The sequence below is a fragment of the Chiloscyllium plagiosum genome, unplaced genomic scaffold, assembly GCF_037043375.1.
Source record: "Chiloscyllium plagiosum isolate Xiang-an unplaced genomic scaffold, Cpla_swu_hap1 HiC_scaffold_13, whole genome shotgun sequence".
NCBI classification, from domain to species: Eukaryota; Metazoa; Chordata; class Chondrichthyes; order Orectolobiformes; family Hemiscylliidae; genus Chiloscyllium; species Chiloscyllium plagiosum.
Window position 1 is genome coordinate 87,182,284 of NW_028270151.1, and position 278,020 is coordinate 87,460,303.

At 45.4% G+C, this 278,020-nt stretch overlaps 1 protein-coding gene and 1 pseudogene across 1 annotated transcript; one reads left to right on the forward strand and one right to left on the reverse strand.

Annotated features, from left to right (window-relative positions):
- Positions 1-51,360: 51,360 nt before the first annotated feature.
- On the reverse strand, positions 51,361-60,922 carry LOC148148366 (lactosylceramide 4-alpha-galactosyltransferase-like). Its single transcript, XM_087993886.1, has 3 exons — positions 60,828-60,922; positions 56,071-56,576; positions 51,361-53,244 (listed from the first exon to the last, which is right to left on the reverse strand). The coding sequence occupies exons 2-3, from the start codon at positions 56,551-56,553 to the stop codon at positions 52,630-52,632; spliced, it is 1,098 nt and encodes a 365-aa protein (XP_087850012.1). The 5' UTR covers positions 56,554-56,576; positions 60,828-60,922; the 3' UTR covers positions 51,361-52,629.
- A 2,691-nt stretch (positions 60,923-63,613) lies between these two features.
- Positions 63,614-204,758, forward strand: LOC148148367 (alpha-1,4-N-acetylglucosaminyltransferase-like; annotated as a pseudogene).
- Positions 204,759-278,020: the final 73,262 nt, after the last annotated feature.

The window sequence follows — 278,020 nt, forward strand, 5'->3', positions numbered from 1 at the left end:
CGAGCCTCCTCCTCCAGTGAGTTGTTTGATCATCCATCACCATTCACAATTGAATGTGGCAGGACTATAGAGCTTAGATCTGCTCCCTTGGTTGTGGGATCATTTAACACTGTTTGTCACTTGCTGTTTCTTCTGTTTAGCATGCAAGTAGTCTTGTTTGATAGCTTCATCAGGTTGACACCTCATTTTCAGAGATCCCTGGTGCAGCTCCTAGCCTGCCTTCCTGCACCCTGCATTAAACCAGGGTTGATCCCTTGGTCTGATGGTAATGGTTGAATGGGGGATATGCCGGGCCATGAGGTTGCAAATTGTGCTGGACTATAGCTCTGCAGCTGTTGATGGCTCCCAGCGCCACGTGGATGCCCAGTCTTGAATTGCTAGATTTATTCAAAGTCTGTCACATTTATCACGGTGATAGTGCCGCACATGATGGAAAGTATTCTCAATGTGAAGGTGGGACTTTGTCTCCAAAAGGACGGTGTGGTGGTCATCCTTACAAATACTGTCATGAACAGATGCATCTGCAGCTGACAGATTGGTAAGGATGAGGTCAAGTATGTTCCTTCTTCTTGTTGGTTCCCTCACCACCAGCCACAGACTCAGTCTAGCGGTTATATACTTTAGGACCTGATCAGTAGTGCTGCTGCCAAGCCAGTCTTGGTGGTGGACATTGAAATCCCTCACCCAGAGGACACTGTGGGCACCAACCATGGTCAGTGCTTCCTCCAAGTGTTATACAACAAGGAGAAGTACTGATCCATCAGCTGAGGGAAGAAGTTTTGTGGTAATCAGCAGGAGGTTTCCTTGCTCATGTTCAACATGAGGCCATGACACTTCATGGGGTCTGGGGTCAATGTTGAGATTCCCAGGGCACCTGGCTTCCGACTGTAGATTACCATGCCATCACCTTTGCCAAGTCAGTCCTGCCACTGATGGTGATGGTGGTGTCTGGGACATTGCCTGTAAGGTATGATTCCGTTAGTGTGACTATATCAGGCTGTTGTTTGTCTCAACTGTGAGACAGCTTTCCCAATTTTGGCACTAGCTCCCAGCTGTTAGTATGAATGCATGAATGAATGAAGAATGAATGAATAAATAGCAAGAATGAATAGCCTTTATTGTCATGTGCACTTGAAAGAGTGCAGTTTGTAATGTCACCTCTCTGTGCCAATTTAGACACCGAGTACTTAAGTACAGATGTATTTAAGTGCTTCAACAGCGTCAAAAAGAAGGTTAGCATGGGAACAGTTGAAAAAGTCCAGAATGAAATGAAGGACTTTGCAGGGAAAACAGGGCTGTTGTCAATTCTGGTGCCTAGATCCATGACAGGAGTTCAATTTCCTTCAGATACCTGTTGAATTTCCTTTGGAATATATGGATACACATTAACTTCCAGCACTGTTTGATTTGATTTTTGACAGTGCTTCTTCAATACTAGTCAGTTTTGCCCTCAATACCTTGGATCTAAAATCTACTGAAAATGCAGGGTCTTGCTGATGTGGGACAGTGAGCCGCAAAACCCAGTTAGATTTTGTTCCTGCTGCCCTCACCCTTCTGTTTAAATGTCACTTGTTGATAATGATGCAGCAAAACCAGAGGACATGTTAGATCTTGGTGAATGAGGGGATCAACAGCTGACCTCCTGAACCAATGAAAGTTAAGCATTGGGAAACACAGAGTTACCAATAGAAACAGATATGCAACGATTAGAGTCAAATCAGGTCCAACAAAAAAAAGACAACAGAGGTAAGAAACAATTGCATTGCTGTAGAAGATGAGTTAATGGGAATGAATTGTGCTGTAACATATCAATGGAACAGTTCAGATATTGAAGTTGATTTAACAAGTACAGCCAGAATATGGAACTGCGTGAGTAAACAATTGTTTTCCTTTAAATTCTGGAAACAGTAAGTGCTGGAATAACTCAGCAGGAATGGCAGCATCTGTGGACAGAGAAGCAGAGATAATGTTACGAGTCCAGTGTCAGAACTCAAGTTGAGTTGAACATGGATTCTGATATAGAGTCCTATTAGATTCAAACATTAACTCTGTTTCTGACCCCACAACTGCTGCCAGACCTGCTGAGTTTCTCCAATACTTCCTCTTTTTTCTTCAGATTTCCAGCATCCACAGTATTTTGCTTCCTTTTTCCATTTGCTTGTTGTAGGCTCCCTCTTTGGTTAAATGTGTATATGGTAGCTTCAAGTGAACAGATTGTCAACTCCAATATTAGACCTATGATCAAAGTTTGTGCGAAGATTTGTAGCTCGGGTGCTCGTTGTTGTGGTTCTGTTCGCCGAGCTGGAAGTTTTTGTTGCAAACGTTTCGTCCCCTGGCTAGGCGACATCATCAGTGTTTGGGAGCCTCCTGCGAAGCGCTTCTTTGATGTTTCCTCTGGTGTTTATAGTGGTCTGTCCCTGCCGCTTCCAGTTGTCAGTTTCAGCTGTGCGTTGTAGTGGTTGGTATATTGGGTCCAGGTCGATGTGTTTGTTGATGGAGTTTGTGGATGAATGCCATGCCTCTAGGAATTCCCTGGCTGTTATCTGTCTGGCTTGCCCTATGATAGTAGTGTTGTCCCAGTCGAATTCATGTTGCTTGTTGTCTGCGTGTGTGGCTAATAAGGATAGCTGGTCGTGTCGTTTTGTGGCTAGTTGATGTTCATGTATGCGGATTGTTAGCTGTCTTCCTGTTTGTCCTATATAGTGTTTTGTGCAGTCCTTGCATGGTATTTTGTACACTACATTAGTTTTGCTCATGTTGGGGTATCGGGTCCTTCGTTCTGGTGAGTTGTTGTCTGAGCGTGGCTGTTGGTTTGTGAGCCGTTATGAGTCCTAGGGGTCGCAGTAGTCTGGCTGTCAGTTCTGAGATGCTCCTGATGTATGGTAGTGTGGCTAGTCCTTTTGGTTGTGGTATGTCCTCGTTCCATGGTCTTTCTCTTAGGCATCTGTTGATGAAGTTGCGCGGGTATCCGTTTTTGGCGAATACCTTGTATAGGTGTTCCTTTTCTTCTTTTTGCAGTTCTGGTGTACTGCAGTGTGTTGTGGCCCTTTTGAATAGTGACCTGATGCAGCTTCGTTTGTGTGTGTTGGGGTGGTTACTTTCACAGTTTAGGACCTGGTCTGTGTGTGTGGCTTTCCTGTAAACCCTTGTAGTGAATTCTCCGTTCGGTATTCTCTGTACCATCACGTCTAGGAATGGGAGTTGGTTGTCCTTTTCTTCATGGTTTCTTCTTTGTCTACGTGTATATTTCTGATCATGTCCAAGAATTCCTGTGTTGATTGTATAGAGTGTTTGGATCCGCTGACCAGGTGTTTCAGTTTCTGTTGTAGTTCTTTGGCCAGTTTGTATGATGGTGTCCCTGGTAGTGATACTATGGGTCTGAGTGGGATGTCTGGTTTGTGTACTTTAGGTAATCCATAGAATCTGGGGGTGTTGTTGCTTTCCGGTTTCATTCTTTGTCGGTCAGACCTGGTTATCTGTCCGTTTTTTTGTAGATTCCTTAGTGTGTTATTTATCCTATTGGTGAGTTATGGTGTGGGGTCAAATTCCTTCATTTGGTATCACTCACAGGAATCCGATTCACGAGAGAAGAAGAAAAGGACAACCAACTCCCATTCCTAGACGTGATGGTACAGAGAACACCGAACGGAGAATTCACTACAAGGGTTTACAGGAAAGCCCCACACACAGACCAGGTCCTAAACTATGAAAGTAACCACCCCAACACACACAAACGAAGCTGCATCAGGACACTATTCAAAAGGGCCACAACACACTGCAGTACACCAGAACTGCAAAAAGAAGAAAAGGAACACCTATACAAGGTATTCGCCAAAAACGGATACCCGCGCAACTTCATCAACAGATGCCTAAGAGAAAGACCACGGAACGAGGACATACCACAACCAAAAGGACTAGCCACACTACCATACATCAGGAGCATCTCAGAACTGACAGCCAGACTACTGCGACCCCTCGGACTCATAACGGCTCACAAACCAACAGCCACGCTCAGACAACAACTCACCAGAACGAAGGACCCGATACCCAACATGAGCAAACTAATGTAGTGTACAAAATACCATGCAAGGACTGTACTAAACACTATATAGGACAAACAGGAAGACAGCTAACAATCCGCATACATGAATATCAACTAGCCACAAAACGACACGACCAGCTATCCTTAGTAGCCACACACGCAGACAACAAGCAACATGAATTCGACTGGGACAACACTACTATCATAGGGCAAGCCAGACAGAGAACAGCCAGGGAATTCCTAGAGGCATGGCATTCATCCACAAACTCCATCAACAAACACATCGACCTGGACCCAATATACCAACCACTACAGCGGACAGCTGAAACTGACAACCGGAAGCGGCAGGGACAGACCACTATAAACACCGGAGGAAACATCAAAGAAGCGCTTCGCAGGAGGCTCCCAAACACTGATGATGTCGCCTAGCCAGGGGACGAAACGTTTGCAGCAAAAACTTCCAGCTCGGCGAACAGAACGACAACAACATTAGACCTATGACCTAATCTAGTATCTGTATTAATGTAACAATGTACGCAGTTGGATACAGTGAGATGAAAAAGTAGCTCTCCACTTTATAAAGGGTGGAGAGTCTTGTGGCACAGAAGTAGGGTACCTACCCGTGGACTCAGAGGCCTGAGTTCAACTCCCACCTGCTACAGAGAAATGTAATGACATCCCTGAAGAGATTGAATAGAAGTATCGGTTAAACCGAAATAAAATCACACATGCATTGTGTGGTGTTCGCACTTTCTCTCATGCACAAGATCTTGTCCAACAAGGAGTTCTGTCTCATTTAACTCATTTTCTCCATCTGAGTTTTCGATGTCAGCACTGCATTCAATGACCATGAATGGTGTTTACAATGCTTTGAAAAATGTTCCCTGCCTCTGCTGGTGGATGAACCACACTGAGCAGTGTCGACCCTTTTGTATCCATCCAATTTCCTGATGACCTTCACGTGTTATATTGACAACACATTCCCTCAAGGAAATGAGAATAACAATACAGTTGTTGGAAAACATAAGATCAGATGTGGTTGCGACAGTGAGGCTCATTTTATATATTGGGAAGATCTTGTAGTGTGTCAGTTATTTTGTTTGTTTATTTTAATCAGCAATATGAAGTTCAGAGTTGTGAGATCTCATCTTATTTTCTTGCTACGTTGAATTTCTTGGGGAAAAATATATTTTATTCATTAAAATTATCTCAATGTCCTAACAGAGGTACTGAAGCAGTTAAGCATAGTCCATGCATGCAAACAGCAAACAAATCTTGGAAACTTCCTGATGAAGGGCTTTTGCCCAAAACGTCAAGTTTCCTGCATCTCAGATGCTGCCTGCTGTGCTTTTCCAGCACCACTCTAATCTAGACTCTGGTCTCCAGCATCTGCAGTACTCACTTTCGCCAAACCTTGGAATCTGACATTCCCAGCAGTTGCAAAGTCCAAAGGCATTTCTACTCAAGACGAATATTGTTTGCATACATTGAGGCAATGAAAGGGTCCGATAACTGAATCAACCTATATTGTACTTTAGCAGGAAGACATCTAGATGGTGATCTTTCCTCACTGTGCCGTGGCAGCAGCTACCCCAAGCTTTAGTGTGTCCCTCAGCACATTGTCCTGGACCTTGGAATGTGCAGGTTTGCAACACTCAGTTGATGTCAACACCTTGTCTGGAAGACCAAAAAGTTTCAGGCAGAACAAAGAGTGTCTTTCACCGATGGTCCTCCAGGCACAGTTGATGTTTGTCCCAATGTCCGTCCCAGACGACAAACAATAGAGCACAGAGTCCCACGTCACAGAGCTGCTCAGGATAAACCCCAGCAAAAGCCACTGCATCACTCCTCAGATTTCCTTTGCAAAGTCACATTCCAGAAGGAGATGTGCCAGTCTGCAACACTTGGTCAGGGTCAATTCCTTGCTCTGGAAGACCAACAAGTTTTGAGCACACCAAAGAGCATCTTTCACCAAGTTGATGGTCTTCCCGGTATCATCAATGTTTGCCTCAGGGTGGGTCCTGGCAAATAGATCACAGAGCACAGAGTCAGAAAAACAGTAGAGGCACAAATGATTTCATTAATGGAGAAGATTAGTTAATGTGAGTGAACAATACTGTAACAAATTAATGGAACAGTTCAGATATTAAAGTTTGTTTAACAGGAACAACCAGGATGTGGAATTGCATGAATGAACAATTGGTGTCCATTTTAATTATGGAGTAATTCAGCAGGTCTGACAGCATCCGCTGAGAGAAATGGGATTTACAAGCATGTTGCCAGGATTGGAGAGTTTGAGCTGTGGGGAGAGGCTGAATAGACTGGGGCTGTTTTCCCAGCAGCATTGGAGGCTGAGAGGTGACCTTATAGTATAAAGTCATGAGGGATATGTGGAGGATGAAAAGTCTTTTCCTCAGGGTAGGAAGTCCAAAACTAGAGGACAAAAACTTAACGTCAGAGAGGAAAGACCTAAAAGGGATATAAGGGGCAACTTTATCATGCAGAGTGTGTTGCATGCATGTAATGAGCTGCCAGAGAAAGTGGTGGAGTCAGTTACAATTCCAGCATTTAAAAGACAGCTGGATGGGTATATTAATAGGAAGGGTTTAGAGGGATAGGGGCCAAATGCTGGCAAATGGGACTAGAGTAATTTAGGATATCTGGTCAGCATGGACGAGTTGGACCAAAGGATCTGTTTTCGTGCCGTACATCTCTATGACTCTTTGACTCTAAATCAAGCTAATGTTTCAAGCACAGTGTGACTCTACTTCAGAACTCAAATAGAGTTTACTTGAGTTGAAGTTAAATTGTGAAGAATTTAGATGTAGAACATTAACTCTGTTTCTCTCTCCACAGCTGCTGCCAGAACTACTAAGCTTCTCCAGCACGTTCTGTTCCAATTTCAGATTTCCAGCATCCACAGTAATGGTGCTTTCTTTTCAGTTTACTTGTTGTGGACCTCCCCTCGTGGTCAAAGTGTGTACGTTAGTCACAAATGAACAGACTGTACATTCCAACATTCAATTTAATACCCATTCTAATATGTGTATTAATGTAATGGTGCATTCAGTAATGTACAATCAGATGAAACATTAGTTCTCCAGCTGGAAAGAATTCACTTTACAAAAAGGTGCAGCGTTAGGGTTGCTACCCTGGGATCAGAAGGCCTAGGTTCAAGTCTCATCTGTTCCAGAAATGTGTAATAACATCGCTGAAGAAGTTAATTTGAAAAATAGATTAATTTGGGGCTGTCTTAAGGAACGGTGGTATTGTCCTTACCCCTGGACCAGGAGACCTGGTTCCTGTTCGCACAACATCATGGGCTGAAGGGCCTGTTCCTGTGCAGCACTGTTCTATTTTCTAAGTCCCATCTGCTCCAGGGAGGTGTAACAACACCTGCGAGCAAGTTGTTTAGAAAAATAGGCGAAATAAAAACAAAACACATCAGTTCATACATTAAACGTAGAGCACATTTTCTCTCATGCACAAGACAACATCAGACTCTCTCTCTTTTTCTGAATTATGAATGCCAGCACTGGATACAATGATCATGAATGGTGTTTGCAGTGCTTTGAAGAATGTTCACTGAGCAGTGTTGACCTTTTTATATCTGTCCAATTCTATTGTCAGCTTCACCTGTTATATTGACAACATGTTCCTTAAGGAACTGATAAGGGCAGTGTAGTTGTTGCAGAACATGTGCTCAGATGTGGTTGTGAATTGAGGGGCTCATTTTGTATATTGTGAAGATCTTGTAGAATGTGAATAATCTTGCTTGTTATTCTGATCAGGTCTTTGAATTTTCTGAATTCCATCTCAAAAGGTTTGACATCTCATCTTATTTTGTTGCTCATTTGAACTTTTTTATTGCAAAAATATACTTTATTCATAAAATCTTATCTTGTTGGATCAACACAGGTACTAAAGCAGCTTTGCACATTCTTTGCATATAACAATAAACAAACATTAGAATTTGACATTCTCTGCAGCTACAAAAATCCAAAGGGATTTATGACTCATGCAGAACGCTACTGACATACATTGAGGCAAATAAAAGATTGAATAACCAAACAGACTCCCATTTAACTTCAGCAGAAAGACCTTAGACTGTGGTATTTCCCCATTGCTCCTTGATGGCAGCTTTTCCCATCTTTAAAGCATCCCTTAAAACATAGTCCTGGACCTTGGAATATGCCGGTCTGCAACACTTAGTCAAGGTCACCTCTTTGCTCTTGAAGACCAACAGGTTTAGGGCAGACCAAAGAGCATCTTTCACCGAGTTGATGATCCTTCATGCGCAGTGAATGTTTGTCTCAGCTTGTGCCTCAGGGAACAGACCGTAGAGCATGGAGTTCTGCATGACTGAGCTGCTCGGGACAAACCTCACCAAAAATTGCTGCATCTTTCTCCAGACTTCCTTTGCAATGGCACGTCCCAGAAGGAGATGTATGACAGTCTCTACAACCCCGCAGCTGCTTCGAAGGGAGTGTGTGGTGGAGCAGGCAGCTTGAGCATATTTGAAGGATTTCAAAGGTAGTGCCCTTCGTACCACCAACCAAGTGCTGTCTTTGTGCTTGTTGCAAAGTTTTCCCGGGACCTTGTCCCTCACAGCTATGATTGGCGTATGGCCATCTCTCCCTTTACACATTGCTGTTTTAAGAACTCTTTATTCTGCAGTCTCTCCCTTTCAAGCATTCACTTTAGTGACTCTCTTTCTTTTTAAATACTTATGTAATTACTACCATCTTCATATTTCGAGCCAGCTTTCTATCATACTCTTTCTCCCTCATCATTATTACTGTCATCATTCTTTGCTGATTTCTAAAGTCTGTCCAATTTTCTGACCTACTCATCTTAACAGCGTTGGAAATCTTTGCTGAATTATTAATATTTCCTCAAATATTCACTATTCTCCAACATTTAACATGTTTTCCCAACCTCCTTTGCCAAAGAGTGTGATTTGGACCTGCTCTGCTCACTATTCTCTCCAACCCTCTTCCACAAACAATACTAATATTGACATATATTTGGGGCAGTCGGAAGGTCCGATAACTGAATGGAATCCGTTTACCTTCAGCAGGAACACCTTAGACAGTGGTCTTTCCCCACTGCTCCTTGGAGGCAGCTGCCCCATGCTTTAGTGTATCCCTCAGCACATACTCCTGGACCTTGGAATGTGCCAGTCTGCAAAATTCAGGCAAATTCAACTCCTTGCTTCAGAAGACTAACACGTTCTGGGCAGACCAAAGACAGTCTTTCACTGAATTGATGGTCCTCCAGGCGCAGTCGATGTTTGCGTCAGTGAGCACCTTGGGAAATGGACTGTAGAGCACAAAGTCTTGTGTCACGGAACTGCACGGCACGAACCTCAACAAAAACCACTGCATCTCTCTTCAGACGTCCTTTGCAAAGGCACATTCCAGAAGGAGATGTGAGGCAGTACAAACCACCCGCCACTCCCCTCCTCCAACTCCGCAACTTCATCGAGGGCAGTGTGAGGTGCCACAGACAGACCAGGGGTACATGACGGATCTCACAGGTAGTGCCCTCCTCATCTCCTGCCAAGCGATCTCGTCATGCTTGTTAGGAAGTTCTGGTGATGAGGCATTCTGCCAAATGACTTTGACAGTCTGCTCAGGAAACCATGTGACAAGATCCACCCTGTCCTTTTCCCTCGAGGATGCAGTGTGCTGACCACTTCCTGATGGAGCTGCAGTCAAAGGTGTTTTTGCTTTGCAAATTTCTCCACAAAGGAAGGTGATACAGAACTACTATCCAACTTCTTGCTGCTTTCCATGGCAACAAACTCAATCCCATCCCTTGCAACACTGGGGACAGGTAGTACCTCAGTATGTAGTGACACTTGGTGTTTGTGAGCTGAGGGGTCTACACACAACTTGATGCAGCCACACACAAAGGTGGGCATCAGGATGAGGGTGATGTTGGGTATGTTCTTCCACGCCCATACCCAGAGCTTTGTATATGAGTCCCTGCAGACACGGTCTATCTTAGACAACCTGCTGAAGGGAAGAGGGCTTGGGTGACTGAAACAGCATAGTTTCGGGGAATGGACCAAATCTGCTCCATGTACAACAACAGAGAGAGTGCCTCACAGCTGATGATCAGGTTTTCATCTGCAATGGAGAGGGAGCGGTGCTCCCAAAAGGCCAATTTCTGCTAAACTTTTGCGATGCGCTCCGCTCATCATTTTGTGCATACCCCGGTCACGCCACACCGTATTTCCAGTAATCTGGCCTGACATTGAACAGAATGAAGGATCAGTCAGTCCGGTTCCCAAACAGTATGGCTTCGCTCTTGCCTTGAGTGCAGGAGGGCATGACAAGAGCAGTATGAGAGATACCTGAAAATGAAATGTCAATCTGAAGAAGCTACCAATCAGGACTACTTGTGTCAAACGGATTACCAACAAGTGATAACCAGAATTCAATGACCGACAACCAATGGATCAGATCTGCAGTCCTGCAATATCCAGTCATTAATGATGGTGGATAAATAACCAACTCACTGGAGGAGAAGGCTCCACAAATAATCCCATCGTCAATGATGGAAGAGCCCAGCACATCAGTGCAAAGGTAAGGCTGGAGAACTCACAATAATCTTCGGTCAGAAGGGCCCAGTGGATGATCCATCTTCACCTCCTCAAGTGGTCCCCAGAATTTCATAGAATTCCTACAGCATGAAGGCAGGCTATTCAGCCCACTGAGTCCATACCCACCCTCTGAAGACCATCCCACCCAGACTCACCACCTCACCCTACCCCAGTAACCCCAAGTCCCATGGTTAAGCCTGTGTTTCCCCGGACATTAGAGGCAATTTAGCATGGGCAATCCACCTAACCTGCATATCTTTGGACTTTAGGTAAAAACCGGAGCTCCCAGAGGAAACCGATGCAGACACAGGGAGAATGTGCAAATTCCACACAGACAGTCGTCCGAAGCTGGAATTGAACATAGGTCACGAAGTCATGGTGATTGTCTCTGTGGAGTTTGCACAATCTACATAGGTCTGATTGAGTTTTCTGCAGGTGCTCCGGTTTCCTCCGACAGTCCAAAGATGTGCAAAAGGATTGGGCAAGCTCACTGTAGGGTAAGAGGGATAATGTTCAGAGGATCGATGACAACTTGATGGGCTGAATGGCCTCTATCTGCACTGGAGGGATTCTGTGATTCTTATAAACATCGATAACACATCTGTCCCTTTTGACATCTCCAGGCCATTCTTCCCATTTCCTCACCTAAGACAGCATGACTCATCAGATTAGGATGGAGCATAATGCAGTCTTCAATTTTAACTCTTACAAAAACATTATCTTGTACAGTCTTCACAGTCAATGAATGAATAAGAAAAACAATCATGTAAAATACTTCATGAGCCACAAAATACTTTCTTCAGTTGAAATCTTTTCAAATGAATGTTTCAAATGAATCTTTTCTGACATTCTGTTTGTGGGTTCAGCTGTGGGAGTGGGAATAGGGTTGGCGGAGAGGGGTGTATGGTGGAAAATGACAGAAACACACCCTTCCGGTTTAACTATTTCCTGCAGTTTCTCAGCCAGTGCCACTCCCTTTTGCTCCGTCTGACTCAGCTGCTCATTGTACTATCAGGGATCAACTCTCCTCATTTTAAACCGCTGAACAGTGACTCCCCTCACTAACACACACACCTCACCATGTACAGCTGCAAACCACTGAAAGTACACACTTGAGAAAAAGGGTTAGGGATGCAGAACTTTTATCACCATCAAATTTACTTATTTGCCACCGGATGCAGACCTCTGATTGAAAAACAAGTCAGATTACTACTGGGGTGCAACTGAGCAAATACCATTTTCCTTTAATGAGGATATCCAAAGCATGTTATATTCCCGCCACCCCAACTACAGACAGGGTCAGGGTGATCCAGCCTGGATGAATGGTGAGAGTTTAATCCTTGAAGGACATTCACTGAAAAAAAAATCCTTTAAATCCAAAACTGGGTGGCCATAATGAAGTTCATCGACCCACATTGTGATGAGCCTGAGTAATGTGGGAAATGTTGGAGAAGCAAGGAAAGATCCAAACAATCTTCCAAAGGAAGGACTTTAGAATTTGTTGTTACTCACTGTGTAGAAAGGTGTTTGTGTTCCAATGATCATGTGCAATCTGTCAAGCTGTTTCAACATTCCGGATACACTGGGTGTGTGAGGATTGAAACAAAGGTTAATGTCACATGTTATTTTCCCTGAAGCTCTATTCTAAAAGATATAATAGAATCTCTACAGTATGGAAACAGGCCATTTGACCACACAAGTCCACACCGACTTTCTGAAGAGTAACCCACCCAGACCCATTCCCCTACCCTATTTGTTTTTATTTCAAAAATATACTTTATTCATAAAATAATTTGATGGTCTGTACAGTTGATCATGCCATACATACGTAAACATTTACATACAGAGATCAGAATTTATCATTTGTATACACAGGTCTGTACGTTTATCAATCATATGCCCATATATTGAGCTGAGGCGTCAGCAGGGCCCAAATGACTGCGCGGGCCCCCTGTTCTTCGTTAGGCAGGCAGATGTTACACGGTGGTCTTTCCCCACCGCGCCTTGGCAGCAGCTGCCCCAAGCTTCAGCGCGTCCCTCAACACGTAGTCCTGGACCTTGGAATATGCCAGTCTGCAGCACTCAGTCGGGGTCAACTCCTTCAGCTGGAAGATCAACAGGTTTCGGACCACCCAGAGAGCGTCCTTCACCGAGTTGATGATCCTCCAGGCACAGTTGATGTTCGTCTCGGTGTGCGTCCCGGGGAACAGACTGTAGAGCACCGAGTTCCCCGTCACTGCGCTGCTCGGGACGAACCTCGACAAACAGCACAGGCAGTGGAATGTTCCTCCTGCAGGATGTTTGAGGTAGGGGTGACCACCGATACTCCTGCCGACTTCATCTGCAGGAAATGCAGTCAGATTCTGCTCCTCACAGAACGAGTTAGGGAACTGGAGTTGGATGAACTGAGGATTATTCGAGAGGCTGAGAAGGTGATAGATAGAAGCTACAGGGACATAGTTACGCCAGAGAACAGAGGTAGCTGGGTAACAGTTAGAGGTGGGAAGGGGAGGAAGCAGGCAGTGCAGGGATCCCCTGTAGTCATTCCCCTAAACAATAGGTATACCGCTGTGGATACTGGTGGGGGGGACGGCCTAGCAAGGGTAAGCTGCAGTGACCGGGTCTGTGGCGTGAGGTCTGGCTCTGAGACTCAGAAGGGAAAGGGGGAGAGGAGGAGAGCGCTAGTTATAGGAGACTCTCTAGTTAGAGGGATGGACAGGCGGTTCTGTGGACATGGGCGAGACTCTCGGATGGTTTGTTGCCTCCCGGGTGCCAGGGTCCGTGACGTCTCAGACCGTGTCTTCAGAATCCTTAAGGGGGAGGGTGTGCAGCCAGAAGTCGTGGTGCACGTTGGCACCAACGACATAGATAGGAAGAGAGGTGGGGAGGTCATTCAAGAGCTCAGGGAGTTAGGCTGGAAGCTGAAAGCTAGGACGGACAGAGTCGCCATATCTGGGTTGTTGCCGGTGCCACGTGACAGTGAGGCAAGGAATAGGGAGAGAGTGCAGTTGAACACGTGGCTGCAAGGATGGTGTAGGAGGGAGGGCTTCAGGTATTTGGACAATTGGACTGCATTCTGGGGAAGGTGGCTCCTGTACAAGCAGGACGGGTTGCACCTGAACCAGAAGGGCACCAATATCCTGGGGGGTAGGTTTACTAGCATTCTTCGGGGGGGTTTAAACTAATTTGGCAGGGAGATGGGATCCGAACTTGTAGTCCAGAAAGTAGGCTAGCTGTTTGTCAGGATGTCCAAGTGTATGGGGAGGCTGTGAAGAAGGTAGCACTGACAGGGAATACTTGCGGACACAGAGATGGGTTCAAGTGCGTATACTTCAATGCAAGGAGTATCAGAAATAAGGTCGGTGAACTTAAGGTGTGGATAGATACCTGGGACTACGATGTTGTGGCCATCACGGAAACGTGGATAGAAGAGGGACAGGAATGGTTGTTGGAGGTTCCTGGTTACAGATGTTTCAGTAGGATTACGGAGGGTGGTAAAAAAGGAGGGGGGGTGGCGTTGCTAATTAGAAATGGTATAACGGCTGCAGAAAGGCAGTTCGAGGGGGATCTGCCTTTAGAGGTAGTATGGGCTGAAGTCAGAAATAGGAAAGGTGCAGTCACCTTGTTGGGTGTTTACTATAGGCCCCCCAATAGCAGCAGAGATGTGGAGAAACAGATTGGGAAACAGATTTTGGAAAGGTGCAGAAGCCACAGGGTAGTAGTCATGGGTGATTTCAACTTCCCAAATATTGATTGGAAGCTCTTTAGATCAAGTAGATTGGATGGGGCGGTGTTTGTGCAGTGTGTCCAGGAAGCTTTTCTAACATAGTATGTAGATTGTCCGACCAGAGGGGAGGCCATTTTGGATTTGGTACTCGATAATGAACCGGGACAAGTGATGGGCTTGTTAGTGGGTGAACATTTTGGTGATGGTGACCACAATTCTGTGACTTTCACCTTGGTTATGGAGAGAGATAAGTGCATGCAACAGGGTAGGTTTTACAATTGGGTGAAGGGTAATTACGATGCTGCAAGACAGGATCTGAGGAGCATAAGTTGGGAGCATAGGCTGTCGGGGAAGGATGTCGTGGAAATGTGGAACTTTTTCAAGGAACAGATACGATGTGTCCTTGATATGTATGTACCGGTCAGGCAGGAAAGAAATGGTCGTGTGAGGGAACCTTGGTTGACGAGGGAGGTTGAAAGTCTTGTAAAGAGGAAGAAGGAGGCTTACATAAGGTTGAGGAAACAGGGTTCAAACAGAGCAGTGGAGGGATACAGGATAGCCAGAAGGGACCTGAAGAAAGGGATTAGGAGAGCCAAGAGAGGGCATGAAAAATCTCTGGCGGATAGGATCAAGGATAACCCAAAGGCATTTTATGCATATGTGAGAAACATGAGAATGACGAGAACGAGTGCAGGTCCAATCAAGGACAGTAGTGGGAGACTGTGTATTGAGTCGGAAGAGATAGGAGAGGTCTTGAATGAGTACTTTTCTTCAGTATTTACGAATGAGAGGAACCATATTGTTGAAGAGGAGAGTGTGAAACGGACTGGTAAGCTCAAGGAGATACATGTTAGGAAGGAAGATGTGTTGGACATTTTGAACAACTTGAGGATAGACAAGTCCCCCGGGCCTGATGGGATATATCCTAGGATTATGTGGAAGCAAGAGAGGAAATTGCAGTACCATTGGCAATGATCTTTTCATCTTCACTGTCAACGGGGGTGGTACCAGGGGACTGGAGGGTGGCAAATGTTGTGCCCCTGTTCAAAAAAGGGAATAGGGATAATCCCGGGAATTACAGGCCAGTTAGTCTTACTTCGGTGGTAGGTAAAGTAATGGAAAAGGTACTGAGGATAGGACTTATGAGTATCTGGAAAGGCACTGCTTGATTAGGGACAGCCAGCACGGATTTGTGAAAGGTAGGTCTTGCCTTACAAGTCTGATTGAATTCTTTGAGGAGGTGACCAAGCATGTGGATGAGGGTAGAGCAGTGGATGTAGTATACATGGATTTTAGTAAGGCATTTGATAAGGTTCCCCATGGTAGGCTTATGCGGAAAGTCAGGAGGCATGGGATAGAGGGAAATTTGGCCAATTGGATAGAAAACTAGCTAACCAGTTGAAGTCAGAGAGTGGTGGTAGATGGTAAATATTCAGTCTGGAGCCCAGTTACAAGTGGAGTTCCGCAGGGATCAGTTCTGCTGTTCGTAATTTTTATTAATGACTTGGATGAGGGAGTCGCAAGGTGGGTCAGTAAATTTGCAGATGATACGAAGATTGGTGGAGTTGTGGATAGTGAAGAGGGCTCTTGTCAGCTGCAAAGGGACTTGGATATGATGCAGAGCTGGGCTGAGGAGTGGCAGATGGAGTTCAACCCTGTCAAGTGTGAGGTTGTCCATTTTGGAAAGACAAATAAGAATGCGGAATACAGGGTTAACGGTAGGGTTCTTAGTGAGGTGGAGGAACAGAGGGATCTTGGGGTCTATGTTCATAGGTCTTTGAAAGTTGCCACTCAGGTGGATAGAGCTTGTAAGAAGGCCTATGGTGTATTAGCGTTCATTAGCAGAGTGAATTCAAGAGTCGTGAAGTGATGTTGGAACTGTACAGGACTTTGCTTAGGCCACATTTGGAGTACTGTGTGCAGTTCTGGTCGCCTCACTTTAGGAAAGATGTGGAAGCTTTGGAGAGGGTGCAGAGAAGATTTACCAGGATGTTGCCTGGAATGGAGAATAGGTCGTACGAGGATAGGTTGAGAGTGCTAGGCCTTTTCTCATTGGAACGGCGAAGGATGAGGGGTGACTTGATAGAGGTTTATAAGATGATCAGGGGAATAGATAGAGTGGACAGTCAGAAACTTTTTCCCCGGGTACAACAGAGTGTTACAAGGGGACATAAATTTAAGGTGAAGGGTGGAAGGTATAGGGGAGATGTCAGGGGTGGGTTCTTTACCCAGAGAGTGGTGGGGGCATGGAATGCGCTGCCTGTGGGAGTGGTAGAGTCAGAATCTTTGGTGACCTTTAAGCGGCAATTGGATAGGTACATGGATGGGTGCTTAAGCTAGGACAAATGTTCGGCACAACATCGTGGGCCGAAGGGCCTGTTCTGTGCTGTATTGTTCTATGTTCTATGTTCTATGTTCTAAACACCCTATTATTCTACATTTACCTCTGACTAATGCACCCTAACTTACATTCTGGGCAATTTAGCATGGCCAATTCACCTAATCTGCACATCTTTGGATTGAGGGAGGAAACCAGAGCACCCAGAGGAAACCCACTTAAACATAGGGAGAATGTGCAAACGCCATACAGACAGTCACCCGAGGCTGGAATCAAACCGAGGCTGGTACCTGGCACTGTGAGGCAGCAATGCTAACCACTGAGCCACCGAGCTACCCTAACATGGTAAATAAAAGTTAGCCAGTAAGAATAAAGGATCACTGATTGGCCCTTTTGAGAATTTTGTGGGATGTTTCATTGAGGCCAGCAACATTATGAACGCAATCAAACAGACAGCTCAATGCTCTCTTAATGAAATGTGGACAATGTGATGGTATTTGTAAACCATAGGCATGTGTTATATGATTAGATATTGTATGGTCAAGCCTCCAGGATAACATGCCATCAGAGTTGTCATGAGCACTGATAACCTCTGATTACCTGCTGCTATGCTGACTTTAATTCCAGTTTGGGTTTTTATTGAGGAACAATCCACCCAAATGCCTGTAGCTGTAAATTCAGAACCACTTGGAGAGAGAAAGACCTTTAAATAGCACACCCAATGAGAAGTCAAGGAAACTTCAAAGGGATGGATGTAAACAAGAGAAATTTTGTGACAAAATTGAACTGTGACCTCCTGGGATCTATCTCAGACTGTGAGCATCATAGGAAAATTAACAGCACTCTTGGCAAATGACATGATTTGTTCCTCTCCCTTTTCAAGAATGGATAATAACAGACAGTAAGAGCCAGATGGACCCTGGTCTGAATGGACAAGTGGAGGAAGGTGTGCTTGTGAGCTGAAGTTCTCATGCGACCAGTAGGCTGAGGTACCTGTGTGGACTAACCTGGTTTCACACACTAATGTGTTGTGAAGGTCACAGTGAAAGAATTGTCCATAGGTCATCCCTGCATTGCAGGTAACAGCATCTCCCACTCTGAGTGTTAGAAACTAGACAGACATCAAGCCAGTCAGAAGGGAACTCGTCAGGAAGGTCTCTTTTACTCTCAATGCCAGAAGCCAATCACCATCAGATAGAAATAGGACAAAAATTTTTCAACTAACTTGTAAAGCCTAAGATCCCTAAGTTGTCAATTTAGCTGTCAGTGTTCCATGATCTACTCCTCCAATCCTGCGTCTGGCCCATCTCTCTGATAACTTTCGTCTTACATTTAGGCTCATTCTCATTTCTGATCCATGTGTGTTTCTTCTCATATTTAATAATGAATAAACACATTCTTGTTTATATAAGAAAGCCTGGTTAAATCAGTTCATTTTAAACTATGTATCATTTGGGTGTGGGAGAAAAGTATCCACAAATGAGAGATCAAGGCTTTGTAAATTAATCCTGTTTTTCCAACCAAGGAAACAGGTGATTGAAGAAAGGGATCCAAGCTGGAAATGGAATAACTTGGGGAATGTTCCCTTGGTGCATCACAACACCTACCAGAGAGACCTTAGAAAATCAAGATTCATCGGTTTGGAAGAAAATATGAGGAAATATGAAAATGAGAAGTACTATGAAGGGAAAAGAGAGTTAGAGAGGGACAAATACTTGAAGGTTTGTGCATGTGTGTGTGTGTGGGGCTGTGTGAGTGTCTGTGAGTGCCTGTGTGTGTGTGTGTTGTGTGTGTGCAGGTATGCAGCTGTGTGTGTGCTGTGTGTGTATGTGTAGGTTTATATGTGTGTGTCGTTGTGTTGGTGTGTGATCAGGAAAAATACGTCAAATACAAAAAGTCACACATTAAATGTGGTGCATCCTTCCTCTGTGTATGTGTCTCTGTGTCTCTGTCTCTGTGTGTGCATGTATGTCTGTGTCCACTCACATGATGAGAAAATGCTTCCTTTTAAATTGATTAGTGTCAACTTGATAATTAGACTTTGAGAATAAGAAACTTAATTCAGGATAATGTTTGAAGCTTTTTTCAGAAGATGCAAACAGGGACAATTAACAACAGCTCAAAACAATGCTGAATTTACTCAGAAATGTGTTCAATTTCATGGGTGGGTCCAGATTTAAAAAAAATCACCAAGCATGTGTGGGAGTAGAAAATGCTGCAAATAAACCAGGAAATCTTGTATCCATGGAGACGAAAAGAAAGTTCATTCTGATTAGTGAACGTCATTAGGATGGGGAAAATTAATGTAGCCAATAGTTATAACAAAAGTTGGAGTTTGAGACGAGAGAACTGGGGTTTTGTGGAAATGTGATCATATGGATTCAGGAAGTTTAGACTGTGGGAGGAAACTCACAATGAAAATGAACAACTTCACCTTTTCTCATCCACATTTTTTTGCTTCCTTTTCAGTTTGGTTATTGCAGACTCCATCTGTTGGTCAATGGTAGTTTCAAGTGAACATAATTGTGCAACATTGAACTGGTTCTAGTATGTGTATTCATGTAACCATACATTCAATCAGATACAATGAGATGAAAAATTATTGTCCAACTGGAACTGATTCACTTTTTAAAGAGCACAGTCTCATGGTGCAGAGGTAGTAGCTCTACCCATGGGTCCAGAAGCCTGGGTTCAAGCCCCACCTGCTCCAGAGATGTACAATAGCATTCTCGAACAGTTTAATCTGGAAAAATGAGCCTTTTTTTTTAAAAGACACGCATTAAATGTGGTGCACTTTCTCTCATGCACAGGATATACACAACATCTGCCTCTGTCTCAGTTAACTCATTTTCTCCATCTCAGTTATCAATGTCAGCACTGGATTCAGTGATCGTGAATGGGGTTTACAGCACTTTAAGAATGATCCCTTAGCTGCGCTGGTGGGTGAGCCACACCTAGCAACACCTTTTGTATCCGTCTAATTCCCTGGTGATCTTCACGTGTTATATCGACAACGCATTCTCTCAAGGAACTGAGAACGGCAGTGTAGTTGTTGCAGAATAGGAGATCAGGTGTAGTTGAGACGGTGAGGCTTATTTTGTATATTGTGAAGATCTTGTAACCTGTGAGTGACTTTGCTTGTTACTTTGATCAAGCCTTTAATGTTTCTTAATTCTAAATCGAGAGTTGTAACACCCCTTCCTGTCGTAGTTGTGGGTATATTTGCCAAGCTGGGAAGTTGATTTGCAGATGTTTCCTCCCCTGTCTAGGTGACATCTTCAGTGCTTTGGAGCCTCCTGTGAAGTGCTGCTGTTCTGTGTGTGGAATTTATTTGCTTCAATTCCTGCTGCTTCAGGTTGTTCATTGTCCTGGGCGGTATGTTGGATCCAGGTCTATGTACTTGTTAATGGAGTCTGTGGCTGAGTGCCATGCTTCTAGAAATTCTCTAGCTGTCCTCTGCTAAGCTTGTCGTATGATCGTTGTATTGTCCAAGTTGAATTTGTGGTCCTTCTTATCTGACTGTATGGCTAATAGGGACAGCTGGTCGTGGTGTTTTATGGCTAATTGGTGTTAATGGATGCGGATTGCTAGTTGTCTGCCTGTTTCTCCTACATAGTGTTTCATGCAGTCTTTGCATGGAATCTTGTAAATGACATTAGTCTTGCACAGGATGGGTATAGGACCCTTTGTCCTGGTGAGTCATCTGAGTGTGGCTGTTGGTTTATGGGCTGTCATGAATCCTGGTGGTTGGAGAAGTCAGACTGTTATTCCTGAGATGTTTTCTATATAAGGTAGCGTGACTAGTGACTTAGATCATGGCATGTCCTCATTTCATTGTTTGTGTGTTAGGCATCTGTGGGGAAGAAGAATACATCTACAAAGTCTTCACCAAGAAAGGATTTCCCTGCAAATTCATCTGCAGAAACATTTGCAAATCAACTTCCCAGCTCAGTGAACATACCCACAACTATGACAACTGGCACCTGAGCTACAAATCCTTTGGTAAACCCCTTCTTGTTTTGTTGCTACTTTGAAAGTTTTGGTTTAAAAATATGTTGTATTCATTAAAAAATTATCTTGGTGTACTCACACAAGTAGTAAAGCAATTCTGTGCAGTTTTGCATGTAAACAGCTACAAAAAACAAGAGGCATTTTCCATTTATGCAGGATATTATTTATATATATTGAGGCAAAGAGAGCATTTGATAACTGAATGGACTTCTGTTGTACTTTAACAGAAAGACTTCAGACAATGGTTTTTTCCCCATTGTGCCTTGGCAGCAGCAGCTCCAAGCTATAATGGGTATGTTCTTCCCACACTTATCCAGAGCTTTGTACATGGAATCCCTGCAGGCGTAGCCTATCTTTAACCTCCAAATGAAGTGGAATGTGGCTTGGGTATGGGCTAGAGATTGGGTCACATCTGCACCATGTACAGCAACGCCAAGAGTACCCCACAGCTGATGACCAAATGCTTACCTGAAATGGAGAGGGAGCAGTGTTCCCAAAATCCTAGTTTTTACCTCAACTTGGTGATACAATCCTCCCAAATTTGGTGCACACCCCAACCCCTTCAAAATATATCCTCAGCACCTAGAAAATGTTACCTAGTATGGTGACGAAATTTCTGAAAATGAACCTTCTAGCTTAGCGAGCAAATCTACATCCAGATCCTCAGCACCTTCAGGTAATTCAGATTGACTTCATTTATTTTCCCATGTACCAAAGCACAGTGAAAAGCTTTGTTTGTGAGCAGTACAGGCAGATCATTGTAAACAAATGAAATAACTTTGGACAGAGTAAGGCATCTAGATTATATCACACAGGATGTGCACTAGGCACGGTAAAAATGAACAAGATCAGCATTATTGAAGTTAGAGAGTCCACTCAGCAGTCTAGTAACAGCAGGGAAGAAGCTGTTCTCAAACCCTGCTGGCGTGTGTTTGTATCTTCTGTCTGATGGAAGAGGTTGGAAGAGAGCATTACTATGGTGGGTCTATGATGATACTGGCAGCCTTCCATGATAACGATTCATGTAAATGGAGTCCATGGATGGGAGGTTGGCTTCTGTCATGGTCTGGGGTGCACACACAACTTTCTGTAGTTTCTTGAGGTCCTGGGCAGAGCAATTGCCATACCAGACCATTATGCACCTGGACAGTATGCTTTCAATGTGCATCTGTAGAAGTTGGTGAGGTTCCTTATGGACATTCAAAATTTTCTGAGGGGGAAGAGGCCTGGTTATGCCTTCTTGACCATCATAACTACAGGGGAAGACCAGAACAGGTTGTCAGTTATTGTCACTCTGAGGAACGTGATGCTTTCAACCCTCTCAACCACTCTTCTGTTGATATAGTTGGGGAGACATGTCCTCCACTATTTTTTCTTAAGTCAATGATAAGTTATTTAGTTTTATCAACATTGAGAGAGATGCCGTTATCATTGTATCATGTCACCAAGCCTTCTATCTCCTTTCTGTATTCTGACTCATTGTTGTTTGATATCCATCCTACCACTGTGGTGTCATCAGTGAACTTGTAGATGGTGTTTATTCTCAAGTTGGCAACACAGTCATAGGTGTACAGGGATTATAATAGGGGGCTGAGGACTCATCCTTGAAGGGCTCGACTGTTCAGTGTTATTGTGGAGGAGGTGCAGTTGTCTATCTTCACTGATTGCGGTCTGTGGATCAGGAAGCTGAAGATCGAGTTGCAGAGGGTGGAACCTAGACCAAAGTCTCAGAGTTTTGAGATCAGTGTGGAAAGTGGAGCTGTAGTCACTGAACAAGGGTCTGTTGTAGGTGTCCTTGTTGTCCAGATGTTCCAGGGATGAATGCAGGGCAATGGAAAAGGCATTGGCTGTGGACCTGTTACATCAGTAGTCCTCCCCGAATCTCTCTCTCTCTCTCTTTCTCACTTTCTCAACAACATTGAGGATAAAGAAGCTCTTGATGTTCCCCTTGACGGTTTCCCCATGTGTCTGCTGGATGCTCAAAGAGGGGCTTCATGGTTCTCCAACCTGTGTCATCCCTTTTGAGCTTCATAATGTTTTCTGGGGTCAACGCTTTCACATTTATTTTCTACCTTACCCTGCTAGTCCATTTGTCATCTTGTAGGTGACATTCGGCCAGCAGGAGGCTGTGGTCAGAGAAGAACACTGGCTTCACATCAGTGGACCTGACCAAGAACAATTAAACTCCATCTGCCACTCCTCAGCCCATTGGCCCATCTGGTCCAGATCCTGTTGTAATCTGAAGTAACCCTCTTCGCTGTCCACTACATCTCCAATTTTGGTGTCATCTGCAAACTTACTAACTGTACCTCTTATGTTCGCATCCAAATCATTTATGTAAATGACAAAAAGTAGAGGACCCAGCACCGATCCTTGTGGCACTCCACTGGTCACAGGCCTCCAGTCTGAAAAACAACCCTCCACCATCACCCTCTGCCTTCTACCTTTGAGCCAGTTCTGTGACCAAATGGCTAGTTCTCCTTGTGTTCCATGAGATCTAACCTTGCTAATCAGTCTCCTATGGGGAATCTTGTTGAACGTCTTACTGAAGCCCATATAGATTACATCCACTGCTATTCCCTCATCAATCTTCTTTGTTACTTCTTCAAAAAACTCAATCAAGTTTGTGAGACATGATTTCCCACGCGCAAAGCCATGTTGACTATCCCGAATCAGTCCTTGTCTTTCCAAATACATGTACATCTTGTCCCTCAGGATTCCCTCCAACAACTTGCCCACCACCGAGGTCAGGCTCACCGGCCTATAGTTCCCTGGCTTGTCTTTACCGCCCTTCTTAAACAGTGGCACCGCGTTTGCCAACCTCCAGTCTTCTGGCACCTCACCTGTGACTATCGATGATACAAATATCTCAACAAGAGGCCCAGTAATCACTTCTCTAGCTTCCCACAGAGTTCTCGGGTACACCTGATCAGGTCCTGGGGATTTATCCACCTTTAACCGTTTCAAGGCATCCAGCACTTCCTCCTCTGTAATCTGGACATTTTGCAAGGTGTCACCATCTATTTCTCTACAGTCTATCTCTCTTCCATATCTATATCTTCCATATGGAAAAAATGAATAAACTGAGAGAGACCCTGATGTTGGACAATATCTTGTGCATGAGAGAAAGTGTGCATTTAATGTGTGCCTTTTTAAAAAAACGATTGGACGTAAAAAAAGATTGGTGCAATTTTCCTGATCAACCTGTTCAGAAATACATTTGCACATCTCTGGAGCAGGTGGGACTTGAACCCAGGGGGAGGACTACTACCTCCGCACCGCGAGACTGTGCCCTTTAAAAAGTGAATCAGTTCCAGTTGGGCAATCACTTTTGATCTCATTGTCTCTGATTGAAGGCATGGTTTCATGAATACAAATACTAGAAAAGGTTGAATGTTGCACAACATGTTCGCCTGAAACTATCATTCACACATTGACCAACAGAGGGAGTCTGCAACAACCAAGCTGAAAATGAAGCAGAAAAATGTGGATGAGAAAAGGTGAAGTTGTCCATTTTGGTTGTGTGAGTTTCCTCCAGGTGCTCCAGTTTCCTTCCACAGTCCAAAGATGTGCAGGTTAGGTGGCTTGGCCATGCTAAATTGCCCATAGTATCCACGGATGTGCAGACTGGGTGGATTAGCCATGGGAAAGGCTATAGTGATAGGATGGAGACAATGGGTCTGGCTGGTTTACTCATCGGAGGGTCAATGTGGACTTGATAGGCTGAAATGCCTGCTTTCACACAATGAGGATTCTATGAATTAAATATAATTCTGGGTGTAAACAGCAAATCCCAACTCCTGAATTTGTGTTGCCATAGCATTCAGGATAGAATGATTCAATTTACTGTACTCCTGAGGTGGCCAAAAATATCACAGGTGTAGGTTGGTGGTTTCTTTCAAAAGGTTGCTTTTTTTTCTGTCCCTTTCTTGATGTCCTCATGTCACCTATGCCAGAGAGGTCAGTTCTTCCTGTGTGTGGTGTAAAATTCCAAGCAGTGGAATGTGGTGAAACGGTTAAAAATTATGTCCCAATACATGTGTGAATCTAACCGGAATGGAGGTGTTGCTTAGTCCCGTGTGAATCTTATTACACACCTCCCCGTGTGAATCTTCTTATCTGTATGTAACCAGAATGGAATGTGTTTTTTAGCCTTGCTCTGTTGTTCACATGAATGTTTACATCTGGAAAAGAGTATATCAGCTGAAAAAGTCTCCAGTTCGGTGAGTCTGCTCCGGGGTTACGTTTAACCGCCGAGCGTGGGTTGTTGGCAACCGCTCTACGAGAACTGACGGCTCCCAGTTCCGGTAACATGTAGAGTGAGTATAAGCCAGACCCGTTGTGGCGACGCTGCGGGGAATAAAATGCCCATATTCTAGCAGACTCGCCTCTTGGTCGTTTGTTCTGTATCAGACTACTCTCCTACGAACCTGACCTTGAGAATTTTTTTTAAAACACTGTGCCAGTCCATCACTGATTTGACTGTGTAAAACTGTGTAAAGTTGGGCTGATCGGCATTGAGACTCTAAGTTTCTCTCTTTCTCTGTAGAAGAAGGCCAGTCTCTAATTGGTATCCATTTAGATCAGGAATCAGGGAAAATGGACAATATAAACCTTTATCCGTAACTTTACAAAGAGTCTGATTCCTGACCATGATTGTGGCTTGACTGAAATATAATCAAATATGATCTTAAAACCAACCTTCCTGAATCCAATGATCACACTTCCACAAAATCCCCGCACTTAATAACTCATTTCTCTCATCTCAAACTCCAAATTTAATTAAAACTATTGCCTACATTAATTTTCCCCCTCCTAATGACATTCGCTGATCAGAATGAACTTTTTTTTCGTCTCCATGGATACAAGATTAGATTCCCTACAGTGTGAAACAGGCCCTTCGGCCCAACAAGTCCACACCGACCCTCCGAAGAGTAACCCACACAGACCCATTTCCCTCTGGCTAATGCACCTAACACAACGGGCAATTTGGCGTGGCCAATTCACCTAACCTGCACATCCTTGGACTGTGGGAGGAAACCGGAGCACACCCACGCAGACACAGGGAGAATGTGCAAACTCCACATAGACAGTCGCCCGAGGCCAGAATTGAACCTGGGTCCCTGGTGCTGTGAGGCAACAGTGCTAACCACTGGGCCACCATGATGCCCCAAAGGGCTGATTTCTCATTCATAGATACTTTTCTCCCACACCCAAATAATTCAGGGTTTAAAATGAACTGATTTAACCAGACTTTCTTATGTAAACAAGAATGTGTTTATTCATTATTAAATATGAGAAGAAATGCACATGGGTTAGAAATGAGAATGAGCCTAAATGTAAGACAAAAGTTCTCAGAGAGATGGGCCAGACACAGGGTTGGAGGAGTAGATCATGGAACACTGACAGCTAAATTGACAACTTAGGGATCTTAGGCTTTACACATTAGGTGAAATATTTTTGTCCTATTTCTATCTGATGGTGATTGGCTCCTGGCGTTGAGAGTAAAAAAGACCTTCCTGATGAGTTCCCTTCTGACTGGCTTGTGGTCTGTCTAGTTTCTAACACTCAGAGTGGGAGATGCTGTTACCTGCAATGCAAGGATGACCTATGGACACTTCTTTCACTGTGACCTTTCACAGCACATTAGTGTGTGAAACCAGGTTAGTCCACACAGGTACCTCAGCCCATTTGTCACATCAAAACTTTAGCTCACAAGCACACCTTCTTCCACTTGTCCATTCAGACCAGGGTCCATCTGGCTCTTACTGCCTGTTCTTATCCATTCTTGAAAATGGAGAGAAACAAATCATGTCACTTGCCAAGAACAATGACAAACCTCCCATGATGCTCACAGTCTGAGATAGATCACAGGAGCTCGCAGTTCAGTTTGTCGTAAAACTTGTCTTGTTTATGTCGATCCCTTTAAAGTTTCCTTGACACCTCTTTGGGTGTGACACTGCAGAGTCTTTCTCTCTCCAGGTGGCTCTGAATTTACAGCCACAGGCATTTGGGTGGATTGTTCCTCAATAAAATCCCAAACTGGAATTAAAGTCAGCATAGCAGCAGGTAATCAGAGGTTATCAGTGCTCATGACAACTCTGATGGCATGTTATCCTGGAGGTTTGACTGTACAATATCTAATCATATAACACGTGCCTATGGTTTACAAATATCATCACATTCCCCACATTTCCTTAAGGCTGCATTGAGCTGTCTGTTTGATTGTGTTCATAATATCGCTGGCCTCAATGAAACATCCCACAAAATTCTCAAATGGACCAATCAACAATCCTTTACTCTTATTGGCTAACTTTTATTTACCGTGTTAGGGTGGCACAGTGACTCAGTGGTTAGCATTGCTGCCTCACAGTGTCAGGTACCAGCCTCAGTTCAATTCTAGCCTCGGGTGACTGTGTGGCGTTTGCACGTCCTCCCTATGTTTAAGTGGGTTTCCTCTGGGTGCTCTGGTTTCCTCCCACAATCCAAAGATGTACAGGTTAGGTGATTTGGCCATGCTAAATTGCCCAGAGTGTAAGTTAGGTGCATTAGTCAGGGGTAAATGTAGAATAATAGGGTGGGGGAACGGGTCTGGGTGGGTTACTCTTCAGAAAGTCGGTGTGGACTTGTGTGGTCAAATGGCCTGTTTCCATACTGTAGAGATTCTATTATATCTTTTAGAATAGAGCTTCAGGGAAAATAACATGTGACATTAACCTTTGTTTCAATCCTCACACACCCAGTGTATCCAGAATGTTGAAACAGCTTGACAGATTGCACATGATCATTGGAACACAAACACTTTTCTACACAGTGAGTAACAACAAATTCTAAAGTCCTTCCTTTGGAAGATTGTTTGGATCTTTCCTTGCTTCTCCAACATTTCCCACATTACTCAGGCTCATCACAATGTGGGTCGATGAACTTCATTATGGCCACCAGGTTTGGATTTAAAGGAATTTTTTATTTTAGTGAATGTCCTTCAAGGATTAAACTCTCACCATTCATCCAGGCTGGATCACCCTGACCATTTATGTAGCTGGGGCGGTGGGACTCTAACATGCTTCGGATATCCTCATTAAAAGAGAAAATGGTATTTGCTCAGTTGCACCCAGTAGTAATCTGACTTGTTTTTCAATCAGAGGTCTGCATCCGGTGTCAAATAAGTAAATTTGATGGTGATAAAAGTTCTGCATCCCTAACTCTTTTTCTCAAGTGTGTACTTTCAGTGGTTTGCAGCTGTACATGGTGAGGTGTGTGTGTTAGTGAGGGGAGTCACTGTTCAGCAGTTTAAAATTAGGAGAGTTGATCCCTGATAGTACAATGAGCAGCTGAGTCAGACGGAGCAGAAGGGAGTGGCACTGGCTGAGAAACTGCAGGAAATAGTTAAACCGGGAGGGTGTGTTTCTGTCATTTTCCACCATACACCCCTCTCCGCCAACCCTATTCCCACTCCCACAGCTGAACCCACAAACAGAATGTCAGAAAAGATTTCAACTGAAGCAAAGTACTTTATAGCTAATGAAGCATTTTACATGATTTTTGTTTTTCATTCATAGACTGTGAATGCTGTACAAAATAAAGTTTCTGAACAATTAAAGTTGAAGCCTGCATTATGTGCCAACCAAATCTTATGAGTCATGCTATCTTAGGTGCGGAATGGGAAGAATAGCTGGAGATGTCAAAAGGGACAGATGTGTCATTGATATTTATAAGAATCACAGAATCCCTGTAGTGCAGATAGAGGCCATTCAGCCTATCAAGTCGTCATCAACCCTCTGAAGAGCATCCCACCAACATTATCCCTATAACCCGACAATGAGCTTGGCCAGTCTACCTAGCCTGTACATCTTTGGATTGTGGGAGGATACTGGAGCACCCGCAGAAAACTCACTCAGACCTGTGGAGATTGTGCAAACTCCACAAAGACAGTCACCATGACTCTGTAACCTTCATTCAATTCCAGCCTCTGGCGACTGTCTGTGTGAAGTTTGCACACTCTCCCTGTGTCTGCGTGGGTTTCCTCTGGGTGCTCTGGTTTCCACCCATGATCCAAAGGTATGCAGGTTAGGGGGATTGGTTGTGCTAAATTGCCCCCAATTTCCAAGGATGCTCAGGCTAGTCCTGATTAATAGCTTCTACAGATTGACACTTCATTTTCAGGTATCTCTCGTGCTGCTCTTGTCATGCCCTCCTACACTCAAGGCAAGGGCGAGGCCATGCTGTTTGGAAACCGGACTAGCTGATCCTTCATTCTCTTCATTGTCAGGATAGACTACTGGGAATATGTATCGGAGTGGCCGGGGTTTGCACAAAATGTTCGGGGGAGCCCATTGCCAAGGAACAAACTAGTCTTTTGAGAGCACCGCTCCCTCTCCAAAGCTGGTAAAACCTAATCATCAGGTGTGAGGCATTCTCAGGTGTGTGTTGTACATGGTGCAGGTCTGGCCCATTCCCGGAAATTGCGCTGTCTCAGTCACTCAAACCATCTTCCCCTTCATCTAGTGGTCCAAGATAGGCTGTATCCACAGGAACTCATGTACAAACCTCTGGATATAGGGGTGGAAGAACATACCCAATATTGTCCTCATCCTGATGGCCACTTTTGTGTGGCTGCATCAAGTTGTGTGTAGACCCTCAGCTCACAAACACCAAGTGTCACTACATACTGAGGTACTACCTGTCCCCAGTGTTGCAAGGGATGGGACTGACTTTGTTGCCATGGAAAGCAGCAAGAAGTTGGATAGTAGTTCTGTATCACCTTCCTTTGTGGAGAAATTTGCAAAGCAAAAACACTTTTGACAACAGGTCCGTCAGGAAGTGGTCAGCACACTGCATCCTCGAGGGAAAAGGACAGGGTGGATCTTGTCACATGGTTTCCTGAGCAGACTGTCAAAGTCATTTGGCAGAATGCCTCATCACCAGAACTTTCTAACAAGCATGACGAGATCGCTTGGCAGGAGATGAGGAGGGCACTACCTGTGAGATCCGTCATGTACCCCTGGTCTGTCTGTGGCACCTCACACTGCCCTCGATGCATTTGCCGGGTTGGGGGAGGTGGTTGACACTGCCACATACCTCCTTCTGGAATGTGCCTTTGCAAAGGACGTCTGAAGAGAGATGCAGTGGTTTTTGTTGAGGTTCATGCCGTGCAGTTCCGTGACACAGGACTTTGTGCTCTACAGTCCATTTCCCAAGGTGCTCACTGACGCAAACATCGACTGCGCCTGGAGGACCATCAATTCAGTGAAAGACTCTCTTTGGTCTGCCTAGAACGTGTTAGTCTTCTGAAGCAAGGAGTTGAACTTGCCTGAATATTGCAGACTGGCAATTTCCAAGGTCCAGTGCTGAGGGTCACACTAAGGTATGAGGCAACTGCCTCCAAGAAGCAGTGGGGAAAGATCACTGTCTGAGGTGTTCCTGCTGAAGGTAAATGGGGCTCTGCTCAGTTATTAGACCTTCTGACTGCCTCAAATATGTGTTAATATTAGTATTGTATATGTAAGAGGATTGGGTAGTGTCAAAGTACATTGTTGTTATTTGTTTTAATGATGTGCAGGAGTACAAAACCAAACTGCATTTGTGACAGTGTGTGCATATAAAAAGAGGTTTTTCATGAAGTTTTTTTTTGTAAATATATTTATTAGCATTTTTTTTTAACTTTACAAACATATAAAATTATTGAAAAATATAATCAATAACAAATATCAGTATAATAAAAAGAATAAAAACACAAATTACTGTCTCCTAACTATTAACCTACCCTCTAATGCAAAACAAACCCTAGCACTGTGCAAAGCAACATCAAAAAAAGAAAAGCAAAAAAACCCAGAAAAAACCACAAAATACAGAAGAGCTATGCTTGGTGCAAAGCTCCCAAACAAAGGAACGGGAGCATTGTATATATACCCGTATTAACTCAGGAGACCCCCTCCAGGGCCCAGGGCTTGACAAATCTAACCATCCTGGTTAAACAAATGCCCTAGTTAAGACAACTGGCAAATCCATTTCCAAATAACTCAAGTAGGGCTGCTGTGTCTTATAAAAATGGCCTGTTGTGTGGTGCACCATGTTTGTAGAAAAGTCCAAGGGAATGTGCTCCATAATTAATTTCTGCCATCCCAGCAAGCCCGGCGCGTTCTCAGATACCCAATTCATCAGAATATTCTTCCGTGCACAGTATGCAAGAATATTAAATAGTTTCTTCCCATGCCTGTCTAAAGATAGTAAATTTGGTAGACCTAAGAGGAGAGATATCGGGTCTACTTTGACTTCAGTCCTCAATACCCTCCCTATCTCTCCCACCACAGCGCTCCAATAAACACGGAGCCTGTGGCATGTCCAGAAGCAATGGGTAAGAGTACCTACACTTATTTTACATTTGGGGCACACTGAAGATGCCCCTTTTTTAAACTTCGCCAGACGGTCTGGTGCCAGATGAGCCCTGTGCAGAACTTTTCACTGCGTAGCGCATGTCCTATTACAGATTGAAATCTTTCGAGCATATTTCAGAACAGATCTCCACTCCTAGCTCTTGCTTCCAGACCTCACATAACCGGTTAATATCCTGCCAGGCCCTGCCACCCAGCAGGCGATAGAGGGCACTAACCGAAAGGGTGCTTGTGGAACGTAGCAACAACCTCTCTGTATTTGGCTTATAGGGCTTAGTGAGAAGCATAGTCTTTTCCTGGATGAAATCCCTAACCTGAAAAAAATGGAAAAGACCTCTGCTGAGTAACCCGTATTTGCAGCTCAGTTGCTCAAATGACATCATAACCTCCCCCTCAAACAAGTCTCTGAAACTAGAAACTCCTCTCGCTGCCCATAGTTTGAACCCTGAGTCCATCATCCTTGGTTGGAACCCTGGCTTGTCAACTATGGGTGTAAGTGGCGAAGTCTTGGATAAACAGCCCTCATTCTGACACATCACCCTCCATGCCTTGACTATACTAATGACAATGGGGATCCGGCAGTGGTCCATAATTGTCCTCAGCTTATCCATGAACAACAGGTTAATAAGAGGGCACTTTGCTTGGGAGGCCTCAATATCCAGCCATATTGAGTTTGGATTGTTACCTACCCAATCACAGGCAAAGGACAGCAGGGAACTCAATTGATACCTCCTGATGTCTGGGAAATCAACTCCTCCCCCTCCTTGAGGCAACTGCAATTTAGTAAGTATGATGAGGGGCCACCCATGATGCCAGACAAAGGAACCAAACCACCCCATAAGCTTCCGCAGCGTTGACCTGGGAAACATTATAGAGTGCCTACACATGGGATAAAGCAAACGAGGAAGAATATTCATCTTAATGAGAGATATTCGGCCCAGCCATGAAATTGGAAGAGCCTCCCATCTCTGGAGATCTCGCCTAATATTGTCGAGCAAATGAGCAAAGTTAGTCCGAAATAACAGATCAAACTTGAGGGTAATAAAAATGCCTAGGTATCGGAATCCTGCCCGTGACCACTTAAAAGAGAATTTACGGCCACCTTCAACTTCTGGCACATCCTTAAGGTTCCCCAAAGGCATAGTCTCCGATTTTGCAAAGTTAATCTTATATCCTGAAATAGCCCCAAATGAATTGTATCAATGGGGTACAGAGGTCATCAGGTTCGATAAAAACAGAAGGACATCATCTGCATACAGTGTAATCTTGTGTGCCGCTGATCCCGGAGCGGTTATGTGGACGTTCTGGCAAATGGTCTCTGCCAGCGGCTCTATCACCAACACAAAAAAAACTAGTGAGAGGGGGCAGCCTTGCCGACTACCCCTACCAATCCTAAAATTCCCAGACTTCACCTCGTTGGTAATGATCGTGGCCAGAGGGAGGCAATATAAAACCTCCACCCACCTAGCAAAGACTCCACCCAACCCAAACTGTTCTAAGACACAAAAAAGATACGGCCATTCCACCTGGTCAAATGCTTTCTCTGCATCTAAGGAAATCATCAACCCCTGAATCGATCGTTGCTGACAAACTTAGACCACATTCAGCAACCTTCTAATATTATTAGAGGACCTACGGCCACTTATAAAACCTGTCTGGTCCTCTTTAACAATATAGGGCAACACCCTTTCCAATCTCAGCTCCAGGATCTTGGACAGAATCTTGAAGTCTGAATTTAATAGAGAGATGGGCCTGTATGAGGCACAATCCTCAGGAGCTTTCCCCTTCTTAAGAATTAAGGAAATAGTAGCTTCTCTGAAAGATGGTGGTATGCATTCATGCATATAGGAGTGATTGTACATCTCCAACATTGGCCCTGACAGAATCCCTATAAACTCCTTATAAAACTCACCCAGAAGACCAACAGGCCAGGCGCTTTCCCATTTTGAAGTTGCCTAGCTGGATTGGGGAGCATGCCTTTTCCTAGTCAGGTACGCTAAATACTTCCCTGGCCTATCCCCATATTTGAACAGCCTTTGTCTCCCAAAAGCAAGTTCTTTCTTTGCGGTTTGTGTCAGTATTGAATTCAAGGCAGCCTGAAGGGCCGTGATCTGCTGTAGCTTAGTCACCGAAGGCCATGCAAAATGTGCCGCCTCCGCGGCTTTCAACCACGCCTCAAGTAGACGCTGCTGTTCCTCCTTCTGTCATTTCCGGCTAGCCGAATAGGAAATAGCTAAACCCCTAGCAAAGGCCTTCGCAGTCTCCCATAGCTTAGATGGACTACTAGCTGTGCTTGAGTTGAAAGTCAAGAATTCCTGAAACTCCTTCAAAAAGTATTCCGCAAATTTGGAATCCTTAAGGAGAAAAGGGTCCAAACATCAGTGCTGCAAACCTAGCCCTTCACTCTTGGCCTTAACCTCCAAAAATACTAGCGCGTGATCAGAGACAGCTATATTCCCAATTTTACAATCCATAATCGAATCCAGAACCAGAAAGAGGTCAATCCTCGTGTGAAGGGAAAACGAGGGGAAAGATATAAAAGAGAACAAACATTAACCGTATTCTTCAGGCCAATCCATTTATTTTAAAGTGTCCACAAAGTTTTTCGCTTTATCCGCTGAGTCAAATGTATAAACTGAGTCCTCGTGGCTTAACCGAAGCACTAAGGGGTATCTCATGGAGTACTGGATGCCCAGGTTCCTCAGCCTCTTTTTAACTTAATCGAAGGACTTCCCCTTTTGAATTACAGTTGCAGAGAAATCCTGCAAAAACATAATTTTTGACCCCTTGTACAGCAGTGCCTGCGGATCTTTTCCCAGGGCTCTGGAGGTTTCTATGACTTTTTGCTTGTCCTTATATGAGTGAAAGTGCACTAGGACCGAGCAAGGGCACTGCACCGGGCCCGACCTATGCATTATAACCCGATAAGCCCTTTCAATCTGGAGCCTGCTGGACTCGACGTGAAGGCCCAAAACTTTGGCAGCCAGCTTTCAAAGAAGCTGACTAGTTGCTCACCTTCCTCACCTACAGGGAGCCCGACAATTCGGAGATTGTGGGATATAAATGAATTAATGTTATTTCTGCAAGTATAAATTCTGATACAGAATAGGAATGAGAAAATACATATTCAGCAAAAAGAAAGCATGAGACATGAATACAGAACAATGGTGGATATATGGGCAAACAGGAAAGCATCTGTTTCCCCTCCTCAAGACACAGGAACTAACCCTAATCAAAGAGGTCAAAGTGGCCTCTGGATGGAAATAGATGCTGATAGAAGAAAAGATATGCCTAATCAATAACCTACGGTAGACTGACGTCAAACACCCTTATGGGAGTCAGAGATAAGAGTTTGTCACGGACAAGACAGGATAAACAGAAGTTTTGTGATCAGTCTTAAGGAAATGAGTGACGTAAGCGAAGCAGGGAACAGACAATGGAATAAGGAAAAATATGGGGATTCAAACTGTATAAATTTCGAGAGTTTGTTGGATTTAGTGTGCATTTTGTCATTGCCTTACCTGGTAATTAGACATAGCACCCACCTATAGGTGTATAAATAAATGGCGGATTCAGATATTTGTCTCGGACTGAAATTATTAAAGTGAGTGAGCTTTTATTTCTCACAATTGGGGGCTCGTGTCCGGGATTTTCTTCCATCACCAGGGGGAGTGGCTGGCCTTGGACACTGGGAAGACGCGTCCCGTTCCCCATTGAGGAGCGGTCTCGTGTCCCGGTTTGGTCTGCTCCCTTGGGTGACTGAAATGAATCCTATAAGAGAGACATCTGAATCAGACAGTGATAGGAGCTCGATAGAAAATACGGTGACAAAAGGGGCCAGGCAACTCTGTGCACAGACCAAGGTAAGAAAATTGACTTTTAAGTATTGCCTTGGTGGCCGGGATTGAGTTTTAGTAGTTAATAAGGGACTAACGAAGGAACTCAATATGGCTTGCGCTTTGGGTAAGAAAAAAGCCTCCGGGGAAACAAAGTAAGGAAAAGACAATGGAAATGGAGGCGGGGTCCCTTACAACATACCTCCAGAAAGTCCTTTGGGCAGGATGTTGTGGAAATTGGCAAAATAATACTTGTACAAGGGAGAAAGATGATTAAATATTGTTGCTTTGTATGGACTAAGGACTCCATTCTTCGTCCCGCTGTCTTCTGGCCAAAGTACAGATCGGACGAAGACTGGGTTTGTGAATATCTGAGTTTATATGTCAATGAGCGAGAGAGAGAGAGAGAGAGTGAGAGAGAGAGAGAGAGAATGAAAAGAGCTGTACAGCTGGTAGGAAGTTTAACCCTTTGTGATTTGGTTTGAGTGAACATTTGTTTGTTGGTGATTGAATGTTTGTGTTTTATTCCCTGGAGCTTGAGTTCCAGGACGGTTTTGAATCTGATTTTGTTATGGAAACTTAACATGATTTCTTTTAAGGTTAAGGATTCTATTGTGATTATGAAGAAAAAAAAAGGAATGATAACTCCTGTTCTTTTTACAGATCATGACTGCCTTACTATCAGTTTCTAACTAATCTCTTTTATCTTTACATAACAACGATTTATGGAGGACAGTTGAAGTTTCAGTTCAACATTAGATTGTAGTAAAAGCAAAATTCTATGGTTAATATCTGTGACCTTGGATTCAGCCATTGTTCATGCATTAGAAGTTTTTTTTTAAAAAAAAACTTGAGTCAACAAATTCTTTTAAGGCAAGCTCAGATTATTTTACGACCTATAGTATTGTAATTGAGCAATGATTGGTCAGGACTATTTAAGAAAACTAATTCTGGATCTAAATTAAAGGACTAAAACTGGGTAATTACAGTGAATTGCAAAATTGGGAACTGTATGCATTTTGCATTTTAACTATTAAATACTGAAGAAATGAACGTAAATATATATAAATATATTTATAAGTTAGGAACAGGCTTTGAAGGTTAGTCAAGCATGAATTGATGAATTGGTGTTTGAAGTTATGGGGAGCTAGAAATATTGCAATATTTCTTTAAAAAAAGAAAAAGGGGAAAAACGTAACGACTTATCCCCTTTGGGAGGTACCCATAGGGGACAAAGAGATTGGGTTTGTAAGTGCCCCCCTCACCAGTGGGGAGGTCAGAACATTTAAAAAGGAAATGGAGGTCCTGGTTGAGGATCCGGTGGGGTTGTCTGAACAAATTGATCAATTTTTGGGGCCCAGTCTGTATACCTGGGCTGAATTAATGTCTATTTTGAATATATTATTTACTGGGGAGGAAAGGGGACTTGTACGAGGAACTGCCATTAAAATATGGGACAGGGAACACCCGATTGGAGATGGGGATGCTGGACAGGGAGAGGTGAAGTTTCCCCTCAGAGACCCCCAGTGGGAAAACCAAAACCCAGAGCATAGAGAAGAAATGAGGGAATTGAAAGACCTGATTCTAAAAGGAATAAGAGAGGCAGTTCCGAAGTCACAGAATTTGATTAAAGCCTTTGAAATTAGACAGGAGAAAGATGAGACTCCCTCAGCTTTCTTGCAAAGATTAAGGGACTCAATGCGGAATTACTCTGGAATAAACCGTGAGGACCCAGTGGCACAGGGTCTTTTGAAAGTACATTTTGTGACAAGAGCATGGCCAGACATACAGGGAAAGATACAGAAGATAGAAGGATGGAGTGAAAAATCATTAGATGAATTGTTGAGAGAGGCACAGAAAGTGTTTGTAAAGAGGGAGAGGACAAGGGGGAACATTTGATAGAGGGTTTGAGCGACAGGGGCAGAGATGGAAGTCGCTACAGGCAGGATGCTATTATTGTGGAAAGATAGGGCATTTTAAGCGGGAGTATCCTGATCTACAATGGGAAGAAAGGGCAATTCCGCTTATGAATTATGATGAAGAATAGGGGTGTCAGGGGTTCCTGCCCTCAGGGGCCCACGAGGAACCCTTGATAAACTTGAAGGTGGGACCGTGTAGGGAGGAGGTAATCTCCCTAGTAGATACGGGGCAGCACGGTCATCGCTGAATTTTAAACCAAAGAAAGTAGAAATGTTAACACGGTCAATTACTGTTTCGGGGGTGAAAGGGGAAGGATTTACTGTTCCAGTATTTGAACCTATGATGATAGAAGGTCCTAAAGGTAGGGTTACAGGGGAACTGCTGTATATCCCTGATATAGGAAGTAACTTACTGGGGAGAGACCTAATTATCCTTTTAGGACTGGAGATTGAAATTCAGGAAAAAGAATTAGTTGTACAACTGGCAATATTGACAGAGGATGCAGAGAGAGAGAGATAGACCCTATAGTATGGGCTAGAGAAGGGAATCGTGGAAAACTACAGATCCCTCCCCTTTTAATAAATTTAAAACGGAAAGGGGACGTTGTCTGTGAACGACAATATCCTATTTCCATAGAAGGTAAACGAGGCCTGCAGCCAGTAATTGAGGGACTGATTAGAGATGGACTGTTGGAGCCATGTATGTCTCCTTATAATACCCCAATTCTACCAGTGCGGAAATCTGATGGAACTTATCGATTGGTGCAGGATTTGAGAACATTAAATTGGATAGCACAGGTCAGGCACCCAGTGGTGCCAAACCCCTACACGTTATTAAGTAAGATCCCTCATGATCACAAATGGTTTAGTGTGATAGATTTAAAGGATGCCTTTTGGGCTTGTCCCTTGGCGGAGGAAAGATTTGGGACTATCCCCCTATGAAATCTTATTTGAATTACCTTATCTGGGAAAGCAGGGAGAATTGCCAATTCCCGAAACTAAAGATTTGTTTTTAAAGAAGTATATACTGGGCTTGTCCTCCTCTTTATCTTTCCTCAGAAAACCGGGTCTATTGGCACAGACTCTGCCGCTTGAATATGCTGTTCATCCCATCCGGCCAGGAGATTGTGTCTTAATAGAATCATGGACAGAGACTAAGCTGCAGCCAGACTGGGAAGGGCCGTATCAGGCTCTTTTGACTACCGAAACGGCAATAAGGATGGCGGAAAAAGGCTGGACTCATTTTGCTCGAATCAAAGGGCCAGTGGACCCTCCAGTTGAGGAAGAAGTCTGGACAGCCGAATCAACGCAAGACCCGCTGAAACTCAGACTAAAGAGACTTTGAGTAATTGACTATACAGTGGCGACGCGAGCGCGGGATTATTTCTGTAAGATTGTATATTAAGCCTTTTTGTGTTTTAGCATAATGATCAGAATACTGGGAATGCTTAGAGTTATGATGCTAGCCCTCTTGGTATTAGGATTTTGTCACATAACATTTTCATATGTATTATTAATGGTTCCTGAGTCTGATAATCCACAGGTAATAGACACTGATATATGTAGCTTAGTAAATTGTGGGAATGTAGCTAATCAGAGACAATACCGCAACTCAGAGATACATCTTAAGTCCTATGGGGATGGCCTCGGGGATGGTACCTGGTATAATGGTCTTGTCACAATACACCGGGCCCCCTTTCGACCAGCACCGATTGTCCCGATAAAAAGTGTAACCCCATATATTTAACGATAAGAAAAACCACATGGCACGAAGCAGTTTTGGGAGGTGGCACTTATGAGGTACAATTAAATGAAACATTTGGGATTGAAATGAAAGCAAATGGGAAGGAGTTTTTGGGCTGTTGTTTTTGAATTAGCAAAGGACAGGGAAAAATGGGTAGAATTACTGGGTAATGAGATACAACCTTTCACCCCTCCCAATGACCCTACAGTAGTAAAAATTATAGAGGTAAAGGATTTGAAACAGACCATCGAGATAGAGACTGGGTAAGGGGATGCAAATGCCTGGGTTGAATGGGTAAAGTATACTGTAAAAAGTCTGAACAAAAGCAATTGCTATGCATGTGCCTCCGGTAGGCCAGTGGCCCAGGTGGTTCCCTTTCCAATCGGGTGGAAGCAAGACAGGAAGGGCATGAAATGTATGATAGCCCTGTACCAGGATGAGACTGCATGGAATGATAGGAATTGTACCTCCCTATCTCTGATGTTCCCTCCCTTGGAGGAGAAAGATGCAAAAGTTCCCCCCACATTTTCCGCCACAGTTGGAAATCACACGTCATGTGTGCACAGGCGAGGTACGAGTCGGTCGAGACATTTGGGGGAGCTAAAATTATGTACAGAGATTAAGAATGTTACCGAAATGGAGAAGGGAGGGAACTACTCAGCACTAAAGGTTCCCTGAGCGGATCTGTGGTGGTACTGTGGAGGAAAAATATTGAGACCCACCCTACCTCCGGATTGGAAAGGGATATGCGCAATTGTACAATTGGCAATTCCATTTACCTTGGCATTTGAGAAGGAAAAGATCGTAGGGAAAACGGGAAGGGGTAAGAGATTACTGTTAGATACTTCTTTTGATGACAGGATTTATCTTGATTCGGTAGGAGTCCCTAGGGGAGTACCTGAATTCAAAGCTCGTAACCAGATTGCAGCAGGCTTTGAGTCAGCTCTCTTTTGGTGGGTAACAATTAATAAAAATGTAGATTGGATAAATTACATTTTCTATAATCAACAGTGATTTATAAATTATACAAGAGAGGCGGTTAAAGGAATCAGAACAGCTTGATGCGACAAGTAGGATGGCATGGGAAACAGAATAGCCCTTGATATGATTTTAGCAGAAAAAGGGGGTGGTGGTTTCTATCCTTACTTCCCTGATAGTAGTAGTCGGGGTATTGGTGGCCATTGGCTGTTGTGTCATACCCTGTATACGAGGGCTCACTCAGAGGCTGATTGAAACAGCCTTGATGAAACGAATGCCCCTGAGGGGAATCAGACAGAGGAACTTTATCAACTAAATAATAAGGAGATGAGTGAGACTAAGATGGATGAAATCTCTGAAATAATGCTTGCGAATTTTGGGAACAATGTTAAAAAAAAAGAAAGAGACAAAAATGCAGAAAATAACAGATAGTAATGAAAAGAAAAAGGGGAAATTGTGGGATATAAATGAATTAATGTTATTTCTGCAAGTATAAATTCTGATACAGAATAGGAATGAGAAAATACATATTCAGCAAAAAGAAAGCATGAGACATGAATACAGAACAATGGTGGATATATGGGCAAACAGGAAAGCATCTGTTTCCCCTCCTCAAGACACAGGAACTAACCCTAATCAAAGAGGTCAAAGTGGCCTCTGGATGGAAATAGATGCTGATAGAAGAAAAGATATGCCTAATCAATAATCTATAATAGACTGACGTCAAACACCCTTATGGGAGTCAGAGATAAGAGTTTGTCACGGACAAGACAGGATAAACAGAAGTTTTGTGATCAGTCTTAAGGAAATGAGTGACGTAAGCGAAGCAGGGAACAGACAATGGAATAAGGAAAAATATGGGGATTCAAACTGTATAAATTTCGAGAGTTTGTTGGATTTAGTGTGCATTTTGTCATTACCTTACCTGGTAATTAGACAAAGCACCCACCTATAGGTGTATAAATAAATGGCGGATTCAGATATTTGTCTCGGACTGAAATTATTAAAGTGAGTGAGCTTTTGTTTCTCACAGAGATTTATCCTTCGACCTCAATTTTCAAGGTCGGTGATATGGTATCCCAAGGCCCGCACTCACTCCATCACCTGGATCCGACTGGATAAGTACTCCATCACAGCTTTCTAGGTCTTAGTTCGACCCTCCACCTCTTCCCAGCCTCTCCCTGAGGCCCTGGATCTCCTGCTGTCATGCTTCTGTAGCATGGATGCGATAGGTTGGACCTGGGCACGAATCCCCCCACGGATCTCCTCAATTGCAGCCCCAACTTTCAAGGTTTGTCTCTCCATCGCTGCAGCCACATCCTGTGAGTCTGTCAGATCCCCAGGAGGGGGGGGTTCATGAGAGGCTGCTGTTGCTGCTGTCACTGGTGTGGTAGGTGCTGCAGGGGAGTGTCCTCTCTGCTGCTGTTTGCTTGCTCCTTTTCCCTTCGGCATCCTTCCCACTCCCAAATATTAACAAATATGTGTTCTGTAAGGTTTTAAACTAATAATTCCACCACATAAGTTGGCCAGGGATGGCAAAAAACACCAGTATGCCTCGGCTGTTAGACAGAGCTGTCCACAGCAGTTCTACAGAAACACCGCCATCTTGCCAAGTCCCCATGAAGTATATTTTTGAAATTAAAAAAAATGTCAATATTCTCCGAGATACTAGAGCAATCTGTCAGCTTCATGGAATCAAAAATGTTCTTTCGAACTCAGGACCACCCTGCTCTCTGTAAAGCATGGAAATCTTTCCTTACGAACAGTGACAATCCGATGAAAGGTTTCAGGAATTGTGGAATGCCCATGACATTCACAGGCACCAGAATGAACTCAGTCTCCAGATATGATACACAGAAACAGGTCTGCACATGAATATAGTCACATACATGGTTCATACATGTACTGAAAAACCCTAAACTTGTTCAAGAGCAAAGAGGTGACCTTGACTAAGTGTTGCAGACCGGCACATTCCAAGGTCCAGGACTATGTGCTAAGGGATACACTAAAGATGGGAAAAGCTGCCATCAAGGTGTAATGGGGAAAGACCACAGTCTAAGGTCTTTCTGCCAAAGTTAAATGGGAGTCTGTTTGGTTATTCAATCTTTTATTTGCCTCAATGTATGTAAGTAGCGTTCTGCATGAGTCAGAAATCCCTTTGGATTTTTGTAGCTGCAGAGAATGTCAAATTCTAATGTTTGTTTATTGTTAGATGCATAGAGTGTGCAAAACTGCTTTAGTACCTGTGTTGATCCAACAAGTTTTTTTTATATGAATAAAGTATATTTTTGCAATAAAACAGTTCAAATGAGCAAAAAAACAAGGGAGATGTCAAACCTCTTGAGATGGAATTCAGAAAATTCAAAGACCTGATCAGAATAACAAGCAAAATTATTCACATTCTACAAGATCTTCACAATATACAAAATGAGCCCCTCAATTCACAACCACATCTGATCTCATGTTTTGCTATAACTACACTGCCCTTATCAGTTCCTTAAGGAACATGTTGTCAGTATAACAGGTGAAGCTCACATTGGAATTGGACAGATATAAAAATGTCAACACTGCTCAGTGAACATTCTTCAAAGCACTGCAAACACCATTCATGATCATTGTATCCAGTGCTGGCATTCATAATTCAGAAAAAGAGAGAGAGTCTGATGTTGTCTTGTGCATGAGAGAAAATGTGCTCTACGTTTAATGTATGAACTGATGTGTTTTGTTTTTATTTCGCCTATTTTTCTAAACAACTTGCTACAGGTGTTACACCTCCCTGGAGCAGATGGGACTTAGAAAATAGAACAGTGCTGCACAGGAACCGGCCCTTCAGCCCATGATGTTGTGCGAACAGAAAACCTGGTCTCCTAGTCCAGGGGTAAGGACAATACCACCGTTCCTCAAGACGGCCTCAATTACGAATAGCCTTTTTAAAACATTTAACCTGTTTTTCAAATTAACTTCTTCAGAGATGTTATTACACATTTCTGGAACAGATGAGACTTGAACCTAGGCCTTCTCATCCCAGGGTAGCAACCCTAACGCTGCACCTTTTTGTAAAGTGAATTCTATCCAGCTGGAGAACTAATGTTTCATCTGATTGTACATTACTGAATGCACCATTACATTAATACACATATTAGAATGGGTATTAAATTGAATGTTGGAATGTACAGTCTGTTCATTTGTGACTAACGTACACACTTTGACCACGAGGGGAGGTCCACAACAAGTAAACTGAAAAGAAAGCACCATTACTGTGGATGCTGGAAATCTGAAATTGGAACAGAAGGTGCTGGAGAAGCTTAGTAGTTCTGGCAGCAGCTGTGGAGAGAGAAACAGAGTTAATGTTCTACATCTAAATTCTTCACAATTTAACTTCAACTCAGGTAAACTCTATTTGAGTTCTGAAGTGGAGTCACACTGTGCTAGAAACATTAGCTTGATTTAGAGTCAAAGAGTCATAGAGATGTACGGCACGAAAACAGATCCTTTGTTCCAACTCGTCCATGCTGACCAGATATCCTAAATTACTCTAGTCCCATTTGCCAGCATTTGGCCCCTATCCCTCTAAACCCTTCCTATTAATATACCCATCCAGATGTCTTTTAAATGCTGGAATTGTACCTGACTCCACCACTTCCTCTGGCAGCTCATTACATGCATGCAACACACTCTGCATGAAAAAGTTGCCCCTTATATCCCTTTTAGGAGTTTCCTCTCTGACGTTAAGTTTTTGTCCTCTAGTTTTGGACTTCCCACCCTGAGGAAAAGACTTTTCATCTTCCCCATACCCCTCATGATTTTATAAACTATAAGGTCACCCCTCAGCCTCCAATGCTGCTGGGAAAACAGCCCCAGTCTGTTCAGCCTCTCCCCATAGCTCAAACTCTCTAATCCTGGCAACATGCTTGTAAATCCCATTTCTCTCAGCGGATGCTGTCAGAACTGCTGAATTACTCCATAATTAAAATGGACACCAATTGTTCATTCATGCAATTCCACATCCTGGTTGTTCCTGTTAAACAAACTTTAATATCTGAACTGTTCCATTTACTTGTTACAGTATTGTTCACTCACATTGACTAATCTTCTCCATTAATGAAATCTTTTGTGCATCTACTGTTTTTCTGACTCTGTGCTCTGTGATCTATTTGCCAGGACCCACCCTGAGGCAAACATTGATGATACCGGGAAGACCATCAACTTGGTGAAAGATGCTCTTTGGTGTGCCCAAAACCTGTTGGTCTTCCAGAGCAAGGAATTGACCCTGACCAAGTGTTGCAGACTGGCACATCTCCTTCTGGAATGTGACTTTGCAAAGGAAATCTGAGGAGTGATGCAGTGGCTTTTGCTGGGGTTTATCCTGAGCAGCTCTGTGACGTGGGACTCTGTGCTCTATTGTTTGTCATCTGGGACGCACATTGGGACAAACATCAACTGTGCCTGGAGGACCATCGGTGAAAGACACTCTTTGTTCTGCCTGAAACTTTTTGGTCTTCCAGACAAGGTGTTGACATCAACTGAGTGTTGCAAACCTGCACATTCCAAGGTCCAGGACAATGTGCTGAGGGACACACTAAAGCTTGGGGTAGCTGCTGCCACGGCACAGTGAGGAAAGATCACCATCTGGATGTCTTCCTGCTAAAGTACAATGAAGGTCCATTCAGTTATCGGACCCTTTCATTGCCTCAATGTATGCAAACAATATTCGCCTTGAGTAGAAATGCCTTTAGACTTTGCAACTGCTGGGAATGTCAGATTCCAAGGTTTGGCAAAAGTGAGTACTGCAGATTCTGGAGACCAGAGTCTAGATTAGAGTGGTGCTGGAAAAACACAGCAGGTCAGGCAGCATTTGAGATGCAGGAAACTTGACGTTTTGGGCAAAAGCCCTTCATCAGGAAGTTTCCAAGGTTTGTTTGCTGTTTGCATGCATGGACTATCCTTAACTGCTTTTGTACCTCTCTTAGGACATTGAGATCATTTTAATGAATAAAATATGTCTTTTCCCCAAGAAACTCAATGTAGCAACAAAGGATGATGAGATCTAACAACTCTGAACTTCATATTGTTGATTAAAATAAACAAACAAAATAACTAACACACTACAAGGTCTTCCCAATATATAAAATGAGCCTCACTGTCGCAACCACATCTGATCTTATGTTTTCCAACAACTGTATTGTTATTCTCATTTCCTTGAGGGAATGTGTGGTCAATATAACACGTGAAGGTCATCAGGAAATTGGATGGATACAAAAGGGTCGACACTGCTCAGTGTGGTCCATCCACCAGCAGAGGCAGGGAACATTTTTCAAAGCATTGTAAACACCATTCATGGTCATTGAATGCAATTGCATGCGGGCATCAGAGTTGCCCCGCATTTGCCACGGGACTATGCCTACATCAGGAAATGATAAGAATTCATTTTTTGTGTTTTAAACAGCAGTCGCAGCTTTAAACCCACAAAACCTCAGCAGCTGCCGGTCTGCCCACGTGACTGGGAGATAGGAGACAGAGGACAGATAGAATCCACACTAGACCAACATTACCCATGACTCATGGGCCAAAACTCCCGAATTCATTAAATATGGAAACCCATCTCCTAATCACATCAAGAGACTGACTGAAACACACACATACCCATCGATTCGGAGCCATTCTGACACAAAGGACAGGCATCCACCAGACAGATACGGACAGACCAATACACACCAACACCCCAAGGGAACAAAGGGGGGTGCTAGCCCCTGCCCTCACAGAGAGAGACAAGCAGATAATACCCAGACCCGTTTTACATTAACCAATTAGCATCCTATTGTGCGTGCCCTGCAACTCTCCTGGGATGGCAGGAAACAGCCTATTCGCACCTACTCCAGTGATGATGGGGAACTATCATCCCATTCATCCTCAAATCCCACACATCCTGACAACTAAAAGTATATAATATGAAGCTGCGCGCGGGAACAATAGAGCAGCCGAGATTCGGACCTCGGTTGATCTCCGCCGGCGTTACTGCAGTAATAAACGTTACCGATTGTTGAACCGCACTCGGGGCTCGGACTGATATCATTTCATCCGCGCTAACACAGTGCTGACATCGAAAACTCAGATGGAGAAAATGAGTTAAATGAGACAGAACTTCTTGTTGGACAAGATCTTGTGCATGAGAGAAAGTGCGTGCACCACACTTATTGCGTTACTTTATTTTGATTTGATCTTTTCTTCTAATAAACATCTTCAGAGGTGGCATTGCATATCTCTGGAGCAGATGGGAGTTGAAATTAGGCCTCCTAGTTGAGGGGGAGGGACTCCACTTCTGTGCCACAAGATTGCACCCTTTGTACAGTTTACAACTACTTTTTCATCTCACTGTATCCAACTGCGTACATTGTTACATTAATACAAATATTAGATTAGGTCATAGGTCTAATGTTGGAGTTGACAATCTGTTCACTTGAAGCTACCTACACACTTTGACCAAAGAGGGAGTCTACAACAAACAAACTGAAAAAGGAAGCAAAATACTGTGGATGCTGGAAATCTGAAGTAAAAAGAGAAAGTGATGGAGAAACTCAACAGGTCTGGCAGCAGTTGTGGGGAGAGAAACAGAAGTAATGTTTTGAATCTAATAGCGCTCTATTTCGGAATTCATGTTCAACTGAAATCGACTCAGCCTGAGTTCTGACACTGGACTCGTAACATTATCTCTGCTTCTCTGTCCACAGATGCTGCCATTCCTGCTGAGTTATTCCAGCACTTACTGGGGGGTTTCCAGAATTTAAAGGAAAATGATTGTTTACTCATTGTGCTCAGTTCCATATTCTGGCTGTTCTTGTTAAATCAACTTCAATATCTGAACTGTTCCATTGATATGTTACAGCACAATTCATTCCCATCAACTTATCTTCTCCAGCAATGCAATTGTTTCTTATCTCTGCTGTTTTTCTTGTTGTACCTGATTTGACTCTAATCATTGCATATCTGTTTCTATTGGTAACTCTGTGTTTCCCAATGCTTAACTTTCATTGGTTCAGGAAGTCAGCTGTTGATCTCCTCATTCACCAAGATCCAACATGTCCTCTGGTTTTGCTGCATCATTATCAACAAATTACATTTAAACAGAAGGGCGAGGGCAGCAGGAACAAAATCTGTTCGTGTTTTGCGGTTCACTGTCCCACATCAGCAAGACCCTGCATTTTCATTAGATTTTAGAGACAAGGTATTGAGGTCAAAGCTGACATATGTTGAAGAAGCACTTGGTCAAAAATCAAATCAAACAGTGCTGGAAGTTAATGTGTATCCATATATTCCAAAGGAAATTCAACAGGTATCTGAAGGAAATTGACCTCCTGTCATGGATCTCGGCACCAGAATTGACAACAGCCCTGTTTTCCCTGCAAAGTCCTTCATTTCATTCTAGACTTTTTCAACTGTTCCCATGCTAACCTTTTTGACTCTGTAACAACACTTTTTTTTTAAACTCTGTAACAACAGTATTTCTTTTTACTTTGTTAAAACACTTAAAAATATCTGTATTTACGGTCTCTGTATCTAAAATGGCACAGAGAGGCGACATTACAAGCTGCACTCATTCAAGTGCACATGACAATAAAGGCTATTCATTCTTGCTATTTATTCATTCATTCGTCGTTCATGCATTCATACTAACAGCTGGGGGCTAATGCCAAAATTGGGAGAGCTGTCTCACAGACTAGTCAAACAACAGCCTGACATAGTCACACAAACGGAATCATACCTTACAGGCAATGTCCCAGACACCATCATCACCGTCAGTGGCAAGACTGACCAGGCAAAGGTGGCAGCAGAGTGGTCTACATTTGGAAGTGAGGTGTCCTGGGAATTCTCAACGTTGACTCCAGACCCCATGAAGTGTCATGGCCTCATGGGCAAGGAAACCTCCTGCTGATTACCACAAGCCTTCCTCCCTCAGCTGATCGATCATTACTCCTCCTTATTGATTAACACTTGGAGGAAGCACTGAGCATGATAGGAGCACAGTGTCCTCTGGGTGAGGGATTTCAATGTCCACCATTAAGATTGGCTTGGCAGCAGAATTACTGATCAAACTGATCAGGTCCTAAAGTATACAACCGCTGACTGAGTCTGTAGCCGGTGGTGAGGGAACCAACAAGAAGAAGGAACATACTTGACCTCATCCTTACCAATCTGTCAGCTGCAGATGCATCTGTTCATGACAGTATTTGTAAGGATGACCACCACACCGTCCTTTTGGAGACAAAGTCCCAACTTCACATTGAGAATACTCTTCATCATGTGTGGCACTATCACCGTGATAAATGTGACAGACTTTGAATAAATCTAGCAATTCAAGACTGGGCATCCACGAGGCGCTGGGAGCCATCAACAGCTGCAGAGCTATAGTCCAGCACAATTTGCAACCTCATGGCCCGGCATATCCCCCATTCAACCATTACCATCAGACCAAGGGATCAACCCTGGTTTAATGCAGGGTGCAGGAAGGCATGCTAGGAGCTGCACCAGAGATCTCTGAAAATGAGGTGTCAACCTGATGAAGCTATCAAACAAGACTACTTGCATGCTAAACAGAATAAACAGCAAGTGACAAACAGTGTTAAATGATCCCACAACCAAGGGAGCAGATCTAAGATCTCTCATCCTGCCACATTCAATTGTGAATGGTGATGGATGATCAAACAACTCACTGGAGGAGGTGGCTCTACAAATATCACCACTCTCAGTAATGGAGGAGCCCAGGACATCAGTGCAAAAGATAAGGCTGAAGCATTCACAGCAATCTTCAGCCAGAAGTACCAATCCATCTCAGAGTCCTCTACTGGTCCCCAGCATTACAGATGTTAGTCTTCAGCCAATTCGATTCAGTCCATGTGATATCAAGAAATGGTTGGAGATACTGAATATTGCAAAGGCTATGGGCCCTGATAACATTCCAGCAATAATTCTGAAGATTTGTGCTGTAGAACTTGCAGCTCCTTAGCCAAGCTGTTCCAGTACAGTTACAACACTGGCATGTACACAACAATGTGGAAAATTGCCCTGGTATGATCTATACATGGTTGAAACTTTATTGCTGGAACAGCACAGCAGGTCAGGCAGCATCCAGGGAACAGGAGATTCGACATTTCGGGCACAGGCCCTTCTTCACATGAAAAGCAGGATAAATCCAACCCGGCCAATTACTGCATCATCAATCTACTCTTGATAATTGGTAACGTGGTCCAAGGTATCATCAACAGTGTATCAAGCAGCATCTGCTCAGTCTTAACCTGCTCAGTGATGCCTAGTTTGGATTCTGCCAGGGCCAATCTGCTCTTAACCTCATTCCTGATGAAGGGCTTTTGCCTAAAGCCAAAATTTTCCTGCTCCTCTGATGCTGCCTGACCTGCTGTGCTTTTCCAGCACCACTCTAATCTTGACTCTAATCTCCAGCATCTGCAGTACCCACTTCTGCCCTGCTCTTGACCTCATTACCGCCTTGGTTCAAACAGGTACAAAAGAACTGAATTCCGGGGGTGAGATGAGAGTGACACTCCTTGTCATCAAGGTCCCATTTGACCAAGTATGGCATCAAGGAGACCTCGCAAAACAGGAATCAATGGGGTATCAGGCCCAAACTTTCTGCAAGATGAAGTCATACCTGGAACAAAGGATATAGTTGTGGTTTTTGGGGGTCAATCATATCAGCTCCAGGACATCTCTGCAGGAGTACCTCAGGGAAATGTCCTCTGCCCAACCATCTTCAACAATAAAGAGGTGATAATGACAGTGCATAGAGAGATTATAGGGAGATTAGGAGCTGTGAATGACCAAGGCTGAAGCCAGCGCTATGTGACAAAATATGTGGCAATCAGGTCCCGGACCTTCCCGTGGCTTGCCACTTCAACACACAATCCTGCTCCCATGCCCACATGTCTGATCTTGGTCTGCTGCAATGTTCCAGTGAAGCTGAACACAAACTGGAGAAACAGCATTTTATCTTCCGACTGGGCACGTTACAGCCTGCCGGTCTCAACACTGAATTCTTCGAGGAGAAAGTGAGGTCTGCAGATGCTGGAGATCAAAGTTGAAACTTTATTGCTGGAACAGCACAGCAGGTCAGGCAGCATCCAGGGAACAGGAGATTCGACGTTTCGGGCACAGGCCCTTCTTCAGGAATGAGCAGAGAGTGGTTTGGCGGTGGACTCATCCACCGCCAAACCACAACAACCCGACGGTCGGAGGAGGAGCGTCTTATCTTCCGACTGGGAACCCTCCAACCGCAGGGGATGAACTTGGACTTCACCAGTTTCTTCATCCCCCCTCCCCCCACCTTGTCTCAGCCGGATCCTTCCAGCCCGGCACCGCCTTCCTGACCTGCAGTCTTCTTCTTGACCTCTCCGCCTCCACCCTACTCCGACCTATCACCCTCACCTTGACCTCTTTCCACCTATCACATTTCCAACTCCCCTCCTCCAAGTCCCTCCTCCCTACCTTTTATCTTCTCCTGCTGAACACTCTCTGCTCATTCCTGAAGAAGGGCCTGTGCCCGAAACGTCGAATCTCCTGTTCCCTGGATGCTGCCTGACCTGCTGTGCTGTTCCAGCAATAAAGTTTCAACCTCAACACTGAATTCAACAACTTCAGATAATTATCCCATCTCGGCCCCTCTGTTTTCATTCTGCTCCGCAATTTTATTTAATTTATTTTATTTCTCTTTTTAATGTGTTTTTCACTGTTCTGTAACTCTTATTTCTTGATTGTCTCTCTTTCTCCCTCTCTCCCCACTCTCTCATCACCTTTTCCTCTCCTCTTCCACCTTTGCTACCCTTCTCCCCTGTTTTCCATTTTTCCTCTGCTTCACCCATCCCCCCCCATATTTTGTCACATAGCGCTGGCTTCAGCCTTGGTCATTCACAGCTCCTAATCTCCCTGTAATCTCTCTATGCACTATCATTATCACCTCTTTATTGCTACCTTTGCTTCTGGAGCCATGACTCACCTTCTCTCAGCCCAGTATAAATACCTCCCGATTTCTCCCTTTTTTTTAGCTTTGACAAAGGGTCAGTTAGACTCGAAACGTCAGCTCTTTTCTCTCCTTACAGATGTTGCCAAACTTGCTGAGATTTTCCAGCATTTTCTCTTTTTTGGAATATTTTCTCTTCGTCGAGGGACCCTGTACCTTCTGGGAATCTGTGCTTACCCATTCTGACCTCTTCCACGTCTCTGATTGGAGCCGCTCTGCCATTGGAGACCAGGCCTCCAGTTGCTCTGGAATTCCTGCAGTATTTCTCACTGTCACTCTCTCTATCTCTGCTCCTTTAAGATGTTTTAAGTCTAACTCTTTCTATACTGGTCTCAATATCTCGCTTGGTGGCTTGGTGTCAAGATTTCTTTCATCTTGCTCTGGTGAAGAACATTGTGAAGTTTTTATTCTGTTGAAGTCTCTACAGAAATGCAGGTTGTTATTTGTCTACTCCTATTTTGGCCATTTTCAACTTAACTCTTAATGGACCAGAATCAAGGGATCATTGGCTCGCATGAGCTCTGAAGGAACAGCTTGTGTTCAGTCTGGATTGTGTGATTGGTGGAGGTCTGGGGAGAAGGTTGGTGACAGGAAACAATGTCCAGCAACTGGGAAATATCCAGCAATCGCTGCATTAGAGAATAACCATTTAAAACCTGAGTGGGAAATGTTAACTCCCAAGTCGAACATGATGATTCAATCCAGCACAGAGGTGAATAAAATCGACTGCAAATTCAACTCTTTCCAAACCAATTTACTGTGTCAAAATCATCAGCAGAGATTTACATATTCGCACATCATCAAGAAGACAGTAACACTGCAGTAATTTAAAAATAGATCCATTCGTCATGTGTTAACAGATTAATCAAAATATACAAGATAGAAAACTAGAACTTTTACGAGTTTCATCATCCACCAGGAAGCAGAAATAACCGGAGAATGTTTTAAACATAAATAACTATTCAGAATCCTTCTGAATCTTGACAATCAAAGTGACTTTCAGATCCCAGGCAGCATCACCGACATTAAACCCCACATTCCACATCCCTGACCAGTCACTCGCCAGAGACAGAGTAACCGGGAACACAATGATTGTGGGATTCCACCAAGAGACAAGATTCCAAAAAGTCCACGAGATCTGAAATCAGGATGACCGAGGAGCAAAGATTAACTGTCCCTGGTCTGACCGAAGTAACCTCAGTGCGTACTGAGCAGAAAGTAACACCATGAATTATTCAAGAGAAGACTAAGCCTTGGGTTCAGAGAAACAGAAGATTGGATTCCCATGCCCGATGACACCTGCAGGGTCGACTTCAGATGCAAGAAATTGCAACAATTCTGACCGACAGACAGGTTGAACTGACTTTCAGACTCCGGGATTGGGAAGGTTTGCAGTCCCCGGACGCTGCTGATTGGTTTAATAATGAGCAGAATGTTCACAGGAGGGCCTAAGACCTTCAGGCTTGTATGTATAAAGTCCAGCTCAGATAGGACAGCTCCTTTACCATGTGAATTACCTCAGAGCAGAAATACAACTAGAGGCCAGCTCGTGAGAGCGAAAGGGAGTGTGAGGCCTTGGCCAGTGGTTGGTTTAGTCTTCACTTGTTGGAGAAATATGTGATGGTCAAAAGACAAAGAGCATCCGTCTTTTTGCTGACCCCTTTTCTTCCTCTACATATCTCCTACTTTTCATCTGAGTCACCAAGCTACGCCAAAACCCAATGCTTACCATCACCCAGCAGCCTCATGGACAGCAGCAAGATCCCAGTGAAGATTCCATGAGATGGAGCCAAGTGGGACTCCATTAAATCAGCCACAGTGATTGGTTTGCTTAGCAGTGATGTTTGAAATAATTAAAAATCAGTGTAAAAATTCTGGACAATACTCAAACGTATCCCAGGGCAAAAAAAATCACCAAAATTAGTCCAGGGGTCATCCTGTTCTAACCTGTCTTGTCCACGTTAGTGTGTAGGATCACTGTAACCAGGATGTTCAGGCACAATGTTTCTATTTTTTTGCTGGTTTTTCTTTCTGGGATGGGAGAGATTTATATGTGCTTGGACAGTATTCACTGAAGAAATATTCTATTAAAGATCGACTTGCTTTGATTTCAATTTTCTGATCACCAATCATATACTTCCAGATATGTACTCCACTAGTCTTTGACAATTCCTTTTCGATAGTATCATTGTTGTTATTCCATGTATTTTTTTGAAAGAACCTTCCCCAATTAGAAAATGGAACTGGATAGAACCAGTTGTTGGACAAGAACATTATCCCTTTGCAATCTTTGTTGCAGAAGTTATTGAGATTATCAGTTCCACACCATTTCTTCAACATTCGGGTCATCAAGTCTGGCCCCTGATGGCCCCAAGCTGCTCCATTGTATTTATCAACAAAATCTCTTAAGCACATCTTGGTAAAGGGATGAAAGCGGTTAAATCCCAAAGCTGCATTATTGGCATAATTACTCGACTGTTCACAGAGGAAGTTTCGGAACTCCAAGGGTTTGAGTGAAATGATATCTGTGTCCAGGTAGATGCCCCCATACTTCCACAGCAAGGCTAGCCGACAGCCATCAGCAAGCACATGCAACCAATGTTCTTCCTTGCTGGGATCTACCTGCAACAGAGCAAAGGTTCATATTAATTCTGCCTGCTTGTGTCCCACAGGACTCACTTTTACCATCAACACATTTTTCCTCTCCTTGTCTAGTCTCTTCCCACTTCTATCTGCAATTCTTCTGATGCTTTCAGAATTTCCAGTTTGTGGGCTCCAGTTACCCCCTCTTCACCATGGACCTACAATCCGTTCACACATCCGTCCTCCATCAGAATGGTCTCAGACACCATCCAATGCCCCCAGATTGTTAACCTGAGTTTTGGGTCAGCTTTCAATGAGAGTGCAAGCTTCCAGTCACAATCATGCACGATGAAGCATCAAACACTTTTTGGTCTCTAGCAACAGGCTCAGTCAGACTCAAAACACTGTTATTGATATTGGCTGCTATCTAGGAAAACTTTTAATCTGATTTACAAAATAATAATATTAATTCGGGGATGTGGGCAGTACTGGCTGACCAGCATTTGATGCCCATCTTGAATTGCCCATAGTAAGCTGCCTTCTTGAACCATATGGTGTAGCGTACCGTCAATTCTGTGGGAATGAAGTGAGGAGGATAAAACAGATTAGATTAGATTAGATTAGATTAGATTAGATTAGATTATATTACTTACAGTGTGGAAACAGGCCCTTCAGCCCAACAAGTCCTCACCAACCCACCTGGACTATCAGTTCTGAGGAAGGATCACCAGACCCAAAGTATTAAATCTGATTTCTCTCTTCACAGATGCTGCTAGATCTCTTGCGCTTTTCTAGCAACTTCTGTTTTTGTAGTACCTACGAGATACATTGCAAAAATTCACCCAGACCCATTCCCCTACACCTAACGCTACGGGCAATTTAGCATGGCTAATTCACCTGACCTGCACATTTTTGGACTGTGGGAGGAAACTGGAACACCCGGAGGAAACCCACGCAGACATGGGGAGGATGTGCAAACTCCACACAGACAGTTGCCTGAGACTGGAATTGAACCCAGGTCTCTGGTGCTGTTGGGCAGCAGTGCTAACCACTGAGCCGCCATGCTGTCCCTGAAGCTCAGTGATAACTGAATGATGAGAAAGTTCAGAAACAGAAAGTGCTTGAGAAACTCTATAATGTCACCCCTCGACCTCCTACTCTCCAGTGTAAAAAGTCGCAGCCTATCCAGCCTCTCCTTATAACTCAAACCCTCCAGTGCCAGTAACATCCTTGTAAATCTTTTCTGTACCCTCTCCAATTTAATAATATACATCCTCTACCAAAGCAACCAGAATTTTACACTGTACTCCAAAAGTGCCCTCACACATGCCCTGCACAACCGCAACATGATGCCCCAACATCTGTAGAACATCGAACATAGAACAATACAGCATAGAACAGGCCCTTCGGCCCATGATGTTGTGCCAAACATTTGTCCTAGCTTAAGCACCTATCCATGTACCTATCCAATTGCTGCTTAAAGGTCACCAATGTACTCAATGGTCTGAGTAATGAAGGCACCCTCCAGTCTTTTGGCACTTCATCTATGGCTGTAAATGATATAAATATTGCTGGTCGGGGCCCTGCAATTTTTTCCCTAGCCTCCCACAGTGATCAAGGATACACTTAATCAGGTCCTAAGAGATTTATCCACCTTTATATTTGTTTAAGACCTCTAGCACCTTCTCTTCTGTAATGTGGACTGTTATCAAGACATATTATTTAATACCCAAATTCCCTTGCCTCCATGGCATTCTCCACAGTAAATACTGTTGCAAAATAATTGTTAAATATCTCTCCCATCTCTTATGGTTCCACACATAAATGTTATAATTGATCTGTAAGTGCCTCTTTCTCTCCTTATTTGATCTTTTGCTCTTAATGTACCAGTAGAATCTCTTTGGATTATTCTTAACCTCATCAGCCAAAGCTTTCTCACAGCCTCTTTTTGCCATCCTGACTTTCTTCTTTAGAATGCCCTCCTCCCCTTATACTCTTCAAGAGATTTACTTGATCGCAGTTGTCTACACCTGACAAATGCCTCCTTCTTATTCTTGACCAGAGCCTCAATATCTCTTGCTATCCAGTGTTCCCTTCTCCTGCCAGCTTTGCCATTCACTCTAACAGTAACATGCTGCTTCGAAACTCTTCATTCGATGAATTCATCACTGAAGTACTGATCTTGCGATGATGACAGTTGGACAATTTGTAGAATGAATCTTTCCTGCAGCTACAATGGGGCCCAAATGGTTTGCTTCTTTCCAGTTTGTACTCACTGAACTGACTGACTCTCGAGCCCTCTCTCACACACAATCTGACCTCAATCCTGACCTTCTGCACAGTCTGACTCTCTGTTTAACAGATAAAGAAAAGGTTTGATCCTGGTACCTCTCCAGCTCTGTCTCAGGGTTTAACTAGTTGAGTCACCAATTAAAACTGCTTCCATTCTCCTGGGAAAGGTTCCCTTGACATCTACTGCCTAAGCCGCACCCTCTGTATTTAAATGAACACAGTAATTTCAAATAAGTGTAAGTGTGAAATTAACTGGTATAATATTCTGTGGACTGAGGAGTTTCCAAACTATCAGTCCCAACCACCAATGAACAAAGCGCAATCTGAATAATTGAGATAAATATTGACTTTCAGAAAGAAAATGACCATGGCCTTCTTGCAGATTCTCCAAATGATTTTGTCAGGACCTGAAACTGACATTCAATCTCAAATCTGTATCCATCATCATACGTATAGAAACTGGGATTTAGTTTGTCAGTGTAAATCTCATTACTCGTTTGTCAGATAGATGACTAAAAGCAGTTATTATCATCCACATAGTCATCCACCGGCTAGTTCTGTACAACTCCTTACCTTCTCATACCATCCAGCCAAGGGTGTATTGCTGAACAATTCTTTAGGATTCAAGGGCAAGATGATAACGTTCTTGAATGAAGAAAGCAGACGAATGCTTTTGTACTCAGGTTCTCGATATGCAGATACTTTCCCAATGAATCCTTGCATGAAGTAATAAATTGGTTTGTTTGGATTTAGTCTAGCTGCTGATTCGATGCTGCAGGTGACCAGTGGGGAAGGGTTTAGTTCAGTGGAGGTCTGTAAAAACATAATTCCAGGCTCTGTGTGTGGCTGTGGGTGTTTCACAATCACTGTGTTCTCAGGGTTGACCTGGCCATACCATTGGTCAATGGAGGTTATTTTGGCCGAATAGCTTGTCAGAATGATTGTAAAATCATTTACTCTTAAAAAAATGTTATCAAATGAGGGGCTTGTAAAAAGAAAGATGAGACATATTAGTGTTAAGGAAAATAATGTGAGGGCCTGATACCTTTTCATCATTGGAGATGGTTTTTCAATGATTCCTGTAAAAAGAAAAGATGACTCAGGAGTAAAATAGTCCAGTTGTGATGTTATACAGTCATACCTTTGAGAAACATTAGTTATGAATTCGGAGAAAGTGAGGACTGCAGATGCTGGAGAACAGAGTTGAAGGGTGTGGCACTAGAAAAGCACAGCTACTCAGGCACCATCCGAGAATCTGATTCCTGATGAAGGGTTTTGCCCAAAACATCGATTCTCCTGCTCCTCAGATGCTGCCTGTCTGGCTGCGCTTTTCTAGCACTATACTCTTTGAATCAGTTATGAATTCCAAAGCAAAATGCATTTGTTGCTGGAAATCAGAATAAAAGCTGCTAAAAGCTCAGCAGGTTTGGCAGCTTCTGCAGAAAGAGAAACAGAGTTAATGGGGGGATACTTGTTCTTGTGTTAGTGCCAAAAATAAACGTGAACAAGTGAAGTTTATTGGGTAAGAGTCAAAAATGCAGATTATCATCAAGAGAATCTTTAGCAATTTAAGTTCTTTGATCTCAAGCTGAGGTTTGAACTTCCAAACTGCAGGTGTTGAGGGATGTATCTGCACACATTAACCTCTTACTAAAAGCACAACTTTTAGCAGGAATTAATTTGTCTTTCCCAAATAGCATCAACAACCACCCAACAATAAATGGAGCAATACATACTCCACATGATCTCAAGAAAAGCTGAGTGCACTGGACACACGCAGGAGCTTTACACAATCCAGAACAAGCTGATTGGCACCAACATGAACATTCTGACACATCACTTTTGACATGTTACGGCTGCTGTGTATGCCGTCTACAAGTTACCCTGTGGAAATCCACAAAGCATCCCCTCACTGCAACTTCCAAATCTGCGACCACAACCGTCTCCAAGGATATGGGACCACAATGAGCTGCAAGTTTCTCACCAATAAACATCGTCCCAACTTGGAACCCTCACTGGCAGCATCTGTGAAGAGAAATCAAAGTTAACATTTTGGGTTCGGTGACTGGGGTAGTTCTCAGCAAGAGTCACCACACCTGAAATGTTAACTCTGATTTCTCCTCACATGTGATGTTAGACCTGCTGAGCTTTTCCAGCAACTTCTGTTTTTGTCTCTGATAGAGAGCATTCACAGTTCTTTTGGTTTTAATTTGGACCCCTCACTGTTCCTTCTACATTGTTGGTTCAAAATACAGGAGTCCCTCCCTCCCAGGACTCAGGGTATACCTCAGCACACAGACTGCAGCTGACCATAAGGCAAGAGCACAGATGCTAGGCTTATAATTCAGAATCCCAGGTTAATGTTCTGGGGTCACGGGTTTTAACCCCACCAAAGCAGATACTGAAATTTGAATTCAATAAAGAAAACTCTGCAATTTAAAACTAGCCAAATGACAACCATGTAACCATTGTCAATTGTCAGAAAAGACCATCTTTTTCACTGACGTTTTTCAGTGCTGCCCTTCCCTGATCTGGCCTGTGTGTCACTCCAGAACCACAGCAATGTATTTGACTCTTACCTGCTCTCTGAAATGGCTCCAACAAGCCACTCAAAGAGCAATTAGGAGCAGGCAATTAATGCTGGCCCAACCAGTGACTACCACATTCTATGAAAGAACAAACAAAAGATGAAAAGTCATTCCAGCAACATCACAATTCCTGATATGGGTGAATGGATAAAAAATAAACATTCAATTCAACAGTTGAAATGTGCTTTAAATCACCTGAGCCTCTTGCTGAGATATTTGTATCATCAATAGTCACAAGTGAGGTGCTGGAAGACTGGAGGTTGGCAAACATAGTGCCACTGTTTAAGAAGGGTGGTAAAGACAAGCCATGGAACTATAGACCGGTGAGCCTGACCTCGGTGGTGGGCAAGTTCTTGGAGGGAATCCTGAGGGACAGGATGTATATGTAGTTGGAAAGGCAAGGACTGATCCGGGATGGTCAACATGGCTTTGTGCGTGGGAAATCATGTCTCACAAACTTGATTGAGTGTTTTGAAGAAGTAACAAAAAGGATTGATGAGGGCAGAGCAGTTAATGTGATCTATATGGACTTCACTAAGGTGTTCGACATGGTTCCCCATGGGACACTGGTTAGCAAGTTTAGATCTCATGGAATACAGAGAGAACTAGCCATTTGGATACAGAATTGGCTCAAAGGTAGAAGAGGGTGGTGGTGGAGGGTTGTTTTTCAGACTGGAGGCCTGTGACCAGTGGAGTGCCACAAGGATCGATGATGGGCCCTCTACTTTTTGTCATTTACATAAATGATTTGGTTGCGAGCATAAAAGATACAGTTAGTAAGTTTGCAGATGACACCAAAATTGAAGGTGTAGTGGACAACGAAGAGGGTTATCTCAGATTACAACAGGATCTTGACCAGATGGGCCAATGGGCTGAGAAGTGGCAGATGGAGTTTAATTCCGATAAATGTGAGGTGCTGCATTTTGGGAAAACAAATCTTAGCAGGACTTATACACTTTATGGTAAGATCCTAGGGGGTGTTGCTGAACAAAGAGACCTTGGAGTGCAGATTCATTGTTCCTTGAAAGTGGAGTTGCAGGTAAGTAGGATTGTGAAGAAGGGGTTTGGTATGCTTTCCTTTATTGGTCAGAGTATTGAGTACAGGAGTTGGAGGTCATGTTGCGGCTGTACAGGACATTGGTTAGGCCACTTTTGGAATATTGTGTACAATTCTGATCTCCTTCTTATCGGAACGATGTTGTGAAACGTGAAAGGGTTCAGAAAAGATTTACAAGGATGTTGCCAGGGTTGGAGGATTTGAGCTATAGGGAGAGGCTGAACAGGCTGGGGCTGTTTTCCGTGGAGCGTCGGAGGCTGAGGAATGACCTTATAGAGGTTTACAAAATTTTGAGGGGTATGGATAGGGTAAATAGGCAAAGGCTTTTCCCTGGGGTCAGGGAGTCCAGAACGAGAGGGCATAGGTTTAGGGTGAGAGGGGAAAGATATAAAAGAGACCTAAGGGGCAACTTTTTCACCCAGATGGTGGCGCGTGTATGAAATGAGCTGCCAGAGGAAGTGGTGGAGGCTGGTACAATTGGGTTGGACCGAAGGGTCTGTTTCCATGCTGTCCATCTCTATGGCTCTATGACCTGGAAACCAGAAAGCTGCTTTTTAAATACAATCCTCAAATAAAAGGTAAAGTACAGCAGATGCTGAAGATTGTAAATAAAAACAGAAAGTATTGGAGAAACTCAGCAGGTCAGGCAGTAACAGTGGAGAGAAACAGAGTTAATGCTTTGAGTCAGGTCTGATTCTTATTCAGTTAGTAGAAAGTGAGGACTGCAGATGCTGGAGATCAGAGTCAAGAGTGTGGTGCTGGAAAAGCGCAGCAGGTCAGGCAGCATCAGAGGAGCAGGAGAATAGAAGTTTCAGGTATAAGCCCTTCATCAGGAATCTGCTGAAACATTGAATCTCCTGTTCCTTGGATGCTGCCTGACATGCTGTACTTTTCCAGCACCACATTCTCTACTCTGACTCTTGTTCAGAGCTGCAAAGGGCTGGAAAGTGCTCTGGTATTTAATTTACTGACAAAGGGGAGAAAAGCCCACTCTGTGACCCCTCAGCACCTGGTTTATTCGCCCCTCCCCTTTGTTAACAACAGAATCCCATCATTTCTCAGTCCCCTTCAGTTCCAAAGAAGGGTCACAGGACTCTATGTCCCTCTCTTGTCATGAGAAGCTGTTTGACTTGATGCGTTTCTTCAGCACTTTCTATTTTTTTATTTTAAATGGAATCCTTCCATTCTCCTTTTCTTTTGTGATCAGTCAATGACTTGAAATGCCAGATACTGACCCTCCCAGTTTTCCGATCTCCTGCAGTTTCTCAGCCTGTGCTGTTCCCTCCTGCTCTGTCTGTCTCAGCTGCTCACTGCATTTTCAAGGAAACCTCAGTAAGAAACTGATTGTTTAGTTTTAAAGAAAACAACATTGAAAACTGTTCTCTGTTTCTCTTATCAAATCACACGCATTTAATACGACATTGTACTGACTCAACAATCAGTGTGATGATGATCTTATGGTTCTGACCAGTTTAACAGCACCGAGCGAAAAGCTGAAAGAACAATAACAACAATATTGGTAAAGACAGTTTCTCTCCCTGAATGTCTCTAATCTATATTGTTCCCAGTACAGATCTCTAATTGGAATAAAAATCAAAGATCAAAAGGGACAAATTCCTTTCCAATTTAACAAGAATATCCTGACGATGTGACAGAGGAAGAATTTTAAAGCCATTCTCACTTACCGGATGAATCCAGTCTGTGAACCAGACAATGAGCTGTTTTGTATCATGAACTGAGCAGCAATAAATTGCTTTCACATTCAGGATGGGTGTGTAGGTGTCGATGGAAAGGTTCACATCAGGTGTGTCACGATATCAGGAAGTTCTGTAGTAAAAGCTTTTCGGATTAAAGGAACAGCAGGACTTTGGACAGTTTTTTTTTCTCTTTTGCGATGCAGTGATGGTAATTTTTTTCATTCATGGGATGAGAGCACCACTGCCCTGCATTTACGAGGGGTGCACTGACCAGGCCAGCATTTATTGCCCATCCCTAATTGCCCAGAGGGCAGTTAAGAGGCTACCACATTTCTGTGGGTCTGGAGTCACATATAGGCCAGACCAGGGGAAAATGGCATTTTCTCTCCCTCAGGAATATTAGTGAAACAGATGGGCTTTTCCCTCAACAATTTATAATGGATTCATGGTCATCATTAGAGTCTTAATTCTAAATTTTTATTGAATTCAAATTCACCCATTTTAGATTAGATTCCCTACAGTGTGGAAACAGGCCCTTTGGCCCAACAAGTCCACACCGACCCTCTAAAGAGTAACCCACCCAGACCCATTTCCCTCTGACTAATGCACCTAACACTATGGGAAATTTAGAATGGCTAATTCACCTGACCTGCACATAGAGTCATAGAGATGTAAAGCATGGAAACAGATCCTTCGGTCCAACCCGTCCAGACCGACCAGATATCCCAACCCAATCTAGTCCCACCTGCCAGCACCCGGCCCATATCTCTCCAAACCCTTCCTATTCATATACCCATCCAAATGCCTCTTAAATGTTGCAATTGTACCAGCCTTTACCACTTCCTCTGGCAGCTCCTCCATACACGTACCACCCTCTGCGTGAAAAGGTTGCCCCCTAGGTCTCTTTTATATCTTTCCCCTCTCACCCTATACCTATGCCCTCTCGTTCTGGACTCCCCAACCCCAGAGAAAAGCCTTTGCCTATTTACCCTATACATGCCCCTCATACTTTTGTAAACCTCTATAAAGTCAACCCTCAGCCTCCGACATTCCAGGGAACACAGCCCCAGCCTGTTCAGCCTCTCCCTATAGCTTAAATCCTTCAACCCTGGCAACATCTTTGCAAATCTTTTCTGAAACCCTTTCAAGTTTCACAACATCTTTCCGATAGGAAGGAGACCAGAATTGCACGCAATATTCCAAAAGTGGCCTAACCAATGTCCTGTACAGCTGCAACATGACCTCCCAATTCCTGTACTAAATAATCTGACCAATAAAGGAAAGCATACCAATCTTTGGACTATGAGAGGAAACTGCAGCACCTGAAGGAAACCTTCGCAGACACGGGGAGAATGTGTGAATTCAACACAGATAGTCGCCTGAGGACTGGAATCAAACCTGGGACCCTGGTGCTATGAGGCAGCAGTGCTAATCACTGAGTCACCGTGCTGCCCAAAAATTGAGCTGCAGTGAGCCTGACATGATTTGAATGCACTACCTTCTGATCTGGAGTCAGACGTGTTTCTATTGCGCCACAAACCCACAGCCTATACCATGGTAAGATTCAAATCCAGGTACCCAGAATATTATTGGGGTCTTTGGTTTAACAGTTGAAAGGGGTGGTGCTGGAAAAACACAGCAGGTCAGGCAGCATTCGAGGAGCCAGAGAATTGACGTTTTGGCAGAAGCCCTTCATGGGAGGGCATGGTGTGGGGAAGGGGAATGAGGGATAAATAGGAGGAAGGGGGTGGGGGTTTGGGTCAAGGTAGCTAGGAAGGTGATAGGTAGATGCAGGTGGGGGAATGCTAGTGATATGTCAGAGGGGAGGGTGGGGCGGATAGGTTGGAAGGTAAATGGATAGGGAAGATATTTCAAGATGGTGGTGCTGAGTTTGAGGGATGGATCTGGGATGAGGTGGAGGGAGGAGAGATAAGAAAACTGGTTAAGTCGATGTTGATGTCATGTGACTGAAGGGTCCCAAGACGGAAGATGGAACGTTCTTCCTCCAATCATTGGGTGGCTTGGATTTGGCGATGGAGGAGGCCCAGAATTTGTATGTCCTTGACAGAGTGGGATGGGGAGTTGAAGTGGTCAGGGCAGTGGTGCATGTGTCCCGGAGAAGTTCCCTGAAATGTTCTGCGAGTTGACATTCCAATGTAGAGGAGCCCACGTCAAGAGCAACAGACAGTAGGTGAGGTAGTTGGTGGTGCAGGAAAATCTCTGCTGGATGTGAAAAGATCCTTTGGTGCCTTGGATGAAGATGAGGGGGTAGTGTGAGTGCAGATTTTCCATCTCTTGCGGCAACAAAGGAAGATGCCAGGAGTGGAGTTGGGTTGGGAGGGGGCGTGGACCTAACAAGGCACTGGTCTCTACGGAATGCTGATAGGGATGGGGAGGGAAATACATCTCTGGTGGTGAGGTCTGATTGTAGGTGGCAGAAATGGCTGAGGATAATACGCTGTATCTGGAGATTAGTGGGGTGGAAGGTGAAGACTGGGGAAGATCTGTCCTTGTTGCAGTTGGAGGGCAGTGGTGCAGGAATTGGAGGTAATGCACTGGAGGGCTGTGTTGACCACGTGGGAGGGGAAATTGAGGTTCTTGAAATAGGAGGTCTTCTAGGATGTCCTGGAGTGGAATTGCTCTTCCTGGGAACAGGTACATCAGAGGTGGATGAATTGGGGGTAAGGGACTGTGTGTGGGAGGAGGTGTAGTCCTGGTAGCTGTGGGAGTTGGTGGGTATGAAGTAGATGTCCGTGTTGAGTCAGTCACCGGAGATGGAGATGGAGGGGTCCAGGAAAGGGAAGGAGGTGTCCATGATGGTCCAGGTGAACTTAAGGTCAGGATGGAAGGTGTTAGTGAAGTTGATGAATTGTTCAACCTCTTTGTGGGAGCATGAGGTAGCATCAATTCATAAATAGTTCATCAACTTCACTGGCACTTTCCTATTGCCTTCCCAAATTACCTTGCCCCCATCCCCACCCCACCGTCCTTTTTATCTTTCAGACCCCTCTCCCTCCACCAATATGCCTGATTAAGGTCTTCCACCTGAAACATTAATTCTCCTGCTCCGTGGATGCTGCCTGACCTGCTGTGCTTTTCCTGTGCCGCACTTATCAATTCTGATCTCCAGCATCTGCAGTCCTCACTATTTCTCTGGTTTAACAGTTCAGTGATATTACCATTTGGCCATTGTCTCCCCAACTTTGAACTGGGGGCGTGGTTAAGTCCCACCTGCTCCAGGGTTGTGTAACAACATCTCAGAATTAATTGATTAGAAAATAGTTTTTGAAACAATACGTAGATCTATGTCACAGAGATGAACAGGAAACAGTCCCTTCGGTCCAGTGCATCTGTGCTGACCAGATATTGATTAGATTGGATTCCCTACAGTGTGGAAACAGGCCCTTCAGCCCAACAAGTCCACACCGACCCTCTGAAGAGTAACCCACCCCATTCTGACTAATGCACCTAACACTATGGGCAATTTAGCACGGCAAAATAGGAGCACCCGAAGGAAACCCACGCAGACACAAGGAGAATGTGCAAACTCCACACAGACAGTCGCCCGAGGCTGGAATCGAACCTGGGACCCTGGTGCTGTGAGGCAGCAGTGCTAACCATTGAGCCACTGTGCCACCCCAAATTAATCTAGTCCCATCTGCCAATACCCGGCTTATATTCCTCTAAACTCTTTTTATTCATGTACCCATCCAGATGCCTTTTAAATGCTGTAATTGTACCAGCCTCCACCACTTCCTCTGGCAGCGCATTCCATACACACCCTTTGTGTGAAAAAGTTGCCCCTTAGGTCCCACTTAAAGTTTTTCCCACTGACCCTGAACATATGCCCTCTAGTTTTTGGACTCCCCCATCCCAGGGAAAAGACTTTGACGATTTACCCTATCAATGCCCCTCATGATTGTATAAATGATTGACACCCTTCAGCCTCGTGCAGGCATGAAAATGACCACAATCTGAACATGGCAAAATGATGCAATTGCAGAAAGGCACAGACTTCAGTGTAACTGAGCAGTTTGCATTGCAGCAGCAATCGATGTGTTGCTGTAACTCTTTCCAAATGGGGAGAAAAGGAAATCAATGCTGCAGAATACAGTGTTTTATTTCAATAACAGACACGTGGAGTTAGTTTCAGAGACTGTCACCATATCTGACAGTGACTGATAAGCATGCTGTTTCCAAGTTAGGATGAGGAAAGAAGCCATGAATTACGAACAGTTTGAGGCAAAAACAAAAGGAATTCACAAAGGGAATGAATACCAGATTACTTACCTGAGCCACATGTAAATGACCATAGGGCAAACAAGATTAGTGAGGTAAAGGTGCTACTCAGAGGTTTGTTTGGGAGAAATGGGCTCCAATTCATGGGCATTGCAACCAGGTATAATGTTAAGGTGAGAGCTGTCCCACATGCTGGAACCTGTGCCCTGGTGAATCATATAATCCGGGTTCTGAATAGGGCTTTAAACAAATTATCTGGAGGGAGGGACAATTCTAATAAAAGGAAGTTACAAAAATTCAAGAAGAACCAAAAAAAGCAGAGGTGCAGGGTACTGACAAAGCAAATATTAATCAAAGTGTGACAGGAAGGGGAGAAAAGTCCCACAGAAATTAGAATTAAAGAGTAATAATGGTAAAAATTCAAAACTTAAGGCTCCTAACTTGAAAGTAAGTTACACTTAAACTAGTTAGGTGAGTTGATGAGATATATTAGAAAACATTCCTTTGATATTACTTTGCAATGCATTTAGCTGTCACGTAATGCAATGGCAGACTCTCCAAATGTCATTCGAGTTTAATCCTGATATTTAATCCTGCTCACACCCCCAGTATTTCCTGATTGCGAAAACAAATGGCACTGATCCAGCCATCGTTACACACAGCTCCTGATCCCTGGATCTTGGATATATTCCATTGAGTAGGTGACTGTGATTTTTAAAATCCTATTCTTCTCACATTGGGAATAATCTTTGCTCAGTCCCATCCAGTTCGTATTTTTCCTCTTACTGGAGACTGTAGAGGTATTCGAAAGCAGCGTTTGTACTTCTCCAACTTATTCTTTCTGTCTTTAAGAAGATATAAAGTGTGATTCTATTGGACAGGTCAGAACTGATCATGAAATTATCCAAGAATCGAGAGAGAGGGAGGAACTGAAAGAAATTAATCTCAGTCAATAAGTCATATTGGAGAAGTAAATGGGACTGAAAACTGACAAATCTCAGGAAGTTGACAATATCTCCCCTCCAGTGTTGAAGGAGAATATATTAACAATCTGCTTTCAAACTTCTTCTACTGTTGAGTGTGTGGGCAATAATTGGCAGATTATAACATGGGGAAAATGTGAAGCTGTTCACTTTCAATAAAGCGTCCCAACCTGAAATATCAAATCTCCTGTTTCTCTGATGCTGTTTGACCTGCTGTGCTTTTTCATACAGCTCATTCCATACACATACCACCCTTTGCGTGAAAAAGTTGACCCTAAGGTCTCTTTAATATCTTTCCCCCCTCACCCTAGACTTATGTCCTCGAGTTCTAGACTCCCCCCAACCCAGGGAAAAGATCTTGTCTATTTACCCTATCCATGCCCCTCATGATTTTATAAACCTCCAAAAGGTCACCCCTCAGCCTCCGATGCTCCAGATAAAACAGATGCAGTGTATTTAACCACTTCCTATTGCTCAAACTCTCCAAACCTGGCAACATCCTTGTAAATCTTTTCTGAACCGTTTCAAGATTCATAACATGCTTCCTACAAGAGGGAGACTGAAATAGCACAAAATATTCCAACAGAGGCCTAAACAATGTCCTGTTCAGCCATAGCATTTCCTCCCACCGCCTATAGTCAATACTCTGTTGCGGCTGTACAGGGCATTGGTTAGGCCACATTTGTAATATTGCGTGCAATTCTGGTCTCTTTCCTAGTGGAAAGATGTTGTGAAACTTGAAAGGGTTCAGAAAAGATTTACAAGGATGTTGCCCGGGTTGGAGGATTTGAGCTCTAGGGAGAGGCTGAACAGGCTGAGGCTGTTTTCCCTGGAGCTTCGGAGGCTGAGGGGTGATAAACCTTATGGAGGTTTACAAAATTATGAGGGGCATGGATAGGATAAATAGGCAAAGTCTTTTCCCTGGGTTGTGGGAGTCCAGAAGTAGAGGGCATAGGTTTTGGGTGAGAGGAGAAAGATATAAAAGTGACGTACGGGGCAACTTTGTCACGCAGAGGGTGATACGTGTATGGAATGAGCTGCCAGAGGAAGTGGTGGAGGCTGGTATAATTGCAACATTTAAAAGGCTTTTGGGTGGGTATATGAATAGGAAGGATTTGGAGGGATATGGGCCGGGTGCTGGAATGTGGGACTAGTTTGGGTTGGGATATCTGGTCAGTATGGAAGGGTTGACAGAAGGGTCTGTTTCCATGCTGTAAATCTCAATGACTCTATGGCTCTATGACTTTGACCAATAAAGGAAAGCATACTCAATGCCTTCTTCACTATCCTATCTACCTGCAACTCCACTTTCAAGGAACTATGAACCTGCACTCCAAGGTCTCTGTGTTAGGCAACACCCCCCACGACATTACCTTTAGGTAAAAACAATGACTGCAGATGCTGGAAACCAGATTCTGGATTAGTGGTGCTGGAAGACCACAGCAGTTCAGGCAGCATCCGAGGTTTAGCAGTAAAATCGACATCTCGGGCAAAAGCCCTTCATCAGGAATAAAGGCAGAGAGCCTGAAGCGTGGAGAGATAAGCTAGAGGAGGGTGGGGGTGGGGAGAAAGTAGCATAGAGTACAATAGGTGAGTGGGGGAGGGGATGAAGGTGATAGGTCAAGGAGGGGGGTGGAGTGGATAGGTGGAAAAGAAGAGAGGTAGGTAGGACAAGTCATGGGGATAGTGCTGAGCTGGAAATTTGGAACTAGGGTGAGGTGGGGGGAGGGGAAATAAAGAAACTGTTGAAGCCCACATTGATGCCCTGGGGTTGAAGTGTTCCAAGGCAGAAGATGAGGTGTTCTTCTTCCAGGCATCTGGTGGTGAGGGAGAGGCAGTGAAGGAGGCCCAGGACCTCCATGTCCTCGGCAGAGTGGGAGGGGGAGTTGAAATGTTGGGCCACGGGGCTGTGTGGTTGATTGGTGCGGATGTCCCGGAAATGTTCCCTAAAGCGCTCTGCTTGGAGGCGTCCAGTCTCCCCAATGTAGAAGAGACCGCACCGGGAGCAACGGATACAATACATGATATTAGTGGATAAGCAGGTAAAACTTTGATGGATGTGGAAGGCTCCTTTAGGGCCTTGGATGGAGGTGAGGGAGGAGGTGTGGGCGCAGGTTTTGCAGTTCCTGCGGTGGCAGGGAAAGGTGCCAAGATGGGAGGGTGGGTTGTTAGGGGGGCATGGACCTGACCAGGTAGTCACGGAGGGAACGGTCTTTGCAGAAGGCGGAAAGGGATGGGGAGGAAAAAAATCCCTGGTGGTGGGGTCTTTTTGGAGATGGAAGAAATGTCGGCGGATGATTTGGTTTATGTAAAGGTTGGTAGGGTGGAAGGTGAGCACCAGGGGTGTTCTGTCCTTGTTATGGTTGGAGGGGTGGGGTCTGAGGGCGGAGGTGCGGGATGTGGACGATGTGCATTGGAGGGCATCTTTAACCATGTGGGAAGGGAAATTGCGGTCTCTAAAGAAGGAGGCCATCTGGTGTGTTCTGTGGTGGAACTGGTCCTCCTGGGAGCAGATACGGCGGAGGCAGAGGAATTGGGAATACGGGATGGCACTTTTGCAAGAGGTAGGGTGGGAAGAGGTGTAATCCAGGTAGCTGTGGGAATCGGTGGGTTTGTAAAAAATGTCAGTGTCAAGTCGGTCATCATTAATGGAGATGGAGAGGTCCAGGAAGGGGAGGGAGGTGTCAGAGATGGTCCAGGTAAATTTAAGGTCAGGGTGGAACTCTATGCTACTTTCTCCCCACCCCCACCCTCCTCTAGCTTATCTCTCCACGCTTCAGGCTCTCTGCCTTTATTCCTGATGTAAAGCTTTTGCCCGAAACATCGATTTTACTGCTAAGCATCGGATGCTGCCTGAACTGCTGTGCTCTTCCAGCACCATTAATCCATTACCTTTAGGTGTATAAGTCCTGCCCTGACTTGCCTTCCCAAAATGCATCACCTTCCATTTATCTAAATTTAAATCCATTTGCCACTCCTTGGCCTATTGGCTCATCTGATCAAGATCCTGTAGTACTCTGAGGCAACCATCTTCACTGTCCGTTACACCTCCAATTTTGGTGTCATCTGCAAACTTACCACTGATACCTCCTTTGTTCACATCCAAATCATTTATAAAAATGACGAAGAGCAGTGAACTCAGTGTGATCCTTGTGGTACACCACTGGTCACAGGCCTCCAGTCTGGCTACAAGAACATGTCAGCTATCCTCTATTTGTATCATTCATTCATTTACCTTGTTCCACAGATTATATGCATTCATGTAAAGAGTCATTAGTTTACCTTTTTCTGACTTTTTCCCCCTGTATTGACACTATTTACTGCAGCATCTCTAATTTGTGTTTGCTGACCCTTCCTATTCCACACTGGGTCTTGTTACCCAAATAGCTATCCTGTAATACTGCCGTACCCTCTTCCTTTGTCAGCCTACATTGCCCCTCTCCAAAACTCTACCCCCTCTAATTAGTTTCATGCCCTCTCTACAGCCCTGGTAATATGAATCACCAGGACACTGCTCCCACGTTCATGTGAAGCCAATCCCAGCAGAACAGCTCCATTCTACCCCAATACTGGTGCCAGTGCGCATCATGATCTGAAAACCATTCCTCTCACACCAATCTTTGAGCCATGCACATAACTCCTTAACTTTATTTGCTCTTTACTAGTTTGCCAGTGGCTCAGGTAGTAATCCTGAGATTATTACCTTGGAGGTTCTGCAGTTTAATTGAACTACAGACTGTTCAGAACCTTTCAGCAGAACCTCCTTTCTCATTCTATGAATGTCCCTGGCACCAATGTGAGTGAAAACAAATTGGATCCCTCCCGGCCCCCTCCATGATCTTCTCTTGTTGTGCGGAGATGTCCTTAACCCTGGCTCTGGGCAGGAACCACATCCTTAACGATTCATGCTCACAATTACAGACAAGAGTATCTATCCCCCTGATTACACTGCCCCAACCTGGTCCTTAGGTTGACTTCATGAAGTTGGGAGACAGAAAATTGGTAAAAATGTTCCTGTGCACAAATTCAGGTTTAGGACAATTTGTCCAGTAATGGAATAGCACCCCCAACCTCTGAAATGTTCTTTCACTGTTGGTACAAAAACACGATGACAACTATCTTGAAAAGACCTTCTCCTGTGATTGCGTGTTAATGACAAGAAATCATGCAACAGCTGTAAAAACCCTCTGACTTCTCAACTGTCAAAAGCTTTCAGTGTCCATGCACCATTCGCACACTTTCAGGTTGTATTTTCTATCGTTAATGTGTGTTAAACCAGTAAACCCAGCTTCCCTCATACTTACCGGAGAGAATTCAGCAAACATCAGCAACAGTTCATTTCACTGTATTTGATCAGGGTTAAAATTTGACAGAACCTTTCTGCAGCCTCACAGTCAGCTGATTTTTGCTCAGCTAACATCCTGAGCCAGACTTTCCGTGGAATGAAAATCTTCCTCAGATCGCCCTTCTTATTGACAAAAGGAGGCATTTGTATTTCTGAGCTAAGATTCCTCTCGGCACACCTTCAGATATACTGAGCTGTAATTCCATTTTGACAGTCAGAGGAAGGTACACCTCACCCTCTTTTCATAGCAGGCAGCTGGCGTGTTCAGAAACAGAAAGATCCAGAATCACAGGCAGCCACCTTGACATCCACAGCTCATCACCATGTTAAATGGGATAGACTTCAAACAGACCATGCAGCTCAAGACTGGGTTTATGTGAGGCACTGTGGGCTTTCAGTAACAGCTGAATTGTACTCCAGCACAACGTGCAACCTCATGGCCTGGCATATCCACCACTTAACCATTACCATCAAGCCAGGGGATCAACCCTGGGTCAATGGAATATGCAGGAGGGCATGCCATGGGCACCACCAAGACTACCTAAAAATGAGGTCTCAACGTGATGATGCTACCAAACAGGTCTACCTATGTGCCAAACAGCATTACCAGAACTAAGCAATCTCTCAACTAATGGATCAAATTTACACGCCGCAGTGCTGCCACATCCAGTTGTGAATGGTGGTGGACAGTTAAACAACTCACTGGGGGAGGTGGCTCCACAAATATTTCCATCCAGGCAAACCCAGGACATCAGCACAAAAAAAAGGCTGAGACAGTCATAACAATCTTTAGGCAGAAGTGCTGAGAGGATGATCCATCTCAGCCTCCTTCAGTGATCCCCAGAACGACCGATGTCAGTGTTCAGCCAATCAGATTCACTCCACGTGATGTTAACAATCATTTGGAGAGGTGGGTGCCACAGGGAGTGGAGTGCATCATTTCTCCCTCCAATTCTATTTTGATTTAGTCCCTACCCTCCCCTTCACTGTTTTGATCACACAGCACTGCCTTTTGATGTGAAGGGCAGTGTTTGTCACTGGCCACCCGGGTGTTTTCCTATCTTCCTGGTGGTGGAATTTGAATAAAGATTGGTGCACTTTGTGTCTTTCACTGTGTCTCACACCTGCACACACACACCATGGGTGCTGGGGGAAAAAATAAGCACTACTGCACTTAGGTGGTAGTGTGGGGGTTAAACGAAAAAAAAAAGAAACAGGAGATTCTGCCCTCTGATGTGAAGGGCAGTGCCTGTCACTGGCCACCCGGGTGTTTTCCTATCTTCCAGAAAAAAAAAAGAAAAAAAAAACAATCATTTGGAGAGGTGGGCGCCACAGGGAGTGGAGTGCATCATTTCTCCCTCCAATTCTATTTTGATTTAGTCCCTACCCTCCCCTTCACTGTTTTGATCACACAGCACTGCCTTTTGATGTGAAGGGCAGTGTTTGTCACTGGCCACCCGGGTGTTTTCCTATCTTCCTGGTGGTGGAATTTGAATAAAGATTGGTGCACTTTGTGTCTTTCACTGTGTCTCACACCTGCACACACACACCATGGGTGCTGGGGGAAAAAATAAGCACTACTGCACTTAGGTGGTAGTGTGGGGGTTAAACGAAAAAAAAAAGAAACAGGAGAGTCTGCCCTCTGATGTGAAGGGCAGTGCTTGTCACTGGCCACCCGGGTGTTTTCCTATCTTCCAGAAAAAAAACGAAAAAAAAAAACAATCATTTGGAGAGGTGGGCGCCACAGGGAGTGGAGTGCATCATTTCTCCCTCCAATTCTATTTTGATTTAGTCCCTACCCTCCCCTTCACTGTTTTGATCACACAGCACTGCCTTTTGATGTGAAGGGCAGTGTTTGTCACTGGCCACCCGGGTGTTTCAAAAAAAACAAAAAAAAACAATCATTTGGAGAGGTGGGCACCGCAGGGAGTGGAGTGCATCATTTCTCCCTCCAATTCTATTTTGATTTAGTCCCTACCCTCCCCCTTCACTGTTTTGATCACACAGCACTGCCCTTTGATGTGAAGGGCAGTGTTTGTCACTGGCCACCCGGGTGTTTTCCTATCTTCCTGGTGGTGGAAATTGAATAAAGATTCGTGCACTTTGTGTCTTTCACTGTGTCTCCCACCTGCACACACACACCATGGGTGCTGGGGAAAAAATAAGCACTACCGCACTTAGGTGGTAGTGTGGGGGTTAAATAAAGAAAAAAAAAGAAAAAAAAACCAATCATTTGGAGGCAATAGATACTGCAAAGGCTGTGGATCCTGACAACACTTCAGCAACAATACTGAAAGCTTGTGCTCCAGAACTCTATAACTTGCCACTCCCTTCAGTTTGGGTTCTGCCATCTCCTGAATTCAGTCAAGTATTGGCTCAAACATTGAAAGCAGAATTGCAGAAGTGAGGTGGAAGTGACAATCCTTGACGTCAAGGCTGGAGTCGCCCAATGGTAATATCAAGGAGCCCTCACACACCTGGAGTCAATGTATATCAAGGGGCAAACTCCCTGCCGGCTGGAAGCATTTCTATTTGCTGTTGTTTGTTATGCCATTTCAGATTTGCTTTTCATTTCCAAACTTAAAGTGTAGCTGATGTAAACTCTAGACAATAATTTCATTCTGTTCCTGCAGACAGAAAATGTGGAGGATAAAAACAGCATTTTTACTCTGTCCTTAATTATTCTTTTCACAGGAATCATTGATCAAGCAACATCGATAATGAGGATGTGTTAAACCTTTTCATTATTTTCCCGAATACTAGTATTTTCCATCAATGTATATTTATTTTTAAACCCCTCTTTGAATAAAATTGTATTAATAACAAATGAGTTTACAATCTTACTGGCAAACTACTCGGCCAAACTCAGCCACATCCAAATACAGAGCCCGGAGTTATGTTTTTACAGAGTTCCAGTGAACTAAATCCTTCCCATTGGTCATGTGTAGCATTGAATCAGCAGCTACTCTAAACCCAAACAAACCAGTTTATTTCTTCATGAAAGCATTCACTGGGAATGTATCTGTGTATCGAGAACCTGAGTACAAAGCCATCCCTCTGCTTTTCTCATTCAAGTATGTGATCATCTTACCTTTGAATCCTAAAGAATTGTTTAGTAACACACCCTTGGCTGGATGGTATGGGAAGATAAGGAATTGTACAGAGCTAGCTGCTTGATTTGTTTGATGATAATAGCTGCTATTGGTCGCCAATCTGAAAACATAAGGTTGATAAGACTTTAAATTTGGGAATTATATGTTGAAGTTCAAGATAAATTAATGTGGGTCATTTGACCATTAGTGCAGGGTAAAAGCAATGACTGCAGATACTGGAAACCAGATTCTGGATTAGCGGTGCTGGAAGAGCACAGCAGTTCAGGCAACATCCATGACCATTACTGCAGTCTTTCAGTGAATATGGATTGATATTGTTAGAGACAAGTGAGGCAAAGCTTTAGATTGTTTTACTGGGAAGAGGTGCATCGTACTAGAAGGTTGAATCATTTTTGCAAAGTTGTTGATTTCTACAGGAATCATAACAATCAAATGAACTCCAAATTCAATAATACAGTATTGATGAAGAGTCACTACATTTGAAATATTAACTCTGCTTTCTTCCTCCAGATGCTACCAGACCTGCTGAACTTCACCAGCAATTTCTGTTTTTGTTCCACATTTAATAACTTGGTTACATCTGAGTATGTCTCTTTGAAACAAGCAGCTGCTAGTAGTGATGGTTATCTGACAATCTCTTGAAACCCCTGACCCACATAAAGCATTGAGTTAGAGCCTGAGTCGATGTTGGTATCTGTCAGCGGGGAGCTAGGCTAGAGTGACTTATCACAGCTTTATATAAGAAAAGGCATTTTAGAACTCTGTCAGTAAGGAGTACAGTCAGTGCAGGGAGACTTCACTGGAGTGAGAGACTGGCCAAGTGAGGGTCTCTGGGAATTTGTTGTGATCAATCTGTTGGAAAGAGATGCTTTAAGTAAGGATTCCTGAAAGAAGCAATGTGTGGTGAGTGGAGAGTTTGGTGAAAGCTAGAAAGGAATTATTTCTTTTTCTGCTACTTGTTTTTCAGCCCCAGTATTTATTTTCCAATTATTTGCAGCAAAAGTAGTAGGTAAATCTGTAACTATTGTTTAAAACTAAGTTTTATCAGTATTTTACATATTGCATATTACATCTATATTGTAATAATTCCTGGCTGTGCTAAAACATTTTGGGATATTTAGGCTGTATGAATTATAAATAATTTAACAACTATTAATTAATTCACTCCCCTCTTAGAGATGGTAGGTCAGATGATGTTTGCTGAATGAGGGTTGTTTCTGAATATCGGGCTGTTCCAGGGCACACATATTTGAGGGATGGACTTGCTGCAGCAGGAACCTCAGTTCAGAATTTCTGAGCTGGAGGCACTGTGGCACATCAGGGAGGAGGACAGTTTCTTCCAGGAGGTTCTCACACACATATGGACAGGCTCTTCAAATTTGGAGGTTGGTCAATGACAGAGAGTGTGACCACGAGTAACACATATTGCCCCATAGGACAAGAGCCCAGGAGCCTTAGCCTTTGTAATTGTCCAAACTGCTTGAGGTTTGCCTCTTGTTTGGATGAGAATGAAGAATGCAGGATGATGAGCTCAGTGGTCATGACATCGCAGTACAGCAAGCCACTCAACTGAGGAATGTCAGAAAGAATGTAGGGGTGGTAGGGGATAACATAGTGAGGGGAACAGTGAATGGGAGAGTCCAGGTGGCTATGTTGTCTGCTTAAAAGCTGGTGTTATATTTCCACGTCAGGATGGTGAGTGACTTGGAGGGGAAGTTGCAGGTTACATGCAACAAGCATGTGTTAGTCTTAGAGAAGGATAGGACTGTCAGCTCAACGTTCCAGCTTTCAGATGTTACAGGCAAGATACAGAGGGATGTGAAAGGGTGAGGGAGTTGCATTACTGATTAAGGAGAATGTCACAGCTATACTATCAGAATGGTATCTTGGAGGGCTCATCCAGCAAGACAATGAGCATAGAATTCAGGAATTTATTCCCCTTATTAATCAAGCACCTACTATCTTTGTCTTAAATACACTCAATGATTTGGCCTTTGCAGATTCTGCAGTAAGGAGTTCTACAGATTCACCACTCTCGGGCTGAACAAATTCCTTCTCATTTCAGCACTAAAGGATCGTCCCTTTACTTTGAGTCTGTGCCCTTGGGTGCTACCCTGTCCTCCGAGTCCCCATGTCCACTCTATCCAAGACTCTCAGTATTCTGTAAGTGTCAAGCAGATTCCCCCTCATCCCTCTGACCTCTATTGAATCCTGACTGCTGATCATACGACAAACCCTTCATCCCCAGGATCAGTCTTGAGAACCTCCTCTGGAGTCCCTCCAGTGCTAGAACATCCATTCTTCAATACAGGGCCCAAAACTGCTCACAATATTCCTAATGCAGTCTGACCAGGGCCTCATACAGCCTTAGCAGTATACATCAGCTCTTATATTCCAACACTCTTGAAATGAATGCTAACAATGCATTTGCTTCCTAACCATGAATTGAACCTGCATTAAGACCTTGAGAAAATCCTGAGCTAGGACCCCCAAGTTCCTTTGTGCTTCTGATTTCTGAAGCCTTTTCTCATTTAGAACATGACCTATGCCTCTATGCTTCCTATCAAAGTGCACAATCTCATATTTGCCCACATTTAGATTAGATTAGATTACAGTGTGGAAACAGGCCCTTCGACCCAACAAGTCCACACCGACCCGCCGAAGCGAAACCCACCCATACCCCTACATTTACTCCTTTTCTAACACTACGGGCAATTTAGTATGGCCAATTCACCTGACCCTGCACATCTTTGGACTGTGGGAGGAAACCGGAGCACCCGGAGGAAACCCACACAGACACGGGGAGAACGTGCAAACTCCACACAGTCAGTTGCCTGAGGCGGGAATTGAACCCGGGTCTCTGGCGCTGTGAGGCAGCAGTGCTAACCACTGTGCCACCGTGCCGCCCACATTGTCTTCCATCTGCCACTTTTAGCCCACTCTCCTAGCCTGTCGCAGTCCTTCTGCAGCATCCCAACACCCTCAAAACTATCTGCCTCTCCACCTATCTTTGCATCATCTAAAACCTTAGCATCAATGCCCTCAGTTCCTTCATCCAGATCATTAATGTTCAACATGACGAATCGTTCCAAAACTGACCTCTGTGGAACTCCAGTCATCACTGGCTGCCATTCTAAAAGAGATCTCTTTATCCCCACTCTACCTGCTGCCAGTCAGCCAATCCTCTATCCATGCCAGTACCTTGACGCTAACACCATGGGCTCTTATCGTATTTCGCAGCTTCCTGGGTGGCAGCTTGTCAAAGACCTTCTCAAAATCCAAAGAGGTCACATCCACAGGCTCTGCTTTGTCAAACTTGCTTGTTACCAAAATTAGGAACGAGATTCCTGGATAGTATGTTGCCTCCCGATTGCTGGCTTCACGGATGTCTCGGGTTGAGGCTACAGGATTTTTAAGGGGGAGGGAGAACAGCCAGCAGCTGTGGACATATCGGTACTAATGACATTGGTAGGAAAAGATTAAGGGCCTGAAAAGAAAGCACAGGGAGTTAGGTTGGAAGCTAAAAGGCAGGATGAGCAGAGTAGTAATCTCAGGATTGTTACCGATGCCATGGGCTAGTGAGGCTAGGAACAGAGAGTGAATTCAGCTGAACACGTGGCTGCAGGGCTGGTGTAGGAGGGAGGGTTTCAGATATGTGGACCACTGGGACACCATCTGGGGAAGGTGGGACCGATACAAGGAGGATGGGTTGCACCTGAACTGGAGGGGAACCAATATTCTGGGCAGACGGTTTGCGAGAGCTCTTAGGGAGGGTTTAAACACGTTTGGCAGGGGGATCGGAACTGGACTTATAGATCTGAGGATGGAGTAGCCAGTGAATAGCCAGATACAGTTTGCAGAGATTCTGAGAGGAAGGATAGGGCAAAGGTGCAGTCAGTGTGATGGGTTGAAGTGTATCTATTTTAACACAAGAAGTACCAGGAATAAGGGTGATAAACTTACAGCATGAAACAGTACTTGGAACTATGATTTTGTGGCCATTATGGAGACTTGGGTATCACAGGGGCAGGAATGGTTGTTGATGTTTCAAAGTTTAGATGTTTCAAAAGGAATAGGGAGGGCGGTAAAAGAGGTGGGGGAGTGGCATTGCTAATCAGGGATAGTAAGACAGCTGCAGAAAGGGAGGTCGTCGAGGAGGGTTTCTGTACTGAGTCATTATAGGTGGAAGTCAGAAACAGGAAAGGAGCAGTCATTTTACTGGGAGTTTTCTACAGACCCCCCAATAGCAATAGAGACATGGAGGAGCAGAATGGGAGGCAGATTTTGGAAAGACGGAGAAGTAACAGGGATGTTGTCATGATTCTAACTTCCCTCACATTGATTGGAACTTTATTAGTTCAATGGTTTGGATGGATCAGTTTTTGTCAGGTGTGTCCAGGAAGGATTCCTAACTCAATATATCGAGAGGTAGAATAGAGGGAAGGCCATATTGGATTTGGTGCTTGGCATTGAACCAGACCAGGTGTCAGATGTCTTGGTGGGAGAGCATTTCAGTGATAGTGATCACAACTGCCTGACCTTTACTATAGTCATGGAGAGGGATAGGAGCAGACGGTATGGGAAAGTATTTAATTGAGGGAGGTGGAATTGCAATGCTATTTAGACAGGAACTGGGGCAGCTAAATTGGGAACAGACGTTCTCAGGGAAATGCACAACACAAATGTGGAGGCTGCTTAGGGAGCACTTGCTGCGGCTGCTGGATAGGTTTGTCCCACTGAGGCAAGGAAGGGATGGTAAAGTGAAAGAACTTTGGGTGACAAGAGCTGTGGAACATCTAGTCATGACAAAGAAAGAAGCTTACTGAAGGATGAGGTGACAAGGATCAGACAGGGATCTAGAAGGTTACAAGGTAGCCAGGAAGGAACTGAAGAATGGACTTAGGAGAGCTAGGTGAGTGTGTGAAAAAGCTTTAGAGGGTAGGAATAAGGAAAACCCTAAAGCATTCTACACTTAAGTGAGGAACAAAAGGATGGCCAGACTGAGAGTAGAGCCTCCTCCCTCACCTCCATCCAAGGCCCCAAAGGAGCCTTCCACGTCCATCAAAGTTTTACCTGCACATCCACTAATATCATTTATTGTATCCGTTGCTCCCGATGCGGTCTCCTCTACACTGGGGAGACTGGACACCTCCTAGCAGAGCACTTTAGGGAACATTTCCGGGACACCCGCACCAATCAACCACACCGCCCTGTGGCCCAACATTTCAACTCGCACTCCCACTCAGCCGAGGACATGGAGGTCCTGGGCCTCCTTCACCGCCACTCCCTCACCACCCGAAGCCTGGAGGAAGAACACCTCATCTTCTGCCTTGGAACACTTCAACCCCAGGGCATCAATGTGGACCTCACCAGTTTCCTCATTTCCCCTCCCCAGCTCACGCCAGCTCGAAACTTTCAGCTCAGCACTGTCCCCATGACCTGTCCTACCTGCCTATCTTCCTTTCCACCTATCCACTCCACCCTCCTCTCTGACCTATCACCTTCATCCCCAACCCCATTCACCCACTGTACTCTTTGCTACCTTCTTCCACCCTCCTCCCTGACCGATCACCTCCATCCCCACCCCCATTTACCCATTGTACTCTATGCTACTTTCTCCCCACCCCCACCCTCCTCTCATTTATCTCTCCACCCTTCAGGCACTCTGCCTCTATTCCTGATGAAGGGCTTTTACCCGAAATGTTGATTTTTCTGCTCCTCGGGTGCTGCCTGAACTGTTGTGCTTTTCCAGCACCACTCTAATCTAAACTCTGGTTTCCAGGATCTGCAATTCATGTTTTTCCCTATGAGTAGAGCCAATCAGGGATAGTGGAATGAATTTGCATCTGGAGTTGGAGGAGGTAGGGGAGGTCCTTAATGAATACTTTACTTGCGCATTCACTACTACGAGGCACTTTGACCTTTGTGAGGACACTGTGAAACAGGCTGATATGCTCGAACATGTTGATGTTAAGAAGGAGGATGTGCTGAAAATTTTGAAAAACATAAGGATAGATAAGTTCCCTGGGCCAGATGGGATATGTACAAGGTTCCTACAGGAAGCAAGGGAAGAGATTACTGCACCTTTGGCGATGATCTTTGCGTCCTCACTGTCCACTGGAGTTGTGCCAGGTGCTTGGAGGGTGGTAAATGTTATTCCTCTGTTCAAGATAGGGTATAGGGATAATCCTGGGAATTACAGACCAGTCAGTCTTATGTCTGTGGTGGGTAAATTATTGGACATGATTTTAGCAAGGCATTTGGTCAGGTTCACCATGATAAGCTCATTCAGAAAGTAACGAGGCATGGGATACAGGGAAATTTGATTGTCTGCATGCAGAATTGGTTGGTTCATAAAAGACAGAGGGTAATAGTAGATAGAAGGTATTCAGCCTGGAGCTCAATGAACCGTAGTGTTCCAGAAGGATCAGTTCTGGGACCTCTGTTCTTCGTGATTTTTAAAAATGACTTAGATGAGGAAGTGGATGTGTGGGTTAGTAAGTTTGCTGATGACATGATGGTTGGTGGAGTGGTGGATAGTGTGGAGGACAGTTGCAGGTTGCAACGGAACATTGACAGGATGCAGAACTACGCTGATAAGTGGCAGATGGAGTTCAACCTGGAAAAGTATGAAGTGATTCATTTCAGGATATCAAATTTGAATACAGAACACAATGTTAAAGGCAGGATTCTTGACAGTGTAGACGAATAGAGGGATCATGGGATCCAGGTACATAGATCCCTCAAATTTGCCACCTAAGTTGATAAGGTTGGTAAGAAGGTGTATGGTGTATTGGCTTTCATTAGCAGGAGGATTGAGTTTAAGAGCTGCGAGGTTATGCTGCAGCTCTATAGGCCCTGTTTAGACCGCACTTGGAATATTGTGTTCAGTTCTGGTTGCCTCATTATAGGAAGGATGTGGAAACTTTAGAGGAGATTTACCAGGATGCTGCCTGGATTGGGGGGCAAGTCTTACAAATAAAGGTTGAGGGAGCTAAGGCTTTTCTCATTGGAGCTAAGAAGGATGAGAAGTGACTTGATAGAGGTGTATAAGATGCTGAGAGGCATAGATAGAATGGATAGTCAAAGACTTTTTCCCAGGGCAGAAATGGTTATCAAAAAGGGGCATAATTTTAAGATGGTTGGAGAAAGGTTTAAGGGAGATGTCAGAGGTACGTTCTTTACACAGAGTGGTGGATGGGTGGAATGCGCTACCAGCAGTCATAGTACAGTCAGATACATTAGGGACATTTACTCCAGTCTTGGATAAGCACATGGATGATAGTACAATGAAGGTATGTCACTGAGTTTGATCTTAGAGTGGGATAAAAGATCTGCACAGCATTGAGAGCTGAAATGTTTGTACTGTGCTGTACTGTTCTATGTTCTCTGTTCTATGTTCAATTGGAATGCTGTTCCATCTGATTCCAGTTATTTCCCCCTCAACCTGCATGGTGAATTCTATCATATTATGGTCATTGCCCCTTCGGGGTTACTACCTTAAGCTCCCTAATCAGGTCTGCCTCATTACACATCACCAAATCCAGAATTGCTGATCCCCTAGTGGTCTCTATCACAAACTACTCCAAACAAAACGGTCTTGTAGACATTCCATAAATTCCTTTCCTTGGGATCCATTCCTAACTTGATTTTCTCAGTCCACCTTTATATTGAAATCCTCCATGATCATTTTAATAGTGCCTTTTCTATCTCCTGATTCATTTGATCCCTCACATTCTGACTACAGTTAGGAAGCCTGTACATAATTCCCATAGCGACCATTTCTCTTTTGCAGTTCTGTCACTCTAGCCATACAGATTCTATGCATCCTGATTCTAAGTCATTTCTTGGTCTCAATTTACAAACAAGGCACCCATTCCCCATCTTGACCGTCTGCCTATCATAGAGTCATAGAGATGTATAGCACGGAAGCAGACCCTTCGGTCCAACCTGTCCATGCCGACCAGATATCCCAACCCAATCTAGTCCCACCTGCCAGCACCCGGCCCATATCACTGCAAACTCTTCTTATTCATATACCCATCCAAATGCCTCCTAAATGTTGCAATTGTACCAGCCTCCACCACATCCTCTGGCAGCTCATTCCATACATGTACCACCCTCTGCATGAAAAAGTTGCCCCTTAGGTCTCTTTTATATCTTTCCCCTCTCACCCTAAACCTATGCCCTCTAGTTCTGGATTCCCTGACCCCAGGGAAAAAACTTTGTCTGTTTACCTGATCCATGCTCCTCATAATTTTGTAAACCTCTATAAGGTCACCCCTCAGCCTCTGACACTCCAGGAAAACAGCCCCAGCCTGCTCAGCCTCTCCCTGTAGCTCAGATCCTCCAACCCTGGCAACATCCTTGTAAATTTTTTCTGAACCCTTTCAGGTTTCGCAACATCTTTCCAATAGGAAGGAGACCAGAATTGCACGCAATATTCCAACAGTAGCCTAACCAATGTCCTGTACAGCTGCAACATGACCTCCCAACTCCTGTATTCACTACTCTGACCAATAAAGGAAAGCGTACCAAATGCCTTCTTCACTATCCTATCTACCTGCAATTCCACTTTCAAGGAGCTATGAACCTGCACTCCAAGGTCTCTTTGTTCAGCAACACTCCCTATGACCTTACCATTAAGTGTATAAGTCCTGCTAAGATTTGCTTTCCCAAAATGCAGCACCTCGCATTTACCTGAATTAAACTCCATCAGCCACTTTTCAGCCCATTGGTCCATCTGGTTCAGATCCTGTTGTAGTCTGAAGTAACCGTCTTCGCTGTCCACTACACCTCCAATTTTGGTGTCATCTGCAAACTTACTAACCGTACCTCTTATGCTCGCATCCAAATCATTTATGTAAATGACAAAAAGTAGAGGGCCCAGCACCAATCCTTGTGGCACTCCACCGGTCACAGGCCTCCAGTTTGAAAAACAACCCTCCACCACCACCCTCTGTCGTCGACCTTTGAGCCAGTTCTGTATCCAAATGGCTAGTTCTCACTGTGTTCCGTGAGATCTAACCTTGCTAATCAGTCTCCCATGGGGAACCTTGTCAAACGCCTTACTGAAGTCCATATAGATCACATCTACTGCTCTGCCCTCATCAACCTTCTTTGTTACTTCTTCAAAACACTCAATCAAGTTTGTGAGACATGTTTTCCCACACACAAAGCCATGTTGACTATCCCGAATCAGTCCTTGCCTTTCCAAATACATGTACATCCTGTCCCTCAGGATTCCCTCCAACAACTTGCCCACCACCGACATCAGGCTCACTGATCTATAGATCCCTGGCTTGTCTTTTACTGCCCTTCTTAAACAGTGGCACTACGTTTGCCATCGTCCAGTCTTCCGGCACTTCACCTGTGACTATCGATGATACAAATATCTCAGCAAGAAGCCCAGCAATCACTTCTCTAGTTTCCCACAGAGTTCTCGGGTACACCTGATCAGGTCCTGGGGATTTATCCACTTTTAACCTATCCTTTCGATAGAACATAGATCCTCGGACATTTAGTTCCCAGCCCTAATCCTCTTGCAGCCCACAACACCATACCTACCAATTTACATCTGAGCTCCAAGCTCATCTACCTTGCTTGGTGTACTGCATGTACTTAAGTACAACACCGTCAATCCTACATTGACTGTCCCCTTCTCATCTTTGTCCCCTTTACCTGTTGTGCATGAAGTTAGATTCCTGATCTTTCCATACTCTCTGTCCTATTACCTGTTCTGGAAACTTTAATAACCTCTACTGAGATTTTCTCACGTTTAACATTTACTATAATTTTCTATACAACTGAACTCACCCCTAACTATTTACTGAAAGCTCTATCTACAGCCCTGCTTATGTAATTTGGTAGGAATTTGCAAGGTATTGTTTTTTGGTAAAATAAACAAAGGCACAATTTATACAATTAAATGTAGGGTCTTAGGTAATGTTAGGGGAAAGTGAGGACTGCAGATGCTGGAGTACCAGAGTTGAAAAATGTGATGCTGGAAAAACACAGCAGGCCAGGCAGCATCCGAGGAGCAGGAGAATCGACGTTTCGGGCAGCACACCATCCTCATTCCTGAAGAAGGGCTTATGCCTGAAACGTCGATTCTCCTGCTCCTCGGATGCTGCCTGGCCTGCTGTGTTTTTCTAGCACCACATTTTTCAACTCTTAGGTAATGTTGCAGATCAGAAAAACCTTTGGACTCAGGTACATAATTGTTTGATGTTTTCATCACATATAGATGGGGTGGTTCGGAAGATGTTTAGTATGTTTGCCTCCATTGCTCAGAGCTTCGAGTATAGGAGTTGGGACATTGTGTTGAGGTTGTATAGGATGTTGGAGAGGCCTCTTCTGGAATACTGTGCTCACTTCTGATCCCCCTGTTATAGGAAGGATATTACTAAGCTGGAGAGGGCTCAAGAGAGATTCACCAGCAAATTGCTAGGAATGAAGGGTTTGAGTTATGAGGCTGAATAGACTGTGACGTTTTTCACTGGAGCTCAGGAGGTCAAGAGATAACCTTATACAGGTCTATAAAATCATGAAGGATATAGATAAGGTGAATGGCGAGTGTCTTTTCCCTCAGGTGGAGGATTTCAAGATTTGGGGGCTTAACTTTAAGGTGAAAGGAAAAATATTTTAAAAATGCATGAGAGGCAATTTTGTTCCACACGAGAGTAATTCATGTGTTGCATGAACTTCCAGAGGAAGTGATGGATGTGGTTACAGTCACAAAGTTTAAAAAATATTTAGCTAATTACACAAATAGGAACTGTTTGGTGGATATGGGCCAAGCGCAGGCACGTGTGGGACTAGTTTAGTTTTGGTTTATGGTCAGCATGGACTGGTTTGATCAAAGGGTCTGTTTCCATTCTGTATAACTCTATGGCTGTGGGCCCAGCATGATTCAGGTGGAGCCCATTCCATCGGAACACCTCCCTCCTTTCCCAGTGCTGGTGATAATGGCCCATGAATCTGAACCCATTTCTCCCACATGTTTCCTTCTTTAATCTTGTTGACCCTGTGCCAATTAGCTTGTGGGTCAGGTACTGAACTGGAGGTTACTATCTTTTAAGTTCTGTATTTTAATTTAGCCCCTAGCTGTTCATATACCCTCAGCAGAACCTCTTTCCTCTTTCTACGTTTATAGTTGATACCGATGTGCACCACAACAACTGGATCTTTCCTCTCCCATTCCAAGTTCCTCTGCAGCCCAAATGAGATATCCTGAACTCGGGCACCACACTCGCAACACGGCCTCTGGAACTCTCGATCCTGGCCCTGGAGAGCAGTATCTATTCCCCTGACTATACTATCCCTGATTACAACTACATTTCTCTTTTCTTCCCCATCTTAAATGACTCCCCATTCTCACCCACACAGGGAGCAAGAATTTCCAACCTGTTTGACAAGTAGCACCTTTAGCGCCACCTCCTGGATCCAGTCTACCTGCCTCGCTTGAAGTCACACCCTCCTGTTCCTAACCACTGAGCATATTCAAGGTAGTTAACCTAAGGGGGTGTGACTGCCTCCTGAAACAGTGTCCAGGTTACTCTCCCACTTCCTGATGAGTCACTGTCTTTGAAGCTCAGACTCTGGCTCATCTTTCTTTTTAATTTCAAAAATATACTTTATTCATAAAAATATTTTGATGATCTGTACAGCTGGTCATGCCATACACATGTAAACATTCCATTTCTTTACATATAAAGATCGAGTAATCATTCGTATATACAGGTCTGTACATTTACTATCCACATATTTAGCTGAGGCATCAGTGGAGCCCACTTACTGCGTCGGACCCCTGTGCTTAGGCAGGCAGACGTTACACGGTGGTCTTTCCCCACCGCGCCTTGGCGGCAGCTGCCCCAAGCTTCAGCGCATTCCTCAACATGTAGTCCTGGACCTTGGAATGTGCCGGTGTGCAGCACTCAGTCGGGGTCAGCTCCTTCAGCTGGAAGATCAATAGGTTTCGGACAGAACAAAGAGCTTCCTTCACTGAGTTGATGATCCTCCAGGCACAGTTGATGTTCGTCCCGGGAAACAGACCATAGAGCACGGAGTCCCGCGTCACGGTGCTGCTCGGGACGAACCTCGACAAACACCACTGCATTCCTCTCCAGACTTCCTTTGCATGGGCACATTCCAGAAGGAGGTGTGTGACAGTCTCGTCCCCCCCGCAGCCGCTTCGAGGGCAGCATGCGGTGCGGCTGAGAGTCCGGGCGTGCATAAAGGATCTCACGGGCAGAGCCCTTCTCACCACCAGCCAAGCCATATCTTGGTGCTTGTTGGAAAGTTCTGGCGATGAGGCATTCTGCCAAATGGCTTTGACAGTCTGCTCAGGGAACCGCTCGATAGGATCCGCCCTCTCCTTTTCCCGAAGGGTCTCAAGGACACTACGTGCTGACCACTTCCTGATGGACTTGTGGTCAAAGGTGTTTTTCTTCATAAACTTCTCCATGAAGGACAGGTGATACGGAACGTTCCAACTACTCGGAGCGTTCCGCGGCAGCGAGGCCAGGCCCATCCTTCGCAACACTGGGGACAGGTAGAACCTCAGTACGTAGTGACACTTGGTGTTTGCGTACCGGGGATCCACGCACAGCTTGATGCAACCACACACAAAGGTGGCCATCAGGGTGAGTGTGGCATTGGGTGTGTTTTTTCCCCCATTGCCCAGAGCTTTGTACATCAAGTCCCTTCGGACCCTGGCCATCTTTGACCTCCATATGAACTGGAAGATGGCCCGGGTGACTGCGACATCATAGGTTCTGAGAATAGGTCAGACCTGTGCCACGTATAACAGCAATGACAGTGCCTCACACCTGATGACCAGGTTTTTTCCCGCGATGGAGAGCGACCGTAGCGTCCATCTGCCCAGTTTCTGCCTCACTTTGCTGATATGCTCCTCCTAAGACTTTGCACACGCCCCAGCCCCCCCGAACCAAATACCCAGCACCTTCAGGTGGTCGGTCCTGATGGTGAAAGGGATATAGGATTGGTCGGCCCAGTTCCCGAAGAGCATGGCCTTGCACTTGCCTCGGTTGAACTTGGCCCCCTAGGCCTGTGTGAACTGGTCACATATGCACATGAGTCTGCGCACGGACAGCGGATCCCAGCAGAAAACGGCGACATCATCCATGTACAGAGAGGCCTTAACCTGCAGGCCCCCGCTGCCAGGAATAGTCACCCCTCTCAGACTCGCATCCTTCCTGATGGACTCAGCAAATGGCTCTATGCAGCACACAAACAAGGCAGGAGAGAGAGGGCAGCCCTGCCTGACTCCAGATCTGACTCCAATTCCTGAAGAAGGGCCTGTGCCCGAAACGTCGAATCTCCTGTTCCCTGGATGCTGCCTGACCTGCTGTGCTGTTCCAGCAATAAAGTTTCAACTCTGACTCCAGATCTGACTGGGAAGCTATCTGATTCCCACCCATTGATTGAGACTGCACTGACAATGTTGGTGTCGAGCAATCTGATCCAATTGCAGATTCCCTCCCCAAAGCTCATTTTGGAGAGAACATTTCTCATATACCTTTGTGATATCCTGTCAAAGGCTTTCTCCTGGTCCAGGCTGATGAGGCAGGTGTCCAACCCCCTGTCCTGCACGTAGGTGATCGTATCCCTGAGGAGTGAGAGACTCTTAGCGATCTTCCTGCCCGGTACAGCACAGGGTCAGGGTGGATCACTGATCCCAGAGCAGACCTGACCCAGTTGGCGATGACCTTTGCTAAGGTTTTGTAATCTGCATTTAATAGTGAGATTTGTCTCCAATTTTTGAGTTCCTCCCTCTGCCCCATCCGCTTGTAGATGAGGGTGATGATGCCTTTCCTCATGGATTCACTCATGGTACCTGCCTGAAGCATACTGCTCCAGCAGGTCCTGGCCAATCAAGTCCCACACAGCAGAATAGAGCTCGACCGGTAAGCTGTGGCTTCCGGGAGTTTTATTCATAGAGTCATAGAGATGTACAGCATGGAAACAGACCCTTCGGTCAAAATTGTCCATGCAGACCAGATATCCCAACCCAATCTAGTCTCACCAGCCAGCACCCGGCCCATATCCCTCCATATACCCATCCAAATGCCTCTTAAACGTTGCAATTGTAACAGCCTCCACCACTTCCTCTGGCAGTTCATTCCATACATGTACCACCCTCTGCGTGAAAAGGTTGCCCCTTAGGTCTCTTTTATATCTTTCCCCTCTCACCCTAAACCTATGCCCTCTAGTTCTGGACTCCCCAACCCCAAGGAAAAGACTTTGCCTATTTATCCTATCCATGCCCCTCATAATTTTGTAAACCTCTATAAGGTCACCCCTCAGCCTCCGATGCTCCAGGGAAAACAGCCCCAGCCTGTTCAGCCTCTCCCTATAGCTCAAATCCTCCAACTCTGGCAACAACCTTGTAAATCTTTTCTGAACCCTGTCAACTTTCACAACATCTTTCCGATAGGAAGGAGACCAGAATTGCACGCAATATTCCAACAGTGGCCTAACCAATGTCCTGTACAGCTGCAATATGACCTCCCAGCTCAATACTCTGACCAATAAAGGAAAGCATGCCAAATGCCTTCTTCACTATCCTATCTACCTGCAATTCCACTTTCAAGGAGCTATGAACCTGCACTCCAAGGTCTCTTTGTTCAGCAACACTCCCTATGACCTTACCATTAAGTGTATAAGTCCTGCTAAGATTTGCTTTCCCAAAATGCAGCACCTCACATTTATCTGAATTAAACTCCATTTGCCACTTCTCAGCCCATTGGCCCATCTGGTCCAGATCCTGTTGTAACCTGAGGTAACCCTCTTTGCTATGCACTACATCTCCAATTTTGGTGTCATCTGCAAACTTACTAACTGTACCTCTTATGCTCGCATCCAAATCATTTATGTAAATGACAAAAAGTAGAGGACCCAACACCGATCCTTGTGGCACTCCACTGGTCACAGGCCTCCAGTCTGAAAAACAACCCTCCACCACCACCCTCTGTCTTCTAATTTTGAGCCAGTTCTGTATCCAAATGGCTAGTTCTCTCTGTATTACATGAGATCTAACCTTGCTAATCAGTCTCCCATGGGGAACCTTGTCGAATGCCTTACTGAAGTGAGGGATGGATCACATCTACTGCTCTGCCCTCATCAATCTTCTTTGTTACTTCTTCAAAAAACTCAATCAAGTTTGTGAGACATGATTTCCCACGTACAAAGCCATGTGGACTATCCCGAATCAGTCCTTGCCTTTCCAAATACATGTACATCCTGTCCCTCAGGATTCCCTCCAACAACTTGCCCACCACCGAGGTCAGGCTCACTGGTCTATAGATCCCTGGCTTGTCTTTACCACCCTTCTTAAACAGTGGCACCATGTTTGCCATCCTCCAGTCTTCTGGCACCTCACCTGTGACTATTGATGATACAAATATCTCAGCAAGATGCCAAGCAATCACTCCTCTAGCTTCCTACAGAGTTCTCGGGTGCACCTGACCAGGTCCTGAGGATTTATCCACTTTTAACTGTTTCAAGACATTTTCGAAGGACTCGAGGACCTTGGACAGCTTATTCAGAGTTAGTGACTGGTCCAGCCTCTCCCGTGTTCTGTCATCCAAGACTTCGTGATACAGGACCGGAATGACTGGGAGGCCGCACTGTCAGTCGGCTTCGAGTCATACAGACTGGCATAGAAGGATTTGCTGATCCTCATGATGTCAGCCTGAGATGATGTTACCGAGCCATCTTCTTCCTTCAGGCTGCTGAGCACGGAGATCTCTTCGTGCACCTTCTGGAAGAAGAAACGTGAGCACGTCTCGTCCTGCTCCACCGAGCGGACCCTGGACCGCAAGATTATCTTGGAGGCGTCCAACGCAAAGAGAGAGGCTTGCTGGCCCTTCACCTCCTGGAGATCCTCTGTGACATCGACTCCCATCGTCTGCAGCTGGAGACTGTAAACTACTTTCATTGTCATTCCTGTCAGTAACCTGCCATTGCTATATGCAGGAGCTTGATTATGTAATTTGTGAGAATAATCTGCTGTGAGTATTTTCCCATTGCACTCAGGCACAATACAAGACAAAAAAAAACCCCTGCAGATATGAAATCCAACATAGACAAGCAGGATGCTGGAAGAACACAGTAATAAGGCAGCCTCAGGAGGTGGAGTAGTCAATGTTCTGTACATAACCCTTCTTTAGGAATGGAGGCAGGGATAGAGGGAGCTGCTGATAAAGGGGGAAGGGGTGAGGTTGTTGGGTAGGGATAGGGGTGGAATGGTGAGGTCATGATGGGTGAATAAAGCTGGTGGGTGCGATCTGGTTGTTAGGAAGCTGTTTGGCTATCAGCTCCCCAGCAGAAGTTACGGTGTTGTCCCTCTATTCACTGTGGCAAAGAAGGACTCCAAGGATGGACATGTCAGAGAGAGAGAGGGCGAAGAGGAACCAAGCTGGCCATTACTTACCTGACTGAGATGTTGGCAAAACATTTCCTAAGTTCATACTCAGTCTCACCAGTGCAGAGAAGACCACTTCAGGGGCACCGGACGAAGTAAACTCAGTTGGAAGAGTGGCAGGTGAACCTCTGTTTCACCGAGAAGGGCTGGATGGAGGTGAGGGGGGTTCGTGTGCTGACAAGTTTTGTATCTTTTATGTTTGCAGGGGAGGGGGTTGGTTGGGAGTGTGGTGCAAACCAATGAGTGACAAAGGAAATGGTCCTTGTGGAAAGCAGAGAGGGATGGGGAGGAGAAGATAATCTAGGTGATGGGGTCCAATTGGAGTTGGTGGAAGTGTTTTACGATGATACATTGGATGTGGAGGCTGATGGGTGGAAAGTAAGGACAAGGGGGACACTATCTTTGTTATGTTTGGGGGTGTAAGGTGTAGAGCAGTGGAGTGGTGAATGGAGGAAGTGCAGTGGAAGGCTGTCTGGATGAGAGTGGAGAGAAAATAGGTGCACATCTGGGATGTGTAGGAGAGGAACATCTCCTTATCAGAGCAGATGTGACAGGGATGGAGAAATTGGGAAAATGGGGTGGAGTATTTGAAGGATGCAGAGTGCGAGAGGTGTTACCCAGGTAATTATGGGAGACTGTGGGTTTATAGTACATGTCAACCTTTAAACTGTCTCCAGAGATGGAAATGGAGAGGTCACAAAGGTGTCCAAGATGGGCTAAGTGAATTTGTGAGACAGGGTGGAAGTTGTGGGCAAAGCCGATGAACTGCTCCAGTTCAACCTGGGTGCAAGATGCAGCACCGATGCAGTCATCAATATAATGACGGAAGAGTTTGGGAACAATATCAGTGTATGTGCTGAAGAGGGACAGTTTGATGTTGCTGACAAAGGATCAGGCATAGCTAGGGCCCATCCGAGTACCCATGGCCACCCCCTGGATTTGGAGGGAATGGGAAGAGTTGAAGGAAACGTTATTAAGGGTGAGGATAGTTTGGCGATGTGGAGGATTGTATTGGTGGGGGAATCTGGATGTGTCTGTTGGAGAGGAAGAAGCTGAGGGCCTGAAGGCCATCCTTGTGGGGTATGAAAGTGTATAAGGATTGCACATCCATAGTGAAGATAAAGCATGGGAGCCGGGGAGCTGGAAGTTTCTGAGGATGTGGAGGATGTGATTAGTGTTACAGATGTAGGCAGGAAGTGCCAGGACCAAGGGGGAGAAAGTGGAGTCAAAGTAGGAAGAAATGAGTTTGATGAGGCGGGAGTATGCAGAGATGATGGGTTGGCCAAGTAGTTGGACTTGTGGATATTAGGTAGGACAAGGCATTTCGGGGCTGGGGGAATTATAAGGTTGGAGACAGTGGCCTTATCTTCTGCCTGTGCAGACTACAGTGCGGAGGACTCAACACTGAGGTATCCAATTTCAATAACCTTCCCACCTATCCTCTGACTCCCTTTCCAGCCCGGCCTCATCCCTTTCATTCCAACTGTTGACCCTTCCTTCTAGCCAGCAACCAGATTCATTCCTCCCATCGACCAAACCGGATGTACCCACCACCTCTGTTCACCTATCACTACTTCACCATTCTGCCCCTCTCCCCACCCAGACCTCTCTCCCCTCTTTATCTACAGATCCCCCTACCCTTCATATCATTCCTGAAGAAGAGTTATATCCAAAACATTGACTTGTCCAGTTCCTGATGCTGCCTGGCTTACTGTGTTCTTCCAGCATCCTGCTGCTCTGTAATATTGTGAAATGAATATCTCTGCTGTAGCAATCTTTACTGTGGGGAGGCTCCCTTATCTGGGTGAGATCACCAGATTGTACACACACAGAGTACGATATATTCTTAAATCTCTGGGATAATTAGTTCTAATGTTGACATTAACTACTTAATGAACCATTGTGTCTCACTTGCACTGAGATTGTAATCAATATATACTCAATGCAAATGTGATTTTGACTATTTTATAAATTACAGATTTTTGTTTAAAACCCCCCAACAGTTTTCAGTGAAACAAGGGAAATCTTTACTTTGTTGCTGTTTATGGATGATATGGATAATTTTTGGATGTGTCTATTGTTGTAATTAATTGACCTTGCAGATTCAGTCTTTGTAGCTGAACTAAGAGGATCTGTCACTTTGTGGAATTGAGCCTGTCATTCAGAAGTGATTACAATTACAATAGAAAGACTCCACAAGCTGGGGGAATTTGCCCAATTATTAAAGACCCCCAACGGCCAGTCTCGAGCAATGAGACACAACTACCGGTCAGAGATGTTGCGTCAATTTGCTGCACATCACTGGGATCCTCTGTGAGGGAGTTTTATCTGTCTGTCATCATTAACATGCTGGGAGCTGTTCCTTTATTGAAATTGAAATGTCATTTTGTAAAGTGCCCAGAAACAGAAGGTGTGCTTACTAAAATGGACTGGGTTATACTGCATCCACTGTAAACTTACAAATGTGATTTTGCACCATTTGGTTTTAATTCTCTCAGGGCTCAGGTCAGCCCTGTCTCTCAGGGACCTCACCGCCCCTGTATTCACTCCAGTGGAACAGGCTGTGTGTTGATTGGATGAAGATGGTGTAACTCCATCCCAATATCTCAGGCTCCTGCTGTATGTTCCTAGTGTTTGACTTTAGGCTATTTGGGCCATCGCATTAAAGGTTTAGATGGAGAGGAATTTGCATACAAGAAAAATTTTTGATTCAGTATGTGCATGTACCTACTAGAGGAGATGCAAAATTGACTTACTGTTGGGAAGTAAGACAGGGCAAGTGAATGAGGTGCCAGAAGGGTAACATTTTGAGGCCAGAAACCATCATTCTATTAGCTTTAAATTAGTGATGGAAAAGGATGTGGGCGGCACGGTGGCACAGTGGTTAGCACTGCTGCCTCGCAGCGCCAGAGACCCGGGTTCACTTCCCGACTCAGGCGACTGACTGTGTGGAGTTTGCACGTTCTCCCCATGTCTGCGTGGGTTTCCTCCGGGGGCTCCGGTTTCCTCCCACATTCCAAAGATGTGCAAGTCAGGTGAATTGGCCATGCTAAATTGCCCGTAGTGTTAGGTAAAGGGGTAAATGTAGGGGTATGGGTGGGTTACGCTTCGGCGGGTCGGTGTGGACTTGTTGGGCCGAAGGGCCTGTTTCCACACTGTAAGTAATCTAATCTAATCTAATCTAATCTAATCTAATCTAAGCTCTAAAAGTTACATTTCTAAATTAGAGGAAGGCCAATTTTGATGGCATTGGGCAAGAATGCTCAAAGGTTGATTGGGTGCTGATGTTCCCAGGTAAAGGGACAGCTGGAAAATAGGAAGCCTTCAAAAATGAGATAATGAGAGTCCAGTGTGCTCCTGTTAGGATGAAGGGCAGAGCTGGTGGATGTAGGGAATGCTAGATAATGAGAGAAATTGAGGTTTCGGTTAAAAAAAAATCAAGGAAGCATATGTCAGGTATAGGTAGCAGAGATTAAGTGAATCATTAGCAGAGTATGAAGGCAGTAGAAGTATGCTTAAGAGGGAAATCAGGAAGGCAAAAAAGGTTTATGAGGTAGTTTTGGCAAATAAGGTTAAGGAGAATTCAAATCGATTTTATAAATACATTAAGGACAAAAAGCTAAGCAGGGAGAGAATAGGACCCACCGCGCCCCCCCTCAAACATCAGCAAGGCAGCCTATGAGTGGAACTCCAGGAGGTGGGGGAGACACTAAATGAGTATTTTGCATCAGCATTTACTGTGGATAAGGACATGGAAGATATAGAATGTGGGGAAATAGATGGTGACAACTTAGAAAATGCCCATATTACCGAGTAAGAAGTGCTGGATGTCTTAAAATTTATAAAGGTGGATAAATCCCTAGGACCTGATCTGATGTACCCCAGAACTCTGTGGGAAGCTGGGGAAGTGATTGCCTGGCCCCTTGCTGAGATATTTGGATCATCAATAGTCACAGGTGAGATGCTGGAAGACTGGAGGTTGGCTAACGTGGTGCCACTGTTTACGAAAGGTGGTGAGTAAAAGCCAGAGAACTATAGACCAGTGAGTCTGACCTCGGTGGTGGGCAAGTTGTCGGAGGGAATCCTAAGGGACAGGATATGCATGTCTTTGGAAAGTCAAGGACTGATTCGGGATAGTCCACATGGCTTTGTACATGGGAAATCATGTCTCACAAACTTGATTGAGTTTTTTGAAGAAGTAACAAAGAGGATTGATGTGGGCAGAGTGGTGGACGTGATCCATACAGACTTCAGTAAGGCGTTTGATAAGGATCCTCATGGTAGAATTGTTAGCAAGTTCGATCTCATGGAATACAGGGAGAACTAGCCATTTGGGTACAGAATAGGCCTGAAAGTAAAAGACAGAACGTGGTGGTGGAGGGTTGCTTTTCAGACTGGAGGCCTGTGACCAGTGATGTGCCACAAAGACTGGTGCTGGGTCCACTGCTTTTTATCATTTATATAAATGATTTGGATGTGAACACAAGAAGTATAGTTAGTAAGTTTGCAGATGACACTAAAATTAGAGGTGTAGTGGACATTGAAGACGATTACCTCAGAGTACAACTGAATCTTGATCAGATGGGTCAATGGGCTGTGGAGTGGCAAATGGAGTGTAATTTAGATAAATGTGAGGTGCTGCATTTTGGAAAGACAAATCAGAGCACTGTGTATACACTTAATAGTGAGATCCTGGGGAGTGTTGCTGAACAAAGAGACCTTGGAGTGCAGGTTCATAGTTCCTTGAAAGTAGAGTCGCAGGTAGATAGGACAGTGAAGAAGGCATTTGGTATGCTTTCCTTTATTGGTCAGGGGATTGAGTATAGGAGTTGGGAGGTCATGTTGCAACTGTACAGGACATTGTATAGGATATTTTTGGAATATTGTGTTTAATTCTACTCTCCATCCTATTGGAAAGATATTGTGAAACTTGAAAAGTTTCAGAAAAAATTTACAAAGATGTTGGCATTGTTGGAGGGTTTGAGCTACAGGGAGAGTCTAAGTAGGCTGGGGCTATTTTCTCTGGAACATTGAAGGCTGAGGGGAGCCCCTATAAAAATTCATCATGGGCAGGGATAGGGTTGCAGACAAACTCTCCCTGGGTTGGGGGAATCCAGAACTAAAGGGCTTAGGTTTAGGGTGAGAGGTGAGAGATTTAAAAGCCACCCAAAGAGCAACTTTTTTATATAGAGGGTGCTGTGTGTATGGAATAAGCTGCCAAAGGAACTGGTGGAAGCTGATACACTTAGAACATTTAAAAGTCATCTGGGTGCATATACAAATAGGAAGGATTTAGAGGGATATGGGCCAAGTGCTGGCAAATTGGACTAGATTAATTTAGGATATCTGGTCGGCATGGACGAGTTGGACTGAAGGATCTGTTTCTGTGCTGTACCTTTCTATGAATGTATAACCCATTTTAAGTAAGGAATCCAGGTTTGAGAGTGATCAGCAAATCATTCCAACAGCTTTACCCTGAGTTGGAGAGAATGACCCTGGAGCTGACATGGTGCTGCGGGATATCCCATTTGAGCACTTTGCAGTGAAGTCATGGAGATGATTATGCTTAAAGTTTGGATCATGTAAAAATGTCCCATGTGTTATCAGCTGACTCCTGGTGAAAGACCATGTTTTTGTTTATGCTGTAGTTTTGTTTCATTCTGTTTAAATCTCACGTCCAACTGGAATTTGATACTTCTGTTAGAAACCAACACTCAATCACGGTGCATTCCTCAGTTTCTGTTGTGCTGTACTGACCTTGTTTTGTTTGTGGTGGTCAATTCAATAGAACCAGATCTTGTGGAGAACGGAATGCAGAAAGTTTTAGTCTCACAGTTCTGTGAAGTGCTGCACAAAGAAGGTGCGATTTTTCAACAATCGACAATGGTTTTGTGGTCATATAAAAAGTATTAATTCTACATTCTTTATTGAATTAATTGTCCACCATCTGCCATGATACTTGACAAATTGTATCCAATGAAATGGCTCCTGCTAATTTGGAGTTGCCTATCTTGCACCTTCTTGGCAAGGACAGCAGATGCTGGAGATTAGAGTCAAGCGTATGATGCTGGAAAAGCACAGCAGGTCAGGCAGCATCCGAGGAGCCACATTTGCTCAGGGGTATCCCTTTCTCTAATGTCTCATAACCTTTGATTCTCATTCTGCTGTGGAATATCGGATCTGGAAAAGTGCCAGTTGGAAAGGAAAGCACTTTCTTTCTTTCTCTTGCTTTGTAAAGTTGTTCCGGACTCATCCCAGATGATGCAATGGATTGAGTTTTCCCAGCTCTGCACAGGTAATTTTGGAGGCAGTGGGCTGGGAAACCAGCGGAAAATGCTTCCAGGATGACTCTCTGACACTTCCCTGCGTCTGGTGACTTTCCTGGGGCATATGATGATCATTGGAATCAGCCCCCGATCCATGGAGACAGAGATGATGAAGACAATGAATACTCCAATCACGGGCCATTTTCACTTGGCACTGCATCTCTGCTGGTGTCACATGGCCTCCTCTTTATCAGAAGCCTGGCAACACTGTCGTAATCCTCTCTCATTGGGAGGTGAGAGGTCAGTGGGTTCCAGTGTCTAAGTTGATTGGCAGTACCTGAATTGCCACAATGTTCATGGGGGCACGGGGCTACAGGAGAAGGAGCAGACACACTCTTCAGGAGGGCTAGCTCCTCACTGTAGTCTGTTACAGTTTTCAACATTGACAAGAGAAGCCTTCGTGAGGTCTTGCAATTTGAGGTGCCCCATTGATACCCGTCTATGCCAGCAGCACTCACCTCTCCAGGAGAGGCTAACATGGAACTGGGCACCACTGTGAACCCTTCTGTTGGTCCTCCTACTTGCCATCCTGACTAGATAATGAACGTGGACAAAGTACTGTAGTTATGAGGCTATCCTGTTAGGCTGAAAGTGCCTCACGGGTTCTTTAAGGTTTGATCAAACTGAGTACAAGGAGACATGTGCACTTTGATACAAAAGCAAAATTATGAGTAAAATCTTCTTTAGTTCTATGCAAACTAATGAGTGAATTGATCAGCTTAAACTACTTTAAATATATTCAACAAGCGAGTCTCAATGCTTTCTGCCCATCAGGCATGCCTGGGTGCCAGCTGGCACATGGACCTTTATCTCTGACAATCCAATGGGAATGTCCCAGTTTCACAGATCCTAGTCAGATGGGAATGTCCCGGTCTCTCCCACCCCAGTCCAAGGGGGAAAGTCCCAAATTGCCCATCCAGATGCCTTTAAAATGTTGTAAATGTCCCCACCTCCACCACTATCTCTGGCAGATTGTTCCATTAAGGTGCCATCCTCTGTTTGAAAAAGTTACCCCTCAGGTCCTTTTAAAATCTGTGCCTTCTTACCATAAACCTATTCTCTTTGGTTTTGCACTCCCCCATCCTATATTCTACAACTGTAAAGGAAGCATCAGTGTTGTTAACAGCTCAACATGTGAAAATCACACAAAATAGTGACTTTGAAACTATAATTTTAATGTACTATAATTGAAATTAATTAACCATTCTCCAACATCATTCAGATCTGCAACTGTGTCACATAAAAAATGTATATATTTACAGGAATGACAATGTAATTGTTGATGTTTTATCACAGATGTAAACTGTTGTAAATTTAAGAATGTGACTAAGAAAGTTAAATAATGAATAAGAATCTGCTGTGAGAAAGAATGAATGGGAGTGACTATTTGGCGTTCTTTGATGGTTTAATGTGATGGTGCTGTGAATGTAGGAAGGCTGATTCGGTTCCACTGTCCGTCTCCATGTTGTAGAAAGTGAGGACTGCAGATGCTGGAGATCAGTATCGAAAAGTGTGGCGCTGTAAAAGCACAGCATATCAGGCAGCATCCGAAGAGCAGGAGAAGTTTTGGGGATGGGGACGCGGGGATGTGGGTGTGGTGGTGAGGGGGGGTCGGGGGTGTGGAGAGGAAGGGGGCTGAGAGATAAATAAGAGGGAAGGATGGAGCTGGGGTGAAGGTAGCCTGGAAGGCAATAGGTAGATGCAGGTGGGGGGGGGGGGGGGTGATGGTGATAGGTTGGAGCAGAGAGTGGAGTGGATAGGTGGGAAGGACGATAGACAGATGGGACAGTTCAAGAGGGCAGTGCCGAATTGGAGGGTTGGATCTGGGTTAAAGCTGGGGGAGGGGAGATGAGGAAACTAGTGAAATTGACTGATTCCATGTGGTTGGAGGGTTCCAAGTTAAAGGCTGAGGCATTCTTCCTCCGCGGGTTGGATAATTAGGATTTGGTGGCGGAAGAGGCCCAGGACCTGCATGTCCTTGGCGGAGTGAGAGGGGGAGTTGAAGTGGTCGGCCACAGGATGGTGGGGTTGTTGAGTGCGTATGCCGCAGAGAGGTTCTCAGAAACGTTCCATGAGTTGACGTCCTGTCTCCCCAATGTAGAGGAGACCACATTAAGAGCAATGGACACAGTATGTGGGGTGTTTGGATGTGCAGGAAAGTCTCTGCCAGATGTGGAGGGATCCTTCAGAGCCTTGGATGGAGGTGAGGGGGAAGGTGTGGGCATAGGTTTTACACTCTTGCGGTGGCAAGGGAAGGTGCTGGTACCTTGGGACCCTCCAACGACACGGCATCAGTCCATCTTCCCTCCCACCTAACCGGTCTACATACTGCTCCAACCTATCACCATCACTCCCCACCTGCATCCACCTAACACCTTCCAAGCTACCTTGCCCACAGCCCCACACCCCTCCTATTTATCTCTCAACCCCCTTCCCCTCCTCCAACCCCCACCTCCAACTTTCCTGATGAAGGGTTTATGTCTGAAACATCGACTCTCCTGCTCCTCGGATGCTGCCTCCTCCCTGGAGGGAGGCGGCAGCATCAGGAGGCGGAGAAGTCGATGTTTCAGATGTAACCCTTCTTCAGGACTTGGGGGTGGGTGTAAGGGGAGCTGCAGATAAAAGGGGTGGTGGGGGCAGGGTAGTGAAGTGGGGGCAGGTGAAAACACAGGCAGGGGGTATGACCTGGTTGGTCAATGGGAGGAATGAATCTGATAGGTGACAGGGACGAATGGAAGGGAGGGGGAGGGGCTGGGAAAGGAGTTGGACAATGGGAAAGGGGTTTATTTGAAATTGGAGAACTCGATATTGAGACTTCTGTGCTGTAGGCTGTAGGCTGCCCAGGCTTGCTGTGTTCTTCCATCCTCCTGCTTGACTCCATGTTTTAGCAGGCTTCTGAGGAAGGAAAGACGCTGAGTGGCAATAATGAGTAAAAAGAAAGATTGGATGACTGACAACACAAAGCAAAACTGAAAACAATCACTACTGCTGATGGTTCAAAGCAAGAACTGAGCAACCATGAGCTTAGGTTTAGATTTTACTGCTCAAAAATGCCTGAGGGGTTTCAACTGTTTATCCTTTCTGTTTCCTTCTGTCCTGAACACTGTCACATTTTAAATCAGACCTTCTTGATTTGTTTCCTTGATGTCTTGTTTTTTTTTATCAGGGTCGGCCTGAATAAAAAAATCTCCTTTCTTTCATTCAAGAAAACTTTTGTTAATGTCTGTATTTTGTGGCCATAGGCTTGGTTTTTCACATTTTAATTGGAGTGAAGCCTTCAAAAGAACATTGGTGGTAGAACAGAAGAACTCTAAAAGAACAGCAACGCGTTTCCAAGTCAGGATGGTGAGTGGCTTGGGGGGCAATTTGCAGGGGGTGGTGTTCCCATGTATCCATCTGTCCTTCTAGATGGTAATGGTTAGAGAATTGTAAGTCACTGTCTGATTTGATTTGAAGATCCCAAAGACTTATTTCGCCCTTCAGTAATATCCTGGCTAAACTGTTATCAATCCACTTCTCAGATCTCTCGATTCCCTTCACCCTACCTGTCATTGCTGACATTCTGTGACAAAGCAACACACTCATCTAGTGGCATGTAAACAGTCATGGGTGATCTGTTCTTTCACCCAAGTTCCATTAAATGCCATGAAACACTTTTCTCAGCAGACTCATGAGGCAGGTCAGAGGTCAAGCTAAGAATTGCTGGACAGTCTGCTTTGGTGCGAGGCTAACGTCCAGCAGATTGTGAGGATTTGTTTATTAGAGAGCAGAACATTCCTGGAATTGAGTCTGTCTGAATGGAACACAGTTGCAGTTGTTGGTAAATCACCACAAGCTCCCTTTAATTCTCAACTTCTTAAGAAATTTCACAGACAATGATTTCAACTTTACTGCATATAGCAACCAATAGAAGACCCTCGAGTAAGCAAGTGAGGCCTCACAACCCAATTTGGCTCTTACCCAATTAATGGTGGAACTTGGCCATGATCCCACCAACAGCAGTTTGTCTCTGGAAGTGTCCAGGGTTCCATCTTCATGCAACTGTCTTCTCTGGAATTCAGCTACAGGGGCATTTTGGTGCATGATTCTTAGCCAGATTTTTTATCTTTCAGCTCTATGAGGTGATAAATTGATGATTGCTTTTGTTTTCAGGCTAAGATTGTCCATATACTTTAATAGTTTGCAAAGAAACATACAAAATATGTGCATGAGTATGCCATTCGGCCCTTTGAGCCTGCATTACTATTCAATGTGATCATGGCTGATCATGCCATCTCAGTATCCCATACCAGCTTTCTCTCTACCCTTTGATCCCTTTTGCTGCACAGGGCATGACCAACCCTTTCTTGAATGTATCTAATGAACTGGTCCCAACAGCTTCCTGTGGGCAAGAATTCCCCAGGTCCACAACTCTCTGAGCGAAGAAACTCTTCTTCATCTCAGCCCCGAATAGCTTACCCCTTATTCTTAAACTGCGACTCCCAGTTCTGGACTTCCCCAACATCGGGAACATTTTCCTATATCTAGCCTCTCTAGTCCCATCAGGATTTTATGTGTTTCAATAAGATCCCCCCCTCATTCTTCTGAATTCCACCAAGTACAAGCCCAGTCGATCCCGTCTTTTCTCATATGTCAGTCTTACCATCCCAGGAATCAGTCTGGAGAAGGTTCGCTGAACTCCCTCAATAGCAAGAATGTCTTTCCTCAGACTAGGAGACCAAAACTGCACACAATACACAAGGTGTGGCCTCACCAAGGTGCTGTGTAACTGCAGCAAGACATCCTTACTCCGACACTCATGGCAAGGCCAGCATGACGTTAGAGTTCCTCACCACCTGCATGCCGATCCTCAATGACTGTTCCATTATGACACCCTTTCCTAAACTGTTACCATTCAGGTAATAATCGGCCATCCTGTTTTTTGCCACCAAAGTGGATAACCTCGCATTTATTTATTCTAGGTAGAGTTAGTGCTGCTTTATTCCATGTCTGATAGTTTATCTTCTATTGATTCTTTCAATCCATGAACAGTTAGTAAAGGTCTGAAGGTTATAACATCACACAGTGTTAATCTTTAATCACCTTCATGATGGATTACCCATTGTGCATATTGAGGCAATACTGTGGGGTGGGAAGTATTCAGAGGAATCAGTCACACAGTCATAGGGATCTAAATCAAATAAATCTCTATCCATGTCACATCACTATTCTAATCCCCTTTTCCAGCACTTGGCCCATGGTCTTGCATGCCTTGGCATCACAAATAGTCACAATTTCCCTTTCGTGAAGCTATACTGACTCTGCTTGGTTCAGTTATGATTTTCCAAATGTTCTGTAATTACTTCCTTAATAATTGATTCCAATTCATTTCCAACAACAGATATAAAGTTCATCAACCAAAAGTTACTCTCTCTTTTTCTGTCACTTTGGCAGTTTTCCAATCGTCTGGAACTTCAGAGTCCAACAATATTTGGACAATTACATCCAATGTACCCACTATCTCTGTAACTATGCTTTTAGCATCCTCGGCTGCAAAGCATCAGAACCAGAAGATTTAACTGCCTTTTGCCCCATTAGCTTGTCTAATGTTACTTCTGTGGTGACAGTGATGTTACTTCATTCCTCCCTTTGTATTCTTTCATATTTAATGGAGTGTTTGAAGTATCTTCCATTTTAAAGACTGATGCAAAATATCTGTTAAACTCTTCTGCAATTTCCTTGTTCCCGATAATGCTTTCTCCAGATTAATGCTTTTAAGGAGCCGATGTTCACTTTGACCTCGGTTTTGCATTTTATATATTTAAGAAAGCTCTTATTGTCAGTTTCCCTCACTAGTTTGCCCTTGTAGTGTATTTTCTATCCTTTTATTATCTTGTTAGTCCTCCTTTTCTGGATTTTGAATTTATGCGAGTCTTTGGGCTATCACTGATTTTGCCTCCTGTGAACAATATTGTGAAGTCTCTAATCTGTTGAAGTCTCTATGTAAATGCAAGTTGTTGTCTACACCTATCTTGGCCATTTTTCTGCAACTTAACAGAAATTCTACTTCATTGAATAATGTACCAGAGTCAAGAGAACATTGGTCAGAACTCTGCAGGAGCAGCCTATGTTCAGTCTAGATTGTGTGGTTGGTGAAGGTTGAGGGGGAGGAGGGCAGGGGGTCTAGAGGAGAGGGGGGAAGACAGGGTACAAACGTTTGGGTCCTGGGAAACACCCAGCAATCAGAGCACAAACCTTTTAAAAAAATGTGGAACTGATAAACTCCAACTCATACTGGCTGACTCAATCCAACCCAGAGACAAATAAAATCAACATCTAATTCAATCCTTTCCAAACCAATTTATTGTGTCAAAATATTCAGAGACTTACAAAGGATACATCAACAAGAATACACAAAGACTGCAGTACTGTAAAAATAGATCATTATCATGTGTTGACTGATTTATAGAAAGTATGCAAGATAGAAATCGAAAACGTTCACAACAATTTAAAGGGAAGCACCTCATTCTCTGCCAGAAATAACCTGAGAATGTTTTAAATACAAATAAACATATTGAACTATATCTATCATTAAAATTTGCTTTTAGAAAAGTATCTTGCAAAGAGTCTTTCAGATCAAAGTGACTTTCAGATCCCATTTTCAGTGTCAGGTATGATATTATTGTCTGTATTGGGAGACAGTGAGGTCTGCAGATTCTGGAGATCAGAGTTGAGAGGGTGTTGCTGGGAAAGCACAGCAGGTCAGGCAGCATCCGAGGTGCAGGAAAATCGATGTTTCGGACCGGAGCTCTTCTTCATCATTATTCTCTATACTGGCAATATCACCATCATTAAAACGCACCTTCCACAAATCCCCGACAGTCACTAACCAGAGATGAAGTGATCGGGAATGTAATGATTGTAGGATTCCACTAAGAGATTAATATTCAATAACAATTTACACATAATCACTTAAATAAATGGAGGTAGGTATCCATTCTGGATGTAGCCTACATCCAGAACCTCAATCTGAGTGACAAATCTTCTCAAAAACTCACTTATATAAATATTATTTTGAGAGAGCTCCATATATGCTTGGACAACATTTACTGAAGAAATATTCTATTAATAATTGACTTCCTTTTATTTTGTATTTTTAGTGAACACTCAGAAAATTCGAGAAGTGGACTGCTTTTGACTTTGAGAATTCCTTTTCAATATCATCACTGATATTGTTCCATTTGTTTTTCTCAAAATACTGTTTCCAATACGGGAATGGAATTGGGTAGAACCAGTTGTTGTACAAATGCAACATACCTCTGTAGTCTTTGTTGAGAAATTGATTGAAGTTATCAATCTCACACCATTTCTTCAAGTTTGTGGTTATCAGGATAGAACCCTGTCGGGCCCAAACTCTTCTCAACAAATTTCTTCAGGCATTTCTCGAAAAAGTGGTGTATTACTCATGTAGTTTGCTGATGGGGCACTGATGAAGTTTCAAAACTCCAAGGGTTTGAGTGAAATGATGTCTGTGTCCAGATAGATAGCCCCGTATTTCCACAGCGGGACTATCCAACAGCCATCAGTGAGCACTTATCCAATACCTGTCCTTGCTGGGATCTACCTGTGACACAATAAACCGTTCATCATTTGTATCTTTTGATATTTATGGGTTTTGAAAATTTATATCATCTTTTCCTCACCCTCCACACATTGCTCACTGGTTCAACACCAATTCCTGAGACCACATCCCTATTGTGTTCCATGGGCTCATGCTGAAATATTGCTGTGTAATTGATTGTTATGTGTCTGAAATCTAAATGTGAGTTAACACAAGATTAGATTAGATTGCCTTCAGCCCAACAAGCCCACATTGTCCTTCTGAAGAATAACTCACCCAGACCCATTCCCCTACCGCATAAGTACCCCTGACTAACGCACCTATCACTATGGGCAATTGAGCATGGCCAATTCACCTGACATGCATATCTTTGGATTGTAGGCAGAAACCAAAGCACCCAGAGGAAACGCAGACACAGCGAGAATGTGCAAATTCCACACAGACAGTCACCTGAGTGGGAATTGAATCCAAGTCCCTGGTGCTGTGAGGCAGCAGTGCTAACCATGGTGCCACCATGCTACCCAATTGACTTGCTGAATGAATGTCTATCACATGTACAATTGCTTGTCCTGCTCTTACACATTTATCTATCTTGGTGATGGATCAAAACATACAAGAGACCATAAAGATGTTCAGGTACAATCTATTATGAAATTTGGAGTTTCCTGTGCAGCCTAGTACTTTGAAAACAACATTTAAACTTCCAGTTAAACACTGAAAAAAAATCAAGCTTTCATATAATTGGACTTACAGTAAGCAATTATTAAAATCATTATTGACTAAACAAAATCTTTGATGACAAATTATACTTTAAAACACAGAACAGGATTTAATCTCTTGACATTCATATCCCAACTAGAAGAACAAACAACACATTGGAGGTATGCTCCACACTGTTCTGCATATAGAAATTCAATTTTTCAAGATCAATCCAAAGAGATTCTTAGTTCCCAAAGTGGCTGATTTTTGTTCATTTCTCTTCTTAGACTGGTAACCTTTAAGTTGAGAATTATCTTTCCCAGTGACAGTGGTTTTTTCTCCCCAGAGAGCCACCCTCCAGCTAAAACTATGTGACACCTTAAGCCTGGTTTCTAGCTTAAGCCTCCCTTGGACCCAGACAGATTCAAAACTCTGTCATTGATATTCTGCGATGTTCCAGACAACCCTGCAACCTGATCTTCAGGATGGCATCTGCTACCTGCTTTTCCAGGAGATCTTGAACCATGAGTCTTGTATCCAGGTATGAACACTAAGTAATGTCCTGGAGAGCTCACCACTTTCTCCTAAGAATCAAAAGAACCGTGTGAAACACAGCTGCATGCAAATAACATTCTCAACTCTTATGAGATCTTGGAAACTTAGTCTCCACTCTTATTTACAAATAGGCTCCTGCTACTGTGTAAAGTACTCATATTGTCAAACACTTTTAATTTTCATGGCCCAGTATATCCCCCATTCAACCATTAACCACAAGCCAGTGGATCAGTCCTGGTTCAATGGTGAGTACAAGGAGACATTTCAGGAGCGGTACTGGACATATCTAAAAATAAGGTGTCAACCTGGATGAAGCTAATAAACAGTGTGTCAAACAGCAATTGATAGATAGAGCTCAGTGATCTCCCAAACAAAGGAGTCCCCAGTAACTAATGCTCTGCTCATCTCCCCCCCCTTCCATTCTGAGCAACAGGGACAGACTCTGTGCCAGAGACCTGTACCCCATGGCTTACCTTTTGCAAGTACCCGGCCCCAACCCCCTCTCTCTCTTCCCACCCAGCCCACCAACTATATCCAAAATGGTATACTGGTTATTGAGGGGAACTGCCACGAGGGTTCCCTACACTGCCTGACGGTTCCTTTTCCATCCCCTGAGTGTAACCTACCTGTCTTCTTTTTGGACCTGAGGTGTGACTACCTCCCTGTAACTCCTCTCGACAACTCCTTCCGCCTCCTGAATGATCCGAAGTTCATCCAGCTCCAACTCCAGTTCCCTAACGCGGTTTTTGAGCAGCTGGAGTTGGGTGCACTTCCCGTCAGCAGGGACACTAGTGGTGACCCTTACCTCCCACAGGTTGCAGGAGGAACATTCACCTGTCCTAACTGCCAACCCCACTGTTCTAAATTTCGAATGAGACTACAGAAAAATAAAGAATAAAAACAAACTAGTTACCTTACTAATCCAGTGCACAGAACCTTTTCTTCTAGTTAGAGTAGGAGGATATGTGGGGGACATTACCTAAGTAGTGTTTTGGGTAACGCAATCACCCAAACGTATTACTTCACACCATCAGCAGTCCTGTGTCCGCTCCTGCTCAGGGTGCACTCCATCTATTCACGAGGGAAGTTTTTAAGTCAGTGATTCACTTCCCTGTCAGCTGCCTGGTTGATGCTCCTGCTCTTCCTGTTTGTGAAACAAAAGTGGGGGAGAGACTAAACAAGTATTCTGCATCAGTGTTTACTGTGGAGAAGGACATGGAAGATATAGAATGTGATAAATAGATGATGGCATCTTGTAAAATGTTCATATTACAGAGGAGGTGGTGCTGGATGTCTTAAAATGCACATAAGTGAATAAATCCCTAGGACCTGATCAGGTGTACCCCAGAATTCTGTGGGAAGCCAGGCAAGTGATTTCTGGGCCTCTTGCTGAGATATTTGTATCATTGATAGGCACAGGTGAGGTGCCAGAAGACTGGAGGGAGGCTAACGTGGTGCCACTGTTTAAGAAAGGTGGGAAGGAAAAGCCAGGAGACTATAGATTGGTGAGCCTGGCATCGAAAATGGGCCAGTTGTTGGAGGGAATCCTGAGGGACAGGATGTACATGCATTTGGAAAGGCAAGGACCAATGAGGGATAGTCAAATGGCTTTGTGTATGGGAAATCATGTCTCACAAACTTGATTGAGTTTTCTGAAGAAGTAACAAAAAGGATTGATGACGGCAGAGTGGTGGATGTGATCTACATAGACTTCAGTAAGGCATTCGATAAGATTCCTATTGGTAGACTGGTTAGCAAGGTTAGATCTCATGGTATACAGGGAGAACTCGCCATTTAGATAGAGAATTGGATTGAAGGTAGAAGACAGAGGATGGTGGTGGAGGGTTGCCTTTCAGACTGGAGGCCTGTGACCAGCGGTGTGCCATAAGGATCGGTGCTGGGTACACTGCTTTTCGTCATTTATATAAATGATTTGGATGAGAACAAAGGAGGTATAGTTGGTAAGTTTGCAGATAATACCAAAATTGGAAGTATAGTGAACGGTGAAGAAAGTTACCTCAGAGTACAACAAAATCTTGATCAGATGGGCCAATGGGCTGTGGAGTGGCAGATAGAGTTCAACTTAGATAAATGTGAGGCAAATCAGAGCAGAACTTACAGATTTAATGGTAAGGTCCTGGGGAGTGTTGCGAAATAAAGAGACATTGGAGTGCAGGAAGGGTTGCGTGGGATATGGGCCAAGTGCTGGCAAATGGGACTAGATTATGATTTGGAAATACCGGTGTTGGACTGGGGTGTACAAAGTTAAAAATCACACAGCACCAGGTTATAATTCAACAGGTTTATTTGGGAGCACTAACCTTTGGAGCACTGATGAAGGAGCAGCACTCCAAAAGCTCGTGCTCTCAAATAAATTTGTTGGATTATAACCCAGGACTAGATTAGGTTAGAATATCTGGTTGGTATGGACGTGTTGGACCGAAGGGTCTATTTCCGTGCTGTACATTTCTATGACCCTATGACTCTATAACATAATGCTGCAGACAATTGTCTTGAACACATGGCAGGGGACTTTTCTTCACAACATTGGAGTTCATTACAAGGGGTAAGCCATGAGGTACTGGTCTCTGGAACAGAGTCTGTTTCTGTTGCTCGGAAGGGAAGGGACAAGAGGAATAGCTATTAGTCACTCGGGACTCCATAGTTAGGGGGACAGATAAAAGGTTCTGTGGGAACGAGAGAGACTCGAGGTTGGTGTGTCACCTCCCAAGTGCCAGGGTTCGTGATGTCTCGGATTGTATTTTCAGGATTCTTGAGTGGGAGGGGAGCAGCCCTCAGTCGTGGTCCACATAGACACCAATGACATAGGTAGGAAAAGGGATGGGGATGGAAGGCAGAAATTCAGGGAGCTGGGGTGGAAGCTTAGAGCTAGAACAGAGTTGTTGTCTCTAGTTTGTTGCCCGTGCCACATACTAGCAAGGTGAGGAATAGGGAGAAAGAACAGTTGAACATGTGGCTACAGGGATGGTGCAGGGAGGAGGGTTTCAGATACTTGGATATTTGGGACTCATTCTGGGGTAAGTAGGGCCTCTACAAACAGGATGGTTTACACCTGAACCAGAGGGGTAGCAATATCTTGGGAGGCAATTTGCTAATGCGGTTTGGGAGGATTTAAACTAATTCAGCAGAGGAATGGGAACCTGAATTGTAGCTCCAGTGTCCAGGAGGTTGAGAGTAGTGATGTCAGAAATATGGTTTGAAGGTCGCAAGAGTGTACCAGCATGGTTTGAATTGTGTCTACTTCAACGCCAGGAGCATCCAGAATAAGGTGGGTGAACTTGCAGCATGGGTTGTTACCTGGGACTTCAATGCAGTGGCCATTTCGGAGACTTGGATAGAGCAGGGACAGGAATGGTTGCTGCAGTTTCCAGGATTTAGATGTTTCAGTAAGAACAGGGAAGATGGTAAAAGGTGGCAGAAAGGACATTTGATAAGGGCTCATCGACTGAGGTAGTATGGGATGAGTTTAGAAACAGGAAAGGAGAGGTCACCCTGTTGAGAGTTTTCTATAGGCCTCCGAATAGTTCTAGAGATGTAGAGAAAGGCTAGGAGTGACAGAGACACGGTAGTTGTTATGGGGGGCTTTAACTTTCCAAATATTGACTGGAAACGCTATAGTTTGAGTACTTTAGATGGGTCAGTTTTTGTCCAATGTGTACAGTATGTAGACAGGCCAACAAGAGGCAAGATCCCATTGGATTTGCTACTGGGTAATAAACCAGGCCAGGTTTTGGATTTCAAATCTTTGTTGGCTTTGACAAAGGGTCAGTTAGACTCGAAACGTCAGCTTTTTTCTCTCCTTACAGATGCTGCCAGACCTGCTGAGATTTTCCAGTATTTTCTCTTTTGGTGTTGGATTTCAAGGTCGGTGAGCACTTTGGTGATAGTGACCACAATTCGGTTATGTTATTTTCGCGATAGAAAGAAATTGGTATATAATGCAGGGCAAGAGTGAGGGGAAAGGCAATTATGAAGCAAATAGCAAGATTTAGGATGCATAGGATGGGGAAGGAAACTGCAAGGGAAGGGCACAATTGAAATGTGGAGCTTATTCAAGGAACAGCTCCAATGTGTCATTGATAAGTATGTACCTGTCAGGCAGGGAGGAAGTGGTTGAGCAAGGGGCCCGTGGTTTACTAAAGAAGTTGAATCTCTTGTCAAGATGAAGAAGAAGGCTTATGCAAAGATGAGACATGAAGGCTCAGTTTGGGTGCTTGAGAGTTACAGGTTAGCCAGGAAGGACCTAAAGAGAGAGCTAAGAAGAGCCAGGAGGGGACATGAGAAGTCATTGGCAGATAGGATCATGGAAGATCCTAAAGCTTTCTATAGGTATATCAGGAATAAAAGAATGACCAGAGAAAGGTTAGGGCCAATCAAGGATAGTAATGGAAAGTTGTGCATGGAGTCCGAGGAGATAGGGAAAGCACTAAATGAATATTTTCAGTTATTATTCACACTGGAAAAAGATAATGTTGTCGAGGAGAATACTGAGTGCGTAGGTATGTGTGTGTAAGTGCGTGTGTATAGGGTGTGTGTAGGTGTGTGTGTGTTTGTGTGTGTGTGTGTAGGTGTGTGTGTAGATGAGTGTGTGTGTGTAGGTGTGTGTGAGTAGGTGTGTGTGTAGGTGTGTGTGTGTAGGTGTGTGTGTAGGTGTGTGTGTGTGTAGCCGTGTGTGTGTGTAGCCGTGTATGTGTGTATGTAGGTGTGTGTGTGTGCCTAGGTGTGTGTGTGTGTAGGTGCTACTAGACTACACAGGATTGTGGTTCACAAGAAAGGTGTTAGCAATTCAGGAAAGTGTGAAAATAGATAAGTTCCTGGGCTGGATGAGATTTATCCTCGGATTCCCTGAGAAGCCAGGGAGGAGATTGCCGAGCCTTTGGCCTTCATCTTTATGTCATCATTGTCTACAACAATGTACCAGAAGACTGGAGGATAGCAACTTTTGCCCACTTGTTCAAGAAGGGGAGTAAAGCAGTGAGCCTTTCTCCATTTGTGGGTAAAGTGTTGGAAAATTCTACAAGACATAGGATTTTTAATCATCTAGAAAAGAATAATTTGATTCAGGATAGTCAACATGGTTTTGTGAAGGGTAGGTTGTGCCTCACAAACCTTACTGAGTTCTTTAAGAAGGTGACCAAACAGGTGGATGAGGGTAAAGCAGTTGATGTGGTGCATATGGATTTCAGTAAAGCATGTGATAAGGTTCCCCATGGTAGGCTATTGCAGAAAATACGGAGGCATGGGATTGAGGCTGATTTAGAGATTTGGACCAGAAATTGTCCAGTTGTAAGAAGACAGAGGGTGGTGATGGATGGAAAATGTTCATCCTAGAGTTCAGTTACCTGTAGTTTACTGCAAAGATCTATTTTGGGTCCACTTCTGTTTGTCATTTTTATAAATGACGTGAATGAGGGCATTGAAAGATGGGTTAGTAAATTTGTGGATGACATTAAGATTGGTGGAATTGTGGACAGTGCGGAAGGATGTTGTAGGTAACAGAGGGACATAGATAAGCTGCAGGAATGAGCTGAGAGGTGGCAAATGGAGTTTAATGCAAAAAAGTGTGAGGTGATTCACTTTGGAAGGAGTAACAGGAATGCAGAGTACTGGGCTAATGGTAAGATTCTTGGTTGTGTGGATGAGCAGAGAGATCTCAGTGTCCAGGTACTTAGATCCTTGAAAGTTGCCACCAGGGTAATAGGGTTGTAAGAAGGCATACGGTGTGTTAGCTTTTATTGGTAGAAGCGTTGAGTTTCAGAGCCACAATGTCATGTTGCAGCTGTACAAAACTCTGATGCAGTTTCACTTGATGTATCGGGTACAGTTCTGGTCACTGTATAGGAAGGATGTTGAAGCTTTGGAAAGAGTGCAGAAGATATTTACCAGGATGTTGCCTTGTATGGGGGGGACATTCTTATGAGGAAAGACTGAGGGACATGAGTCATTAAAGAAAAGAGGGTTGAGAGGTGACTTAATAGAGACAGACAAGATGATCAGAGGATTAGATAGAGTAGACATTGAGAGTCTTTATCCTTGGATAATGATAATTAGCACAAAGAAGACATAGCTTCAAATTGAGGGGAGATAGATATAGGACAGATGTCAGAGGTCGATTCTTTACTCAGAGAGTAGTATAGGCTTGGAAAGACCTGCCTGCAACAATAGTAGACTCACCAACTTTAAGGACATTTAAATGGTCATTGGATATACATATGGGTGATAATGGAATAGTGAAGGTTAGATGGGTTTCAGATTGGTTTCACAGGTCAGCTCAAATCAAGGGCCAAAGGACCTGTATTGCGCTGTAATGTTCTATGTTCTATGTTTTATCCAGTCTTACTGGAAACTGAAATCATTCTCATTACTGCAATGCCCTTGTAACATGCACCTCCAATTTTGTTGTTTATTCCACGCCCTACATTGCCAATAATATTTGAAGATTGGTCAATTGACCATCACACTGGTCAATTTTTGTTGCTCCTTGCTGTTTCTCCATCTGAACAAATGTTATATCACAGTCTTCCATTGAGAGCTTCTCTCTCACTAATACACTTATACCATCCTTTATTATCAGCAGTGTCACATCTCTTTTTCCTTTTGTCTATTCCTCCCTCAATGTCCCAGTCCTGGTCATGTCTCCATCATGACAATTAAATCATAGTTCTTTTACTCTTTAGCATTTTCATTTCATGGACCTTGTTACAAATGCTGTATGTATTCATCTAGAGTTGTTCTATCTCTTTTCTGCAATTTGACCCTGTTTCTGTTGTATTTCCTGCTTTCCATTTCATTTCCAGCTTTTTGACTTTCAGTCACCAGCTTGCTTTTTCTTGTATCTGAATTTCCTCTGTTGAGCTCATTCAAACCCTCTCAACAGCAGAAGCAAATCTCCCCAAGAGCTCGCCAGAACCAGCCAAGTTTTAAGGGAAAACATGGACGAAGCTGCCCCAGAGCTGATGTCAAAGCTCCAGAAATCTAAAGACATCTCCCTGTACCGTTTTCCAAGCATGCATTCATATTTCCACACTCACAGAAACACTCTGCCTTTTAAAACACTGAAAGAACAGGTTTAATAATCCAAGATGGAGGATGGGAAAAATTTCTGGCGATAACAGCTACTCCTTTTTTTGAGGTATTTTAGATGCTGGAGGTGATTTCCTCAAATTCCAGGAGCAGCAATTACTGTTTTATCACCTATCACCTGATGAAGGAGCGTCACTCCGAAAGCTAGTGCTTCCAATTAAACCTGTTGGACTATAACCTGGTATTGTGTGATTTTTAACTTTGTTTTATATGCTGTTGCATTGTTTTGGAACTTTGGAAAAAAAAGTCAAAACAACAGCAGTTTTAAAAGGGAGAAGAACAGACAAAGGAAGCACATGGTGAGGTCAGTGCAGGAGAGAGAGAAAGAGAGAGAGAGAGAAAACCTGCACAGTTACTGCCTTTGATGTTTGAATTCATGTTTCGCTGGACATCGGAGTGCATCTGGGAAAATTCACAACTGATCTTGGAGGAACTATTGGGCGAAGTTCACAGCACAGAATCAGATAAGTTAATTGTTGTTTTAAGTGTGGCCTACAAAGAATCTGCAGTAGTGAGTAGAGTGGGTTATTTCTTGATTATATGTTTTTGGAAATATGTCTCTTGATTAAACTTAAAATATAAGCCATAACTATTAATTTAACCTGGGGCAGTGTTTGTAGAGGAATAAGACGGTGTTATTTTCTGGGTCTGTAGATTGTGAAGGAGCAAAAATGGCCTTTGCAGTGATATGTACTTCTTGTCAGATGTGGGAGTTTAAAGCGAGTTTAAGAGTTACTGCGGATTATATCTGCCATAAATGCTGTTGGATGCGAATCTTTTCAGTGAGATAAAGGTGAGGACTGCAGATGCTGGAAACCAGAGTTTAGATCAGAGTGGTGCTGGAAAAGCACAGCAGGTCAGGCAGTATCCAAGGAGCAGGAAAATCGATGTTTTGGGCAAAAGCCCTTAATCAGGAAAGGAAGCAGGGAGCCTCCAAGGTGGAGAGATATACCCATTTCAACAGGAATGCTGTTTTGGAAAATGTATGGGGTGATGGATTCTCAGGGGAACGTAGCACAAACAGCCAAGTTTCTGGTATTGAGATTGACTCTAATGCAATGATGGGTACGTCGTGTTCCAAGAGATCAATTGTGTTAGGGGATTCTATAGTCAGAGGTACAGACAGATGTTTCTGTGGCCAGCAGAGAAAAAGCACAATGGTGCGCTGCTTCCCTAGTGCCAGAATCAAGGATGTCTCAGAGAGGGTGCAGAATGTTCTCACGGGGGAGAGGGGCCAGCAAGAGGTCATTGTCCACATTGGAACCAATGACATAGGAAGGGAAAAGGTTGAGATTCTGAAGGGAGATTACAGAGAATTGGGAAGAAATTTAAAAAGGAGGTCCTTGAGAGTATTAATATCTGGATTACTCCCGGTGCTATGAGCTAGTGAGGGTAGGAATAGGAGGATAGAGCAGATGAATGCATGGCTGAGGAGCTGGTGTATGGGAGAAGGATTCACATTTTTGGATCATTGGAATCTCTTTTGGGGTAGAAGTCACCTGTACAAGAAGGACAGATTGCACCTAAATTGGAAGGGGACTAATATACTGACAGGGAAATTTTCTAGAACTGCTTGGGAGGATTTAAACTAGTAAGGTGGCGGGGGTGGGACCCAGGGAGATAGTGAGGGAAGAGATCGATCTGAGACTGGTACAAATGAGAACAGAAGTGAGTCAAACAGTCAGGGCAGGCCGGGACAAGGTAGGACTAATAAATTAAACTGCATTTATTTCAATGCAAGGGGCCTAACAGGGAAGGCAGATGAACTCAGGGCATGGTTAGGAACATGGGACTGGGATATCATAGCAATTACAGAAACATGGCTCAGGGATGGGCAGGACTGGCAGCTTAATGTTCCAGGATACAAATGCTACGGGAAGGATAGAAAGGGAGGCAAGAGAGAAGGGGGAGTGGCATTTTTGATAAGGTATACCATTACAGCTGTGCTGAGGGAGGATATTCCCGGAAATACATCCAGGGAAGTTATTTGTGTGGAACTCAGAAATAAGAAAGGGATGATCACCTTATGGGGATTGTATTATAGACCCCCCAATAGTCAGAGGGAAATTGAGAAATAAACTTGTAAATAAGTTGATTCTCCTGCTCCTTGGATGCAGCCTGACCTGCTGCACTTTTCCAGCAACGCATTTTTCAGCTCTGATCTCCAGCATCTGTAGTCCTCACTTTCTCCTAAATAAACTTGTAAGGAGATCTCAGCTATCTGTAAGAATAATAGGGTGGTTATGATAGGGGACTGCAATAGTGTTAAGGATTTAGATGAAGAGGAATTTGTTAAGTGTGTACAAGAAAATTTTCTAATTCAGTATGTGGATATACCTACGAGAGAAGGTGCAAAACTTGACCTACTCTTGGGAATTAAGGCAGGGCAGGTGACTGAGGTGTCAGTGGGGGAGCATTTTGGGGCCAGCGACCATAATTCAATTAGTTTTAAAATAATGATTGTTGGACTTTGGCTCAATCTACAAACTTACTTTCTTCTATGTGTGAGCCAAGTCCTGCGCAATTTCCCCCCCGACGTGGTCGACGGTGCCCTCCACCGCATCTCCTCCACTTCCCGCTCCTCCGCCCTTGAGCCCCGCCCCTCCAACCGCCACCAGGACAGAACCCCACTGGTCCTCACCTACCACCCCACCAATCTCCATGTACAGCGCATCATCCGCCGTCACTTCCGCCACCTCCAAACAGACCCCAGCACCAAGGATATATTTCCCTCCCCTCCCCTATCAGCTTTCCGTAGAGACCACTCCCTCCGCGACTCCCTTGTCAGATCCACACCCCCCACCGACCCAACCACCACTCCCGGCACCTTCCCTTGCAACCGCAGGAGGTGCAACACTTGCGCCCACACCTCCCCCCTCACTTCTCTCCAAGGCCCCAAGGGAAACTTCCATATCCGCCACAGATTCACCTGCACCTCCACCCACATCATCTACTGCATCCGCTGCAGCCGGTGTGGCCTCCTCTATATTGGGGAGACAGGCCGCCTACTTGCGGAGCGATTCAGAGAGCACCTCTGGGCCACCCGGACGAACCAACCCAACCAACCTGTGGCACAGCATTTCAACTCCCCCTCCCACTCCACCGAGGATATGCAGGTCATTGGACTCATCCACCGCCAAACCACAACAACCCGACGGTCGGAGGAGGAGCGTCTTATCTTCCGACTGGGAACCCTCCAACCGCAGGGGATGAACTTGGACTTCACCAGTTTCTTCATCCCCCCTCCCCCCACCCTGTCTCAGCCGGATCCTTCCAGCCCGGCACCGCCTTCCTGACCTGCAGTCTTCTTCTTGACCTCTCCGCCTCCACCCTACTCCGACCTATCACCCTCACCTTGACCTCTTTCCACCTATCACATTTCCAACTCCCCTCCTCCAAGTCCCTCCTCCCTACCTTTTATCTTCTCCTGCTGAACACTCTCTGCTCATTCCTGAAGAAGGGCCTGTGCCCGAAACGTCGAATCTCCTGTTCCCTGGATGCTGCCTGACCTGCTGTGCTGTTCCAGCAATAAAGTTTCAACAAACTATAAAAGTATGCCAGTTCAAAAAGGAAAGACCTCGTTTTGTCCCTGCCCCAGTCTTTTATACAATAAAAAACGTCATATAAACACTGAGGTAGAATTATCTTCTGACTGGGTGTTAGTCTGACTCCTTTCCCCACCTTCTTACATTCCTAGCTGTCCGACCCCACGTGACCTTCTTTTGCCCGCGAAATGGGGCATCACGTGGCCTCCTCGACCCACTTCCGAGGCGCGAAACGGGACGTCACGTGATCGCCCGCCCTCTTCCGGGCGCGAAACGGGACACCACGTGACCAGTCCGCACTCTTCCAGGTGCGAGACGGGGACGTCACGTAGCCACGCCCCGCACTCTTCCGAGTTCAAGATGGGAACGTCACGTGGCCACGCCCCCTGCTTGATTTACAGAGTCACTACAGTTTTAAAAACTGAATCCATCCAGAGTCACAGCCAGCCTTCCGTTTTTAAAGTAAGAAATATATTTACAAGTCCCCCTTTTGGTCTCATGAAAATGAGACCAACCAACCAGTTCTATACATCATATTCGCTCTCTGATGCATAGTCCTCCCTCCTTGCTAAAGCCATGGTTTCCGTCTCCATCTGTGACATCTGGTAAGACGGGGGAGCCTTCCCTTCAATTGCTGTAATAATTACCCTGTTTAACAAAGATTTAATACAGGGAATACAACAACATCCGCACAACACTAACACAATAATCATACCCCAAAGGGACATAAACAAAGAGGCAATTAATCCCTTCCATTTCCCAAACCATGAATCAAACAGTCCTCCTAGAGGATTGTAAATACCCAAGTGTTCATGCATTTCTTCAGACAAAATTCTTAGCCCTTCCAAGGCTCTAGTGACCGAACCATCAGGTGCCGTATTGTTGGGGATGAATGTACAACATTGATCTCCAAACATAGAGCACACTCCCCCTTTTTCCAAAACCTTCTTCGTACAAACATTAAACATTTAGGACCCTTCTACTCGTTTTCTGTTCTTATTTGTTCTAAAGTTCTTGTTGGGGGTTCCGTGGCTGCACACTGGCACCAATGGTACCAGCTTTCTCCTTTCCCCTGTAGTCTAACCGCATGAGATGTCCTCTCCACCACCTTATAAGGTCCTGTCCACCTCGGCTCCGACCACTTCCGTTTGATCACCTTCAGCAGGACCCAGTCTGTCGTAAATGGCACCTGGCTCTGTAGTTCCCCCTTTTCCGGTCCAACCTGTTTGGAGAAAGCTGACACCAAAGCTGTTAGTTGGTCATAGTAAGGTTTGTACCTTAAAGAGGCTCCTCCTCCCTCTAACATCTGTATTCCAGCTCCTGGTCCCGGGAACTGCTGCCCTGTTGTCAGCTCATACGGGGTGAACCCTGTGATAGAGTTTACTGAGCTTCTAATGGACATTAAAGCTAAGGGTAGGGCATCCACCCAGCTTAACTTTGTTTGTGCACACACTTTTCCTATTTTTCCTTTTATGGACTGATTCATTCTTTCCACTTTTCCCTGTGACTGAGGATGGTATACTGTTCCAAACGCATGTTTCAGTCCTAAAGCTGCTTCAACTTCTTGCAGGTCTTTATTCTTGAAGTGTGTGCCATTATCTGACCTGACTTTCTTTGGAAACCCATGTGTTGGAATATATTGGTTTATCAAGAATTTGATCACTGTCTTTGCATCTTCCTTTTTCGCAGGTATTGCTTCTGGCCAACCAGTGTATGCATCCACTGCTACCAGAAGGTACCGATATCCGTTTACTCTCTCTATCATATCAGTGTAGTCAATCACTATTTCCTGACCTGGCATTCTTGGAAGAGGGAATTTTCCCTCGTGTGGTTTCACTGTTGGTCTCACGTTATATTCTGTACACGTTCTACATTCCCTGATATAATTTTCAATCATTGCTGGCAAGAACGGATGCCACCAATGTGTCAGATACCTCTGCATCTGTGTTTTTCCACAATGTGTGAGCCCATGTGCCTCCTGAAGCATAGAAGCTATCAAACCTGGGGGTAGCACTGGTCTACCATCCGGTGACCTCCAAATCCCTGCTGACTCTGTGGCCCCTCTCTCTCTCCATACTGTCAGTTCATGAGGAGAGGCTTTCTGTTGCTCTGTTATTAACACATTTGCATCGCAAGCGGGCAGCAGGTCATACACTGTTCTCTCTGTTTGCATCATTATATACTGTGGGGTATACCCTGCTGCTTTCTTTGCTGCTGAGTCTGCTTCCTGATTACCCTTCGCTACTATTGTATCTGCTTTGTCATGTCCTCTACACTTGACCACTGCCACTTCTGCAGGTTTCATCAGGGCCTCCACTAATCTTTTCATATCTTTTTCATGTTTAATTGGGGTTTTAACTGCTGTTAAGAATCCTGCTCTGATCCATTGACTAAGTTCTACTTGAATAGCCCCTGCCACATATGCAGAGTCGGTATAGATATTTACTCTTTTTCCCTCTGACCATTCTAACGCAGCTATCATTGCCTGTAGTTCAGCCAACTGAGCTGATTCTTTACCTGTCACTTTTCCTGTCAACACTTCCTCAAATCCCTCACTTGTCTGTCGCACCACTGCATAGGCTGCTTTAAGTCCTTCAGTTGGATGTCTGTAACAGCAACCATCTGTGAACAGCACTTCTTCTGGGTCTACTAATGGAATTGCCTGTAAATCTGCCCTTACTTTAGTATCTCTCTGTACCCTTTCCTCACAGATGTGTGACTCTCCTTCTCCCATATTATCAGCCATGTTAATTCCTTCATGTGTAAAAATTATATGTGGTGCATTCAAGATTTTCTCTAACCTAGTTTGCCGCAATGACGTCATTGTAAAGGCTGTTGAGTTCACATAGGCCACTATATTATGTGTCGTCAGTACTGTTAATGAATGGCCCATGACTATATGTGCTACCTTTTGGAGAATTTTTGCTACCCCTGCTGCATGTCTTGTACATGGCGGGTGTCTGTCCTCCACTGGGTCAAGAGTAACACTTACGTACATTAGCACCTGCCGGCCTCCCCCTTTTTTCTGAAAAAGAACACCATTTATTGTGTGTAATTTTTCAGAAATATCGAGGAAAAATGGCTCTTTGTAATCTGGGACCGCTAAATCAGCAGCCCGCGTTAAAGCCTGTTTAAGAGATATGAAACTTTCATCTGCCTCCGTAGTCCACTGCAAATGGGCTGACAAATTTCTCATACCTTGCTCATTTACCATGGCCCTCAGAAGGAAAGTGAGCTCCCCATATGATGTAATAAATTGTCTACTGTATCCTGCCAACCCAAGAAATGAGAGTATGTCTTTTACAGTGACTGGTTTGGTATGATGCAGAATGGAGGATCTATGGGACGGAGACACACCTGTTCCCTTAGCAGAAATAACTCTACCCAGAAAAGACACCGTTTGTCTGCAGCATTGCAATTTAACCCGTGAAACTTTAAAACCGACACTATACAGGTGAAACAGCAACGACTTTGTGGCTTCCAAACAAGAAACATGATCGGGTGCTGCCAAAAGAATGTCATCCACATACTGGATCAAAACCACTTCCTTTGGGAGCGTCAGATCCTTCAGCTGCTGTTTCAGTACCTGATTAAACACCCCAGGTGACAAAATAAACCCTTGAGGGACCCTTGTGTAACGTAATTGTTGGCCTTTATAGGTAAATGAAAAAATGTCCCTCAAATGATCAGCTAAGGGCAAACCAAAGAATGCGTTGGTGAGATCAATGCACGAGAACCATTTATGGTCAGGGGTCAGCACAGACATTGCAGTGTAGGGGTTTGGAACTGGAACTGTTGGAGTAGAAACGGCACTATTAATCCGTCGAAGATCATGCGCCATCCTATATCTGCCTGTATTCTGCTTCTCTACAGGTAAGATAGGAGTGTTCCAGGCTGACTGGGAGGGTTCTAGCACCCCTGCTGCTAACAATCCTTTGATTGTGTCGGCAATGCCGGCTTCAGCCTCTGGTTTGTGTGAATATTGTCTCTGCCAAATCAGAATGTGGTCTATTAAATCAAATGTGATCGGTGTGACATGTTTGCAGTACCCAACGTCCGTTGAACTAGCTGACCACAAGGTATCTGGTAGAGAGTCAAGCATCGCCGCAGCCTGTGGATGGTCTGTTTTTTCCCTACCATGAAACCGTTCAATCTGCCTATGTTCCAGCAGTACCTTGTCAGTTGTCCTGTACATAATTCGATAGGCTTCCTCCGATGGTGAATATTGTAAACCGGGTAACTGAGTCCACACCCAGTCCGTTAACCCCATCAAGCGTTTGGACATAGGTCCCAGATCCTTGGCCTGATGTTCAGCATGCACGGCCAATGTGACATGAGGTATAGCTTCTTCAGACATCTCATACCATTCCAACTGTTCTGCAGTTAATTCAACAATTCCTGCCACACCTTCGTTTCCAAGCAGAATGCAACTGGAAGAAATATCCCATTGAGTCCCTTCTAAGTGCTGATAGAATGCATGCTGATAAATTTCATTATCATCTCTATCATAATATAAAGTAACATGAAGGGGATCTGCAGGAGGAGCATAGGGATGCAACATCTGAACCCAGGGTCGCCATTGATTGTATAAAGACTGTATGCCGTTGTTTTGCCTGTTTTCGGGTTCGAGAAGTCCCCAATATATATCTGCCCACTGCCCTTCTGCCATTTGTGATGTGTCTGGTGATAACATCATTTGGGATCCAGAGTGAATGATTGTCATAGAACAGTTAACGGAATGGCCATTTGGAAAGGTCACCACCAGTCCATCTGGCCCGCAGAGAACCGAAACCCCGCATCTCACCAACAAGTCACGTCCCATCAAATTCACGGGGCATGCAGGTGATGAAATATACTGGTGACGAAAGGTCTGTCCGGCCACTGATGTGATCAGTGGCGATGTCAAAGGCAGATTTTCTGGTTTACCCGAGAGCCCTACTAACTGGACGCTAGAGGATGACATGCTTGACCGAGGTATATCACAAGTGATGGTAGAAAATCTTGCACCCGTGTCAACCAAAAAAGACAGAGTCTTGTCCATTACCCTCATTTGCATATAGGGGTCTGCCAACCCCACATGCCCCTGGGTTCTCGGGCCCCGTCAATATTCATACCCCTGCCCTTCCAGCATAGTTTGGGGGTACTGTCCTTTCACCGGGGCTGCAGCTGCATTTGGGACTTGATAAGGCTGAACAGCCTGTTGAGAAGGAGGCTGACTTGCACGGAGGTACTGCCCTGGGATCAATCCCTGGCCTCCCTGGAGTCCCCACAGCATGGGACAATCCCTTCTCCAATGCCACATTCAAAACAGGTGTTGAGTGGCTGACCTCTAAATCCTCCGCGGCCCCTTCCTCTACCACGCATTCCTCCCGGTACACCTATTGGTCTGCCCCCATATTGGGGATAGGGTGGCATCCAATCAGGTGTTGGAACTAAACTTGGCGGATTGTTTTGTGGCGACGGCTGCTGAACCATCTGATTCGTCGTCTTTTGGGAGGCCTTCTTTGTATCATTAGCCTTCCTTCTAGCCTCATTGAGCTGTAACTTCAGCAACTGCACTTTAGCTGACTCATTACTCTGTTTATCCTCATCCTGTTTTGTCCTGTAACACTTCATGTGATGCGTCAAATGTTTTTCCCACTGTTCTGTAGTACAACCTGGGATGTCAGGATTACTCTCCATTGCCTCTTTTACTTCCTTTGGCATCCCTGTCATGACGGCATTCCTAAATAATGTGGTCTGTAGCTGACCTGACCCTGGATGGCTCCCCGCAGTATCTGCCCACGTGTCCTTACACCTAGCCAAAAAGACAGACATATCCTCACCCTCCTTCATTGTGAAGGTGAGTGAGTGCATCGCTCCCGGTGGAATCGGAAACCTATCCCTCATTGCCCTTCCCACACTGGTGGCATGCTGCACAAACGGTTCCGAATCTGGTAGTAAGGTGGTCCCTGCAGATGCTTCAATCTGCTGTATTTCCCACATATTCAATTGCTTACCCAGCACCGCTCTCCAATCGCCCATGGCTAACTTGTACCCTAGTGTATATTGAGAAAACTTTACCATCCAGGGCCCACCCCCCTCCATGGGTGGGGGCATTTTATCCAGGATACAGTTCATATCAGCAAATGTAAAAGGCTGATAGACATTCCCCAGATAAGAGCCTCTGTAAATTAACGGCATTTGGTGGTGCTGATACTTTATAGGTTGTCGTAATGTGTCTCTTTGACGCAAGTCGTAACTTAGTTCAGGGAGGGGCTTCAGTGGAGGGCCATGTTCAGTATGCATTGTGAGTGAGCCTTTCAAGGTGACCGGGTAGGTGTTTGGATCATTGTCTGTCAGGGATTCCTCGTCCTTAATATCTATACTACTTTTAGACTCCTCATCCAATTTCTCTCTATCCTGTTCTTCCCTCAAATCTCTCCTCCTTCTGTCTGAGAACCCATCATCCAATAACTGACCTGAATCATGTAATCTTCCCCTCTTTTCATTCTCAGCATTATATGGTGTTGAATGAGCATCTGGCTCCTGCACTGGAAAACATCTGCCCTGTTTTAGCTGTTCTTTATTCCTACTGTGCATCATTGTCACCCTATTTGCTTCCTCCGCTTCCTTAACCCTCTGATCAACTTCTAATGTTAATTTTTCTACTTTTCTAATGCTTTCTTCTACAGCCTCCGCCAGTCTCTGTTTTACTACATTGTACTCTCTTGTTCCTACTTCTCGCATGTCTAACACCCCTTCTTGAACATACATAAGTGGCATTTGTATTACAGGATATGGAGGCGGTGATTGTACCACAGGCAATTTAGGATATAATGGCGCAGATGGTCCTGCCTTTCCTATCTCCTTTGTCAAATCTGTTGGGAAGGTACCACCTACTCCCTTTTGTAATGTTTCTACCGCCATACAGGCTAACGTCATGTTGTGCAGATGAATCCTCCTCTCTTCTTTCTCCCCACCTTCTTTTGTCCACTTTCTTCTAACTAATATTGACCCTTTCTTTCCCTTCATGTGCTCTTCTACTTCTAATTTAGCTTGTTCTTCTGCTTTTCCTAAAAACAGTGACAATTTCTTCTTCTCCTCATCTCTAGGGACTTTGCCTTGTTTCTGTAATTCCTCCCAAATCTTATCATATTTCTCCATCATTGTTTTTTGTTTATTCTTTGCAAGCCCACTGACTAACTGACTTCTGGCTTTACCCCACTGCTGTTTTATGGGCAACATTAAATCGGAAGAACATCCTCCATATTCTTCACACTCTTTATCAAACTCCCCTTCCATTTTATGTATTTTTATTTTAATCCTCCCGTCCAGTAGTCAGTTAGTTTAAATATAAATATAACCAAACAACCAACCCAATCAAAGACAAAGCCAGTGGCTGGTCAGTTTGGATGAAATACACCCAAGCAACTGACCCTTTCAGCGAGATTGATCAGCAGTTTCGTTGTCACCGTTAGGTTTCCACTACCAACTCTCTCTCACTGAAACACCACCGTCTTGGTCTTCAAAACGCTACTGGCTTTTCTTCCACCCTCCGTACATTCCCCAATCTAATTTCTAAAACTTACAAAACATCAATCATACATCAAAATTTGTGAGCGTTGCTTTTATGAGATCCTGCTCAATGGATTTTAAACCTCCTCACATTTACGTACCTTGTTGCTTTTATGGGGACTCTAACCCCAAGGGACTTTAAACCCGTACGTACCTTGTTGCTTTTATGGGGACTCTAACCCCAAGGGACTTTAAACCTGTACGTACCTTATCAATGCTTTGTCCACTTACTATTACTAGGACACTTGCAGTATAATGACAACAATCAATTTAGTATCTCCAATTGCAGAACTTCGATATAAACAGGCGTCTGCTCACCTTTTTTTTATGCGGCGCCGCTTGTTGTTGTCATCAAACGTCAGTTGTCCGTTGTTTCTATTTTTCTCTCTTTCCGTCACTTCTCCGTCTTCATCACATCGGGGTCACCAAATTGTTGGACTTTGGCTCAATCTACAAACTTACTTTCTTCTATGTGTGAGCCAAGTCCTGCGTGTTCTTTTAAATGAAGCAATAGGAGAAGATATTCGGTCTCACACTCTTAATTTATTTTACACAGTAAGTGAACAAAGCATTCAGAGCTCTGGGTCTAAACCCCTTTGTCCCTGACAAACTACAAAAGTATGCCAGTTCAAAAAGGAAAGACCTCGTTTTGTCCCTGCCCCAGTCTTTGAAACAATAAAAAACGTCATATAAACACTGAGGTAGAATTATCTTCTGATTGGGTGTTAGTCTGACTCCTTTCCCCACCTTCTTACATTCCTAGCTGTCCGACCCCACGTGACCTTCTTTTGCCCGCGAAATGGGGCATCACGTGGCCTCCTCGACCCACTTCCGAGGCGCGAAACGGGACGTCACGTGATCGCCCGCCCTCTTCCGGGCGCGAAACGGGACATCACGTGACCAGTCCGCACTTTCTGGGTGCGAGACGGGGACGTCACGTAGCCACGCCCCGCACTCTTCCGAGTTCAAGATGGGAACGTCACGTGGCCACGCCCCGCACTCTTCCGAGTTCAAGATGGGAACGTCACGTGGCCACGCCCCCTGCTTGATTTACAGAGTCACCACAGTTTTAAATACTGAATCCATCCAGAGTCACAGCCAGCCTTCCGTTTTTAAAGTAAGAAATATATTTACATGTTGAAAAAGGACAGACCAGATCTAAAAGTTGAAGTTCTAAATTGGAGAAAAGCCAATTTTGACGGTATGAGGCAAGAACTTTCAAAAGCTGATTGGGGCAGATGTTCGCAGGTAAAGGGACGGCTGGAAAATGGGAAGCCTTCAGAAATGAGATAAGGAGAATCCAGAGAAAGTATATTCCTGTCAGGGTGAAAGGAAAGGCTGGTAGGTATAGGGAATGCTGGATGACTAAAGAAATTTAGGGTTTGGTTAAGAAAAGGAAGGAAGCATATGTCAGGTATAGACAGGATAGATCGAGTGAATCCTTAGAAGAGTATCAATGAAATAGGAGTATACTGAAGAGGGAAATCAGGAGGGCACAAAGGGGACATGAGATAGCTTTGGCAAATAGAATTAAGGAGAATCCAAAGGGCTTTCACAAATACATTAAGGACAAAAGGGTACCAAGGGAGAGAATAGGGCCCCTCAAAGATCAGCAAGGCAGCCTTTGTGTGGAGCCGCAGAAAATGAGGGAGATACTAAATGAGTATTTTGCATCAGTATTTACTATGGAAAAGGATATGGAAGATATAGACTATAGGGAAATAGATGGTGATATCTTGCAAAATGTGCGTATTACAGAGGAGGACGTGCTGGATGTCTTGAAACGGTTAAAGGTGGATAAATCTGCAGGACCTGATCAGGTGTACCCGAGAACTCTGTGGGAAGCTAGAGAAGTGATTGCTGGGCTTCTTGCTGAGATATTTGTATCATCGATAATCACAGGTGAGGTGCCGGAAGACTGGAAGTTGGCTAACGTGATGCCACTGTTTAAGAAGGGTGGTAAAGACAAGCCAGGGAACTATAGACCGGTGAGCCTGACCTCAGTGGTGGGCAAGTTGTTGGAGGGAATCCCGAGGGACAGGATGTACATGTAGTTGGAAAGGCAAGGACTATTAGGGATATTCAACATGGCTTTGTGCGTGGGAAATCATGTCTCACAACCTTGATTGAGTTTTTTGAAGAAGTAACAAAGAGGATTGATGAGGACAGAGCAGTAGATGTGATCTATATGGACTTCAGTCAGGCGTTCGACAAGGTTCCCCATGGGAGACTGATTAACAAGATTAGATTGCATGGAATACAGGGAGAACTAGCCATTTGGATACAGAACTGGCTCAAAGGTAGAAGATAGAGGTGGTGGTGGAGGGTTGTTTTTCAGACTGGAGGCCTGTGACCAGTGGAGTGCCACAAGGATCGGTGCTGGGTCCTCTACTTTTTGTTATTTACATAAATGATTTGGATGTGAGCATAAGATGTACAGTTATTAGATGACACCAAAATTGAAGGTGTAGTGGACAGTGAAGAGGATCTTGACCAGACGGGCCAATGGGCTGAGGAGTGGCAGATGGAGTTTAATTCAAATAAATGCAAGGTGCTGCATTTTGGGAAAGCAAATCTTAGCAGGACTTATACACTTAATCTTAAGGTCCTAGGGAGTGTTGCTGAACAAAGAGACCTTGGAGTGCAGGTTCATAGCTCCTCGAAAATGGATCTGCAGGTAGATAGGATAGTGAAGAAGGCGTTTGGTATGCTTTCCTTTATTGGTCAGAGTATTGAGTACAGGAGTTGAGAGGTCATGTTGCGGCTGTACAGGACATTGGTTAGGCCACTATTGAAATGTTGCGTGCAATTCTGGTCTCCTTCCAATCGGAAAGATGTTGCGAAACTTGAAAGGGTTCAGAAAAGATTTACAAGGATGTTGCCAGGTTTGGAGGATTTCAGCTATAGGGAGAGGCTGAACAGGCTGGTGCTGTTTTCCCTGGAGCGTCGGAGGCTGAGGGGTGACCTTATAGAGGTTTACAAAATTATGAGAGGCATGGATAGGGTAAATAGGCAAAGTCTTTTCCCTGGGGTCGGGGAGTCCAGAACTAGAGGGCATAGGCTTAGGGTGAGAGGGGAAAGATATAAAAGAGACCTAAGGGGCAACGTTTTCACACAGAGGGTGGTACGTTTATGGAATAAGCTGCCAGAGGAACTGGTGGAGGCTGGTATAATTGCAACATTTAAGAAGCATTTGGATGGGTATATTAATAGGAAGAAAGTGAGGACTGCAGATGCTGGAGATCAGAGCTGAAAATGTGTTGCTGGAAAAGCACAGCAGGTCAGGCAGCATCCAAGGAGCATGAGAATCGACGTTTCGGGCATGAGCCCTTCTTCAGGAATTCTTCAGGAATTCCTGAAGAAGGGCTCATGCCCGAAACGTCGATTCTCATGCCCCTTGGATTCTGCCTGTCCTGCTGCGCTTTTTCAGCAGCACATTTTCAGCATATTAATAGGAAGGGTTTGGTGGGATATCGTCTGGGTGCTGGCAGGTTGGACTAGATTGGAATATCTGGTCGGCATGGACAGGTTAGACCTAACGGTCTGCTTCCGTGCTGTACATCGCTATGACTCTAGGATAAAGGCTGCTGAACAATTTTCCCAACTGAACAGGTCAAATATATAATATACTAGATACAACTCACTGAGCAGAGGAGGCAACTAAGAATGGACGGGAATGAACAATTGGACGGGAATGAACAATTTGGCAAGAATATCTAAATAATGCTAAAGTAACACAGTCAGTGCTACAATCAGGTCAGTTTGTACCAGCAGTCATACCCAAACCACAGAAAGAGAAAATGGCTTGTGACTAATTGAACATCCAGCTGCCAAACATATGACCAAATTCAATCTTGTTGATTGATATGAAGGTTATTGACCCACATTGTCACCATCCCGAGTGATGTGAGAAAAAGGTGAAAGGGGAATGAAGGATCCTAACTATCGGGTCGGACTTTACACATTGTTGTCAACTCTTCAGTGGGAACAGATCTGTGATCCAAGATTGTATGTGATATGTAAGGATGGCTGGGTCAGGTGTTGTTTGTTTCCACATTCAGGATACACAGGATCTGTGAGCAATGAAGCAAATAGCAACATTCAACAGAGCACTCAAAGGTCAATCATAATGTAAATATAAACGGAAATCAATCTTTGCGTTGTGTTGGAAATGCAAAGGGCTTTACAAAGCAGAGTTATGTGTGCTCCATGATGAGAAATCATTCACTTAAAATTCCTGATTTACATTCAAGCAAAGTTGCAAATCCTTCAAAAAATAGTAATGGGCAGAAATCAAAAGCTATGATAGGGAAAGTGAGAGAGAGAGAGTGAGTGAGTGAGTGACTGTATGTTTGAGCCCACACAAATCTGCCTCCGCAAACGTCTGTGTTGCAGTTTCTGCTTCCAATCCCACATGGTCAAGAATATACAGAACAACCTCGGTTATCTGAATATCAATTATCTGAATTTTGCTTTTCATGAACAACATCTCAAGCTCCCGTAAAAATTTTATCAAATTTAAATAAAAGCATAGCAAGAGCAGGCAGCCTGGGCTGGTGGCAGGAGCAGGAACAGGGTCACCATGGGAACATTGTTCCTGCTATTGTCACTGTCACAGAACACTTTTCCTGCTCTTGTCACTGCCACAGGACCCTGTTCCTGCAATTGTCACTGCCACAGGACCCTGTTCCTGCTATTGCTGCTGCCACAGGACCCTGATCCTGCTATTGTCACTGCCACAGGACCCTGTTCCTGCTATTGCTGCCGACACAGGACCCTGATTCTGCTCTTGTCACTGCCACAGGACCCTGTTCCTGCTATTGCTGCTGCCACAGGAGCCTGTTCCTGCTATTGCTGCTGCCACAGGACCCTGATCCTGCTATTGTCACTGCCACAGGACCCTGTTCCTGCTATTGCTGCTGCCACAGGACCCTGATCCTGCTATTGCTGCTGCCACAGGACCCTGATCCTGCTATTGTCACTGCCACAGGACCCTGTTCCTGCTATTGTCACTGCCACAGGACCCTGTTCCTGGTATAGCTGCTGCCACAGGACCCTGATTCTGCTCTTGTCACTGCCACAGGACCCTGTTCCTGCTATTGCTGCTGCCACAGGACCCTGTTCCTGCTATTGCTGCTGCCACAGGACCCTGATCCTGCTATTGTCACTGCCACAGGACCCTGTTCCTGCTATTGTCACTGCCACAGGAGCCTGTTCCTGCTATTGCTGCTGCCACAGGACCCTGTTCCTGCTATTGTCACTGCCACAGGACCCTGTTCCTGATATTGTCACTGCCACAGGACCCTGTTCCTGCTATTGCTGCTGCCACAGGACCCTGTTCCTGCTATTGCTGCTGCCACAGGACCCTGTTCCTGCTATTGTCACTGCTACAGGACCCTGTTCCTGCTCTTGTCACTGCCACAGGACCCTGTTCCTGCTATTGTCACTGCAACAGGACCCTGTTCCTGCTATTGTCACTGCCACAGGGGCCTGTTCCTGCTATTGCTGCTGCACAGGACCCAGATTCTGCTATTGTCACTGCCATAGGACCCTGTTCCTGCTATTGTCACTGCCACAGGACCCTGTTCCTGCTATTGTCACTGCCACAGGACCCTGTTCCTGATATTGTCACTGCCACAGGACCCTGTTCCTGCTATTGTCACTGCCAAAAGGACCCTGTTCCTGCTATTGTCACTGCCACGGGACCCTGTTCCTGCTATTGCTGCTGCCACAGGAACCTGTTCCTGCTATTGTCACTGCCACAGGACCCTGCTCCTGCTATTGTCACTGCCACAGGACCCTGTTCCTGCTATTGCTGCTGCCACAGGGCCCTGTTCCTGCTATTGCTGCTGCCACAGGACCCTGATCCTGCTATTGCTGCTGCCACAGGACCCTGATCCTGCTATTGTCACTGCCACAGGACCCTGTTCCTGCTATTGCTGCTGCCACAGGGCCCTGATTCTGCTATTGTCACTGCCACAGGACCCTGTTCCTGCTATTGTCACTGCCACAGGACCCTGTTCCTGCTATTGCTGCTGCCACAGGACCCTGATCCTGCTATTGTCACTGCCACAGGACCCTGTTCCTGCTATTGTCACTGCCACAGGACCCTGTTCCTGCAATTGTCACTGCCACAGGACCCTGTTCCTGCTATTGCTGCTGCCACAGGACCCTGTTCCTGCTATTGTCACAGCCACGGGACCCTGTTCCTGCTATTGCTGCTGCCACAGGACCCTGTTCCTGCTATTGTCACTGCCACAGGACCCTGTTCCTGCTATTGCTGCTGCCACAGGACCCTGTTCCTGCTATTGCTGCTGCCACAGGACCCTGTTCCTGCTCTTGTCACAGCCACGGGACCCTGTTCCTGCTATTGCTGCTGCCACAGGACCCTGTTCCTGCTATTGTCACTGCCACAGGACCCTGTTCCTGCTATTGCTGCTGCCACAGGACCCTGTTCCTGCTATTGTCACTGCCACAGGACCCTGTTCGTGCTATTGCAGCTGCCACAGGAACCTGTTCCTGCTATTGCTGCTGCCACAGGACCCTGTTCCTGCTATTGTCACTGCCAAAAGGACCCTGTTCCTGCTATTGCGGCTGCCACAGGACCCTGTTCCTGCTATTGTCACTGCCACAGGACCCCTGTTCCTGCTATTGTCACTGCCACAGGACCCTGTTCCTGCTATTGCTTCTGCCATAGGACCCTGTTCCTGCTATTGTCACTGCCACAGGACCCTGTTCCTGATATTGTCACTGCCACAGGACCCTGTTCCTGCTATTGTCACTGCCACAGGACCCTGTTCCTGATATTGTCACTGCCACAGGACCCTGTTCCTGCTATTGTCACTGCAACAGGACCCTGTTCCTGCTATTGTCACTGCCACAGGAACCTGTTCCTGCTATTGCTGCTGCCACAGGACCCTGTTCCTGCTATTGCTGCTGCCACAGGACCCTGTTCCTGCTATTGTCACTGCCACAGGACCCTGTTCCTGATATTGTCAATGCCAAAAGGACCCTGTTCCTGCTATTGTCACAGCCACAGGACCCTGTTCCTGATATTGTCACTGCCAAAAGGACCCTGTTCCTGATATTGTCACTGCCACAGGACCCTGTTCCTGCTATTGCTGCTGCCACAGGACCCTGTTCCTGCTATTGCTGCTGCCACAGGACCCTGTTCCTGCTATTGTCACTGCCACAGGACCCTGTTCCTGCTATTGCTGCTGCCACAGGACCCTGTTCCTGCTATTGTCACTGCCACAGGACCCTGTTCCTGATATTGTCACTGCCACAGGACCCTGTTCCTGCTATTGTCACTACCACAGGACCCTGTTCCTGATATTGTCAATGCCAAAAGGAACCTGTTCCTGCTATTGTAACAGCCACAGGACCCTGTTCCTGATATTGTCACTGCCAAAAGGACCCTGTTCCTGATATTGTCACTGCCACAGGACCCTGTTCCTGATATTGTCACTGCCACAGGACCCTGTTCCTGCTATTGCTGCTGCCACAGGACCCTGTTCCTGCTATTGCTGCTGCCACAGGACCCTGTTCCTGCTATTGTCACTGCCACAGGACCCTGTTCCTGATATTGTCACTGCCACAGGACCCTGTTCCTGCTATTGTCACTGCCACGGGACAATGTTCCTGCTATTGCTGCTGCCACAGGACTCTGTTCCTGCTATTGTCACTGCCACAGGACCCTGTTCCTGCTATTGCTGCTGCCACTGGACCCTGTTCCTGCTATTGTCACTGCCACAGGACCCTATTCCTGATATTGTCACTGCCAAAAGGACCCTGTTCCTGCTATTGTCACTGCCACAGGACCCTGTTCCTGATATTGTCACTGCCAAAAGGACCCTGTTCCTGCTATTGTCACTGCCACAGGACCCTGTTCCTGCTATTGTCAATGCCACGGGACCCTGTTCCTGCTATTGTCACTGCCACGGGACCCTGTTCCTGCTATTGTCACTGCCACAGGACCCTGTTCCTGCTATTGTCACTGCCACAGGACCCTGTTCCTGATATTGTCACTGCCACAGGACCCTGTTCCTGCTATTGTCACTGCCACAGGAACCTGTTCCTGCTATTGCTGCTGCCACAGGTCCCTGTTCCTGCTATTGTCGCTACCACAGGACCCTGTTCCTGCTATTGTCACTGCAACAGGACCCTGTTCCTGCTATTGTCACTGCCACAGGACCCTGTTCCTGCTATTGCTGCTGCCACAGGACTCTGTTCCTGCTATTGTCACTACCACAGGACCCTGTTCCTGATATTGTCGCGGCCAAAAGGACCCTGTTCCTGCTATTGTCACTGCCACGGGACCCTGTTCCTGCTATTGCTGCTGCCACAGGACCCTGTTCCTGCTATTCTCACTGCCACAGGACCCTGTTCCAGCTATTGTCACTGCCACGGGACCCTGTTCCTGCTATTGCTGCTGCCACAGAACCCTGTTCCTGATATTGTCACTGCCACAGGTCCCTGTTCCAGCTATTGTCACTGCCACAGGAACCTGTTCCTGCTATTGCTGCTGCCACAGGACCCTGTTCCTGCTATTGTCACTCCAAAAGGAAACTGTTCCTGCTATTGTCACTGACACAGGACCCTGTTCCTGCTATTGTCACTGCCACAGGAACCTGTTCCTGCAATTGCTGCTGCCACAGGACCCCGTTCCTGCTATTGTCACTACCACAGGACCCTGTTCCTGATATTGTCGCTGCCACAGGACCCTGTTCCTGTTATTGTCACTGCAACAGGACCCTGTTCCTGCTATTGTCATTGCCACTGGACCCTGTTCCTGATATTGTCACTGCCACAGGACCCTGTTCCTGCTATTGTCACTGCCACAGGAACCTGTTCCTGCTATTGTCACTACCACAGGACCCTGTTCCTGCTATTGTCACTGCCACAGGACCCTGTTCCTGATATTGTCACTGCCACAGGACACTGTTCCTGATATTGTCACTGCAACAGTACCCTGTTCCTGCTATTGTCACTGCCAAAAGGACCCTGTTCCTGATATTGTCGCTGCCACAGGACCCTGATCCTGCTATTGTCACTGCAACAGGACCCTGTTCCTGCTATTGTCACTGCCAAAAGGACCCTGTTCCTGATATTGTCGCTGCTACAGGACCCTGATCCTGCTATTGTCACTGCCACAGGACCCTGATCCTGATATTGGCACTGCCAAAAGGACCCTGTTCCTGCTATTGCTTCTGCCACAGGACCCTGTTCCTGCTATTGTCACTGCCACAGGACCCTGTTCCTGCTATTGTCGCTGCCACAGGACACTGTTCCTGCTATTGTCAATACCACAGGACCCTGTTCCTGATATTGTCACTGCCAAAAGGAACCTGTTCCTGCTATTGCTTCTGCCACAGGACACTGTTCCTGCTATTGTCACTGCCACAGGACCCTGTTCCTGCTATTGTCACTGCCAAAAGGACCCTGTTCCTGCTATTGTCACTGCCAAAAGGACCCTGTTCCTGCTATTGCTTCTGCCACAGGACCCTGTTCCTGATATTGTCACTGCCACAGGACGGTGTTCCTGCTATTGCTTCTGCCACAGGAACCTGTTCCTGCTATTGTCACTGCCACAGGACCCTGTTCCTGCTATTGTCACTGCCAAAAGGACCCTGTTCCTGCTATTGTCACTGCCAAAAGGACCCTGTTCCTGCTATTGTCACTGCCACAGGACCCTGTTCCTGCTATTGTCACTGCCAAAAGGACCCTGTTCCTGCTATTGCTTCTGCCACAGGACCCTGTTCCTGATATTGTCGTTGCCACAGGACCCTGTTCCTGCTATTGTCACTGCCACAGGACCCTGTTCCTGATATTGTCATTGCCACGGGACCCTGTTCCTGCTATTGCTGCTGCCACGGGACGCTGTTCCTGCTATTGTCACTGCCATGGGACCCTGTTCCTGCTATTGTCACTGCCACAGGACCCTGTTCCTGCTATTGTCACTGCCACAGGAACCTGTTCCTGCTATTGCTGCTGCCACAGGACCCTGTTCCTGCTATTGTCACTGCCACAGGACCCTTTTCCTGCTATTGTCACTGCCACAGGACCCTGTTCCTGCTATTGCTGCTGCCACAGGAACCTGTTCCTGCTATTGCTGCTGTCACAGGACCCTGTTCCTGCTATTGTCACTACCACAGGACCCTGTTCCTGCTATTGTCACTGCCACAGGACCCTGATCCTGCTATTGTCACTGCAACAGGACCCTGTTCCTGCTATTGTCACTGCCACAGGACCCTGATTCAGCTATTGTCACTGCCACAGGACCCTGTTCCTGCTATTATCACTGCCACAGGACCCTGTTCCTGCTATTGCTGCTGCCACAGGACCCTGTTCCTGCTATTGCTGCTGCCACAGGACCCTGTTCCTGCTATTGTCACTGCCACAGGACCCTGTTCCTGCTATTGCGGCTGCCACAGGACCCTGTTCCTGCTATTGTCACTGCCACAGGACCCTGTTCCTGATATTGTCACTGCCACAGGACCCTGTTCCTGCTATTGTCACTGCCACGGGACAATGTTCCTGCTATTGCTGCTGCCACAGGACCCTGTTCCTGCTATTGTCACTGCCACAGGACCCTGTTCCTGCTATTGCTGCTGCCACTGGACCCTGTTCCTGCTATTGTCACTGCCACAGGACCCTATTCCTGATATTGTCACTGCCAAAAGGACCCTGTTCCTGCTATTGTCACTGCCACAGGACCCTGTTCCTGATATTGTCACTGCCAAAAGGACCCTGTTCCTGCTATTGTCACTGCCACAGGACCCTGTTCCTGCTATTGTCAATGCCACGGGACCCTGTTCCTGCTATTGCTGCTGCCACAGGACCCTGTTCCTGCTATTGTCACTGCCACAGGACCCTGTTCCTGCTATTGTCACTGCCACGGGACCCTGTTCCTGCTATTGTCACTGCCACAGGACCCTGTTCCTGCTATTGTCACTGCCATAGGACCCTGTTCCTGATATTGTCACTGCCACAGGACCCTGTTCCTGCTATTGTCACTGCCACAGGAACCTGTTCCTGCTATTGCTGCTGCCACAGGTCCCTGTTCCTGCTATTGTCACTACCACAGGACCCTGTTCCTGCTATTGTCACTGCAACAGGACCCTGTTCCTGCTATTGTCACTGCCACAGGAACCTGTTCCTGCTATTGCTGCTGCCACAGGACCCTGTTCCTGCTATTGTCACTACCACAGGACCCTGTTCCTGATATTGTCGCTGCCAAAAGGACCCTGTTCCTGCTATTGCTGCTGCCACAGGACCCTGTTCCTGCTATTCTCACTGCCACAGGACCCTGTTCCAGCTATTGTCACTGCCACGGGACCCTGTTCCTGCTATTGCTGCTGCCACAGAACCCTGTTCCTGATATTGTCACTGCCACAGGTCCCTGTTCCAGCTATTGTCACTGCCACAGGAACCTGTTCCTGCTATTGCTGCTGCCACAGGACCCTGTTCCTGCTATTGTCACTCCAAAAGGAAACTGTTCCTGCTATTGTCACTGACGCAGGACCCAGTTCCTGCTATTGTCACTGCCACAGGACCCTGTTCCTGATATTGTCGCTGCCACAGGACCCTGTTCCTGCTATTGTCACTGCAACAGGACCCTGTTCCTGCTATTGTCACTGCCACTGGACCCTGTTCCTGATATTGTCACTGCCACAGGACCCTGTTCCTGCTATTGTCACTGCCACAGGAACCTGTTCCTGCTATTGTCACTACCACAGGACCCTGTTCCTGCTATTGTCACTGCCACAGGACCCTGTTCCTGATATTGTCACTGCCACAGGACACTGTTCCTGATATTGTCACTGCAACAGTACCCTGTTCCTGCTATTGTCACTGCCAAAAGGACCCTGTTCCTGATATTGTCGCTGCCACAGGACCCTGATCCTGCTATTGTCACTGCAACAGGACCCTGTTCCTGCTATTGTCACTGCCAAAAGGACCCTGTTCCTGATATCGTCGCTGCTACAGGACCCTGATCCTGCTATTGTCACTGCCACAGGACCCTGATCCTGATATTGGCACTGCCAAAAGGACCCTGTTCCTGCTATTGCTTCTGCCACAGGACCCTGTTCCTGCTATTGTCACTGCCACAGGACCCTGTTCCTGCTATTGTCGCTGCCACAGGACACTGTTCCTGCTATTGTCACTGCCACAGGACCCTGTTCCTGATATTGTCACTGCCAAAAGGAACCTGTTCCTGCTATTGCTTCTGCCACAGGACCCTGTTCCTGCTATTGTCACTGCCACAGGACCCTGTTCCTGCTATTGTCACTGCCAAAAGGACCCTGTTCCTGCTATTGTCACTGCCAAAAGGACCCTGTTCCTGCTATTGTCACTGCCACAGGACCCTGTTCCTGCTATTGTCACTGCCAAAAGGACCCTGTTCCTGCTATTGCTTCTGCCACAGGAACCTGTTCCTGATATTGTCACTGCCACAGGACCGTGTTCCTGCTATTGCTTCTGCCACAGGAACCTGTTCCTGCTATTGTCACTGCCACAGGACCCTGTTCCTGCTATTGTCACTGCCAAAAGGACCCTGTTCCTGCTATTGTCACTGCCACAGGACCCTGTTCCTGCTATTGTCACTGCCAAAAGGACCCTGTTCCTGCTATTGCTTCTGCCACAGGACCCTGTTCCTGATATTGTCGCTGCCACAGGACCCTGTTCCTGCTATTGTCACTGCCACAGGACCCTGTTCCTGATATTGTCATTGCCACGGGACCCTGTTCCTGCTATTGCTGCTGCCACGGGACGCTGTTCCTGCTATTGTCACTGCCACGGGACCCTGTTCCTGCTATTGTCACTGCCACAGGACCCTGTTCCTGCTATTGTCACTGCCACAGGAACCTGTTCCTGCTATTGCTGCTGCCACAGGACCCTGTTCCTGCTATTCTCACTGCCACAGGACCCTGTTCCAGCTATTGTCACTGCCACGGGACCCTGTTCCTGCTATTGCTGCTGCCACAGAACCCTGTTCCTGATATTGTCACTGCCACAGGTCCCTGTTCCAGCTATTGTCACTGCCACAGGAACCTGTTCCTGCTATTGCTGCTGCCACAGGACCCTGTTCCTGCTATTGTCACTCCAAAAGGAAACTGTTCCTGCTATTGTCACTGACACAGGACCCAGTTCCTGCTATTGTCACTGCCACAGGACCCTGTTCCTGATATTGTCGCTGCCACAGGACCCTGTTCCTGCTATTGTCACTGCAACAGGACCCTGTTCCTGCTATTGTCACTGCCACTGGACCCTGTTCCTGATATTGTCACTGCCACAGGACCCTGTTCCTGCTATTGTCACTGCCACAGGAACCTGTTCCTGCTATTGTCACTACCACAGGACCCTGTTCCTGCTATTGTCACTGCCACAGGACCCTGTTCCTGATATTGTCACTGCCACAGGACACTGTTCCTGATATTGTCACTGCAACAGTACCCTGTTCCTGCTATTGTCACTGCCAAAAGGACCCTGTTCCTGATATTGTCGCTGCCACAGGACCCTGATCCTGCTATTGTCACTGCAACAGGACCCTGTTCCTGCTATTGTCACTGCCAAAAGGACCCTGTTCCTGATATTGTCGCTGCTACAGGACCCTGATCCTGCTATTGTCACTGCCACAGGACCCTGATCCTGATATTGGCACTGCCAAAAGGACCCTGTTCCTGCTATTGCTTCTGCCACAGGACCCTGTTCCTGCTATTGTCACTGCCACAGGACCCTGTTCCTGCTATTGTCGCTGCCACAGGACACTGTTCCTGCTATTGTCACTGCCACAGGACCCTGTTCCTGATATTGTCGCTGCCAAAAGGAACCTGTTCCTGCTATTGCTTATGCCACAGGACCCTGTTCCTGCTATTGTCACTGCCACAGGACCCTGTTCCTGCTATTGTCACTGCCACAGGACCCTGTTCCTGCTATTGTCACTGCCACAGGACCCTGTTCCTGCTATTGTCACTGCCAAAAGGACCCTGTTCCTGCTATTGCTTCTGCCACAGGACCCTGTTCCTGATATTGTCACTGCCACAGGACCGTGTTCCTGCTATTGCTTCTGCCACAGGAACCTGTTCCTGCTATTGTCACTGCCACAGGACCCTGTTCCTGCTATTGTCACTGCCAAAAGGACCCTGTTCCTGCTATTGTCACTGCCACAGGACCCTGTTCCTGCTATTGTCACTGCCAAAAGGACCCTGTTCCTGCTATTGCTTCTGCCACAGGACCCTGTTCCTGATATTGTCGCTGCCACAGGACCCTGTTCCTGCTATTGTCACTGCCACAGGACCCTGTTCCTGATATTGTCATTGCCACGGGACCCTGTTCCTGCTATTGCTGCTGCCACGGGACGCTGTTCCTGCTATTGTCACTGCCACGGGACCCTGTTCCTGCTATTGTCACTGCCACAGGACCCTGTTCCTGCTATTGTCACTGCCACAGGAACCTGTTCCTGCTATTGCTGCTGCCACAGGACCCTGTTCCTGCTATTGTCACTGCCACAGGACCCTTTTCCTGCTATTGTCACTGCCACAGGACCCTGTTCCTGCTATTGCTGCTGCCACAGGAACCTGTTCCTGCTATTGCTGCTGCCACAGGACCCTGTTCCTGCTATTGTCACTACCACAGGACCCTGTTCCTGCTATTGTCACTGCCACAGGACCCTGATCCTGCTATTGTCACTGCAACAGGACCCTGTTCCTGCTATTGTCACTGCCACAGGACCCTGATTCAGCTATTGTCACTGCCACAGGACCCTGTTCCTGCTATTATCACTGCCATAGGACCCTGTTCCTGCTCTTGCTGCTACCACAGGACCCTGTTCTTGCTATTGCTGGTGCCACAGGAAACTGTTCCTGCTATTGTCGCTACCACAGGACCCTGTTCCTGCTATTGTCGCTGCCACAGGACCCTGTTCCTGCTATTGTCACTGCCACAGGACCCTGTTCCTGATATTGTCACTGCCACAGGACCCTTTTCCTGCTATTGTCACTGCCACAGGACCCTGTTCCTGCTATTGCTGCTGCCACAGGAACCTGTTCCTGCTATTGCTGCTGCCACAGGACCCTGTTCCTGCTATTGTCACTACCACAGGACCCTGTTCCTGCTATTGTCACTGCCACAGGACCCTGATCCTGCTATTGTCACTGCAACAGGACCCTGTTCCTGCTATTGTCACTGCCACAGGACCCTGATTCAGCTATTGTCACTGCCACAGGACCCTGTTCCTGCTATTATCACTGCCACAGGACCCTGTTCCTGCTCTTGCTGCTACCACAGGACCCTGTTCTTGCTATTGCTGCTGCCACAGGAAACTGTTCCTGCTATTGTCACTGCCACAGGACCCTGTTCCTGATATTGTCACTGCCACAGGACCCTGTTCCTGCTATTGTCACTGCCACAGGACCCTGTTCCTGCTATTGTCACTGCCACAGGACCCTGTTCCTGATATTGTCGCTGCCACAGGACCTGTTCCTGCTATTGTCACTGCCACAGGACCCTGTTCCTGCTATTGTCACTACCACAGGACCCTGTTCCTGCTATTGTCACTGCCACAGGACCCTGATCCTGCTATTGTCACTGCAACAGGACCCTGTTCCTGCTATTGTCACTGCCACAGGACCCTGATTCAGCTATTGTCACTGCCACAGGACCCTGTTCCTGCTATTATCACTGCCACAGGACCCTGTTCCTGCTCTTGCTGCTACCACAGGACCCTGTTCTTGCTATTGCTGCTGCCACAGGAAACTGTTCCTGCTATTGTCGCTACCACAGGACCCTGTTCCTGCTATTGTCGCTGCCACAGGACCCTGTTCCTGCTATTGTCACTGCCACAGGACCCTGTTCCTGCTATTGTCACTGCCACAGGACCCTGTTCCTGATATTGTCGCTGCCACAGGACCCTGTTCCTGCTATTGTCACTGCCACAGGACCCTGTTCCTGATATTGTCGCTGCCACAGGACCCTGTTCCTGCTATTGTCACTGCCACAGGACCCTGTTCCTGCTATTGTCACTGACACAGGAACCTGTTCCTGCTATTGCTGCTGCCACAGGACCCTGTTCCTGCTATTGTCACTCCAAAAGGAAACTGTTCCTGCTATTGTCACTGACACAGGACCCTGTTCCTGCTATTGTCACTGCCACAGGAACCTGTTCCTGCAATTGCTGCTGCCACAGGACCCCGTTCCTGCTATTGTCACTACCACAGGACCCTGTTCCTGATATTGTCGCTGCCACAGGACCCTGTTCCTGCTATTGTCACTGCAACAGGACCCTGTTCCTGCTATTGTCACTACCACAGGACCCTGTTCCTGCTATTGTCACTGCCACAGGACCCTGTTCCTGATATTGTCACTGCCACAGGACACTGTTCCTGATATTGTCACTGCAACAGTACCCTGTTCCTGCTATTGTCACTGCCAAAAGGACCCTGTTCCTGATATTGTCGCTGCCACTGGACCCTGATCCTGCTATTGTCACTGCAACAGGACCCTGTTCCTGCTATTGTCACTGCCAAAAGGACCCTGTTCCTGATATTGTCGCTGCTACAGGACCCTGATCCTGCTATTGTCACTGCCACAGGACCCTGATCCTGATATTAGCACTGCCAAAAGTACCCTGTTCCTGCTATTGCTTCTGCCACAGGACCCTGTTCCTGCTATTGTCACTGACACAGGACCCTGTTCCTGCTATTGTCACTGCCACAGGACCCTGTTCCTGCTATTGTCACCACCACAGGACCCTGTTCCTGCTATTGTCACTGCCACAGGACCCTGTTCCTGATATTGTCACTGCCACAGGACACTGTTCCTGATATTGTCACTGCAACAGTACCCTGTTCCTGCTATTGTCACTGCCAAAAGGACCCTGTTCCTGATATTGTCGCTGCCACAGGACCCTGATCCTGCTATTGTCACTGCAACAGGACCCTGTTCCTGCTATTGTCACTGCCAAAAGGACCCTGTTCCTGATATTGTCGCTGCTACAGGACCCTGATCCTGCTATTGTCACTGCCACAGGACCCTGATCCTGATATTGGCACTGCCAAAAGGACCCTGTTCCTGCTATTGCTTCTGCCACAGGACCCTGTTCCTGCTATTGTCACTGCCACAGGACCCTGTTCCTGCTATTGTCGCTGCCACAGGACACTGTTCCTGCTATTGTCACTGCCACAGGACCCTGTTCCTGATATTGTCACTGCCAAAAGGAACCTGTTCCTGCTATTGCTTCTGCCACAGGACCCTGTTTCTGCTATTGTCACTGCCACAGGACCCTGTTCCTGCTATTGTCACTGCCAAAAGGACCCTGTTCCTGCTATTGTCACTGCCAAAAGGACCCTGTTCCTGCTATTGTCACTGCCACAGGACCCTGTTCCTGCTATTGTCACTGCCAAAAGGACCCTGTTCCTGCTATTGCTTCTGCCACAGGACCCTGTTCCTGATATTGTCACTGCCACAGGACCGTGTTCCTGCTATTGCTTCTGCCACAGGAACCTGTTCCTGCTATTGTCACTGCCACAGGACCCTGTTCCTGCTATTGTCACTGCCAAAAGGACCCTGTTCCTGCTATTGTCACTGCCACAGGACCCTGTTCCTGCTATTGTCACTGCCAAAAGGACCCTGTTCCTGCTATTGCTTCTGCCACAGGACCCTGTTCCTGATATTGTCGCTGCCACAGGACCCTGTTCCTGCTATTGTCACTGCCACAGGACCCTGTTCCTGATATTGTCATTGCCACGGGACCCTGTTCCTGCTATTGCTGCTGCCACGGGACGCTGTTCCTGCTATTGTCACTGCCACGGAACCCTGTTCCTGCTATTGTCACTGCCACAGGACCCTGTTCCTGCTATTGTCACTGCCACAGGAACCTGTTCCTGCTATTGCTGCTGCCACAGGAACCTGTTCCTGCTATTGCTGCTGCCACAGGACCCTGTTCCTGCTATTGTCACTACCACAGGACCCTGTTCCTGCTATTGTCACTGCCACAGGACCCTGATCCTGCTATTGTCACTGCAACAGGACCCTGTTCCTGCTATTGTCACTGCCACAGGACCCTGATTCAGCTATTGTCACTGCCACAGGACCCTGTTCCTGCTATTATCACTGCCACAGGACCCTGTTCCTGCTCTTGCTGCTACCACAGGACCCTGTTCTTGCTATTGCTGGTGCCACAGGAAACTGTTCCTGCTATTGTCGCTACCACAGGACCCTGTTCCTGCTATTGTCGCTGCCACAGGACCCTGTTCCTGCTATTGTCACTGCCACAGGACCCTGTTCCTGATATTGTCACTGCCACAGGACCCTGTTCCTGCTATTGTCACTGCCACAGGACCCTGTTCCTGCTATTGTCACTGCCTCAGGACCCTGTTCCTGATATTGTCGCTGCCACAGGACCTGTTCCTGCTATTGTCACTGCCACAGGACCCTGTTCCTGCTATTGTCACTACCACAGGACCCTGTTCCTGCTATTGTCACTGCCACAGGACCCTGATCCTGCTATTGTCACTGCAACAGGACCCTGTTCCTGCTATTGTCACTGCCACAGGACCCTGATTCAGCTATTGTCACTGCCACAGGACCCTGTTCCTGCTATTATCACTGCCACAGGACCCTGTTCCTGCTCTTGCTGCTACCACAGGACCCTGTTCTTGCTATTGCTGCTGCCACAGGAAACTGTTCCTGCTATTGTCGCTACCACAGGACCCTGTTCTTGCTATTGCTGCTGCCACAGGAAACTGTTCCTGCTATTGTCGCTACCACAGGACCCTGTTCCTGCTATTGTCGCTGCCACAGGACCCTGTTCCTGCTATTGTCACTGCCACAGGACCCTGTTCCTGATATTGTCACTGCCACAGGACCCTGTTCCTGCTATTGTCACTGCCACAGGACCCTGTTCCTGCTATTGTCACTGCCACAGGACCCTGTTCCTGATATTGTCGCTGCCACAGGACCTGTTCCTGCTATTGTCACTGCCACAGGACCCTGTTCCTGCTATTGTCACTACCACAGGACCCTGTTCCTGCTATTGTCACTGCCACAGGACCCTGATCCTGCTATTGTCACTGCAACAGGACCCTGTTCCTGCTATTGTCACTGCCACAGGACCCTGATTCAGCTATTGTCACTGCCACAGGACCCTGTTCCTGCTATTATCACTGCCACAGGACCCTGTTCCTGCTCTTGCTGCTACCACAGGACCCTGTTCCTGCTATTGTCACTGCCACAGGACCCTGTTCCTGCTATTGTCGCTGCCACAGGACCCTGTTCCTGCTATTGTCACTGCCACAGGACCCTGTTCCTGATATTGTCACTGCCACAGGACCCTTTTCCTGCTATTGTCACTGCCACAGGACCCTGTTCCTGCTATTGCTGCTGCCACAGGAACCTGTTCCTGCTATTGCTGCTGCCACAGGACCCTGTTCCTGCTATTGTCACTACCACAGGACCCTGTTCCTGCTATTGTCACTGCCACAGGACCCTGATCCTGCTATTGTCACTGCAACAGGACCCTGTTCCTGCTATTGTCACTGCCACAGGACCCTGATTCAGCTATTGTCACTGCCACAGGACCCTGTTCCTGCTATTATCACTGCCACAGGACCCTGTTCCTGCTCTTGCTGCTACCACAGGACCCTGTTCTTACTATTGCTGCTGCCACAGGAAACTGTTCCTGCTATTGTCGCTACCACAGGACCCTGTTCCTGCTATTGTCGCTGCCACAGGACCCTGTTCCTGCTATTGTCACTGCCACAGGACCCTGTTCCTGATATTGTCACTGCCACAGGACCCTGTTCCTGCTATTGTCACTGCCACAGGACCCTGTTCCTGCTATTGTCACTGCCACAGGACCCTGTTCCTGATATTGTCGCTGCCACAGGACCTGTTCCTGCTATTGCTGCTGCCACAGGACCCTGTTCCTGCTATTGTCACTACCACAGGACCCTGTTCCTGCTATTGTCACTGCCACAGGACCCTGATCCTGCTATTGTCACTGCAACAGGACCCTGTTCCTGCTATTGTCACTGCCACAGGACCCTGATTCAGCTATTGTCACTGCCACAGGACCCTGTTCCTGCTATTATCACTGCCACAGGACCCTGTTCCTGCTCTTGCTGCTACCACAGGACCCTGTTCTTGCTATTGCTGCTGCCACAGGAAACTGTTCCTGCTATTGTCGCTACCACAGGACCCTGTTCTTGCTATTGCTGCTGCCACAGGAAACTGTTCCTGCTATTGTCGCTACCACAGGACCCTGTTCCTGCTATTGTCGCTGCCACAGGACCCTGTTCCTGCTATTGTCACTGCCACAGGACCCTGTTCCTGATATTGTCACTGCCACAGGACCCTGTTCCTGCTATTGTCACTGCCACAGGACCCTGTTCCTGCTATTGCTGCTGCCACAGGAACCTGTTCCTGCTATTGCTGCTGCCACAGGACCCTGTTCCTGCTATTGTCACTACCACAGGACCCTGTTCCTGCTATTGTCACTGCCACAGGACCCTGATCCTGCTATTGTCACTGCAACAGGACCCTGTTCCTGCTATTGTCACTGCCACAGGACCCTGATTCAGCTATTGTCACTGCCACAGGACCCTGTTCCTGCTATTATCACTGCCACAGGACCCTGTTCATGCTCTTGCTGCTACCACAGGACCCTGTTCTTGCTATTGCTGCTGCCACAGGAAACTGTTCCTGCTATTGTCGCTACCACAGGACCCTGTTCCTGCTATTGTCGCTGCCACAGGACCCTGTTCCTGCTATTGTCACTGCCACAGGACCCTGTTCCTGATATTGTCACTGCCACAGGACCCTGTTCCTGCTATTGTCACTGCCACAGGACCCTGTTCCTGCTATTGTCACTGCCACAGGACCCTGTTCCTGATATTGTCGCTGCCACAGGACCTGTTCCTGCTATTGTCACTGCCACAGGACCCTGTTCCTGCTATTGTCACTACCACAGGACCCTGTTCCTGCTATTGTCACTGCCACAGGACCCTGATCCTGCTATTGTCACTGCAACAGGACCCTGTTCCTGCTATTGTCACTGCCACAGGACCCTGATTCAGCTATTGTCACTGCCACAGGACCCTGTTCCTGCTATTATCACTGCCACAGGACCCTGTTCCTGCTCTTGCTGCTACCACAGGACCCTGTTCTTGCTATTGCTGCTGCCACAGGAAACTGTTCCTGCTATTGTCGCTACCACAGGACCCTGTTCTTGCTATTGCTGCTGCCACAGGAAACTGTTCCTGCTATTGTCGCTACCACAGGACCCTGTTCCTGCTATTGTCGCTGCCACAGGACCCTGTTCCTGCTATTGTCACTGCCACAGGACCCTGTTCCTGATATTGTCACTGCCACAGGACCCTGTTCCTGCTATTGTCACTGCCACAGGACCCTGTTCCTGATATTGTCGCTGCCACAGGACCTGTTCCTGCTATTGTCACTGCCACAGGACCCTGTTCCTGCTATTGTCACTACCACAGGACCCTGTTCCTGCTATTGTCACTGCCACAGGACCCTGATCCTGCTATTGTCACTGCAACAGGACCCTGTTCCTGCTATTGTCACTGCCACAGGACCCTGTTCCTGATATTGTCGCTGCCACAGGACCCTGTTCCTGCTATTGTCACTGCCACAGGACCCTGTTCCTGCTATTATCACTGCCACAGGACCCTGTTCCTGCTCTTGCTGCTACCACAGGACCCTGTTCCTGCTATTGTCACTGCCACAGGACCCTGTTCCTGCTATTGTCACTGCCACAGGACCCTGTTCCTGATATTGTCGCTGCCACAGGACCCTGTTCCTGCTATTGTCACTGCCACAGGACCCTGTTCCTGATATTGTCGCTGCCACAGGACCCTGTTCCTGCTATTGTCACTGCCACAGGACCCTGTTCCTGCTATTGTCACTGACACAGGAACCTGTTCCTGCTATTGCTGCTGCCACAGGACCCTGTTCCTGCTATTGTCACTCCAAAAGGAAACTGTTCCTGCTATTGTCACTGACACAGGACCCTGTTCCTGCTATTGTCACTGTCACAGGAACCTGTTCCTGCAATTGCTGCTGCCACAGGACCCCGTTCCTGCTATTGTCACTACCACAGGACCCTGTTCCTGATATTGTCGCTGCCACAGGACCCTGTTCCTGCTATTGTCACTGCAACAGGACCCTGTTCCTGCTATTGTCACTACCACAGGACCCTGTTCCTGCTATTGTCACTGCCACAGGACCCTGTTCCTGATATTGTCACTGCCACAGGACACTGTTCCTGATATTGTCACTGCAACAGTACCCTGTTCCTGCTATTGTCACTGCCAAAAGGACCCTGTTCCTGATATTGTGGCTGCCACAGGACCCTGATCCTGCTATTGTCACTGCAACAGGACCCTGTTCCTGCTATTGTCACTGCCAAAAGGACCCTGTTCCTGATATTGTCGCTGCTACAGGACCCTGATCCTGCTATTGTCACTGCCACAGGACCCTGATCCTGATATTGGCACTGCCAAAAGTACCCTGTTCCTGCTATTGCTTCTGCCACAGGACCCTGTTCCTGCTATTGTCACTGACACAGGACCCTGTTCCTGCTATTGTCACTGCCACAGGACCCTGTTCCTGCTATTGTCACTACCACAGGACCCTGTTCCTGATATTGTCACTGCCAAAAGGAACCTGTTCCCGCTATTGCTTCTGCCACAGGACCCTGTTCCTGCTATTGTCACTGCCACAGGACCCTGTTCCTGCTATTGTCACTGCCAAAAGGACCCTGTTCCTGCTATTGTCACTGCCAAAAGGACCCTGTTCCTGCTATTGCTTCTGCCACAGGACCCTGTTCCTGATATTGTCACTGCCACAGGACCGTGTTCCTGCTATTGCTTCTGCCACAGGAACCTGTTCCTGCTATTGTCACTGCCACAGGACCCTGTTCCTGCTATTGTCACTGCCAAAAGGACCCTGTTCCTGCTATTGTCACTGCCAAAAGGACCCTGTTCCTGCTATTGTCACTGCCACAGGACCCTGTTCCTGCTATTGTCACTGCCAAAAGGACCCTGTTCCTGCTATTGCTTCTGCCACAGGACCCTGTTCCTGATATTGTCGCTGCCACAGGACCCTGTTCCTGCTATTGTCACTGCCACAGGACCCTGTTCCTGATATTGTCATTGCCACGGGACCCTGTTCCTGCTATTGCTGCTGCCACGGGACGCTGTTCCTGCTATTGTCACTGCCACGGGACCCTGTTCCTGCTATTGTCACTGCCACAGGACCCTGTTCCTGCTATTGTCGCTGCCACAGGACCCTGTTCCTGCTATTGTCACTGCCACAGGACCCTGTTCCTGCTATTGTCACTGCCACAGGACCCTTTTCCTGCTATTGTCACTGCTACAGGACCCTGTTCCTGCTATTGCTGCTGCCACAGGAACCTGTTCCTGCTATTGCTGCTGCCACAGGACCCTGTTCCTGCTATTGTCACTACCACAGGACCCTGTTCCTGCTATTGTCACTGCCACAGGACCCTGATCCTGCTATTGTCACTGCAACAGGACCCTGTTCCTGCTATTGTCACTGCCACAGGACCCTGATTCAGCTATTGTCACTGCCACAGGACCCTGTTCCTGCTATTATCACTGCCACAGGACCCTGTTCCTGCTATTGCTGCTGCCACAGGACCCTGTTCCTGCTATTGCTGCTGCCACAGGACCCTGTTCCTGCTATTGTCACTGCCACAGGACCCTGTTCCTGCTATTGCGGCTGCCACAGGACCCTGTTCCTGCTATTGTCACTGCCACAGGACCCTGTTCCTGATATTGTCACTGCCACAGGACCCTGTTCCTGCTATTGTCACTGCCACGGGACAATGTTCCTGCTATTGCTGCTGCCACAGGACCCTGTTCCTGCTATTGTCACTGCCACAGGACCCTGTTCCTGCTATTGCTGCTGCCACTGCACCCTGTTCCTGCTATTGTCACTGCCACAGGACCCTATTCCTGATATTGTCACTGCCAAAAGGACCCTGTTCCTGCTATTGTCACTGCCACAGGACCCTGTTCCTGATATTGTCACTGCCAAAAGGACCCTGTTCCTGCTATTGTCACTGCCACAGGACCCTGTTCCTGCTATTGTCAATGCCACGGGACCCTGTTCCTGCTATTGCTGCTGCCACAGGACCCTGTTCCTGCTATTGTCACTGCCACAGGACCCTGTTCCTGCTATTGTCACTGCCACGGGACCCTGTTCCTGCTATTGTCACTGCCACAGGACCCTGATCCTGCTATTGTCACTGCCATAGGACCCTGTTCTTGATATTGTCACTGCCACAGGACCCTGTTCCTGCTATTGTCACTGCCACAGGAACCTGTTCCTGCTATTGCTGCTGCCACAGGTCCCTGTTCCTGCTATTGTCACTACCACAGGACCCTGTTCCTGCTATTGTCACTGCAACAGGACCCTGTTCCTGCTATTGTCACTGCCACAGGGACCTGTTCCTGCTATTGCTGCTGCCACAGGACCCTGTTCCTGCTATTGTCACTACCACAGGACCCTGTTCCTGATATTGTCGCTGCCAAAAGGACCCTGTTCCTGCTATTGTCACTGCCACAGGACCCTGTTCCTGCTATTGTCACTGCCACGGGACCCTGTTCCTGCTATTGCTGCTGCCACAGGACCCTGTTCCTGCTATTCTCACTGCCACAGGACCCTGTTCCAGCTATTGTCACTGCCACGGGACCCTGTTCCTGCTATTGCTGCTGCCACAGAACCCTGTTCCTGATATTGTCACTGCCACAGGTCCCTGTTCCAGCTATTGTCACTGCCACAGGAACCTGTTCCTGCTATTGCTGCTGCCACAGGACCCTGTTCCTGCTATTGTCACTCCAAAAGGAAACTGTTCCTGCTATTGTCACTGACACAGGACCCTGTTCCTGCTATTGTCACTGCCACAGGACCCTGTTCCTGATATTGTCGCTGCCACAGAACCCTGTTCCTGCTATTGTCACTGCAACAGGACCCTGTTCCTGCTATTGTCACTGCCACTGGACCCTGTTCCTGATATTGTCACTGCCACAGGACCCTGTTCCTGCTATTGTCACTGCCACAGGAACCTGTTCCTGCTATTGTCACTACCACAGGACCCTGTTCCTGCTATTGTCACTGCCACAGGACCCTGTTCCTGATATTGTCACTGCCACAGGACACTGTTCCTGATATTGTCACTGCAACAGTACCCTGTTCCTGCTATTGTCACTGCCAAAAGGACCCTGTTCCTGATATTGTCGCTGCCACAGGACCCTGATCCTGCTATTGTCACTGCAACAGGACCCTGTTCCTGCTATTGTCACTGCCACAGAACCCTGTTCCTGATATTGTCGCTGCTACAGGACCCTGATCCTGCTATTGTCACTGCCACAGGACCCTGATCCTGATATTGGCACTGCCAAAAGGACCCTGTTCCTGCTATTGCTTCTGCCACAGGACCCTGTTCCTGCTATTGTCACTGCCACAGGACCCTGTTCCTGCTATTGTCGCTGCCACAGGACACTGTTCCTGCTATTGTCACTGCCACAGGACCCTGTTCCTGATATTGTCACTGCCACAGGACCCTGTTCCTGCTATTGTCACTGCCAAAAGGACCCTGTTCCTGCTATTGTCACTGCCACAGGACCCTGTTCCTGCTATTGTCACTGCCAAAAGGACCCTGTTCCTGCTATTGCTTCTGCCACAGGACCCTGTTCCTGATATTGTCACTGCCACAGGACCGTGTTCCTGCTATTGCTTCTGCCACAGGAACCTGTTCCTGCGATTGTCACTGCCACAGGACCCTGTTCCTGCTATTGTCACTGCCAAAAGGACCCTGTTCCTGCTATTGTCACTGCCACAGGACCCTGTTCCTGCTATTGTCACTGCCAAAAGGACCCTGTTCCTGCTATTGCTTCTGCCACAGGACCCTGTTCCTGATATTGTCGCTGCCACAGGACCCTGTTCCTGCTATTGTCACTGCCACAGGACCCTGTTCCTGATATTGTCATTGCCACGGGACCCTGTTCCTGCTATTGCTGCTGCCACGGGACGCTGTTCCTGCTATTGTCACTGCCACGGGACACTGTTCCTGCTATTGTCACTGCCACAGGAGCCTGTTCCTGCTATTGTCACTGCCACAGGAACCTGTTCCTGCTATTGCTGCTGCCACAGGAACCTGTTCCTGCTATTGTCACTGCCACAGGACCCTTTTCCTGCTATTGTCACTGCCACAGGACACTGTTCCTGCTATTGCTGCTGCCACAGGAACCTGTTCCTGCTATTGCTGCTGCCACAGGACCCTGTTCCTGCTATTGTCACTACCACAGGACACTGTTCCTGCTATTGTCACTGCCACACGACCCTGATCCTGCTATTGTCACTGCAACAGGACCCTGTTCCTGCTATTGTCACTGCCACAGGACCCTGATTCAGCTATTGTCACTGCCACAGGACCCTGTTCCTGCTATTGCTGCTACCACAGGACCCTGTTCTTGCTATTGCTGCTGCCACAGGAAACTGTTCCTGCTATTGTCGCTACCACAGGACCCTGTTCCTGCTATTGTCGCTGCCACAGGACCCTGTTCCTGCTATTGTCACTGCCACAGGACCCTGTTCCTGATATTGTCACTGCCACAGGACCCTGTTCCTGCTATTGTCACTGCCACAGGAACCTGTTCCTGCTATTGTCATTACCACAGGACCCTTTCCTGCTATTGTCACTGCCACAGGTCACTGTTCCTGATATTGTCACTGCAACAGGATCCTGTTCCTGATATTGTCGCTGCCACAGGACCCTGTACCTGCTATTGTCGCTGCCACAGGACCCTGTTCCTGCTATTGTCACTGCCACAGGACCCTGTTCCTGATATTGTCGCTGCCAAAAGGACCCTGTTCCTGCTTTTGTCACTGCCACAGGACCCTGTTCCTGCTATTGTCACTGCCAAAAGGACCCTGTTCCTGCTATTGCTTCTGCCACAGGACCCTGTTCCTGATATTGTCGCTGCCACAGGACCCTGTTCCTGCTATTGTCACTGCCACAGGACCCTGTTCCTGATATTGTCATTGCCACGGGACCCTGTTCCTGCTATTGCTGCTGCCACGGGACGCTGTTCCTGCTATTGTCACTGCCACGGGACCCTGTTCCTGCTATTGTCACTGCCACAGGACCCTGTTCCTGCTATTGTCACTGCCACAGGAACCTGTTCCTGCTATTGCTGCTGCCACAGGACCCTTTTCCTGATATTGTCACTGCCACAGGACCGTTTTCCTGCTATTGTCACTGCCACAGGACCCTGTTCCTGCTATTGCTGCTGCCACAGGAACCTGTTCCTGCTATTGCTGCTGCCACAGGACACTGTTCCTGCTATTGTCACTGCCACACGACCCTGATCCTGCTATTGTCACTGCAACAGGACCCTGTTCCTGCTATTGTCACTGCCACAGGACCCTGATTCAGCTATTGTCACTGCCACAGGACCCTGTTCCTGCTATTGCTGCTACCACAGGACCCTGTTCTTGCTATTGCTGCTGCCACAGGAAACTGTTCCTGCTATTGTCGCTACCACAGGACCCTGTTCCTGCTATTGTCGCTGCCACAGGACCCTGTTCCTGCTATTGTCACTGCCACAGGACCCTGTTCCTGATATTGTCACTGCCACAGGACCCTGTTCCTGCTATTGTCACTGCCACAGGAACCTGTTCCTGCTATTGTCATTACCACAGGACCCTTTCCTGCTATTGTCACTGCCACAGGTCACTGTTCCTGATATTGTCACTGCAACAGGATCCTGTTCCTGATATTGTCGCTGCCACAGGACCCTGTACCTGCTATTGCTGCTGCCACAGGACCCTGTTCCTGCTATTGTCACTGCCACAGGACCCTGTTCCTGATATTGTCGCTGCCACAGGACCCTGTTCCTGCTATTGTCACTGCCACAGGACCCTGTTCCTGATATTGTCGCTGCCACAGGACCCTGTTCCTGCTATTGTCACAGCCACAGGACCCTGTTCCTGCTATTGTCACTGCCACAGGAACCTGTTCCTGCTATTGCTGCTGCCACAGGACCCTGTTCCTGCTATTGTCACTCCAAAAGGAAACTGTTCCTGCTATTGTGACTGACACAGGACCCTGTTCCTGCTATTGTCACTGCCACAGGAACCTGTTCCTGCTATTGCTGCTGCCACAGGACCCCGTTCCTGCTATTGTCACTACCACAGGACCCTGTTCCTGATATTGTCGCTGCCACAGGACCCTGTTCCTGCTATTGTCACTGCAACAGGACCCTGTTCCTGCTATTGTCACTACCACAGGACCCTGTTCCTGCTATTGTCACTGCCACAGGACCCTGTTCCTGATATTGTCACTGCCACAGGACACTGTTCCTGATATTGTCACTGCAACAGTACCCTGTTCCTGCTATTGTCACTGCCAAAAGGACCCTGTTCCTGATATTGTCGCTGCCACAGGACCCAGATCCTGCTATTGTCACTGCAACAGGACCCTGTTCCTGCTATTGTCACTGCCAAAAGGACCCTGTTCCTGATATTGTCGCTGCTACAGGACCCTGATCCTGCTATTGTCACTGCCACAGGACCCTGATCCTGACATTGGCACTGCCAAAAGGACCCTCTTCCTGCTATTGCTTCTGCCACAGGACCCTGTTCCTGCTATTGTCACTGCCACAGGACCCTGTTCCTGCTATTGTCGCTGCCACAGGACACTGTTCCTGCTATTGTCACTACCACAGGACCCTGTTCCTGATATTGCCACTGCCAAAAGGAACCTGTTCCTGCTATTGCTTCTGCCACAGGACACTGTTCCTGCTATTGCCACTGCCACAGGACCCTGTTCCTGCTATTGTCACTGCCAAAAGGACCCTGTTCCTGCTATTGTCACTGCCAAAAGGACCCTGTTCCTGCTATTGCTTCTGCCACAGGACCCTGTTCCTGATATTGTCACTGCCACAGGACCGTGTTCCTGCTATTGCTTCTGCCACAGGAACCTGTTCCTGCTATTGTCACTGCCACAGGACCCTGTTCCTGCTATTGTCACTGCCAAAAGGACCCTGTTCCTGCTATTGTCACTGCCAAAAGGACCCTGTTCCTGCTATTGTCACTGCCACAGGACCCTGTTCCTGCTATTGTCACTGCCAAAAGGACCCTGTTCCTGCTATTGCTTCTGCCACAGGACCCTGTTCCTGATATTGTCGCTGCCACAGGACCCTGTTCCTGCTATTGTCACTGCCACAGGACCCTGTTCCTGATATTGTCATTGCCACGGGACCCTGTTCCTGCTATTGCTGCTGCCACAGGACCCTGTTCCTGCTATTGTCACTAACACAGGACCCTGTTCCTGATATTGTCGCTGCCAAAAGGACCCTGTTCCTGCTATTGTCACTGCCACAGGACCCTGTTCCTGCTATTGTCACTGCCACGGGACCCTGTTCCTGCTATTGCTGCTGCCACTGGACCCTGTTCCTGCTATTGTCTCTGCCACAGGACCCTATTCCTGATATTGTCACTGCCAAAAGGACCCTGTTCCTGCTATTGTCACTGCCACAGGACCCTGTTCCTGATATTGTCACTGCCAAAAGGACCCTGTTCCTGCTATTGTCACTGCCACAGGACCCTGTTCCTGCTATTGTCAATGCCACGGGACCCTGTTCCTGCTATTGCTGCTGCCACAGGACCCTGTTCCTGCTATTGTCACTGCCACAGGACCCTGTTCCTGCTATTGTTACTGCCACAGGACCCTGTTCCTGCTATTGTCACTGCCACAGGACCCTGTTCCTGCTATTGTCACTGCCATAGGACCCTGTTCCTGATATTGTCACTGCCACAGGACCCTGTTCCTGCTATTGTCACTGCCACAGGAACCTGTTCCTGCTATTGCTGCTGCCACAGGTCCCTGTTCCTGCTATTGTCACTACCACAGGACCCTGTTCCTGCTATTGTCACTGCAACAGGACCCTGTTCCTGCTATTGTCACTGCCACAGGAACCTGTTCCTGCTATTGCTGCTGCCACAGGACCCTGTTCCTGCTATTGTCACTACCACAGGACCCTGTTCCTGATATTGTCGCTGCCAAAAGGACCCTGTTCCTGCTATTGTCACTGCCACAGGACCCTGTTCCTGCTATTGTCACTGCCACGGGACCCTGTTCCTGCTATTGCTGCTACCACAGGACCCTGTTCCTGCTATTCTCACTGCCACAGGACCCTGTTCCAGCTATTGTCACTGCCACGGGACCCTGTTCCTGCTATTGCTGCTGCCACAGAACCCTGTTCCTGATATTGTCACTGCCACAGGTCCCTGTTCCAGCTATTGTCACTGCCACAGGAACCTGTTCCTGCTATTGCTGCTGCCACAGGACCCTGTTCCTGCTATTGTCACTCCAAAAGGAAACTATTCCTGCTATTGTCACTGACACAGGACCCTGTTCCTGCTATTGTCACTGCCACAGGACCCTGTTCCTGATATTGTCGCTGCCACAGGACCCTGTTCCTGCTATTGTCACTGCAACAGGACCCTGTTCCTGCTATTGTCACTACCACAGGACCCTCTTCCTGCTATTGTCACTGCCACAGGACCCTGTTCCTGATATTGTCACTGCCACAGGACACTGTTCCTGATATTGTCACTGCAACAGTACCCTGTTCCTGCTATTGTCACTACCACAGGACCCTGTTCCTGCTATTGTCACTGCCACAGGACCCTGTTCCTGATATTGTCACTGCCACAGGACACTGTTCCTGATATTGTCACTGCAACAGTACCCTGTTTCTGCTATTGTCACTGCCAAAAGGACCCTGTTCCTGATATTGTCGCTGCCACAGGACCCTGATCCTGCTATTGTCACTGCAACAGGACCCTGTTCCTGCTATTGTCACTGCCAAAAGGACCCTGTTCCTGATATTGTCGCTGCTACAGGACCCGGATCCTGCTATTGTCACTGCCACAGGACCCTGATCCTGATATTGGCACTGCCAAAAGGACCCTGTTCCTGCTATTGTCACTGCCACAGGACCCTGTTCCTGCTATTGTCACTGCCACAGGAACCTGTTCCTGCTATTGCTGCTGCCACAGGACCCTGTTCCTGCTATTGTCACTGCCACAGGACCCTGTTCCTGCTATTATCACTGCCACAGGACCCTGTTCCTGCTATTGCTGCTGCCACAGGACCCTGTTCCTGCTATTGCTGCTGCCACAGGACCCTGTTCCTGCTATTGTCACTGCCAAAGGACCCTGTTCCTGCTATTGCGGCTGCCACAGGACCCTGTTCCTGCTATTGTCACTGCCACAGGACCCTGTTCCTGATATTGTCACTGCCACAGGACCCTGTTCCTGCTATTGTCACTGCCACGGGACAATGTTCCTGCTATTGCTGCTGCCACAGGACCCTGTTCCTGCTATTGCTGCTGCCACAGGACCCTGTTCCTGCTATTGCTTCTGCCACAGGACCCTGTTCCTGCTATTGTCACTGCCACAGGACCCTATTCCTGCTATTGTCACTGCCAAAAGGACCCTGTTCCTGCTATTGTCACTGCCAAAATGACCCTGTTCCTGCTATTGTCACTGCCACAGGACCCTGTTCCTGCTATTGTCACTGCCACGGGACAATGTTCCTGCTATTGCTGCTGCCACAGGACCCTGTTCCTGCTATTGCTGCTGCCACAGGACCCTGTTCCTGCTATTGCTTCTGCCACAGGACCCTGTTCCTGCTATTGTCACTGCCACAGGACCCTATTCCTGCTATTGTCACTGCCACAGGACCCTGTTCCTGCTATTGTCACTGCCACGGGACAATGTTCCTGCTATTGCTGCTGCCACAGGACCCTGTTCCTGCTATTGCTGCTACCACAGGACCCTGTTCTTGCTATTGCTGCTGCCACAGGAAACTGTTCCTGCTATTGCTGCTGCCACAGGACCCCGTTCCTGCTATTGTCACTACCACAGGAACCTGTTCCTGCTATTGCTGCTGCCACAGGACCCCGTTCCTGCTATTGTCACTACCACAGGACCCTGTTCCTGATATTGTCGCTGCCACAGGACCCTGTTCCTGCTATTGTCACTGCAACAGGACCCTGTTCCTGCTATTGTCACTACCACAGGACCCTGTTCCTGCTATTGTCACTGCCACAGGACCCTGTTCCTGATATTGTCACTGCCACAGGACACTGTTCCTGATATTGTCACTGCAACAGTACCCTGTTCCTGCTATTGTCACTGCCAAAAGGACCCTGTTCCTGATATTGTCGCTGCCACAGGACCCTGATCCTGCTATTGTCACTGCAACAGGACCCTGTTCCTGCTATTGTCACTGCCAAAAGGACCCTGTTCCTGATATTGTCGCTGCTACAGGACCCTGATCCTGCTATTGTCACTGCCACAGGACCCTGATCCTGATATTGGCACTGCCAAAAGGACCCTGTTCCTGCTATTGCTTCTGCCACAGGACCCTGTTCCTGCTATTGTCACTGCCACAGGACCCTGTTCCTGCTATTGTCGCTGCCACAGGACACTGTTCCTGCTATTGTCACTACCACAGGACCCTGTTCCTGATATTGTCACTGCCAAAAGGAACCTGTTCCTGCTATTGCTTCTGCCACAGGACACTGTTCCTGCTATTGCCACTGCCACAGGACCCTGTTCCTGCTATTGTCACTGCCAAAAGGACCCTGTTCCTGCTATTGTCACTGCCAAAAGGACCCTGTTCCTGCTATTGCTTCTGCCACAGGACCCTGTTCCTGATATTGTCACTGCCACAGGACCGTGTTCCTGCTATTGCTTCTGCCACAGGAACCTGTTCCTGCTATTGTCACTGCCACAGGACCCTGTTCCTGCTATTGTCACTGCCAAAAGGACCCTGTTCCTGCTATTGTCACTGCCACAGGACCCTGTTCCTGCTATTGTCACTGCCAAAAGGACCCTGTTCCTGCTATTGCTTCTGCCACAGGACCCTGTTCCTGATATTGTCGCTGCCACAGGACCCTGTTCCTGCTATTGTCACTGCCACAGGACCCTGTTCCTGATATTGTCATTGCCACGGGACCCTGTTCCTGCTATTGCTGCTGCCACAGGACCCTGTTCCTGCTATTGTCACTAACACAGGACCCTGTTCCTGATATTGTCGCTGCCAAAAGGACCCTGTTCCTGCTATTGTCACTGCCACAGGACCCTGTTCCTGCTATTGTCACTGCCACGGGACCCTGTTCCTGCTATTGCTGCTGCCACTGGACCCTGTTCCTGCTATTGTCACTGCCACAGGACCCTATTCCTGATATTGTCACTGCCAAAAGGACCCTGTTCCTGCTATTGTCACTGCCACAGGACCCTGTTCCTGATATTGTCACTGCCAAAAGGACCCTGTTCCTGCTATTGTCACTGCCACAGGACCCTGTTCCTGCTATTGTCAATGCCACGGGACCCTGTTCCTGCTATTGCTGCTGCCACAGGACCCTGTTCCTGCTATTGTCACTGCCACAGGACCCTGTTCCTGCTATTGTCACTGCCACAGGACCCTGTTCCTGCTATTGTCACTGCCATAGGACCCTGTTCCTGATATTGTCACTGCCACAGGACCCTGTTCCTGCTATTGTCACTGCCACAGGAACCTGTTCCTGCTATTGCTGCTGCCACAGGTCCCTGTTCCTGCTATTGTCACTACCACAGGACCCTGTTCCTGCTATTGTCACTGCAACAGGACCCTGTTCCTGCTATTGTCACTGCCACAGGAACCTGTTCCTGCTATTGCTGCTGCCACAGGACCCTGTTCCTGCTATTGTCACTACCACAGGACCCTGTTCCTGATATTGTCGCTGCCAAAAGGACCCTGTTCCTGCTATTGTCACTGCCACAGGACCCTGTTCCTGCTATTGTCACTGCCACGGGACCCTATTCCTGCTATTGCTGCTACCACAGGACCCTGTTCCTGCTATTCTCACTGCCACAGGACCCTGTTCCAGCTATTGTCACTGCCACGGGACCCTGTTTCTGCTATTGCTGCTGCCACAGAACCCTGTTCCTGATATTGTCACTGCCACAGGTCCCTGTTCCAGCTATTGTCACTGCCACAGGAACCTGTTCCTGCTATTGCTGCTGCCACAGGACCCTGTTCCTGCTATTGTCACTCCAAAAGGAAACTGTTCCTGCTATTGTCACTGACACAGGACCCTGTTCCTGCTATTGTCACTGCCACAGGACCCTGTTCCTGATCTTGTCGCTGCCACAGGACCCTGTTCCTGCTATTGTCACTGCAACAGGACCCTGTTCCTGCTATTGTCACTACCACAGGACCCTCTTCCTGCTATTGTCACTGCCACAGGACCCTGTTCCTGATATTGTCACTGCCACAGGACACTGTTCCTGATATTGTCACTGCAACAGTACCCTGTTCCTGCTATTGTCACTACCACAGGACCCTGTTCCTGCTATTGTCACTGCCACAGGACCCTGTTCCTGATATTGTCACTGCCACAGGACACTGTTCCTGATATTGTCACTGCAACAGTACCCTGTTTCTGCTATTGTCACTGCCAAAAGGACCCTGTTCCTGATATTGTCGCTGCCACAGGACCCTGATCCTGCTATTGTCACTGCAACAGGACCCTGTTCCTGCTATTGTCACTGCCAAAAGGACCCTGTTCCTGATATTGTCGCTGCTACAGGACCCTGATCCTGCTATTGTCACTGCCACAGGACCCTGATCCTGATATTGGCACTGCCAAAAGGACCCTGTTCCTGCTATTGTCACTGCCACAGGACCCTGTTCCAGCTATTGTCACTGCCACAGGAACCTGTTCCTGCTATTGCTGCTGCCACAGGACCCTGTTCCTGCTATTGTCACTGCCACAGGACCCTGTTCCTGCTATTATCACTGCCACAGGACCCTGTTCCTGCTATTGCTGCTGCCACAGGACCCTGTTCCTGCTATTGCTGCTGCCACAGGACCCTGTTCCTGCTATTGTCACTGCCAAAGGACCCTGTTCCTGCTATTGCGGCTGCCACAGGACCCTGTTCCTGCTATTGTCACTGCCACAGGACCCTGTTCCTGATATTGTCACTGCCACAGGACCCTGTTCCTGCTATTGTCACTGCCACGGGACAACGTTCCTGCTATTGCTGCTGCCACAGGACCCTGTTCCTGCTATTGCTGCTGCCACAGGACCCTGTTCCTGCTATTGCTTCTGCCACAGGACCCTGTTCCTGCTATTGTCACTGCCACAGGACCCTATCCCTGCTATTGTCACTGCCAAAAGGACCCTGTTCCTGCTATTGTCACTGCCAAAAGGACCCTGTTCCTGCTATTGTCACTGCCACAGGACCCTGTTCCTGCTATTGTCACTGCCAAAAGGACCCTGTTCCTGCTATTGCTTCTGCCACAGGACCCTGTTCCTGATATTGTCACTGCCACAGGACCGTGTTCCTGCTATTGCTTCTGCCACAGGAACCTGTTCCTGCTATTGTCACTGCCACAGGACCCTGTTCCTGCGATTGTCACTGCCAAAAGGACCCTGTTCCTGCTATTGTCACTGCCACAGGACTCTGTTCCTGCTATTGTCACTGCCAAAAGGACCCTGTTCCTGCTATTGCTTCTGCCACAGGACCCTGTTCCTGATATTGTCGCTGCCACAGGACCCTGTTCCTGCTATTGTCACTGCCACAGGACCCTGTTCCTGATATTGTCATTGCCACGGGACCCTGTTCCTGCTATTGCTGCTGCTACGGGACGCTGTTCCTGCTATTGTCACTGCCACGGGACCCTGTTCCTGCTATTGTCACTGCCACAGGACCCTGTTCCTGCTATTGTCACTGCCACAGGAACCTGTTCCTGCTATTGCTGCTGCCACAGGACCCTGTTCCTGCTATTGTCACTGCCACAGGACCCTGTTCCTGCTATTGTCACTGCCACAGGACCCTGTTCCTGCTATTGTCACTGCCACAGGAACCTGTTCCTGCTATTGCTGCTGCCACAGGACCCTGTTCCTGCTATTGTCACTGCCACAGGACCCTTTTCCTGCTATTGTCTCTGCCACAGGACCCTGATACTGCTATTGTCACTGCAACAGGACCCTGTTCCTGCTATTGTCACTGCCACAGGACCCTGATTCAGCTATTGTCACTGCCACAGGACCCTGTTCCTGCTATTATCACTGCCACAGGACCCTGTTCCTGCTATTGCTGCTACCACAGGACCCTGTTCTTGCTATTGCTGCTGCCACAGGAAACTGTTCCTGCTATTGTCGCTACCACAGGACCCTGTTCCTGCTATTGTCGCTGCCACAGGACCCTGATCCTGCTATTGTCACTGCCACAGGACCCTGTTCCTGATATTGTCACTGCCACAGGACCCTGTTCCTGCTATTGTCACTGCCACAGGAACCTGTTCCTGCTATTGTCACTGCAACAGGACCCTGTTCCTGCTATTGTCATTGCCACAGGACCCTGTTCCTGATATTGTCACTGCCACAGGACCCTGTTCCTGCTATTGTCACTGCCACAGGAACCTGTTCCTGCTATTGTCACTACCACAGGACCCTGTTCCTGCTATTGTCACTGCCACAGGACCCTGTTCCTGATATTGTCACTGCCACAGGACACTGTTCCTGATATTGTCACTGCAACAGTACCCTGTTCCTGCTATTGTCACTGCCACAGGAACCTGTTCCTGCTATTGTCACTGCCACAGGACCCTGTTCCTGATATTGTCACTGCCAAAAGGACCCTGTTCCTGATATTGTCGCTGCCACAGGACCCTGATCCTGCTATTGTCACTGCAACAGGACACTGTTCCTGCTATTGTCACTGCCAAAAGGACCCTGTTCCTGATATTGTCGCTGCTACAGGACCCTGATCCTGCTATTGTCACTGCCACAGGACCCTGATCCTGATATTGGCACTGCCAAAAGGACCCTGTTCCTGCTATTGCTTCTGCCACAGGACCCTGTTCCTGCTATTGTCACTGCCACAGGACCCTGTTCCTGCTATTGTCACTGCCAAAAGGACCCTGTTCCTGCTATTGTCACTGCCAAAAGGACCCTGTTCCTGCTATTGCTTCTGCCACAGGACCCTGTTCCTGATATTGTCACTGCCACAGGACCGTGTTCCTGCTATTGCTTCTGCCACAGGAACCTGTTCCTGCTATTGTCACTGCCACAGGACCCTGTTCCTGCTATTGTCACTGCCAAAAGGACCCTGTTCCTGCTATTGTCACTGCCAAAAGGACCCTGTTCCTGCTATTGTCACTGCCACAGGACCCTGTTCCTGCTATTGTCACTGCCAAAAGGACCCTGTTCCTGCTATTGCTTCTGCCACAGGACCCTGTTCCTGATATTGTCGCTGCCACAGGACCCTGTTCCTGCTATTGTCACTGCCACAGGACCCTGTTCCTGATATTGTCATTGCCACGGGACCCTGTTCCTGCTATTGCTGCTGCCACGGGACGCTGTTCCTGCTATTGTCACTGCCACGGGACCCTGTTCCTGCTATTGTCACTGCCACAGGACCCTGTTCCTGCTATTGTCACTGCCACAGGAACCTGTTCCTGCTATTGCTGCTGCCACAGGACCCTGTTCCTGCTATTGTCACTGCCACAGGACCCTTTTCCTGCTATTGTCACTGCCACAGGACCCTGTTCCTGCTATTGCTGCTGCCACAGGAACCTGTTCCTGCTATTGCTGCTGCCACAGGACCCTGTTCCTGCTATTGTCACTACCACAGGACCCTGTTCCTGCTATTGTCACTGCCACAGGACCCTGATCCTGCTATTGTCACTGCAACAGGACCCTGTTCCTGCTATTGTCACTGCCACAGGACCCTGATTCAGCTATTGTCACTGCCACAGGACCCTGTTCCTGCTATTATCACTGCCACAGGACCCTGTTCCTGCTATTGCTGCTGCCACAGGACCCTGTTCCAGCTATTGCTGCTGCCACAGGACCCTGTTCCTGCTATTGTCACTGCCACAGGACCCTGTTCCTGCTATTGCGGCTGCCACAGGACCCTGTTCCTGCTATTGTCACTGCCACAGGAGCCTGTTCCTGATATTGTCACTGCCACAGGACCCTGTTCCTGCTGTTGTCACTACCACAGGACCCTGTTCCTGCTATTGTCACTGCCACAGGACCCTGTTCCTGATATTGTCACTGCCACAGGACACTGTTCCTGATATTGTCACTGCAACAGTACCCTGTTCCTGCTATTGTCACTGCCAAAAGGACCCTGTTCCTGATATTGTCGCTGCCACAGGACCCTGATCCTGCTATTGTCACTGCAACAGGACCCTGTTCCTGCTATTGTCACTGCCAAAAGGACCCTGTTCCTGATATTGTCGCTGCTACAGGACCCTGATCCTGCTATTGTCACTGCCACAGGACCCTGATCCTGATATTGGCACTGCCAAAAGGACCCTGTTCCTGCTATTGCTTCTGCCACAGGACCCTGTTCCTGCTATTGTCACTGCCACAGGACCCTGTTCCTGCTATTGTCGCTGCCACAGGACACTGTTCCTGCTATTGTCACTGCCACAGGTCCCTGTTCCTGATATTGTCACTGCCAAAAGGAACCTGTTCCTGCTATTGCTTCTGCCACAGGACCCTGTTCCTGCTATTGTCACTGCCACAGGACCCTGTTCCTGCTATTGTCACTGCCAAAAGGACCCTGTTCCTGCTATTGTCACTGCCAAAAGGACCCTGTTCCTGCTATTGCTTCTGCCACAGGACCCTGTTCCTGATATTGTCACTGCCACAGGACCGTGTTCCTGCTATTGCTTCTGCCACAGGAACCTGTTCCTGCTATTGTCACTGCCACAGGACCCTGTTCCTGCTATTGTCACTGCCAAAAGGACCCTGTTCCTGCTATTGTCACTGCCAAAAGGACCCTGTTCCTGCTATTGCTTCTGCCACAGGACCCTGTTCCTGATATTGTCGCTGCCACAGGACCCTGTTCCTGCTATTGTCACTGCCACAGGACCCTGTTCCTGATATTGTCATTGCCACGGGACCCTGTTCCTGCTATTGCTGCTGCCACGGGACGCTGTTCCTGCTATTGTCACTGCCACGGGACCCTGTTCCTGCTATTGTCACTGCCACAGGACCCTGTTCCTGCTATTGTCACTGCCACAGGACCCTGTTCCTGCTATTGTCGCTGCCACAGGACCCTGTTCCTGCTATTGTCACTGCCACAGGACCCTGTTCCTGATATTGTCACTGCCACAGGACCCTGTTCCTGCTATTGTCACTGCCACAGGAACCTGTTCCTGCTATTGTCATTACCACAGGACCCTTTCCTGCTATTGTCACTGCCACAGGACACTGTTCCTGATATTGTCACTGCAACAGGATCCTGTTCCTGATATTGTCGCTGCCACAGGACCCTGTACCTGCTATTGCTGCTGCCACAGGACCCTGTTCCTGCTATTGTCACTGCCACAGGACCCTGTTCCTGATATTGTCGCTGCCACAGGACCCTGTTCCTGCTATTGTCACTGCCACAGGACCCTGTTCCTGATATTGTCGCTGCCACAGGACCCTGTTCCTGCTATTGTCACTGCCACAGGACCCTGTTCCTGCTATTGTCACTGCAACAGGACCCTGTTCCTGATATTGTCGCTGCCACAGGACCCTGTTCCTGCTATTGTCACTGCCACAGGAACCTGTTCCTGATATTGTCACTGCCACAGGACCCTGTTCCTGCTATTGTCACTGCCACAGGACCCTGTTCCTGATATTGTCACTGCCAAAAGGACCATGTTCCTGCTGTTGCTTCTGCCACAGGACCCTGTTTCTGCTATTGTCACTCCCAAAAGGACCCTGTTCTTGCTATTGCTTCTGCCACAGTACCCTGTTCCTGCTATTGTCACTGCCAAAAGGACCCTGTTCCTGCTATTGCTTCTGCTACAGGACCCTGTTCCTGCTATTGTCACTACCTCAGGACCCTGTTCCTGCTATTGTCACTGCCACAGGACCCTGTTCCTGCTGGTGTCACTGCCAAAAGGACCCTGTTCCTGCTATTGCTTCTGCCACAGGACCCTGTTCCTGATATTGTTGCTGCCACAGGACCGTGTTCCTGCTATTGTCACTGTCACAGGACCCTGTTCCTGATATTGTCACTGCCACGGGACCCGGTTCCTGCTATTGCTGCTGCCACAGGACCCTGTTCCTGCTATTGTCACTGCCAAAAGGACCCTGTTCCTGCTATTGTTACTGCCACAGGACCCTGATCCTGCTATTGCTTCTGCCACGGGACCCTGTTCCTGCTATTGTTACTGCCAAAAGGACCCTGTTCCTGCTATTGCTTCTGCCACAGGACCCTGTTCCTGCAATTGTCACTGCCAAAAGGAACCCTGTTCCTGCTATTGCTGCTGCCACAGGACCCTGTTCCTGCTATTGTCACTGCTACAGGACCCTGTTCCTGCTATTGTCGCTGCCACAGGACCCTGTTCTTGCTATTGTCACTGCCACGGGACCCTGTTCCTGCTATTGTCACTGCCACAGGACCCTGTTCCTGCTATTGTCACTGCCACAGGACCCTGTTCCTGCTATTGCTGCTGCCACAGGACCCTGTTCCTGCTATTGTCACTGCCACAGGACCCTGTTCCTGCTATTGTCACTGCCACGGGACCCTGTTCCTGCTGTTGCTGCTGCCACAGGAAACTGTTCCTGCTATTGCTGCTGCCACAGGACCCTGATCCTGCTATTGTCACTACCACAGGACCCTGTTCCTGCTATTGTCACTGCCACAGGACCCTGATCCTGCTATTGTCACTGCCACAGGACCCTAATTCTGCTATTGTCACTGCCACAGGACCCTGTTCCTGCTATTGCTGCTGCCACAGGAACCTGTTCCTGCTATTGCTGCTGCCACAGGACCCTGTTCCTGCTATTGTCACTGCCACAGGACCCTAATTCTGCTATTGTCACTGCCACAGGACCCTGTTCCTGCTATTGCTGCTGCCACAGGAACCTGTTCCTGCTATTGCTGCTGCCACAGGAACCTGTTCCTGCTATTGTCACTACCACAGGACCCTGTTCCTGATATTGTCGCTGCCACAGGACCCTGTTCCTGCTATTGTCACTGCCACAGGACCCTGTTCCTGATATTGGCACTGCCACAGGACCCTGTTCCTGCTATTGTCACTGCCACAGGAACCTGTTTCTGCTCTTGTCATAACCACAGGACCCTGTTCCTGCTATTGTCACTGCCACAGGACCCTGTTCCTGATAGTGTCACTGCCACAGGACCCTGTTCCTGATATTGTCGCTGCCATAGGACCCTGTTCCTGATATTGCTGCTGCCACAGGACCCTGTTCCTGCTATTGTCACTGCCACAGGACCCTGTTCCTGCTATTGTCACTGCCACAGGACCCTGTTCCTGATATTGTCACTGCCACAGGACCCTGTTCCTGCTATTGTCACTGCGACAGGACCCTGTTCCTGCTATTGTCACTGCCACAGGTCCCTGTTCCTGAAATTGTCGCTGCCACAGGACCCTGTTCCTGCTATTGTCACTGCCACAGGACCCTGTTCCTGATATTGTCGCTGCCACAGGACCCTGTTCCTGACATTGTCCCTGCCAAAAGGACGCTGTTCCTGCTATTGCTTCTGCCACAGGACCCTGTTCCTGCTATTGTCACTGCAACAGGACCCTGTTCCTGCTATTGTCACTGCCACAGGACCCTGTTCCTGATATTGTCGCTGCCACAGGACCCTTCTGCTATTGTCACTGCCACAGGACCCTGTTCCTGATATTGTCGCTGCCACAGGACCCTGTTCCTGCTATTGTCACTGCCACAGGACCCTGTTCCTGATATTGACGCTGCCACAGGAACCTGTTCCTGCTATTGTCACTGCCACAGGACCCTGTTCCTGATATTGTCACTGCCAAAAGGACCCTGTTCCTGATATTGCTTCTGCCACAGGACCCTGTTCCTGCTATTGTCACTGCCAAAAGGACCCTGTTCCTGCTATTGCTTCTGCCACAGGACCCTGTTCCTGATATTGTTGCTGCCACAGGACCCTGTTCCTGCTATTGTCACTGCCACAGGACCCTGTTCCTGATATTGTCACTGCCACGGGACCCTGTTCCTGCTATTGCTGCTGCCACAGGACCATGTTCCTGCTATTGTCACTGCCACAGGACCCTGTTCCTGCTATTGTTACTGCCACGGGACCCTGATCCTGCTATTGCTTCTGCCACGGGACCCTGTTCCTGCTATTGTTACTGCCAAAAGTACCCTGTTCCTGCTATTGCTTCTGCCACAGGACCCTGTTCCTGCAATTGTCACTGCCAAAAGGAACCCTGTTCCTGCTATTGCTGCTGCCACAGGACCCTGTTCCTGCTATTGTCACTGCTACAGGACCTTGTTCCTGCTATTGTCACTGCTACAGGACCCTGTTCCTGATATTGTCGCTGCCACGGGACCCTGTTCCTGCTATTGTCACTGCCACGGGACCTTGTTCCTGCTATTGTCACTGCCACAGGAACCTGTTCCTGCTATTGCTGCTGCCACAGGACCCTGTTCCTGCTATTGTCACTGCCACAGGACCCTGTTCCTGCTATTGTCACTGCCACGGGACCCTGTTCCTGCTGTTGCTGCTGCCACAGGAAACTGTTCCTGCTATTGCTGCTGCCACAGGACCCTGATCCTGCTATTGTCACTACCACAGGACCCTGTTCCTGCTATTGTCACTGCCACAGGACCCTGATCCTGCTATTGTCACTGCCACAGGACCCTAATTCTGCTATTGTCACTGCCACAGGACCCTGTTCCTGCTATTGCTGCTGCCACAGGAACCTGTTCCTGCTTTTGCTGCTGCCACAGGAACCTGTTCCTGCTATTGCTGCTGCCACAGGACCCTGTTCCTGCTATTGTCACTGCCACAGGACCCTAATTCTGCTATTGTCACTGCCACAGGACCCTGTTCCTGCTATTGCTGCTGCCACAGGAACCTGATCCTGCTATTGCTGCTGCCACAGGACCCTGTTCCTGCTCTTGTCACTGCCACAGGACCCTAATTCTGCTATTGTCACTGCCACAGGACCCTGTTCCTGATATTGCTGCTGCCACAGGAACCTGTTCCTGCTATTGCTGCTGCCACAGGAACCTGTTCCTGCTATTGTCACTACCACAGGACCCTGTTCCTGATATTGTCGCTGCCACAGGACCCTGTTCCTGCTATTGTCACTGCCACAGGGCCCTTTTCCTGATATTGGCACTGCCACAGGACCCTGTTCCTGCTATTGTCACTGCCACAGGAACCTGTTCCTGCTATTGTCATTACCACAGGACCCTGTTCCTGCTATTGTCACTGCCACAGGACCCTGTTCCTGATATTGTCACTGCAACAGGACCGTGTTCCTGATATTGTCGCTGCCACAGGACCCTGTTCCTGATATTGCTGCTGCCACAGGACCCTGTTCCTGCTATTGTCACTGCCACAGGACCCTGTTCCTGCTATTGTCACTGCCACAGGACCCTGTTCCTGCTATTGTCACTGCCACAGGACCCTGTTCCTGAAATTGTCGCTGCCACAGGACCCTCTTCCTGCTCTTGTCACTGCCACAGGACCCTGTTCCTGATATTGTCGCTGCCACAGGACCCTGTTCCTGCTATTGTCATTACCACAGGACCCTGTTCCTGATATTGTCGCTGCCACAGGACCCTGTTCCTGCTATTGTCACTGCCACAGGACCCTGTTCCTGCTATTGTCACTGCCACAGGACCCTGTTCCTGATATTGTCACTGCCAAAAGGACTCTGTTCCTGCTATTGTCACTGCCACAGGACACTGTTCCTGCCATTGTCACTGAGGAGAAAGTGAGGTCTGCAGATGTTGGTGATCAGAGCTGAAAATGTGTTGCTGGAAATGCGCAGCAGGTCAGGCAGCATCCAGGGAACAGGAGAATCGACATTTCGGGCATAAGAAGGGCTTATGCCCAAAACGTCGATCCTCCTGTTCCCTGGATGCTGCCTGACCTGCTGCACTTTTCCAGCAACACATTTTCAGCTGCTATTGTCACTGCCACAGGACCCTGATCCTGCTATTGTCACTGCCACAGGACCCTAATTCTGCTATTGTCACTGCCACAGGACCCTGTTCCTGCTATTGCTGCTGCCACAGGAACCTGTTCCTGCTTTTGCTGCTGCCACAGGAACCTGTTCCTGCTATTGCTGCTGCCACAGGACCCTGTTCCTGCTATTGTCACTGCCACAGGACCCTAATTCTGCTATTGTCACTGCCACAGGACCCTGTTCCTGCTATTGCTGCTGCCACAGGAACCTGATCCTGCTATTGCTGCTGCCACAGGACCCTGTTCCTGCTCTTGTCACTGCCACAGGACCCTAATTCTGCTATTGTCACTGCCACAGGACCCTGTTCCTGATATTGCTGCTGCCACAGGAACCTGTTCCTGCTATTGCTGCTGCCACAGGAACCTGTTCCTGCTATTGTCACTACCACAGGACCCTGTTCCTGATATTGTCGCTGCCACAGGACCCTGTTCCTGCTATTGTCACTGCCACAGGGCCCTTTTCCTGATATTGGCACTGCCACAGGACCCTGTTCCTGCTATTGTCACTGCCACAGGAACCTGTTCCTGCTATTGTCATTACCACAGGACCCTGTTCCTGCTATTGTCACTGCCACAGGACCCTGTTCCTGATATTGTCACTGCAACAGGACCGTGTTCCTGATATTGTCGCTGCCACAGGACCCTGTTCCTGATATTGCTGCTGCCACAGGACCCTGTTCCTGCTATTGTCACTGCCACAGGACCCTGTTCCTGCTATTGTCACTGCCACAGGACCCTGTTCCTGCTATTGTCACTGCCACAGGACCCTGTTCCTGCTATTGTCACTGCCACAGGACCCTGTTCCTGAAATTGTCGCTGCCACAGGACCCTCTTCCTGCTCTTGTCACTGCCACAGGACCCTGTTCCTGATATTGTCGCTGCCACAGGACCCTGTTCCTGCTATTGTCATTACCACAGGACTCTGTTCCTGATATTGTCGCTGCCACAGGACCCTGTTCCTGCTATTGTCACTGCCACAGGACCCTGTTCCTGCTATTGTCACTGCCACAGGACCCTGTTCCTGATATTGTCACTGCCAAAAGGACTCTGTTCCTGCTATTGTCACTGCCACAGGACACTGTTCCTGCCATTGTCACTGAGGAGAAAGTGAGGTCTGCAGATGTTGGTGATCAGAGCTGAAAATGTGTTGCTGGAAATGCGCAGCAGGTCAGGCAGCATCCAGGGAACAGGAGAATCGACATTTCGGGCATAAGAAGGGCTTATGCCCAAAACGTCGATTCTCCTGTTCCCTGGATGCTGCCTGACCTGCTGCACTTTTCCAGCAACACATTTTCAGCTGCTATTGTCACTGCCACAGGACCCTGTTCCTGCTATTGTCACTGCCACAGGACCCTGTTCCTGCTATTGCTGTTGCCACAGGACCCTGTTCCTGCTATTGTCACTGCCACAGGACCCTGTTCCTGATATTGTCACTGCCACAGGACCCTGTTCCTGATATTGTCACTGCCACCAGACCCTGTTCCTGCTATTGTCACTGCCACAGGACCCTGTTCAGATACTGGCAGGATCAGTGTGGCCCAGCCCAGACAAATATCAAGAGTTTAAACACTGAAGGAAATTCACTTATAATACTCAATTTTACTTAAATCCAAAGAAGTTGATCAATCTGAATTTGATCGACCCACATCATGATGATTGAGTGATGTGGGAAAAGTTGGAAGAGGAAGGAAGGATCTGAAAAATCTTCCAAAGAAAGTACGTTTTAAATAGTTATTACTCACTGTGTTTGTGTTGCACTGCTCATGTGCTGAGTGTAAGGATGCTTCAACATTCAGGATACACTGGGTGTGTGAGGATTGAAACAAAGGTCAATGTCTCTCTGATAACTTCTATCTTACATATAAACTTCTTCTCATTTCTAATCTAAACCTGTTTCTTCTCAGTTTTAGGAACTCATGGACACATTCTTGTCAAATCGAGAAAGCCTGGTTAAATTAGTTTATTTTAAAACATAAGTTATTTTGGTCTGGGAGAGAGGTGAGGGATTCAACCCTTTGTTAGTTAACCCTGTTGTTCCACCCAAGGAGAGAGGTGAAAAAGGAAAGGGATCCAAACTGGAAATGTAATAACCTGGGGGACAATGCTTTGGTCCGGTCACAACACTGACCAGATAGACCTTGGGAAGTTCTCAAGGTTCATCAGTTTGGAAGAAAATATGAGGGAATATGAAAAGCAGAAATACTGTAAAGGAAAAGGAGAGCCAGAGAAGGATAATACTTGAAGGTTTGTGTGTGTGTGCGTGTGTGTGAGGATTGGTGTGTGTGTCTGTGTGCATGTGAATCTGTGTGTGCATATACATCTGTGTCCTCTCACATGACATGAAAATACTCCTTTTGTCATTGAACATTGCCAACTCGATAGTTAGATTTTGAGGATGAGAAACTTAACTCATGATCATTGTTGAAATCTCTTCTTGAAGCCAGCAAACAGGGACATTTCACAACAGCTCAAAACAATGTTTAATTTGCTCAGAAATGTGTTCAGTGTCATGGGTGGCTCCAGATTCCAGAAATATATCTCTAAAGCATATGTGGGAATAGAAAATGCTATTTATTGAGCCATTAGTTCTCATATCCATGGCGACAAAAATAAATGATGGTTCTGATCAATGAACACTATTAAAATGGAGAAAGTGAGGTCTGCAGATGCTGGAGATCAGAGATGGAAATGTGTTGCTGGAAAAGCGCAGCAGGTCAGGCAGCATCTAGGGAACAGGAGAATTGACGTTTCGGGCATTAGCCCTTCTTCAGGAATGAGGAAAGTTTGTCCAGCAGGCTAAGATAAAAGATAGGGAGGAGGGACTTGGGGGAGGGGCGTCGGAAATGTGATAGGTGGAAAGAGGTCAAGGTGAGGGTGATAGGTCAGACTGGGGTGGGGGCGGAGAGGTCGGGAAGAAGATTGCAGGTTAGGAAGGCGGTGCTGAATTTGATGGATTTGACTGAGACAGGCTGGGGGGAGGGGAAATGAGGAAACTGGTGAAATCCGAGTTCATCCCTTGTGGTTGGAGGGTTCCTAGCCGGAAGATGAAGCGTTCTTCCTCCAACTGTCGTTTCGCTGTGGTCTGACGATGGAGGAGTCCAAAGACCTGCATATCCTTGGTGGAGTGGGAGGGGGAATTGAAATGTTGAGCTACAGGGTGGTTGGGTTGGTTGGTCCGGGTGTCCCAGAGGTGTTCTCTGAAACGCTCCGCAAGTAGGCGGCCTGTCTCCCCAATATAGAGGAGGCCACATCGGGTGCAAAGGATGCAATAGATGATATGTGTGGAGGTACAGGTGAATCTGTGGTGGATATAGAAGTTTCCTTTGGGGCCTTGGAGGGAGGTGAGGGGGGAGGTGTGGGCGCAAGTCTTGCACCTCCTGCGGTTGCAGGGGAAGGTGCCGGGAGTGGAGGTTGGGTTGGTGGGGGGTGTGGATCTGACGAGGGAGTCACGGAGGGAGTGGTCTTTACGGAATACTGATAGGGGAGGGGAGGGAAATATATCCTTGGTGGTGGGGTCCGTTTGGAGGTGGCGGAAATGACGGCGGATGATGCGCTGTACATGGAGGTTAGTGGGGTGGTAGGTGAGGACCAGTGGGGTTCTGTCCTGGTGGCGGTTGGAGGGCCGGGGTTCAAGGGCGGAGGATCGGGAAGTGGAAGAGATGCGGTGGAGGGCGTCGTCGACCACGTCGGGGGGGAAATTGTGGTCCTTGAAGAAGGAGGCCATCTGGGATGTGCGTTTTTGGAACTGGTCCTCCTGGGAGCAGATGCGGCGGAGTCGAAGGAATTGGGAGAATGGGATGGCGTTTTTACAGGGGGCAGGATGGGAGGAGGTGTAGTCCAGGTAGCTGTGGGAGTGGGTCGGTTTGTAGTAGATGTCCGTGTTGATTCGGTCGCCTGAGATGGAAATAGAAAGGTCGAGGAAGGGGAGGGAGGAATCTGAGACTGTCCAGGTGAATTTGAGGTCAGGGTGGAAGGTGTTGGTGAAGTGGATGAACTGTTCAACCTCCTCGTGGGAGCATGAGGCGGCGCCAATACAGTCATCGATGTAGCGGAGGAAAAGGTGGGGGGTGGGGCCAGTGTAGTTGCGGAAGATGGATTGTTCCACATATCCTACGAAGAGGCAGGCACAGCTGGGGCCCATGCGGGTGCCCATGGCTACTCCTTTCGTTTGGAGGAAGTGGGAGGATTGGAAAGAGAAGTTGTTCAGGGTGAGGACCAGTTCAGTCAGTCGAAGGAGGGTGTCAGTGGAAGGGTAAAGACCACTCCCTCCGTGACTCCCTCGTCAGATCCACACCCCCTACCAACCCAACCTCCACTCCCGGCACCTTCCCCTGCAACCGCAGGAGGTGCAAGACTTGCGCCCACACCTCCCCCCTCACCTCCCTCCAAGGCCCCAAAGGAAACTTCTATATCCGCCACAGATTCACCTGTACCTCCACACATATCATCTATTGCATCCTTTGCACCCGATGTGGCCTCCTCTATATTGGGGAGACAGGCCGCCTACTTGCGGAGCGTTTCAGAGAACACCTCTGGGACACCCGGACCAACCAACCCAACCACCCTGTAGCTCAACATTTCAATTCCCCCTCCCACTCCACCAAGGATATGCAGGTCTTTGGACTCCTCCATCGTCAGACCACAGCGAAACGACGGTTGGAGGAAGAACGCTTCATCTTCCGGCTAGGAACCCTCCAACCAAAGGGATGAACTCGGATTTCACCAGTTTCCTCATTTCCCCTCCCCCCAGCCTGTCTCAGTCAAATCCATCAAATTCAGCACCGCCTTCCTAACCTGCAATCTTCTTCCCGACCTCTCCGCCCCCACCCCAGTCTGACCTATCACCCTCACCTTGACCTCTTTCCACCTATCACATTTCCGACGCCCCTCCCCCAAGTCCCTCCTCCCTATCTTTTATCTTAGCCTGCTGGACCAACTTTCCTCAATCCTGAAGAAGGGCTAATGCCCAAAACGTCGATTCTCCTGTTCCCTAGATGCTGCCTGACCTGCTGCGTTTTTCCAGCAACACATTTCCACCACTATTAAAATGGAGCAAATTAATATAGACAATTGTTTTAAATTAAACTTCGAAATTGAGATGAGAGGGATGGGTTAACAAGTGCTAGGATTTTGTGGAAATGTGATCATGTGAAATCGGGAAGGGAGGGTTTGAAGGAAGGGAATGAATATGGGCATTTCCAGGAGTTGGATCAGATGCATAACTTGAATGTGGAGGGAAGGATAAACAGAAAGGGTTCATTTGACCTTCTCCAGGATCTTCCCCATTACATCCAAACAGGGACCAGGGACCAATATGCTGTACTTCACAAAGATGTGATGATGGCCATGGATTGCACTTTGTGTAACATCTCCCGCAAAGGCCTAATGAGTCCCCTCACTCACCTTTGGATCGATTGTGGACAACTTACAAGATGGCTATTCCCAAGATTCCTGCATACAGAAGTGACCTTACAAACATCACCTTAACTCATTGGTTGAGGACTCTGATAGGCCAATTCCTCCCATATCTATGGGCCACATTTGAGGAACATGACCCAATGGCCAATCATAATACAGAATCTGCAGTGTTGGAAAAATGATATAAAGAGGAACAATGGGATGAGAAATTGGAGCCAGAACAGAAATCTAAAGGAAAGGAAGTTTAAAGCTCTACTTTCAAGGTATGGAAGGAAGACCTAAAGAGTACAGGGGCAATGGGGGCTCCCAGAGCAGGATAGGAATCCTACGATTGTGGCAAGAAGGGGGAAAGTAAGTGCAAAACCAGTGTCCCCAGGAACACTTCCCCAGTAAATGGAGAAAAGAAAGAAGACAAGTTTGACTTCTGAAAGGTAGAGGAGCAGTAGTTCTTGCTGAACAGTAGGTGACCTCAGAGTGTAGATGGGAAAGTTCCATACCCAGAGTGAGGAGAGAAACTCTCCGTCTGCTTTGTCTCTAATCACAGTATCAAGGGCCCATGCTCGCCCTGTGCCTGATGAATGGAGAAGACCCTGAGTCCATAAATGTGTGACCAGGGAACAGGGACCATATCCAATAGCTGCTATTGGTGATCTATTCATAAAAACACTGGGATCATTTCTTCCTGGTGGGCATCAATACCAACTGGAGGATTTCATGGATGACTCAGTAATGGAGCTGTATCAAAACCTTTTGGTTAGAGACTTAGTGGGGATGTGTATGAGTAACACGGGAGGAGCTGACTCAGTGTGTTCAGAGCAGATTGGTTCACTGTATGACAGTGGGCTTAGGTTCTGGGGAGATGTGGTGGAAAAACTGGGGATTGTGACAATATTTCGCCTGGGGGAGAGATGAGATGTGTGGAGGCATGTGATTTGTAGGACCTCTTAGCAAAATGTGTTTGAGGAAGTGAAGAGGGTTACTGACAAGGTGTAGTGGACCTGGTCCACAAAGGCCCAGGTGTCGGTCATCCAGGAAATGAGGGAACCTGGGATGTGTTAGGCAGGTGGGATGGTTGGCAGAAATGAGGTCAAATGTGGAAAGAATATTTGGCCTATCTACAGAAAGACCCAGAGCCCCGGAATAGGAAGGTCACATTGGGAAGTACCCAACAGGTGGATGGGACTTGGTGATCAGTACAAATTGACTTTATTGGCCATTTGCCAGCAGTTATGAAAAGCAGCAAGTATTGTCCGGTGCTGTGGATAATTTCACACAGTGGGTCCAGGCTTTCCCCTGTAAGTGAGCCATGGCTGAGTGAGTGGCAAGAACCCTGGTAAAGGAACTGTTTTTGAGCTGGGGTTTGCTGATGTAGTCCAATCAGAAATTGAGAAGTAATTTTTAATGGACACGTGATGCAAACCACCTTCAGCTTGCTGGGGATCGAGAGTAAATGGCATGTGTCCCACAATCCTCCATCTTCAGGAATAATGGTGTACATGAACAGGACCATGAAGACAGCCCTGCAGAAGGAAATCATGGGTCAACCTCAGAAATGTGATGAGGTGTTTGCCTTGGTCCTCATGAATGTATGGGACAGAAATCTAAGGGGATGGTATAATATCTCCTGTGAGATAGTAACAAGCAGGACCCCCACATCTCAGACACTTCTTGTGTGGGTCAGTTAGAATGAGTGGACATCCATAGGTGGTGCTTGACATTTATGATGACCAGAAGGAGGACCTCAAATAATGTATGTATCAGTCCTCATTTCCTTTGCATCCATTACCCGCCCACCTAAATAGGGAAAGGGAGATGTTCAGACAGGAATGGAAAGTGTGCTGTTATCCTGCAATAAGGGTGGTACAGTGGCTCAGTAGCTCCGTGATTAGCACTGCTGCCTCACAGCACTAGGGATCCAGGTTCGATTCCAGCCTCAGGTGACTGTGTGGAATGTGCACATTCTCCCGTGTCTCCGTGGGTTTCCTTCGGGTGCTCCGGTTTCCTCGCACAGTCCAGATATTTGCAGGTTACATCAACTGGCCATGCTCAATTGCCCACAGTATTCAGGGTTGTATACGCAAGAGACATTAGTCAAGGGAAATGCAGAGCAATAGGTTTGGGGAATGGGTCGGTGTGAACTTGTTGAACCAAATGGCCTGTTTCCACTCTGTCGGCATTCTGTGATAAAATCAACTGTGGGAGCTCAAACAAATGAAGGAGACTAATGGATGGGATGATCTTTGGGACTGAGTGTTGAATGGACAGCGCCACACTATAATGTGGGATGGAACAGTTCAGGTATTTGTGAAGTTGTTTCAAAAAGAAAAGCAAGGCACACCCAGTATTTATGAATGCATGAGCAAACAATTGACTTCCTTTTTACCTGTGGAGAGAATGATTATTGAAGTAACTCAGCAGGTCTGGCAGCATCTGTGGAGGGAGAAAAAGAGTTAATAATTTGAGTCTGCTTTGATTCTTCTTCAGAATTCAAGTTGAACTAACTCGAGTTGACTCTTGAAGCGGAATCCCTTTTGATTTAAAACATTAATTCTGTTTCACTTTCCATAGATGCAGACCTGCTGAGTTTTCTCTAGCACTTTCTGTTCAATTTCAGGTGTCCAGCAACCGCAGTATTTTGCTTCCTTTTCAGTTTTCCTGTTGTGGTGCATTTTATGGGCTCATATTGAATATTGAAAAGATCTTCTAGGAGAAAGTGAGGACTGCAGATGCTGGAGATCAGAGCTGAAAATGTGTTGCTGGAAAAGCGCAGCAAAAGAAGGGCTCATGCCTGAAACGTCGATTCTCCTGCTCCTTGGATGCTGCCTGACCTGCTGCGCTTTTCCAGCAACACATTTTCAGCATTGAAAAGATCTTGTAGGGTGGGAGTAACTTTGTTTGTTCTTTTGATAAACTCTTTGTCATTTCTTCATTCTGTTCAGAGAGTTGTAGCAACTCAAATTGTTTTGTTACTGCTTTGATGTCAGTAAGTTTCAGTGACATGTTAACAGTTGTGGTATTTTCATGGTTTGAAGAGGAACCACATTATCGCATGGTGAATGAATCTCTTTTGTACATTCATGGATTGGGAATATTGCTCCTATTTTTTTTGAGCTGTAGTACACCCTTTCTGCATAACCTTGTCCATCATATCTATCCAAGTAATCATCTCCATTCACTTCAATGCCTTAAGTTTAATTATTCAGATCCACATCATTCACTGCATGAAAGCTCCTTTGCACCTCTTACTTAATCTTTGTAAGTCACTTTAAATTCTGTGTCCTCTCACTCTTCTCTCCCTGTTCACTCTGTCCAACGTATCATGCTTTTGAAAACTCATCAAACTTTCCCTTAGCCTTCTCCTCTTTGGAGGTAAACCGTCCGAACTTTACCAATCTCTCATTATAACTGAAGTGTCTGATCTTAGGAATCATTCCTCTAAAGCTCATCTGCAAGCTCTCCAATGAATTAATATCCTTCCCAAAGTCTGGCGCCCAGAAATGTGCACAGAGTTCCAGGTGAGATCTAACCAATATCTTTCACAGCTTCAAAACAATCTTTTCACTTTATGCCATTACTAATAAAGTCTGCAATAAAGTATGATACATCAAAAACTCTCTCCATCTGCTTTGTCTCCTTTAATGACTTGTGCTCGTATATGGTCAGGGCTCTCTGCTCCTCCACACCCTTTAGAACTCTACCTTCCCTTTTAAATAAATTCTTTCTCCCAAAAGGTATCACCTCACAGTTCTTCGCATTGAACTACATCGACTCCTCAATGTCCATTTGAAGTTCAACAGTGTTTTCACCACTTTTCAATGCTTCCATATTTTGTACAGGCAAATTTGATATTGTGGCCTCCACTGTAAGATCCAGATCAGTAATATAAATCGGGGAAAGCAGATTGACCCCCAGGGAAGTATGCTTCAACCAACATGAACAATGTCCATTGACTATTACTCTGCCAGTTTTGGACCAACATTACTATTTTGTTCCACCTGTTTTGATTGCTTAATAATAATAAATATGAATTCCCTGTGGTGTGATACATATTCATGAATTATATTACTGGGCTATCTAATTCACGTCCTGACCTCTTAGTTGAATAAGTGAGACGAGGTTTGTGTGTGCTCATGTGTGTATGTGATTTAGTGTGTGTGTGTGTGACAACAGTTTCGTTTTGAGAAGTGCATTTTGTCCTTTATTTGAAGGCCATGTTTTAAGACAGAGATGCCAAGCCGTCTGTTGAGAACAACTAAAGTACACAGTTTGTGAGGCCTTTGGAATTTTTAGCATAGCAGCCTGAATGGGAGGGGCTAGCTCCCACAGAGCCATGAGTTTTTTGTTTTACTTTTACATTAGCAGCAACTGAGTTCTTGAAGTTGGATGTGAGAACTGTTTTTCCTCTCTTGGTTATAACTAAAATCTAGGAGTTCTCTTCTTGCTGCTGGAGTTGCACGTGAGGCATGTTTTTCTGAATTTGCCTCTGTTCAAGAGTGTGTTTATGGGATGTTACTGTATTGGGACAGTTAATCAGTTATAGGTACTATATTTTGTTATTTTGTTAAGCATTTCGATGTACTACAGCTAAGCGAATTCTTCTTTTTGTTTTGTCGATATTTAACAGTAGTGTAAAAATAAAGCATGGTTGGCTTAATGTCAAAAATCTGACCAATCGGATTGCATCTGGAAAGCATAACCTTACATATACCTTTCAGAGAAGAAAGGTTAAGATCGAGACTATCCACTGAAAGTATTTTGAGGGGGTTTGGTCTGATCCAAAACAGTGTGCTTGTCTATGTTGGTGTGTGTCTGCGTTGGTGTGTTAGTGTGTATGTGTGTGTGTGTGCATGTGTGTGTTCGAACAAGTGCTTGAGTTAGTATGTGTGTGCATGAGTTATGATGTGTATGTGTGTGCATGTGTGTTAGTGGGTGTTAATGTGTGTTTGTATTAGTGTGTGTATGTGTTAGTGTGTTCATGTGTGTTATGTGTAGATTCCTCATTCTGCCTGGAAGACTCAAAATAGACCAATGAGGGTTGTTTGCTCCTGTCACGAAATGTGCCCAGTTGGAGATGAAACAAGTTGAGTAATTCTTGCCATGTGCTACAGAATGCAGCAGTTGATAGTTGTAGCAACTCCAATTATTTTGTTGCTGCTTTGATGTCAGTGAGTCTCAGTGACATGTTAACACTCGTTGTTGGTATATTCGTGGTTTCAAGATGAACCAAATTACCCCTTCGCAAAATAATCTTTTTTTGTATATTCATGGAATGTGAATATTGCTCGAATATATTTGAGCTGTAGTACAACCTTTCTGCATAACCCTGTCCATCATATCTATTCAAGTAATCATCTCCATTCACTTCAATGCCTTAAGTTAACCTGCTTAATTATCATTCCACACTATACATTTCAGATCCAAACCATTCACTCTATGAAAGCTTCTTTGCACCTCTTATTTAATCTTTGTAAGTCACTTTAAAATCTGTGTCCTCTCACTCTTCTCTCCCTATTCACTCTGTCCAATATATCATGCTTTTGAAAACTCATCAAACTTTCCCTTAGCCTTCTCTTCTTTGGAGGTAAACCATCTGAATTTTACCAATCTCTCATTATAACTGAAGTGTCTGATCTTAGGAATCATTCCTGTGATGCTCATCTGCAAGCTCTCCAATGAATTAATATCCTTCCCAAAGTCTGGCACCCAAAAATGTGCACAGTGATCCAGGTGAGATCTAACCAATACCTGTCACAGCTTCAAAACAATCTTTCTGCTTTTGCACTTTATGCCATTATTAATAAAGTCTGCAATTCTGCATGCTACATCATACACTCTCTCCATCTGCTCTGTCTCCTTTAATGACTTGTGCTCATATATGCTCAGGGCTCTCTGCTCCTCCACACCCTTTAGAACTCTACCTTCCCTTTTATATAAATTCTTTCTCCCAAAAGGTATCACCTCACAGTTCTCCGCATTGAACTACATCGACTTCTCAATGTCCATTTGAAGTTCAACACTGTTTTCATAACTTTTCAATGCTTCCATATTTTGTACAGGCAAATTTGATATTGTGGCCTAAACTCTAACATCCAGATCAATAATATAAATCGGGGAAAGCAGATTGACCCCCAGGGAAGTATGCTTCAACCAACATGAACAACATCCATTGACCATTACTCTGCCAATTTTGGACCAACATTACTATTTTATTCCACCTGTTTAGAATGCTTAATAATAATAAATATGAATTCCCTGTGGTGTGATACATATTCATGAAGTATATTACTGGACTATCTAAGTCACATCCTGACTTCTTAGTTGAACAAGTGAGGCAAGGTTTGTGTATGTATGCATGTGTTAATGTGTGTGCCTGAAAACACTACAGCTTTAAGAAGGGTATTTAGTCCTTTTTTCCCAAAGGGAAGCTTTAAGACAGAGACGCCAAGCCGTCTGTTGAGAACCCCTAAATTACACAGCTTGTGAGGCCTTTGGTTGTTTTTAAGAGTAGCAGCCTGTGGCAAGCTCCCACAGAGCCATTAATTTTTGTATTTTAATTTCTCATTACCAGCAGCTGAGATCTTGAAAATGGATATGGGAGCTGTTTTTCCTCTCTTGGTTAGAACTAAAAGCTGGGGGTTCTCTTCTTGCTGCTGGAGTTGCACATGAGACATGTTTTTTTTTCTAAATTTGTTCAAGAGTGTGTTTATGGGATGCTACTATTTTGGGACAGTTAATTCGTAATAGTTACTGTATGTGTTATTTTGTGAAGCATTTCGATATAGCTACAGCAAAGCCAATTCTCTCTTCTTTTTATTTTGTCGGTATTTAACTATAGTATCAAAATAAAGCGTGCTTGGCTTAACGTTGAGTAATCTGACGAATCGAATTGCGTCTGGAAAGCAACAACCTTACATATACCTTTAATATAAGAAAGGTTAAGGCCTTGACTATCTACTGAATGTATTTTGATGGGGTTTGGTCTGGTCCATAACTGTGTGTGTGTGTTAGAGTGTGTGCTTGAATTAGTCTGTGTGTGTTGAGTTATAATGTGCATGCGGGTGCATGTGTGTTAGTGTGTGTGTATATGTGTGTTATCGGTAGATTCCTCATTCTGGCCAGATGACTCAGAATGGACCAACGTTATCTGTTTGCTCCTGTCATGAAACATGCGTAGTTGGAGATGAAAGAAGTTGAGTAATTCTTGCGATGTGCTATGGAATACAGCCGTTAGTATTCACTCATGGCTCTCAGTGGACTGCATGCTCATGGGATACCGGAGTGCTGTTAGTAGGGTGGTCTAGAATTCCCAACCACTGAAGGAACAGTGATATAACTGCAATTAATGTGGAGCTGTATTTTCATTCTGACAATTCTGTCATGGTATAGAACTGGGTCCAGAATCACAGACAGCCACTTTGACAGTCGGAATCTCACTGTGAATGAACACTGCCTTTGACAAGGGGTGTGTGCGCATGGCATCAGCCACAGCACCTTCCAGCTGAGCAGGGGGCTGTGTTCCCTCCTGTGAGCAGTCATCTGACTCAGGGCATCACCATTTGAATTACTTTTGCACAAGTTCAGTTGATGGGATCTTGTTGTTTTGGGTGAGCTTATTGGATGTTTGAAAACTATCTGCGTGGGTAGTTGTCTATAAGCACTTCAAATTCTGCACCAATCAGAATGCCTTGAAACATTTGGGAAATACCCCATCTCGAAGTTAGCAGCTGGATTTTCATAATGGAGTAAGGCTCCACATTCTATTCAGTCGACTTGAGATTCTGACTGACAGCGATGATAACAGCTCTTACCTGTCGTTTGAACCTGCAACAGCTTCACTCCTCGGCCAAGGTAGCTGGCCTCAGTTTCCAGTATAAAAGGATAATAGAAATCTGGACAGTCAAGGACAAGTGATGAGACATACTTGCATTTTGTGTGCATGTTCACCGGTCCCTTAAGATATCAGAACAGGTGGGCAGTCTAATGAGAATGGGTATGATAATGACAGTTTATATCATGATGTGACAATGATATTAACATTCACGTGCAGGAGACTATGTGCAATAGTCTATACATGTGTGCGGTGTACTTACACAGAACTGCATTATGTAGGTAAAAGTGGATAAAGTGGTTAAGGTGACATATGGGATATATACCTTTATAAAGGGATCCAGTAATGATAAAACCATTGAATGGCAATCAGGGTAGTTAGATTGCCTGTTTCTTATGCAGAGAGTGACAAAGCTACCTGAAAGCTGAAGCAGCTTTAAACTCAGTTATTTTCCCTTCCTCACTGAATTCTTTGCCTTCAGAGCATTTCTTAACCTCCTTCAGCTTTGGAGGGCTCACAGGGGTTTGTGCTGTTAAGAACCTTGTGCCTCGGGATGCCATTCCACCCAATGGAGAGTTGGCTATCCATGTGTCTTCTGGTTGGTTGTGGCCTGTATAGATTTCCCTTTCACCCTAAGTAACTCGGATGTGACCTCAGTAGATTTCTGAACCTCTTTAATTTGAACCATTTTACAGAATGCAGTTCTGTGTAAGTACACCGCACACATGTATAGACTATTGCACATAGTCTCCTGCACGTGAATGTTGATATCATTGTCACATCGTGATATAAACTGTCATTATCATATCCATTCTCATTAGACTGCCCACAATAACCTCCGTTGGCTTTGCATTACTAAAAGTAAGTATCACCTCTGCCTCTTCGTCAGCTTCAACCTACTCTTTTCTGTCATTTTTTCTGAACTTCCTGAATGGTTATGCGGAAGGAATAGAATTCACCAATTCCACAACTTCAGATCATATATTTGTTCTAGGTTTAATGTTAAACTCTCCAAAACCCTCTTCGTCAGAATAACCTATGCCAAAAATATCACCGGCAAGCCTCCTGGATGTTGCTCATCTAGTGGATAGAACACTGCGTGGAAGTAGACGCTTCCTCTGCCCCTAGCTTCCATACTTTAGCTGTACCTACTAACATTAACATTAAATACCCTGATTCATCACTGCCTATTGTGCAGATTCCTAAGCTAGCCTTCATATCTGTCCAATACTTGTGTACCTGGTAACATGGACATGGTATCTTGGCATTATGCTTTTGATGTTTGGTCCTGTTCCTTTGCAACATAGCAAGACTCTCTGTGATATATCAATTTTATCTCGGGATGGCCAAAATTAACAAAGGTTCTCAGATGCCTTTTTTTTTTACTATTAAACCACCTTCAAATGATAACCTTCTGCAGCTTTTGCACTTAATTATTTTTATTACAATCTCTCACACTGGTTCTGGAGAATGTCTTCAACTTCACAGTACAGGTCATCAATATGTAGATCATGTTATGGCACAGGGTAAACCCTCCTGCTTAATTTAAAACCAGCAGCATAGAAAAGATTTATCCTGTGCAGTGATCTGTAAAACCTCGAGTGGCCAAGAACTATTTAAAGGAGAAATTATCAACTTTATTTCTTAAAGTATAACAGAGAATAATAAACTAACAACTATTCACAAGTCCTTACTTTAACCTATCTTTTACCTTCCTTTCTGTAACACTAGTCCGATAAAACTCCCAATTAAGATTTACAAAACAAAACTTCTTATCTCAAAACCAGGGCAGCTTTTGGTTCTTCTATTTGGATCTTCCTGTGTTTTATTTTCTTCTTACGGATTTCTGCTTCACAGGTTACTGATTCAAAAAGATATCTTTTAAGAGAGCAATTTTTCAGGCAGCCTCTTTACATGCTGGGGTTTGGCAGTGCTCCTCCCATATGTTCAATTTTCTCCAGTCTTATACCCCAGGGCATCGGATTGTGTCATTGGCTTTTAAGATTGTCAATATACTCAATTTAAACTTGATTGGAATTTGGTAATTTTCGGGGTATAATTTAAACTGATCGGCTGAATTCAAATTTGTTTTTTGTCATTTCCAGGCAACCAGCTACTCCAGTTGGAGCACGCGTTACGTTATGTCTTATTGAGAACACTTGGTGCTGTAACTGCTAGCTTTTAACTCTCTTAAAAGGTATGATTAGATTAGATTCCCTCAAATGAAAAAGGTACATTTTAAGAGAGCTATTTTTCACGCAGCCTGGTTACATGCTGGGGCTTGGCAGTTCTCCTCCCATATGTTCAATTTTCTCCAGTCTTATACCCCGGAGCATTGGATTGTATCATTGGCTTTTAAGATCGTCAATATACTCGATTCAAACTTGATTGGAATTTGGTAATTTTCAGGGTAATTTAAACTGATTGGCTGAAATCAAATCTGTTTTTTGTCATTTCCAGGCAACCAGTTACTCCAATTGGAGCACATATTACATTATGCCTTATTGAGGACACTTGGTGCTGTCACTGCTAGCTTTTAACTCTCTTAAAAGGTATGATTAGATTAGATTCCCTACACTGAAAAAGGTACCTTTTAAGAGAGCTATTTTTCACGCAGCCTGGTTACATGCTGGGGCTTGGCAGTTCTCCTCCCATATGTTCAATTTTCTCCAGTCTTATACCCCAGAGCATTGGATTGTATCATTGGCTTTTAAGATCGTCAATATACTCAATTCAAACTTGATTGGAATTTGGTAATTCTCAGGGTATAATTTAAACTGATTGGCTGAATTTGAATCTGTTTTTTGTCATTTCCAGGCAACCAGCTACTCGAGTTGGAGCACATGTTACGTTATGCCTTATTGAGGACACTTGGTGATATCACTGTTAGCTTTTAACTCTCTTAAAAGGTATGATTAGATTAGATTCCCTACACTATGGAAACAGACCTTTCAGCCCAACAAGTCCACACTGACCCTCCGAATAGCAACCCACCCAGACCCATTCCCCTACTATTTACTCCTGACTAATGCACCGAACACTATGGGCAATTTAGCATGGCCAGTTCACCTGACCTGCACATCGTTTGGATTGTGGGAGGAAACCAGAGCACCCAGAGGAAACCCACGCAGACATGGAGAGAATGTGCAAACTCCACACAGATAGTCGCCTGAGGATGGAATCACACCCAGGTCCCGGCACTGTGAGGCTGCATTGCTTACCACTGAGCCACCGTGCCACACATAAATGCACCCACGTGTTGGTATTGTACACCCACATCTTCATAACACCTCCCCCCTTAAGAAAAAATGAATCATCATAATGAATCATCATTTTTTTTCTACTTTTTAAACACATTATCTGAACATACATATAAGTTCAATATAAGTTCACCTTAACTCTTCCCATATACCTGTGTATGTGTAACATTAAATAAAGGTAAGTCTCATCTAAATTCTATCAGTTAAATCCACGATAACGTATCTGCAATCACATTCTTTTCACCCACAACGTGTGATGTTTAAATCAAAAGTCTGTAACCAACCGTTTGGTGATGTCTGGGCAACTGGGCAGAAGCTTATTGCAGGGTTCAATATAACAGTGGGCGGCACAGTGGCACAGTGGTTAGCACTGCTGCCTCACAGCGCCAAAGACCCAGGTTCAATTCCTGCCTCAGGCAACTGACTGTGTGGAGTTTGCACATTCTCCCCGTTATTCAGGAATAAAAGAATGACTAGGGTAGGAATTGGTCCAGTCAAGGATAGTAGTGGGAAGTTGCATGTGGAGGCTGAAGAGATTGGGGAGACACTGAATGAATACTTTTCGTCAGTATTCATCAGGAACAGGACATTGTTGCCGATGTGAATACTGAGTCACAATTAATTAGAATGGACGGCTTTCAGGTATGTAGAGAAGAGGTGTTGGAAATTCTGGAAAGGGTGAAAATAGATAAGTCCCCTGGGCCTGATGGCATTTATCCTAGGATTCTCTGGGAAGCAAGGGAGGAGATTGCAGAGCCAATGGCAATGATTTTTACGTCCTCGTTGTCTACAGGAATAGTGCCAAAATACTGGAGGATAGCAAATGTAGTTCCCTTGTTCAAGAAGGGGAGTAGGGATAACCCTAGTAACTATAGGCCGGTGAGTCTCACTTCTGTTGTGGGCAAAGTCTTAGAGAGAATTGTAAGGGATAGGATTTATGAACATCTAGATAGGAATAATGTGATCAAGGATAGTCAGCATGGTTTTGTGAAGGGCAGGTCGTGCTTCACAAACCTTATCGAATTCTTTGAGAAGGTGACTAAGGAGGTGGACGAGGGGAAAGCGTAGAAGTGGTGTATATGGATTTTAGTAAGGCGTTTGATAAGGTTCTCCATGTTAGGCTGCTGCAAAAAATACGGAGGTATGGCATTGAGGGTGAGTTGGAGGTTTGGATTAGGAATTGGCTGGCTGGAAGAAGACAGAGGGTAGAAGTTGATGGTAAAGGTTCATCTTGGAGTGCAGTTACTAGCGGTGTTCCGCAAGGATCTGTTTTGGGACCATTGCTGTTTGTCATTTTTATAAATGACCTGGAAGAGGGGCTAGAAGGTTGGGTGAGCAAGTTTGCGGATGATACGAAAGTCGGTGGAGTTGTTGACAGTAAGGAAGGATATGTCAGGTTACAGCGGGATATAGATAAGCTGCAGAGCTGGGCAGAAAGGTGGCAAATGGATTTCAATGTAGGTAAGTGTGAGGTGATTCACTTTGGGAAGAGTAACAAAAAGATGGGGTACTGGGCTAATGGTCGGATACTTGATAGTGTGGATAAGCAGAGGGATCTTGGTGTCCATGTACACAGATCTTTCAAAGTTGCCACCCAGGTAAATAGTGCGGTGAAGAAGGCATATGGCGTACTGGCTTTTATTGGTAGAGGAATTGAGTTCTGGAGTCCTGAGGTCATGATGCAGTTGTATAAGACTCTGGTGCGGCCGCATCTGGAGTATTGTGTGCAGTTTTGGTCGCCATACTGTAGGAAGGATGTGGAGGCACTGGAACGGGTGCAGAGGAGGTTTACCAGGATGTTGCCTGGTATGGTAGGAAGATTGTATGAGGAAAGGCTGAGGCACTTGGGGTTGTTTTCATTGGAGAAAAGAAGGTTTGGGGTGACTTGATAGAGGTGTACAAGATGATTAGGGGTTTAGATAGGGTCGACAGTGAGAACCTTTTTCCACGTATGGAGTCAGCTATGACGAGGGGGCATAGCTTTAAATTAAGGGGTGGTAGGTATAGGACAGATGTTAGGGGTAGGTTCTTTACACAGCGAGTCGTGAGTTTATGGAATGCCCTGCCAGTAGCAGTGGTGGACTCTCCCTCTTTATGGGCATTTAAGCGGGCATTGGATAAGCATATGGAGGATAGTGGGTTAGTGTAGGTTAGGTGGGCTTGGATCGGCGCAACATCGAGGGCCAAAGGGCCTGTACTGCGCTGTATTCTTCTATGTTCTATGTGTCTGCGTGGGTTTCCTCCGGGAGCTCCGGTTTCCTCCCACAGTCCAAAGATGTGCAGGTCAGGTGAATTGGCCATGCTAAATTGCCCGTAGTGTTAGGTAAAGGGTAAATGTAGGGGTATGGGTGGGTTGCGTCGGCGGGTCGGTGTGGACTTGTTGGGCCGAAGGGCCTGTTTCCACACTGTAAGTAATCTAATCTAATCTTTATTCCAAACCTCAGCAGTGTAGTGGCACCGTTAACCGATTTGCTGAAGAAGAACACAAAGTGTCAGTGGACAGAACGTGACCATTTGAAATCAATATTAACCACCAAACCAGTTTTAGCTACACCAAACTTTTCAAAACCTTTTAAAGTCACCATCGATGCTCGTGACATTGGAGTTGGAGCTGTACTCCTACAGGAAGATGAGGATGGGATTGAATTTCACGCAGAAGGTGGTATGTGTATGGAATTAGCTGCCAGAGGAAGTGGTGGAGGCCGGTACAATTGCAACATTTAAAAGGCATCTGGATAGGTATATGAATGGGAAGGGTTTGGAGGGATATGGGCCGGGTGCTGGCAGGTGGGACTAGATTGGGTTGGGATCTCTGGTTGGCATGGACGAGTTGAACTGAAGGGTCTGTTTCCATGCTGTACATCTTTATGAGTCTATGACTCTATAGCTGCCGGTTGGTTACTTTTCGAAGAAGATCAAACTCTACCAGAGGAAATACTCCACAATCGAAAAGGAATTATTGAGTTTGGGACCGGCCTTACAACATTTTCATGTATATGTCACGAGCAATGTGTCGGAGATGGTTGTGTACACTGACCTCAATCCACTTATATTCGGAGAATGCTTTAAAGATAAGAATGTTGGACTTTTTCTGGAGTCTTATGTTACAGACTTTTAATTTAAACATCACACATGTCGTGGGTGAAAAGAATGTGATTGCAGATACGTTATCGCGGATTTAACTGATAGAATTTAGATAAGACTTATCTGCAAACTTACTAATTATACCTTTTATGCTCACATCTCAATCATTTTAAAAAATGACGAAAAGTAGAGGACCCAACACCAATCTTTGTGGCACTCCACTGGTCACAGGCCTCCAGTCTGAAAAACAACCCTCCGCCACCATCCTCTGTCTTCTACCTTTGAGCCAGTTCTATATTCAAATGGATAATTCTCCCTGTATTCCATCAGTCCTCCAATCTAGGAATTGGATATGAGTCTGATTTTCCAGCAGCATTAACCTTCCAATAATCCACGCAGAATCCACTCCCTCTTTTGGTAGGTGTTGGTATCTGCAAGTAGTTGTTGTGCTTTTTGGGTGTATTCTGTTTTGTCCAGGATGACCGTCATTCTGCCTTTGTCTGCTGGTAGTATGATTATGTTCTTATCGTTTCTTAGTGATTTTAGTGCTTCCCTCTCCTTGGTGTTGAGGTTACCTACCAAAAGAGGGAGTTGGACCCCACCTCACAGCTCACCAAGAGGATAAATAACACACTGAGGAATCTACAAAAAAACAGACAGATAACCAGGTCGGACCTACAAAGAATGAAACCTGAAAGCAACAACACCTCCAGATTCTATGGACTACCTAAAGTGCACAAACCAGACATCCCACTCAGACCCATAGTATCACTACCAGGGACACCAGCACATAAACTGGCTAAAGAACTACAGCAGAAACTGAAACACCTGATCAGTGGATCCAGACAATCTATACAATCAACACAGGAATTCTTGGACATCATCAGAAATATACACATAGACAAGGAAGAAACTATGGTCTCATTCGACGTGACGGCACTGTTCACCTCTATTGACAAACCCTAGCCAGAGAAACAATAGCCAACCTGCTGGACATACAGAACAGACAACAGGACGTTGAACCCATCAACAAAGATGGCATACTTAAACTACTGGACTTGTGCCTCACAACACACTTCACATTCAACAACCAGATATACGAACAAATCAACGGAACACCCATGGGCTCACCGATCTCTGGACTCATAGCAGAAGTGGTAATGCAAAGATTAGAACAAACAGTCTTACCACAAACTCTGGGTCAGATATGTTGATGACACCTTTGTAATCATTAAAAACACAGAAATAGAGAAAACACACCGGATCATCAATGCCACACTAACAGGAATCTGATTCACGAGAGAAGAAGAAAAGGATAACCAACTCCCATTCCTAGACGTGATGGTACCGAATGGAGAATTCACCACAAAGGTATACAGGAAAGCCACACACACAGACCAAGTCCTGAACTATGAAAGCAACCACCCCAACACACACAAACGAAGTTGCATCAAGACACTATTCAAAAGGGCCACAACACACTGCAGCACACCAGAACTGCAAAAAGAGGAAGAGGAACACCTATACAAGGTATTCGCCAAATACGGATACCCGCGCAATTTCATCAACAGATGCCTAAGAGAAAGACAATGGAACGAGGACATACCGCACCCAAAGGACTAGCCACACTACCATACATCAGGAGCATTTCAGAACTGACAGCCAGACTACTGCGACCACCAGGACTTAAACAGCATACAAACCAACAGCCACCCTCAGACAACAACTCACCAGAACGAAGGACCCGATTCCTAGCATGAGCAAAACTAATGTAGTGTACAAAGTCCCATGCAAGGACTGCACAAAACACTATATAGGACAAACAGGAAGACAGCTAACAATCCATGAACATCAACTAGCCACGAAACGCCACGACCAGCTATCCTTAGTAGCCACACACGCAGACGACAAGCAACATGAATTCGACTGGGACAACACTACCATTATAGGGCAAGCCAAACAAAGAACAGCCAGGGAATTCCTAGGAGCATGGCACTCATCCACAAACTCCATCAACAAACACATCGACCTGGACCCAATATACCGGCCACTACAGCGGACAGCTGAAACTGACAACCGGAAGCGGCAGGGACAGACCACTATAAATGCCGGAGGAAACACCACAGAAGCGCTTCACAGGAGGCTCCCAAGCACTGAGGATGTCACCTAGACAGGGGACGAAACGTTTGCAACAAAAACTTCCAGCTCGGCGAACAGAACCACAACAACGAGCACCCGAGCTACAAAACTTCACCCAAACTTTGAACTAAAATGATTGGCAAACTCTGGCTTGGTTTGATGATGTCCTCATCGAGCATGGCCTCCACCACCATCTGAACCTATCTGGCTTTGAAAGGATTATGCCGATATGGGTGTTGTTTTATCGGAGCAGTATTCCCCACATCTACTTCATGTACAATAGCATTAGTCCTCCCCCTCTGATTCTTACATATGTCCTTGACTGTAGTAACACATCTTTCAACTCTGTTCTATGCTCCTGAGACAGATAGTTTACTAACTTATCCCACTCCTCAAGGATGTCTTCATTTCTTAATCTATTTTGAGGCACCTCAAACTCCATATCATCTAGATGTAATTCCTCACTCTGCGGCGCAGTAACAAATACCTGTTTCTCCAGTTCTTTCTCTCTAGTGTAATACAGTTTCAGCATGTTCACATGACATACTCGATACCATTTTTTCGATCTGGCAAGTTTACTAAATAGTTCACCTGACTCAACTTTTTCTCAATCTGATAGGGACCATGAAACCTGGCTTTGAAGGGACCTTCTATCAACTGGTAACAGTGCTAGCACATTATCCCCTTGGGAAAACGTCCGAGTCTCAGAGCTTTTATCTGCCACCTGCCTTATTCTATACTGTGCCCTCTTTAAGTGCTGTTTAGCTAACTCACCTACTCAGTTTAATCCCGCCCTCACCTCCAATACATAATGTAAGTGTGATATCTCCAACTTTGGTCCTGTCAATTTTTCTTTAATTAATTTCAAAGGGCCTCTCACTTCATGCCTGAATATTAACTCAAAGGGAGTAAACTGAGTACTGTAGATTCATTTGGGGCATCTCTAATGGCAAACAATATGAATGTGACACCTTTATCCCAATCATTCAGGTAATCCTGACAGTATGCTCTCAACATGGTCTTCAAGGTCTGATGCCACTTTTAGGAGAAAGTGAGGACTGCAGATGCTGGAGATCAGAGCTGAAAATGTGTTGCTGGAAAAGCAGGTCAGGCAGCATCCAAGGAGCAGGAGAATCGACGTTTCGGGCATGAGCCCTTCTTCAGGATTCCTTTTGTACCCCTAGGTGACCTCCTACAGGTAGTTAATGTGCTATCCATAACAGCTCCTGTCTGTATGCTACCAGCAAAAATAATCTGAGCACTTCAGCCCATTTCTTCTCAGCACTAACCTGCCGTGGTCTCCATTTCCACCTTAGGATTCTATCTTTCAGATAATAACCCTCTGAAGTATTCTCTGCCTCCTTTTCAGAGTCCGCATCCACATATGTAGCTTTTAGCGTCTTGTCTTGCTCTTACAAGTCTCTTTGCCTTTCAGGACTAAATTCTTCTGTCTGACCCTCTGCCTGTTCAAGTTTTTCCTGCACCATTACATTAAACAGCGTGTCTGTTAACTGAAACTTAACTCCTTCATCTTTCTCTTTACTTTTTGCTTCATGCTGTGACTTAAGTTAGTGGGATCTGGTTACTACAAAGTCTGGGATAATACCAGGATATTTCTGTTTTAACCCCCAGTTTCTTGGACTTCCTTGAGTTTCTCCACAGCAAGGGTGTCACTCCCACCTTGGATCCTACCAAATTGTTCCCAAGATCAAACTGAATTCTTGGGACTGACTCTGTCAATCACTCCCATTGTAACATGCTCAGTCTTGAGTTAGCACTCCAAACTGATCTTACATAAGGGAATGCTAAATTTCTGTTCATCTATTGCACAAATTACCACAGTGTCAGGTAACAAATCAGAGAGAGTGCACATTTGTTCATCCCTTACTATGAGAGACTGGTTAGATCCTGTATCTCTCAAAATTATAACTTCTTGTCCTTCTCTCCTGTTCTGTCTGAGTAAATTTTACCCACAGAGATGAATTCTTTGTAGAGATCAGGTACTAACTCCATACCCAGCCCTGGCCTAGGCTGTGCACTCTCCTGCAGTTCCTCGGCTCTTCTTAGGGTCTACTTTACTACCTTCACTAATGTCACTGGCTTTGCTTCTTTTACCACATCTTTTCCCACAGTGCCTTTCTTTAATGACCATCACTGTGACTTTATGTGTCCCCCTTTCTGGCAGTGAAAACACCTTTTCCCAGTGCCCTTCTGAAACCACTGGCACTGTAATTTTCTGTGTCCCACCCCATTACCAGTGAAAACACCTGAGGCCTTTCACCTCCTGTCCACCCTCTTGGGCTTCTTTTTTATCCTGTGGTAAATTCTTACCGGTGCTCTCTACTCTTGGTTTTGTAGTGTAAGATCTCCCCTTCTCCCAACTTCTATCTCTCACAGGACGAAATTCTGGCTGGAAGCTTATCTTATGCACCAGCATTTACTCATCTCCTAGCTCTGCTGCCCTTCTTACTTCCTGAACTTTCTGTTCCTCCACGTGAATTCTTACCATCTCTGGAAGTGAATTTTTAAACTCCTCCAGCAGAATAATCTCTCTTACAGCCTCAAATGTTCAATCTATTTTCAAAACACGCACCCATCAATCAATATGAACTATGTTGGATTCTTTCCAAATCATTATTAGCCTGATCTGGCTCCTTCTTTGTGTTTGTTTCTTCACCGCTGTTGAGATGCTTCTGGTACAATTCATAAGCACTTAGAATAGCCTGTCAAACCTCTTCATAATCTCTTGACACCTCATCTGACAGTGCGGCAAACTGGATTGGAGTTTGGTATTTTTTGGGGTATAATTTAAACTGATTGGCCTAATTCGAATCTGTGTTTTGTCATTTCCAGCCAAACAGCTACTCCAGTGGTTGGAGCACATGTTCCAGTGTGTCTTATTGAGAACACTTGGTGCTGTCACGCTAGCTTTTAACTCTCTTCAAAGGTATAGTACACTCACATCTTCATAACAATCAGAAGGAATCTCTTGGCCACTGTGTGATTTGGGCACATACTTGATATTAAAGATGTATTCATCCTTGTACCTTGTTTACATTTCATAGCAAAGTCCTTACACCTTGACTAGCAAACAGTACAAACACTCATTTGTGATTTATAGTAGATTACTGACAGTGACTTACCACTTTTTCCAACAGAAAACTTCTTAACAGCGAATTACGGATGAAACAATTTGCAACTGTTCAAATACCAAAGTTATTATCATGTGAATTATTATATAGTTGACATCTGTTGATGACCAGGTGTTTGAATTTTTTTTAAGATTAGATTACTTACAGTGTGGAAACAGGCCCTTCGGCCCAACAAGTCCACACCGACCCGCCAAAGCGCAACCCACCCAGACCCATTCCCCTATATTTATCCCTTCACCTAACACTACGGGCAATTTAGCATGGCCAATTCACCTAACCTGCACATCTTTGGTCTGTGGGAGGAAACTGGAGCACCCGGAGGAAACCCACGCATGAACATGAAGTAAGACCTGTGGAATGTAATTTGGTTGTCGCTGCTCTGACACGTCTTGTTGGTAGATGCCAATCCTTTCTTGTTGTGCTGTTTCTAAGCCTTTGTCTGTCCATGAGAGCAATATTGCCAGCAATGTGATCACAAAGACATTCTCAATAATCTTATCCATGTTATATTTTTCAACTTTGTGAGTCTCCCACTTTGAGAATCGTGTCTTTCCTGGGGTCATTTTTCCATTGTAGGTCTGATTTTACTGATAAAAACCTGCTTGTGAGAATCCAACCTCGCCTGATGGTAGTTTTGAGGCATGAAGGAATTCTTTCAAGTCTCTCAGCCAAGATAACGTTTCCCCAGCATTAGGAATATATGGTGACAGGAAGTTGATTACTTCCAAGGCTATCTCATGGATCATCTTTATCCTGTGGCCTTGCTATTTGATTAAATTGTTTGTTCTTCTTGAAGGACTCTACAGGTGAGGTAAATAGACCTGTGGAATGTAATTTGGTTGTCGCTGCTCTGACACTTCTTGTTGGTAGATGCCAATCCTTTCTTGTTGTGTCGTCTGTCCATGATAGCAATATTGCCAGCAATGTGATCACAAAGACATTCTCAATAATCTTATCCATGTTATATTTTTCAATTCATTCATGAAAGTGGGCGTAGCTGGCTTGGCCAACATTTATTGCCCAGAGAGTGGTGAAGTAAAATAATCATTCAAGTCAACTTTCATATCCTGATTAACCCTAGTATTATCATAGGATCCGTACAGTGTGGAAGCAGGCCATTCAGCTCATCAAGTCAACACCAACTCTCTGAAGGGCATCTTACCCAGACCCTGTAACTGTGACCAAACCATCTAACATGAACATCTTTGGAGTGTTGGAGGAACCCCACCCAGAAGTAAGGGGAAGTTGCACCTTCTGTACAGTTGCCCGACTGTAGATTCAAACCGGGGTCCCTAGCGCTGTGAGTCACCAGTGCTAACCACTGAGCCACTGTGCTGCCGAGTGATTGAGTTAATAACTCCCCATTCTCACTCTCTTGGGATACCAATTCTCACTTTACTTACTCTTTTTTCTTATTGTAAATACCTGTTGAGATTCTTGTTATCCATGTTTAAACTTCTTCCTTTCATTCTCTAAAATCTATCTCTTGAGAAATGTTTTGAATCTTCCCTGCTGTTCCTTGTCCTCTGACCAATTACTGAGCTGACCCCTCATTTCAGAACTTCTCTTGGAACTTTCCTTCACAGTATGAATGCATTTATTCTGAAATATCCTGTTAAATGTCTGTTTCTGCTTCTTTTATCTCCCTGTCTAATGTCTACTTCTTTAATCTGCCTCTACCATCCTTAGAGGCAGTGAGTTAATATTCCCACCACCCTCTGGTAAAAATATTTATCCTCACATCTCTTCCAAACCTTTCACTGTTAGCTAAAATCTAAGCTGCCTGGTCATTGTTTGCTCCAATAACGAGAAATGTTTCTTTCAATCTACCTGATCTACGCTCCTCGTGATTTTATATAACTCAATCATGTCTCTCCCAATCTCCTCTGCTGCAAAGGAAAACAACTGCTGTCTGTCCAACTGCTGTCTTCATAACTGAAGCTCTCCAGCCTGGGGTAAAATCCTGATAAATCTCCTCTGGACCCTCTGCAGTGTTATCACAACCCGCCTTAAACTGTATTGGAGAGCTGCAACCTAAACATCAATATTTCATATAACAACAATCTGTACTCTGCATTCTGGGGAGTGTGTAATATCATCTCAATGGTGAGATGTTGCAGGACTCTGAGATGCAGAGGGATCTGGGGGTCCTCGTGTATTATACCCAGAAAGTTAGACTGTAGGCATAGCAATTAATCAGAAAAGATAATAGAATGTTATGTTTTATTGTGAGGGGAATTGATTGCGAGAGTAGAGAGGTTATGGCTTGAATGACTGTAGGACCCCACATAGACTGATGTCATTTTCGACAAGCTGGGAAAATCTCACGGATTTCATTGCCGCAAACTCACCCCACTATTGGGAAATCAGAACTCCACTCCCAGCCTGTTTCACGGGCATCATTCCCCAATCCAGTGGGCACCACAAAACTCAACTCTGTTCCTCCTTCCACAAGCACTGCCAGACCTGTTGAGTAGTTCTGGCTGGTCCCATGGGCAGTGACAAAGGCAAACGGGGTGTTGGTCTTCATAGCAAAAGGATCTTGTGTACAGGAACAGGGATGTCTCGCTGTAACTGCTTAGGGCCTTGCTTTCAAAGAGTTTGACTAGGTTCTTAGGGCTAAAGAGATTGAAAAGTATGAGGAGAAAGCATGAGTGTTGAATTGGATGGTCACCCATGATCATATTGAATGGCTGAGCAGGCTTGAAGGGCTGAATGGCCTACTCCCACTCCTGTTTTCTATGTTTTCTGTCTATACTTAGGTTTTAAGCAACTAAAGTGTTCATAGTTGATGCTTGTCGTAGATGTGATGGAGCAATTTTACAAATGGTCTGATTTCCTTAATTAGTCCTTCATTACTTTCAGATAAATCATTGAAGAAACATCTCCAGCTATGAAAAGGTGTCAAACGAATTTGGTATTTTTCCTTGTGCTGAGTTTTAGCATTATTAGCCACCTGTTTTTAAATCTCCCTTTAAATAATGTTTTATTAAAACAGAATGAGTTGACAAAAATACTGTTTAACTTTCTTGGCCAAATGAGCCTCCATTGACCAAATCTGAATTGTCATATCTGGTCAGGGCTCCCCTGAAAGCAAAGTGACACCCAACAATCAGAGCCCGGAATTATATTTTTACAGCGTTGAATCAGCAGCAAGGCTAATCCAAACAAACCAATTTATTTCATCACAAAAGCATTCAATGGGAATGAATCTGCATATTGAGAACGTTAAGTACAAACCATCCGTCTGCTTTCTTCATTCAAGAATCATCTTGTCCTTGAATCTTAAAGAATTGTTCAGCAACCACCATTGGCTGAATGGTATGAGAAGGTAAGGAATTGTTCAGAGCTGGAAGCTTAGTAAACTTTACACGGACAAGCTCAATCTCAGTGTTGATATGTACAATAATGGATAATGCTGAATTGGAATTCTTGTGGGTTTTAGATTTAATTTCAGTTTTAGATTACTTACAGTGTGGAAACAGGCCCTTCGGCCCAACAAGTCCACACCGCCCCGCCTAAGCGCAACCCACCCATACGCCTACATTTACCCCTTACCTAACACTACGGGCAATTTAGCATGGCCAATTCACCTGACCCTGCACATCTTTTGGACTGTGGGAGGAAACCGGAGCACCCGGAGGAAACCCACGCAGACACGGGGAGAACGTGCAAACTCCACACAGTCAGTCGCCTGAGTCGGGAATTGAACCCGGATCTCTGGCGCTGTGAGGCAACAGTGCTAACCACTGTGCCACCGTGCCGCCCAAAATGATTTGTCTGGACCGTGTTTCTGGTCCAGACAAATCATTTGCAGAATCTGAAAGAAAACCAGGGTCATTTTCTTTCTGAAAATCAATGTTTATCTCAATTGTTCAGACTGCAACTTGTTCATTGGTGGTTGGGGACTGTTAGTTTGGAAACTCCTCAGTCCAGAGAGTATTAGACCAATTAATTTCACGCCGATACTCTTTTGAAATTACTCATTTCATTTAAACGCAGAGTGTGTAGCTTAGAAAGTAGATGTCAGGGGAACATTTGCTAGGAGGCAGGTCGCAGTTTTAATTGGTGACTCAACTATTTAATCCCTGAGACAGAGCTGGACAGGAACGACCTGGATAGGTGTTGAGGTGTTTGGAACAAACACAGGCAAATAGATTAGATTAGATTACATTACAGTGTGGAAACAGGCCCTTCGGCCCAACAAGTCCACACCGACCCGCCGAAGCGAAACCCACCCATACCCCTACATTTACCCCTTACCTAACACTATGGGCAATTTAGCATGGCCAATTCACCTAACCTGCACATCTTTGGACTGTGGGAGGAAACCGGAGCACCCGGAGGAAACCCACGCAGACACGGGGAGAACGTGCAAACTCCACACAGTCAGTCACCTGAGGCGGGAATTGAACCCGGGTCTCAGGCGCTGTGAGGCAGCAGTGCTAACCACTGTGCCACCGTGCCGCCCAATAGGACTAGACTAATTGTGAAAACGAGTGACATTGACAAAGGGTATGTTTCCAAGCTATAAATCTCTCTGAGTCTATGACTCTAATTGTAAGAGTGGCACAGTGGTTCGCTGGTTAACACTGCTACCTCATAGTTCCAGGGGCCCGCGTTCGATTCAACCCTCGGCTAACGGTGTGGAATTTACACATTCTCCCTGCAGTTGCATGGGTTTTCTCTAGGTGCTCTGGTTTCCTCCTACAGTCCAAAGATTTGTAGGTTAAATGGATTGGCCATGCTAAATTGCCCGTAGTGTCTAAGGATGCGCAGGTTAAGTGGATTATCTATAGGAAATGCAGGGTTACAGATTCAGGGATGAGTCTGGCTGGGATGCTCTTTGGAAGGTCTGTGTGCACTTGATGGACCAAACTTTGAGGAAGAAAAATCCATAAATTAACAAACCACTGATAGAGGAAAAATAATTCTCATCAAAAGTGCTTTCCAGCTGATATTTTCCTTGTAAGCACAATGGTAGTGCGTGCCAGACTCAAGGCATCCTCTGTGATATCATATTGTACAATCACTGCTGAAGATATAAAAATCATGAGGGGCATGGATGGGATGAATAATCAAAAATCTTTTCCCAGAGTTGGGGAGTCCAAAACTAAAGGGCATAGATTTAAGTTGAGAGAGAAATTATTTAAAAGGGTCCGTGTTTGCACGTTCTCCCCGTGTCTGCATGGGTTTCCTCCGGGTGCTCCGGTTTCCTCCCACAGTCCAAAAGATGTGCAGGGTCAGGTGAATTGGCCATGCTAAATTGCCCGTAGTGTTATGTAAGGGGTAAATGTAGGGGTATGGGTGGGTTTCGCTTCGGCGGGTCGGTGTGGACTTGTTGGGCCGAAGGGCCTGTTTCCACACTGTAATGTAATCTAATCTAATCTAATCTATATGGTGCGTGTATGAAATGAGCTGATTAAGGAGGTGGTGGAGGCTGATTTAGTTACAACATTTAGAAGGCATCTAGTTGGATTTATGAATAGAAAGGGTTTAGAGGATATGGACCACATGTTGGCAAATGGGACGAGCTTAATTTAGGATATCTGGTTGGCATGGACAAGTTGGGCAAGGGTCTGTTTCGGTGCTGTATATCTCTATTTTGATGTTCCTCAGTTTCCAAAATGTCAGGGCATTAAGCATGCAAGGATGTCTTACTTGCTTTTCTAATGAATTATCAATCTAAATGATCCACATTGCTCTCGTGACGGTGGCAAAGGAAACTAACATAAAGGTCCGATTAATGAAAATTACAATGTTTTCTATTTGAGAAAGCAAGAGTAGTGCTCCATAGATTACCAAATAGGACTGAGGGTGGGAGCTTAGAAACTGATTGAATAACTTAATTCATGCGTTTTTAAAACCAGGCTGAGATTTTCCGAGCTTGGACGAGAAGAAGATTTTCCTCGAACAACAAGTGAAAGCCAGTTCGAAGTTTCCACATTTCATGTCATGGAAAACAAAGTAACAAGTTGTGACACAACCAAAATAACTTTGGATGGAGTCGGTAATAATTGAGTATGTTCATAAAAGACAGTGTAAAGTAACTTGGTGAAGTGTTTCTTTCTTGAAACTTTATTGCTGGAACAGCACAGCAGGTCAGGCAGCATCCAGGGAACAGGAGATTCGACGTTTCGGGCACAGGCCCTTCTTCAGATTCCTGAAGAAGGGCCTGTGCCCGAAACGTCGAATCTCCTGTTCCCTGGATGCTGCCTGACCTGCTGTGCTGTTCCAGCAATAAAGTTTCAACTTTGATCTCCAGCATCTGCAGACCTCACTTTCTCCTCGAAGTGTTTCTTTCTCTCAGTTGGGCTAAGAATAAGAATTACATTCTGCTCTTTAAAGGGTAATAGTGTGTTTAATTGTTGACAAACATTGTGCTTAGTTATGAGTGCTGTTCATCATAAGACAGCAAGTGTTTTAAAATGTGAAATTAGTGATGTAACTTTATTTCAATTATTCAATTCAATTAAGGCTTTTGTGAAAGTTATCAGTCTTCACATGTGTTCTAACACGTATATAAATTGGAACTGCAATAACTTGACAGGCCTTCTAACAAATATATAAAGTTCAAACATAATAGCTTGGTTCCAGCGGATCATGTCTATTCTCTCCTGTCGCTTTAATGTACCTTGGTGAAGGATCCAATGGTGAAGGATCCAGTGTGTGAGAGCAGAAGGAGTGATGAAGATGTGGTACAATCATCAATTGACTCAATCTTGCAATATCTCACATTTAGATTTCAAACAAACCCATATCTATCTATTGCACAGCAATACTTCAGCATGAACCATGGAAACACGGTTGGAATGTGGCCAGAAATACTCACTGGGTTCTGACTTGATCTGAAGACTGAGGGGTTGTTTTTGTATCCAGTTGAACTAAAGTTTTACTCGATGTGTGCTGTGGTGTGGTTCACAGGACACTGGCTGTTGTAGTTGAAGTTGGAGACTTGCTGATGGCAATGGGGAAAATGGCTGCAGCTTTTCTCCATTGAAAGACCCTGTGCAGGTTTAAGAATGAACCAGCCCAAGTTCTCCTCTCCCCATGACCCACTTTGCAGCCATGCCATGATGGGTGTCACCGATTGGGGCAGCATTTATTGCCCATCACGAGTTGTCCTTGAGAAGGTGTTGGTGAGCTATCTTCTTGAACCGCTGCAGTCCATGTGCTGTAGATAGATGAAAATGCCACAAGGGAGCAAACATAAGATTTTCACCCAGCTACAGTGAGTGAACAAGGAGTCTAGCACAGGGTGGCAATGTATTTTCAAGTCATGACGGTGAGTGGCATGTAGGAAGTAATGTTCCCACTTCCTTTGACCTATAAGATGGTAGAGAGTTTTGAAAATGCAGTCTGGTGATCTATGGTCAATTCTTGCAGTATATCTGGTAGGTGGCACACATTCTGCTGCTGAGTGTCAGCAGTCGTAGGAATGGAGATTTATGGATGAGGTGCCTAAAATGCAGGCTGCTTTGTCCTAGATAGTGTTGAAATTCTTAAGTGTTCTTGAGTGTTGCCCCTATCCACATTGCTGACTTGTGCCTTGCAGATGGTGGACAGGCTTTGGCCACTCAGGAGGTGAGTTACTCTCTGCAGGATTCCTAAGCTCTGATCTGCTCTTGTAGCCACAGTACTTATATGGCTAGTCCAATTCAGTTTCTGGTCAATAGTAACCTCCAAGATATTGATAGTGTGAGATTCAGCAATGGTAAGTGAACATCAGTGATTAAATTCTCTCTTGCTGGAGATGGTCATTTTCTGGTGTTTATGTGACATGAACAGTTCTTGCCACTTAGCCAGATAAAGGTTTCTAAGTAACATACTGCTCTCAGGAGTTGAACCTCAAGCATCAAGGACATTCCAGATGAGCACAAAAAACAAGCTGCTACCATCCTCTTAAAACACAAAGTGTGTTTGGTCAAGTGCAGAAAAGGAAATCCACTTCCCATTCTAAGTAGAAGAGTCACTGATAGTTAGCAAGATGCAAATTATTGTGAATGATTAATTACAGTTACTGTTGTTAGGTTAGACATTGCTACAGAGACTGGGAAGTGAACTAGATATTAAGTTTCACTGCTTTGAAATCCTAAGCTGTTCTGCCCACAACTGTACAAGATATCATCACAATTGGTCTTGCTTATGCCGCTCTTACAGACCATTATGTAATTGTGAGTGTTTTGTTCCTAATTTGTTGAGCGAAAAGACCCAGATTCCAAACATACATATTCCAGAAATGCACACAAACATCTCTGGACTCCTTGATTTGGAAAAGTCTACATTAGTGAACATTGTATGAGTGGATAGAACAGCATTTGGAGGATAGACTTTAGGGATTTTGATGGCAGCATGGGAATTCGGTGCAGAGGAGAAGAAGTACTTTTTGCCTTATAGTTTGCAAAGTCTTTTGACGGGATAAATTGAAGCCCAGGATCAGGGGCCCAACACAAAAGAGAGAGTGACACCACGGAAAAACAATAATTTCATTGGTTGGTCATAGCTACTCATTTAACTATCTATTATAAATTGAAGGTAGATAGGTGAAGAATTGACAGGACATGAACAAAAAGACCAGTACAAAACTTTTAAAACTCAAATTAAGAACTAAGTAAATAAAATAGAGATCCTGGGCTAGGTGATGTATTGTACCTGCATGACGTGGGAGATGATGGACTTCATTACGGTTAATAGTGATCACATCTGCAGCTAGTGTTGGTTGCATAAGGAACTCTGGCCCTGAGCTGATACACAACACCAAGACACAACAGGGAATGGGAGAGTTACCAGGAAGCTTTGTTTCAGGAGGCAGTCACACCCCTTAGATTAACCACTTTAAATTCAGTCAGTGGTCAGAGCTAGGCAGACAGGGCGATCCAGGAGGTAGTGCTGAAGGAGACTTAACCCTTGAGCTTGTCGAACAGGTTGGAGGTTCTTGTTCCCTGTGTCAGTGAGAGTGGGGATTGTAAAAAGTATCAGCAAACTGACCGTAGCACTGTGGAACAGAGGGGGGAGAAAAGAGAAATGTATTGTAATCAGGGAAAATATAGACAGGGGAATCGACACTGTTCTCTGTGGCCAGGGTTGAAACTTTATTGCTGGAACAGCACAGCAGGTCAGGCAGCATCCAGGGAACAGGAGATTCGACGTTTCGGGCACAGGCTCTTCTTCAGGAGGGCACAGGCCCTTCTTCGGCCTGTGCCCGAAACGTCGAATCTCCTGTTCCCTGGATGCTGCCTGACCTGCTGTGCTGTTCCAGCAATAAAGTTTCAACTTTGATCTCCAGCATCTGCAGACCTCACTTTCTCCTCTCTGTGGCCAGGATTGAGAGCCCCAAAGGCTACCAATTTTTTCCTGCCTGGGTTCAGGACATCTAATCTTGGATGCAGAGGAACTGAAGTGTGAGGGGAAAGATTCAGTTGTTGTTGTCCATGGAGATACCAACGAAAAAGGTAGAAAAAGAGTTTTGCTGGGGGAATATGAGCAGTTAGGGCTAAATTAGAAAAAAGAACAAAAAAAGTAATAATCTCTGGATTACTACCTGAGCCATGAATTAATTGGCATCGGGTCACAAGATTAAATAAGTAAATACGTGCCTCAGGATTGATGTGGAGAAATGGATTCAAATTCATGGGACATTGTACTCGTACTACGGAAGGAAGAAAGGAGCTGTTTTTATGGCTCCAACTAAATACAGTGTAATGCCTGAACCAGAATGCTGGTGAATTGCATAACTAGGGCTGTGGATAGGGCTATAAGCAAAATGATAAGGGGTGGGTAAAGTTGCATGAAAATTATAGAAAATGTTAAATTGGGAGATTGCTCAGCAGATGTTATTAAAAGTTTCCAGATCAAGTATAGGCCAGAGAATACAGATAGGGTGAGGAATCTAACATCAAGCAGAGCAGATAAAGGGATAATCTTTGGGGGGGTGGGATTTGGGGGGGTGGGAGGGGCGGTCAATGCAGCACTGAAGGTGTTGCACTTAAATGCACGCAGTATATGAAACAAGGTACATGAGCTTGCAGTGCAGATTACAGGCAGGCGAGGAAGGAGCTCAAAAATGGTCTGAGGAGAGCCAGGTGGGGCACGAAAAAGGCTTGGTAGGAAGGATTAGGGAGAATCCAAAGGCATTTTACACGTATGTGAGGAATAAGAGAATGATCAGAGAAAGAGTAGGGCCGATCAGGGATAGCATAGGGAACTTGTGTATAGAGTCTGAGGAGGTAGGGGAAGCCCCAAATGAGTTTTTTGCTTCTGCCTTTACTAAAGAAAAGGGCCTTGTAGTGATTGAAACCATTGAGGAGCAGGTAAGCATGCTGGAACGGATAGAGATTGAGGAAGCTGATGTGCTGAAAATTTTGAAAAACATTAAGATTGACAAGTCGCCAGGGCCAGACCAGATTTGTCCTCGGCTGCTTTGGGAAATGAGAAGTGTGATTGCTTTGCCGCTTGCAAAGATCTTTGTATCCTCACTCTCCACCGGAGTCGTACCTGAGAACTAGAGGGAGGCAAATGTAATTCCTCTCTTCAAGAAAGGAAATAGGGAAATCCCCGGCAATTACAGAACAGTCAGTCTGTCCTCTGCAAGGTGTTAGAAAGGATTCTGAGGGATAGGATTTATGACCATCTGGAAGAGCATGGCTTGATTAAAGACAGTCAGCATGGCTTTGTGAGGGGCAGGTCACGCCTCACAAATCTTACTGAGTTCTTTGAGGATGTTACTAGATAAGTTGATGAGGGTCGAGTGGTGGATGTGATGTATATGGACTTCAGCAAGACATATGATAAGGTTCCCCATGGTAGGCTCATTCAGAAAGTCAGGAGGAATGGGATACAGGGAAATTTAACTGTCTGGATACAGAATTGGCTGGTCGACAGAAGACAGCAAGTGGTAGTGGAAGGAAAGTATTCTACCTGGAAGTCAGTGGTGAGTGGTGTTCCACAGGGCTCTGTTCTTGGCTCTCTACTCTTTGTAATTTTTATAAATGACTTGGATGAGGAGATTGAAGGATGGGTTAGCAAGTTTACAGATGACACAAAGGTTGGAGGTGTCGTTGACAGAGGACTGTTGTAGGCTGCAGCATGACAGTGACAGGATGCAGAGATGGGCTGAGAGGTGGCAGATGGAGTTCAACCTGGATAAATGCGAGGTGATGCATTTTGGAAGGTCGAACTTGAAAGTTGAGTACAGGATTAAAGACAGGATTCTTGGCAGTGTGGAGAAACAGAAGGATCTTGGTGTGCAGGTACATAGATCCCTTAAAATGGCCACCCAAGTGGACAGGGTTGTTAAGAAAGCATATGATGTTTTGAGTCTAAGAGCTATGAGATCTTGTTGCAGCTCTATAAAACTTTGGTTAGACCGCACTTGGAATACTGTGTCCAGTTCTGGTCGCCCTATTGTAGGAAAGATGTGGATGCTTTGGAGAGGGTTCAGAGGAGGTTTACCAGGATGCTGCCTGGACTGGAGGGCTTATCTTACGAAGAGAGGTTGACTGAGCTCGGACTTTTCTCATTGGAAAAAAGGAGGAGAGGGGACCTAATTGAGGTATGCAAGATAATGAGAAGCATAGATAGAGTTGATAACCAGAGACATTTTTCCCAGGGCAGAAATTGTTAACATGAGGGGTCATAGTTTTAAGCTGTTTGGCGGAAAGTATAGAGGGGATGTCAGAGGTGGGTTCTTTACGTAGAGAGTTGTGAGAGCATGGAATGCGTTGCCAGCAGCAATTGTGGAAGTGAGGTCATTGGGGATATTTAAGAGACTGCTGTTCATGCATATGGTCACAGAAATTTGAGGGTTCGTACATTAGGTTTACCTTACATGAGGATCAATGGTTGACACAACATTGTGGGCTGAAGGGCCTGTTCTGTGCTGTACTGTTCCATGTTCTATTAAATTCAGCAGGTATGATGTTGTGGATATCACAGAGGTGTGGCTGCAATGGGATCAAGGGTTACAGGGAGTAGGCAGAAGAATGGGATTGAAAAGCATATCATCCATGACCAAATGGTAGAACAGACTTGATGGGCCAATTGGCCTAATTCAGCTCCTATACTTTATGGTCTTATGGAATGATACTTTTAATATCAAAATTAATAAATGATTAATCTTTATTCTGTTACAGGTAGATCCCAGCAAGGAAAGCTGTTGGTTCCAGCTATTGCTCGCTGATGGCAGTTGGATAGCCTTGCTGTGGAAGTACGCAGGCATCTATTTGGTCACGGATATCATTTCAATCAAACCCTTGGAATTCCGAAACTTCCTCTGTGCACAATGAGAACATCCTGTCAATGATGCAGCTTTGGGATTTAACCACTCTCATTCCTTTATTGAGAGTTGTTTATGGGATTTTGTTGAGGATTACAATGGAACAGATTGCTACCATCAAGGTCCTAAACTGATGACCCGGACCTCAGTGTTTCAGTGAATGGGTGAAGATTTGAGTTGGTAAATCAGTAGAGTGGTTATGGTTAAAGGCTATGAAGGGGTGCAAGGTGTGAAGTGGGGTCAGGATGGGCTCTGAAGAAATTATCAGGTTAGATATTTGTCAGGAGGAGATGGAGGGGCATGCTCAATGGGTTCGGGGTTTGAAAACAAGCCTTTGTGGGGTCATCAGTTGGTGAGGTCTGGTCAAGTTTGGGGTTGAGGAGGAGTTGTAGCAAGATAGTTGTATATGTACCCCAGATTAAGGCAAGAATTATTTCGTCTAATATTTCCTGGCTATCTATCCAGGTAAGTAAAGTTGGAACTGCCCGAAAGCTTTGATTCTAACTCAGATTTGTAGACTTCATCAGAATATCTGACGAACACTATATGTGGCAAGGCAGAATTTCTATTATGTTCCTACTATCTTTCCTGAAGTTCAATATTTCAACTACAATAAGGACATCTTAATTCCAAATTATTTACAAGGATCAAGTGATGAATATTTTAACACCTCATCTTGTATTACTGGCATTGCCTAAACTAAATAATTGAATAATTTATTTTCTTCAGCTCAAGAATGGACAGTGTTTTGGGACTGGACTACAAAACACAGAGAATGATAGTGAGTTCAATGCTTTGTTAGGAATAATTTATTTATATAACATATGGACTATATTGAAAGAAAGCTGGAAGATATTGAACTGTTTCGATTCTGTCTGGAATAAACAACATTTATTTGTTGGAAGGCATGCCTTTGGAAAGGACTATGAGCCTTTATGCTGATGGTTATATAATAGTCCTGGCTAAATGTTCTGCTTCAAACAGCCAAGGAATCAGAATGGAAAAGGAAAAAGGAAGCAGCAATAAGATGCTCTATTTCTCCTGCTTGATATTTAAGAACTCGATAAAGTCAAAAGTCTGAAAACTGAGCTATGATTATTATCCGAAGGCTTGAATTCAGTTTGGTTTCAAATTGAACTAATGCTTTGTTTAAAAGATCTTTCATCAGTGTACAGCTGTCAGTAATTTGATATTGTCAATAAGAAGCTCAGTGGAATGTGAGAATTCATCAGCGACCAATCTTTGTCTTATTGACCATTAGTCAACAAGGTTGTTTTTTAAGATGCTGTTTCTAAGGAAACAGTATTTTCCTCTGTGTGAGGATACTAGCAATTCCAGCCTATCAGATTGCCTTGATCCTTTGCAATTCACTGACCAGCACAACAGGCCCATAGCAGATGTCATCTCCCTGGCCCTACGCTCATCCCTGGAATGTCTGCATAACAAAGATACCTACATCAGACTCCTACTTATTGAGTCCTAATTATTAATTACAGCTCTGCCTTCAACCCCAGAATTCCAAACAAACTCATCTCGAAACTCCAAGGCCTAGGTCTGGGCTCCCCCCTACCTCCCCAACTGGATCCTTGACTTTGTTGCTGTTTTTGTTTTCTTCTCCATCACGCACAACAGAATGTTTTTTCTTTCTCACCACCAAATCACTGTGACTTTTTTTTAATCTGTAACAGCCACCAGTAAATCACCCATACGGCCAATTAAATATTTACAAGCAAAGCTGGTTAAGGGCAATGAGAACAATCAAAAGTGAGGGAGAGGCAGGGAGAGCAAGAAAGTGTTTAATCAAAGTGGAATAGGAGGGGAGATAAAGCATTATATCCTCCATTGTGCCCACCTCTCTTAAATGCATCAAGAGCATTGATGGACACCATGTGCTCCATCTCCAATAACACCTGGGTACAAATGTAACTGTGGAAGAAGGGCAGGTAGTCAGCAGAGATGATCCCCTCCACAGCCTGTTGCCTGGACCTGTTTATAGCCAGTTGGTGAAAGTGGCAGATACTGGAGATTAAAGTCAAGAGTGTGGTGCTAGAAAAGCTAAAGGCAGCATCCCAGAAGCAGGAGAATTGGCATTTCAGGCAAAAGCCCTTCATCAGGAATGAGGCTGGGAACCTTGGGGGTGGAGAGACAAATGGGAGGGGGATGGGGCTGAGGGTAAGGTAGCTGAGAGTGCCAGAGGTGGATGGAGGTGAGGTTAAAGGTGATGGGAGGAGAGGATGGTCCAGATAGGTTGGAAGGAAGATGGACAGATGGGCCAGGTCATGAGGATGGTGCTGAGCTGGAGCTTGGCCAGGCCCAGGATCAAACCCACGAGGAGGTCCTCCTATCTTCCTTCTGCATTGGATACCCAAAGATCAGGAGTGTGGGGCTGGAGAGAAACAAGAAACATAACAAAATATCTTTCAAATAATTAAAACAGGGGTGCAATCACCCACAACCAATATATGCATAGCTTTGTTGCTGTTTACTGATAATAGGGATAATTTTCAGATGTGTCTATTGATGCGATTAATTGACCTTGCAGATTCATTCAGGGGTCTGTGGAATTTTGCTTGTAGTTCATCTGTGGTTACAATTAGAATAGAAAGTGTCCACAAGCTGGTGGCATCTACCCAACTATTTAACCCTCAGCTACCAATCTCGAGCTGGTATTTGAGTGAGACAAAACTTTCGGTGAGAGACATTGCGTCAACTTGCTGCACATCATGGGACCCTCTGTGAGGGAGCTCTATCTGTCTGTCATCATTAATGTGATGGGAGCAGCACCTTTAATAAATATTGAAATGTCCATTTGTAACAGAAGGTTGTGCTTATTAAAATTGACTGGCGTTATACTGAACAGTCAGGGATGGGTTAGAAGAGAAACAACTCTCATGCAGTTAGTTATACTGCAAAACAGAGAATAAATCAGGGAATAATGAAAGCACATTAAAAAAGGCAGTACATTAATCATGATGAGTTTAAACTTCATGTGAATTGGGATAGTCAGATTGGCAGAGGAAACCATTCGGAACAAGTCATAGAGAGTATTTCTGAGTTCACAGGTAATAGTTGTGGATCCAACCGGGATCAGACTATTTTAGATCTGATAATGCATAATAAGGTTGAAGTAATAATTGATCTCAGAATGAAAGTGTTGTGGACCAGGCCAGACCCCCTCAAAATATTTTACAAAGGTAGCCTAGGCCCTAACTTTTTCTTATTTGAAAGGCAGATGTGAAATGGATATTTCAGGTTGATACAGTTGGACAAACTACTCAGCTTTAAACAAAACAGAATTTATTTAAACCCTACAGTTGAAATACAAAGAAAAGAAAATGGATTTTAGAATAACTTAACTATTGGGAAATCTAACCGACCCAATACAGCAACTTAACTAAGGAGCTGTTCCAATCCAGTAACATCCCATAAGCACACCCTTTGGCAAAAAGGTAAATTGAAACAGAGATTCTTAAAAGCATTCAATTACATTCAACAGAGAGAAAGCCAGTCAGGAATAATTTGCTGAAGCCTGGAACCTTTCTGCATTTTGTGACTGCTACAGCTAACCCAAACTAATAAAAACTTGAACTGGGAAAACTTGACACGCTCCTGCCATTTTTAAACTAGACACTTCTTCGCCTCCGCCTTTATGATCTGTCTTGAAAATAACAAGGACAAAATAACCTTTTTAAAGTGACAGCATCGTCTCACCTTCCCTCTTTAGAAAAATGAACCATCAATATGAAAAAAAGCTTCATTTTAAACCCCTTAGTCTTAGTCTGTTAGTACTCTACTATATATATATACACATTACATTGACAATAACTAAGCAAACACTCACTACTACATTCTATTTCAGTCTGTTTACTTCTCCCACCGAACGCCTTTGTTTCTTTCCAAATCTCGACAATGTGTCGGCAATTATGTTTTCTTGTCCTGTCACATGTATGATTTCCAAATTGAATGGTTGCAATAATAAGCTCCATCTAAACAGTCTGTAATTTTTGTTCTTACATTTTTACAAAAACATTAATGAGCTATGATCAGTATATATGTTTGTCTCAGACACATTACTGGCAAAGTAAATGTTGAAATGTAACACCAACATCAAGCTCAAGGTCTGCTTCGCAATTGTCGAATATTTCTGTTGATGAATGTTCAATTTCCTGGAGAAATATCCATAGGTCTTTCTATCTTCTTATTGCCGTCTTGTAAGAGCACAGCACTGACACCCACATCACTCACATCAATAGCCACCTTGAACGGCTTTGCGTAATTAGGTGTGAGCTAATACTGGGGCAGTTGTTAACACAGCTTTCAGGCTGTCAAATGTCTTCTGACAGTCTGCTGTCACTTAAACATCCTGCATTTCTTCACTAATTCAGTGAGTGGAGCAGCCACACTGCTAAAATTTGGTATGAATTTTCAATAAAAGTAAACCAATCCCAGGAATCGTAGTACTGCTCTCTTTGTCGCTGGTCGGGGAAACTCTTTTGTTTTTACATTCCATGGGGCCATCTGTCCATGTCCAATAGCATGGCTCAGGAACGTGACTTGGGCTTTGGTAAATTTACTCAAAGCCAGGTTTATCAACAAGCCTGCCTCTCGAAGTCGATCGAATAATTCCGATAAAATCTGCAAATTTTCCTTCCATGTGTGATGAAAAAGCACCACATCGTCGATGTATGCCAAACAATTTGGTAATCCAAAAATGACTTTACTGGTTAGTTTTTGAAATGTGGCTGGAGCATTTTTCATACCAAATGGCATGACTTTCATTGATATAGACCATTTGGTGTTACAAAAGCTGAAATTGTCTTCGCTGTTTTGAATCAGGTACCTGCCAGTATCCTCTGAGTAAGGCCAACTTAGAAATACAAGTTGCTTGTCCCATCTTATCGGTACGGTCTCCAAAATGTGGAATTGAATATGAATCAGACTTTGTAACTACATTGACTTTGTAAATGTCTACACGTTGGGTACCAGCTGGTTTTGGCACCATTACTATGTGAGCTCCAGTCACTGCATCTTACTTTCATTATGTTGTCTTGAACCATGTCTTGTTGAATCTGAAGAAGGGCTTATGCCCGAAACGTCGATTCTCCTGTTCCTTGGATGCTGCCTGACCTGCTGCGCTTTTCCAGCAGCACATTTTCAGCGTTGTTGAATCTGTGCCAACTTTAGAGGGTTGAGTCTATAATTGGAACAGCACTTCCTACATCTACATCATGCCTAATTAGATTAGTACTTCCCAGCTTATTTCTATATTTCTCCCCTTGCGATAGCAATAACTCTTTCAGGTCATTTGGATTTTCCTCTGGAAGGTAACTCAATAATTTATCCCAATTTTTGACAACGTCCTCATTGTCTAATTTAATTTGCGTAACGTTGAATTCAGAATCCTCTGAACTTGGTTCTTCACTCTAGATTGCAGCATCTTGTGACTGGCACAGATAAACCAAACTAGAAAAAACCTGAACTGGGACTATTGGCCACTCCCCTGCCATTGTTGAACCCATCACTACTGCCATTACGACCTCACTTGGAAAAAAAAGAACAAAATATCCTTTTTAAAGTAACAGCATCGTCACAAAAGATCACCAAGGAATCAATAACTATAACGTACCAGAATTATGATTTAGTTCAAGAGGGCGAACTTAAATAAGGGTAGTTACAGAGGAATGAAGGAACAGTTAACTGGAATGGACTGTGAAAGGAGTTTAGCAGCAAGGATAGTTGATGAACAATGGCAGATGTTTTAAGAAATTGTTTCATGGCTCACAGCAAAGGCATCAGTTAGGAAGGAAATAAACTGGCAAGCAAACCAAGTAGGTTAAGTTTTGCACCAAATTGAAACTGTGGTAAACCAGAGATTTGAGAAAATTTTAAAAGACAACAAATAATAACCAATAAAGAGAGAAAATGAACTAAGAGGGTAAAATTGCAACTAACATAAAAATGATAGTCAAAGCTTATTTAAACATGTAAAACTTATGAGAGAGACCAAAGTGAACATAAGCCCTTATAAAGTGAAGCTGAAGAAATAATAATGGGGAGCTCAGAAATGGCAGGGGACTTGAATAAAAACTTTGTACCAGTCTTCATAGTAGAAGAGACAAATATAATGGGAACAAGCAGGATACATAAAGGAGAAGTAGTAAATGTAATACATTTGGATTTCCAATAGAATTCGATAAGGTTGGGGTTGGGCATCAGATATTAATATGCATAGAGGATTGGCTAACTAACAGAAGACAGAGAGTTGGGATAAGTTTGAAAATTTGCGATGGCACCTTTTACTTATGGAGCACTACAGGGACCAGTGCTGGGACCACAATTATTTATAACTTATACTCATGGCGTGAATGGGGGAACTCAATGCACAATTTTGCAGATGATACAAAAATATGTAGGGAGACGAGTGGGGAGAAGCTCAAATAAGGGCCACAACATGTCAGAATTATCTATTTAGTTGAACAGGGAGAAAGCTAGGTCAGAAACAACTGATGACAGAGGGATGCAAATAGGAATGGGCAAAAATTTGGCAGATAAGATAGAATGAGGGAAAATTTGAGGTTATGCGCTTTGGTAGGAATAGAACAGAGGAGCTGAATATTACTGCAGGTGTAGAGAAACCTGCAGCACAGAGGGATTTGAAAATCCTCATCCATGTACCACAATTGGCTCATATCCAAATTGATCAGGTAATGGGTAAGCAAATGGAATGTTGGCCTTTATTTTGAAGTGAAAGGAGTATAGATAGGGTTAGGGGGTTAGATAGGGTCGACAGTATGAACCTTTTCCCGCGTATTGAGTCGGGTATTACAAGGGGGCATAGCTTTAAATTAAGGGGGGGTAGATATAGGACTGATGTTAGGGGTAGGTTCTTCACTCAGCGAGTCGTTAGTTCATGGAATGCCCTGCCAGTAACAGTGGTGGACTCTCCCTCTTTATGGGCATTTAAGAGGGCATTGGATAGGTATATGGAGGATAGTGGGTTAGTGTAGTTTAGGTGGGCTTGGATCGGCGCAACATCGAGGGCCCAAGGGCCTGTACTGCGCTGTATTCTTCTATGTTCTATGTTCTATGTTCTAAATCAACAAGCTTTTGCTGAAACTATATTAAGCACTCACCAAACCATACCTTGAATATGACAACTGTTCTAACGAATGATTATACTGGAAGTGGAAGCTATCCAGAGAAGTTTCGCTTAGCTATTACCAGGAATGGAGGAATTTCATGAGGACAAGTTGACCACTTGGACCTGTGATCTTTGGAGTTTAAAAGAATGAATAGAAATCTTATTGAAACATATAGGATTCTTAGATGGCTTGACAGGATAAATGTGGAGTGGTTGTTTCCCTTTGTGAGAGAGCCGAGGACCAGAGGGCATAGTTTCAGAATAAGAGGACATGCATTGAAGATAGACGGGAGAGAGAGAGGAGTCCATAAGGGTTGATCAAAAAGAAAGCGAAACTTCATTGTAATGGGGTGAGAGAGAAAGAGAGAGAGGGAGGCCTCAAGGGATGGTGAAGGAGAAGGAAGCCATTGAGAAAACAGTTTCAGAACGGTCATTAGAGAAACATTCAGCTGAATAAGAACAAGGAAATCTCTGAATCACTGAAACGAGGAACCATTGCAAATAAATTTGATTTCTATAAGCTAAATCGGAATATGTTTAGGAGCTAATCTCTGGAGATGAATTAATGGATTTGCATGTAATAGTAGTCCATCAATCGTTAAATGTGAACTTCAGATTGAGATCTGACATGCAGGAGAAAGAGTACTAACTGTCCATTTAAAATATTCCAGCTTTTGTGAAAGATGGGTTTAGATTGATGGCTTTTCTTGTATGTGTAGTTATTTTAGTTTGCTAATGGATGTCTCATGGCAAGTGCCATTCTAAATTCGGTGATAGGTAGAACATGCAACTTTGATTGTGTCGTAGCTTTAAGTCTAATATTTGATCATTGTTGAGTTCTTCTAATTCTGCTTCTGCATGAGTCCAAATACCATCTCACTTCACACATACACAAAAGGCAATGTTACTGAGTGACTGCTGCCTCATTTACAATTCAGTGAGAATGAGAAAGCAAAATGTACCTACCAAAATTCAAAAGGTGGCGGTAGATATGAAACCAAATGCTGCTGGGTTTGCTGAAATGAAGTTAGATAAAAGTTAAATGAGGTGAGGAAAAATAAACCAGTCAATGATGGAATGATTTGAAAGTTCACTGATTTAATGTGTTTCTGTGTTTTGTCAAAGGAATAGTGTCATAGAATGATACAGCATGGAAACAGACCCTTCAGTTCAACTCATCCATGCTGACCATGTTCCCAAAACAAACTAGTCCCACTTGTCTCCGTTTGGCCAGATCCTTCCAAACCTTTCCTATTCATGTACTTATCCAAATGTCTTTTAAACGTTCTATCTGTACCTGCATCTATCACTTCCGCTGGCAGTTCATTCTGCATATGAACCACTCTCTGTGTAAAAAAGTTGCCCTTCATGCCCTTTTGAAATCTTTCTTCTCTCATCTTAAAAATGTGCTCCCTCGTTTTGAACTCGCCCACCCGAGGGAAAAGACTGTTGCCATTCAAGGCTTGTGGAAAGATTTGTAGCTCGGGTGCTGTGGTTGTGCGTATGTTTGCCGAGCTGGGAAGTTGATTTGCAGACATTTTGCCCCCTGACTTGGTGACACCTTTCGTGCTTTGGAGCCTTCTGTGAAGCGTTGCTGTACCGTGTCTTCTGGAATTTATTTTGTGCCGTTTCTGTTGCTTCCGGGTGCCCGGTTCTGGTTGTTCATTGTAGTGGCCGCTATATCGGGTCAAGGTCAATGTGCTCGTTGATGGAGTCCGTGGCTGAGTGACATGCTTCTAGAAATTCTCTGGCCGTATTATGCTTAGCTTGTCCTATGGTCATGGTGTTGCCCCAATCAAATTTGTGGTCCGTGTCTTCTGTGAGTATGGCTACCAGAGACAGCTGGACATGGTATTTAGTGGCTAGTTGGCGATCCAGGATGCGGATCACTCGTTGCTTGCCCTATTTGGTGTTTTGTGCAGTGTTTGCATGGAATCCTGTAAATTATGTTAGTCTTGCCCATAACAAGGTCCTTTGTCCTGATAAATTGTTGTCCGAGCGTGGCTGTCGGTTTATGGGTTGTCATGAACCCGAGTGGTCGGAGAAGTCAGACTGTTAGTTCAGGGCCATTTTTTATGTCAGGCAGAATGGCTAGTGAGTTAGGTTATGGCCTGCTCTCATTGCTTTGTTTGTCTGTTAGGCATATGCTCATGATGTTGCAGTGATATCCGTTCTTGATAGCCGACAGAAGATGTTGCGAGGCTTGGAGGATTCGAGATTTAGGAAGAGGCTGAACAGGCTGGGGCTGCTTTCCCTGGAGCATCGGAGGCTGAGGGGTGACCTTATAGAGGTTTACAAAATCATGAGGGGCATGGATAGGATAAATAGACAAAGTCTTTTCCCTGGGGTTGGGGAGTCCAGAACTAGAGGGCATAGGTTTAGGGTGAGAGGGGAAAGATATAAAAGAGACCTAAGGGGCAATGTTTTCACACAGAGGGTGATACATGTATGGAATGAGCTGCCAGATGCAGCAGTGGAGGCTGGTACAATTGCAACATTTAAAAGGCATTTGGATGGGTATATGAATAGGAAGGGTTTGGAGGGATATGGGTTGGGTGCTGGCAGGTGGGACTAGATTGGGTTGGGATATCCAGTCAGCATGAATGTGTTGCACCGAAGGGTCTGTTTCCATGCTGTACATTTCTATGACTCTATGACAGAAGGTTCTGAGGTGAACAAGCACAAAGATATGTGCAGTAGTGGGGGATTGGGGAAATGAGGAGAATATTAGTGATCTTGCATCAGAGGATGAGGAAGGGGATAGTCAGGGTGTGGGTTAGTCAAATGGCCATGCCCCAGTCCAGGACTCCTGTATAAATCCACTGTAATTTGCACACTCCTGACAAGGTAGTGGCAGAGTAGAATGCTCCACCCGGAGCTCATCTGCTCAGACTATTCTTTTCCTTTCTTTCCTTTTTTCTCGTCTCTTTTTAACAGACCCAGAGCAGCACGAGGGGTTGTGAGTCCCAGAGCAGCACGAGGGGAAGTGAATGCCTGTGCAGCCCGAGGAGAATGTGTCCTGGAGCAGTGAAAGAGGAAGAAGTCCTGGAGTAGCGTAACTGACCTTGGTGCAGTTGAGTGCTGGTGTGGAACGGACTGGAGGCTTGGAACAGAGCAGGACAGTTGTTGGACTGTAGCTTGGCACTAGCAGTTCAACCACATGTTCGTTGAACTGCTGCAATGTAATGTCTGTTTGAAATTCTTTACCAGATTGTAATGTCAGATTGTAACTATGTTAGAAACATCGTATTTCTGCCTTAATATGTAGACAGTGTAAGTAATGCTACTTCTTTTCCTTTCATCCCTTTTTTGTATCCAAGATTTGTCTCTAGATGCTTGCACCAAAGATGGAGCCATTAGAAGGCAACCATTGTAAAAACTTCCCACTGTACTTTTGTACTGGAGTACACGTGCCAATAAAGGATAAATTCTATATATTGATAACCTCTATGATACAGAGACGATGTAAGTTGGGTGTGAAAAGCCGGGATGGCGAGATGGAGCACAAATACATGATGCCACATTCCCTTGAGAAATCAAAGGGAATGGCTGAAAAACTTCCGAAGTTCCACTTTAGGAATGACCCATAATATGGGCATTTCCAGGAGTTGGATCAGATGCATAACTTGGATGTTGGGGGTGGGGTGGGTGGATATACAGAAAGGGTTCTTAGTGACCTTCTCCAGGAGCCTCCCCATTACATCCAAACAGGGACCAGGGACCAATATGCTGTACTTCACAAAGATGTGATGGTGGCCATGGATTGCACTTTGTGTAACATCAATCAAACCCTCAGATAATCTCCCGCAAAGGCCTAATGAGTCCCCTCACTCACCTTTGGATGGATTGCGGACAACTTACAAGATGGCTATTCCCAAGATTCCTGAATACAGAAGTGACCTTACAAACATCACCTTAACTCATTGGTTGAGGACTCTGATAGGCCAATTCTTCCCATATCTACAGGCCACATTTGAGGAACATGACCCAATGGCCAATCATAATACAGAATCTGCAGTGTTGGAAAAATGATTTAAAGAGGAACAATGGGATGAGAAATTGGAGCCAGAACAGAAATCTAAAGGAAAGGAAGTTTAAAGCTCTACTTCCAAGGTATGGAAGGAAGACCTAAAGAGTACAGGGGCAATGGGGGCTCCCAGAGCAGGATAGGAATCCTACGATTGTGGCAAGAAGGGGGAAAGTAAGTGCAAAACCAGTGTCCCCAGGAACACTTCCCCAGTAAATGGAGAAAAGAAAGAAGACAAGTTTGACTTCTGAAAGGTAGAGGAGCAGTAGCACTTGCTGAACAGTAGCTGACCTCAGAGTGTAGATGGGAAAGCTCCATACCCAGAGTGAGGAGAGAAACTCTCCATCTGCTTTGTCTATGATCACTGTGTCAAGGGCCCACGCTCACCCTGTGCCTGATGAATGGAGAAGACCCTAAGTCCACACATATGCAGCCAGGGAAAAGTGGCCATATCTAAAAGCCACTGTTGGTGATCTATTCATCAAATGCACTGGGATCATCTCTTTCTAGTGGACATTAATACCAACCGGAGGAGTTCACAGGTGACTTGGTAATGGAGCTGTACCATAACCTTTCAGTCAGATACTCAGTGGGGATGTATATGAGTAACACGGGAGGAGCTGACTCAGCGTGTTCGACGCAGATTGTTTCACTGCTTGACAGTGGGCTTAGTTTCTGGGGAGATGTGGTGGAAAAACTGGGGATTGTGACAATATTCCATCTGGGGGAGAGATGGGATTGGTGGAGGCATGTGATTTGTTGGAACACTTAGCAAAATGAGTTTGAGGAAGACTGACAGGCTGCAATGCATGGTCCACAGAGACCCAGGCATCAGCCATCCAGGAAATGAGGGAACCTGGGATGTGTTAGGCAGGTGGGATGGTTGTCAGAAATGAGGTCAAATGTGGAATGAATATTTGGCCTATCTACAGAAAGACCCAGAGCTCGGGAATAGGAAGGTCACATTGGGAAGTACCCAACAGGTGGATGGGACTTGGTGATCCGTACAAATTGACTTTATTGGCCATTTGCCAGCAGTTATGAAGAGCAGCAAGTATTGTCCGGTGCTGCGGATAATTTCACACAGTGGGTCAAGGCTTTCCCCTGTAAGTGAGCCATGGCTGAGTGAATGGCAAGAACCCTAGTAAAGGAAGTGTTTTTGAGGTGGGGTTTGCCTGATATAGTTCAATAAGAAACTGAGAAGTGATTTTTATGGGACACGTGATGCAAACCACCTTCAGCTTGCTGGGGATAGAGAGTAAATGTGTCCCACAATCCTCCATCTTTGGGAAAAATAGTATACATGAACAGGACCATGAAAACAGCCCTGCAGAGCGACTCATGGGTCAACCTCAGAAATATGATGAGGTGTTGCCCTTAGTCTTCATGAATACATGGGACAGAAATCGAAGGGCATGGGACAGAAATCTAAGAGGATGAGATGAGCTTGGAACAGTCATGGGTTGACATCCATAGGTGGAAGGTTATGGTGCTTGGCATCTGTGATGACCATAAGGAGGATCTAAAACGATATGCGAATCAGTTTTCATTTCCTCTGTTTCAACCACCTAACCAGGGAAAGGGAGATGTTCAAATTCAGAGGGAAAGTGTGCTGTTTTCCTGCAACAAGGGTGGCACGGTTTCTTAATGGTTAGCACTGCTGCCTCCCAGTGCCAGGGACTGGGTTTGATTTCCGCCTCAGGTGACTGTCAGTGTGGAGTTTGCACATTCTCTCCACGTCGACGTGGGTTTCCCCCGGTTGCTCCAGTTTCCTCCCACAGTCCAAAGATGTGCAGGTGAATTGGTCATGCTAAATTGCACATAGTGTCCAGGGATGTGTAGGTTAGGTGCATTAGTCGGGGGAAATATAAATGAATAGGTAATGGAATGGGTCTGGGCGGGATACTCTTCGGAGGTTCGGTGTGGACTTGTTGGGGCAAATGGCCTGTTTCCACTACAGGGATTCTATGATACAATAAACAGAGGAGTTCAAACAAATGAAGGAGACTAATTGATGGGATGATCTTTGGGACTGGGTGTTGAATGGATAGAAAATCCCGAGTATGTGAAATGAAACAGTCGAGGTATTTGTGATGTTGTTTCAAAAAGAAAAACAAGGCACACCCGGTATTTATGAATGCATGAGCAAACAATTGGCTTCCTTCTTAACTATGGAGACAATAGAAGTAATTCAGCAGGTCTGGCAGCATCTGTGGAGGGAGAAAAGGAGTTAATACTTCACCTTTGATATGACTGTTTATCAGAACTCAAGTTGAGCCAATTCGAGTTGACTCTTGAAGCAGAACTCCATTCAACTTGAAACATTGACTCTGTTTCACTCTCCATAGATGCTGCCAGACCTGCTGAGTTTTCTCCAGTACTTTCTGTTCATATTTCAAATATCCAATATCCGCAGTATTTTGCTTCCTTTTCAGATTTCCTGTTGTGGTGCATTTTATGAGCACATATTGAATATTGAAAAGATCTTGTAGGTTGGGAATAACTTTGTTTGTTCTTTTGATAAACTCTTTGAAATTTCTTCCTAATTCTGTCTCGAGAGTTGTAGCAACTCAAATTGTTTTGTTACTGCTTTGTTGTCAGTGAGTTTCAGCGGCATGTTAACAGTCGTAGGTTGTCAGAAATAAGGTCAAATGTGGAAAGAATATTTGGCCTATCTAGAGAAAGACCCAGAGCCCTGGAATAGGAAGGTCACATTGGGAAGTACCCAACAGGTGGATGGGACTTGGTGATCCGTACAAATTGACTTTATTGGCCATTTGCCAGCAGTTATGAAAAGCAGCAAGTATTGTCCGGTGCTGCGGATAATTTCACACAGTGGGTCCAGGCTTTCCCCTGTAAGTGAGCCATGGCTGAGTGAATGGCAAGAACCCTGGTTAAAGAAGTGTTTTTGAGCTGGGATTTGCCTGATATAGTTCAATAAGAAACTGAGAAGTGATTTTTATGGGACACGTGATGCAAACCACCTTCAGCTTGCTGGGGATAGAGAGTAAATATGTCCCACAATCCTCCATCTTCGGAAGAAATGGTATACATGAACAGGACCATGAAAACAGCCCTGCAGAGGGACTCATGGGCCAACCTCAGAAATATGATGAGGTGTTACCCTTAGTCTTCATGAATACATGGGACAGAAATCGAAGGGCATGCGACAGAAATCTAAGAGGATGAGATGAGCTTGTAACAGTCATGGGTTGACATCCATAGGTGGAAGGTTATGGTGCTTGGCATCTGTGATGACCATAAAGAGGATCTGAACCGAATCAGTTTTCATTTCCTCTGTTTCAACCACCTAACCAGGGAAAGGGAGGTGTTCAGATTCAGAGGGAAAGTGTGCTGTTATCCTGCAACAAGGGTGGCACGGTTTCTCAATGGTTAGTACTGCTGCCTCCCAGTGCCAGGGACTGGGTTTGATTCCTGCCTCGGGTGACTGTCAGCGTGGAGTTTGCACATTCTCTCCACGTCGACTTGGGTTTCCCCCGGATGCTCCAGTTTCCTCCCACAGTCCAAAGATGTGCAGGTGAATTGGCCATGCTAAATTGCACATAGTGTCCAGGGATGTGTAGGTTAGGTGCATTAGTCGGGGGAAATATAAATGAATAGGTAATGGAATGGGTCTGGGCGGGATACTCTTCGGAGGTTCGGTGTGGACTTGTTGGGGCAAATGGCCTGTTTCCACTACAGGGATTCTATGATACAATAAACAGAGGAGTTCAAACAAATGAAGGAGACTAATTGATGGGATGATCTTTGGGACTGGGTGTTGAATGGATAGAAAATCCCGAGTATGTGAAATGAATCAGTCCAGGTATTTGTGAAGTTGTTTCAAAAAGAAAAACAAGGCACACCCGGTATTTATTGGCTTCCTTCTTAACTATGGAGACAATAGAATTCGATAAGGTTGGGGTTGGGCATCAGATATTAATATGCATAGAGGATTGGCTAACCAACAGAAGACAGAGAGTTGGGATAAGTTTGAAAATTTGCGACGGCACCTTTTTCTTATGGAGCACTACAGGGACCAGTGCTGGGGCCACAATTATTTATAACTTATACCCATGGCGTGAATGGGGGAACTCAATGCACTATTTTGCAAATAATACAAAAATAGGTAGGGAGACGAGTGGGGAGAATCTCAAAATAATAGATCCCCAAATAAATAAGGGCCACAACATGTCAGAATTATCTATTTAGTTGAACAGGGAGAAAGCTAGGTCAGAAACAACTGATGACAGAGGGATGCAAATAGAAATGGGCAAAAATTTGGCAGATAAGATAGAATGAGGGAAAATTTGAGGTTATGCGCTTTGGTAGGAATAGAACAGAGGAGCTGAATATTACTGCAGGTATAGAAAAACGTGTAGCATAGAGGGATTTGAAAATCCTCATCCATGTACCACAATTGGCTCACATCCAAATTGATCAGGTAATGGGTAAGCAAATAGAATGTTGGCCTTTATTTTGAAGTGAAAGGAGTATAAATCAACAAGCTTTTGCTAAAACTATACTAAGCACTCACCAAACCATACCTTGAATATGACAACTGTTCTAACGAATGATTATACTGGAAGTGGAAGCTATCCAGAGAAGTTTCGCTTAGCTATTACCAGGAATGGAGGAATTTCATGAGGACAAGTTGACCACTTGGACCTGTGATCTTTGGAGTTTAAAAGAATGAATAGAAATCTTATTGAAACATATAGGATTCTTAGATGGCTTGACAGGATAAATGTGGAGTGGTTGTTTCCCTTTGTGAGAGAGCCGAGGACCAGAGGGCATAGTTTCAGAATAAGAGGACATGCATTGAAGATAGACGGGAGAGAGAGAGGAGTCCATAAGGGTTGATCAAAAAGAAAGCGAAACTTCATTGTAATGGGGTGAGAGAGAAAGAGAGAGAGGGAGGCCTCAAGGGATGGTGAAGGAGAAGGAAGCCATTGAGAAAACAGTTTCAGAACGGTCATTAGGGAAACATTCAGCTGAATAAGAACAAGGAAATCTCTGAATCACTGAAACGAGGAATCATTGCAAATAAATTTGATATCTATAAGCGAAATCGGAATATGTTTAGGAGCTAATCTCTGGAGATGAATAAATGGGTTTGCATGTAATAGTAGTCCATCAATCGTTAAATGTGAACTTCAGATTGAGATCTGACATGCAGGAGAAAGGGTACTAACTGTCCATTTAAAATATTCCAGCTTTTGTGAAAGATGGGTTTAGATTGATGGCTTTTCTTGCACGTGTAGTTATTTTAGTTTGCTAATGGATGTCTCATGGCAAGTGCCATTCTAAATTCGGTGATAGGTAGAACATGCAACTTTGATTGTGTCGTAGCTTTAAGTCTAATGTTTGATCATTGTTGAGTTCTTCTAATTCTGCTTCTGCATGAGTCCAAATACCATCTCACTTCACACATACACAAAAGGCAATGTTACTGAGTGCCTGCTGCCTCATTTACAATTCAGTGAGAATGAGAAAGCAAAATGTACCTTCCAAAATTCAAAAGGTGGCGGTAGATATTAAACCAAATGCTGCTGGGTTTGCTGAAATGAAGTTAGATAAAAGTTAAATGAGGTGAGGAAAAATAAACCAGTCAATGATGGAATGATTTGAAAGTTCACTGATTTAATGTGTTTCTGTGTTTTGTCAAAGGAATAGTGTCATAGAATGATACAGCATGGAAACAGACCCTTCAGTTCAACTCATCCATGCTGACCATGTTCCCAAAACAAACTAGTCCCACTTGTCTCCGTTTGGCCAGATCCTTCCAAACCTTTCCTATTCATGTACTTATCCAAATGTCTTTTAAACGTTCTATCTGTACCTGCATCTATCACTTCCGCTGGCAGTTCATTCTGCATATGAACCACTCTCTGTGTAAAAAAGTTGCCCTTCATGCCCTTTTGAAATCTTTCTTCTCTCATCTTAAAAATGTGCTCCCTCGTTTTGAACTCGCCCACCCGAGGGAAAAGACTGTTGCCATTCAAGGCTTGTGGAAAGATTTGTAGCTCGGGTGCTGTGGTTGTGCGTATGTTTGCCGAGCTGGGAAGTTGATTTGCAGACATTTTGCCCCCTGACTTGGTGACACCTTTAGTGCTTTGGAGCCTTCTGTGAAGCGTTGCTGTACCGTGTCTTCTGGAATTTATTTTGTGCCGTTTCTGTTGCTTCCGGCTGCCGGTTCTGGTTGTTCATTGTAGTGGCCGCTATATCGGGTCAAGGTCAATGTGCTCGTTGATGGAGTCCGTGGCTGAGTGACATGCTTCTAGAAATTCTCTGGCCGTATTATGCTGAACTTGTCCTATGGTCATGGTGTTGCCCCAATCAAATTTGTGGTGCGCGTCTTCTGTGAGTATGGCTACCAGAGACAGCTGGTATTTAGTGGCTAGTTGGCGATCCAGGATGCGGATCACTCGTTGCTTGCCCTATTTGGTGTTTTGTGCAGTGTTTGCATGGAATGCTGTAAATTATGATGGTCTTGCCCATAACAAGGTCCTTTGTCCTGATAAATTGTTGTCCGAGCGTGGCTGTCGGTTTATGGGTTGTCATGAACCCGAGTGGTCGGAGAAGTCAGACTGTTAGTTCAGGGCCATTTTTTATGTCAGGCAGAATGGCTAGTGAGTTAGGTTATGGCCTGCTCTCATTGCTTTGTTTGTCTGTTAGGCATATGCTCATGATGTTGCAGTGATATCCGTTCTTGATAGCCGACAGAAGATGTTGCGAGGCTTGGAGGATTCGAGATTTAGGAAGAGGCTGAACAGGCTGGGGCTGCTTTCCCTGGAGCATCGGAGGCTGAGGGGTGACCTTATAGAGGTTTACAAAATCATGAGGGGCATGGATAGGATAAATAGACAAAGTCTTTTCCCTGGGGTCGGGAAGTCCAGAACTAGAGGGCATAGGTTTAGGGTGAGAGGGGAAAGATATAAAAGAGACCTAAGGGGCAATGCTTTCACACAGAAGGTGATACATGTATGGAATGAGCTGCCAGAGGAAGCAGTGGAGGCTGGTACAATTGCAACATTTAAAAGGCATTTGGATGGGTATATGAATAGGAAGGGTTTGGAGGGATATGGGCCGGGTGCTGGCAGGTGGACTAGATTGGGTTGGGATATCCAGTCAGCATGAATGTGTTGCACCGAAGGGTCTGTTTCCATGCTGTACATTTCTATGTCTCTATGACAAAAGGTTCTGAGGTGAAGGAGCACAAAGATATGTGCAGTAGTGGGGGATTGGGGAAATGAGGAGAATATTAGTGATCTTGCATCAGAGGATGAGGAAGGGGATAGTCAGGGTGTGGGGTAGTCAAATAGCCATGCCCCAGTCCAGGACTCCTGTATAAATCCACTGTAATTTGCACACTCCTGACAAGGTAGTGGCAGAGTAGAATGCTCCACCCGGAGCTCCTCTGCTCAGACTATTCTTTTCCTTTCTTTCCTTTTTTCTCGTCTCTTTTTAACAGACCCAGAGCAGCACGAGGGTATGTGAGTCCCATAGCAGCACGAGGGGAAGTGAATGCCTGTGCAGCCCGAGGAGAATGTGTCCTGGAGCAGTGAAAGAGGAAGAAGTCCTGGAGTAGCGTAACTGACCTTGGTGCAGTTGAGTGCTGGTGTGGAACGGACTGGAGGCTTGGAACAGAGCAGGACAGTTGTTGGACTGTAGCTTGGCACTAGCAGTTCAACCACATGTTCGTTGAACTGCTGCAATGTAATGTCTGTTTGAAATTCTTTACCAGATTGTAATGTCAGATTGTAACTATGTTAGAAACATCGTATTTCTGCCTTAATGTTTAGACAGTGTAAGTAATGCTACTTCTTTTCCTTTCATCCCTTTTTTGTATCCAAGATTTGTCTCTGGATGCTTGCACCAAAGATGGAGCCATTAGAAGGCAGCCATTGTAAAAACTTCCCACTGTACTTTTGTACTGGAGTACACGTGCCAGTAAAGGATAAATTCTATATATTGATAACCTCTATGATACAGAGATGATGTAAGTTGGGTGTGAAAAGCCGGGATGGCGAGATGGAGCACAAATACACGATGCCACATTCCCTTGAGAAATCACAGGGAATGGCTGAAAAACTTCCGAAGTTCCACTTTAGGAATGACCCATAATATGGGCATTTCCAGGAGTTGGATCAGATGCATAACTTGGATGTTGGGGGTGGGGTGGGTGAATAAACAGAAAGGGTTCTTAGTGACCTTCTCCAGGAGCCTCACCATTACATCCAAACAGGGACCAGGGACCAATATGCTGTACTTCACAAAGATGTGATGGTGGCCATGGATTGCACTTTGTGTAACATCAATCAAACCCTCAGATAATCTCCCGCAAAGGCCTAATGAGTCCCCTCACTCACCTTTGTATGGATTGCGGACAACTTACAAGATGGCTATTCCCAAGATTCCTGAATACAGAAGTGACCTTACAAACATCACCTTAACTCATTGGTTGAGGACTCTGATAGGCCAATTCCTCCCATATCTACAGGCCACATTTGAGGAACATGACCCAATGGCCAATCATAATACAGAATCTGCAGTGTTGGAAAAATGATTTAAAGAGGAACAATGGGATGAGAAATTGGAGCCAGAACAGAAATCTAAAGGAAAGGAAGTTTAAAGCTCTACTTCCAAGGTATGGAAGGAAGACCTAAAGAGTACAGGGGCAATGGGGGCTCCCAGAGCAGGATAGGAATCCTACGATTGTGGCAAGAAGGGGGAAAGTAAGTGCAAAACCAGTGTCCCCAGGAACACTTCCCCAGTAAATGGAGAAAAGAAAGAAGACAAGTTTGACTTCTGAAAGGTAGAGGAGCAGTAGCACTTGCTGAACAGTAGCTGACCTCAGAGTGTAGATGGGAAAGCTCCATACCCAGAGTGAGGAGAGAAACTCTCCGTCTGCTTTGTCTCTGATCACAGTGTCAAGGGCCCACGCTCGCCCAGTGCCTGATGAATGGAGAAGACCCTAAGTCCACACATATGCAGCCAGGGAAAAGGGGCCATATCTAAAAGCCACTGTTGGTGATCGATTCATCAAATGCACTGGGATCATCTCTTTCTAGTGGACATTAATACCAACTGGAGGAGTTCACAGGTGACTTGGTAATGGAGCTGTACCATAACCTTTCAGTCAGATACTCAGTGGGGATGTATATGAGTAACACGGGAGGAGCTGACTCAGCGTGTTCGACGCAGATTGTTTCACTGCTTGACAGTGGGCTTAGTTTCTGGGGAGATGTGGTGGAAAAACTGGGGATTGTGACAATATTCCATCTGGGGGAGAGATGGGATTGGTGGAGGCATGTGATTTGTTGGAACACTTAGCAAAATGAGTTTGAGGAAGACTGACAGGCTGCAATGCTTGGTCCACAGAGACCCAGGCATCAGCCATCCAGGAAATGAGGGAACCTGGGATGTGTTAGGCAGGTGGGATGGTTGTCAGAAATGAGGTCAAATGTGGAAAGAATATTTGGCCTATCTACAGAAAGACCCAGAGCCCCGGAATAGGAAGGTCACATTGGGAAGTACCCAACAGGTGGATGGGACTTGGTGATCCATACAAATTGACTTTATTGGCCATTTGCCAGCAGTTATGAAGAGCAGCAAGTATTGTCCGGTGCTGCGGATAATTTCACACAGTGGGTCCAGGCTTTCCCCTGTAAGTGAGCCATGGCTGAGTGAGTGGCAAGAACCCTAGTAAAGGAAGTGTTTTTGAGGTGGGATTTGCCTGATATAGTTCAATAAGAAACTGAGAAGTGATTTTTATGGGACACGTGATGCAAACCACCTTCAGCTTGCTGGGGATAGAGAGTAAATGTGTCCCACAATCCTCCATCTTTGGGAAAAATAGTATACATGAACAGGACCATGAAAACAGCCCTGCAGAGCGACTCATGGGTCAACCTCAGAAATATGATGAGGTGTTGCCCTTAGTTTTCATGAATATATGGGACAGAAATCGAAGGGCATGGGACAGAAATCTAAGAGGATGAGATGAGCTTGTAACAGTCATGGGTTGACATCCATAGGTGGAAGGTTATGGTGCTTGGCATCTGTGATGACCATAAGGAGGATCTCAAACGATATGCGAATCAGTTTTCATTTCCTCTGTTTCAACCACCTAACCAGGGAAAGGGAGATGTTCAAATTCAGAGGGAAAGTGTGCTGTTATCCTGCAACAAGGGTGGCACGGTTTCTCAATGGTTAGCACTGCTGCCTCCCAGTGCCAGGGACTGGGTTTGATTTCCGCCTCAGGTGACTGTCAGTGTGGAGTTTGCACATTCTCTCCACGTCGACGTGGGTTTCCCCCGGTTGCTCCAGTTTCCTCCCACAGTCCAAAGATGTGCAGGTGAATTGGCCATGCTAAATTGCACATAGTGTCCAGGGATGTGTAGGTTAGGTGCATTAGTCGGGGGAAATATAAATGAATAGGTAATGGAATGGGTCTGGGCGGGATACTCTTCGGAGGTTCGGTGTGGACTTGTTGGGGCAAATGGCCTGTTTCCACTACAGGGATTCTATGATACAATAAACAGAGGAGTTCAAACAAATGAAGGAGACTAATTGATGGGATGATCTTTGGGACTGGGTGTTGAATGGATAGAAAATCCCTAGTATGTGAAATGAAACAGTCCAGGTATTTGTGAAGTTGTTTCAAAAAGAAAAACAAGGCACACCCAGTATTTATGAATGCATGAGCAAACAATTGGCTTCCTTCTTAACTATGGAGACAATAGAAGTAATTCAGCAGGTCTGGCAGCATCTGTGGAGGGAGAAAAGGAGTTAATACTTCACCTTTGATATGACTGTTTATCAGAACTCAAGTTGAGCCAATTCGAGTTGACTCTTGAAGCAGAACTCCATTCAACTTGAAACATTGACTCTGTTTCACTCTCCATAGATGCTGCCAGACCTGCTGAGTTTTCTCCAGTACTTTCTGTTCATATTTCAAATATCCAGAATCCGCAGTATTTTGCTTCCTTTTCAGATTTCCTGTTGTGGTGCATTTTATGAGCACATATTGAATATTGAAAAGATCTTGTAGGTTGGGAATAACTTTGTTTGTTCTTTTGATAAACTCTTTGAAATTTCTTCCTAATTCTGTCTCGAGAGTTGTAGCAACTCAAATTGTTTTGTTACTGCTTTGTTGTCAGTGAGTTTCAGCGGCATGTTAACAGTTGTAGGTTGTCAGAAATAAGGTCAAATGTGGAAAGAATATTTGGCCTATCTAGAGAAAGACCCAGAGCCCTGGAATAGGAAGGTCACATTGGGAAGTACCCAACAGGTGGATGGGACTTGGTGATCCGTACAAATTGACTTTATTGGCCATTTGCCAGCAGTTATGAAAAGCAGCAAGTATTGTCCGGTGCTGCGGATAATTTCACACAGTGGGTCCAGGCTTTCCCCTGTAAGTGAGCCATGGCTGAGTGAATGGCAAGAACCCTGGTTAAAGAAGTGTTTTTGAGCTGGGATTTGCCTGATATAGTTCAATAAGAAACTGAGAAGTGATTTTTATGGGACACGTGATGCAAACCACCTTCAGCTTGCTGGGGATAGAGAGTAAATATGTCCCACAATCCTCCATCTTCGGAAAAAATGGTATACATGAACAGGACCATGAAAACAGCCCTGCAGAGGGACTCATGGGCCAACCTCAGAAATATGATGAGGTGTTACCCTTAGTCTTCATGAATATATGGGACAGAAATAGAAGGGCATGGGACAGAAATCTAAGAGGATGAGATGAGCTTGTAACAGTCATGGGTTGACATCCATAGGTGGAAGGTTATGGTGCTTGGCATCTGTGATGACCATAAAGAGGATCTGAACCGAATCAGTTTTCATTTCCTCTGTTTCAACCACCTAACCAGGGAAAGGGAGGTGTTCAGATTCAGAGGGAAAGTGTGCTGTTATCCTGCAACAAGGGTGGCACGGTTTCTCAATGGTTAGTACTGCTGCCTCCCAGTGCCAGGGACTGGGTTTGATTCCTGCCTCGGGTGACTGTCAGTGTGGAGTTTGCACATTCTCTCCACGTCGACTTGGGTTTCCCCCGGATGCTCCAGTTTCCTCCCACAGTCCAAAGATGTGCAGGTGAATTGGCCATGCTAAATTGCACATAGTGTCCAGGGATGTGTAGGTTAGGTGCATTAGTCGGGGGAAATATAAATGAATAGGTAATGGAATGGGTCTGGGCGGGATACTCTTCGGAGGTTCGGTGTGGACTTGTTGGGGCAAATGGCCTGTTTCCACTACAGGGATTCTATGATACAATAAACAGAGGAGTTCAAACAAATGAAGGAGACTAATTGATGGAATGATCTTTGGGACTGGGTGTTGAATGGATAGAAAATCCCGAGTATGTGAAATGAATCAGTCCAGGTATTTGTGAAGTTGTTTCAAAAAGAAAAACAAGGCACACCCGGTATTTATTGGCTTCCTTCTTAACTATGGAGACAATAGAATTCGATAAGGTTGGGGTTGGGCATCAGATATTAATATGCATAGAGGATTGGCTAACCAACAGAAGACAGAGAGTTGGGATAAGTTTGAAAATTTGCGACGGCACCTTTTTCTTATGGAGCACTACAGGGACCAGTGCTGGGGCCACAATTATTTATAACTTATACCCATGGCGTGAATGGGGGAACTCAATGCACTATTTTGCAAATAATACAAAAATAGGTAGGGAGACGAGTGGGGAGAATCTCAAAATAATAGATCCCCAAATAAATAAGGGCCACAACATGTCAGAATTATCTATTTAGTTGAACAGGGAGAAAGCTAGGTCAGAAACAACTGATGACAGAGGGATGCAAATAGAAATGGGCAAAAATTTGGCAGATAAGATAGAATGAGGGAAAATTTGAGGTTATGCGTTTGGTAGGAATAGAACAGAGGAGCTGAATCTTCCTGCAGGTATAGAAAAACGTGTAGCACAGAGGGATTTGAAAATCCTCATCCATGTACCACAATTGGCTCACATCAAAATTGATCAGGTAATGGGTAAGCAAATGGAATGTTGGCCTTTATTTTGAAGTGAAAGGAGTATAAATCAACAAGCTTTTGCTGAAACTATACTAAGCTCTCACCAAACCATACCTTGAATATGACAACTGTTCTAACGAATGATTATACTGGAAGTGGAAGCTATCCAGAGAAGTTTCGCTTAGCTATTACCAGGAATGGAGGAATTTCATGAGGACAAGTTGACCACTTGGACCTGTGATCTTTGGAGTTTAAAAGAATGAATAGAAATCTTATTGAAACATATAGGATTCTTAGATGGCTTGACAGGATAAATGTGGAGTGGTTGTTTCCCTTTGTGAGAGAGCCGAGGACCAGAGGGCATAGTTTCAGAATAAGAGGACATGCATTGAAGATAGACGGGAGAGAGAGAGGAGTCCATAAGGGTTGATCAAAAAGAAAGCGAAACTTCATTGTAATGGGGTGAGAGAGAAAGAGAGAGAGGGAGGCCTCAAGGGATGGTGAAGGAGAAGGAAGCCATTGAGAAAACAGTTTCAGAACGGTCATTAGGGAAACATTCAGCTGAATAAGAACAAGGAAATCTCTGAATCACTGAAACGAGGAATCATTGCAAATAAATTTGATATCTATAAGCTAAATGGGCTAAATGGGCGGCACGGTGGCACAGTGGTTAGCACTGCTGCCTCACAGCGCCAGAGACCCGGGTTCAATTCCCGCCTCAGGCGACTGACTGTGTGGAGTTTGCATGTTCTCCCCGTGTCTGTGTGGGTTTCCTCCGGGTGCTCCGGTTTCCTCCCACAGTCCAAAGATTTGCAGGTCAGGTGAATTGGCCAAGCTAAATTGCCCGTAGTGTTAGGTAAGGGGTAAATGTAGGGGTATGGGTGGGTTGCGCTTCGGCGGGGCGGTGTGGACTTGTTGGGCCGAAGGGCCTGTTTCCACACTGTAAGTAATCTAATCTAATCTAAATCGGAATATGTTTAGGAGCTAATCTCTGGAGATGAATTAATGGGTTTGCATGTAATAGTAGTCCATCAATCGTTAAATGTGAACTTCAGATTGAGATCTGACATGCAGGAGAAAGGGTACTAACTGTCCATTTAAAATATTCCAGCTTTTGTGAAAGATGGGTTTAGATTGATAGCTTTTCTTGTATGTGTAGTTATTTTAGTTTGCTAATGGATGCCTCATGGCAAGTGCCATTCTAAATTCGGTGATAGGTAGAACATGCAACTTTGATTGTGTCGTAGCTTTAAGTCTAATGTTTGATCATTGTTGAGTTCTTCTAATTCTGCTTCTGCATGAGTCCAAATACCATCTCATTTCACACATACACAAAAGGCAATGTTACTGAGTGACTGCTGCCTCATTTACAATTCAGTGAGAATGAGAAAGCAAAATGTACCTACCAAAATTCAAAAGGTGGCGGTAGATATTAAACCAAATGCTGCTGGGTTTGCTGAAATGAAGTTAGATAAAAGTTAAATGAGGTGAGGAAAAATAAACCAGTCAATGATGGAATGATTTGAAAGTTCACTGATTTAATGTGTTTCTGTGTTTTGTCAAAGGAATAGTGTCATAGAATGATACAGCATGGAAACAGACCCTTCAGTTCAACTCATCCATGCTGACCATGTTCCCAAAACAAACTAGTCCCACTTGTCTCCGTTTGGCCAGATCCTTCCAAACCTTTCCTACTCATGTACTTATCCAAATGTCTTTTAAACGTTCTATCTGTACCTGCATCTATCACTTCCGCTGGCAGTTCATTCTGCATATGAACCACTCTCTGTGTAAAAAAGTTGCCCTTCATGCCCTTTTGAAATCTTTCTTCTCTCATCTTAAAAATGTGCTCCCTCGTTTTGAACTCGCCCACCCGAGGGAAAAGACTGTTGCCATTCAAGGCTTGTGGAAAGATTTGTAGCTCGGGTGCTGTGGTTGTGCGTATGTTTGCCGAGCTGGGAAGTTGATTTGCAGACATTTTGCCCCCTGACTTGGTGACACCTTTAGTGCTTTGGAGCCTTCTGTGAAGCGTTGCTGTACCGTGTCTTCTGGAATTTATTTTGTGCCGTTTCTGTTGCTTCCGGGTGCCCGGTTCTGGTTGTTCATTGTAGTGGCCGCTATATCGGGTCAAGGTCAATGTGCTCGTTGATGGAGTCCGTGGCTGAATGACATGCTTCTAGAAATTCTCTGGCCGTATTATGCTTAGCTTGTCCTATGGTCATGGTGTTGCCCCAATCAAATTTGTGGTCCGTGTCTTCTGTGAGTATGGCTACCAGAGACAACTGGACATGGTATTTAGTGGCTAGTTGGCGATCCAGGATGCGGATCACTCGTTGCTTGCCCTATTTGGTGTTTTGTGCAGTGTTTGCATGGAATCCTGTAAATTATGTTAGTCTTGCCCATAACAAGGTCCTTTGTCCTGATAAATTGTCCGAGCGTGGCTGTCGGTTTATGGGTTGTCATGAACCCGAGTGGTCGGAGAAGTCAGACTGTTAGTTCAGGGCCATTTTTTATGTCAGGCAGAATGGCTAGTGAGTTAGGTTATGGCCTGCTCTCATTGCTTTGTTTGTCTGTTAGGCATATGCTCATGATGTTGCAGTGATATCCGTTCTTGATAGCCGACAGAAGATGTTGCGAGGCTTGGAGGATTCGAGATTTAGGAAGAGGCTGAACAGGCTGGGGCTGCTTTCCCTGGAGCATCGGAGGCTGAGGGGTGACCTTATAGAGGTTTACAAAATCATGAGGGGCATGGATAGGATAAATAGACAAAGTCTTTTCCCTGGGGTTGGGGAGTCCAGAACTAGAGGGCATAGGTTTAGGGTGAGAGGGGAAAGATATAAAAGAGACCTAAGGGGCAATGTTTTCACACAGAGGGTGATACATGTATGGAATGAGCTGCCAGATGCAGCAGTGGAGGCTGGTACAATTGCAACATTTAAAAGGCATTTGGATGGGTATATGAATAGGAAGGGTTTGGAGGGATATGGGTTGGGTGCTGGCAGGTGGGACTAGATTGGGTTGGGATATCCAGTCAGCATGAATGTGTTGCACCGAAGGGTCTGTTTCCATGCTGTACATTTCTATGACTCTATGACAGAAGGTTCTGAGGTGAACAAGCACAAAGATATGTGCAGTAGTGGGGGATTGGGGAAATGAGGAGAATATTAGTGATCTTGCATCAGAGGATGAGGAAGGGGATAGTCAGGGTGTGGGTTAGTCAAATGGCCATGCCCCAGTCCAGGACTCCTGTATAAATCCACTGTAATTTGCACACTCCTGACAAGGTAGTGGCAGAGTAGAATGCTCCACCCGGAGCTCCTCTGCTCAGACTATTCTTTTCCTTTCTTTCCTTTTTTCTCGTCTCTTTTTAACAGACCCAGAGCAGCACGAGGGGATGTGAGTCCCAGAGCAGCACGAGGGGAAGTGAATGCCTGTGCAGCCCGAGGAGAATGTGTCCTGGAGCAGTGAAAGAGGAAGAAGTCCTGGAGTAGCGTAACTGACCTTGGTGCAGTTGAGTGCTGGTGTGGAACGGACTGGAGGCTTGGAACAGAGCAGGACAGTTGTTGGACTGTAGCTTGGCACTAGCAGTTCAACCACATGTTCGTTGAACTGCTGCAATGTAATGTCTGTTTGAAATTCTTTACCAGATTGTAATGTCAGATTGTAACTATGTTAGAAACATCGTATTTCTGCCTTAATGTTTAGACAGTGTAAGTAATGCTACTTCTTTTCCTTTCATCCCTTTTTTGTATCCAAGATTTGTCTCTAGATGCTTGCACCAAAGATGGAGCCATTAGAAGGCAACCATTGTAAAAACTTCCCACTGTACTTTTGTACTGGAGTACACGTGCCAATAAAGGATAAATTCTATATATTGATAACCTCTATGATACAGAGATGATGTAAGTTGGGTGTGAAAAGCCGGGATGGCGAGATGGAGCACAAATACATGATGCCACATTCCCTTGAGAAATCAAAGGGAATGGCTGAAAAACTTCCGAAGTTCCACTTTAGGAATGACCCATAATATGGGCATTTCCAGGAGTTGGATCAGATGCATAACTTGGATGTTGGGGGTGGGGTGGGTGGATAAACAGAAAGGGTTCTTAGTGACCTTCTCCAGGAGCCTCCCCATTACATCCAAACAGGGACCAGGGACCAATATGCTGTACTTCACAAAGATGTGATGGTGGCCATGGATTGCACTTTGTGTAACATCAATCAAACCCTCAGATAATCTCCCGCAAAGGCCTAATGAGTCCCCTCACTCACCTTTGGATGGATTGCGGACAACTTACAAGATGGCTATTCCCAAGATTCCTGAATACAGAAGTGACCTTACAAACATCACCTTAACTCATTGGTTGAGGACTCTGATAGGCCAATTCCTCCCATATCTACAGGCCACATTTGAGGAACATGACCCAATGGCCAATCATAATACAGAATCTGCAGTGTTGGAAAAATGATTTAAAGAGGAACAATGGGATGAGAAATTGGAGCCAGAACAGAAATCTAAAGGAAAGGAAGTTTAAAGCTCTACTTCCAAGGTATGGAAGGAAGACCTAAAGAGTACAGGGGCAATGGGGGCTCCCAGAGCAGGATAGGAATCCTACGATTGTGGCAAGAAGGGGGAAAGTAAGTGCAAAACCAGTGTCCCCAGGAACACTTCCCCAGTAAATGGAGAAAAGAAAGAAGACAAGTTTGACTTCTGAAAGGTAGAGGAGCAGTAGCACTTGCTGAACAGTAGCTGACCTCAGAGTGTAGATGGGAAAGCTCCATACCCAGAGTGAGGAGAGAAACTCTCCATCTGCTTTGTCTATGATCACTGTGTCAAGGGCCCACGCTCACCCTGTGCCTGATGAATGGAGAACAACCTAAGTCCACACATATGCAGCCAGGGAAAAGGGGCCATATCTAAAAGCCACTGTTGGTGATCTATTCATCAAATGCACTGGGATCATCTCTTTCTAGTGGACATTAATACCAACTGGAGGAGTTCACAGGTGACTTGGTAATGGAGCTGTACCATAACCTTTCAGTCAGATACTCAGTGGGGAAGTATATGAGTAACACGGGAGGAGCTGACTCAGCGTGTTCGACGCAGATTGTTTCACTGCTTGACAGTGGGCTTAGTTTCTGGGGAGATGTGGTGGAAAAACTGGGGATTGTGACAATATTCCATCTGGGGGAGAGATGGGATTGGTGGAGGCATGTGATTTGTTGGAACACTTAGCAAAATGAGTTTGAGGAAGACTGACAGGCTGCAATGCTTGGTCCACAGAGACCCAGGCATCAGCCATCCAGGAAATGAGGGAACCTGGGATGTGTTAGGCAGGTGGGATGGTTGTCAGAAATGAGGTCAAATGTGGAATGAATATTTGGCCTATCTACAGAAAGACCCAGAGCTCGGGAATAGGAAGGTCACATTGGGAAGTACCCAACAGGTGGATGGGACTTGGTGATCCGTACAAATTGACTTTATTGGCCATTTGCCAGCAGTTATGAAGAGCAGCAAGTATTGTCCGGTGCTGCGGATAATTTCACACAGTGGGTCAAGGCTTTCCCCTGTAAGTGAGCCATGGCTGAGTGAATGGCAAGAACCCTAGTAAAGGAAGTGTTTTTGAGGTGGGGTTTGCCCGATATAGTTCAATAAGAAACTGAGAAGTGATTTTTATGGGACACGTGATGCAAACCACCTTCAGCTTGCTGGGGATAGAGAGTAAATGTGTCCCACAATCCTCCATCTTTGGGAAAAATAGTATACATGAACAGGACCATGAAAACAGCCCTGCAGAGCGACTCATGGGTCAACCTCAGAAATATGATGAGGTGTTGCCCTTAGTCTTCATGAATACATGGGACAGAAATCGAAGGGCATGGGACAGAAATCTAAGAGGATGAGATGAGCTTGTAACAGTCATGGGTTGACATCCATAGGTGGAAGGTTATGGTGCTTGGCATCTGTGATGACCATAAGGAGGATCTAAAACGATATGCGAATCAGTTTTCATTTCCTCTGTTTCAACCACCTAACCAGGGAAAGGGAGATGTTCAAATTCAGAGGGAAAGTGTGCTGTTTTCCTGCAACAAGGGTGGCACGGTTTCTTAATGGTTAGCACTGCTGCCTCCCAGTGCCAGGGACTGGGTTTGATTTCCGCCTCAGGTGACTGTCAGTGTGGAGTTTGCACATTCTCTCCACGTCGACGTGGGTTTCCCCCGGTTGCTCCAGTTTCCTCCCACAGTCCAAAGATGTGCAGGTGAATTGGCCATGCTAAATTGCACATAGTGTCCAGAGATGTGTAGGTTAGGTGCATTAGTCGGGGGAAATATAAATGAATAGGTAATGGAATGGGTCTGGGCGGGATACTCTTTGGAGGTTCGGTGTGGACTTGTTGGGGCAAATGGCCTGTTTCCACTACAGGGATTCTATGATACAATAAACAGAGGAGTTCAAACAAATGAAGGAGACTAATTGATGGGATGATCTTTGGGACTGGGTGTTGAATGGATAGAAAATCCCGAGTATGTGAAATGAAACAGTCGAGGTATTTGTGAAGTTGTTTCAAAAAGAAAAACAAGGCACACCCAGTATTTATGAATGCATGAGCAAACAATTGGCTTCCTTCTTAACTATGGAGACAATAGAAGTAATTCAGCAGGTCTGGCAGCATCTGTGGAGGGAGAAAAGAAGTTAATACTTCACCTTTGATATGACTGTTTATCAGAACTCAAGTTGAGCCAATTCGAGTTGACTCTTGAAGCAGAACTCCATTCAACTTGAAACATTGACTCTGTTTCACTCTCCATAGATGCTGCCAGACCTGCTGAGTTTTCTCCAGTACTTTCTGTTCATATTTCAAATATCCAATATCCGCAGTATTTTGCTTCCTTTTCAGATTTCCTGTTGTGGTGCATTTTATGAGCACATATTGAATATTGAAAAGATCTTGTAGGTTGGGAATAACTTTGTTTGTTCTTTTGATAAACTCTTTGAAATTTCTTCCTAATTCTGTCTCGAGAGTTGTAGCAACTCAAATTGTTTTGTTACTGCTTTGTTGTCAGTGAGTTTCAGCGGCATGTTAACAGTCGTAGGTTGTCAGAAATAATGTCAAATGTGGAAAGAATATTTGGCCTATCTAGAGAAAGACCCAGAGCCCTGGAATAGGAAGGTCACATTGGGAAGTACCCAACAGGTGGATGGGACTTGGTGATCCGTACAAATTGACTTTATTGGCCATTTGCCAGCAGTTATGAAAAGCAGCAAGTATTGTCCGGTGCTGCGGATAATTTCACACAGTGGGTCCAGGCTTTCCCCTGTAAGTGAGCCATGGCTGAGTGAATGGCAAGAACCCTGGTTAAAGAAGTGTTTTTGAGCTGGGATTTGCCTGATATAGTTCAATAAGAAACTGAGAAGTGATTTTTATGGGACACGTGATGCAAACCACCTTCAGCTTGCTGGGGATAGAGAGTAAATATGTCCCACAATCCTCCATCTTCGGGAAAAATGGTATACATGAACAGGACCATGAAAACAGCCCTGCAGAGCGACTCATGGGTCAACCTCAGAAATATGATGAGGTGTTACCCTTAGTCTTCATGAATATATGGGACAGAAATCGAAGGGCATGGGACAGAAATCTAAGAGGATGAGATGAGCTTGTAACAGTCATGGGTTGACATCCATAGGTGGAAGGTTATGGTGCTTGGCATCTGTGATGACCATAAAGAGGATCTGAACCGAATCAGTTTTCATTTCCTCTGTTTCAACCACCTAACCAGGGAAAGGGAGGTGTTCAGATTCAGAGGGAAAGTGTGCTGTTATCCTGCAACAAGGGTGGCACGGTTTCTCAATGGTTAGTACTGCTGCCTCCCAGTGCCAGGGACTGGGTTTGATTCCTGCCTCGGGTGACTGTCAGCGTGGAGTTTGCACATTCTCTCCACGTCGACTTGGGTTTCCCCCGGATGCTCCAGTTTCCTCCCACAGTCCAAAGATGTGCAGGTGAATTGGCCATGCTAAATTGCACATAATGTCCAGGGATGTGTAGGTTAGGTGCATTAGTCGGGGGAAATATAAATGAATAGGTAATGGAATGGGTCTGGGCGGGATACTCTTCGGAGGTTCGGTGTGGACTTGTTGGGGCAAATGGCCTGTTTCCACTACAGGGATTCTATGATACAATAAACAGAGGAGTTCAAACAAATGAAGGAGACTAATTGATGGGATGATCTTTGGGACTGGGTGTTGAATGGATAGAAAATCCCGAGTATGTGAAATGAATCAGTCCAGGTATTTGTGAAGTTGTTTCAAAAAGAAAAACAAGGCACACCCGGTATTTATTGGCTTCCTTCTTAACTATGGAGACAATAGAATTCGATAAGGTTGGGGTTGGGCATCAGATATTAATATGCATAGAGGATTGGCTAACCAACAGAAGACAGAGAGTTGGGATAAGTTTGAAAATTTGCGACGGCACCTTTTTCTTATGGAGCACTACAGGGACCAGTGCTGGGGCCACAATTATTTATAACTTATACCCATGGCGTGAATGGGGGAACTCAATGCACTATTTTGCAAATAATACAAAAATAGGTAGGGAGACGAGTGGGGAGAATCTCAAAATAATAGATCCCCAAATAAATAAGGGCCACAACATGTCAGAATTATCTATTTAGTTGAACAGGGAGAAAGCTAGGTCAGAAACAACTGATGACAGAGGGATGCAAATAGAAATGGGCAAAAATTTGGCAGATAAGATAGAATGAGGGAAAATTTGAGGTTATGCGCTTTGGTAGGAATAGAACAGAGGAGCTGAATATTACTGCAGGTATAGAAAAACGTGTAGCATAGAGGGATTTGAAAATCCTCATCCATGTACCACAATTGGCTCACATCCAAATTGATCAGGTAATGGGTAAGCAAATGGAATGTTGGCCATTATTTTGAAGTGAAAGGAGTATAAATCAACAAGCTTTTGCTGAAACTATACTAAGCACTCACCAAACCATACCTTGAATATGACAACTGTTCTAACGAATGATTATACTGGAAGTGGAAGCTATCCAGAGAAGTTTCGCTTAGCTATTACCAGGAATGGAGGAATTTCATGAGGACAAGTTGACCACTTGGACCTGTGATCTTTGGAGTTTAAAAGAATGAATAGAAATCTTATTGAAACATATAGGATTCTTAGATGGCTTGACAGGATAAATGTGGAGTGGTTGTTTCCCTTTGTGAGAGAGCCGAGGACCAGAGGGCATAGTTTCAGAATAAGAGGACATGCATTGAAGATAGACGGGAGAGAGAGAGGAGTCCATAAGGGTTGATCAAAAAGAAAGCGAAACTTCATTGTAATGGGGTGAGAGAGAAAGAGAGAGAGGGAGGCCTCAAGGGATGGTGAAGGAGAAGGAAGCCATTGAGAAAACAGTTTCAGAACGGTCATTAGGGAAACATTCAGCTGAATAAGAACAAGGAAATCTCTGAATCACTGAAACGAGGAATCATTGCAAATAAATTTGATATCTATAAGCGAAATCGGAATATGTTTAGGAGCTAATCTCTGGAGATGAATAAATGGGTTTGCATGTAATAGTAGTCCATCAATCGTTAAATGTGAACTTCAGATTGAGATCTGACATGCAGGAGAAAGGGTACTAACTGTCCATTTAAAATATTCCAGCTTTTGTGAAAGATGGGTTTAGATTGATGGCTTTTCTTGCACGTGTAGTTATTTTAGTTTGCTAATGGATGTCTCATGGCAAGTGCCATTCTAAATTCGGTGATAGGTAGAACATGCAACTTTGATTGTGTCGTAGCTTTAAGTCTAATGTTTGATCATTGTTGAGTTCTTCTAATTCTGCTTCTGCATGAGTCCAAATACCATCTCACTTCACACATACACAAAAGGCAATGTTACTGAGTGCCTGCTGCCTCATTTACAATTCAGTGAGAATGAGAAAGCAAAATGTACCTTCCAAAATTCAAAAGGTGGCGGTAGATATTAAACCAAATGCTGCTGGGTTTGCTGAAATGAAGTTAGATAAAAGTTAAATGAGGTGAGGAAAAATAAACCAGTCAATGATGGAATGATTTGAAAGTTCACTGATTTAATGTGTTTCTGTGTTTTGTCAAAGGAATAGTGTCATAGAATGATACAGCATGGAAACAGACCCTTCAGTTCAACTCATCCATGCTGACCATGTTCCCAAAACAAACTAGTCCCACTTGTCTCCGTTTGGCCAGATCCTTCCAAACCTTTCCTATTCATGTACTTATCCAAATGTCTTTTAAACGTTCTATCTGTACCTGCATCTATCACTTCCGCTGGCAGTTCATTCTGCATATGAACCACTCTCTGTGTAAAAAAGTTGCCCTTCATGCCCTTTTGAAATCTTTCTTCTCTCATCTTAAAAATGTGCTCCCTCGTTTTGAACTCGCCCACCCGAGGGAAAAGACTGTTGCCATTCAAGGCTTGTGGAAAGATTTGTAGCTCGGGTGCTGTGGTTGTGCGTATGTTTGCCGAGCTGGGAAGTTGATTTGCAGACATTTTGCCCCCTGACTTGGTGACACCTTTAGTGCTTTGGAGCCTTCTGTGAAGCGTTGCTGTACCGTGTCTTCTGGAATTTATTTTGTGCCGTTTCTGTTGCTTCCGGCTGCCGGTTCTGGTTGTTCATTGTAGTGGCCGCTATATCGGGTCAAGGTCAATGTGCTCGTTGATGGAGTCCGTGGCTGAGTGACATGCTTCTAGAAATTCTCTGGCCGTATTATGCTGAACTTGTCCTATGGTCATGGTGTTGCCCCAATCAAATTTGTGGTGCGCGTCTTCTGTGAGTATGGCTACCAGAGACAGCTGGACATGGTATTTAGTGGCTAGTTGGCGATCCAGGATGCGGATCACTCGTTGCTTGCCCTATTTGGTGTTTTGTGCAGTGTTTGCATGGAATCCTGTAAATTATGATGGTCTTGCCCATAACAAGGTCCTTTGTCCTGATAAATTGTTGTCCGAGCGTGGCTGTCAGTTTATGGGTTGTCATGAACCCGAGTGGTCGGAGAAGTCAGACTGTTAGTTCAGGGCCATTTTTATGTCAGGCAGAATGGCTAGTGAGTTAGGTTATGGCCTGCTCTCATTGCTTTGTTTGTCTGTTAGGCATATGCTCATGATGTTGCAGTGATATCCGTTCTTGATAGCCGACAGAAGATGTTGCGAGGCTTGGAGGATTCGAGCTTTAGGAAGAGGCTGAACAGGCTGTGGCTGCTTTCCCTGGAGCATCAGAGGCTGAGGGGTGACCTTATAGAGGTTTTCCAAATCATGAGGGGCATGGATAGGATAAATAGACAAAGTCTTTTCCCTGGGGTCGGGGAGTCCAGAACTAGAGGGCATAGGTTTAGGGTGAGAGGGGAAAGATATAAAAGAGACCTAAGGGGCAATGTTTTCACACAGAGGGTGATACATGTATGGAATGAGCTGCCAGATGCAGCAGTGGAGGCTGGTACAATTGCAACTTTTAAAGGCATTTGGATGGGTATATGAATAGGAAGGGTTTGGAGGGATATGGGTTGGGTGCTGGCAGGTGGGACTAGATTGGGTTGGGATATCCAGTCAGCATGAATGTGTTGCACCGAAGGGTCTGTTTCCATGCTGTACATTTCTATGACTCTATGACAGAAGGTTCTGAGGTGAACAAGCACAAAGATATGTGCAGTAGTGGGGGATTGGGGAAATGAGGAGAATATTAGTGATCTTGCATCAGAGGATGAGGAAGGGGATAGTCAGGGTGTGGGTTAGTCAAATGGCCATGCCCCAGTCCAGGACTCCTGTATAAATCCACTGTAATTTGCACACTCCTGACAAGGTAGTGGCAGAGTAGAATGCTCCACCCGGAGCTCCTCTGCTCAGACTATTCTTTTCCTTTCTTTCCTTTTTTCTCGTCTCTTTTTAACAGACCCAGAGCAGCACGAGGGGAAGTGAGTCCCAGAGCAGCACGAGGGGAAGTGAATGCCTGTGCAGCCCGAGGAGAATGTGTCCTGGAGCAGTGAAAGAGGAAGAAGTCCTGGAGTAGCGTAACTGACCTTGGTGCAGTTGAGTGCTGGTGTGGAACGGACTGGAGGCTTGGAACAGAGCAGGACAGTTGTTGGACTGTAGCTTGGCACTAGCAGTTCAACCACATGTTCGTTGAACTGCTGCAATGTAATGTCTGTTTGAAATTCTTTACCAGATTGTAATGTCAGATTGTAACTATGTTAGAAAACTCTTATTTCTGCCTTAATATGTAGACAGTGTAAGTAATGCTACTTCTTTTCCTTTCATCCCTTTTTTGTATCCAAGATTTGTCTCTAGATGCTTGCACCAAAGATGGAGTCATTAGAAGGCAGCCATTGTAAAAACTTCCCACTGTACTTTTGTACTGGAGTACACGTGCCAATAAAGGATAAATTCTATATATTGATAACCTCTATGATACAGAGATGATGTAAGTTGGGTGTGAAAAGCCGGGATGGCGAGATGGAGCACAAATACATGATGCCACATTCCCTTGAGAAATCACAGGGAATGGCTGAAAAACTTCCGAAGTTCCACTTTAGGAATGACCCATAATGTGGGGAGTTGGATCAGATGCATAACTTGGATGTTGGGGGTGGGCTGGGTGGATAAACAGAAAGGGTTCTTAGTGACCTTCTCCAGGAGCCTCCCCATTACATCCAAACAGGGACCAGGGACCAATATGCTGTACTTCACAAAGATGTGATGGTGGCCATGGATTGCACTTTGTGTAACATCAATCAAACCCTCAGATAATCTCCCGCAAAGGCCTAATGAGTCCCCTCACTCACCTTTGGATCGATTGTGGACAACTTACAAGATGGCTATTCCCAAGATTCCTGAATACGGAAGTGACCTTACAAACATCACCTTAACTCATTGTTTGAGGACTCTGATAGGCCAATTCCTTCCATATCAACAGGCCACATTTGAGGAACATGACCCAATGGCCAATCATAATACAGAATCTGCAGTGTTGGAAAATGATTTAAAGAGGAACAATGGGATGAGAAATTGGAGCCAGAACAGAAACCTAAAGGAAAGGAAGTTTAAAGCTCTACTTCCAAGGTATGGAAGGAAGACCTAAAGAGTACAGGGGCAATGGGGGCTCCCAGAGCAGGATAGGAATCCTACGATTGTGGCAAAAAGGGGGAAAGTAAGTGCAAAACCAGTGTCCCCAGGAACACTTTCCCAGTAAATGGAGAAAAGAAAGAAGACAAGTTTGACTTCTGAAAGGTAGAGGAGCAGTAGCTCTTGCTGAACAGTAGCTGACCTCAGAGTGTAGATGGGAAAGTTCCATACCCAGAGTGAGGAGAGAAACTCTCCAACTGCTTTGTCTCTGATCACAGTGTCAAGGGCCCACGCTCGCCCTGTGCCTGATGAATGGAGAAGACCCTAAGTCCACACATATGCAGCCAGGGAAAAGGGCCATATCCAAAAGCTACTGTTGGTGATCTATTCATCAAATGCATTGGGATCATCTCTTTCTAGTGGACATTAATACCAACTGGAGGAGTTCACAGGTGACTTGGTAATGGAGCTGTACCAAAACCTTTCAGTCAGATACTCAGTGGGGATGGATATGAGTATCACGGGAGGAGCTGACTCAGCGTGTTCGACGCAGATTGTTTCACTGCTTGACAGTGGGCTTAGTTTCTGGGGAGATGTGGTGGAAAAACTGGGGATTGTGACAATATTCCATCTGGAGGAGAGATGGGATTGGTGGAGGCATGTGATTTGTTGGAACACTTAGCAAAATGAGTTTGAGGAAGACTGACAGGCTGCAATGCTTGGTCCACAGAGACCCAGGCATCAGCCATCCAGGAAATGAGGGAACCTGGGATGTATTAGGCAGGTGGGATGGTTGTCAGAAATGAGGTCAAATGTGGAAAGAATATTTGGCCTATCTACAGAAAGACCCAGAGCTCGGGAATAGGAAGGTCACATTGGGAAGTACCCAACAGGTGGATGGGACTTGGTGATCCGTACAAATTGACTTTATTGGCCATTTGCCAGCAGTTGTGAAGAGCAGCAAGTATTGTCCGGTGCTGCGGATAATTTCACACAGTGGGTCAAGGCTTTCCCCTGTAAGTGAGCCATGGCTGAGTGAATGGCAAGAACCCTGGTTTGCCTGATATAGTTCAATAAGAAACTGAGAAGTGATTTTTATGGGACACGTGATGCAAACCACCTTCAGCTTGCTGGGGATAGAGAGTAAATGTGTCCCACAATCCTCCATCTTTGGGAAAAATAGTATACATGAACAGGACCATGAAAACAGCCCTGCAGAGCGACTCATGGGTCAACCTCAGAAATATGATGAGGTGTTGCCCTTAGTCTTCATGAATATATGGGACAGAAATAGAAGGGCATGGGACAGAAATCTAAGAGGATGAGATGAGCTTGTAACAGTCATGGGTTGACATCCATAGGTGGAAGGTTATGGTGCTTGGCATCTGTGATGACCATAAGGGGGATCTCAATTGATATGTGAATCAGTTTTCATTTCCTCTGTGTCCATTACCCAACCACTTAACCAGGGAAAGGGAGATGTTCAGATTCAGAGGGAAAGTGTGCTGTTATCCTGCAACAAGGGTGGCACAGTTTTTCAATGGTTTGTAGTGCTGCCTCCCAGTGCCAGGGACTGGGTTTGATTCCCGCCTCGGGTGACTGTCAGTGTGGAATTTGCACATTCTCTCCACGTTGACGTGGGTTTCCCCCGGATGCTCCAGTTTCCTCCCACAGTCCAATGATGTGCAGGTGAATTGGCCATGCTAAATTGCACATAGTGTCCAGGGATGTGTAGGTCAGGTGCATTAGTCGGGGGAAATATAAATGAATAGGTAATGGAATGGGTCTGGGCGGGATACTCTTTGGAGGTTCGGTGTGGACTTGTTGGGGCAAATGGCCTGTTTCCACTACAGGGATTCTATGATACAATAAACAGAGGAGTTCAAACAAATGAAGGAGACTAATTGATGGGATGATCTTTGGGACTGGGTGTTGAATGGATAGAAAATCCCTAGTATGTGAAATGAAACAGTCGAGGAATTTGTGATGTTGTTTCAAAAAGAAAAACAAGGCACACCCAGTATTTATGAATGCATGAGCAAACAATTGGCTTCCTTCTTAACTATGGAGACAATAGAAGTAATTCAGCAGGTCTGGCAGCATCTGTGGAGGGAGAAAAGGAGTTAATACTTCACCTTTGATATGACTGTTTATCAGAACTCAAGTTGAGCCAATTCGAGTTGACTCTTGAAGCAGAACTCCTTTCAACTTGAAACATTGACTCTGTTTCACTCTCCATAGATGCTGCCAGACCTGCTGAGTTTTCTCCAGTACTTTCTGTTCATATTTCAAATATCCAATATCCGCAGTATTTTGCTTCCTTTTCAGTTTTCCTGTTGTGGTGCATTTTATGAGCACATATTGAATATTGAAAAGATCTTGTAGGTTGGGAATAACTTTGTTTGTTCTTTTGATAATCTATTTGAAATTTCTTCCTAATTCTGTCTCGAGAGTTGTAGCAACTCAAATTGTTTTGTTGTCAGTGAGTTTCAGCGGCATGTTAACAGTCGTAGGTTGTCAGAAATGAGGTCAAATATGGAAAGAATATTTAGCCTATCTAGAGAAAGACCCAGAGCCCCGGAATAGGAAGGTCACATTGGGAAGTACTCAACAGGTGGATGGGACTTGGTGATCCGTACAAATTGACTTTATTGGCCATTTGCCAGCAGTTATGAAGAGCAGCAAGTATTGTCCGGTGCTGCGGATAATTTCACACAGTGGGTCAAGTCTTTCCCCTGTAAGTGAGCCATGGCTGAGTGAATGGCATGAACCCTGGTCAAAGAAGTGTTTTTGAGCTGGGCTTTGCCTGATATAGTTCAATAAGAAACTGAGAAGTGATTTTTATGGAACACGTGATGCAAACCACTTTCAGCTTGCTGGGGATAGAGAGTAAATATGTCCCACAATCCTCCATCTTCGGGAAAAATGGTATAAATGAACAGGACCATGAAAACAGCCCTGCAGAGGGACTCATGGGCCAAACTCAGAAATATGATGAGGTGTTACCCTTAGTCTTCATGAATATATGGGACAGAAATCGAAGGGCATGGGACAGAAATCTAAGAGGATGAGATGAGCTTGTAACAGTCATGGGTTGACATCCATAGGTGGAAGATTATGGTGCTTGGCATCTGTGATGACCATAAGGAGGATCTCAACCGTATCAGTTTTCATTTCCTCTGTTTCAACCACCTAACCAGGGAAAGGGAGATGTTCAGATTCAGAGGGAAAGTGTGCTGTTATCCTGCAACAAGGGTGGCACGGTTTCTCAATGGTTAGTAGTGCTGCCTCCCAGTGCCAGGGACTGGGTTTGATTCCCGCCTCGGGTGAATGTCAGTGTGGAGTTTGCACATTCTCTCCACGTCGACTTGGGTTTCCCCCGGATGCTACAGTTTCCTCCCACAGTCCAAAGATGTGCAGGTGAATTGGCCATGCTAAATTGCACATAGTGTCCAGGGATGTGTAGGTTAGGTGCATTAGTCAGGGGAAATATAAATGAATAGGTAATGGAATGGGTCTGGGCGGGATATTCTTCGGAGGTTCGGTGTGGGGGCAAATGGCCTGTTTCCACTACAGGGATTCTATGATACAATAAACAGAGGAGTTCAAACAAATGAAGGAGACTAATTGATGGGATGATCTTTGGGAATGGGTGTTGAATGGATAGAAAATCCCGAGTATGTGAAATGAAACAGTCCAGGTATTCGTGAAGTTGTTTCAACAAGAAAAACAAGGCACACCCGGTATTTATGAATGCATGAGCAAACAATTGGCTTCTTTCTTAACTATGGAGACAATAGAATTCGATAAGGTTGGGTTTGGGCATCAGATATTAATATGCATAGAGGATTGGCTAACCAACAGATGACAGAGATTTGGGTTAAGTTTGAAAATTTGCGACGGCACCTTTTACTTATGGAGCACTACAGGGACCAGTGCTGGGGCCACAATTATTTATAACTTATACCCATGGCGTGAATGGGGGAACTCAATGCACTATTTTGCAAATAATACAAAAATAGGTAGGGAGACGAGTGGGGAGAATCTCAAAATAATAGATCCCCAAATAAATAAGGGCCACAACATGTCAGAATTATCTATTTAGTTGAACAGGGAGAAAGCTAGGTCAGAAACAACTGATGACAGAGGGATGCAAATAGAAATGGGCAAAAATTTGGCAGATAAGATAGAATGAGGGAAAATTTGAGGTTATGCGCTTTGGTAGGAATAAAACAGAGGAGCTGAATATTACTGCAGGTATAGAAAAACGTGTAGCACAGAGGGATTTGAAAATCCTCATCCATGTACCACAATTGGCTCACATCCAAATTGATCAGGTAATGGGTAAGCAAATGGAATGTTGGCTTTTATTTTGAAGTGAAAGGTGTATAAATCAACACGCTTTTGCTGAAACTATACTAAGCACTCACCAAACCATACCTTGAATATGACAACAGTTCTAACGAATGATTATACTGGAAGTGGAAGCTATCCAGAGAAGTTTCGCTTAGCTATTCCCAGGAATGGAGGAATTTCATGAGGACAAGTTGACCACTTGGACCTGTGATCTTTGGAGTTTAAAAGAATGAATAGAAATCTTATTGAAACATATAGGATTCTTAGATGGCTTGACAGGATAAATGTGGAGTGGTTGTTTCCCTTTGTGAGAGAGCCGAGGACCAGAGGGCATAGTTTCAGAATAAGAGGACATGCATTGAAGATAGACGGGAGAGAGAGAGGAGTCCATAAGGGTTGATCAAAAAGAAAGCGAAACTTCATTGTAATGGGGTGAGAGAGAAAGAGAGAGAGGGATGGTGAAGGGATGGTGAAGGAGAAGGAAGCCATTGAGAAAACAGTTTCAGAACGGTCATTAGAGAAACATTCAGCTGAATAAGAACAAGGAAATCTCTGAATCACTGAAACGAGGAATCATTGCAAATAAATTTGATATCTATAAGCTAAATCGGAATATGTTTAGGAGCTAATGTCTGGAGATGAATTAATGGATTTGCATGTAATAGTAGTCCATCAATCGTTAAATGTGAACTTCAGATTGAGATCTGACATGCAGGAGAAAGGGTACTAACTGTCCATTTAAAATATTCCAGCTTTTGTGAAAGATGTGTTTAGATTGATGGTTTTTCTTGCACGTGTCGTTATTTTAGTTTGCTAATGGATGTCTCATGGCAAGTGCCATTCTAAATTCGGTGATAGGTAGAACATGCAACTTTGATTGTGTCGTAGCTTTAAGTCTAATGTTTGATCATTGTTGAGTTCTTCTAATTCTGCTTCTGCATGAGTCCAAATACCATCTCACTTCACACATACACAAAAGGCAATGTTACTGAGTGACTGCTGCCTCATTTACAATTCAGTGAGAATGAGAAAGCAAAATGTACCTACCAAAATTCAAAAGGTGGCGGTAGATATTAAACCAAATGCTGCTGGGTTTGCTGAAATGAAGTTAGATAAAAGTTAAATGAGGTGAGGAAAAATAAACCAGTCAATGATGGAATGATTTGAAAGTTCACTGATTTAATGTGTTTCTGTGTTTTGTCAAAGGAATAGTGTCATAGAATGATACAGCATGGAAACAGACCCTTCAGTTCAACTCATCCATGCTGACCATGTTCCCAAAACAAACTAGTCCCACTTGTCTCCGTTTGGCCAGATCCTTCCAAACCTTTCCTATTCATGTACTTATCCAAATGTCTTTTAAACGTTCTATCTGTACCTGCATCTATCACTTCCGCTGGCAGTTCATTCTGCATATGAACCACTCTCTGTGTAAAAAAGTTGCCCTTCATGCCCTTTTGAAATCTTTCTTCTCTCATCTTAAAAATGTGCTCCCTCGTTTTGAACTCGCTCACCCGAGGGAAAAGACTGTTGCCATTCAAGGCTTGTGGAAAGATTTGTAGCTCGGGTGCTGTGGTTGTGCGTATGTTTGCCGAGCTGGGAAGTTGATTTGCAGACATTTTGCCCCCTGACTTGGTGACACCTTTCGTGCTTTGGAGCCTTCTGTGAAGCGTTGCTGTACCGTGTCTTCTGGAATTTATTTTGTGCCGTTTCTGTTGCTTCCGGCTGCCGGTTCTGGTTGTTCATTGTAGTGGCCGCTATATCGGGTCAAGGTCAATGTGCTCGTTGATGGAGTCCGTGGCTGAGTGACATGCTTCTAGAAATTCTCTGGCCGTATTATGCTGAACTTGTCCTATGGTCATGGTGTTGCCCCAATCAAATTTGTGGTCCGCGTCTTCTGTGAGTATGGCTACCAGGGACAGCTGGTCATGGTATTTAGTGGCTAGTTGGCGATCCAGGATGCGGATCACTCGTTGCTTGCCCTATTTGGTGTTTTGTGCAGTGTTTGCATGGAATCCTGTAAATTATGTTAGTCTTGCCCATAACAAGGTCCTTTGTCCTGATAAGTTGTTGTCCGAGCGTGGCTGTCGGTTTATGGGTTGTCATGAACCCGAGTGGTCGGAGAAGTCAGACTGTTAGTTCAGGGCCATTTTTTATGTCAGGCAGAATGGCTAGTGAGTTAGGTTATGGCCTGCTCTCATTGCTTTGTTTGTCTGTTAGGCATATGCTCATGATGTTGCAGTGATATCCGTTCTTGATAGCCGACAGAAGATGTTGCGAGGCTTGGAGGATTCGAGATTTAGGAAGAGGCTGAACAGGCTGGGGCTGCTTTCCCTGGAGCATCGGAGGCTGAGGGGTGACCTTATAGAGGTTTACAAAATCATGAGGGGCATGGATAGGATAAATAGACAAAGTCTTTTCCCTGGGGTCGGGGAGTCCAGAACTAGAGGGCATAGGTTTAGGGTGAGAGGGGAAAGATATAAAAGAGACCTAAGGGGCAATGTTTTCACACAGAGGGTGATACATGTATGGAATGAGCTGCCAGATGCAGCAGTGGAGGCTGGTACAATTGCAACATTTAAAAGGCATTTTTGTACTTGAGTACACGTGACAATAAAGGATAAATTCTATATATTGATAACCTCTATGATACAGAGACGATGTAAGTTGGGTGTGAAAAGCCGGGATGGCGAGATGGAGCACAAATACATGATGCCACATTCCCTTGAGAAATCACAGGGAATGGCTGAAAAACTTCCGAAGTTCCACTTTAGGAATGACCCATAATATGGGCATTTCCAGGAGTTGGATCAGATGCATAACCTGGATGTTGGGGGTGGGGTGGGTGGATAAACAGAAAGGGTTCTTAGTGACCTTCTCCAGGAGCCTCCCCATTACATCCAAACAGGGACCAGGGACCAATATGCTGTACTTCACAAAGATGTGATGGTGGCCATGGATTGCACTTTGTGTAACATCAATCAAACCCTCAGATAATCTCCCGCAAAGGCCTAATGAGTCCCCTCACTCACCTTTGGATCGATTGTGGACAACTTACAAGATGGCTATTCCCAAGATTCCTGAATACGGAAGTGACCTTACAAACATCACCTTAACTCATTGGTTGAGGACTCTGATAGGCCAATTCCTCCCATATCTACAGGCCACATTTGAGGAACATGACCCAATGGCCAATCATAATACAGAATCTGCAGTGTAGGAAAATGATTTAAAGAGGAACAATGGGATGAGAAATTGGAGCCAGAACAGAAATCTAAAGGAAAGGAAGTTTAAAGCTCTACTTCCAAGGTATGGAAGGAAGACCTAAAGAGTACAGGGGCAATGGGGGCTCCCAGAGCAGGATAGGAATCCTACGATTGTGGCAAGAAGGGGGAAAGTAAGTGCAAAACCAGTGTCCCCAGGAACACTTCCCCAGTAAATGGAGAAAAGAAAGAAGACAAGTTTGACTTCTGAAAGGTAGAGGAGCAGTAGCACTTGCTGAACAGTAGCTGACCTCAGAGTGTAGATGGGAAAGTTCCATACCCAGAGTGAGGAGAGAAACTCTCCATCTGCTTTGTCTCTGATCACAGTGTCAAGGGCCCACGCTCGCCCAGTGCCTGATGAATGGAGAAGACCCTAAGTCCACACATATGCAGCCAGGGAAAAGGGTCATATCCAAAAGCCACTGTTGGTGATCTATTCATCAAATGCATTGGGATCATCTCTTTCTAGTGGACATTAATACCAACTGGAGGAGTTCACAGGTGACTTGGTAATGGAGCTGTACCAAAACCTTTCAGTCAGATACTCAGTGGGGATGTATATGAGTAACACGGGAGGAGCTGACTCAGCGTGTTCGACGCAGATTGTTTCACTGCTTGACAGTGGGCTTAGTTTCTGGGGAGATGTGGTGGAAAAACTGGGGATTGTGACAATATTCCATCTGGGGGAGAGATGGGATTGGTGGAGGCATGTGATTTGTTGGAACACTTAGCAAAATGAGTTTGAGGCTGACTGACAGGCTGCAATGCTTGGTCCACAGAGACCCAGGCATCAGCCATCCAGGAAATGAGGGAACCTGGGATGTGTTAGGCAGGTGGGATGGTTGTCAGAAATGAGGTCAAATGTGGAAAGAATATTTGGCCTATCTACAGAAAGACCCAGAGCTCGGGAATAGGAAGGTCACATTGGGAAGTACCCAACAGGTGGATGGGACTTGGTGATCCGTACAAATTGACTTTATTGGCCATTTGCCAGCAGTTATGAAGAGCAGCAAGTATTGTCCGGTGCTGCGGATAATTTCACACAGTGGGTCAAGGCTTTCCCCTGTAAGTGAGCCATGGCTGAGTGAATGGCAAGAACCCTGGTAAAGGAAGTGTTTTTGAGCTGGGGTTTGCCTGATATAGTTCAATAAGAAACTGAGAAGTGATTTTTATGGGACACGTGATGCAAACCACCTTCAGCTTGCTGGGGATAGAGAGTAAATGTGTCCCACAATCCTCCATCTTTGGGAAAAATAGTATACATGAACAGGACCATGAAAACAGCCCTTCAGAGCGACTCATGGGTCAACCTCAGAAATATGATGAGGTGTTGCCCTTAGTCTTCATGAATATATGGGACAGAAATCGAAGGGCATGGGACAGAAATCTAAGAGGATGAGATGAGCTTGTAACAGTCATGGGTTGACATCCATAGGTGGAAGATTATGGTGCTTGGCATCTGTGATGACCATAAGGAGGATCTCAAACGATATGCGAATCAGTTTTCATTTCCTCTGTTTCAACCACCTAACCAGGGAAAGGGAGATGTTCAGATTCAGAGGGAAAGTGTGCTGTTATCCTGCAACAAGGGTGGCACAGTTTCTCAATGGTTAGCACTGCTGCCTCCCAGTGCCAGGGACTGGGTTTGATTTCCGCCTCAGGTGACTGTCAGTGTGGAGTTTGCACATTCTCTCCACGTCGACGTGGGTTTCCCCCGGATGCTCCAGTTTCCTCCCACAGTCCAAAGATGTGCAGGTGAATTGGCCATGCTAAATTGCACATAGTGTCCAGGGATGTGTAGGTTAGGTGCATTAGTCGGGGGAAATATAAATGAATAGGTAATGGAATGGGTCTGGGCGGGATACTCTTCGGAGGTTCGGTGTGGACTTGTTGGGGCAAATGGCCTGTTTCCACTACAGGGATTCTATGATACAATAAACAGAGGAGTTCAAACAAATGAAGGAGACTAATTGATGGGATGATCTTTGGGACTGGGTGTTGAATGGACAGAAAATCCCGAGTATGTGAAATGAATCAGTCCAGGTATTTGTGAAGTTGTTTCAAAAAGAAAAACAAGGCACACCCAGTATTTATGAATGCATGAGCAAACAATTGGCTTCCTTCTTAATTATGGAGACAATAGAAGTAATTCAGCAGGTCTGGCAGCATCTGTGGAGGGAGAAAAGGAGTTAATACTTCACCTTTGATATGACTGTTTATCAGAACTCAAGTTGAGCCAATTCGAGTTGACTCTTGAAGCAGAACTCCTTTCAACTTGAAACATTGACTCTGTTTCACTCTCCATAGATGCTGCCAGACCTGCTGAGTTTTCTCCAGTACTTTCTGTTCATATTTCAAATATCCAATATCCGCAGTATTTTGCTTCCTTTTCAGATTTCCTGTTGTGGTGCATTTTATGAGCACATATTGAATATTGAAAAGATCTTGTAGGTTGGGAATAACTTTGTTTGTTCTTTTGATAAACTCTTTGAAATTTCTTCCTAATTCTGTCTCGAGAGTTGTAGCAACTCAAATTGTTTTGTTACTGCTTTGTTGTCAGTGAGTTTCAGCGGCATGTTAACAGTTGTAGGTTGTCAGAAATAAGGTCAAATGTGGAAAGAATATTTGGCCTATCTAGAGAAAGACCCAGAGCCCTGGAATAGGAAGGTCACATTGGGAAGTACCCAACAGGTGGATGGGACTTGGTGATCCGTACAAATTGACTTTATTGGCCATTTGCCAGCAGTTATGAAAAGCAGCAAGTATTGTCCGGTGCTGCGGATAATTTCACACAGTGGGTCCAGGCTTTCCCCTGTAAGTGAGCCATGGCTGAGTGAATGGCAAGAACCCTGGTTAAAGAAGTGTTTTTGAGCTGGGATTTGCCTGATATAGTTCAATAAGAAACTGAGAAGTGATTTTTATGGGACACGTGATGCAAACCACCTTCAGCTTGCTGGGGATAGAGAGTAAATATGTCCCACAATCCTCCATCTTCGGAAAAAATGGTATACATGAACAGGACCATGAAAACAGCCCTGCAGAGGGACTCATGGGCCAACCTCAGAAATATGATGAGGTGTTACCCTTAGTCTTCATGAATATATGGGACAGAAATCGAAGGGCATGGGACAGAAATCTAAGAGGATGAGATGAGCTTGTAACAGTCATGGGTTGACATCCATAGGTGGAAGGTTATGGTGCTTGGCATCTGTGATGACCATAAAGAGGATCTGAACCGAATCAGTTTTCATTTCCTCTGTTTCAACCACCTAACCAGGGAAAGGGAGATGTTCAGATTCAGAGGGAAAGTGTGCTGTTATCCTGCAACAAGGGTGGCACGGTTTCTCAATGGTTAGTAGTGCTGCCTCCCAGTGCCAGGGACTGGGTTTGATTCCTGCCTCGGGTGACTGTCAGCGTGGAGTTTGCACATTCTCTCCACGTCGACGTGGGTTTCCCCCGGATGCTCCAGTTTCCTCCCACAGTCCAAAGATGTGCAGGTGAATTGGCCATGCTAAATTGCACATAGTGTCCAGGGATGTGTAGGTTAGGTGCATTAGTCGGGGGAAATATAAATGAATAGGTAATGGAATGGGTCTGGGCGGGATACTCTTCGGAGGTTCGGTGTGGACTTGTTGGGGCAAATGGCCTGTTTCCACTACAGGGATTCTATGATACAATAAACAGAGGAGTTCAAACAAATGAAGGAGACTAATTGATGGGATGATCTTTGGGACTGGGTGTTGAATGGATAGAAAATCCCGAGTATGTGAAATGAATCAGTCCAGGTATTTGTGAAGTTGTTTCAAAAAGAAAAACAAGGCACACCCGGTATTTATTCGCTTCCTTCTTAACTATGGAGACAATAGAATTCGATAAGGTTGGGGTTGGGCATCAGATATTAATATGCATAGAGGATTGGCTAACCAACAGAAGACAGAGAGTTGGGATAAGTTTGAAAATTTGCGACGGCACCTTTTTCTTATGGAGCACTACAGGGACCAGTGCTGGGGCCACAATTATTTATAACTTATACCCATGGCGTGAATGGGGGAACTCAATGCACTATTTTGCAAATAATACAAAAATAGGTAGGGAGACGAGTGGGGAGAATCTCAAAATAATAGATCCCCAAATAAATAAGGGCCACAACATGTCAGAATTATCTATTTAGTTGAACAGGGAGAAAGCTAGGTCAGAAACAACTGATGACAGAGGGATGCAAATAGAAATGGGCAAAAATTTGGCAGATAAGATAGAATGAGGGAAAATTTGAGGTTATGCGCTTTGGTAGGAATAGAACAGAGGAGCTGAATATTACTGCAGGTATAGAAAAACGTGTAGCACAGAGGGATTTGAAAATCCTCATCCATGTACCACAATTGGCTCACATCCAAATTGATCAGGTAATGGGTAAGCAAATGGAATGTTGGCCTTTATTTTGAAGTGAAAGGTGTATAAATCAACAAGCTTTTGCTGAAACTATACTAAGCTCTCACCAAACCATACCTTGAATATGACAACTGTTCTAACGAATGATTATACTGGAAGTGGAAGCTATCCAGAGAAGTTTCGCTTAGCTATTCCCAGGAATGGAAGAATTTCATGAGGACAAGTTGACCACTTGGACCTGTGATCTTTGGAGTTTAAAAGAATGAATAGAAATCTTATTGAAACATATAGGATTCTTAGATGGCTTGACAGGATAAATGTGGAGTGGTTGTTTCCCTTTGTGAGAGAGCCGAGGACCAGAGGGCATAGTTTCAGAATAAGAGGACATGCATTGAAGATAGACGGGAGAGAGAGAGGAGTCCATAAGGGTTGATCAAAAAGAAAGCGAAACTTCATTGTAATGGGGTGAGAGAGAAAGAGAGAGAGGGAGGCCTCAAGGGATGGTGAAGGAGAAGGAAGCCATTGAGAAAACAGTTTCAGAACGGTCATTAGGGAAACATTCAGCTGAATAAGAACAAGGAAATCTCTGAATCACTGAAACGAGGAATCATTGCAAATAAATTTGATATCTATAAGCTAAATGGGCTAAATGGGCGGCACGGTGGCACAGTGGTTAGCACTGCTGCCTCACAGCGCCAGAGACCCGGGTTCAATTCCCGCCTCAGGCGACTGACTGTGTGGAGTTTGCACGTTCTCCCCATGTCTGTGTGGGTTTCCTCCGGGTGCTCCGGTTTCCTCCCACAGTCCAAAGATGTGCAGGTCAGGTGAATTGGCCAAGCTAAATTGCCCGTAGTGTTAGGTAAGGGGTAAATGTAGGGGTATGGGTTGGTTGCGCTTCGGCGGGGCGGTGTGGACTTGTTGGGCCGAAGGGCCTGTTTCCACACTGTAAGTAATCTAATCTAATCTAAATCGGAATATGTTTAGGAGCTAATCTCTGGAGATGAATTAATGGGTTTGCATGTAATAGTAGTCCACCAATCGTTAAATGTGAACTTCAGATTGAGATCTGACATGCAGGAGAAAGGGTAGTAACTGTCCATTTAAAATATTCCAGCTTTTGTGAAAGATGGGTTTAGATTGATAGCTTTTCTTGTATGTGTAGTTATTTTAGTTTGCTAATGGATGCCTCATGGCAAGTGCCATTCTAAATTCGGTGATAGGTAGAACATGCAACTTTGATTGTGTCGTAGCTTTAAGTCTAATGTTTGATCATTGTTGAGTTCTTCTAATTCTGCTTCTGCATGAGTCCAAATACCATCTCACTTCACACATACACAAAAGGCAATGTTACTGAGTGACTGCTGCCTCATTTACAATTCAGTGAGAATGAGAAAGCAAAATGTACCTACCAAAATTCAAAAGGTGGCGGTAGATATTAAACCAAATGCTGCTGGGTTTGCTGAAATGAAGTTAGATAAAAGTTAAATGAGGTGAGGAAAAATAAACCAGTCAATGATGGAATGATTTGAAAGTTCACTGATTTAATGTGTTTCTGTGTTTTGTCAAAGGAATAGTGTCATAGAATGATACAGCATGGAAACAGACCCTTCAGTTCAACTCATCCATGCTGACCATGTTCCCAAAACAAACTAGTCCCACTTGTCTCCGTTTGGCCAGATCCTTCCAAACCTTTCCTATTCATGTACTTATCCAAATGTCTTTTAAACGTTCTATCTGTACCTGCATCTATCACTTCCGCTGGCAGTTCATTCTGCATATGAACCACTCTCTGTGTAAAAAGGTTGCCCTTCATGCCCATTTTGAAATCTTTCTTCTCTCATCTTAAAAATGTGCTCCCTCGTTTTGAACTCGCCCACCCGAGGGAAAAGACTGTTGCCATTCAAGGCTTGTGGAAAGATTTGTAGCTCGGGTGCTGTGGTTGTGCGTATGTTTGCCGAGCTGGGAAGTTGATTTGCAGACATTTTGTCCCCTGACTTGGTGACACCTTTCGTGCTTTGGAGCCTTCTGTGAAGCGTTGCTGTACCGTGTCTTCTGGAATTTATTTTGTGCCGTTTCTGTTGCTTCCGGCTGCCGGTTCTGGTTGTTCATTGTAGTGGCCGCTATATCGGGTCAAGGTCAATGTGCTCGTTGATGGAGTCCGTGGCTGAGTGACATGCTTCTAGAAATTCTCTGGCCGTATTATGCTGAACTTGTCCTATGGTCATGGTGTTGCCCCAATCAAATTTGTGGTCCGTGTCTTCTGTGAGTATGGCTACCAGGGACAGCTGGTCATGGCATTTAGTGGCTAGTTGGCGATCCAGGATGCGGATCACTCGTTGCTTGCCCTATTTGGTGTTTTGTGCAGTGTTTGCATGGAATCCTGTAAATTATGTTAGTCTTGCCCATAACAAGGTCCTTTGTCCTGATAAGTTGTTGTCCGAGCGTGGCTGTCGGTTTATGGGTTGTCATGAACCCGAGTGGTCGGAGAAGTCAGACTGTTAGTTCAGGGCCATTTTTTATGTCAGGTAGAATGGCTAGTGAGTTAGGTTATGGCCTGCTCTCATTGCTTTGTTTGTCTGTTAGGCATCTGCTTATGAAGTTGCAGTGATATCCATTCTTGATAGCCGACAGAAGGTTGTTGCCAGTCTTGGAGGATTTGACCCAGAGGGAGAGGCTGAACAGGCTGGGGCTGTTTTCCCTGGAGCATCGGAGGCTGAGGGGTGACCTCATAGTGGTTTACATTGTCATAAGGGGCGTGGATAGGATAAATAGACAAAGTCTTTTCCCTGGGGTCGGGGAGTCCAGAACTAGAGGGCATAGGTTTAGGGTGAGAGAGGAAAGATATAAAAGAGACCTAAGGGGCAATGTTTTCACACAGAGGGTGATACATGTATGGAATGAGCTGCCAGATGCAGCAGTGGAGGCTGGTACAATTGCAACATTTAAAAGGCATTTTTGTACTTGAGTACACGTGACAATAAAGGATAAATTCTATATATTGATAACCTCTATGATACAGAGACGATGTAAGTTGGGTGTGAAAAGCCGGGATGGCAAGATGGAGCACAAATACATGATGCCACATTCCCTTGAGAAATCACAGGGAATGGCTGAAAAACTTCCGAAGTTCCACTTTAGGAATGACCCATAATATGGGCATTTCCAGGAGTTGGATCAGATGCATAACTTGGATGTTGGGGGTGGGGTGGGTGGATAAACAGAAAGGGTTCATTTGACCTTCTCCAGGACCCTCCCCATTACATCCAAACAGGGACCAGGGACCAATATGCTGTACTTCACAAAGATGTGATGATGGCCATGGATTGCACTTTGTGTAACATCAATCAAACCCTCAGATAATCTCCCGCAAAGGCCTAATGAGTCCCCTCACTCACCTTTGGATCGATTTTGGACAACTTACAAGATGGCTATTCCCAAGATTCCTGAATACAGAAGTGACCTTACAAACATCACCTTAACTCATTGGTTGAGGACTCTGATAGGCCAATTCCTCCCATATCTACAGGCCACATTTGAGGAACATGACCCAATGGCCAATCATAATACAGAATCTGCAGTGTTGGAAAAATGATTTAAAGAGGAACAATGGGATGAGAAATTGGAGCCAGAACAAAAACCTAAAGGAAAGGAAGTTTAAAGCTCTACTTCCAAGGTATGGAAGGAAGACCTAAAGAGTAGAGGGGCAATGGGGGCTCCCAGAGCAGGATAGGAATCCTACGATTGTGTCAAGAAGGGGGAAAGTAAGTACAAAACCAGTGTCCCCAGGAACACTTCCCCAGTAAATGGAGAAAAGAAAGAAGACAAGTTTGACTTCTGAAAGGCAGAGGAGCAGTAGCACTTGCTGAACAGTAGCTGACCTCAGAGTGTAGATGGGAAAGCTCCATACCCAGAGTGAGGAGAGAAACTCTCCAACTGCTTTGTCTCTGATCACAGTGTCAAGGGCCCACGCTCGCCCTGTGCCTGATGAATGGAGAAGACCCTAAGTCCACACATATGCAGCCAGGGAAAAGGGGCCATATCTAAAAGCCACTGTTGGTGATCTATTCATCAAATGCATTGGGATCATCTCTTTCTAGTGGACATTAATACCAACTGGAGGAGTTCACAGGTGACTTGGTAATGGAGCTGTACCAAAACCTTTCAGTCAGATACTCAGTGGGGATGTATATGAGTAACACGGGAGGAGCTGACTCAGCGTGTTCGACGCAGATTGTTTCACTGCTTGACAGTGGGCTTAGTTTCTGGGGAGATGTGGTGGAAAAACTGGGAATTGTGACAATATTCCATCTGGGGGAGAGATGGGATTGGTGGAGGCATGGGATTTGTTGGAACACTTAGCAAAATGAGTTTGAGGAAGACTGACAGGCTGCAATGCTTGGTCCACAGAGACCCAGGCATCAGCCATCCAGGAAATGAGGGAACCTGGGGATGTATTGGGCAGGTGGGATGGTTGTCAGAAATGAGGTCAAATGTGGAAAGAATATTTGGTCTATCTACAGAAAGACCCAGAGCTCGGGAATAGGAAGGTCATTTCCTCAGCCCTGAAGCTCTTCAACCATGTCCTGAAACAAACTTGCTCTATTCTCTCCCCACCCCACCCTCCTCTAGCTTATCTCTCCATGATTCAGGCTCTCTGCCTTTATTCCTGATGAAGGGCTTTTGCCCGAAACGTCGATTTTGCCTGTCCTCGGATGCTGCCTGAATTGCTGTGCTCTTCCAGCACCACTAATCCAGAATCTAGTTTCCAGCATCTGCAGTCATTGTTTTTACCTAATGGATAGAAAATCCCTAGTATGTGAAATGAAACAGTCGAGGTATTTGTGAAGTTGTTTCAAAAAGAAAAACAAGGCACACCCAGTATTTATGAATGCATGAGCAAACAATTGACTTCCTTCTTAACTATGGAGACAATAGAAGTAATTCAGCAGGTCTGGCAGCATCTGTGGAGGGAGAAAAGGAGTTAATACTTCACCTTTGATATGACTGTTTATCAGAACTCGAGTTGAGCCAATTCGAGTTGACTCTTGAAGCAGAACTCCTTTCAACTTGAAACATTGACTCTGTTTCACTTTCCATAGATGCTGCCAGACCTGCTGAGTTTTCTCCAGTACTTTCTGTTCATATTTCAAATATCCAATATCCGCAGTATTTTGCTTCCTTTTCAGTTTTCCTGTTGTGGTGCATTTTATGAGCACATATTGAATATTGAAAAGATCTTGTAGGTTGAGAATAACTTTGTTTGTTCTTTTGATAAACTCTTTGAAATTTCTTCCTAATTCTGTCTCGAGAGTTGTAGCAACTCAAATTGTTTTGTTGTCAGTGAGTTTCAGCGGCATGTTAACAGTTGTAGGTTGTCAGAAATGAGGTCAAATGTGGAAAGAATATTTGGCCTATCTAGAGAAAGACCCAGAGCCCTGGAATAGGAAGGTCACATTGGGAAGTACCCAACAGGTGGATGGGACTTGGTGATCAGTACAAATTGACTTTATTGGCCATTTGCCAGCAGTTATGAAAAGCAGCAAGTATTGTCCGGTGCTGCGGATAATTTCACACAGTGGGTCCAGGCTTTCCCCTGTAAGTGAGCCATGGCTGAGTGAATGGCAAGAACCCTGGTAAAGGAAGTGTTTTTGAGCTGGGGTTTGCCTGATATAGTTCAATAAGAAACTGAGAAGTGATTTTTATGGGACACGTGATGCAAACCACCTTCAGCTTGCTGGGGATAGAGAGTAAATATGTCCCACAATCCTCCATCTTCGGAAAAAATGGTATACATGAACAGGACCATGAAAACAGCCCTGCAGAGCGACTCATGGGTCAACCTCAGAAATATGATGAGGTGTTGCCCTTAGTCTTCATGAATATATGGGACAGAAATCGAAGGGCATGGGACAAAAATCTAAGAGGATGAGATGAGCTTGAAACAGTCATGGGTTGACATCCATAGGTGGAAGGTTATGGTGCTTGGCATCTGTGATGACCATAAGGAGGATCTCAAACGATATGCGAATCACTTTTCATTTCCTCTGTGTCCATTACCCAACCACCTAACCAGGGAAAGGGAGATGTTCAGATTCAGAGGGAAAGTGTGCTGTTATCCTGCAACAAGGGTGGCACAGTTTCTCAATGGTTAGTACTGCTGCCTCCCAGTGCCAGGGACTGGGTTTGATTCCCGCCTCGGGTGACTGTCAGTGTGGAGTTTGCACATTCTCCCCACGTTGACGTGGGTTTCCCCCGGATGCTCCAGTTTCCTCCCACAGTCCAATGATGTGCAGGTGAATTGGCCATGCTAAATTGCACATAGTGTCCAGGGATGTGTAGGTTAGGTGCATTAGTCGGGGGAAATATAAATGAATAGGTAATGGAATGGGTCTGGGTAAGATACTCTTCGGAGGTTCGGTGTGGACTTGTTGGGGTAAATGGCCTGTTTCCACTACAGGGATTCTATGATACAATAAACAGAGGAGTTCAAACAAATAAAGGAGACTAATTGATGGGATGATCTTTGGGACTGGGTTTTGAATGGATAGAAAATCCCGAGTATGTGAAATGAAACAGTTCAGGTATTTGTGAAGTTGTTTCAAAAAGAAAAACAAGGCACACCCAGTATTTATGAATGCATGAACAAACAATTAGCTTCCTTCTTTACTATGGAGACAATAGAAGTAATTCAGCAGGTCTGGCAGCATCTGTGGAGGGAGAAAAGGAGTTAATACTTTTCCTTTGATATGACTGTTTATCAGAACTCAAGTTGAGCCAATTTGAGTTGACTCTTGAAGCAGAACTCCTTTCAACTTGAAACATTGACTCTGTTTCACTCTCCATAGATGCTGCCAGGCCTGCTGAGTTTTCTCCAGTACTTTCTGTTCACATTTCAAATATCCAGAATCCGCAGTATTTTGCTTCCTTTTCAGTTTTCCTGTTGTGGTGTATTTTATGAGCACATATTGAATATTGAAAAGATCTTGTAGGTTGGGAATAACTTTGTTTGTTCTTTTGATCAACTCTTTGAAATTTCTTCCAGTTCTGTCTCGAGAGTTGTAGCAACTCAAATTGTTTTGTTACTGCTTTGTTGTCAGTGAGTTTCAGCGGCATGTTAACAGTCGTAGGTTCCTAGTTCAGATGTCGTTCAGCAATAGTTTCCTTATGATTAGAACCACAGACTGTTAGATCTCATATTTCAATATGAGTCTGAGTTGCGAGGCAGATTTAGATGATGCCTTGTGATTTACAGCTTAGTTACAGCATACAGCAAAATGGTACAAAGGTACAAAGGCTTCAAAATGCCTTAACTTGTACAATTTCAACTTCGAGTGCACATACCTCCCTTTGATTATGATCAGTCAGTGGAGCTGAGTTGTCATTCTGTAATTGGCTCTCAGCTTGCTAATCATCGAGATGGACAGGCCTGTTGTCTACCCCAGGTTATGATGTTTTCAGAGCCTTTTTTTCATTTCATAGAGATGTACAGCATGGAAACAGATCCTTCAGTCCAACCCATCCATGCCAATCAGATATCCCAACCCAATCTAGTCCCACCTGCCAGCACCCGGCCCATATCCCTCCAAACCCTTCCTATTCATATACCCATCCAAATGCCTCTTAAATGTTGTAATTGTACCAGCCTCCACCACATCCTCTGGCAGCTTATTCCATACATGTACCACCCTCTGCGTGAAAAAGTTGCTCCTTAGGTCTCTTTTATATCTTTCCCCTCTCACCCTAAACCTATGCCCTCTAGTTCTGGACTCCCCGAACCCAGGGAAAAGACTTTGTCTATTTATTCTATCTATGCCTCTCATAATTTTGTAAACCTCTATAAGGTCACCCCTCGGACATCTGCCATTTTTATGGATTTTTGTGCCAGTTTTGCAGTCCAGTTCCAGTGGTTCAAGATGGAAAAGAATCTCTCTGTCTCTGTAAAGGCCCTTTTAAATCCTTGCCAGTGCAGTATCTCAGGTCGGGGGAATGAGTGATGGATAAATGGGATGATATAACTCAAGTAACCAATCCCATCCATGATGTGGATAACCAGGCATAGGCTGATGGCAACCAACAAAGTAAGTACCATTCAAAGGAATAAACCTAGTTATTATCTTGAGGTACCATCTTTACTGGAAAGTACCTTTGCTGGTGAGATACTGGAATGTCAGGAGGGTGGAGTCAACATCTCCAGCCTTTCCGTCTGGGTTTTACATAAACATATTCCTCCTGCTGGTCTCCCCATTCCACAGGCGTTAGTAAAGGCCACAAATGGGGGTTGCTGTGAGATGTTATCATTTGGCTGACAGCACCCTGCTAAAGGCAGTCAGTTTGTAGCCTGCTGACTCCCACTGTTCTTGGGAGTCACCCACGTGCACCCAATATGCCCCTATTCCTACTGAGGACAGTCGTGCCAGTGGTACTGGATCCTTTGAGGAGGCATTCTGGTGAATTACCCATTCTGCCATTTCAGATATCTTAAAAGGGATGGATCTCAAGGGGATGCCCTATTTCAAGTGGATGGGTATGTGGGAGCACACCAAACAACTGGAAACATTAGAACGTTTGGTGTAGGTATAAGACATATGCAAAAACAAATTTCCATGCAATTCCCTTTTTCTTTGTTTACCTTCTGGTGCCAGGAGTTGGCAAGTTCCTAGTAGACAAATACTCAAAATACACACAGTTACACACAGTCAATTTCCCCATCTTAATACTTTAACTGTTTGTGGTTCTTTTTACCTGTGATGTATAGATCCAGGTTTCCATCCCTTGGACTTTTATTGCCACTGGAGTGGTCAGCAGCACTTAGTAGGATCCTTACCATTTGGCTCCCAGTTATGGATTTTCTTCACATAGACCCATGTTCCCAGGACGTTATCTTCTGGTGGATCACTCCAAGTGGCCAATAGCTGTAGCGAAGCTGACCTGACGACATTGGTTAGATCTTGACTATTCTTCAACAGTGTGTCACTCATGAAGTGGTAATTGGCTTTCCGTAAGTCAATTGTTCCTGGCAGTGACATAAGCCTTCCAGTGATGACTTCAAAAGGGATTAGTCCTGTTCAACTGTGGGGGGGGGGGTGGGTGTGGGGGAGGGGGGTGGGGTGTCACCCAGATGTGGCCTACACTATTGACAGGGCTTGTGGCCAAGACACTCCCTTGGCCAAGTTAGCAAGCATTTGGTTGATGGTCTGGTTGGTTTGTTCCACTTGCCCTGATGACTGGGTATGACCAGGGCAGTGGAGGTCCATTTAATATTCAGCAACCTGCAAACTTCCTGGCAGACAGCACCTGTGAAGTGTGTCTCCTGGTCAGAGTCTGTGCTGGTCAGGTCTCCCCAGTGAGGAATGTAATCCTTAAATAAAAATTTAGTGTGATTGGATGTGACACCTCAGGTAGAGAGGCTTCTACTCATCTGCAGAATTTGTCGATGATAACTAAGACTTCTGGATAGCCTCAACATGGTGGGATATGTAATCGTCCTGGAGATGTTGGAACAGTTCTGCAGGGGCGGGGTGTCTCACTTGGGGCATGGCTGTGATGGGTCCGGGGTTGGTCTTATGGCAGGTCATGTAACGGTCTGTTACCACCTGGGCATGTTTTTTTAAAAACCCTGACCCCACCAACTCTTCTGGAATCATGCAATCATTTATTACAGAGCCAAATGTCCCCATGAGTGGATCTGTTGTGCCAAAAAGGGCATTACTGCCTGCAGGGTGACAGGTTTGCCTGTGTCTCTTTATCTCCAGTTACTATTGCTGCACATTTTAATTCCTACCTTAATCCAAGTCCTTTTTCCTCTCCAGAGCATTGACTCTGCATATCCTTTAGGTCTTGTGTTAAAGTCTCGAGCATCTTTAATTTACATATTAAGGTGAGTTCCATTGGAGGATTGTCTTGTGAGGTGGCTTTTCTGGCAGCTTGGTCAGCCAGAGCATTTCCTTAGGTTTCTGTGGTGTTTTCTTTGGTCTGGGCTTTACATTTCAGGATGAAGACCTCTTGGTGTAATTGTATGGCTTTAAGTAGATTTAGGACTTTGTTGCCATTTCAGATGGGGGTAACTGCAGCTGTAAGGAATACCCTCCTTTGCTTTAGTGATCCAAAATTGTGGGCTACTCCAAATACATGGTGGCACAGTGGTTAACACTGCTGCCTCACAGCGCCAGCAACCTGGGTTCGATTCCAACTTTGGGCGACTGCCTGTGTGAAGTTTGCACATTCTCCCCGTGTCTGCTTGGGTTCCTTCCTGGTACTCTGGTTTCCTCCCACTATCCAATGATGTGAAGTGGACAGGCTAAATTGCCCATAGTGTCCAGGGGTCTGTAGGTTAGGTGCATTATGGAAATGTAGAGTAGTAGGGGAATGTGTCTGAGTGGGTTACTCTTTAGAGGGTCGGTGTGGACTTGTTGGGCCAAATGGCCCGTTTCCACACTATAGGGGTTCTATGAATCTGTGTAGATATTAGCCGTCTGTCCTCTGCTATCTTGTATGCTTCTGATACAGCACCAGTTCGGCCCGTTGGGCTGATGTTCCGGGGGTAGACTACCTTTTGCCCTGACTTCATATAAACTGGTGACTGCCCAGCCTGCTTTTCTCGTCCTGTTTTCAATGAAAGAGGACCCATCTGTGAAGAGAACAAAGTTTGGGTTCTGCAGAGGCTTCTCTGCTCCTAGGGCTACTTGGTCTGTTTGTTTTAAAATTTCCGCGCAGTCATGTTCTTTTTTATCCCCATCTCTTCTCTCTTCATGCTCTCTGGATACTGGGAGCATAGTGTGGGATTTAATGGGCTGGCCCGGACAATGTGGAGACTGGGGTCTGCGAAGACTGCTGTCCAGCAGGTCCGCCTAGCTACCATTAATTGTGATATTCTATTCATTGATAGTAAGGCATGTACTGTGTGGTGACATTTGACAGTTAGTGTTTGGTCAAGGACCAAGCCTGCAGTAGCCATTACAGTTCGACATGTGGCTTCCATGGCCCTCAAGCAGCTTCCCCATCCCAGGGCTACTGCATCCAGTTTTGCTGCGCAGTATTCAATAGGTCTTTATAAATCCCCATGTTTTTGCATCAGTATGGCTGTCATGTATTCTTCCTTTATATTTACTAAAAGGGTAAATGGCTTCTTACTGTCAGCAATTCCCAAAGCTGATGCTGGGCATAGAATCTTTGTTAGATTCCTAAAAGCCTCTCGTTGCTCTTCTGTGAGGGTGGTAACCATCTTTGATGTTCTCTTGCCTTTCAAGTAGTCATTCAGTGACTTTGCTAATTGTGTACATGGGTCAATCCAATTCCTGTTAAAGTTACACAGTTCTAAAAAGAATGGGAGTTCCTGGATAGGAGTGGGCCCTTGGGACTTCCAAATTGCTGCCCTGGGTAAGTTCTCTTTTTCTGTCTGGAATCTTTTGTCCCAAATGCACAACCTCTTCTTGCAACACAAGAGCCTTGCTAAAATTGGCTTTATGTCCTCAGGAGTGCAAGTGGTCCAGCAGGATTTGCAGATCCTGCTCATGCTGTTCGTCTGTATTGGAGGCCACTAGAATACCGTCCATGTATTGAATGACCGTAGAAAGCATTGTGGGTAATTCTTGCGAGTGGTTTTTCAGCTACATGTGAAATACAGTAGGACTGCTGTGGTAGCCAAGTTCAGTTGTACAGTTGTTGTTGGAGGCTAACCACTGTTGGATTTCAGATACCAGGAGTACCGACCAGAATCTGTTGGTCATATCTATCAGTGAGAAATACTTATGTTATGGTGTGAAGGCATTAAGGATAGTGGTGGGATCCGCAAACAAAGAAACTTTCTGACCAATGCATTGGTTGGCCCTTCTATAGTTGATGTCAGGTGTCAAGTCACGTCAGGTTTTTGCACTGGCCACATGGGGCTGTCGGAGGATCTGTGTGTTTTTACCAATGCATCTTGCTCTTCTAATTGTTGGATGACAGGCAAGATTCCTGCAATTGAGGCAGGGCTGGTGGGGTTTTGGTTGGTGCATAGAGGTATGACTCTGGTTAATAATACTAGATCCACTTGGACCAAACCGCAATCGTTCTTATCCTTTGCCCAAATTGAGTGGTCTCTTAACTCTTCCATTTTCATGCATCTTATGGACCAGATCACTTTACCATTTTCAACGTGCAAGGAGTTTACCTAGGTCAGAATGTCCATTCCCAAGAGAGCTTGTTCCACCAGTCCTACCCAAACCGAGGCCGTTAATTCATGCAGGCGCAGTTTAATGAATACTGGATGCGTTCTTTTAATAGTAAGATCTTCACTTCCCACTCTGTGTGCTGTTTCTGCTTTCCCATCCAAGGGTAGCCATCTTCCATAAAACCAAGGGAAACAGGTTAATTCTGCTCCAGTATCCAAAAGACAATGTATTCCTTGGTTGCCCACCCTCATAAGGACATAAATTCCATTCTCTTATTGTTGTACTAGAGCCATCAGGGTTGCGGTGATGGAGAGGACAAGCTCCTCTAGGTTTTTGTTATATTCAATATTTCCTTCTGTTGTTCTGCAGTCACGTTCTTGACCCTGTCTATCAACAATGATTCTGGGGAGGGGTATAATCCTGGTTTAGAATTGTCTTGCAGACCACCTTGGCAGTCTCATCATTTGGCCCTACAAGTCCTCACCCAATGTCCTTCTTTGTCATAGTAATAGCATTTGTTGGGGGGGGGGGGCTTCCTGACGATTGTTTCTCACTGAGTATTCCCCCTGTGGATTGCATTACTTTCACCTTTAGCACCCAGGTCCCTGTCCAGCCTATGGCACCAACTGTTGCTTTCAACATTTTGGCTAATTACAGCTTCAGTTCCGCCACAAAGACAGCCTTTGGAGGTCCCACGCTACTGTCATCCAGGTCACTGAGTTGTCTAATGTCAAATCCAGAACAATCTGACCATGCCACTTTAAATCTTTCATAATAATCAAATGGATCGTCATTTTTTTTGTATATATGCCATCACCTTTGTTTAATCCGTCTTTGGGGAACTAACATCTCGCAACAAATTCTGTATTGCTTCCTGGCCCCAGTCCAAATTTCGTTTGTCCCTGTCCAATCCTTCATAAACTTTGTACTCAATGTTTTTGCTTCGGTACGACTCTTCAGTGCTGACAACATTTGGACTCCATGTATTGGGTGCAGCCTGTAAATACTCCTCAGTCGTTCCAGTTGTTCCCATGTTTTCATTTCATACACACACACACCACCTTCAGGATTGGGTATCGCTTTAAACCATTTATCGATCTTCGCTGGGTCCACAAGTATATGATAGTAATGTTTTCTATAAGCGTAAGTGGGGGTGGTTTCCCCACCATCTCTGTTGTCTCTCTCCTCTGTTCTGACCTTCACCGTTTTATTTCCCAGGGAAGCAAGCTGTGGTTCAGTCTTTTCTTCTGAGTCACCAGAAGAGTCAGAATCTGTGTCTAAACTGTGTTCCCTTCTTTGTGCCCTCCATTGGTCTTTGGCTAATTGATTTAAACAGGGATATCCTGGCCAGGATTCAGCACTCTCCTTTGGGCTCAGGGGGGCTTGTTAGGCTCTTTAGATATTTGTTTCTTGTTCTCTGACTCTAACTTCCCAAACTTTCTTTTAGTTTCCTGTGTTTTCTTTTTAACCCCTGTTAACTATTCACCCCTCACTTTTAATGGTTCTTTAATGCGATGGTTAAATCTCACTCATACAGAGAGCGTTGTATAATCGCGTTTGGTTGTCGATCTGTCCCATCAGGGTGAGGGGGAACCACCTTACTCATTCTTTCTCTTTCATATCGGTTGTTTCCCTCCACGCCCTTTTAATATCATCCAGGGACCTTTGTCCCATGAAGGCTTTTTGATTTTTTTTTAACAGAGGTTTGAGGTAAGTCAAATTGTTATTCCTTTAGTTTCTGTAGAATTGCATCTCCCAATATGTCAGGTGGGACCAGTCCACCCATGGTAGGTGTTGGCATTTCTGTATTCCTATCATTTGGCATCATGATAATTTTGGTTATCAAGTCCAATTAGCCTTGGTCAGAGACTGTCACCTCAGCTCTACATTGTTATCAATGTTGTGACTCTTGGAGTGTGTTCTATGTTTGGTTTGGATTAAAAGAGATAGCAGGAGGTAAACTTTATCGTCCCTTGTCTGCTCACTATATACAGGACAAGATTCAATACAAGGTTTCACATTGAGCCGCCACTCAATATATTCTGGTGTCATGTGATTTGTATCTCTGATGATGCAGACTGTCTATTCACATATTCAACATTAACCCTCTGCACGTCATAGCCATTAACAATCTTCCACAACCTTTGGAGTGCTCCCTGCCTGGGTTTTTTGCATTGACATCACACCTAAGTGTGTGGCTTATATCCAAGATCAGCTGGTAGGTGCTTCTGGGTTGAAATTATGCTTGTATAACTTGCTGTTAACCGTAGTTTGATCTGGTGCACAGTCTGTTTTCCCTGCAGTCCATTGCCAGGGTGAGGTTACACATTCCCTGCGACTTTGTAGGAAAACATGTCAACAAATGTGATGCTTGTTTCAGTTTGCCTGTGGATGGGAAAGCAGCTTGTGGTTTCAAATAAACCTGTGGGATTATAACCTGTGTCATGTGATTCCTGACCTTGTCAACCTCAGTCCAGCACAAGCACCTCCATATCATAACAAGAAGAGGTTCTTGTCTTGAACAAGAATACAAGAGGTTTTGGTATTGACCACTCAATACATTCACTGAATCCCTACATTGTGGAAGCAGGCCATTTGACCCATCAAGTCCACGCTCATGTTCTGAAGAGCATCCCAGCTCGATCCATTCCCTTACCCTATCCCTATAACCCTGCATTTTTCATGGCTAATCCATCTAGCCTGCACATCCCTGAACACTACACAACAATTTAGGATGGCCAATCCACTTAACCTACACATCTTTGGACTTTGGGATGAAATCCACGCAGACACAAGGAAAACAAGTAAACTACACACAGACATTGCTTGAGGCTTGAATTAAACCTGGATCCCTGATGCCGTGAGGCAGCAGTGCTGACCACTGAGCTCCCTGCTGTCCACAAATTCAATCCCATTTGCCTTCATGTGGTCTGTATCCCTCTTTTCCCTGCCTATTCATGTATGTGCCAAAACACCTTTTAAATGTTGCTAAAGATACCATACTTGTATTTTCAGAAGACACTTGATAAGGTGCCATATCAAAGATTATTGCAGAAAATGCAAGATCATGGTGTGGATTGAAGATTGGTTGGTTGGCAGCAAATAGAGAAGATGTATAAATGGAATTCCTGTATTGAAAAACAGGAAATGAAGTCCAATGGGGTCCATGTTGGACCTCAATGTTTCACAATTTATGTTAATAACTTAGATGAGGGGAACGAAGGCTTGGCAGCTCAATTCACAGATGACAGTCCGTAGTTAAAAAGATTTGAGCAGGTTTCACATAAATATATTCCCCTATGCTCCCGGATTGATGAATTCAACACGCGGCGTGACATTGAACAATTCTTCCGCCGCCTTCGCCTCCGCGCCTATTTCTTTAACCAAGACTCCCGCCCACCCTCTGACGACCTCTTCTCCCGCCTCCAACACACCCCATCCACCTGGACACCCCGTGCTGGCCTCCTACCTGCCCTCGACCTGTTCATATCCAACTGCCGCCGCGATATTAACCGCCACCTGAACACCCCCACCCCTCTCACCCACTCCAACCTCTCACCTTCGGAACGCGCAGCCCTCCACTCCCTCCGTTGCAACCCCAACCTCACTATCAAACCAGCAGACAAGGGAGGCGCGGTAGTAGTTTGGCGCACCGACCTCTACACCGCTGAGGCCAAACGCCAGCTCGCAGATACCTCCTCCTACTGCCCCCTTGACCATGACCCCACCCCCCACCACCAAACCATCATCTCCCAGACCATCCATAACCTCATCACCTCAGGGGACCTCCCATCCACCGCCTCCAACCTCATAGTCCCACAACCCCGCACCTCCCGCTTCTACCTCCTGCCCAAAATCCACAAACCTGACTGCCCCGGCCGACCCATTGTCTCCGCCTGCTCCTGCCCAACCGAACTCATCTCCGCCTACCTTGACACCGTCCTGTCCCCCTTAGTCCAAGAACTCCCCACCTACGTTCGGGACACCACCCACGCCCTCCACCTGCTCCATGATTTTCGCTTCCCCGGTCCCCAACGCCTTATTTTCACCATGGACATCCAGTCCCTGTACACCTCCATCCCCCATCACGAAGGACTCAAAGCCCTCCGCTTCTTTCTTTCCCGCCGTACCGACCAGTACCCTTCCACTGATACCCTCCTTCGACTGACTGAACTGGTCCTCACCCTGAACAACTTCTCTTTCCAATCCTCCCACTTCCTCCAAACGAAAGGAGTAGCCATGGGCACCCGCATGGGCCCCAGCTATGCCTGCCTTTTCGTAGGATATGTGGAACAATCCATCTTCCGCAACTACACTGGCCCCACCCCCCACCTTTTCCTCCGCTACATCGATGACTGTATCGGCGCCGCCTCGTGCTCCCACGAGGAGGTGGAACAGTTCATCCACTTCACCAACACCTTCCACCCCGACCTCAAATTCACCTGGACAGTCTCAGATTCCTCCCTCCCCTTCCTCGACCTTTCTATTTCCATCTCAGGCGACCGGATCAACACGGACATCTACTACAAACCGACCGACTCCCACAGCTACCTGGACTACACCTCCTCCCATCCTGCCCCCTGCAAAAACGCCATCCCATTCTCCCAATTCCTTCGACTCCGTCGCATCTGCTCCCAGGAGGACCAGTTCCAAAAACGCACATCCCAGATGGCCTCCTTCTTCAAGGACCGCAATTTCCACCCCGACGTGATCGACAATGCCCTCCACCGCATCTCTTCCACTTCCCGATCCTCCGCCCTTGAACCCCGCCCCTCCAACCACCACCAGGACAGAACCCCACTGGTCCTCACCTACCACCCCACTAACCTCCATGTACAGCGCATCATCCGTCGTCATTTCCGCCACCTCCAAACGGACCCCACCACCAAGGATATATTTCCCTCCCCTCCCCTATCAGCATTCCGTAAAGACCACTCCCTCCGTGACTCCCTCGTCAGATCCACACCCCCCACCAACCCAACCTCCACTCCCGGCACCTTCCCCTGCAACCGCAGGAGGTGCAAGACTTGCGCCCACACCTCCCCTCTCACCTCCCTCCAAGGCCCCAAAGGAAACTTCCATATCCGCCACAGATTCACCTGTACCTCCACACATATCATCTATTGCATCCTCTGTACCCGATGTGGCCTCCTCTATATTGGGGAGACAGGCTGCCTACTTGCGGAGCGTTTCAGAGAACACCTCTGGGACACCCGGACCAACCAACCCAACCACCCTGTAGCTCAACATTTCAATTCCCCCTCCCACTCCACCAAGGATATGCAGGTCTTTGGACTCCTCCATCGTCAGACCACAGCGAAACGACAGTTGGAGGAAGAACGCCTCATCTTCCGGCTAGGAACCCTCCAACCAAAGGGATGAACTCGGATTTCACCAGTTTCCTCATTTCCCCTCCCCCCAGCCTGTCTCAGTCAAATTCAGCACCGCCTCCCTAACCTGCAATCTTCTTCCCGACCTCTCCGCCCCCACCCCAATCTGTCCTATCACCCTCACCTTGACCTTTTTCCACCTATCACATTTCCGACGCCCCTCCCCCAAGTCCCTCCTCCCTATCTTTTATCTTAGCCTGCTGGACAAACTTTCCTCATTCCTGAAGAAGGGCTAATGCCCGAAACGTCGATTCTCCTGTTCCCTGGATGCTGCCTGACCTGCTGCGCTTCTCCAGCAACACATTTCCGTCTCTTCACATAAATATAGCAAGGTTGAGAAAGTGGACAAACTTCTGGCAGATGGAGTATAATATGAGAAAATGTACAGTTGTGCTTCAGTTTTTAAGGACAAAAGCAAGACTGCATCTGGAGTATTGTGTGCAGTACTGTACTTATAGAAGAATGTCATTGTACTTATAGAAGAATGTCACTGTACTTATAGAAGAATGTCACTGTACTTATAGAAGAATGTTAATGCATGAGAAGCGATTCAATGGAGGTTTATGAGACTAAGACCTAGAATGGGGGATTACTTTATGATGAAAGGTTAGATGTGTTAGGTCTGTATTGTCTGGAGTTTAGAAGAGTCAAAGATGATTTAATTGGAACATCCAGGTGGTTGTAGAAAGGATGTTTTCTCTTATATGGTATCCTGAACTCCAGGACAGAGTTTAAAAACAATGTGTCATAAAGTTAAAACAGATATGAGGAAACATTTTTTTCTTTCAGGGTGTTGGGAGTGTTTCCAAATTCTGCACCTTAAAAGGGAGTGGATGCAGAATCTTTAAATATTTTAAGGCAGATATAAATAGATTCTTGATTATTCGGCGGATGAAAGATTACCAGGTATGTGCAGGAATGTAGAGTTGAGGTTCAAATCAGGTCAGTTATGATCTTATTGAATGGAGAGAAGGATCAAAGGGCCTAGTGCCCAACTTTTGTTCCTTCTTCATTTCTTTGTACCTTTCCTTTTAATATTACTCCTTCATCCCAGGAATCAGTCAAGTGAACCTTCCCTGAACTGTTTGCAATGCAAATGCATCCTTTCTTAAGTAAGAAAGTTAAAATTGTAGACTGTGCCTCTCAATAAGGTTACACCAACACCTGTACTACGTGTTTTTGCGCCTGTTGCTTTCTCCTTTGTCCCTCTGTATAGGGGCACAGACTCTTGCCCTTCTATTTTAAACCCTTCTCAGCCACTTTAGCAAATACATCCCCAGGATATCAGTCCTGGTCTTGTCTCGGGTGAAACCCGCCCAGTTTATACTAGTTTCACCTCCCACAGAACCAATCCCAATGACCCAGGAATCTGAAACCCTCGCTCTCCCACTTATGTATCTGATGCAACCTGCTATTTCTCCTCTAACTGGCATGTGGCACTAATAGCAGTCCTGAGATTTGAGAGCTTTCGTTTTGGCTTGGTCGGACAAGGGAGCAGGCCAGGGCAGGAGACTATATATCAGGCCTGACATTTGAGAGCTACTTCACTTACCTGGGAATCCAAGAGGCACAATACTTAGCTACTCATGGTAAATGATAGAGCCTTAAGGAGTGTAGTGAACTGAGGAAACTTGAAGTTCAGGTGCACAGGTCTCTGAAAGTAGAGTCACAGTTAGACAGGTCAGTGAAGAAGGCTTTTGGCACACTGGCCTTCATCAGTCAGGGCATTGAGTATTGAAGTTGGGAAATTATGTTGCAGTTATACAGGACATTGTGAGGCCGCACTCGGAGTATTGCATTCAGTTTTGGTCACCTTTTAATAGGAAGAATGTTATTAAACTGGAAAGAGTGCAGAAGAATTTTATAAAGACATCAGTTTAAGGTAAGAGGGGAAAGAATTAAAGGGAGCCCGAGAGGCAACATTTTTACACAGAGGGTGGTATGCAGCGGAATGAGCTCCAAGTGGAAATGGTTGCGATGGGTACATTAGCAACATTTAAAAGGCATTTAGATAAATACATGGTAGAAAAGGATTACAAGGATATTGGCCAAGTGCAGGGAAATGAGGTTAGCGTGGATGGCCATTTTGGTTGGCATGGACCAGTTTGGGCCAAAGGGCCTGTCTCTGTGCTGCAGAAGTCTATGAATCTATGCTCAAAACTGGCCCGTGCTGAGTTTGAAAAGAGAATGAAAAAGAAATGGTGTCACAGAAAAACTGCAAGTTCAATGCTGGTCAGAACATGTTATTAGGGACTTATTTAAATTTAACTGAGAAATACAAGAAATAAGGGAAATTCAGGGCCAAAAAAATAAAGTAATATAAAAGTAAACCAAAGTCAACAAAAGTTCTCAGAAGGGAACAAAATGGAAGATATAGAAGGATAGCTCAGTCATGTAGAATGAGCAACTTGAAATATTTGAGAAGTCATGGATTCTACCAGTATCTGAGATGATCACATGTGCAGGAAGTGTTGCCAGCTGTGGAAACTTGAGTTCCAAGCCTCATAGCTTAACCAGGAGAAAGTGAGGACTGCAGATTCCGGAGAATCAGTGTCTAAAAGTGTGGTGCTGGAAAAGAACAGTAGCTCAGGCAGCATCCGAGGAGCAGGAGAGTCAACTTTTCGGACATAAGCTCTTCATCGCTCCTGATGAAGGGCTTATACCCAAAAATAGACCCTCCTGCTCCTCGGACACTGCCTGACCTGCTGTGCTTTTCCAGTGCCAGACTTTTCGACTCTTTATAGCTTAACCAGCAGCTGGACTCGCTGTGGGGGAATCACAAGGCCAGGAGTTACATGAATAGCACATTCAGAGAGGTTGTGACATCACAGCTGAAGGGCCCAGAGACAGGAAGGGACATGCAAGTATACAGAGGGGAGACAGGGAGTGGTGAAATGGAGACTGATGAGAGAGAGGAAGGAATGTGGTGAGTAGGGAGAGAGTATGGTGAGTGGGGAGAAGAATGGGAGATGAAAGGAGAGAGAGAGAACAGTAGGGTGGGAGAAAGAGTGGAGAGAGAGATTTTAGAAAAAGAGAAAGCAGTGAAGCTGGGGAGAAAGTATAGAGAGTGGTGAGTGTGGAGATAGCAGGGTGGGGTTTTGTGGATGGGTTGGTGGGGGGTGTGAGGGAGAGAAGAGTCAGGGACTCAGATTACTATCCAGTGTTCAACCTGGATCACCATACGATGTCACAGGGAAACAGCTAAGCAGTTAGTTGTCGAATATTTTGTTTAATTAGTTCACAACTCCTGTAATTCATGAAGAATTGCTGGGAAGAAAGATTGATAAAACAAATAGTGATACCTCAGCAATGTCATAAATTGATTGGTCAGTTAGAACGTATGGGATAGGTCTGTGTGCAAATATCAAGATACACTCACTGCTTTTAGGTAAACAGCTGGATTGTAGAAAAACATAAAAACTTGACATGACTGTTAAAGATTTAGCTTCTAAACACAGAAGAAAGAGCTATTAATGAGTAAGAGTGAGTCAATCCATTTTCATGTTATAGCCCTGATTTGCCTTTCCAAAATGCAGCACCTGACACTTATCGAAATTAAATTCCATCTGCCACTCCTCGGCCCATTGGCCCATCTGATCAAGATCACGTTGTACTCTGACATAACTTTTTTCTGCTGTTCGCTACACCTCCAATTTTGGTGTCATCTGCAAACTTACTAACCATACCTCCTGTGTTCACATCCAAATTATTTAAATAAATTATGAAAAGCAATGGACCCAGCTCCGATCCTTGTGGCACTCCACTGGTCACAGGCCTTTAGTCTGAAAAACAACCCTCCACCACTACACTCTGTCTCCTACCGTTGAGCCAGTTCTATATCCAAATGGCTAGTTCTCCCTGTATTCCATGTGATTTAACCTTGCTCATCAGTCTATCATGAGGAACCTTGTTGAACGCCTTACTGAAGTCTACATAGATCATGTCTGTTCTGCCCTCATCAATCCTTTTTTGTGACTTCTTCAAAAAACTCAAACAAGTTAGTGAGACATGATTTCCTATGCACAAAGCCATGTTGACTATCGCTAATCAGCCCGTACCTTTCCAAAAACATGGAAATCCTCCCTCCAAGAACTTACTCACCAGCAATGTCAGATTCAGCAGTGTATAGATCCCAGGCTTTTCCTTACCACATTTCTCAAATAGCGGCACCATGTTAGCCAACCTCCAGTCTTCCAGCACCTCACCTGTGGCTATAATTGATGCAAATATCTTAGCGAGGGGCCTAGCAAGCTCTTTTCTAGCTTGCCATTGAGTTCTGATCAGGTAACCCTGATCAGTTCCCAGAGATTTATCCACCTTTATGCATTTTAAGACATCCACCACCCTTTCCTCTGTAACATGGACATTTTTCAAGAGGTTGCTACTTATTTCCCACATTCTATATCGTCCCTCTCCTTCTCCATGGTAAACACTGTTGCAAAATACTTGTATAGTGTCTCCCCTACCTCCTGTGGTTCCACAGATAGGCTGCCTTGCTGCTCTTTAACCGGCACTATTCTCTTCTTAGTTACTCTTTTGTTCTTAGTGTATTTATAGAATCCCTTTATATTTTCCTTAGCCCCAAAGCTACCTCATGTCTTCTTATTTTTGCCCTCCTGTTTTCTATTTTAAGGATAATCTTACTGCCTTTATCCTCTGCTAAGGATTAACTCAACCTCTGCTGTCTATACCTGGCCTATGCTTCCTTGTTTTTCTTGACCAAAACCTCAACTTCTCTCCTCATCCAGCGTTCCTTACACTTACTAGCCTTGCCCTTCACCCTAACAGGAACATATTGTATCGGGACTCTCATTATCTCATTTTGAAGGCTTCCCATTTTCTAGCCATCTCTTTACCTGCGACATCGGTCACCAATCGACTTTTGAAAGTTCTTGCCTAATATCACCAAAATTGGCGTTCCTCCAATTTAGAACTTGAACATTTAGATCTTTTTCCATCATTATTTTAAAACTAATAGAATAATGGTCACAGGGGGGTGTAATCATAGTAGGGGATTTTAAATTTCATGAATAATCAGGAAGGTTGCAGACCACATATGAATGAGAATATTTTGAAATGTGTTGTTCGTTCTTCATAACTTTATACAAAAAAATTTTGCCTGCTGAACCTGATATTAGAGAGAATGAGGGACTTAGGAATGGTGGGAATTACTTCAGAGATTTCTAAGATAATACTTTGAGTGAGAATTGGGATTTTGAATCTTTCATCTACATATTTGTTACAAAAAGCTTTTGACTTAACCATCTCTGACTCTTGGTGTGATATTGATCCCATATTGACAGCAAAAGTGGACCAAGAAACTGCTCAGGAAAAGGGGAATAGAATGTGAATATAAACTGGGAAGAAACATAAACTTGCCCAGTAAAAGCTTCTACAAGTATGGATGAATGAAAATAACACAACCAAAGACAAATGGTGGTTCATTATAGGCAGAAAAGAGAAATTTATAATGACAAAGAGAGAAATGGTACAAAACATTAATAGTTTATATATGGCTTAAAAGATGATGATCCAGAAAATATCCCTGAAATGTCAGAGGTCTAATAGACTAGTGAGAATGAGGAATTAAAGAAAATTAGTATTATTTTTAAAAAGTTTTGGTGAAATTAATGAAGGTTGAATAAGGTAACTACAGTGATAGTGGATAAATTAGTAATCCTCATGCCAAAAGTCTATAGATTCTGGAATGTGTTTTTGATGGAAATGTTGCAAGTACAACCCCACTATTTAAGAAAGAGAGGAGGGAAAGAATGGGGAACTCCAGACCCATTGGTCAGACATCAGAATTAAGAACTATGCTGGAATTTATGATAAACAATGTTATAACTGGAGGCCTTTTCTCTACCTCTTCCTCACAATTGATGGGTTATATTGCCCTGATAGACATTCAAAGAATTGGGACAATTCAAGAATGTGGCAGATGGAATATGATGTGAATAAATGCAAGGTTATACAATTCAAGGTTTGGAAGAGCTGCAGAGTATCCATCTAATGGAGAGAGATTAGGAACTGTTAATATGCAAAGAAACCCAGGTGTTCTTGTTCATAATTCACTAAAAGCTAACATGCAGGTGCATCAAGCAATCCAGAAGACAACAGTGTGTTATCATTTATTGCCAGACAATTTGGGGCCATAAGTAAAGATGCCTTACTTCAATTGTATCGTTGAGGCTGCATACGGAGTATTGCATGCAGTCATGGTCGTGTCACATCAGGGGAAAACAACAAACTGTTGCAATAGAGTGAATACTCCAGTTTTTGGTTGTTGGTGTTATGTGTGGGGCAGGGGTGTGGAGGAGAGAAGGAGAGGTAGATAGGAAACAAGGTCCAGGAACTGGGAAATGGCGAGAGGGTCGAAAAGGGGCGAGAGCGTGTGAGGGGCCGAGAGAACGTGACAGGACGAGAGAGAGCATGTGAGTGAGAACAATCCTTTTGAAAAAAACCATGGCTGGCATAGTGGCGAGCATTGCTGCCTCACACCACCAAGGATCCAGGTTCAATTCTACCATCAGGTGACTATCTATGTACCGTTTGCATACTCTTTCAGTGTCTGGATGGGTTTCCTCTGGGTGCCC

Excerpts from the sequence above, each read along its gene's own strand:
- LOC148148366 (XM_087993886.1), bottom strand. The coding sequence starts at position 56,553 with ATGATGAAAAGGTATCAGGCCCTCACATTATTTTCCTTAACACTAATA. Across the intron at positions 53,245-56,070 it reads TGGCTGGATGGTATGAGAAG|GTAGATCCCAGCAAGGAAGA; the intron begins GTAAGGAGTTGT and ends GCTCTGTTGCAG.